General features: G+C 48.8%; 3 protein-coding genes across 14 annotated transcripts; 2 read left to right on the top strand and 1 right to left on the bottom strand.

Annotated features, from left to right (window-relative positions):
• Window positions 1–2,306: 2,306 nt before the first annotated feature.
• OPN1SW (opsin 1, short wave sensitive) lies at window positions 2,307–14,572 on the bottom strand. The gene is made up of 5 exons (XM_079992975.1): window positions 14,221–14,572; window positions 13,276–13,444; window positions 8,200–8,365; window positions 6,200–6,439; window positions 2,307–4,108 (listed from the first exon to the last, which is right to left on the bottom strand). Exons 1-5 carry the CDS (start codon window positions 14,564–14,566, stop codon window positions 3,986–3,988), a joined length of 1,044 nt encoding a protein of 347 aa, XP_079849101.1. The 5' UTR covers window positions 14,567–14,572; the 3' UTR covers window positions 2,307–3,985.
• A 20,357-nt stretch (window positions 14,573–34,929) lies between these two features.
• CCDC136 (coiled-coil domain containing 136) lies at window positions 34,930–90,305 on the top strand. Of its 6 annotated transcripts, XM_079992767.1 has the most exons (10): window positions 39,441–39,526; window positions 51,688–51,945; window positions 55,122–55,196; window positions 69,951–70,325; window positions 73,658–73,775; window positions 75,822–76,047; window positions 78,772–78,903; window positions 83,359–83,502; window positions 85,087–85,204; window positions 88,798–90,305. In XM_079992767.1, exons 1-9 carry the CDS (start codon window positions 39,478–39,480, stop codon window positions 85,189–85,191), a joined length of 1,482 nt encoding a protein of 493 aa, XP_079848893.1. In that variant the 5' UTR covers window positions 39,441–39,477; the 3' UTR covers window positions 85,192–85,204; window positions 88,798–90,305. The 6 variants fall into 6 exon arrangements, with proteins under 6 accessions (XP_079848896.1, XP_079848894.1, XP_079848893.1 ...); XM_079992770.1 differs by lacking the exons at window positions 39,441–39,526; window positions 85,087–85,204 and adding an exon at window positions 34,930–35,116 and having other exon boundaries at window positions 51,706–51,945; XM_079992768.1 differs by lacking the exon at window positions 85,087–85,204 and having other exon boundaries at window positions 39,427–39,526; window positions 51,706–51,945.
• Window positions 90,306–118,341: 28,036 nt separating this feature from the next.
• On the top strand, window positions 118,342–249,489 carry FLNC (filamin C). 7 transcript variants are annotated; one of them, XM_079992082.1, is made up of 49 exons: window positions 118,342–119,266; window positions 154,234–154,482; window positions 161,485–161,582; window positions 162,180–162,330; window positions 164,500–164,618; window positions 165,720–165,797; window positions 166,971–167,133; window positions 168,681–168,881; window positions 172,680–172,805; window positions 177,289–177,426; window positions 178,362–178,488; window positions 180,895–181,031; window positions 183,290–183,483; window positions 184,454–184,567; window positions 186,013–186,156; window positions 187,931–188,054; window positions 190,170–190,330; window positions 192,341–192,431; window positions 193,450–193,619; window positions 193,865–193,982; window positions 195,305–195,567; window positions 197,175–197,772; window positions 198,991–199,164; window positions 201,410–201,572; window positions 203,415–203,579; window positions 205,395–205,558; window positions 206,829–206,952; window positions 207,089–207,245; window positions 207,817–208,006; window positions 209,606–209,629; window positions 211,621–211,868; window positions 214,068–214,166; window positions 214,784–214,883; window positions 216,960–217,100; window positions 218,810–218,938; window positions 219,782–219,955; window positions 221,829–221,990; window positions 224,435–224,638; window positions 225,829–225,981; window positions 226,890–227,012; window positions 230,377–230,622; window positions 233,873–234,142; window positions 235,236–235,373; window positions 235,983–236,098; window positions 237,967–238,099; window positions 240,064–240,240; window positions 241,886–242,104; window positions 246,487–246,711; window positions 248,058–249,489. In XM_079992082.1, exons 1-49 carry the CDS (start codon window positions 118,912–118,914, stop codon window positions 248,243–248,245), a joined length of 8,325 nt encoding a protein of 2,774 aa, XP_079848208.1. In that variant the 5' UTR covers window positions 118,342–118,911; the 3' UTR covers window positions 248,246–249,489. The 7 variants fall into 7 exon arrangements, with proteins under 7 accessions (XP_079848208.1, XP_079848212.1, XP_079848213.1 ...); XM_079992081.1 differs by having other exon boundaries at window positions 118,343–119,266; window positions 203,415–203,575; window positions 205,391–205,558; XM_079992086.1 differs by lacking the exon at window positions 230,377–230,622 and having other exon boundaries at window positions 203,415–203,575; window positions 205,391–205,558.
• The last annotated feature ends 735 nt before the right edge of the window (window positions 249,490–250,224 follow it).

The raw sequence follows: 250,224 nt of genomic DNA, 5'->3' as shown, positions 1-250,224 counted from the left end.
CAACTCCAGGTAGAGAGAAACTTCCCCTGAAATCTTGGGAGAGATGCTGCCAGTCTGTGCAGACAACGCTGGGTCGAGATGGACCACTTGGTCTGACTCGACAGAGGCAAGCTTCCTGGGTTTCTACTTGTGGGTCAAAGCTCAGTGGCAGAACAGCTGCACTGCATGCAGAAGGGCGCAGCCTCAGTCCCCAACACTTCCAGTGTAGGGCTGGGAACAACGCTCGCCTGAAGGGATGCTGCCAGTCTGTGCAACAATAAGTAACCAAACAAACCCCTGTGTTGCAAGGGAACGTCAGCAATGTCTAGGCAGCACAATGACTATGTACATACACAACAGACAATCTTTATAGAATTCCTTCAAACCATAACAAGTCCAAAATGAAATCTTTAGTCTCAAAGTCTCTGGAAATCTTTAAATGAAGCGAGGTACCAGAATTCGTACGATGAAAGATAAGCAGTGAAGCTTTGTGTATTCAGCAAATACGATGTCCAACACTGAACAGTGATTCCGGATATTGACAACGGTTTCGTAGAATTCTACGTGGAGCACTAATCATGTAATAATGTAGTCGCTGCATTTGATATTTTCATTTACGTACATTCATTTGAAATAAGATAGGTTTATGAAGCAATTCTATATCCTCCCGCCACGCTGACAAAGAATTCTACAAAACAGTAGTCAATACAGTGGTACCTCAGGTTACAGACGCTTCAGGTTACATACGCTTCAGGTTACAGACTCTTACCTTGGGTTAAGAACTTTGCTTCAGGATGAGAACAGAAATCGTGCTCCGGCGGCGCGGCGGCAGCAGGGGGCCCCATTAGCTAAAGTGGTGCTTCAGGTTAAGAACAGTTTCAGGTTATGTACGGACCTCTGGAACGAATTAAGTACTTAACCCGAGGTACCACTGTATCCAGAATCACTGTTCAGTGTTGGACACCGTATTTGCACAAAGCTTCACAGCTTGTCTTTCATCGTATAAAGTCTGGTGCCTTGCTTCATTTAAAGATTTCCAGAGACTTCGAGGCTAAAGATTTCATTTTGTCCTTGTTATGGTTTGAAGGAATTCTATAAAGATTGTCTATTGCGTATTTACATGGTCATTGTGTTGCTTAGACATTGCTGCCAGTCCGTGCAAGGCAGCTTCCGATGAACTGATCCTTTTGCAAGGCTCACACAAGGAGTGTTGAGAACCCAACGACTGCCACCCTTTGCTCCGGAAAAGTCACGGCGGTATTTGGAGAAGGTGAAGCCACAGGGCTTGCACTGGCTGGCGTAACAACCAGCCTGCTTTCTAGCTGAGAACGTGCAATTTTAGGAGGGCTCTACCAGTGCGGAAATGGGACTTGAGAGCTGAGGACCCTGGCGGGAAAGGAGCTCCAAGCTTAACGGAAAAGAGTCGGGACACAGAGTTGGGTTTGGAGGCGGTTGGAGGATGGATGGTGGCTAACAGATTGAGATTGAATCCTGACAAGATAGAAGTAGTGTTTTGGGGGGACAGGGGGCGGGCAGGTGTGGAGGATTCCCTGGTCCTGAATGGGGTAACTGTGTCCCTGAAAGACCAGGTGCGCAGCCTAGGAGTCATTTTGGACTCACGGCTGTCCATGGAGGCGCAGGTCAGTTTTGTGTCCAGGGCACCTGTCTACCAGCTCCATCTGGTACGCAGGGTGAGACCCTCCCTGCCCGCAGGCTGTCTCGCCAGAGTGGTGCATGCTCTGGTTATCTCCCGCTTGGACTACTGCAATGCGCTCTATGTGGGGCTACCTTTGAAGGTGACCCGGAAACTACAACTAATCCAGAACGCGGCAGCCAGACTGGTGACTGGGAGCGGCCGCCGAGACCACATAACACTGGTCTTGAAAGACCTGCATTGGCTCCCAGTACGTTTCCGAGCACCATTCAAAGTGTTGGTGCTGACCTTTAAAACCCTAAACGGCCTCCATCCTGTATACCTGAAGGAGCGTCTCCACCCCCATCGTTCTACCCAGACACTGAGGTCCAGCACCGAGGGCCTTCTGGCAGTTCCCTCCCTACGAGAAGCCAAGTTACAGGGGACCAAGCAGAGGGCCTTCTCGGTAGTGGCGCCCGCCCTGTGGAACGACCTCCCACCAGATGTCAAAGAGAACAACAACTACCAGACTTTTAGAAGACATCTGAAGGCAGCCCTGTTTAGGGAAGCTTTTAATGTTTGATGTATTACAGTATTTTAATATTTTTTTGGAAGCCGCCCTGAGTGGCTGGGGAAGCCCAGCCAGATGGGTGGGGTATAAATAAATTATTATTATTATTATTATTATTATTATTATTATTATTATTATTAGGTTTGCCAACGTGGTGCCACTACGTTCTTGAGGGCTTCTGCCACTGAGCCACTGAGCCTCCCTACGAATCATCATCTTGGGCAAGAGAGTCCCAAACCACTCAAATCGCAGCTCACATCTATTAAAAAAGAACGCGCTTCCAAGCGGATCTGCTTGAATTCCATGGGCTCTTTCTACAGATCCTTTGCAAAAGTGATGAGTGCGTTTGTCTGCACATGTGTGATAGAGAGACGCTATCTACTCCGACTGGGAGAGAGCTCAGGCAGTGAGAGTTTCTTCGCAGCCCTTCCGCTTTTAATTAGAAAGTTTTAATTATATGGGCTAGAGATTCAAGCTGGGATGCTCAACACGCACAGCCTCTCTGCAAATACTCTTCTCAAACAAGCAGTTTCGAGCTTCTGGTCCTCATCTTCTCCTCCTTTGTTTCTACTGGGCTTTCTTTGTCATCCCATCGGTCATTTTGCCTCCCCCATCGGATAAGACTGGTCCCATTTTCCTTCTGGAACAGGGAGCATGGATGCTCCTAAGGAATGCTTTGGTCCCGGAAGCAGGGGATCCAAAAGCTCTCCCCCACCCGGGCACAATATTGCAATAAACTAAAGGAAGGCCAGTTTTCACAGCTCCTGGGGGTGACAATATGATTGTACCCCCTGATTATGGCTTAAGGAGGACTTTTGTTGCCAATATTGCCTCAGCCTGTCCTGAAAACAGCCATCGAGCAGCTCTTGCCCCCCAGCTCCAGTTCTTAAAGTCTTCCCAGCTACTTCGCTGCTATCTGCCCTTATCACAGAATCGTAGAGGGACCCTGCGGGTCATCTAGTCTGACCCTCTTCAATCCCTGTCTTCACCACCGCTCATTCCCAAACTTCTTTCTGTCTATCCTCCCAGTTGTCATTTGTGAGGCCCTGGGTCCGGCGTCTAAACATTCTGGCTCTAGATACGTATTAAAATAGCGGTAGTAGACAGGAGTTGCGGTCATTACACGCAGGGCAGTTTATGAGTTGACTGTACACTTCAGGGTTCTCTGCTTCCGTGCAGCAGCTTGCTTTGCAAAATCAAGTTTCTAGGCCTCATGCTTGCTGCTTTGAAAGATGCTGCCAAAAAACCCTGAAGGGGACATGGCAATTCCATGAGGGTTTCAGCGGGCTGGCTTCACAGCGCCTTCTGCTTCCTAGTTTTAATTCCTTCGGATTAATTCCCACGGTTGGCCCCTCTTAACTTTTAATGCCCGCCATCTTCCTGCTGCCCCCCTCCCCAAGTTGGCTCTTTGAACGTGCCGTTTCCCACAACTCAACCTGAGCGCAACTGCAATTTTTAAAGGGTTAAAATCGTCTTAAATAAATCTGGTGGTTTAGCTTCTTGAACAACTCCAAATTGAGAAGGAAATGAGCATGGTTCTGCCCGATGACTCTGCACCAGTAACCCCCGGAGACTCGATCTGACCGTTGCTGTCCTTTTTTCGCTTGATTGAGCCGGTCCGTTTTGCCCGTATGAAACTACGAGAGACCAAATTATCTGGGTATTGAAGTCCCGGGCCTTTGCCCTGGGTCCGAACCGTGGAGGAACGCTTTTGGCCCTCTCTCTCCCCTGGACATCCTGGGCCCGGCTTTGGGTGACTGGGGAGGGTCTCTCGTCTTCTCGGGACCCCCGGCACGCTCTCCTTAGCTGGGGCTGACCTGGCTGGAGGAAACCGAGGACACCTCTGTCTTCTGGGCTGAGCTGGAGACATCGGACTCATCGGTCATGGGTTTGCCACAAACGGTCTCCATGATGCAAGCCCGGAACTGGCAAGGAAAGGGAGTTGTCGTTAGCTCAAAAATGGAAAACGAGCGAGGTATCAAACAAAGAATAATGGCAGCTGAAACTGATGGAATATGCGCAGCTTGCTGATCTAACATATAGAATAAGAGAGCAAGAAGAAAATACGTTTAAATGAGATTGGAAAATGTTTATTGAATATATGGGGGCAATTTGACCAAACTGTGGGAGGCAGTGGAAGACAGGAGTGCCTGGCATGCTCTGGTCCAGGGGGTCATGAAGAGTCAGACACGACAAATGACTAAACAACAACAACATGGGGGCAAACTGTGTACACTTGAAAACGTTGGCAGCATTCAGATAAATTCAACAATGTAAATAGGTTTTGATGGGTGTAATAATGGAATACTGAATGGTTTAGTTTTTGTAAAATATGCAGGGATTTATGTTATGCAAAATGAACCATGGAAAGAGAAGAAGGGAAATCACTGATATTTTAAGGTTGTTTAAATGAATATACTCAATTGTAAAACAGAAAATATTGTGTGTGTGTGTGTGTCCCTATTTTCCAGAGATTTGATCCTGGAATGTCCCACTTTTCCTTAAGTGGGAAATATCAGAAAATATTGGAGGGTATGGAGTTATGCGATCCCCAAGTCAAAGAGAAAACTTAGAAGACACCTGAAAGACACCTGGACTGCGATTTATTTTTTTTAATATTTAACATTTTATTGTGTTTTTATACCAGCTCCATCTGGTGCGCAGGCTGAGACCCTCCCTGCCCGCAGACTGTCTTGCCAGAGTGGTGCATGCTCTGGTTATCTCGCACTTGGACTATTGCAATGCGCTCTACGTGGGGCTACCTTTGAAGGTGACCCGGAAACTACAACTAATCCAGAATGCGGCAACATGACTGGTGACTGGGAGCGGCCACCGAGACCATATAACACCGGTCCTGAAAGACCTTCATTGGCTCCCAGTACGTTTCCGAGCACAATTCAAAGTGTTGGTGCTGACCTTGAAAGCCCTAAACGGCCTTAGTCCAGTATACCTGAAGGAGCATCTCCACATCCATCATTCAGCCTGGACACTGAGGTCCAGCTCCGAGGGCCTTCTGGCGGTTCCCTCCCTGCGAGAAGCAAAGCTACAGGGAAGCAGGCAGAGGGCCTTCTCGGTGGTGGCTCCTGCCCTGTGCAACACCCTCCCATCAGATGTCAAAGAGAACAACAACTACCAGACTTTTAGAAGACATCTGAAGGCAGCCCTGTTTAGGGAAGCGTTGAATGTTTAATAGGTTATTGTATCTGTATAGTTAAAGCTCTGGTTTTCCCAGTAGTGATGTATGGAAGTGAGAGCTGGACCATCAAAAAGGCTGATCGCCAAAGAATGGATGCTTTTGAATTATGGTGCTGGAGGAGACTCTTGAGAGTCCCATGGACTGCAGGAAGATCAAACCTCTCCATTCTGAAGGAAATCAGCCCTGAGTGCTCACTGGAAGGACAGATCCTGAAGCTGAGGCTCCAATACTTTGGCCACCTCATGAGAAGAGAAGACTCCCTGGAAAAGACCCTGATGTTGGGAAAGATGGAGGGCACAAGGAGAAGGGGACGACAGAGGATGAGATGGTTGGACAGTGTTCTCGAAGCTACCAGCATGAGTTTTTCCAAACTGCGGGAGGCAGTGGAAGACAGGAGTGCCTGGCGTGCTCTGGTCCAGGGGGCCACGAAGAGTCGGACACGACTAAACGACAAAACAACAACAACAACAACAGGTTATTGTATTTTAGTGCTCTCTTGGAAGCCGCCCGGAGTGGCTGGGGAAACCCAGCCAGATGGGCAGGGTATAAATAAATTGTTGTTGTTGTTGTTGTTGTTGTTGTTGTTGTTGTTGTTGTTGTTGTTGTTGTTGTTGTTGGAAGCCACCCAGAGTGGCTGGGGCAAGCCAGTCAGATGGATGGGGTATAAACAGAGCTGTGATTCCCCAGCGGTTTGACCCCTGAAAGCCCACTCCATTGCCTCTCGAGACAAATGGGATGCCGGCAGTGAATCACAATCTTGCAGCCCCGCCACGTTTTGCGCCCCTTTCCCCGCCTGCGGAGCGGCTGGCTGTCGACTCACCTGCTTGTTCATGAAGCAGTAAATGATGGGGTTGTAGACGCAGGCGGACTTGGAGAAGAAGGCGGGGATGGTGACCAATCGCAGGTCCAGGCCGTGGTCCCGGTTGTTGACCATGTACATGGCAAGCGCGGCGTACGGGACGTAGCAGAGGCAGAACGACCCCACCATCACCACCACCATCCGAGAGACCTCCCGCTCGGCCTTCTGGGTCGTGGCCGACTCCTGCTGCTGAGCGGCTACCTGGAGAAGGAGGGCAGGGGCCCGGAACATGTTGTTTTCCCAGAGCTGTAGCACTGTAGCAATTGGAAGGGGCTCCCCAAAGGCCATCCAGCCTGACCCACTGCAATGCTTGCTCGGCAGTGAACGGGTGGCCACGTTCACTGCCCCCAGAACTACGCAAAGGCGTTCGCTCGGCGGCTATCGGTGGCCGGGTGGGAGCACCGTAGGGTGGGGTGCGGCCTAGCGCCGTGGGGGTGGTTCCATCACCACAGCTGACGGCGGAACTCCCTGCCACAGGAGTGGCCGCCAACCTATCTGGCTTTGAAAGAGGATGAGACAAATTCGGGAAGAGTAGAGGGCTTCTGGAAATGGCAGCAAAAAAAAGCTATCCTGGTAGTTACTGGTGTGTTGTCAAAAAGGGATTAGTTTGATTTCTTAATCAGCTGAAAGCATGATGCCAACAGAGGCTGGGTGAATTGGAGACTTGAGGAAACGTATCTGCAATGCTCATCCTGAAAAAATTTCTATTCCCCATGCATTTATACAATTTCATCATTTGCTTGCTAGTTATCTCCCGCTTAGACTACTGCCATGCGCTCTACGTGGGGCTACCTTTGAAGGTGACCCGGAAACTGCAATTAATCCAGAATGTGGCAGCTAGACTGGTGACTCGGAGCGGCCGCCGAGACCACATAACTCTTGAAAGACCTACATTGGCTCCCAGTACGTTTCCGAGCACCATTCAAAGTGTTGGTGCTAACTTGGCAGGGGGTTGGACTCGATGGCCCTTGTGGTCTCTTCCAACTCTATGATTCTATGATTCTTTAAAGCCCTAAATGGCCTCGGTGCAGTATACAAGAAGGAGCGTCTCCACCCCCATCGTTCAGCTCAGACACTGAGGTCCAGCTCTGAGGGCCTTCTGGTGGTTCCCTCCCAGCGAGAAGCCAAGTTACAGGGAACCAGGCAGAGGGCCTTCTTGGTGGTGGCCCCCGCCCTGAGGAACGCCCTCCCTTCAGATGTTAAGGAAATAAGCAGCCATCTTATATTTAAAAGACATCTGAAGGCAGCCCTGCTTAGGGAAGTTTTTAATATTTAACGCTGTACTGTTTTTAACACTCGATTGGGAGCCGCCCAGGGTGGCTGGGGAAACTCAGCCAGATGGGCTGGGTATAAATAATAAATTATTATTATTATTATTATTATTATTATTATTATTATTATTACTTACAGGCTTCCCATTTAGACGTTTGGGTGCACACAGCGAGAACAGTGGTACCTCGGGTTAAGAACTTAACTTGTTCCGGAGGTCCGTTCTTAACCTGAAACTGTTCTTAACCTGATGCACCACATTAGCTAATGGGGCCTCCTGCTGCCGTGCAATTTCTGTTCTCATCCTGAAGCAAAGTTCTTAACCCAAGGTACTACTTCTGGGTTAGCGGAGTCTGTAACCTGAAGCGTCTGTAACCCGAGGTACCACTGTAATGGGTTTGATCCAGCTGCAGGAGCCCTTGTCTTTTTAGCGTCTCCTAAGAAATGGCGCCCCTGGGATGCCAACATCAACCTGAGGTCCTGCAAGGCTTTCCTGATGTATCTGGCAACTCTGGGGAAGTGGGGTATAGTGGTTAAAGTTCCGGACTAGGACCTGAGAGAGACCGGGGTTCGAATCTCGACATGGCCAGCTCCCTGGGCGACCTCAGGCGCTCGCCGCTCCCTGTCCACCTCACCCTACCTCGCAAGGTTGTTGTGAAAGGGGTCGGAGGAGCTGGGCAGGAAGTACTTACGGCACGGAGGGCGCCCAGGAGCTGCGAGTAGGAGAAGACGATGAGGGTGAGGGGCACGATGAAGCAGAAGATGAAGAGGAACCAGGTGTAGTATTCGCTCTTGTACTTGGTGCCAACTGTGTACCAGTCGGGGCCGCAGGAGCACTGCAGGCCTTCGGGGATGAACCTGAAAGGCAGAGGAGCAGGGGTGAGGGGAGGACATTGGCTTTGTAGGAGCATATTTCCAAAACATGGTTTTCCCAGTAGTGATGTATGGAAGTGAGAGCTGGACCATAAAGAAGGCTGATCGCCGAAGAATGGATGCTTTTGAATTCTTGTGCTGGAGGAGACTCTTGAGAGTCCCACAGACTGCAAGAAGATCAAACCTATCCATTCTGAAGGAAATCAGCCCTGAGTGCTCACTGGAAGGACGGATCCTGAAGCTGAGGCTCCAATACTTTGGCCACCTCATGAGAAGAGAAGACTGTTCTCGAAGCTACCAGCATGAGTTTGACCAAACTGCGGGAGGCAGTGGAAGACAGGAGGGCCTGGCGTGCTCTGGTCCATGGGGTCACGAAGAGTCGGACACCACTAAACGACTAAACAATAACAATTTCCAAAATAACAACAACAAAGAGGCTAACAGCAGTGGATTAAGGCATATCAGTGCAATAAGACATAGAATTATAGAACTGTGAAATTGGAAGGAAATCACAGTTGAAGAATCCTTGAAATGTGGCCATGTCTTCTACAAACCTCCAAGGAAAGTCCACAACCTTCTCAGAGACTCCACTCCACTGTGGACCAGCCCTTATTGTCATAAATTCCTTTCCCGAAGTTTAGTTGGAATCTCATTTCCTGTACCTCGAAGCCTGGGTTTTACCTTCTCCATGGGGCAGCCCTTGAGATTTTTGAAGATGGCTCTCAAATCTCCTCTCCCTCTCCTCTATTCCAGGCTAAACATACCCAGCTCCTTCAACTGTTCCTCATAAGGCTTGGGCTGCATCTACACAGCTATAAAAAAACGCTCTGAAAAAACCGCTTTCAAAGCTCACAATGGGAAATTTCAGAGAGTTCTGGTTTCAGCTCTACAGCGCCATCTGTTGTCACAGTGTTATAATGAATATGTGACGCTTTATTTTCCCAGTACAGTGGTACCTCTGGTTACGTACTTAATTCATTCTGAAGGTCCGTTCTTAACCTCAAACTGTTCTTAACCTGAAGCACCACGTTAGCTAATGGGGCCTCCTGCTGCCGCTGCACCGTCGTCTTGTGATTTCTGTTCTCATCCTGAAGCAAAGTTCTTAACCAGAGGTACTAATTCTGGGTTAGCGGAGTCTGTAACCTGAAGCGTATGTAACCCAAGGTACCACTGTAGTGATGTATGGAAGTGAGAGCTGGACTATAAAGAAGGCTGATCGCCGAAGAATGGATGCTTTTGAATTCTGGTGCTGGAGGAGACTCTTGAGAGTCCCATGGACTGCAAGAAGATCAAACCTATCCATTCTGAAGGAAATCAGCCCTGAGTGCTCACTGGAAGGACAGATCCTGAAGCTGAGGCTCCAAGACTTTGGCCACCTCATGAGAAGAGAAGACTTCCTGGAAAAGACCCTGATGTTGGGAAAGATGGAGGGTACAAGGAGAAGGGGACGACAGAGGACGAGATGGTGGGACAGTGTTCTTGAAGGGACCAGCCTGAGTTTGACCAAACTGCGGGAGGCAGTGGAAGAGAGGAGTGCCTGGCGTGCTCCGGTCCAGGGGGTCACGAAGAGTCAGATACGACCAAATGACTAAACAACAGCAACAACAGCTTCGTCGTTTCCAGGCTCTTGACCATCTTTGTCACCCTCCTTTGCACACCTTCCACCTTGCCAATATCCTTCTTAAATTGTGGTGCCCAGAACTGGACACAGTATTCCAGGAGGGATCTGACCAAGGAGGAATAGAATGGGACTATGACTTCCCTTGATCCGGACACTAGACTTCTGTTGATGCAGCCTAGAATAGCATTGGCCTTTTTTGCTGCTGCATCACAAGGTTGGCTCATGTAGAGCTTGCAGTCCACCAAGACCCCTAGATCTTTTCCCCCTGTACTGCTAGTAAGCCAGGTGTCCCCATCCTATGTGTTTAGGATGAGGAGATGGCATTGAAAGAACTGAGGAGTGGGGTTCCCATCTGTCCGGGATATCCCGGAAATATCTGGAGTATTACAATCTGCAGAAGTGTCTGGGTGGATATCGGAAAACATCCAGAAAAATCCGGACATGGCAGCCCATGTCGGCAGTGCTGTTTTTGCCAATTTCTCATAAAAGCAGCTCAAAAACCTTTCACTTTTTGAAATATGGCAGCCCTGCTCAGGAGAGAACTCCCAGCAAGGGATCTGGGTGATCTGTTCAGCGCTAGAGGCAGATCTAAACAGCGTTCCAAGGAAGAACAGCATTTGAAACCTTTGTACCAGGAGCAAACTCACAACCGGTCCATAGACGTGCCATAACTAGCAGCCTTTCCCTCTAGAGTAGACCCTGAAGAAGAAGAAGCGTCCTGTGTGACTCAGAAGCTTGCTGACTAATTTCAGTTGCTCCTGCTAATAGCTACTGCACAGACTGTAATATACAGTTAGAAGAACGGGAGAGGTTGTGGAATGAAGGTGTTAATTTTACAGCATGCAGGACTCTTCAGGAAAATGTTACGGAAATGATGTATAGGTGGTGTTTAACACCAGTTAAACTGGCCAAAATGTACAGAACTAAAACTAAATGTTGGAAATGTAAGGAAAAGGAGGGTATTTTAATAATAAAGTAATTATTAATAATTAATAATAATAATTAAGTAATTATTAGTAATTAGTAAAGGTAAAGGTACCCCTGCCCGTACGGGCCAGTCTTGCCAGACTCTGGGGTTGTGCGCCCATCTCACTCAAGAGGCCAGGGGCCAGCGCTGTCCAGAGACACTTCCGGGTCACGTGGCCAGCGTGACATCGCTGCTCTGGCCAGAGCCAGAGCCGCACACGGAAACGCCGTTTACCTTCCCGCTGGTAAGCGGTCCCTATTTATCTACTTGCACCCGGAGGTGCTTTTGAACTGCTAGGTTGGCAGGCGCTGGGACCGAGCAGCGGGAGCGCACCCCGCCGCAGGGATTCGAACCGCCGACCTTTCGATCGGCAAGCCCTAGGCGCTGAGGCTTTAACCCACAGCGCCACCTGCGTCCTTAGTAATTAGTAATTATTAGTAATTATTTAATAATAAACAAGCAATATATACAAATAAAAAGACAGAAATGGGTAAAAAGGGCAATCAAATGACCAGTATTATTGTTCAGATAGTGGCCCTTAATCTCATTGCACCCTCGATAAACCTAGCAACCTTTGCTGTTGTGTGATCTGATAAAGGAAAAGGAGGGTACTTTTTACCATATGTGGTGGATATGTAAAGAGGTAAAAGCTTTCTGGGAAATGATATATAATGAGCTAAAGAAAATGTTCAAAAACACTTTTGTTAAAAAACCAGAAGTGTTTTTTATTGGGGATAGTGGGTAGAGAGATACTGAGACAAGATAAAAAATTGTTCTTATGTGCAGCAACTGCGGCAAGAATTTTGTTAGCCCAAAGATGGAAACGACAGGAGTTAACAGCAAAAGAAGAGAGGCAGATGAGGCTGATGGATTTTGCAGAACTGGCAAAACTGACAGGAAGAATCTGGAACCAGCAAGATCAAGCAATCGAAAAGGACTGGAACAAATTTATATTATATTTGAAAGACAACTGTAAGCAATTAACATCATTAGCAGGGTGATCTGAAGATTTGTAAGATGAAATTGCTACCTATTCAGGTGGAGTAATATAGTGTTTAAAGACAATGGTGTAACAAGGGTAGGAAACGAAGCAAAATGTAAAGATGCAAAGTTTAGTTTTGTGAACCGTCAGACGGGAGGGACGGAAGTCGTTAGGCTAAGAAGAGCCAAAGAGATAAAATAATAGGGTGCGATGTTACGCAATGTGATTATATTCAGGTAGGTAGCCGTGTTGGTCTGATGCAGTTGAAATAAATAAATAAATAAATCAAAAAATTGTCCAGTAGCAAACTTTGTTGGTACTGTTTTGGGGGGTACAGTTTTTGGGGGACAGGAGGCGGGCAGGTGTGGAGGACTCCCTGGTCCTGAATGGGATAACTGTGCCCCTGAAGGACCAGGTGCGCAGCCTGGGAGTCATTCTGGACTCACAGCTGTCCATGGAGGCGCAGGTCAATTCTGTGTCCAGGGCAGCTGTCTACCAGCTCCATCTGGTACGCAGGATGAGACCCTCCCTGCCCGCGGACTGTCTGGCCAGAGTGGTGCATGCTCTAGTTATCTCTCACTTGGACTACTGCAATGCTCTCTACGTGGGGCTACCTTTGAAGGTGACCCAGAAACTACAACTAATCCAGAATGCGGCAGCTAGACTGGTGACTGGGAGCGGCCGCCGAGACCATATAACACCGGTCTTGAAAGACCTACATTGGCTCCCATTCCGTTTCCGAGCACAATTCAAAGTGTTGGTGCTGACCTTTAAAGCCCTAAATGGTCTCAGCCCAGAAAACCTGAAGGAGCGTCTCCATCCCCATCGTTCTGCCCGGACACTGAGGTCCAGCTCCGAGGGCCTTCTGGCGGTTCCCTCCCTGCGGGAAGCCAAGTTACAGGGAACCAGGCAGAGGGCCTTCTCGGTGGTGGCGCCCACCCTGTGGAACGCCCTCCCACCAGATGTCAAAGAGAAAAACAACTACCAGACTTTTAGAAGACATCTGAAAGCAGCCCTATTTAGGGAAGCTTTTAATGTATAATAGGTTACTGTATTTTAGTGTTCTGTTAGAAGCCGCCCAGAGTGGCTGGGGAAACCCAGCCAGATTGTCGGGGTAGAAATAATAAATTATTATTATTTATCATTATTACTTTACAATTTTTAAAAATATTATAATTTATTTTGAATGTGGTTATATGTAAAACCAATAAAAATCACACACACACACACACACACACACACACACACACACACACAGAGGTTTCCAGTCTATGGACCTTCTCCCCAATCTGGGCTTCGGAAGACTCCCTCCTTTTCCACCTCACCTGCTCCACCCAAAAAAGGGTGGGATTGAGACTCCAATGCCAATGAACCAAGTTGCTGCCACCACCAGAAGGGCATGCTTGGAGTTGAAGCGGAAATTCCCGAAGGGCTTGCAGATGACGATGTAGCGTTCGAAGGCAAGGAAGGCCAAGGACCAGCCGGTGACCAGCCCTGGGGTGGGTGGGGAGACAGAAACGGACAAGGGTTGGCGAAGATCGGCAGCCAGCCAGGTCCCCAAGGGCACGACACGCAAGGTAAAAGGGATGGGGAGGGAGAAGGAAAAACACAAGGGGAGGAATTACAGTCCTTGTTCATTCCAGTTGGTTGCAGCGTAGTGCTGTCAGGGGTTATTTGGGTATTCTCTGGGCTGGACTAGATGAACCTTGGAGCTCCCTCACAAGTCTCCAAGTCTATTATTCTGATATACCTGAAGGAGCGTCTCCACCCCCATCATTCAGCCTGGACACTGAGGTCCAGCTCCGAGGGCCTTCTGGTGGTTCCCTCCCTGCAAGAAGTGAGGTTACAGGGAACCAGGCAGAGGGCCTTTTCGGTGGTGGCACCCACCCTGTGGAACGCCCTCCCACCAGATGGGAAATAAACAACTATCTGACATTTAGAAGACATCTGAAGGCAGTTTTTAATGTCTGATGTTTTAATGTATTTTTAATCTTTTGTTGGGAGCCACCCAGAGTGGCTGGGGAAACCCAGCCAGATGGGCAGGGTATGAACAATAAATTCTTCTTCTTCTTCTTATTATTATTATTCTACGATTGGGAGTCCTTTAAGTGTACTGAAAAGGCAAGGAAGAGGAGACGTGAACCAGAATCCCCAACAAAGGCCAGGCGTTCTTCCGCTGCCATTCCCTGCAGGTTAGGCTGGATGACCTTTGGGGGACCCACCCGACACTGCAACTCTATTCTACTCCGCTCCTCCTCCGGGGCTTTTACCTGCCACCGAGCCCAGGAAGGCCTCCAGGGCGCAGATGTGCCTGCCGAAGAAGAAGTAGCCCTGCGAGCTGGCCAGGAAGACAGTGAAGACAGAGAAGACACAGAAGAGGAACCCGGCAAAGGAGATATTGACCAGGATGTAGTTTAGCGGTTGGCGGAGCTTCTTGTATTTGACGGTGACAACCAGGATGATGGCGTTGAGGGGCGTCCCGGCGAAGAAGACGAAGCCCATGAAGGCCGTCTGGAAGTAGAAGGCCCACATTGGGGCGATGTGGTACTGGGGTCCATCCCAAGGACCCACCTTGGAGATGTTCTCAAAGAGGTAGAAGTCTTCTTCACCGGACATCGTCCCTGGTGGCGCCGCGGGGACCGAGATCTGCCCGAGGGGGCCCTGCCCTCCTGTTATAGGAGGACAGAGGGGGCAATCCACTTAGAGGCTCGGCCTGGGATCAGGCACTAATCCTGATCATCCCAGAGGCAAACTGGAGGATTGAGGGCATCTAAGACCCTTACCTGCTGTCCCTTAAGCCCCTCTCAGGGGATAATCTCGTTTGCTGTCCATATCGGAGCCGATTGCGAGGGACTCTTCGGGATGGCAGAGGGCAAGGCGACGCAGAGCCGTATTTCCCCTGTTCGCTTCCCAGGAAGCCTCTCTCAAAAGCACTTTGTAGAATCGTAGAGTCGGGGACCCTCAGCGGTCATCTGTCCCAACCCCCTTGCGATGCGGAGAATCGCAGCTGTAGCGGAAATGACCGGGAAGATCAGAAACCAAGACGATAATAAATTTAGTAAAGGATGGTTCTTACTAAAAAAAGAACACTGTAAACAATTAAAAACGTTGGCAGGATTTTTTAAAAAACCGCTTGCAGTGTGACAAGAACTATGGTGAGAACTGAGCGTTCAGGAAATATGGAGAATGTTATACGATGCAGTCGGCAAAAAATAACTATGGAGCCCCTGGAGGGAAGTCAAGGGATTCAGAGAATCCTATGTATATTTTATTATGATTTACATGTGATTTTAATTGTTATATGTAAAACTGAATTTGAGAGAGAGAGAGAGAGAGAGAGAGAGAGAGAGAGAGAGAGAGAGAGAGAATCGCAGCTATAGCATAGGAACCCAAATGGGACATCCAGAATCGGGATCAGAAGCTGGGGCGGCTTCTGTAAATTTGGGGTGTCCCGCTCGAAACGGGACAGTTGTGCTTTTTGCTTTCGTATCCCCTTCTCTTCTCCAGGCCAAATAGACCCAACTCCCTCAATGGTCCTCGCACTCTCTCCCCATTCACTCTCCACCCCACTGCTGGAAACTGAATTCCCTCGACTTTATCAATGCACACGTCGTACATTTGAAGCACACATTATTTCCCTCCGAGGACAGTCATACCTCAGGTTACAGACGCTTTGGGTTGTGTGATTTTGGGCTGCGCACCGTGCTGAACCCGGAAGTACTGGAATGGTTACTTCCGGGTTTGGGCGTTTGTGCATTTGCAGAAGCGCTAAATCGCGCTTTGCGTATGCACAGAAGTGCCGATTTGTGCTTTATGCATGCGCAGAAGTGCCGAATTGCAACCCGCGCGGGCGCAGATGCATGGGTGGCAGGTTGCGAACGCTGCGGGTTGCGAATGTGCCTCCCGCACGGATCACGTTCACGACCCAAGCATCCACTGTAATCCCAGGAAGTGTAGTTGCCTAAGGGTGCTGGGAACTGTAGCTCAGGCGGACTACAGTTCCCAGCATTCTTTGCAGGGAATGGTGTGCTTCATAAGGGGTGATATGATAAGGGGCGATATGATAGCCATGTTCAAATATATAAAAGGATGTCACATAGAGGAGGGAGAAAGGTTGTTTTCTGCTGCTCCAGAGAAGCGGACACGGAGCAATGGATCCAACTACAAGAAAGAAGATTCCACCTAAACATTAGGAAGAACTTCCTGACAGTAAGAGCTGTTTGACAGTGGAATTTGCTGCCAAGGAGTGTGGTGGAGTCTCCTTCTTTGGAGGTCTTTAAGCAGAGGCTTGACAACCATATGTCAGGAGTGCTCTGATGGTGTTTCCTGCTTGGCAGGGGGTTGGACTCGATGGCCCTTGTGGTCTCTTCCAACTCTATGATTCTATGATTCTATGACGATTTGTGCCCAGGATGCAACTGGGCTGATTATACGCGACTCCACTTTTAATACAGTTTGTACCTGCGAAAATTTCAGGGCAGGCAGACTGCTTTAGATTCAACCAGTCCATGACCTGCAGTTTCCTGTTGAAATCCTGTAGCTATTTCTACCACAAATGTTTTCCACCGCGTTCTCTCCCCTGTTCCCCTTTAGATGCTCTGTAGCTCATGAGAGTCCCTCTAGACGGCAAGAACGAGTTAACATTGGGGGTAGCATTGCAGAACTACAAATAAAGTGGAATAATTTTATAAAGTGTTTAGGGAAGTTTTTAATGCTTGATATTTTATCGCTTTTTTATTCTGTTGGGAGCCGCCCAGAGTGGCTGGGGAAACCCAGTCAGATGGGTGGGGTATTATTATTATTATTATTATTATTATTATTATTATTATTATTATAGTGGTACCCTGGTTCTCAAATGCCTTGGTACTCAAACAACTTGGAACCCAAACACTGCAAACCTGGAAGTAAGTGTTCTGGTTTGTGAACTTTTTTCAGAAGCTGAACATGCTCTTTTTTGAGTGTTATGCTTCCGTTTTGAGTGCCACACTTTTGTTTGAGTGTTATGCTAAAGTCTGTTTTTGCTATTTATTTTGCGTTTTTGTTTTTGCGGCTCTTTTTTTCTCTTTTTGTGACTGTGTGGAACCCAGTTCAGCTTCTGACGGATCGATTGTGTGACTGCAGTACATCGTTTATCGCTTTCATTTTATGGATCAGTGGTCTCGTTAGAAAGTAAAATCCATGTTAAATTGCTGTTTTAGGGGTTGTTTTTAAAAGTCTGGAACAGATTAATCCGTCTTGCATTACTTTCTGTGGGAAAGCATGCCTCGGTTTTGGAAAGCTTTGGTTTCGGAACGGAATAAGTTTGAGAACCGAGGTACCACTGCGAACCGAATGAATGTTGGCGTACTAAACTGCCTCATTAAAAGTACAGCAACAGAGGCTGGTTAGAAAGTTGGCAACCCAAGTGGTAGCGAGCTTGGTTGGGATTTTGGCCTCATGCTCTGCTTATTCCTCCACCCCTTTTCCCCACCCCGAAAAAATGGGACTTTCCCCCCTTTAAGGGCAGAGGGGTAAATGTAGCTTAAGATGCTCCTCTGTGTGTTAAATTCCCATTTACTTCGCAGAATCCGGTCTGCCCAATTCTCTCCGGCGCCAAAGGGGTTAAGAGCTTTGCTCCTGAGCAACGTGGACATGAGCATGTGAGTGCCATATGGGAATGTGGCACATCACCCTGTTCCTTGCCTGCCACATGCAGAGAGAAGGTAATTTGAGCCTGCAAATTACCAGCCGGCCTGAAAAGAACATCTGGAAGGACTACAAGCAACTGGCTCGTTGGTCTAGGGGTATGATTCTCGCTTAGGGTGCGAGAGGTCCCGGGTTCAAATCCCGGACGAGCCCTACTTTTTGTACTCCGACTAGGCAAAGGAGAAGACACGTTGAAACCACAAATGCAATTACCTTTTCTGAAAATCCAGATTTACCAGTGCAGATCAGCCGGGGGCAATCATTTATGGCCGGCCTCCCCTTTTGGCCACGATCCAATCGCTTGCCGGCAAATTCAGGTTGTGCAATTAAAGTTGATTAGGGAGGCTTGTGCAACAAACCCGCTTCTCCAAAAGATTAAGAGTTTATTTATTTATTTTTAATGTTGCAATGCAATATATGAAATCTTTACATAATGATACATCTACATTATATTCGTAAATTTAACATTTCATTATGTACTAACATTGATCCATTTCTTATTGCTTGCCCTGTGCGTGAATTCCTTGTTATTATTTTGTAACTTTATTATTGAGATTGTAATTGTTGCATCTTAATAATTAAACGTTCAATCTTATATATCTGCTGAGCTTAACTTAACTTTGTGAAATCAGTCTATGCATAGCAATAAATTCTTGTTGGAGCATCTTTTGGCTATGTATTATTCTACACCTTTCCATTCCTGTTTGAGATTTTGATTAGATTGCATTCTAATTAGAAAGATTAAGAGTTTTGTTTTTTTTGCATAAAGGAAAGTGACAGGAAGATGCGGCAAGACGTGTGGAATCACATGTGGAATCAAACTTCCTTGCAACAAATAAGAATTTGTAGCGAACATGCAGGAGGCCTGGATAATAACACAATATTTCTAACCTGGGGGAAATTATCTGGATTTTTTGCTAACTAATTCACATAAAAGATCCGCTGCGGCTGTCGTCTTGCCATGGGCATATTTTTGTGGCCATCTTTCCTATCCTGATCTGTGGGAATTATTTACTCCCGTGTAAGGATGGGGCTCTCTTTAGACGAGACCGAGCTACAGATCGAGAAGACCCCAGTTCGAATCTTGCCAATTCAACACTGGATTTATTATTGGTCCTTTGACACCAGGTCCCAGGAGCGGATTGCTACAATTTAAAACAGTCATGGCCAAACCTGGCCCTCCAGATGTTTCGGGACTACAACTCCCATCATCCCTAGCTAGCAGGACCAGTGGTCAGGGATGATGGGAACTGTAGTCTCAAAAAACATCTGGAGGGCCAAGTTTGGCCATGCCTGATTTAAAATCCAGTATCTTAAATATTGGATTAGACAAATAATAGAGGCTCAGGCTAACTGTCCACGGACTGTCTGGCCAGAGTGGTGCATGCTCTGGTTATCTCCCACTTGGACTACTGCAATGCGCTGTATGTGGGGCTACCTTTGAAGGTGACCCGGAAACTACAACTAATCAAGGATGCGGCAGCTAGACTGGTGACTGGGAGCGGCCGCCGAGACCACATAACACGTGTCTTGAAAGACGTGCATTGGCTCCCAGTACGTTTCTGAGCACAATTCAAAGTGTTGGTGCTGACCTTGAAAGCCCTAAATGGCCTTGGCCCAGTATACCTGAAGGAGCGTCTCCACCCCCATCATTCTGCCCAGACACTGAGGTCCAGCGCCAAGGGCCTTCTGGCGGTTCCCTCACTGCAAGAAGCCAAGTTACAGGGAACCTGGCAGAGGGCCTTCTCGGTGGTGGCTCCCGCCCTGTGGAACGCCCTCCCACCAGATGTCAAAGAGAAAAATAACTACGAAACTTTTAGAAGACATCTGAAGGCAGCCCTGTTTAGGGAAGCTTTTAATGTTTAATAGGTTGCTATATTTTAGTGTTTGTTGGAAGCTGCCCAGAGTGGCTGGGGAAGCCCAGCCAGATGGGTGGGGTATAAATAATAAATTATATTATTATTATTATTATTATTATTATTATTATTATTATTATGCTTTGCCTCCACAGTTGGGAGGCAGAAATGCTCCTGAAATTACCGGTTACTGGAAACCACAGGAGAGGAGAGCGGTCTTGTGTTCGAATCCTGAAGGCGGGTTTCCCACCGACCTCTGATTTACACTGGTTTGCTCTTCCTGCTTTTGCTTCCACGAGCATGTGGACCCCAAAACATTGCCCAGGAGGGAGTGTGGCCCTTCTGCTAGGGGGAAAAAACCCCATTTACCACCCCTGAGGGAAAGGACCACAGGTCACAGAGAAGATATCTGTCTGAATTTTCATTGCAGCAGGAAACCTTTCTGGATACTGCCACTCAGAGTGGGTCAGGCTTCCCCAACTTGGCGCCCTCCGCTTTTTGTCATACTACAACTCCCATAATTTCTGGTCATGCTGGGTGTTGGGAGTTGGGGGTCCAACAATGTCTGGGTGTCACCAAGGTTGGGTAAAACTTGTTGCAAGAAACCCCCCCCCCCCAATCATTCAGTTTGTACAAACACGACACATACACACACACTCACACATGACATACGCGACCTTTCTGTTATAAATTTATAGAAAATCAACCGTACATCGGATTTACACCGGTCCACTTTTATTTTGTTCCATGAAGCAAGGACTATCAAAGGGGGAAGGTTTTTTTTATTTTTTTTAAAAGATATTTATTTATTTTTTAACAGAAAAGGAGGGGGGGGGAAAGCATCAGAAAGATACAAAACAGCAAAAACAGTCACAAACATGGGTCAGATAAGAAAAAAAAAAGAATTAAACATGAAAAATCCAACTTTTAAATTTATAATTACATAGCTTACTTTCTTGACCTCCTCACACCTCCCTTTTTTGTGTTCCTCTTTGTCCAATCAAATACAGCAAATCCTTACCCTTTTTCAAAACTGGTTTCCAATTATTGAATTCACTTCTATTATGTCTCCAATCTTTCCTCCTTATGTTTAAATGCCTTTAACATATTATTTACTTTGACATAATATAACCTTAATTTTTCACCCTTTTTCTATTACATTTTAGCATACTTCTTAACACTATATCCCTTGTGCCATATTATTTTTATATCCAGCATCATTTTAACATTCATAAACTTTGCAGTGTTTCTGCAGATAGGTCTTAAACTTTTTTCAGTCCTCTTTCACTGCCTCTTCTCCCAGATCTCGGATTCTGCCAGTCATTTCTGCCAGTTCCATATAGTCTATCACTTGCATCTGCCATTCTTCCAAGGTGGGTAAATCTTGTGTCTTCCAATACTTTGCGATAAGTATTCTTGCTGCTGTTGTCGCATACATAAAAAACGTTCTGTCTTTCTTTAACACCAATTGGCCGACTATGCCCAAGAGAAAGGCCTCTGGTTTCTTTGGGGAAGGTATATTTAAATACCTTTTTCTGTTCATTATATATCGTCTCCCAGAAAGCCTTAATCTTTGGGCACGTCCACCAAAGGTGAAAGAATGTACCCTCAGTTTCTTTACATTTCCAACATTTAATATCCGGCAAGTGATAAATTTTAGCAAGCTTGATTGGGGTCATGTACCACCTGTAAATCATTTTCACAAAGGGGGAATGTTTGATACAGGGCGGCCATAATCCCTTGAGCATACCAACACTTACGCAGGAGCCCTACCCAGTTAGCATGACAACCGTGATGGTCCCAGACCGAAGACCATCAGGCTCACAAAGGACTTGCATATGGGAGTGGATTAAACACGGACTGGAACAAAGGACAGTGATCAGATCTTCCCTCTGGGGGCAGGAAACTGTCAACTCCCCTTTGTCCTCTGGAAATGACTCATGGGGAGGGGTATCTGAAGAAGTGTGCATGCACACGAAAGCTCATACCAAGAACTAACTTAGTTGGTCTTTAAGGTGCTACTGGAAGGAATTTTTTTATTTTGTTTTGACTCATGGGGAGGGGGAAAGGAGGAACCAGCCCGGTGACAAGACACTCAGGTTATCACCACAACTACTCCCTCAACCTTTTTTGTGATATAGTTGTGATGTAATCTTAGGGGTGTAGTTTGGGGGATTAAAAGGTAAAGGTACCCCTGCCCGTACGGGCCAGTCTTGACAGACTCTGGGGTTGTGCGCCCATCTCATTTAAGAGGCCGGGGGCCAGCGCTGTCCGGAGACACTTCCGGGTCATGTGGCCAGCGTGACATCGCTGCTCTGGCGAGCCAGAGCCGCACACGGAAACGCCGTTTACCTTCCCGCTGGTAAGCGGTCCCTATTTATCTACTTGCACCCGGAGGTGCTTTCGAACTGCTAGGTTGGCAGGCGCTGGGACCGAGCAGCGGGAGCGCACCCCGCCGCAGGGATTCGAACCGCCGACCTTTCGATCGGCAAGCCCTAGGCGCTGAGGCTTTAACCCACAGCGCCACCTGCGTCCCATAGTTTGGGGGATTAGCAACTAATAAAAGTTGGGGTCTTCTTTTGTTCTGGGCTTCCGTCTTCTTCCACCTTGTGGCAGGTGGGAGTCCTGTTGTGACAGTCTTCAATAAAGACCAAGCCTACTGGCTGCTGTTTTGCTCTGTTATTCCTGGCTGGCGTCCTTGTTTTTTGTCCAAGGGAGCCCTCGGATTTCTCCGTTAACAGACTGGAGTGGGCAATTCTGGTCTGGATGCTACACCAGTCCAACGATGCTTTTTTCTGGAACCATTATTAGCTGTGATTCTTGCACTGTCGCGGGTTGGACTAGACGACCTTTGGGTCCCTTCCAGCTCTATAGTTCTATGAGTCTATGAATCACGAGCTTTTCATTAAACTGCATTAAAACGAGGGGAGCATTTTGCTGTGTGGATGTCGGTTGGGAAAACCTGGACATATTGCAAGTAGAGAGATTTATTTGGGGGGGGGGAGAAGGCTTTAAAAATCTAAGAAAAAATGTAATTTTGGGGGAGATGTTCCTAAAAATAAAAGCTCACAGATGCTCTCCTCCTCCACGAATTTGTCCCACCCTCTTTTGAAGGTTGGTGGCCCTCACTTGCTCATGTGGGAAGGAGTTCCACGGGTTAAACATGCGACACATGGAGTGTGTTTAGGAAATTTTGACTTTTAGAAAAGATTGGCTTCCAGGGTGTTATGTACTGAGTTGAATAGGATCCAAAAGGCAGCAGTCTGATTGGTCCGAGAACAATAGAATTCAGAATGCAGCAGTCTGATTGGTTCACAGGAGCCACCCAATCCAGCTCCAGGTGGAAGTGAATCCGCAACCTGATTGGCCTACAGGAGAATCCCGGAATTAGCCAATCACGTGGGGCCCATTGTGTAAATAATGTACATAAAGTAGACATTCTGGGAGAACTTCCATTCCTCCTCACTACTCTGAGCTGAATAAAGAGCATGAAATCCACTCTCCACTCCGAGTATATTTCACATTCAGATTATCTCTGTTTTGGGGTGGGCTTTAGCAAATCGGAAGAGACGCTCATTAAATAGCCCAGGGTGGTCTCCCTCCTGAAGAGGACTCAAGTAAACAGGCCATCAGATCTTAATCCTCTCACTACCTCTGTTTGCAGGGATATGGTTTCCAAACCTCACACACGTAAATATAGGATGCTTTGTAGTTTCTCGGCATGCCAGCGCTTCTTCTTTTCAAGTGGCAACATCTGGCAGGCCACAGCAACAGCTGGCTCGTTGGTCTAGGGGCATGATTCTCGCTTAGGGTGCGAGAGGTCCCGCGTTCAAATCCCGGACGAGCCCCAGGTATCTTTTTTAACTTATGTGGGCTGAAGTAAGATGCTTGGAAAGGCGTTGAGATATACCGTATTTTATGCTCCATAAGATGCACTTTTTTCCTCCTAAAAATTAAGGGGAAATGTCTGTGCGTCTTATGGAGCGAATGCGTGGTCCCTGGAGTCGAATTGCCCAGGGGAGAAAAGCAGATCGTGCTTTTTTTTTTTTTTTAGAAAGAGGGAAGTCGGTGTTGAAACAAAGCCGCTGAGCAGCTGATCGGCAAGTGACCAGAAGGAAGATAAGGGACTCTAGCAATAAAGGAGGCTGCCTGGGAAGGGGGAGGTAAAAGCACATGGATCCTCAGGATTTTTGCATTGGGTCACCCCAAATTCACCAACAGATCACATAGCATGTCCATGGCTACAGCCTGCACCAAAAAAATCACGCATCCACTGTTTCGTGGGGCCACAATGGTGCAAAAACGTGGTCACAAAGCACGGATCCACATGGGTCCTCAGGATTTTTGCATTGGGCTACCCCAAATTCACTGTCAAATCACATGTCTGTGGCCACAGCATGAACCACAAAAATCATACATCCACTGTTTCGTTCAGAATATTTTTTTTCTTGTTTTCCTCCTCTAAAAACTAGGTGTGTCTTATGGTCAGGTGCGTCTTATGGAGCGAAAAATACGGTGATTTTACAGCAGGAGAAGAACTGTCCACATTGGGCAGTTAGGGATATGGAAGTCCCAGAGGGCCAATGTCGCTGCTGAAAATGCATTAACTCATCGTTTGCTGTTTCCATGGACAGAAAGGGGAGAAACGATCGGTTTCGCAGAATTGTAGAGTTCGAAGGAGATCCCTGAGGGTCGTCCAGCAAAAACCCCTTTCATCATCACCGCCACGTTTTCCCCACCTTCAGAGAACTGGCCTAATTCCTGCGCTTTCAACTAGGGCTGGCATACGTCCTGGTTTTCCAAGACATGTCCTGGAATTCGCCTCTGAAAATGGCGGCCTGGATAATTTTACGAAAATGGAGCAAATGTCATGGGAAGCCAGCAACGGAGGTTAAATCGTGCCAAAAAATGCCTTTGGAAAGCTCCAAAACTCAAATCTTTTTACTAGAAAAAGCTCAGCAACTCTGGTTCCCAAATAAAGAACAGAAACTCAACATCTTAGGGGTGGGCAGAGCTCAACAACTCTGTCCTGATTTTCACTTTTGGAGATACAGCAACCCTGTTTAAACAGCCTGCAGAACTGTAGCCCTTGGATACACAACCACTTCGAGTTGTTCCTCTGCTATGGAACTCACAAGGTGGATGTTTTCTCCCAACCCCAGCAAACCACCTGCCATGCAGGGATAATAACACCAGCTTACCTAGACAACATCTTAAAAAGAAGAGGCAAAAAACTGGAGGCGGTGAGAGATTTTACTTTCTTGGGCTCCATGACCACTGCAGATGGTGACAGCAGCCACGAAATTAAAAGATGCCTGCTTCTTGGGAGAAAAGCAATGACAAACCTAGACAGCATCTTAAAAAGCAGAGACATCACCTTGCCGACAAAGGTCCGTATAGTTAAAGCTATGGTTTTCCCAGTAGTGATGTATGGAAGTGAGAGCTGGACCATCAAGAAGGCTGATCGCCGAAGAATGGATGCTTTTGAATTCTGGTGCTGGAGGAGACTCTTGAGAGTCCCATGGACTGTGAGAAGATCAAACCTGTCCACTCTGAAGGGAATCAGCCCTGAGTGTTCACTGGAAGGACAGATCCTGAAGCTGAGGCTCCAATACTTTAGCCACCTCATGAGAAGAGAAGACTCCCTGGAAAAGACCCTGATGTTGGGAAAGATGGAGGGCACAAGGAGAAGGGGACGACAGAGGACAAGATGGTTGGACAGTGTTCTCGAAGCTACAAACATGAGTTTCACCAAACTGCGGGAGGCAGTGGAAGACAGGAGTGCCTGGCGTGCTCTGGTCCAGGGGGTCACGAAGAGTCGGACACGACTAAATGACTCAACAACAACAACATGTATGCCACTACTGTGGCCTGAGAGCGAGATGAGCGCCGCAACCCCATAGTCACCTTTGACTGGGCTTAACTGTCCCGGAGTCCTTTACCTTTACCTTCTCATGTTCTTATGAATGCTAAAGGGGATATAAGCGGGCATCAGACTGGCATGGGGTATCAGGTGTCAAACGAGGGCAGGTAGAGCTTAGCTCTCCAGGATCTACCTGCCTCTCTCGCTTCCCCAGGGGAGCTATAATACGCAGCACAAACACCTGTAAGCCTAGGACCCTGCAGGAAATTTCTACTGCATACCAGACGCCGTGGTTGCCTTCCTGCCAAAAACTCCCTCTGCCGATTTGTTCCCATAGGTGGAAACTGAATGTAGGTCCTGGACAAGGAACATGCAGAGATAGAGAAAAATGTTCATGCCTGTAGAGGATAAGGTGGGGAAACTTTCAGCCGGAATCTTGTGCCCGGATCCTGCTTGTAGACTTCTGGGGGCCAGCAAAACCTGCCCCCTGTGGCCAGCTGCATCCATCCAGCAATCTGGTGCCCGCTCCTCAGCCTTGGGGCGGTGAGTTCCACAGGATAATTTCAGACCCGCCGAGTGTCCCTATTTTCCAGGGACAGTCCTGGACTTACAGAAGCCATCCTGGTTTCTGATTTGATCCCGGAATGTTCTGCTTTTCCTCAGAGGTCCCTATTTTCATCGGAGAAGTGTTGGAGGGTATCGAGTTATGTGAGCCAAGGAGATAAGCAACTATACAACCTTTAGAGGACATCTGAAGGCAGCTCTGGATAGGGAAGTTTTTAAAAAAATGTTTAATGCTTTATTATGTTTTTATATATGTTGGAAGCCAACCAGAGTGGCTGGGGCAACCCAGTCAGATGGGCAGGGTAATAATAATAATAATAATAATAATAATAATAATAATAATACTAATAATACAGTCATACCTTGGGTTACAGACACTTTGGGTTATGTGATTTCAGGTTGTGCACTGTGCCGGACCTGGAAGTATCAGAATTGGTTAATTCTGGGTTTCGGTGCATGCTCAGAAGCGCTAAATCACTCTTTGCACATGCGCAGAAGCGGTGAATCGCGACCCGCACGTGCGCAGACGCGGCACTGCGGGTTGTGAACGCTGTGGGTTGTGAATGTGCTTCCCGTACGGATCACGTTCGCAACCCGAGCGTCCACTGTAATACAGTAGAACCTTGGTTTTTGAACGTAATCCGTTCCGGAAGACGGTTTGGCTTCTGAAACATTCGAAACCCGAAAATCGAAGGGCTGTCAGAAATTTCAATGGGGGGGGGGGGGGAAAGAGAAACACGCTTCGGAAGCCGTTCGAGTTCTGAAAAACGTTTGAAAACCAGAACACTTGCTTCCAGGTTTTCAGTGTTTGGGAGCCGAAACGTTCCAAAATGGAGGTGTTCTAGAACGGAGGTTTGGCTGTAATATAAGACGTCCCTATTTTCATCAGAGAAATGTTAGAGGGTATGTTATTTCTTGGCCGCTCCAGGAAGCCTATTTACAGAGCGTTCATCCCAATTTGCTCCCACGGCGTTAACACACCTTCCTCTTAATTGTTTGTTCCCACACACCCTTCATTGTATTTCTTCATCCCTTTCCGAATTCCAAAAAGTCTGTCTGTCTGTCTTTCTTTCTTTCTAATGGATTTGCTGCACCGAGGTGTGAGACAGAGCCTGTTTTATCGCCTCTAACTGGGCAAACCTACAATCTCCATCCCGCATGGGAGTCTGGGAGCACCTTGGGGGACAAAGGCGGGTTGAGGGAGCTGCCAGCTGCCAGCCGGCAAAGGTGCCCCCATTTCTGTGCCCCAGAGTAAGGGGCGCACAGCAGCAGGAAGCCCCTGAGAAGCTGCGTGAAGTAGGATGTCCAGGGAGGAAACTCTGGCCCTGTAATCCAATTGGGTCAATCCCATTTCCTATCCTTGGGCAGCTTCCACCAGTGGGTAAGGAGGTCAGGGGCATTGCAAATGGTGCCAGATTCCTCTTTCACAACCACCGTTATGTGTGCTTGTGTGTGTTAAGCAAGCTGTGGGGTTCCTTCTGGCCTTCTTCGAGTTCCTGAGAAAAGACGGAGAGGATTGTTCGAGGGGTGCCATTTTTTTAAGGAGACGTCAACCTGACGGGCAACCGATTGCCCAGGCCCAATTTTCCTTTTGATACAATATCACTATACATTCTTTATATAATATGAAATATATGAAATCACATAAACAGAAAACTTATGAATCTTTGACTTATCTTTATTTGGTTTTATGTTTTCTTTATAGCACCTCTGATGATCCACCGTTTTAACCACTTCTTATGCATTTCTAAACTTTATATTGCCTTTACATCTCTTAACAAATCATCCCCTTATCCATTTTTGCAATAATTCCAATAATACTCCTCACAAAACTTCTTGCAAACGTCGTCTGATCTTCACAAATACTTTTCAGATAGTCCGTAAATTTACTCCGGTCTTCCGTGAATTTCTGGTCCCGCCGGTTTCGAATCCTTCCTGTTAGTTTATCTAGTTCTGCATAGTCCAGTAACTTCATCCTCCATTCTTCAATCGTCGGTAGTTCTTCTTGCTTCCAGTTTTGGGCCAGTAATATTCTTCCAGCTGTTATTGCATAAAGAAAGAGCTTACATTCATTTCTATTTATATCACTCCCAACAATGCCCACGGTTTTATGTTTTCAAGAGAATCCATTAAGAGTGCGTATTTTGTGACTTCCAGAGATTCATAAGTTTTCCGTTTATGTGATTTTCATATATTTCATATTATATAAAGATTGTATATTGATATTGTATAATAATAATAATAATAATAATAATTTATTTGTACCCCGCCCATCTGGCTGGGTTTCCCCAGCCACTCTGGGCGGCTTCCATAAAAACCAAAAATACACTAAAATATCACAGATTAAAAACTTCCCTGAACAGGGCTGCCTTAAGATGTCTTCTGAATGTCAGGTAGTTATTTATCGCTTTGACATCTGATGGGAGGGCGTTCCACAGGGCAGGTGCCACTACCGAGAAGGCCCTCTGCCTGGTTCCCTGTAGCTTTGCTTCTCGCAATGAGGGAACCGCCAGAAGGCCCTCGGCGCTGGACCTCAGCGTCCGGGCAGAACGATGGGGGTGGAGACGCTCCTTCAGGTATACTGTGGTCTCGGCAGCCGCCCCCAGTCACCAGTCTAGCTGCCGCAATCTGGATTAGTTGTAGTTTCCGGGTCACCTTCAAAGGTAGCCCCACGTAGAGCGCATTGCAGTAGTCCAAGCGGGAGATAACTAGAGCATGCACCACTCTGGCGAGACAGTCTGTGGGCAGGGAGGGTCTCATCCTGCGTACCAGATGGAGTTGGTAGACAGCTGCCCTGGATACAGAATTGACCTGCACCTCCATGGACAGCTGTGAGTCCAAAATGACTCCCAGGCTGCGCACCTGGTCCTTCAGGGACACAGTTACCCTATTCAGGACCAGGGAGTCCTCCACACCTGCCCGCCTCCTGTCCCCCAAAAACAGTACTTCTGTCTTGTCAGGATTCAACCTCAATCCATTAGCCGCCATCCATCCTCCAACCGCCTCCAGGCACTCACACAGGACCTTCACCGCCTTCACTGGTTCTGATTTGAAAGAGAGGTAGAGCTGGGTATCATGTGCATATTGATGGATATTGATATTGTATCATTGTATTTGGTCATCGTTTTGCCTTGGATATTACTTATTGTTTGCAACACTGGGGTTAAATTGTTTGGTTACCAATTTTCCTTTTGCCCGAATCTCTCCAGAAGGCAGTTCCTAAGGACATAGGAAGCGCCCATCAGCCAATGGAGCATCTAGTCACAGAATCATAGAAAGGGAATCCCAAGGGCCATATAGTCCAACCCCCAGCCATGCAGGAATCTCATTTTTTTCCACGCAGGCATAATTTTATAAGCCCCCATCCTGTTGCCTTTTTACTCTCCTTTCCTCAGCGGTGTCCGAACTTTTTTCAAGGAGGGCCAGATTTGACGAAGTGAAGGGACACGAGGGCTGACCGAAGGGCCGACCAAATTTGTTGACCTGCCAAATTTAAGGATTTCACCTCAGGAAATAAACAACTGCCACAGGGGCCGGATTGAACTGACCGGTGGGCAGGATTAGGCCCCCTAAATGGACTTTGGACATGCCTGCTCTACACATGGGTAGGCAAACTAAGGCCCGGGGGCCGGATCTGGCCCAATCGCCTTCTCAATCCGGCCCACGGAGGGTCCGGGAATCAGCGTGTTTTTTCATGAGTAGAATGTGTCCTTTTATTTCAAATGCATCTCTGGGTTATTTGTGGGGCATAGGAATTCATTCATTTCCCCCTCCCCCCCCCCCCAAAAAAAAATATAGTCCGGTGTATAAAACGTTCAGGGGTAAGCAAGGAAATAATGAAAGAATCAGCTGAACAATGATTAAATTATAACAACGCAACAAGACGGAAGAAGTAAAAATAAAATAAAACAAGATCGCAATTGGGTGAAGGGGAATGGGGGGTATAGGGGAATTTGAAATATTATTTATAATATAAAAGCTTTAATATAACATTTCTAACTGTGTTGTATTTGTATACAGCAAAGAGGGGTTTAGAGTAATTAGGTATATCTTAATTTAGTTGTGTAATCGGTTTAAGTTAGAAAATGAATATGGATGATGAATTGATGTTTGTAATTTTTCTTTTTTTGGATATATATATATATATATATATATATATATATATATATATATAAATAAAATCCGGCCCCCCACAAGGTCTGAGGGACAGTGGACCGGCCCCCTGCTGAAAAAGTCTGCTGAGCCCTGCACTAAAAAGTTCCAGGCATTTCCAGACTCCTGGATCTTGTCCCCATAGATGGAGGCGGGGGGCGGTCTAGGGCAGGGCCCTCATTGTCCGTCAAGAGGGAGGCAGGCCGGCCCCCTCCCCAGGAAGGATGAGCAGATGGAAAGCAGCTTAAGGAAGATCGGTCCAGCCCCCTGACCCAGGGGTGGGGGATAGAGAAGGGATTAAGGACAAAGTGATTACCCCAAACTCTCCTCCACTGCCCTTGCTCTCCTTGGATAATGGGATGCTCTCCCCCCTTGGCAGGGCCTGATCCTGGATGCGATGATGCTGGCTGGTTTTTTCCCTTGCCAACCGGCGTGAATCTGCGGTTGCATCCACCCTAATCTCCTAGAGAAAAGGGGATTCTCTCTCTCTCCCCCCCCTCAATTTTTTTTATTAGTTTTTACAATATTATAAACAAACAAACAAAAACACAAGACAAACAAACATAAATCATAGCCTTATTGAAAATTCCAGTTATTAACTTTGTTAAGTGACTTCCTTGCTTCCCCTTGGTTGAATTTCATTGCATGTCCTTTTAACGGTTTTCCAAATCCCAATTTTTATGAAATTTAACTTAAACATTAACATCCTTCGATCTTCACCTTATGGAATTAAACATATTAATTAATCACTTAACATAAATAAAATCCTAAGCCCATGAAGTATCTGCAAGCTATTTCCGGTTAATTTAACTTAACATATTTTACTAAATAATCATTAAATTTATTCCACTCTTCCCGATTCTCTCTCTCTTTTTAAATTTTTATTCATTTTTCTTTTGCATTCATTACATACACCTCAATTTCTTAACATTCACTATATATTCCTTCCCTCCAAGGTTTTCCCCAACTTCCGATTCTGGTTTGTCCCTATTTTCACCCATTTTGCTATCTCTTAACAGAAAAAGTTATTCATAACATAACATCAAACCTAAAGACCTAAAAATAACAGTAAGTGCACCATCATCTTTCACGGTCTTCTAATGCTAATAATGTGAATGTTTATTTCAATCCTGCCATCAAGTCTATTGACTTTCTTTGCTTCTGCAAATATAATAGGAATGGTTCCCAATCTTTTTCCAAAGTCTCTGTTGTCTTTTTCTCTTAGCCTGTCATTTTTGCCAGTTCTGCATAGTTCATCAGCTTCTCTTGCCATTGTTCTTTCGTTGGTATTTCTCCAGTCGAGAAAAAGGGATTCTCAACAGATACCTCAGGCTTTCTCTGGAGGAGAAATTGGAAGTATAAATGAGCAGAAGAACACAAACCTATACAGTGGTACCTCGGGTTAAGTACTTAATTCATTCCGGAGGTCCATTCTTAACCTGAAACTGTTCTTAACCTGAAGCACCACTTTAGCTAATGGGGCCTCCCGCTGCCGCCGCACCACCGGAGCACAATTTCTGTTCTCATCCCGAAGCAAAGTTCTTAACCCAAGGTAATATTTCTGGGTTAGCGGAGTCTGTAACCTGAAGCGTATGTAACATGAAGCGTCTGTAACCCGAGGTACCACTGTAATGGGGCACAGTTGGGGGGTCTGCCAGCCCATTGGGTGTCATGGTCCGAAGTCCTGGCAGAGTCCCCGTTTCCAGCATCCCAGAGCCGCTCCATCAGTCTGAAAGGGTAGATTTCCAGCCATTGTGTGCCCCAAAGCTAAGCATTTAATAACAGCAGAAACAGCAGGTGCTTCAGTTTCAAGAGAACGATGAGCAAGTTATCTCTCTTTTTTTGTATATAATTTTTATTGAATTTTCTGTTTGTTTTACCATTTAAAGTACTCCTTTTCACATCCTTTTTTTTTTTTAAAAAAGAGTTTATTAGACAAACAGGTTCTTAAAACACATGCAATACAAACAAAATAACATTTACTACGTTATAAAGATTATAAATATAAAAAGGAAAGAATGGAAAAGAACAGAAGAAAGAAAAAACAAAGAGAAAGAAGAATGAAAGTGTGAATAAAGGCAAAGACATAATGTTATTCACTGTTTGGATCAGCAAAGAAAGGAACTTCCGACTATGCACATTGTACTACCGTAATTTACAATTAAACTATTATTTACACAGTTGCGTGAAGTTGTTTTTTGTTAACTTAATTTAACTTTATCTAACAAATACTTTTTATTGCATGGCTCATTCAATATCAGCCAGAAAGCATTTATTATTGCAGTACCCTTTGAGTGCCACTGTGGGTTAAACCACAGAGCCTTGGACTTGCCGATCAGAAGGTCGGCGGTTCGAATCCCCGCGACCGGGTGAGCTCCCGTTGTTCGGTCCCTGCTACTGCCAACCTAGCAGTTCGAAAGCACGTCAAAGTGCAAGTAGATAAATAGGTACCGCTCCAGCGGGAAGGTAAACGGCGTTTCCGTGCGCTGCTCTGGTTCGCCAGAAGCGGCTTAGTCATGCTGGCCACATGACCCGGAAACTGTACGCCGGCTCCCTTGACCAGTAAAGTGAGATGAGCTCCGCAACCCCAGAGTCGGCCACGACTGGACCTAATAGTCAGGGGTCCCTTTACCTTTACTTACCCTTTGAGACCCTCGGACCCCTGACTTCGTGACTCCTTGCTTCTTGATCCTCGCACCCCTGCCTTCGTGACTCCTTGCTTCTTGATCCTCGCACCCCTGCCTTCGTGACTCCTTGCTTCCTGATCCTCGGACCCCTGACTTCGTGACTCCTTGCTTCCTGATCCTCGCACCCCTGCCTTCGTGACTCCTTGCTACTTGATCCTCGGACCCCTAACTTCGTGACTCCTTGCTTCTTGATCCTCGCACCCCTAACTTCGTGACTCCTTGCTTCCTGATCCTCGCACCCCTGACTTCGTGACTCCTTGCTTCCTGATCCTCGGACCCCTGACTTCGTGACTCCTTGCTTCTTGATCCTCGGACCCCTGACTTCGTGACTCCTTACTTCCTGATCCTCGGACCCCTGACTTCGTGACTCCTTGCTTCTTGATCCTCGCACCCCTGCCTTCGTGACTCCTTGCTTCCTGATCCTCGGACCCCTGACTTTGTGACTCCTTGCTTCCTGATCCTCGCACCCCTAACTTCGTGACTCCTTGCTTCTTGATCCTCGCACCCCTGCCTTCGTGACTCCTTGCTTCCTGATCCTCGGACCCCTGACTTCGTGACTCCTTGCTTCCTGATCCTCGGACCCCTGACTTCGTGACTCCTTGCTTCTTGATCCTCGGACCCCTGCCTTCGTGACTCCTTGCTTCTTGATCCTCGGACACCTAACTTCGTGACTCCTTGCTTCTTGATCCTCGCACCCCTAACTTCGTGACTCCTTGCTTCTTGATCCTCGGACCCCTGCCTTCGTGACTCCTTGCTTCTTGATCCTCGGACCCCTAACTTCGTGACTCCTTGCTTCTTGATCCTCGCACCCCTGCCTTCGTGACTCCTTGCTACTTGATCCTCGGACCCCTAACTTCGTGACTCCTTGCTTCCTGATCCTCGGACCCCTGACTTCGTGACTCCTTGCTTCTTGATCCTCGCACCCCTGCCTTCGTGACTCCTTGCTTCCTGATCCTCGGACCCCTGCCTTCGTGACTCCTTGCTTCTTGATCCTCGGACCCCTAACTTCGTGACTCCTTGCTTCTTGATCCTCGCACCCCTGCCTTCGTGACTCCTTGCTTCTTGATCCTCGGACCCCTAACTTCGTGACTCCTTGCTTCTTGATCCTCGGACCCCTGACTTCGTGACTCCTTGCTTCCTGATCCTCGGACCCCTGACTTCGTGACTCCTTGCTTCCTGATCCTCGGACCCCTGACTTCGTGACTCCTTGCTTCTTGATCCTCGCACCCCTGCCTTCGTGACTCCTTGCTTCTTGATCCTCGGACCCCTAACTTCGTGACTCCTTGCTTCTTGATCCTCGCACCCCTGCCTTCGTGACTCCTTGCTTCTTGATCCTCGGACCCCTAACTTCGTGACTCCTTGCTTCTTGATCCTCGCACCCCTGCCTTCGTGACTCCTTGCTTCTTGATCCTCGGACCCCTAACTTCGTGACTCCTTGCTTCCTGATCCTCGGACCCCTGACTTCGTGACTCCTTGCTTCCTGATCCTCGGACCCCTGACTTCGTGACTCCTTGCTCCTTGATCCTCGGACCCCTGACTTCGTGACTCCTTGCTCCTTGATCCTCGGACCCCTGACTTCGTGACTCCTTACTTCTTGATCCTCGGACCCCTGACTTCGTGACTCCTTGCTCCTTGATCCTCGGACCCCTGACTTCATGACTCCTTGCTTCTTGACCCTCAGACCCCTGACTTCGTGACTCCTTGCTCCTTGATCCTCGGACCCCTGACTTCGTGACTCCTTGCTCCTTGATCCTCGGAGCCCTGACTTCGTGACTCCTTGCTCCTTGATCCTCGGACCCCTGACTTCATGACTTTACCTTTACTTACCCTTTGAGACCCTCGGACCCCTGACTTCATGACTCCTTGCTTCTTGACCCTCAGACCCCTGACTTCATGACTCCTTGCTTCTTGACTCTCGGACTCTTAGCTTTCTGACTCCTGGCTTCTGGACCCCCATTCCTGCTCCCACCCTGCCATTTTGCCCCTGGTCCTGACGTCCCCAGCTGGGACTTTGATCGCCTGTGAACCGGACCGTGACAGCATTGTGCGCTGTTGCTGGCCTCTCCGCAGCCGCCGGGGCAGCGAGGCGTGCAGAAACCCCGCTGCCCCTCAGGGATGCTGTGTGGTCCGTTGCCAGGGAGACGCAGAATCTAGAACTCTGAGTGGCATCTCAGGTGAGAAGGATGTTCTGTGCAAGAGTGACTCCAGCTTGTCTACGAGGCTGGCTGTGCTGGGGTGCGGGAGAAGAGGGGAAGGTTTTCAGAATGTGACCTTCTGGACCAGAGTGCCAGAGCTTCTGAATCATCTCACAGATTTGGCCCGGGAACCATAAATCCAGTGATGGAGCAGCCTCCAGACAGTAAGGAGGAGGGGTGTGCTTTGAAGGTCATAGAGAGGGAGGGAGGGAGAGAGAGAGAGAGAGAGAGAGAGAGAGAGAGATGGGATTGTGTTTGGAGAGAGGTGTCGTAGACACTGACGATAGTGATGAATTGAATTTGTATACTGCCCTATACCTGTACATCTCAGGGCGGTTCATCACGTAAAGTTGCAACAGCAAAATCACAAAGTAAATAAGTAAGTACCTTGGGTTAAGGGACACGGGTGGTGCTGTGGGTTAAACCACAGAGCCTAGGACTAGCTGATTACAAGGTCGCGGTTCGAATCCCCGCGACGGGGTGAGCTCCCATTGCTCGGTCCCTGCTCCTGCCAACCTAGCAGTTCGAAAGCACGTCAAAGTGCAAGTAGATAAATATGTCCCACTCCAGTGGGAAGGTGAACGGCGTTTCCGTGCGCTGCTCTGGTTCACCAGAAGCGGCTTAGTCATGCTGGCCACATGACCCGGAAGCTGTATGCCGGCTCCCTTGGCCAGTAAAGCGAGATGAGCGCAAAACCCCAGAGTCGGCCACGACGGGACTTAACGGTCAGGGGTTCCTTTACCTTTACCTTGGGTTAAGAACTTAATTCGTTCTGGAGGTCCGTTCTTAACCTGAAACTGTTCTTAACCTGAAGCACCACTTTAGCTAATGGGGCCTCCCGCTGCTGCCACACCACAGCCGCACAATTTCTGTTCTCACCCTGAAGCAAAGTTCTTAACCTGAGATACTATTTCTGGGTTAGCGGAGTCTGTAACCTGAAGCGTCTGTAACCCGAGGTACCACTGTAATAAAAATAAGAACAAAGGTAAGCCAGGAACACCCCTTTTCATAGCGTGTTTAAAAGGGCATTGGGTAGGCCAGGGGTCAGCAACCTTTTTCAGCTGTGGGCCAGTCCACCGTCCCTCAGACCATGTGGTGGGCTGGACTATATTTTTTTTTTGGGGGGGGGGGGAAGAACGAATTTCTATGCCCCACAAATAACCCAGAGATGCATTTAAAATAAAAGCACACATTCTACTCATGTAAAAACAAGCTGCTTCCCGGACCGTCCGTGGGCCGGATTTAGAAGGCGATTGGGCCGCATCCAGCCCTCGGGCCTTAGGTTGCCTACCCCTGGGGTAAACCCAGATTTTGTCTTTCCTGCAGACTCAGAGCTGAAATGCCCTTTAAGTTTGTTTTGCATCTCTGAAAAGGTTTGTCTGCCGCCTCCAGCTGCTGTCGCATGATCTCTGCTGCCCCCTGCTGGACACAGTGGCAAATGCAGACATAGTCCCGGACTGCAGTTGGACAGTTATCCCTGTAGGATTCAGGTAGGGCTGGCACACTGTCTCAGGCGGCCGTATTAGTAGGGGCAGCAGATCTTTAACTCCCCCCCCCTTTGTTCCTGATGTAGATCTTCACTCACCTTTCTTCCTTGGTGGCAGGGGCAGGGGGGCAGGGGGGCAGGGGGAGATGTGGGGGGCAGGGGCAAAATTTAATAATAATAATAATAATAATAATAATAATAATAATAATAATAATAATTTATTTATACCCCGCCCATCTGGCTGAGTTTCCCCAGGCACTCAGGGCGGCTTCCAATCAAGTGTTAATACAGCATTAAATATTTAAAACTTCCCTAAACAGGGCTGCCTTCAGATGTCTTTTAAAGATAGGATAGCTGCTTATTTCCTTCACATCTGAAGGAAGGGTGGGTGCCACTACCGAGAAGGCCCTCTGCCTGGTTCCCTGTAACCTCACTTCTCGCAATGAGGGATCTCAGTGTCCGGGCAGAACGATGGGGGTGGAGACGCTCCTTCAGGTATACAGGACCGAGGCTGTTTAGGGCTTTCAGGGTCAGCACCAACGCTTTGAATTGTGCTCAGAAACGTACTGGGAGCCAATGCAGATCTCTCAGAACCAGTGTTATGAGGTCCCGGTGGCCGCTCCCAGTCACCAGTCTAGCTGCCGCATTCTGGATTAATTGCAGTTTCCGTGTCACCTTCAAAGGTAGCCCCACGTAGAACGCATTGCAGTAGCCCAAGCGGGAGATAACTAGAGCATGCACCACTCTGGCGAGACAGTCTGCGGGCAGGGAGGGTCTCATCCTGCGTACCATTTGGAGCTGGTAGACAGCCGCCCTGGACACAGAATTGACCTGCACGTCCAAAATGACTCCCAGGCTGTGGACTTGGGTCCTTCAGGGGCACAGTTACCCCATTCAGGACCAGGGAGTCCCCCACATGAGAGTACCGTTCAAGAGTTCCCCCCCACCCTGTACCCCTATGCCTGAGAGTTGCATCCAGCCCCCTCCTTGACAGGCCAAGGAATTGTGAATTGGGTGGTGCATAGGAAGCTAGGAAGCTGCTTCGTCCTGAGCTATTGTTCTGCGTAACCCAGTGTTGTCTACTCTGGCAGGCAGCTGCTTCCAGGGTGTCAGGGCAGAAGGCCATCTGCAGATGCTCCTCCACTGAGCTCAAGCCCTTACCCAAACAGGCACACCTGAAGATGCCTAATACTCAGCCACCCATCATCACAGTGATCCATGCGACGGTCACCTCCAGGCTTGACTACTGTAACTCTACGCGGGGCTGCCCTTGAAGCTGTCCCAGAAACTCCAGCGGGTACAGAATGCTGCAGCGTGGCTCCTCACGGGGTCTCTGCCATGGGAGCATATTCACCCAGTGCTTTTCCAGCTGCACTGGCTCCCGGTGGAGTACAGGGTCATATTTAAGGTGCTGGTTTTGACCTTTAAAGCCCTTCACGGCCTAGGACCCTCGTACCTACGGGACCGCCTCTCCCGGTCTGCCCCACGGAGAGCCTCAAGGTTCATAAATAGCAACACCCTAGAGGTCCCAGGCCCTAAGGAAGTCAGATTAGCCTCAGCCAGAGCCAGGGCATTTTCAACACTGGCTCCGGCTTTGTGGAACGCTCTGTCTCATGAGACCAGGGTCCTGTGGGATCTGATCTCTTTCCGCAGGGCCTGTAAGACAGAGTTGTTCTGCCTGGCCTTTGGCTTGGAGCCAATTTGATTCCCTTCCCTTCCCTTCCCCTCTTTCTTTTTCCTTTTTCCTTTCTCCTCATGTGATGAGGCTTCATTTTAATATTTTATGTTGTATTTTAATCTTGTTTTTAAGTTGTATTCATTGAAATTGTTTTTATTATTGCTTGTTAGCCACCCTGAGCCCGGCCTTGGCTGGGGAGGGCGGGGTATAAATAATAATAATAATAATAATAATAATAATAATAATATTTATTATCTAGCTCAGTACTGTCTAAACTGACTGGCAGCAGCTGTCCAGGGTTTCTGGTGGGGAACATGCCCAGCCCCACCTGTGGACTGAACTTGGAAGGCGGGAATCAATGCTGAGTCCATGTAGCTCAGTATGGGCTGCTCGGACTGGCAGCAGCTCTCCACGGGGAGGAAAATACCTTGAGCCTTCTGTAGTTCCAGGCTGCCATCCTAGTTTAGGCTGAGAGGCAGAGACTGCCCCGGCCAGGTCACCACCAGCCAGGTGGATTTAAACCCCGGCCTCTCCCAGGAGGTCCGCGCGGGTGCTTCGAGTTTGCGTGCCGGGTGTTTGTGTGTGCCCAGTTGGGGACAAATGTGGGGCTGGGCTGTGGGTCCCGGCTGGTGCTCAGCTTGCTCTCCTACCGTTGGGTGTGCGTGCCAAGCGGACAACGCCGCCTACTCCTTGGTGCGCGTCGATTCGAGCGCTTGGGAATAGCAGAGCTCGCCAGATGGGAATGCGCATTTCGAGCGCTGCGCGCGTGTCTGGGGGCATGTCTGAGTGCCGGGAGGTGGGGGAGAGCCACGCGCTGATGCTCCCCGGCTAGGGACATCTGCCAGGATGTGCGAGTGTATGCGCTGGCCCCCTGCAAAAGCACAGGCGTGTGGGTGGCTCTGAAGTCGTGAGATTTTAACCTTTGGCTAAAGAGCTGGCCTCGCCAGAAATGCCACGGCCGGGTGTCCATCTATGTGCGCGTTTTGCGCTTTGTTGCGAGCCCTCCACAGCAGTTACGCGCGCGGAATGGCGAGCCGGAGACGCCTCCGATGTTTCCCGCTGGGCACCCGGGCGGCAAAAAGCTTGGCTGCGCGCTCCTGGGTACCGATTTCCAGCGCGCCACGGAAAGCATCCTTGGGTACCGGTGCGAGCGCGCCAAAGAGGTGTCGCGTTTGGGTTGCGCCAGCCCGGGTTGTGAGGATGGACTCCGGGTAGCGCCAGCCCTCTGTCTCTCTGTGTGTGTGCGCCTTCCGCCAGCCTGGGGGTGGGCCCTGCCTCCTCCCTCTCCCCCCTCCCCCGCCTCCCCCGCCTCCTGCTTCCCCCTCCCCCTCTCCGTCTGCTTTTTCGCTCCAGAAACAGCCATGGAGGCAGCTGAGACGCAGCTGCTTGGGAGGCGGACGGAGAGAGCAGGTCAGTGATGGGGGGGTTGATGGAGAGGAGGGGGGCGCAGCCCCAACTCCCGCAAGGACCTCCGCAACCCCCCTGCTTCCCTCCCCTTGCATCACCGCAGCCTTTCCGTTGCGTCCCCTCCGCCCATCTCCCTTCCAAGCGCCTTCACCTCTCCAGGGTCTCTTCTTCTTCTCCTCCTTCCCGTACCCCCCTCTTTCTCCTCCCCCTCTCCACTTTTCACCTGTGGCTGCCCTTCCCCCCACCCCGCCGTCCTGTGCCCATCTTCAGGGGCACACGCAGCCCTCCCCGCTGCGACCCTTCTCCACCCATCTCTCTCTTTGCAAAAATATAGTCACACCTTGCGCTGGTGACATCACGGGCGGTGGTTATGTCATCCGACGGGCGAGGAGGGTACGTGGTGGAAAGTCCAGTCTCTTTCCAACCCGAGACCCTTTCCCCAAATATACACCTCTTGAGGAGTCCCGGCCCCGCTTGGAGAACGGGATTTGGGGGCAAACCGGTGGAGAAAAAGGAATGCAAAACGGGAGTTTTCTGGAGAGTGCGCGTCCTGGTGTAGGGGGAAATGGGTTTTTTTTTGGAAATGCGGCTAAATTGTGTGTCTCTAACACACACACACACACACACACACACACACACACTCTGGACGCTCCATACTTGCGATCATTGAGGAGTTAGTCCGTTTTCCTGCCCCCCTTCCCCGGTTCCATCTGGACCCCAACCCCTTGAAATTGTGTCTGAAAGGGCTGCAGCGAGAAAAGGGCTTCTCTTTGTCCAAGAGGAATTGAATCTCTCTCTCCGCCCCCTCCAGCTGCCCACCCGATTTCTCTCTCTCCCCCCCCCCCAATTGACCCAGTTACATAACCCTCCAAGAAAGAAGCGAGGAAGCGATCTTCGGAGACTTGTGGGGTTGTGGAGGCCTTAGGAAGAATGTATCCCATTAGGGATACATGCGTTGGATGGTCTGTGCCCCATAACAGAACGCTGGTGGGGCTTGGGGGCTGTCCAGCCCTCCGCACCCTCACCCCAGATTGCCCCACTCTGCAGACACTGCAGCAGGCAGAAGTTCAAGGGGCAGATGCACGAAAGCCCTTCTTCACGCAGTGCAGTTAACCTGTGGAACTCCCTCCCACAGGGATTTCAGAGAAGGTTAGACAAATTCATGGATGAGGAGAAGAGGGTTATAGAGGCAGCAATGCTTCTGAATATCAGCTGCGGGAGGGAAGAGGGCTCTTGTGGTCGGATCCTGTTTGCGGGTTTCCCACAGGCCTCTGGCTGACCGCTGTGAGAAGAGAGTTCTTGACTCGATGGGCTGTTGGCCTGACCCAGCAGCCTCGTCTTGGAATCATCGAATTGGAGAGTTGAAAGGGACCCCCAGGGGTCATCTAGACCAACCCCCTGCAAGGCGGGATCTCAGCTAAAGCATCCATGACAGATGGCCATTCAACCTCTGCTTAAAAACCTCCAAGGAAGGAGAAGAGTCCACAACCTCCAAGGGCAGACCGTTCCACTACCAAACAGCTCTCCCCCCCCCCCAAATAATATTTATTACTTTTAAAGTTTACAAAAAAGGAAAAGGAAAAGAGAAAAGAGAAAAACAAAAGAAAACAAAAAACACAATACAATACATAATATAAACAATACACAACACAACCTTAACCCGTTAAACTAAGCACATTAAACTAAACAAAACCCTATCCCTGACCCTAACCCCAAACTGAACAAAACAAAAACAATTTAAAAACATACGTCACACCTTTTCCAAACTCTATTTTCATTCCCTTGTTTCATCGACCTCCTCTCACCTCCCTTTCTGTATTCCACTTCTATTAATTATTTCAGCAAATCCATCCCATCTTTCTCTGTTTTCTGTCATACTATGGATATCTTAACATATTTTTAACCTTATTTTCCATTAAAACTAGAATACTTATATATGCTTAACTCCTTATAACATTTCCACTAAGGCCATAAAATTTCATTCCAACATTTTTCTATCATTCATTAATTTTACAGTATTCCTATAAATAAACTTTAAATTTCCCAATCTTGTTCCACCATCTCTTTTCCCTGGTCTCAGATTCTGCCAGTCCTTTCCGTCAATTCCATATAGTCCATCAACCTGGAGATCTTATGTCCGAGGCTCTTAACTCTTTTCCACGTCCCTTCTGCGGATCTTCTTCATGTTCTTTAATGCTAGAGAGCAGATCTCGGGGAGACTCACTACCAAACAGCTCTTACCGTCAGAAAATTATTCCTGATCTTTAGCCTGAATCGACTTTTTTGTAACTTGAAGCCATAAGTTCAGGTCCTAACATCCCAGAGCAGGAGAAAAAACGTTCTTACATTCTCATAAGGTGCTAATAATAATAATAATAATAAATTTTTATTTATATCCCGCCCTCCCCAGGCAAAGCCGGGCTCAGAGCGGCTAACAACAATAAAAGTAACACAGCATTCTAAAATCAATTCATTCTAAAATCAATTCAGAATCAAATTAATGGCAACCATTGGGCCAGAGTTTTGTGAGGATTACCAAAGGAGGGGGTCAGACTGTGCCTTGGCCAAAGGCCTGGTGGAACAGCTCCGTCTTGCAGGCCCTGCGGAAAGATGTCAAGTCCTGCAGGGCCCTAGTCTCTTGGGACAGAGCGTTCCACCAGATCGGGGCCACGGCCGAAAAGGCCCTGGCTCTGGTTGAGGCCAGCCTAACCTCCCTGTGGCCTGGGACCTGCAAGATGTTTTTGTTTGAAGACTGTAAGGTCCTTCGTAGGACATACTAGGAGAGGTGGTCCCATAGGTATGAGGGTCCTAGGTCGTAAACATGTGAATGTATAAAGCCCTAAATGACTCAGGCCCCAGAGGGGAACCTCTTGAGAGTTCCTCCATCCTCTGAGGCTCAGGATGGTAGCCTGGGAGAAAGGGCCTTTTCTGTGGTGGCCCCTAATCCATGAGACTCCCTCCCCACAGAGGCATGTCTGGCACCTTCATTGCACAGCTTCTGGAGGATGCTGAAGACACTTGTCCCTGGCCTTTAACCCTTCAGGTGCATGTTTTTTAGGACCCATCTTATTTCTGTAACTGCAAGTTATTTTAAACTGGTCTTAACATTTTGGGGACACAGGTGGTGCTGTGGGTTAAACCACAGAGCCTAGTGCTTGCTGATCAGAAGGTCGGTGGTTCGAATCCCCACAACGGGGTGAGCTCCCGTTGCTCGGTCCCAGCTCCTGGCAACCTAGCAGTTCGAAAGCACGTCAAAGTGCAAGTAGATAAATAGGTACCACTCCAACGGGAAGGTAAACGGCCTTTCCGTGCGCTGTTCTGGTTCGCCAGAAGCGGCTTAGTCCTGCTGGCCACATGACCCGGAAGCTGTACGTTGGCTCCCTCGGCCAGTAAAGCGAGATGAGCGCCGCAACCCCAGAGTCGGTCACGACTGGACCTAATGGTCAGGGGTCCCTTTACCTTTACTTAACATTTTAACGTTCAAAATCTTGTGAGCTGGCCTGGGGGAATATTAATAAGAATAATGAGCTTGCCAGGTCTCACTTGACTTGCAGGCTCTGTATTAAGGGGCAGATCTTTATTTCACAAGAATTCTTCGCTGTTAAGAAATATTGCCTGCCGCAAGCTGTTGTGGAGATGGCAGGTTGCAAACGGAATTGTGGGGTCATTCTAGACACACCTGGCCAGGTAGCATCCAACTCTGATTCTATTCCCGCTTGCAAAGAAAATCAGGGAGTCTGAAGAGCCTTTTCTCTGCCTGCCTCGTTCCCCAGGGGGCTGCTGTCGGTCAGAATAAAACAGGCATTGTGAGCAAATGCTCTGAATAACGCAGCTTCTTTGCCCCCATTGAGAACGACAGCAAAAACTTCTCACACCACGTTGCATATTTGATTTCTCTCTTATACTTCTTGGCCTCTTAGAACAGGGCTGCTGTTTAAAAAGGTAAAAGGTAAAGGTACCCCTGCCCGTACGGGCCAGTCTTGACAGACTCTGGGGTTGTGCGCCCATCTCACTTAAGAGGCCAGGGGCCAGCGCTGTCCGGAGACACTTCCGGGTCATGTGGCCAGCGTGACATCGCTGCTCTGACGAGCCAGAGCCGCACACGGAAACGCCGTTTACCTTCCCGCTGGTAAGCGGTCCCTATTTATCTACTTGCACCCGGAGGTGCTTTCGAACTGCTAGGTTGGCAGGCGCTGGGACCGAGCAGCGGGAGCGCACCCCGCCGCAGGGATTCGAACCGCCGACCTTTCGATCGGCAAGTCCTAGGCGCTGAGGCTTTAACCCACAGCGCCACCTGCGTCCCTTGGGCTGCTGTTTAGCATTTGTTTAATTAACAAAATATAGATGCATCTTACTAGACAAAAGACCTTTAGAAGATAATAATAATAATAATAATAATAATAATAATAATAATAATAATAATAATAATTTATTACTTATACCCTGCCCATCTGGCTGGGCTTCCCCAGCCACTCTAGGCGGCTTCCCAAAAAATATTAAAATACTGTAATACATCAAACATTAAAAGCTTTCCTAAACAGGGCTCCCTTCAGATGTCTTCTAAAAGTCTGGTAGTTGTTTTTCTCTTTGACATCTGGTGGGAGGGTGTTCCTCAGGGCGGGCACCACCACCGAGAAGGCCCTCTGCCTGGTTCCCTGTAACTTGGCTTCTCGCAGTAATGGAACTGCCAGAAAGCCCTCGGTGCTGGACCTGAGTGTCCGGGTAGAACGATGGGGGTGGAGATGCTCCTTCAGGTATACTGGGCTGAGGCTGTTTTGGGCTTGAAAGGTCAGCACCAACACTTTGTTTTTTTTTTTATAATAATTTTTATTCAATTTTCCATAATTTTTTTTAACAAATAAAACAAAACAACAAAAAACAATAATATGCAACATGTATAATTTCCCGCTCTTAATTTCATATTTCTTACTCTCCCGACTTCCTCGTAACTCCCCTTTCTGCATTCTCATGTCAAATTAATTAATTAACAAATCCCTCCCTTACTTTCAAATTTATTGTAAAAACATTCAATTTCTTCCACTTAATCATTATCGCTGTTAACCCCTATTTTTCTTATTCAACATCAATCTAGCATTCACGAATTTTGGAATATTTCTTTAAATAGTCTTTAAATTTTTTCCAATCTTCTTCCGCCGTTGCTCTTCCCTGGTCTCGGATTCTGCTCGTCATCTCTGCCAGGCCCATGTAGTCAAAGCACCAACACTTTGAATTGTGCTCGGAAGCATACTGGGAGCCAATGCAGGTCCTTCAGGACTGGTGCTATATGATCTCAGCGGCCGCTCCCAGTCACCAGTCTAGCTGCTGCATTCTGGATTAGTTGTAGTTTTCGGGTCACCTTCAAAGGTAGCCCCACGTAGAGCGCATTGCAGTAGTCCAAGCGGGAGATAACCAGCGCATGCACCACTCTGGCAAGACAGTCCGCGGGCAGGGAGGGTCTCATCCTGCGTACCAGATGAAGCTGGCGGACAGCTGCCCTGGACACAGAATTGACTGTGCTTTCATGGACAGCTGTGAGTCCAAAATGACTCCCAGGCTGCACACCTGGTCCTTCAGGGGCACAGTTACCCCATTCAGGACCAGGGAGTCCTCCACACCTGTCCGCCTCCTGTACCCCAAAAACAGTACTTTTGTCTTGTCAGGATTCAACCTCAATCTGTTAGCCGCCATCCATCCTCCAACCGCCTCCAGACACTCACACAGGATCTAAACTATTTGCTAAAAAGAGCAGTAAAAGAAAATGAGTCAGCATAAGAATAATTTTTTTAAAATTACAGGCTAACTTGGGACTCTTCGGAGGTGGTTAGACTACGGCTCCCATCACTCCCTGACTATAATCCCTGACTATTGGCCATGCTGGCTGGGGCTGATGGGAGTCAGTCAGGTTCCCCAACTTTGCCTCAGAAGGAGACCTCAGAGGTCATTTAGTCCAACCCCCTGCTGACACAAGAATCTTGTTGTTGAAGTATCCCTGATGGACGGGCATCCAGACTTTGTTTCTACACCTCTAATGAAGGAGACTTCATTACAGTCAAGAAGTGCACCCTAACGTTTAGCCAAAATAATAATAAGTTATTATTATTATTATTACAGTGGTACCTCGGGTTACATACGCTTCAGGTTACAGACTCCGCTAACCCAGAAATAGTACTTCGGGTTAAGAACTTTGCTTCAGGATGAGAACAGAAATCATGTTCCGGCAGCGCGGCAGCAGCGGGAGGCCCCATTAGCTGAAGTGGTGCTTCAGGTTAAGAACAGTTTCAGGTTAAGAACAGACCTCTGGAAGGAATTAAGTACGTAACCAGAGGTACCACTGTAATTATTATTTATACCCCGCCCATCTGGCTGAGTTTCCCCAGCCACTCTGGGCGGCTCCCAATCGAGTGTTCAAAACAAGACAGCATTAAATGTTAAAAACTTCCCTAAACAGGGCTGCCTTCAGATGTCTTTTAAAAATAAGATAGCTACTTATTCCCTTCACATCTGATGGAAGGGCGTTCCACAGGGCAGGTGCCACCACCGATAAGGCCCTCTGTCTGGTTCCCTGTAACCTCACTTCTCGCGATGTGGGAACTGCCAGAAGGCCCTCGGAGCTGGACCTCAGTGTCCGGGCAGAACAATGGGGGTGGAGACGCTCCTTCAGGTATATTGGACCGAGGCCATTTAGGGCTTTCAAGGTCAGCACCAACACTTTGAATTGTGCTTGGAAACGTACTGGAAGCCAATGTAGATCTTTCAAGACCGGTGTTATGTGGTCTCGGCGGCTGCTCCCAGTCACCAGTCTAGCTGCCGCGTTCTGGATTAGTTGTAGTTTCTGAGTGACCTTCAAAGGTAGCCCCACGTAGAGCGCATTGCAGTAGTCCAAGCAGGAGATAACAGGACCCCCTTTCTTTTATTTCTAACCTTAAAATTGGGCCTGTGACTCAGCTGCTGCTCAGAGGTTTGCAGAACGGAGTGCAAATTCATAAGAAATTGTTGCTGATGTGTTAATTTATATAAAGCATAAAGCCGGGATAGCTTTGCAAGCGCAAAAACCAATTGCACGAATATTAAAATATAAACACCCATAATTAAAATGCACGATAAAGCAATTCCATTAGAACATTACAGTATAAAGGTAAAGGTAAAGGTACCCCTGCCCGTACGGGCCAGTCTTGACAGACTCTGGGGTTGTGCGCCCATCTCACTTAAGAGGCCAGGGGCCAGCGCTGTCCGGAGACACTTCCGGGTCACGTGGCCAGCGTGACAAAGCTGCATCTGGCGAGCCAGCGCAGCACACGGAAACGCCGTTTACCTTCCCACCAGTAAGTGGTCCCTATTTATCTACTTGCACCCGGGGGTGCTTTCGAACTGCTAGGTTGGCAGGCGCTGGGACTGAGCAGCGGGAGCGCACCCCGCCGCGGGGATTCGAACCGCCGACCTTTCGATCGGCAAGCCCTAGGCGCTGAGGCTTTTACCCACAGCGCCACCCGCGTCCCACATTACAGTATAGGCACCCATAATTAAAAGAGGCAAGGAAGTAATTCCGTTAGAACAACGCGGTAATTAAAACAGAAGTCTGGGGTGGAGAACTCGAGGGAAAGCCTGTGTAAATGGAGGGTTTTTTAAAAAAGCCTGCAGAATGACAGTGTAGATGGGGAAGAGCAGTAGTGCATGCAGAAGGCTCCTAGTTCGATTCCTGGCACCTCCAGGTAGTACTGAGAATGCTCTCAATCTGAAACTCAGGACAGCTGCTACTGGCTGTGGGAATGTTCAGGGATGCAGGAGAGGATATATTGTTTGATTATATCCTTTTCCAACTTGTGTAAACAAGTTCCACAATTTAGCAGAGTAACATTCCCCTTTTTAAACTTGCAGCGAATGCGTTTGCTCAGGCTCACTAAAGCCCCTATAATAACTGTTGTGGTATTTTCCCCTTATTCCCTCATAAAAGACACAGTCTTCTATAAAAGTATAAAAAGAGTTTACTCACATTCTGTTCACAATTGGATCCCAAAAGGCAGACTTAGCTTAGAAAAGTAACATACAACTGGAAACTATTTCATAAGGAGACAGTCTTTTGTCCTCCCTTGGCTGGAAGCCAATTGTGAACAGAATGTGAGTGAGTAAACTCTTTTTATATTCTTATAGAAGTATAAAAAGAAGCCAAGAGAGCATCTTTGGCTAAGCAGATGTTTGCTTCTTTGATGCATGTAGTCAAAAAGAGAGAGAGATGGCTGCCCTGCCCTGTGCTTTTGTCGTTACCTGCACAGGTGAGGCCACACCCACCTCTAGACACATGCAGAACCTCTAGTCCCAGCCCAGAAGGAAACAGGAAGCTGACCTGCTGGCTGGACAAACATTCCTCCACATGTGTAATCGTGTTCACTCTAGGAATGTTGTACTTGACTGCTCTTGTGTTTCACATCCCACACTGGCCAGTGAAGACAATACTGGACTGGATGAACCAAGAGTCTAAGCCACCTTCCTGTTGCTGGAAACCCCAGGAGGCGAGGGGGTTGCTCTTGTGGTCAAATCCTGCTTGCATCTGGTTGGCCACTGTGGGAACAGGATGCTGGACGAGATAGGTGTTGGGAACGAGCCATCAATAAACCACACTGTGCAACTGGAGTTAACACTTTAGTAGCCAGAACATGGTTTCCACAGAAGCACCAGGCCTCATGAGCAGAGCAGTTCTTATCCGTTGGTCTTCCTCCATGAAAATCAGTGGCTAAGACAGAAAGTTCCCACCTCCTCGCAGTTGAACTGGTGTAGGCCTATAATAATAATAAATTTCATTTATACCCGGCCCTCCCTAGGCAAGACCGGGCTCAGGGCGGCTAACACCAGGTATAAAAACAATTGATTGAAATACAACTTAAAAAAACAAGATTAAAATACAACATTAAAATGCAGCCTCATTTCAGTAGAAACTCAAATCAAAAACTTTTCGGGGGATGAAAACGTCAAGTCTTCACCAAGGCTAACTATACAGACTGGTCCTATGTGGGCCAGAAAAAAGCCAGGGAAGTCCCCAAACAGGAATTCCATCACAGAAGGAGAAAGGAAAAAAGAAAGAGAGGGAGGGAATCAAATTGATTCCAAGCCAAAGGCCAGGCGGAGCAACTCTGTCTTACAGGCCCTGTGGAAAGAAATCAGATCCTGCAGGGCCCTGGTCTCAGGAGACAGAGCGTTCCACCAGGCCGGAGCCAGTGTTGAAAAGGCCCTGCCTGGCTCTGGTTGAGGCTCACCTGACTTCCTTAGGGACCAGGACCTCGAGGGTGTTGCTATTTATGGACCTTAAGGTCTATCGCAGGGCATACTGGGAGAGGTGGTCCTGTAGGTATAAGGGTCCTAGGACATGAAGGGCTTTAAAGGTCAGCGCCTAGTGATCCCAGCACCTCCTCTCAGTAGGCCTTGCCCCAAGGAGGCAGTTGCAAGGACTGAAGGTCCACACCTCCCCACCGCCATCTAGGTCTCCTCATTTCCAGGGTTTTCCCCAAGCAATCGGAGACTGCGCCTGCATGCAGCCAACCTCTCCTTCGCCCCTTTTCATGCCTCTTCTGGTTCTGGAAGGCAAGGTGGGAGGGGGCCATTTGCAGCAGGAGGGGGAGACATCCTGGCTCATCTCCGTCACCTGGCTCCCCTCCTTCTGCCCCTGATACCGAACATCTCTCTATCACAGACTCTCTCCGCTCACTAAGACCTGTTACCCCTTCCACTTCTGACACCTTCTCCTCCCAGTCTTCTCCCTCTGACCCCTCATTGTCGCCCCACCACCAATCCCTGGGCTCTTGCATGCTCTGCTCTGTGCTATAGGGTGAGAAGCCTTGATGCTATTTCTATGCTTCGTCCTGTGGGATGTGATACCTAAGCAGCAGTCAAGTACAGCATTCCTTGTTTTCCTAGAGTGGATGTGCGAGGGGATGTTTGGACCAGCCAGTCGAAAACTTCCTGTTTCCTCCTGGCTGGAGCTTCCTTCCTTTGCATGTGACTAGACGTGGGTGTGACTTTACCTGTCCAGGTAACAAAAGGACAAGGCCACACTCTCTCTCTTTGACCTCCTCCGTTGTTGGAGCAGCTTTTTAGTTAAAGATGCTCTGTTGGCTTCCAGCCAGCAGTGGACACTGGGGTTATCCCCATATGGGATAGATCCACACGTATATACTTTGTAACTAAGTCTGTCTTCAGGGATCCAACTGTGAACTGAATGTGAGTAAACATGTTGTTGTTTAGTCGTTTAGTCGTGTCCGACTCTTCGTGACCCCCTGGACCAGAGCACGCCAGGCACTCCTGTCTTCTACTGCCTCCTGCAGTTTGGTCAAACTCATGCTGGTAGCTTCGAGAACACCGTCCAACCATCTCGTCCTCTGTCATCCCCTTCTCCTTGTGCCCTCCATATTTCCCAACATCAGGGTCTTTTCCAGGGAGTCTTCTCTTCTCATGAGGTGGCCAAAGTACTGGAGCCTCAGCTTCAGGATCTGGCCTTCCAGTGAGCACTCAGGGCTGATTTCCTTCAGAATGGAGAGGTTTGATCTTCTCACAGTCCATGGGACTCTCAAGAGTCTCCTCCAGCCCCAGAATTCAAAAGCATCCATTCTTCGGCGATCAGCCTTCTTGATGGTCCAGCTCTCACTTCCATACATCACTACTGGGAAAACCATAGCTTGAACTATACGGACCTTTGTTGGCAAGGTGATGTCTCTGCTTTTTAAGATGCTGTTTAGGTTTGTAATTGCTTTTCTCCCAAGAAGCAGGCGTCTTTTAATTTCGTGGCTGCTGTCACCATCTGCAGAGATCATGGAGCCCAAGAAAGTAAAATCTCTCACTGTCTCCATTTCTTCCCCTTCTATTTGCCAGGAAGTGATGGGACCAGTGGCCATGATCTTCGTTTTTTTGATGTTGAGCTTCAGACCATGCACACAAAAGCTTATCCAGTCATGCCTCTTGTTGCATTTGCTTCACATTGTGGCTTTTTGAGTTGTGAACGTGGCAAACCCGGAAGTGTATACTTCCGGGTTTCACCGTGTGCACACATGCAGAAGTGCTCTGCACGCTTTGCACATGCGCAGAAGCGCTCTATCGTGCTCTGCACTTGCACAGAAGTGCCGCTCTAGTTGCTGACTTTTTGGGGTGCGAATGGCACCCCGGAATGGATCGTGTCCACAACTGAAGGTACCACTGTACCAAGAACAAACTTAGTTGGTCTCTCAGGTGCTACTGGATATTTTAAAAAATGTATCTTTCTTTTATATACTTTACACAAGATTGTGGTGTGTTTATTCATTTAAGAGGGATATAAGGGAACTTACCAGGAACCTGATAGTGAGAGGCTTACACAAGCCTGCAACCAGTTATCTGCTGTGCACTTAAAATGGGAAAGTGAAACTCTGCTAAGTTATAGAACTTGCTAGCGCAAGTTAGGAATAATAATAATAATACAGTGGTGCCTCGCAAGACGAAAAGAATCCGTTCCGCGATTCTCTTCGTCTAGCGGTTTTTTTGTCTTGCGAAGCAAGCCCATTGACGGCTTAGCGGATTAGCGCTATTAGCGGCTTAGCGGATTTTAGCAGCTTATCAGCTTAGCGGATAAGCGGATAAGCGGCTTAGAAAAAGGTGGGGAAGGGGAAAAAAGTTGGAAAAACTCGCAAGACATTTTGTCTTGCAAAGCAAGCCCATAGGGAAATTCATTTTGCGAAGTGCCTCCAAAACGGAAAACCCTTTCGTCTAGTGCGTTTTTCGTCTTGCGAGGCATTCGTCTTGCGGGGCACCACTGTAATACATTTTTATTTATTCCCCGCCCTCCCTGGCCAAGACCGGGCTCAGGGCGGCTAACACTGAATATAAATACAGTAAGAACATTAAAAACAAACAAAAACAAAAACAGTTGAGGAAGGATATTAATAAACAATATATTCTCTCCTGCTTCCCTGAACATTCCCACACATCTGCCTCCTCCTGAAGTTCTGCTTGTCTGCCAGGAGATGGCGAAAGCTGCTTGCGTTAACATGGTGGGCGGCCGACTCTCCTTTCTTAGAGGTTTTTAAGCAGAGGTTGGATGGCCAACTGCAAGGGATTCAGTAATCTCAGGGGGTTGGACTAGATGACCCCCGGGTGTCCCTCCAAACTCTTCGATTCTCCTCTCCCGTTCTGCCTTTTGCTGACAGAGGCATGTTTCCTCCCAGGTGAGGTGGAGACCCCCAATGTCGAAATAAACGAGTTGGAGGAGGAAGATGAGGAAGATGAAGAGGAGGAGGACGATGACGAGGTGGAGGTCAGGAACTTGGACTCTTCGGACGACGAGAAAGAGCCGGACGAGGAGAAGCAGCTGGAGTTGAGAGCCCAGGTGATGCGTTTGTTGGACGAGCTGGAAGAAGTCCGGGAGGTGGCTCTCAAGCACGAAGGGGATTCCCTCGAATTGCAAGGTGGGTATCTTGCCTCAGGGCTGCGGGGTCCCTGGAACCTGCCAATTTTTTCAGGTCGTGTCAGTTTCCTCCAGACGACCCACTTGTGGAGCGATCTGCTTGCACAAATCTTATGCAGAAAGTTAGATCATATGTCTGCTCTTTGGTATGCGTTCGCACAGACTGGCTTATGGTTCTGAAAGTGGGTGGTAGCCCCCCCCCCCCGGGGTCGGTGAGATTACCAGGTGGTGCCAAGGAGGCAAGGGGAAAGCAGAGAGGAGGCCAGAAGTGTAAATAACACTCAGGCTATGAAAAGTTGGATCAAGTCCATGCATTTTATGCCCATCATTAAATTAAAAAAGGTAAAGGTACCCCTGCCCATACGGGCCAGTCTTGACAGACTCTGGAGTTGTGTGCCCATCTCACTTAAGAGGCCAGGGGCCAGTGCTGTCCGGAGACACTTCCGGGTCACGTGGCCAGCGTGACATCGCTGCTCTGGCCAGAGCCAGAGCCAGAGCCAGAGCCGCACACGGAAACGCCGTTTACCTTCCCGCTGGTAAGCGGTCCCTATTTATCTACTTGCACCCGGAGGTGCTTTCGAACTGCTAGGTTGGCAGGCGCTGGGACCGAGCAGCGGGAGCGCACCCCGCCGCAGGGATTCAAACTGCCGACCTTTCGATCGGCAAGCCCTAGGCGCTGAGGCTTTAACCCACAGCGCCACCTGCATTAAATTAAGTTGCTCTTATTAAGTTATCTCTCGCTTGGACTACTGCAATGCGCTCTGCGTGGGGCTACCTTTGAAAGGGAACCGGAAACTAGAACTAATCCAGAATGTGGCACATTATTGTGAAAATCTGGACAGAAAAGTTTAGCCAATTTCTGCCAGGACACTGCTTTCATCTGCAGTATTCCGGGTATGTCTGGGAAATTCTGGATGTATGGCAAGCCTAACAAGGCGCCATTCAACCGCCTTAAGGACTCCACTCTGGGTTTGTGTAGGAATTTCTCCTGAGCCTCTTCTTCCTCAGAATTTATCCCACAAGGCAGCAGGTAGAATTTAATACAGTGGCACTTTGGTTCTCAAACGCCTTGGTACTCAAACAGCTTGGAACCCAAGCACTGCAAACCCAGAAGTAAGTGTTCTGGTTTGCGAACTTTTTTCAGAAGCTGAACGTGCTCTGTTTTGAGTGCCGCACTTCCGTTTTGAGTGTTACGCTGAGATCTGCATGTTTTTGCTATTTGTTTTCTGTTTTTGCAGTTTTTTTTTTTTTTTTTTTGGTTTTGTCAGAGGCAGAGCTAGCTGCTCCGGCACATGGAGCGGCACACATGCTGTGCTCCTGCGGGCAGGGCTAGCCGCCCATGGGGGCCAGAGTGAGGGACAAGTTTCCTGGGGGGGGGACACCCATGGCGATGTCACCCCCCCCCGGGATGACACCTCGAGCGGATTGCACTCCCCACATCCCCATTCCTCCGCCAGTGGTTTTTGTGACTGTGTGGAACCCAGTTCAGCTACTGATTGATTGTGTGACTGCAGTACATTGTTTATTGCTTTCATTTCATTTCATTTTATTGCTTTCATTTATCAGTGGTCTTGTTAGATAGTAAAATGCATGGTAATTTCTGTTTTAGGGGTTGTTTTTAAAATTCTAGAACGGATTCATCCATTTTGCATTACTTTCCTTGGGAAAGTGCACCTCGGTTTTGGAACGTTTTGGTTTTGGAACGGACTTCCAGAACGGATTAAGTTTGAGAACCAAGGTACCACTGTAAATGGTAAAGGTGCAGGCAGCTTTTAAGCAACATTGCGCAGGGACTGCCAAGCTCAGCCTTGGTTCCCCAGCCAGGAGGCATATGCCTGGTTTTGGAACGGACATCCGGAACGGATTAAGTTTGAGAACCAAGGCACCACTGTAGGTCCAGGAAATTCTTTGGAATCTTGTTTGTATGTTGTATGTTGGATATGCGACGGCAAAATTTTAATCTGAAAAACCAAATACTGTGGTACCTTGGTTCTCAAACGTCTTGGTACTCAAACAACTTGGGCCCCAAACCGTGCAAACCCAGAAGTAAGTGTTCTGGTTTGCGAAGGTTTTTCAGAAGCCAAATGTGCTCCGTTTTGAGTGTTAGGCTGAGGTCTGTCTGTTTTTGCTAATTATTGTGCGTTTTTGTTTTTGCGGCTCTTTTGTTTTGTTTTGCCTTTGTGACTGTGTGCAAACCAGTTCAGCTCCTGATCAATTGATTGACTGTGTGACTACAGTGCATCATTTATTGCTTTCATTTCAGTTGTCTCGTCAGAGAGTAAAATTCATGTTAAACTGCTGTTTTAGAGGTTGTTCCTAAAAGTCTGGAACGAATTGATCCATTTTGCATTGCTTTGTATGGGAAAGCGCATGTTGGTTTTGGAATGCTTTGGTTTTAGAATGGACTTCCGGAACGGATTAAGTTTGAGAATCACGGTACCACTGCAAATGGTAAAACGGCAGGCAGCTTTTAAGCAACATTGCGCTGGGACTGCCAAGTTCAGCCTTGGTTCTGCAGCAAGGAGGCATATGCCTGGACTTCCAGAGGCTGAGGTGGATTTCACTGTGCTTCTGTAACAGAAGTCAGGGTTTCAGAAAGACAGCTGTGCAACACAGAGGAGCCATAGCAAGGAAGGTAATCTGTACGTTGCTTTTGAGAAGCTGAAGAGAGAGAACTCCTGGCTCTTGAATTTGTGGCTGCCTCCTCAAGAGGGTCAACAGTTTTTTTCTGCTTTCTCTCTCTCTTTTTTAAAAGATATTTATTAAAGTTTAACAATTACAAAAAAAATAGTAATAAAAAAAATTACAATACTTCAAAAATAAAAGAAAATACAATACTAAAAAAAAGAGGGAAAAAAAGAGAAAACCCCCAAAAAATACAGCTAAACAATACCATTTAAAAACAATAACATCCAGTATTTTCATATATTTATCTTTCATTTACTTATTTCCATGACTTCCTCGCGCCTCCCTTTTTGTATTCTTAATTCATAATTGTTTCAGCAAGTCCTTTCCCTCTTTCTCAGATTTTGTTCTATAATTTATCTTAACACAATTTAACCTTAAATTTTACACTTTAACCCATTAACAATCCATTTTAACATAATTCTTTATAACCTTTCTGCTAAGACCATGTAAGTTCATTCCAGTTTTTTCTGCTTTTTCTCTCTGTGGCAGGGTTGCTGGAAGACGAGAGACTTGCCAGTGCTCAGCAGGCTGAGACTTTCACGAAGCAGATTCAGAGATTACAAGGTCAGTCCTGGCCTCTGTGTGTGTGTGTGTTTGTTTGTTTGTGCGTGTAATGAATTGATTTACTGATCTAACGCAATTTTATTTAATGTGTAAATATGCCACATTTTCCCGAGCTGGGATTCAAGGCAGCTCCTGACATTTGAAAACTTCGCTATAAAATAGCGGTAAGCCAAAAAGACACAACACGTAAGGAAAAAGGGATGGGGTTGGAGAAGGAAAAATAAAATGCAAGCGTAGGCATCTGTTATTAACAGTTAAGGTTCTTACTGGAACCAGAAGGGATGGGAGTGGTTCATGGAGCCCAGCGTGTTTAAACTGTTTACAATTCTGAATTTTAAATTATTATAACCTTCCCAGGGACCTCCTGGCGGAGAGCGTGGAATAACTTTGATGCTGGGGATGATAATTGCAAAGTAAGAAAAACTAGTTGAAAAGGATAGCTAAAATGCGTCAACGCACATTTAGAAGCAGGAACTGAAAATATAATTTACTCTGACAGCAGCCCAGGCATCAGCGTTGTCTAGACATTGGTTTCCGAAGACCTGGCTGAACTGGAAGGTCTGAGTCTGCCAATGGAAAGATAATAAAGAGGGAAAATTCGAATCTCTCCTCAATATGGGAGCAGCTGCAGAAAAGGCTCTGTCTCACGTTGCTACCAGCCGTGTTTCTGAAGTCGAGAGGCTGAGAGGAGATTCTAAAGGGCACTGGCATAGATGTGAGCCCGTCACTGTTGCCAGGGTTTGATTTGGTCTAAAACTGCTCCGTTGTGTCTCGGAAGCCGTTTCCTCCTTCAGTAAGAGCTCAGGCAAATTGGTGGGGGGCTTCATTGGTGTCAGCAGTGGGATATATCACTGGAGGGAAAGAGTCCCTTGCCCAGCCCCTGATGTGGGGGACTCCCTGGTCCTGAATGGGGTAACTGTGCCCCTGAAGGACCAGGTGCGCAGCCTGGGAGTCATTTTGGACTCACATCTGTCCATGGAGGCGCAGGTCAATTCTGTGTCCAGGGCAGCTGTCTACCAGCTCCATCTGGTACGCAGGATGAGACCCTCCCTGTCCACAGACTGTCTCGCCAGAGTGGTGCATGCTCTGGTTATCTCCCGCTTGGACTACTGCAATGCACTCTATGTGGGGCTACCTTTGAAGGTGACCCGGAAACTATGACTAATCCCGAATGCGGCAGCTAGACTGGTGACTGGGAGCGGCCGCCGAGACCACATAACACCGGTCTTGAAAGACCTGCATTGGCTCCCAGTACATTTCCAAGCACAATTCAAAGTGTTGGTGCTGACCTTGAAAGCCCTAAATGGCCTCGGTCCTGTATACCTGAAGGAGTGTCTCCACCTCCATCATTCTGCCCGGATGCTAAGGTCCCATACAATTCCAAAAATTGCAAATTCAGTTGCTACAATTCCACAGGCACTCACACACGTAAATGGCAAATGTAGAAGAAAATCCTTCGGATACTAGAGAGGACCCGCAAGTGGGTTAAACACCTGTTTGTAGCACCGTAAATGCAAAAAATAAAATAAAAAATAAAATCATAACTGCACTGTAAAATATGGGGAAAGCAATGAACCACATTAGAATTAATTGCACAACGGTCTCAAACTCGCAAATCGGCAGCAAAACATTTTTTGGTCCCTTCTTACCGTATGTCTGTTTTGGCAGCGATACCGTGAAAGCCAATTTTTGCAAGGTCGCAAATTTAAGCCGAGCTTTAACTTTTTCAGAATTTTTTTTTGGGGGGAACTGCGGCTTATATTTGGGGCCAATACGGTAATATTCTAGTGCAGATCATTTTGGCTTTGTAATTGATCTTCTGGCCCCATTCCAAACGCAAAAGTGGGGTTGGGCTAGATGACCTTTGGGAATCCCAACCAGAACTCTACAGTTCTGCGAAGGGTCACCCCTTTGTCCCCGGTTGCGGCCCCTCTCCTTCCGCAACTCTCGCTTTCTTCCTCCCCAGTTCGCTCGCCGGCCTTTTGATGTATTTATATATATATATTTACAATAATATTTATTAATTTTCAATAGACATAACAAAAAAGAAAATATGCAACAACACAATAGAGAAGTGAAAAAGAAGAAAAAAGAATAACAAACTTAAAATACCTGTCAGGGAACTGTCATCAGTGCCGGAGGGAGAGAGCAAAATCCGGAGGGATTCCAGAGAGCGTCCCGGGATGGGGAGAGGCAGCCCATCTTCTGGGGAAGAGAATCAGCATAGCACCAGTGGAGAAGGGGGGCAGATGGGGGAAGCGGCGAGGCGGTCCCATGACTCCTTGCCGGGGACCAGCGGGGAGAGTAGGGGTCCTCTGCTGCCTACGCCCTCCTTGCGCAGAAGGCTTTCGCGCAGAGAGAGTAGGAGGAGACTAGGCGTCAAAGAGCTTCTTTGCTGGAAGAAGTTTAAGAAACGCCCACTGACGGATTCTGCCAGCGACTGAGACAGCCACGGGTGAGTGGCTGTCCGGACAGAAAGGGTTCACTCAGGCAATACAGCCAGGTGTTTGCACCGGCTTACGCACGAGCAACCCCTAGAACCATCACAGCAATCCGTCAGTCCCTGACATTGCTTGTGCGCAGCCCCGGAGAGGCAGTACGATGAGCCAAACAGGGCCGGCCGGAGAGACAGAGCAAGAAAAAAAAGAGACTCAATTAATTAATTAAAATTCATTTTCATAAACATTTTAGTTGACTTCCTCTAATCTCCTCCATCTGAATTTCCTCTTAATTTGAATGTAGCAGTTTCCAATATCATTATTTCATAAAACAATATTACAGTTGTATTCGAATTTCTTTACCTTTCTTATAGTACATTTTCTTATTTATATATTTAAGTCTAATTTAGTCCTAGGCCTGATTGGTTCTTTCAAGTGGTTACATATCTTTAATATTAGAATATTTGTTCAAATAGTCTTTAAATTTCTTCCAGTCTTCTTGGTAGTCCTCTTCTTTCTGGTCACGGACCTTTTGATGTATTTATAGGCCCAATAACTCAGCTCCTTCTCGTCAAGCGAGTGTTAATCTGTGCAGAATGCTGCTATAAATAGCGTGGGCACTGTACGGAGGACGCCACGTGTCCCCGGAGCGGCAGGTGGCGAGTCTATATGTGGCAATGCCACCCGGGGCTTGAGCAATCCATGGGGACCGGGGATGGGTTCAGCCTCGAAGGGCTGGCACAGGGAGGGACGGCAGGTGGGCAAGACGCTGGGACAGCCTCAGGACAGTTTGGGTTCAGAGGAGGCCAACTGGTTCTTCCCCAGGTTTTTTTTTTGAACCGAGCTTTGACCGCTAGGCGCTGCTGCCTCTTCTCGCTGCAACCTCCGAGATCCCTGGCAGTTGTGAGAGCAAAGCACTGGAAAGGATCTGGAGGTAGGAGTGCACCTCGCGGCCTTGTAAAGGTAAAGGGACCCCTGACCGTTAAGTCCAGTTGCGGACGACTCCGGGGTTGCGGATCTCATTTCACTTTCTTGGCCGAGGGAGCCGGCGTACAGCATGACTAAGCCGCTTCTGGCGAACCAGAGCAGCGCACGGAAACGCCGTTTACGGGGATTCGATTCGCCGTCCTTCTGATCGGCAAGTCCTAGGCTCTGTGGTTTAACCCACAGCGTCACCCGCGTCCTGCTTTTTCAGGTTAAAGGTAAAGGTAAAGGGACCCCTGACCATTAAGTCCAGTCGTGGCCGACTCTGGGGTTGCGCAGCTCATCTCGTCTTATTAGCCGAGGGAGCCAGCGTACAGCTTCTGGGTCACATGGCCAGCATGACTAAGCCGCTTCTGGCGAACCAGAGCAGCGCACGGAAACGCCATTTACCTTCCCGCCGGAGCGGTACCTATTTATCTGCTTGCACTTTGATGTGCTTTCGAACTGCTAGGTTGGCAGGAGCAGGGACTGAGCAACGGGAGCTCACCCCGTTGCGGGGATTCGAACCGCCGCCCTTCTGATCGGCAAGTCCTAGGCTCAGTGGTTTAACCCACAGCGCCACCCACATGAGAGCAAAGCACTGGAAAAGGATCTGGAGGCAGGAGTGCGCCTCGCCGCCTTGACACTGATACAAATTGAGGAGATCTACACCAGATGGAGCTCATCTCCCATGTAAAGGCAGATGCCGTTCATCAAACCAACTCACAAATCTCCAGCACGGCTTTTGTTGGAAGGGCCCTCTTCTCTCTTCACGTCCTGCTCTGGGCTGCATTCTTTGAAATTTCAGTAAATCATAGAAGTGGGACCCCAGGGGTCATCTAGTCCAATCCGCTGAAATGCAGGAATCTTTTTCCCCCTCCAATTTTTTATTCTGTTTATAACACAACTAAACAAGACAAACAGAAAAACAAACAATACAAACAATTTCTTATTTTATCCTTGTTTTTTCTAAACATTGTTAGGTGGGCTTCCCCAAGTCCCCCCTATCTGATTTTCATTTTACCTCATCTTTAGCAGTTTACATATACAGTATCATAATTTCTAACCATTTTTTAAAATCACGCTTACTTTTACCATAAAAATCTTCACATTTTATCACTTACTTTAAAATAGTACTGTTTTAAAATACATTGTCTTCTACTTCTAACCCTATATCCACTTCCAAAGCTATTCTAACATTTAAATATTAACATATTTTTTTCAAATATTCTTTAAGCTTCTTCCAGTCTTCTTCCACTGTCTCTTTTCTCTGGTCTTGGAGTCTCCCGGTCACTTTGGCAAGTTCCATATAGTCCATCATCTTCATCTGCCTCAATGCAGGAATCTTAGCTAAAGCGTCCCTGACAGGTTGGCTGTCCAAGCTCTGCTTAGAAAACTTACAGGGAAGGAGAGTCTACCATCTCCTGAACTAGTCTGTTCCACTGCGGAACAGCTCTCGCCATCAGAAAGCTCTTTTTCTTGACGTTCAGTTGGAATCTCCTGTCTTGTAACTCGGAGCCACGGGTTCGGTTCCTACTCTCTGTTGCCGGAGAAAAGAAGCTCGCTCCATCCGCCATGTGACAACCTTTGAGATATCAGTTGAATGAAAATAACAGGAGGACAAGTACACACACCAAAAAGCAGCGCAGTATATCTGGAAGAGACTTGGGTCAAATAGGCAGAGGACGCTAGACCTTTAGGAAAGCCGAATTTCACATTGTACCACAAAGAGGGAGTCCTGTGTGTCTGTATTTGTACACATGTAAGATAAAATCCAAGGTACGCGAGTGTCGCTGTGGGTTAAACCACAGAGCCTAGGACTTGCCGATCAGAAGGTCAGCAGTTCGAATCCCTGCGACGGGATGAGTTCCCGTTGCTCAGTCCCTGCTCCTGCCAACCTAGCAGTTCGAAAGCACCTCAAAGTGCAAGTAGATAAATAGGTACCGCTCTGGCGGGAAGGTAAACGGCGTTTCCGTGCGCTGCTCTGGTTTGCCAGAAGCGGCTTAGTCATGCTGGCCACATGACCCGGAAGCTGTACGTGGCTCCCTCAGCCAGTAAAGCGAGATGAGCGGCGCAACCCCAGAGTCGGCCACGACTGGACCTAATGGTCAGGGGTCCATTTACCTTTACCTTTAAGATAAAATCCTAAGTGACATTGAGTTGCTTAGGTGCACCATGGGTACAGACTTGTATTTCTAAATGATGACCTCCTGGCTTTATCTTTTTTATAAAAACCCCACCAACCGATTACCCCGATGATGTCCTAGTTTACTACCTGCAGGGAAGATTTTTGCGTGTGCGTCTTTACGTTAAGAAACATTCAGAACAGCGCTGCCACCTGCAGTCTGAAGTGGCATAGGTAAAAAGGTAAAGGTAAAGGACTCTTGGACGGTTAAGTCCAGTCAAAGGCGACTATGGGGTTGCGGCGCCCCTCTCGCTTTCAGGCTGAGGGAGCCGGCGTTTGTCCACAGACAGCTTTCTGGGTTCATCTGGCCAGCATGACCAAACCACTTTTGGCGCGCAAAGGACTATGACAGAAACCAGAGCGCACAGAAACGCCATTTACCTTCCTGCCACAGTGGTACCTATTTATCTACTTGCACTTTGATGTGCTTTCGAACTGCTAGGTTGGCAGGAGCTGGGACCGAGCAATGGGAGCTCACCCCATTGCGGGCATTCGAACCGCTGACCTTCCTGGATCCCTTGCCTCAGGCATCACCTGAACCAAGTCTGGGGCCTGATCCTGAAAAGTCCCAGTCTGCACAGGTCCCCCGGCAACAAACACCAGCTGGGCCGAGTCAGGGGCCTCATCCTGCCCTGGCTCCAGATGCGGGGATGACCTTGTTGCCTCCAGCTGGGCCGTCACTTACAGCTGCTCCACTACTGGTTGGGTCAGGGGAGGCTGAGGCGGCCTCTGGGTCTAGTAACCCACCAACGTCTCCCGAGCTGCAGAGACTGAGGTCTGAGAGAAGGAGAGACCTGAGTACTCGCAGGAGGAGTGCTTGCCTTCGAGCGAGACAGGGAGGTGAGTCGCCGGGGGATCAGGGCCGGCCGTTACCCCGACAGAGATAAAAGGCGGTCGGACCCTGCCCCAGGTTGCGGGAGCAACATTGCTGTTTGCCAGAACCTGCCTGAGACCCTGCGCCTGACCTAGCCTGGTTTCCTACCTTGGCCCTGTCAGACTGACTCCAAGTGGAACCCTTGGATTCGGGACCGGACCTGGACCGCGTGGCTCGGGTTAACCCCCAGCACACCACTCTGTGCAAAGTGGAAAGGAACTGGCCCTCTGCTGGTCTTGGGGGCCAGCCGGGCAGATGCCCAGTCTTGCCACCCTCTGGGTACAGCCACCACACCTCATTTTGCAAAACTTGTAGTATGGCTCTACCAGGAATCAGTCACTTTGGAGAAGAAGTGTGGAGTGACTCCCCAGGAGAGCATAAAGTAAAAGGTAAAAGGACCCCTGACCATTTGGCCCAGTCATGGGCGAATCTGGGGTTGTGGCGCTCTTCTCACTTCACTGGCCGAGGGAGCCGGCGTACATCTTCCGGGTCATGTGGCCAGCATGACTAAGCCGCTTCTGGCGAACCAGAGCAGCGCACGGAAATGCCGTTTACCTTCCCGCCAGAGCGGTACCTATTTATCTACTTGCACTTTGACGTGCTTTCGAACTGCTAGGTAGGCAGGAGCAGGGACTGAGCAATGGGAGCTCACCCCGTCGCGGGGATTCGAACCGCCGACCTTCTGATCGGCGAGTCTCAGGCTCTGTGGTTTAACCCACAGTGCCACCCACGTCCCTTCCAGGAGAGCATACTTCTGAGTAAATGAGGAAAGGTGATTTCAGACCTCTTGAAACCAGCCCAATCAACTTTCTTCTTGGCAAGATGCTGTCTGCAAAAAACTCTCCGAAGCCAATTTTATCAAAGTAGGCTTGGTGAGCCAGACCCAATAGTTTTGGAGCTGTAGATTTTTAAAAAACGTACTGCTTTTTTCCTCGCTTGATATTTATAGACCGGCTTTTAACAGAAGGGGGCTTGCAAGGTGTATTTAAAAATACAGTTTTAAAACGACATTCCGGCAGCAGCAGAGATGCAGGCTGTTCCCTATGTTCTGTGTGGCTGGGATTTTTTCCCCTGCCCTCCGACCTTTGGCAAAAGTGCCAGGTTTTCTTGCTTTATGCAAAAATCCTGGCATCTTTGGAGAAGGGCTGGGAAAAACCTGTGTCTTGAACATAGACAATGTGGAGCCAGATGGACAAAGGATTTAACTTGGCTGAAGGCAGCGCCCTGTGTCTTTAACAGTCATGCCTTCATGCTGTTGTTGAAGAGAGAAAGAGAATAAGGCTCTGTTCTGGGGCTCTCAAATCCCTTGCTACAAAAACACAAACTTTTGAGATCAAAACAGACACATTTCCCTGTAACCTAGGAATCACATGTAAACACTGATACATTTTGATTATTGTTGAATTGCTTGTTTTGAGTACTCGTGATGCTTGCAGATTTGACAAGGATAGTAATATAGAGAATTTCATGGGTGGGGGAAAGCAACATGAGTATACACCTGAAAAATGGAACAGCTCTTTTTATTATTTTTTTGCAACCATTCTGTTCATTCAAGTGCAAAATGACATAGTAGGATGTTCCAAAAAGCAGCCTCATTAAAACTGCTGCTGCTGCTGCTATTATTATTATTATTATTTAAATCAAGAGCAGCGAAAGCTTCAGATCTTGAGGTCCCTTGGGAAAAAAATGCCTACAGTAGACCCCCTTCTTGCTCGCCCTTGTACCCTATTACAGCAATGCTTCCAGCAACTTGGACATTTTAGACTACAACTCCATGATGGGAATTGTTTGGTCTGGGTGTTCATCAATGTGCGGATGATACCCAGCTCTACCTCTTTCAAATCAGAACCAGTGAAGGCGGTGAAGTGTCCTGTGTGAGTGTCTGGAGGCAATTGGAGGATGGATGGCAGCTAGCAGATTGAGGTTGAATCCTGACAAGACAGAAGTACTGTTTTGGGGGGACAGGAGGCGGGCAGGTGTGGAGGACTCCCTGGTCCTGAATGGGGTAACTGTGCCCCTGAAGGAGCAGGTGCGCAGCCTGGGAGTCATTTTGGACTCACAGCTGTCCATGGAGGCACAGGTCAATTCTGTGTCCAGGGCAGCTGTCTACCAGCTCCATCTGTTACGCAGGATGAGACCCTTCCTGCCCACAGACTGTCTGGCCAGAGTGGTGCATGCTCTGGTTATCTCCCGCTTGGACTACTGCAATGCGCTCCATGTGGGGCTAACTTTGAAGGTGACCCGAAAACTACAACTAATCCAGAATGCGGCAGCTGGACTGGTGACTGAGACCACATAACACCGGTCCTGAGAGATCTGCATTGGCTCCCAGTATGTTTCCGAGCACAATTCAAAGTGTTGGTGCTGACCTTGAAAGCCTAAACGGCCTCGGTCCAGTATACCTGAAGGAGCGCCTCCACCCCCATCGTTCTGGCTAGACACTGAGGTCCAGCTCCGAGGGCCTTCTGGTTCCCTCCCTGCGAGACGTGAGGTTACAGGGAACCAGGCAGAGGGCCTTCTCGGTGGTGGCACCTGCCCTGTGTAACGCCCTCCCACCAGATGTCAAAGAGAAAAACAACTACCAGACTTTTAGAAGACACCTGAAGGCAGCCGTGTTTAGGGAAGCTTTTAAGGTTTAATAGGTTATTGTATTTTAATATTCTGTTGAAAGCTGCCCAGAGTGGCTGGGGAAACTCAGCCAGATGGGTGGGGTATAAATAATAAATTATTATTATTACCCAAAACATCTGGAGGGCACCAGGTTGACAGAGCAATTTGGAAAATTCAGCCGGTGCAGAATTTGGCAGCCAGGTTGCTCACAGAAGCAAGATAGCTTGAGTGTATTACACTGATCTTCGCCCGACTGCTGCTTAGTTTCTGGGGCTGATTCAAAGTGCTGGTGTTGACCTACAACCCTCAAATGGCTCAGGACCACAACCCCTCAAGGACCGCCTCTCCCCATATGAACCGACCTGGACCCTGAGATCACCTTCGGAGGTCCTTCTTTGTGTGCCCCCTCCATGAGAGGTCCAGAGGTTGGCAACAAGAGAACGGGGCCATTTTAGTGGTGGCTCCCCATATGTGAGATGCTCTCCCCCGGGAGGCTCGCCTGGTGCCTTGATTACTTCTCTTTAAGTGCCAAGCGAAAAACACTCCTCTTCTCGCAGGCCTTTTCAGCAGGGGGCCGGTCCACTGTCCCTCAGACCTTAGAATCATAGAATCATAGAGTTAGAAGAGACCACAAGGGCCATTGAGTCCAACCCCCTGCCAAGCAGGAAACACCATCAGAGCACTCCTGACATATGGTTGTCAAGCCTCTGCTTAAAGACCTCCAAAGAAGGAGACTCCACCACACTCCTTGGCAGCAAATTCCACTGTCAAACAGCTCTTACTGTCAGGAAGTTCTTCCTAATGTTTAGGTGGAATCTTCTTTCTTGTAGTTTGGATCCATTGCTCCGTGTCCGCTTCTCTGGAGCAGCAGAAAACAACCTTTCTCCCTCCTCTATGTGACATCCTTTTATATATTTGAACATGGCTATCATATCACCCCTTAACCTCCTCTTCTCCAGGCTAAACTTGCCCAGCTCCCTTAGCCGTTCCTCATAAGGCATTGTTTCCAGGCCTTTGACCATTTTGGTTGCCCTCCTCTGGACACGTTCCAGTTTCTCAGTGTCCTTCTTGAACTGTGGTGCCCAGAACTGGATACAGTACTCCAGGTGAGGTCTGACCAGAGCAGAATACAGTGGCACTATTACTTCCCTTGATCTAGATGCTATACTGCTATTGATGCAGCCCAGAATTGCATTGGCTTTTTTAGCTGCCGCGTCACACTGTTGGCTTGTGGGAAGCCGGACTATATTTTGGAAAAATAAATAAATGCACAAATTCCTATGCCCCACAAATAACTCAGAGATGCATTTTAAATAAAAGGACACATTCTACTCATGTAAAAACACGCTGATTCCCGGACCGTCTGCAGGCCAGATTTAGAAGGCGATTGGGCCAGATTTGGCCCCCGGGCCTTAGTTTGCCTACCCATGGACAACTTATTCCTTAACTTAAAGAAAACAAAAAAGATTATTGTGGACTTTAGGAAATGTAAACTGAATATTCAGCCACTTATTATTGAGGGGAAGTGTGTGGAACAGGTCTCGGTGTTTTGATTTCTGGGAATGGAGTTGAGAGATGACCTAACCTGGGGAGAAAACAGCAAAGACCTGGTGAAGAGAGCACAGCAGATGTTATATTTTCTGAGAATCTTCCAGAAAAACAATCTCTCAAAGGATCTGTTGATGGCATTTTACCATTGTACTGTGGAGAGTGTATTAACTTATGGTCTGTGTGTGTGGTTTGGGAGCTGCACGGTCAGGGAAAAAACAATGCTGTCCAGGGTTGGAAAGACTGCGGAGAGAATAATTGGGTGCACTCTTCCCACCCTGGATCAAATCTATGCTTCCAGGTGCCATAAGAAAGCTGCAGAGATAGCGCAGGATAGTGCGCAGCCCGGAAATGATCTATTTCAGCTTCTGGCTTCTGGAAGAAGGTCCAGGGTTATAAAGACCAGGACTAGCCGCCTGAGAAACAGTTTCTATCCAAATGCAATTTTGGCTTTAAACACAGTGTAAGGAGTCTCTATGGGAGTATATTGTGTTTAAAAATGGGGTATCAGAGTTTTTAGGGGGCCAACCAGGCTGGGATAGCTGGGATAGCAGGCTTGTTGGTTTCTGAATGTCTGGTGTAGATTTTTTCAATTTCGTTGTTCTGTATGGGACAATGACAATAAAGATTATCGTATTATTGTATCGTATCGTATGGACTACCGGTAATCAAACAAAAGACGGCTTTTATGGTTTGTTGTTTCTGTTTGTTACTATGTTACGTCCATTTTGTGTTGTTGTACTGTAAACCACCCTGTGACCCTCGGATATGAAGGTGTGATAGGAATTTTATGGTCTTAGATATATATTAAATGTTCATAAGTATACCAACCAAGCACGTACATAGATCAGCACAGGAAGACCGACCTGGAACCATTTTGATTCCTAAACTGAGTAAATGTTTTCTTTACAAGGTCAAAATGGAAAAGCCTCCCCTTTGTCATTTCCTTCACAAATCCTGTCTTAAGGGCACATTTAAGATATGAATAGGGTGTGAGCCTGTGACCTGGCCCAGGAACTAAGTATTTATCATTACAAAAGACTGGCCAGGCTCCCCAGGAAATAAAATCAAGTGACCATTAAACAGGTAACCTGTCAGACGAGATAAACAACGCACTCAGATTTCTGCTGTAGACCGCCCTTTCTGTGATGTAGGTGTGATGTATCTGAGGGGTGGTCTTAGGTTACACCCCTTCTGTGATGTATGTATGATGTTTCTGGGGGTGGTCTTGATCTACAGGGTGGCAATTTCAAAAGTCTTTATAAGGCCTTGCGTGCCATTTTTCTGGGTTCCTCCTCCTCTCCTGCAGGTGAGGGGAGCACCCTGCTGCAACAGATCAATAAAGATCAGGCTTACTAGCTGCTTTGCTTCTCAATATTCTCTGCTTGGCCTCTGTTATCTTCTCCAACCAATAGGGAACCTATGTAGGGACTCTATATGGGCTCTTGGATACCCCATAACGGAAAAGGGCAATTTTTCGTTTACAACAAAGGGCAGTATAGAAATTCAATAAATAATAAAATAACATACAGCAGGACCAATCCTGCCCAGCTTGCACCATCACCCTCTGCTCAATAGCCATGTCAGGGCTCTGGCCTAGCCTGGGAGGTTCCGAGGTGCCGCCGCTTTAAGGGCCCAAGGGGCCCCCCCGAGCCGAGCGCAGGGGCCGGGTGTGGTGGTTCCGTGGGGCCCCCCAAACCGTGGCCATGGAACTGGGACACTCGTCTTCTCTTGGCTGTGAGTCCCCCTGGGCCTGAGATCAAGGGGTCTGAAAGCCCACGCGGGGCGTTGCCATGGCAGCCAAGCCCCAGAGCAGCACAACTGCCAGGAGTGGCCCCCGCAGTCCCCTTGAGACAGGTCTGGGGCCGGTCCTGCTCCCACCCCAAAGTCTCCAGCCTCCCCCTTCTCCCCCAGGTGTGGCCCTGGGTTTTGGGGTCACCTGACCTGCACCCGGGGCTGAGTGGAAATGCCCTCCCAACGCCCAACCCCAGCAAGGGTTGCCAACTCTTTCCGCTGCCTCTGCTCCTCTGCTTTTAGTAATAACTTGATTTTCAAGCTGCCTTCTCTCCCTCTTCACTGCCTACCCCCCCACCCACTCTTTTTATGGGAGGATCAAGCTGATGTCTAAATAATAATAATAATAATAATAATAATAATAATAATAATAGTAGTAACATATTTATTAATTGTCCGCCTTTGCACCTAAAGGGCAGCTTACAGTGTCCCTATTTTCCTGATTTACAAAAGTGATCCCGGCTTCTGATTTGACCCTGGAATGTCCCACTTTTCCTTAGGACGTCCCTATTTTCATCAGAGAAATGTTGGAGGGGATGGAGTTATCTGACCCCCGAGCCATCTGAAGGCAGCCCTGTATAAGGAGGTTTTGTAATTTTTAATGTTTTATTATGTTTTTATATATGTTTGAATCTGCCCAGAACGGCTGGGGCGGATGGGTGGGGTATGAACAGTAAAATAATAATAATAATAATAATAATAATAATAATAATAATAATAATTAAATATGACATCCCTGTTTTAACCGGATAAATTTCGGAGGTTAGGCATCTTTGATATGCAGAGATGAGTCTTTCAGATGACGATGATGATTTATGAAAGGCATTTTACAACCTTAAAACAGAAAATGTGCAATATAATGATTTAAAACACAACTCCCCGCAGACACATTGAAAAGGCCATCAATTGTTTTACTAGCCAAAGGCCTGGTTGAAGAGGAATGTTTTTACCTGGTGCGTAAAGATGTATTGAATGCGCCCGGTGAGGCTTCCTGGGGAGAGCATTCCAGAGATGGGGAGCCACCGCAGAAAAGGCCCCGTTCTCGTGTTGCCAGACCTCTTGTGGAGGAGCCACACAAAGAAGGGCCTCAGAGGATGATCTCTGGGTCTGGGGCGGTGCAGATGGGAAGAGGCGAAGCTTGAGGTGTTGGTAGTGATTTTTTAATTTTTTTTTTGTATATAATTTTTTAAATTAAATTTTCTGTTTTACAATGTACTCATTCTTACACCCTTAAGATATCAGTGACTTCCCTTCTTCTCTTTCCATGGTTCATTTTACATATCATAAATCCCTGCACATTTTACAAAAACTATACTATTCAGTATTCCTTTATTACATCCATCAAAACTGATTCACACTGTTGAATGTATCTTAATGCTGGCAGTGTTTTCAGCTGTACAAGTAGTGATATCTATCATCTATCTACCGTATCTATCTATCATCTATCTATCTATCTATCTATCTATCTATCATCTATCTATCTACTATCTATCATCTGTCTATCTATCATCTATCTATCTATCATCTATCTACAGTATCTATCATCTATCTATCTATCTATCATCTATCATCTATCTATCATCTATCTACAGTATCTATCATCTATCTATCATCTATCTACAGTATCTATCATCTATCTATCTACAGTATCTATCTATCTATCTATCTATCTATCTATCTATCTATCTATCTATCATCTATCTATCTACCATATCTATATATAATCTATCTCTATCTATCTATCTATCTATCTATCTATCTATCTACAATATCTATCATCTATCTACAGTATCTATCTATCAATCATCTATCTATCATCTATCTATCTATCTATCTATCTATCTATCTATCTATCATCTATCATCTATCTATCTACAATATCTATCATCTATCTACAGTATCTATCTATCATCTAGCTATCATCTATCTATCATCTATCTATCATCTATCTATCTATCTATCTATCTATCTATCTATCTATCTATCATCTATCTTTTCTATGTTGGAAGCCAATCAGAGTGGCTGGGGCTACTCACTCAGATGGATGGGGTACAATTATTATTATTATTATTATTATTATTATTATTATTATTATGCTTACTGCTCCCCTACCATCACCTGACCATGGCAAGAGGCGGCTGAAAAAGGAAGTTATAAAGAGGAGGAGCAGGTTCAAAGAGCGCTCTGGTCAAATTCCTTAAAAATATCAGGGCCTGTGGCCCCCGTAATGGCAGTTTCAGAAGAGAATGTGGCCCCTGGGCTGCAAAGGGCCAAACTCGGTGACTAATCGGAAGCCCCTGGCTTCTCCCCCGTTTGCCTCCTTCTCCCCGCCCTGAATCCAGCTCAGATGTGTTCCTTGAAGGAAGAGTTTGACTCACTGCAGGAGGTGAAAGATGTGGAACTGGACCGCTTGGAGCGGGAGCTGCGGGAGGCCAACGAGGAGATCCACAGCCTGCGCTTGGACGCCGAGGAGGCGGCCGCCTTGCACGAGAACGAGGTGGCCGGGCTGCAGGAGGAGATCTGCCGCCTGAAAGCCGAGCTGGAGCGTGTGCAGAGGGTCCGGAACGAGTACGACATGGAGGTCACAGCCCTGCGGGCCGAGATCAACATGAAGCGGCCGGGCACTGGGGACAGCCAGCCTGCCCCAGAGATGTTGGTGGTGTCCCACTTTGACGACCGTCTCACCTGCACCTCGGAAGAGGTGGCCAGGCTCCAAGGTACAGTCATGTCTTGCGCAATTTCAGGTTGCGCACCGCGCCGAACCTAGAAGTACTATGTGATAAGACTTTTAAGGTCTTAGATATGTAATAAATGTTCATAAATGTACCAAGCAAACACGTACATAAATATATGAAGCACATGTCTGAAAACCCCACAGAAAAAAAGTACTGAACAAATTGACCTCAATTATTTCTCTGTAAGGTCAAAGTGGGAAATCTCCTTCACAAATCCTGTCTTAAGGGCACATTTAAGATATGAATAGGACGCGGGTGGCGCTGTGGGTTAAATTACAGAGCCTAGGGCTTGACGATCAGAAGGTCGGCGGTTCGAATCCCCGCGACGGGGTGAGCTCCGTTGCTCGGTCCCTGCTCCTGCCAACCTAGCAGCTCGAAAACACGTCAAAGTGCAAGTATATAAATAGGTACCGCTCTGGCAAGAAGGTAAACGGTGTTTCCATGTGCTGCTCTGGTTTGCCAGAAGCGGCTTAGTCATGCTGGCCACATGACCCGGAAGCTGTACGCCAGCTCCCTCGGGCAATAAAGCGAGATGAGCGCCGCAACCCCAGAGTCGTCCACAACTGGACCTAATGGTCAGGGGTCCCTTTACCTTTACCTTTACATGCAGCAACAGTGTTTTGTGTTGTGTAGACTCCTATGATGTAAGTCATGGGTCCTGCTCCCCTGCTCCCTAAAATATCCCTGCTTTGCTCATTTCTATATATAGGGTGCCTACCGGAATGGGTTACTTCCGGGTTTCAGCGCTTGTGCAGGCGCAGAAGCGCTAAATTGCACTTTGCGCAGAAGCGCCGAATCGCGACCCTCTTTGAAGGTAGCTGGTCTCTTGTGTGGCCTGGTCCTCTTCAGTGGAGCTCAGAAATATGTGCCCCGCTCTTCAGTAGGGCTGACCCCCAAGCAAATGTGCATAGGACCATGGTTGTGAGCAGGGCCAGATTGAGGTTCGATGAGGCCCTAAGCTACTGAAGGAAACGGGGCCCTTTCTATGTCCAGCTGTCCTTTGTCAACAACAAATGGTCGCTGTTTTTTGTGTTGAATAGATGCTATATGGTAATTGATGGACCTAATAGGTATCTCAAGCCATTTGCACATGTGGCCATGCAACCAGTCCATGCAGAATGTAAAGGTAAAGGTAAAGGGACCCCTGACCATTAGGTCCAGTCGTGGCTGACTCTGGGGTTGCGGCACTCATCTCACTTTACTGGCCGAGGGAGCCGGCGTACAGCTTCCGGGTCATGTGGCCAGCATGACTAAGCCGCATCTGGCGAACCAGAGCAGCACACAGAAACGCCGTTTACCTTCCTGCCGAAGCGGTACCTATTTATCTACTTGCACTTTGATGTGCTTTCGAACTGCTAGGTTGGCAGGAGCAGGGACCGAGCAACGGGAGCTCACCCCGTCGCGGGGATTCGAACCGCCACCCTTCTGATCGGCGTGTCCTAGACTCTGTGGTTTAACCCACAGCGCCACCCGCATGAGAGCAAAGCACTGGAAAAGGATCTGGAGGCAGGAGTGCGCCTCGCCGCCTTGACACCGAGTAAGGCTTACCCTCACTTTCACCACGAGCTTTCCCTGTTGTTCCATAGCTGTGCCTTACGAAAATTCGGCCTCACCGTCTGACTCAGATCTTATCGGATGCACAGAATATCAGAAGAGAGGTTTTGCTTAACCGGGCATCAATTCAGCGCGGGAAATTGGATTTTTGCAAGGCACAGCCACAGAACCATGAGAAAAAGGTCTTGGACCCGGCAGGGAAATAATCGGTACCCAATGCAGAAAGCCCACAGTTTACGTGCATTTAACTTGGGTTAAACCACAGAGCCTAGGACGTGCCGATCAGAAGGTCGGCGGTTTGAATCCCCACGACGCGGTGAGCTCCTGTTGCTTGGTCCCTGCTCCTGCCAACCTAGCAGTTCAAAAGCACATCAAAGTGCAAGTAGATAAATAGGTACCGCTCCAGCAGGAAGGTAAATGGCGTTTCCATGCGATGCTCTGGTTCGCCAGAAGCAGCTTAGTCATGCTGGCCACATGACCCGGAAGCTGTACTCCGGCTCCCTCGGCCAAGAAAGCGAGATGAGCGCCGCAACCCCAGAGTCGGCCATGACTGGACCTAATGGTCAAGGGTCCCTTTACCTTTTTAAGTTAGCGGAAAGGGGATGTGGGTGGTGCTGTGGTCTAAACCACTGAGCCTCTTGGGCTTGCTGATCAAAAGGTTGGTGGTTCGAATCCCCGCGATGTGGTGGGCTCCCGTTGCTCGGTCCCTGCTCCTGCCAACCTAGCAGTTCAGAAGTGTGGGAATGTTCTGGGGTGCAGGAGAGGATATATTGACTAATTATATCCTTATCCAACTTGTGCTAACAAGTTCCCAAAATATCAGCAGAGTTTATAGACATTCCCCTTTAAGTTCGCAACGGTAACGTGTGCACAGGTTCGCTAGAACCTCTATAATAATTACTCTGGTAATTTCCCCTTTTTGTTCCCTCTTAAAATACACGACACGACACAGTCTTTATAAAAGTATAAAAGAGTTTACTCACGTTCTGTTCACAATATGATCCCAGAAGGTAGGCAGGCTTAAAAAGGTTACATACATTTAGAAACTATATTATAGGAAGATAGTACTGTCCTCTCTTGGCTGAGAGCCAAGAGGGCATCCTTAGATGTTCCTCATCGAAGGAAGATGGCAGAGAGAAGAGAGAGTGTGGCTGCCTGCCCTGTGCTTTTATCATTACCTGCACAGGTGAGGCCACACCCACCTCTGGTCACATGCGGAGGAAGTCCGTCCCCAGGAAGTTTACCTGCTTGCTGGACAGACATCCCTCCCCATGTTCTAACATGTACACTCTAGGAATGTTGTCATTGACTGCTCCTGTGTTTACATCCCACAAGAAGTATGTCAAGTGCAAGCGGATAAATAGGTACCGCTCCGGCAGGAAGGTAAACGGTGTTTCTGTGCGCTGCTTTGGTTCGCCAGAAGCGGCTTAGTCATGCTGGCCACACGACCCAGAAGCTGTACGCCGGCTCCCTGGGCCAATAAAGCGAGATGAGCGCTGCAACCCGAGAGTTGTCCGCAACTGGACCTAATGCTCAGGGGTCCCTTTACCTTTACCTTTACCTAACATTTGCACACATTCTGTTTTACGCATTTGGCAGAAAACTTTTTAAAAACAAGAAGGGAGTGGAAGGAGGGCGGGCATCCAGGAAAAAAAGACTTTGGCAATCTTACCCACCAAAGCTTGAATCAGATGGAATAATCCTCCTGGCAATGCGCTGCTCGGCTGCGGCTAATGATGTTTCATCCCGGTGTTTTGCAGAGGATCTCCGGACGCTGAGAATTCAGTACCAGGAACTGACCAACGAGTACCAAATCCTGCAGGAGAGCAACAAGATCATGGTCAACCAGCTGGAGAGACTGGAAGCCCTGAAGTACAGGTGAGTTTCGATGTCCCGAGATTGCGTGTGGCGGCGACTGACTTGTGGCAGGACCACGAGGACCTGGAACTTTTTATTCGATTGCGTTTGTATTCCACCTTTCCTGCAAGGAGCTCAAGGTATCCCTTGTGCTCCTCCCTCCCAGCTTGATCCTCACAACAACCTTGTGAGGTACTGTCAGGGGTTCAGGAGCAGAGGCACAGGGAGGAGAGGAGATGGAGAGCGAGGGGGAGGAATCCGAGGGGAGCGTAGGAGAAGAGGACAGTGGACCGAGGGATTCCATGAGCCTCTCCAGCGAATCGGAAGATTCACAGAAGGGGGCGCCAGTGGCCAGGGGTAGGGGGTTCCCAAGGGGAACGCCCCAGGAGCAAGGGGGCAGCAGGGACTCCCAGAGCAGTAGTTGGAAATCAGGACCAGCTTCCCCACCAGAGCAGAGTGGGGGGGAAGAGTCCCAAGGATCGGGGCCAGTGCATTCCCCACCAGGGAGAGAAGATAAGGCAGGGCTGACCACGCCTCCATCAGAAAGTCGGACAACAGAGGGGAGGTCAGATCCGGCCAGTGTACCGGAAGAGGGAAGCAGTGACAGAAGTAGTGTAACGGTCAGGAGGAAGGTCACTGGGTTGGCGCGAGAGGCAAGTTCAAATGTACAGGAGCACGGGACAGCAGAGAATGAGGATTGGGAACCGGGTCCTAAAGCCCGCCGGAGGGAGGGGGAGGAGCTAAGCGACTCAGCGTCGGAAGAGTCCAGAAAGGGCAATGCCCCAGCGGGCAGGAGGACCCAGAGGAGGAGAGAGCAGCGTAAAAGGTGGAGCAGGGCTAGGATCTTAAACTGGTGTCATAGGGGAGGAGACTCAGACGGTACTTCGCCGGTTTAGGCTTTAAGACGTAGAGCTGCGCGCTACGGCTTTGAAATGGAAACTGAACCTCAATAAAGACTTTTGTACATAACGACAGCCTAGCGTTGGTCCTCTGTGAGCTGGGACCTAGAGGCAGCTCTGACAGGTACGTTCGGCTGAGAGACTGTGACCGGTCCGAGGCCACCCAGTCAGCTTCATGACCGAGCGGGGATTTGAACCCTCGTCTCCCGTGTCCTAACCCGGCACGCTGTCTACTAAACCACACTGACTCTCTTGCCTTTCCAAATATCAGCTTTAAAGCAAGGATTTTTTGCCGGGAGCAAAGTGGGAGTGGGAAAGAGTTAATGTCCCTCCTCAGCCCTTCTAATCAATAACCTTGCTGCCGTAGTTGCATACATACCATATTTTTCGCTCTATAGGACGCACTTCTTCCCCTCCAAAAATTAAGGGGAAATGTGTGTGCATCCTATGGAGCGAATGCAGGCTCCTTGCCTTCAGCGATAGCAAAGCGAAGCCTCCAAAAATTAAGGGAAATGTGTGTGCGTCCTATGGAGTGAATGCAGGCTCCTTGCCTTCAGCGATAGCAAAGCGAAGCCTTCAAAGCGCAGAGGAAGCGCTCCCCCTGCGCTCCAGAGGCTACGCGTTACTTTCGCTGAAGCCTGGAGAGCGAGAGGTGTCGGTGCGCACCAACCCCTCTCGCTCTCCAGGCTTCAGGGTAAGCCGCCTGAAGCCTTCGGAGCGCAACGCGAGTTCCCGCTGCGTTCTGGCGGCTTCAGGTTCCTTTTGCTGAAACCGGGAGAGCAAGACTCTCCTGGCTTCAGCAAAAGGAACCCGAAGCCTGCGGAGCGCAGCGGGAACTTGCACTGCGCTCTGAAGGCTTCAGGGATAGCCGCGCGCAGCCCCTCCAGCAGGGAGAGGCTGCACATGGCTATGGCTTCTTTAGCCCCACGCAGCCTCTCTCGGCTGGAGAGGTTGCACACGGCTAAAGAGGAAGCCAAGACAGATATAGATATTTTCCCAGAATCCCACCATCTCTTTGCACTCCCACCACATATATAGAATTCTGTTCTCATCCTGAAGCAAAGTTCTTATCCCGAGGTACTATTTCTGGGTTAGTGGAGTCTGTAACCTGAAGTGTCTGTAACTTGAAGCGTCTGTAACCCGAGGTACCACTGTATCTCTCTTTCAGTCCTTTCCCCCCGAACAGAGCAAGGAGCAAGTCGGACGACTCTCCCTCCCTCGACTCGGACTCCGAGGGGAGCACGGACCACCCCTCGTCCATAAACTGGCGGGCCACACCCCACGCCAGCGGCAGCGTCTCCTTCAAGTCCGTGGAGATGGCGGGCACAGCCAGCGAGGGAGACGAGGAGGAGAAGCTGTCGAAACCGGAGAGCGAGGCTGACCTGCGCTACCAGGTGAGGAGGGAGGAGAACAAGGCGGATCCGGACCAGGCGCAGGTATGGGGAGAGGTTTTTAAACGGTGCGCCCCCTTTCAAGGAACCCTGGAAGAATCGTTTGGCGAAGGGTTAAGGAATGTGGTGGTTGAGAACATGACACATGAATGAGGATGCCATGATAATAATAATAATAATAATAATAATAATAATAATAATAATAATAATAATAATAATTTTTTATTTATACCCAGGAAACCGGGCTCAGGGCGGTTAACAACAAATTTAAAACAGTTAATTGATGCTACAAAAAACCCACCACCCTGCATATAATATGGTATAAAGCGTAAATAACAATAAAATCTAGAATAAAAAATCTATTTAGGGGGGAAATCCATCCAAAAAACATTAGATGATCACCAGGGCTTGCTGGCTATAGCATATGGTGATGGTCTTGCAGTAAGGTCAAAGCTTACTGGGGAAATGATATACAATGAATTGAAAAGGATGTTTAAAATAAAGTTTATTTTAAAAAAGCCAAAACACCCAGAAGCTTTCCTTTTGGGAATTATAGGGGCCGAACTACCCAAGCTGTATAGAAATTTATTCTTGTATGCGACTACAGTGGCAAGAATGTTACTTTCCTAAAAATGGAAATAAGTAGAGGTCCCAGCAAAGGAAAAACGGAAAGAAAAACTTATACAGAAATGGCGAAACTTACCGGAAGAATAAGAAATCAAGAGAGCAAACGTTTCTTTAAGAAAAGAATGGAAATGGTTTACTGAATATTTACAGATAAATTGTAAACAGATAAGAACATTGGCAGGATTATTGTAACAATTTAGCCAATTTCCCCGGAGTTAAGTGCCATTGGTACACCATTTTCATCACATTTCCTCTGATTGTGTAACATGGGGGTAAATTTAATATCACATTTCCATCATTTCTCCCATTGGTCCAGCCGAATTGCATAACCTGTATCGCATGCCCATTTAGTCATAACTTCTTTTACTTCTTCATCCTTTAACTCCCATTCTAATAATAAATTATACATGTATAATGTATAATTACCGTATTTTTTGCACCATAACACTCACTTTTTTCCTCCTAGAAAGTAAGGGGAAATGTCTGTGCGTGTTATGGAGCGAATGCCTGCGGGTGGCGGGGGGATCTGCTGCAGTCGTGAGCAGAGGATCCATGGTTCCCCTTCCTTCCCTCCTCCATGGTTACAAAGCATGGATCCACATGGATCCTCAGGATTTTTGCATTGGGCTACTCCAAACTCACTGTCAGATCACATGTCTGTGGCCACAGCATGAACCACAAAAATCATATATCCACTATTTCGTTTAGAATATTTTTTTTCTTGTTTTCCTCCTCTAAAAACTACGTGCGTGTTATGGTCTGGTGCGTGTTATAGAGCGAAAAATATTAAAGAAGAAAAAGAGCTCTTCTACATTCTTAAGGTAGCCAGAAAAAGCTGCCTCCTCCAATCAGGGGTTTTCCAGATATTTCAGATATTTCCAGCTGGCCTCGCCACCTGGGACTGATGCGATCTGCAGCCTAATAATAATAATAATAATAATTTATATATATCCTGCCCATCTGGCTGAGTTTCCCCAGCCACTCTGGGCGGCTCCCAATCAAGTATTAAAAACAGAACAGCATTAAATATTAAAAACTTCCCTAAACAGGGCTGCCTTCAGATATCTTTTAAAGATAGGATAGCTGCTTATTTCCTTCACATCTGGTGGGAGGGCATTCCACAGGGCGGGCGACACCACCAAGAAGGCCCTCTGCCTGGTTCCCTGTAACCTCACTTCTTGCAGTGAGGGAACCGCCAGAAGGCCCTCGGAGCTGGACCTCAGTGTCCGGGCAGAACAATGGGGGTGGAGACGCTCCTTCAGGTATACTGGACAGAGGCTGTTTAGGGCTTTCAAGGTCAGCACCAACACTGGGAGCCAATAAAGATCTCTCAGGATCGGTGTTATATGGCCTCGACGGCCACTCCTAATCACCAGTCTAGCTGCCGCATTCTGGATTAATTGCACTTTCCGGGTCACCTTCAAAGGTAGCCCCACGTAGAGTGCATTGCAGTAATCCAAGCGGGAGATAACCAGAGCATGCACCACTCTGGCAAGACAGTCCGCAGGCAGGAAGGGTCTCATCCTGCGTACCAGATGGAGCTGGTAGACAGCCGCCCTGGACACAGAATTGACCTGTGCCTCCATGGACAGCTGTGCACCTGGTCCTTCAGGGGCACAGTTACCCCATTCAGGACCAGGGAGTCCTCCACACCTGCCTGCCCCCTGTCCCCCCAAAACAGTACTTCTGTCTTGTCAGGATTCAATCTCAATCTGCTAGCCGCCATCCATCCTCCAACCGCCTCCAGTTGGAGGGCCTTCACTGGTTCTGATTTAAAAGAGAGGTAGAACTGGGTATCATCCACATACTGATGGACACCCAGCCCAAACCCCCTGATGATCTCTCCCAGCGGCTTCATATAGATGTTAAAAAGCATGGGGGAGAGGACCGAACCCTGAGGCACCCCACAAGTGAGAGCCCAGGGGTCTGAACACTCATCCCCCAACACCATTTTCTGGACACTTTCAGGAAGGCTCCCCTAGAGCCTAGAGAAGGCCGGTAACCCTCCCTGCAGGTCAGAAACAACAAGGCACTGAGTTTTTAGATGTTGGGCACAGCTTGACCCTCTTACCCTCTGTGCCCCTCTTCTTGCCCTGGCAGAGTGACCAAGCTCCACGCAGCCAGCGCAGGACGGAAGACAAGGACCATCTCAACCTCCCGGAGTGGGCAAGGAGAGCGGAAGAGCGGAAGGTGGGAGTGGTGGCAAGAGCAGGGAGGGAAGAGGAAAGTGAGGTAGGCATGATGTATGGAACAGGTGCTGATCAGGAGTTTGGTGGGAAATCCATGTGCTTCAGCTCTGCATTAGCAGTACAGAAAGCACCAGGGCAGCCTACCTTACAGGGTGGTTGTAAAGGGTCCAGTAAAATATGCATGCAAAATGCAGGCATCTGGGCTTGGTAGCCAAGTTATTATTTCCATAAGACGCACCTAGTTTTTAGAGGAGGAAGACAAGAAAAAAAAATATTCTGAATGAAACAGTGGATGTATGATTTTTGTAGTTCATGCTGTGGCCACAGACATGTGATTTGATGCTGAGTTTTGGGTAGCCCAAGAATCCACGACATGGAAGGACAGATCGTGAAGCTGAGGCTCCAATACTTTGGCCACCTCATGAGAAGAGAAGACTCCCTGGAAAAGACCCTGATGTTGGGAAAGATGGAGGGCACAAGGAGAAGGGGACAACAGAGGATGAGATGTTTGGACAGTGTTCTCGAAGCTACAAACATGAGTCTGACCAAACTGCGGGAGGCAGTGGAAGACAGGAGGGCCTGGCGTGCTCTGGTCCATGGGGTCACGAAGAGTTGGACACGACTAAACGACTAAACAACAACAACAACAAAGCATCCACATGGATCCGTGCTTTGTAACCACGTTTTTGCGCCACTGCAGCCCCATGAAACAGTGGGTGCATGTTTTTTTGGTGCAGGCTATAGCCATGGACATGGTATGTGATCTGATGGTGAATTTGGGGTGACCCAATGCAAAAATCCTGAGGATCCATGGGCTTTTACCTCCCCCCTCCCAGGCAGCCTCCACTAGGGTCCCTTATCTCTCTTCCGATCCCACCAATCAGCTGTTTCCTTTCAACACCCCCTTCCCTCTTGTTCGCCTTAGTGTCTTTTTGTTAGCGGGAGCAGTTTTTTGCTCCTCCTTTTCTTCTAATTTCTCTCCTCATTGCTTTAGTCTTCCTGTTTCCCCCCCTTTGCAAGTTTGCTGTCTTTACCTCCCCACTCCCAGGCAGCCTCCTTTATCTCTAGCGTCCCTTATCCTCTCTCCCCAATTGGCAAACAATCAGCGGCTTTGTTTCAACACCCTCTTCCCTCTTTTTTTTTTTTAAAAAAAAAAAAACCAACATGATCTGCTTTTCGCCCCTGGGCAATTGGCTCCAGGGACCACGCATTTGCTCCATAAGACGCACAGACATTTCCCCTTACTTTTTAGGAAGAAAAAAGTGCATCTTATGGAGCGAAAAATACGGTAAGTTTTTACCTGCCAGCTGCAAAGTCCAGCCCAGCCGCGGACTGGCCTCACAATATTGTATACATTTATTAATATAGATATTCTTTGGAGAAGTTTATATAACTCACAGGCTGCTCTCAGGGTGGTCTGCAAACTGAATCGCTTGCAGGGAGATTAGATGATGGTTGGCTATTTAATGGGTATTCATTCCAGGGAAGCTAGATGACGTGATGTCAAAGCAAGGGCCAGTCCACACTTACCTGTGTGCTCCCCCCTCACTCCCCCCCCAATTTTTAAATTCATTTTATAACATAAATAAACAACATAGACAGAAAAACAATCAATACAAACAAATTCCTGTCTTATCCTTATTTTTTCTAAACATTGTTAGGTGAGCTTCCCCAAATCTCCCCTATCTGATTTTCATTTTACCTCATCTTTAGCAGTTTATATATATCATAATTTTTAACCATTTTTTAATCACACTTACTTTTGCCATAAAAATCTTCACAATTTATCTCTTACAAATAATACCGTTTTAAAATAAACTACCTTCTATTTCTAACCCTACAGCCTATATCCACTCCCAAAGCTATTCTAAGATTTAAATATTAAAATGTTTTTTCAAATATTCTTTAAACTTCTTCCACCATCTCTTCTCTCTGGTCTCGGAGTCTCCCAGTCAGTTCGGCAAGTTCCATATAGTCCATCATCTTCATCCGCCATTCTTCAATAGTTGGTAAATCTTGTTTCTTCCAATTCTTTGCTAGTAATATTCTCGTAGCTGTTGTGGCATGCAGAAAAAAAGTAACATCCTTTTTGGGGATTTCACTCCCCCCCCCCACTATACCAAGTAAAAAGGCTTCTGGTTTCTTAATAAATGTGCTTTTCAACACTTTTTTCAGTTCATTCTAAATCCTTTCCCAGAAGTCTTTTACCTTGGGGCACGTCCACCACATGTGGTGAAGGGTTCCTTCTTTTTCCTTACATTTCCAGCATCTCCCATCACTTTCCTTACTGCCATCAGTCTGAAGGGAAGTGGATTTGTGGCACAATTGTAGAATCGTAGAAATGTGGAGTTGGAAGGGACCCCGAGGTCCTGCAATGCAGGAATCTCGTACAAGACAGTTGGCCGCCCAACCTCTGCTTAAAAACCTCCAGTGAAAGAGGGTCCATCGCCTCATAAGGGACTCCATTCTACTGTCAAACAGCTCTGGCTATCAGAAAATCCTTCCTAATGTTGAGTTGGAATCTCCTTCCTTGTAACTTGGAAGCCACCGATTCAAGTCTTTCCCTGCAGAGCTGGAGAAAACAAGCTTGTTCCCTCTTCCATGAGATATTTGAAGATGGCTCTCATATCTCCTCTCAGTCTTCTCTTTTCCAGGCTAAACATCTCTTGATCTGCACACGTTACTTTTGTTGACACAGCCTAGAATAGTGTTAGCTTTTTTTGCTGCTGCGTCACACACCATGCGGGGCTGCGCTTGAGACCAACCCAGAAACTCCAGCGGGTGCAGAATGCTGCGGCGAGGCTCCTTACGGGGTCCTCGCCGCGGGATCACATTCATCCAGTGCTTTACCAACTGCACTGGCTCCCGGTGGAGTACAGGATCAGGTTTAAGGTGCTGGTTTTAAGCCCTATACGACCTGGGACCTTCGTACCTACAGGACCGCCTCTCCTGGTATGTTCCGCGGCGGACCTCAAGGTCCACAAATGACAACACTTTGGAGGTCCCGAGCCTCAAGGAGGTTAGATTGGTCTCGACTAGGGCCAGGGCCTTTTCAGTACTGGCCCCGACTTGGTGGAACGCTCTGTCCCAAGAGACTAGGGCCCTGCAGGACTTGACATCTTTCCTCAGGGCCTGCAAGACAGAGCTGTTCTGCCTGGCCTTTGGTTTGGACTCAGTCTGACCCTTATGTTTCCCCTCCCCTTACGGTTTTGTTCTATGGGCTACTTTTAAAATGAGGCTGCATTTTAACCTGTATTTTAAATTGGTCCCACCCCTCTTTTTCACCTATTATGTTTTTACTGTGATTTTATTGGTGTTAGCAGCCCTGAGCCCGGCTCTGGCCAGGGAGGGCGGGGTATAAATAGAAGTTATTATTATTAAGACACCCCCCCCCCCACTACGGTAACTGTACACCTGAATCTGAGGGGTTGCGTCTGCAGAGCCTGGTCCCATATGGGCAACTGCCCCACCAACCTCAATCCGGCCTCGACCTGCCTGCCTTATTTTTGACCACCCATCCAGCGGGGTAGCCCTGCCTGTCAGATTTCCCCTCCTTCTTCACTCCAGGACTTCTGTCTGCCAAACTTAGCAAAGGGGAAAAGGACAGGGACGAAACAAGAATCAACTGGCTGTGCTGTTGCGTTCCGAAGGCAAAGGAAGGATTGGACCCTGATTAATAAAATGCACACGGGGCTTGGCCAGCAAGACTCTGGGAGGAAGTGCCAATAATAATCTGTCACATCCTGGCCCAGATCCCTTTTATTAACAAAAGAACTTTTAACAAGCGCTTGTTAGATTTCCCCTGAGCATTTCGAAAAAACCACATGGGACAAAGTTAGATCAGAGAAATCCTTTTAACTACAAAGAACTAATCTGAGCATGCGTACATGTTCAGGCTAAATAAAAGAGCAACCAAGGAGGAAGGCATTTAGCAAACCCTGGAGGTCATAGACAGGCGGTAAACAGGAAAGGAAAGGACAGGCAAGGAAATAAAAGGTAATATTTACCATCTCCTTGTGAATTCTCTTCCTGGCCCTTAAGATCTACCTAAAGATTAACAAAATCTACATCAAGGCTACCTCCTTATCTTATGTACTGAGGATGCCCGGTGAAGCAATTGGTCTGTGTTTTAGAATGCTTATACTTGCCTGTCAGGCAGAGAAAATGGGCAGTAGAGAAAATGGGGCAGAGAAGCAGAGGCTTGTGGGATTTGATCAGAAATTATTGTCAATGATTCAATCCCACTCAAGCAATGCTTTCATCGCTGACACAACGGCTTGCTCCATTTTTCATAATTCCTCATGGCAATCCCACCTGACCACCGCATTGTGCCCAGCCAGTGGCTCTGGCGCCACCTGCTGTTGGCCTCCGTGCCTCCTGCCCTATCCAGTCCCACCAGTTGCTCCTGGATCCCACTAAGACCCTATGCCTCGGAAAGATACGCGAAGGGATGCCCGGCTTGTCCGCTGACGCTCTGCTCTTCCTTCTTCTCTGGCAGCACGACCAAACCCAGGACATCCTGCGAGAGATGGAGAGTAAGTGTTGGCTCAGCCAGAACGAACGGGAGCAGCTGCACGAGGAATTGCGGATGTGCAAGGAAGAGATTGAGAGACTTAACGGCACCATCCCCATCGGAGGACGGGTAAATCCTCAGAGGCGTTTGGGCATGTGTGTGTGTGTGTGTGTCGTGGGTTGCTCTGCTCGGTCCAGTGGGGAGCTGCGGGCTGGAGCAACCCTTTCCCTTAAGTAGGGGTGATTGATTGATTAATTGATTGATTGACTGATTTCATTTCTATGCCTCTTTCCTTTCAAACGAATCCCAAAGCGGCTTACAAGCAACAAACAGCAATAGCATGAACACCACAAGTACAGCATGAATCAGATAATAACGGGAAATTTGCTTCAAGTTTGAATTTGGGTGCAAAACATTTCCGAAATGCAGCTGTCCTCTCCAGACAGGCTTTTAACAACCAGCCGCCTCAGTGTCTCCAAAGGGACATATTAATCATTTTATTTGTTTATTTCATAAATAAATTTATGCACCGTTTGATTGGGGGTGGGGGTGAGGAGAGACATACTTCAATGCGGTTTACAAAGAGAAGGGAAAAATAAAATTAGCGGTAACAGCAATTCTTTGAAATGTTCAAGAGGTAAAACCAGCAAGAAATTGAAGGCAGGTTAAATCGCACATCCGCGTTCTGCATGTCTGGGTAAAGGTAAAGGGACCCCTGACCATTAGGTCCAGTCGTGGCCAACTCTGGGGTTGCGGCACTCATCTCGCTTTATTGGCCGAAGGAGCCGGCGTCCAGCTTCCGGATCATGTGGCCAGCATGACTAAGCCGCTTCTGGTGAACCAGAGCAGCACTTGGAAACACTGTTTACCTTCCCGCCAGAGCGGTACCTATTTATCTACTTGCACTGGTGTGCTTTCGAACTGCTAGGTTGGCAGGAGCAGGAACCGAGCAACGGGAGCTCACTCCATCGTCGTGGGGATTCAAACCGCCGACCTTCTGATTGGCAAGCCCTAGGCTCTATGGTTTAACCCACAGCGCCACCCGCGTCTGGGTAGGCTTGACCAAACAGAAATGTTTTTAGCAGGCGCTGAGAAATATACAGGGAAGGCACCTGCCTGGTGTCATTGGGCAGGGAGTTTGAAAGCGTAGGTGGCGTCGCACAGAAAGATTGATTTCTTACAAATGCGGAACAGGTATCACGTGGCACGTATAGCAGCGCCAGATACCACGTGGGGATCAGTCGCCGGGGCACTTTTGGGGGTGCTGTGCCCACAAACGCCAGACAACAGGGTTCGAGAGACACAGCAATTCCTGCACAACGTCTCGTGTGGTTGCTTTTTTAAACACACACACACACACACACATTGACTGACTCCAATTCCAGCACAATCTCAATTCTGAGCATTCCCCTTTCCCGGTGGGTGGTAGGAATTCTGTGTAGCCAGCTCCTTCCCAGACCCCCAGATTTTTCGGTGCAGAGTCATGGCACGCAGGTGGCTCTGAAGCAGGATCCGGGCCCGAAATTTCAGACCCCTGTCCCACACGGGCAGCCGAGACACCCTGTGGCCTAACTTCTTTCTTTCTCTCTCTCTCCTCTCTCTCTTTCTCTCGTCCCCTGCCTCGGCTCATCTCCCCTCCGTGGTGTTTGTGGCGTCCCCTCCGCCCTCCATCCCACGCTCTCCCTCCCCACACCGCCCCCCGGAACCCCACAGGTCCCCCACGCACCCGAGCCTCCCGCCATCATCTCCCTCCCTCTCATAGGACTGGTTATCATAGTAGCCCTGCTATGGTGCTGGCGGGCTGAGATGTCTTCCTAACGCCCCGAATCAGGTACTGGTATCATCCGCTTGGTCTGCTACGCTGTGCTTGGCTTGCGTCTCCTGCATGAAGCAAGGACACACATTCCCCGTCCCCAACATTTGGTTGCTTTGTCGTTCTCGTCCCCCCCCCTTGCAGTCACACCCATGCACCTGCCCTGCACCCCCCCTCGCCTCCTTCCCCAACCCATCGCCTGCCACACACCCTGTTCCCCCTTCACAACAAATCATCTCCCCATGCTTGCATTTCCTCCTCCGGTGAGGCAGAGCAGGAACAAACCAATTCCTATTTTTTAAAAAATAGACTTTGGGTTAGGGACACCTTTCCAGAGGTTTTCCTCCTGGGGCTGACGGGAGCTCTAGGCAGTGGGCAGATCCAGTCTCCTTCTGCCAAACCCACAAACCTACCCCAAAGGAGGTTAGGTAAAGGTAAAGGGACCCCTGACCATTAGGTCCAGTCATGGCCAATTCTGGGGTTGTGGCCCTCATCTCGCTTTATTGGCCGAGGGAGCCGGCGTACAGCTTCCGGGTCATGTGGCCAGCAGGACTAAGCCGCTTCTGGCGAACCAGAGCAGAGCACGGAAACGCCGTTTACCTTCCCGCCAGAGCAGTACCTATTTATCTACTTGCACTTTGACGTGCTTTCGAACTGCTAGGTTGGCAGGAGCAAGGACAGAGCAACGGAAGCTCACCCCGTCATGGGGATTCGAACCGCCGACCTTCTGATCGGCAAGCCTAAGAGGCTCGGTGGTTTAGACCACAGTGTCCCAAAATATTACTTTGATAAAATACATATTTTGTTATGTGCAAATGGCTTTAGATACCTATTAGGTCTATAAATTACAATCTAGCATATATTCAACACAAAAAAACTGCGACCATTTGTTGCTGACAAAGGGCAGCTGGACATAGAAAGGACCCCATTAAATTCAGTAGCTTAGGGCCTTATCAAACCGAAATCCGGCCCTGGCTCTAGGGCAGAAACATCTGGAAGGGTTAAGAGGCGCTCCCTACAACCTCCCTTTGTAAAACCCAGCAGCCAGGTTGCTCACCGGTTTGAGCATATAATGCCAGGACCGCAATGCCTCAAGGACTGCCTCCAACCTTATGAAGTGACCTGGACCCTGAGACCGCCCTCTGAGGCTCATCTTCACCTGCCTCCATCACGAGAGGCCCAGAGGGTGGCAACACAAGATAGCTCAGTTGGTTAGAGCGTGGTTCTGATCGCGCCAAGGTTGCAGGTTCGATTCCCTTATGGGGCAGCTGCATAGTCCTGCAGTGCTTGGTGTTGGACTGGATCCTCACTGTCCCTTCCAACGCTACGATTCTGTGATTCTAACAGGGCCTTTTCTTCAGTGGCTCCGTTTGTGGAATGCTCTCCCCAGGAGAGGCTCCCCTGGCACCTTCATTTAGGCATAACGACGACAATAATAATAATATTAACTAGGCGAAAACGTCCCTCATTTGGTTGATTCAATTTACATCCTATGCCCTTTTAATATATATATATATTTTGGGGGGCGTATTGGGTTGCTGTTTTTATTTTTATTAGGTATTTTGTGGTTTAATATCTTGATTTTATTCTGTGAACCGCCCTGAGACCCACTCACCCCCCAGATGTAGGGTGGTATATAAATTCAATTAACAAAAACAACACTTTACAGTGGTACCTCAGGTTAAGTACTTAATTCGTTCCGGAGGTCCATTCTTAACCTGAAACTGTTCTTAACCTGAAGCACCACTTTAGCGAATGGGGCCTCCTGCTGCCGCCTCGCTGCCAGAGCCCGATTTCTGTTCTCATCCTGAAGCAAAGTTCTTAACCTGAAGCACTATTTCTGGGTTAGCGGAGTCTGTAACCTGAAGTGTATGTAACCCGAGGTAGCACTGTATTTATTTATATGCCGTCCATCTGACTGGGTTTCCCCAGCCACTCTGGGCAGCTCCCAGCAGTCAAAAACATTCCTCTTCAACCAGGCCTTTCTCTGGCTTTTGACAGAATCATAGAGTTGGGACCAACGAGGGTCATCTAGTTCAACCCCCTGCCATGCAGGAATCTTTTAGCCAATGCGGGTCTCGAATCCACAAAACTGGCATAGCTACCGACTGAGCTATACCAGCTTGTAACTACTGATGGCTTTCCAGAATAAGGGAGGGTGTTTTAACGTACAGTGGTGCCCTGCAAGACGAATGCCTCGCAAGACGGAAAACTCGCTAGATGAAAGGGTTTTCCGTTTTGGAGGTGCTTCGCAAAACGAATTTCCTATGGGCTTGCTTCACAAGAGAAAAATGTCTTGCGAGTTCCTGCGGTTTTTTCCCCTCCCCCCCTTTTTCTAAGCCGCTTATCCGCTTATCCGCTAAGCCGCTAAAAGCCGCTAAACCGCTAAATAGCGCTAATCCGCTAATCCGTCAATGGGCTTGCTTCGCAAGACGAAAAAACCGCTAGACGAAGAGACTCGCGGAATGGATTATTTTCGTCTTGCGAGGCACCGCTGTATTTCTCCCACCTGGTTTTCATGCATGTCTTTTTGTTCTTTTCTTTTTGTAAGTCGCTTTGAGTTGCCCTGGCAAAAAAAATAAAAAAAATAGGGTGACTAATACATTTACTAAATAAATAAATAACCTACCAGCTCAGAAATAGATAGATAGATAGATAGATAGATAGATAGATAGATAGATAGATGTCTGAGCTACCAGCTCAGAAATAAATAAATAAATAAATAAATAAATGAGCTACCAGCTCAGAAATAAATAAATAGATAAATAAATAAATGACTGAGCTACCAGCTCAGAAATAAATAAATATGTAAAGGGGAAAGGGACCCCCTGACCGTTAGGTCCAGTTGCGGACGACTCTGGGGTTGCGGAGCTCCTCTTGCTTTATTGGCCGAGGGAGCCGGCGTACAGCTTCCGGGTCATGTGGCCAGCATGACTAAGCCGCTTCTGGCGAACCAGAGCAGCGCACGGAAACGCCATTTACCTTCCCGCCAGAGTGGTACCTATTTATCTACTTGCACTTTGATGTGCTTTCGAACTGCTAGGTTGGCAGGAGCAGGGACCGAGCAACGGGAGCTCACCCCGTCACGGGGATTCGAACTGCTGACCTTCTAATCGGCAACTCCTAGGCTCTGTGGTTTAACCCACAGCGCCACCCACGTCCCTAAATAAATATATAGATAGATAGATAAATAAATAAATGACTGCGCGGCCAGATCAGAAATAAATAGATAGATAGATAGATAGATAAATGGCTGAGCTACCAGCTCAGAAATAGATAGATAGATGATAGATAGATAGATAGATAGATAGATAGATAGCTGAGCTACCAGCCTTCCTAGGAATCATCTTCATAAGAATGTAAAAGGCTACAGGATCAATCCAATGGCCCTTTAGTCCAGCACCCTTCTCTCACGGCAGCCGACCAGCAAGCGGGATTCAAACACGGGCCCCCCGCCCCACCGCGTGCCGAAAGCACAGGTTGCGATGCACGCCTGCGGATGTCCGTGTGGTTCAATTAACCCTAGTGCATGGAGCGGGGTTGGAGCGAGGCGGGTGGGTTTTAAGGCTCCGTCGCTGACCCCCCCTTCTCCTTCTCTTCCCCCCCTGCAGGTCCCAGCTGGAGGGATAAAGCCCCTCGCTCTCTTTGCCGTCCTTGCCGGGGGCCTCCTCCTCTATCCCTGCGTAAAGAGATACACCAGCAGCTGGACGCTGCCCTAAGGAGCCTGCACACCTGGACACCCGCCCCTCGAAGAGGGGGCCCCTTGCGCCACGTACCCCTCCCCACCCCAACTCTGTGAGGACTGAGCACCTGTCCCCCCCCCACACCGCCCCCCATTAACCCAACCGCTGCTCGGAAGGCCGGTCTCGCCATCAGCGAACCTTCACCCATCATCAGTTATCCATTCCCCTCCCTTCCCTGCTTCTGCTGAGGATGAGCCAAGGCGGGGTTTTTTTGGAGGGGGGGGTCTTGCAAATGGGCTTCCAGCTTCCCACCTGCCCTGCCCCCTCCCCTGCCGCCAGGGACTTCTGGGGCGCAGTCCTCGGTCTCCCCATCAGTGGTCCCAACCTGGAGGAGCCCAGGCGTTGGCTGGGAGGGAAGAGAGATGGCGATTATGAGTCCGCCTCACCTCCTGGTGGCCCCCCCTGGAAAAAGCAGGACCTGGGGACCTCATGGTACCTCTCCCCTCTTTTACCCCCCCCCCCGGCTCTTCTGTGCCAGTCCAAGGGAGCAACTGAGAGCAATACCTGCCCTCTGGGTGGCTGAAATCTGCAATAACCGGAAGGGACCTGATGCGCTTTCCCAGCAAGAAAAGTTTGCAACCAGGGTCAGGATGAAGAGGTGTGGGGAGCTGAGAGGGGGGCAATTTCCTCTAGGCAATATTTAAAGTCTGTTTCGACACACTGTGAATGGGAAGCGACTTCCAGAGGGGCCCGGAGCAGAACGGATCGACCTGTGAATTTCTTTCGTCCTCCGCTCCATCAGTGATAACCTTTCTCGCTTATCCCCAACCCGGGCCGGATCCTGAGTCTATGCATTCCACCCCTAGCTCCGTCCCCCTCCTCTTTCTCCATCGTGGTCTCATCCCACAGCTGCGCACCATTTCCTCCTGGCCCTAGGAACGCTCACAGAGTTTGTGTGTGTGTATATGTGTGTGTGTGTCCCTCTTTGCACTTTCGATGCAGGTATGATGGTTTGGGGACCACTAGGATGCAGAAAAGTCCCTTAAGGCCTGTTTGGATCCCCCGGGACTGTCCTCGTCCGACAGTGCTTCCAGCAATTGAGGCCCCACCCAGGTAGCAAAGGGTGAGGGAGCCACGGCATGTGGACTGTAGCGCAGCCCTCCAGGATCCGGGGCGCCAAATCCTTGCCCTGCATGTTTCGTGGACACCCGTCCTCCGTCACCTCACGGTCCGCCGCCCCCTCCTCACCTGTTCCGCATCTCGTTCGTCGAGCTCTGCTCCCGACTTCCGTCCGAGAAAGGGGCCACCCCCGAAAAGCCGCTGGAGACCGTCTGCAGATCTTTCTCTTTCGTCTTTGTTCTATGTTGTAACTCAGTAAAAAGAAAGGAAATGGGGAAAAAAAGACATTTCTAAATACATGAGGCTTGGCTCTGTTCTGTCCTGGTTACGTTATTCCGTGTGAAGGCAGTGTGGGAATGTTCAGGGTGGCAGGAAAGGATATAAAGGTAAAGGGACCCCTGACCAGTTGTGGCCGACTCTGGGGTTGTGGCGCTCATCTCGCTTTATTGGCCGAGGGAGCCGGCGTACAGCTTCCGGGTCATGTGTCCAGCATGACTAAGCCGCTTCTGGCGAACCAGAGCAGCGCACAGAAACGCCGTTTACCTTCCCGCCGGAGCGGTACTTATTTATCTACTTGCACTTTGACGTGCTTTCGAACTGCTGTGGGCAGGAGCAGGGACCAAGCAACAGGATCTCACCCCGTTGCAGGGATTTGAACTGCTGACCTTCTGATCGGCAAGCCCTAGCCTCTGTGGTTTAACCCACAGCTCCACCCATGGCCCAGGAGAGGATATATTGTTTATTAATATCCTTCCCAACTTGCGCTAGCAAGTTCCTTTACTTAGCAGAGTCCATTCCCCTTTACACAGCAGAAAACTAGTTGCAAACTCGTGTGAGTTTCTTAAGACAATACGCAATTCAACCTGGCTTGTCCACATTGAACGGTGTTCCGATATTTTCCCTCATAAAGAATAAAGACAAAGCAAAGTGTGATCCCCGAAGGCAGGGTTTAGGCGTACATGGGCCACTTATAAACACAATCTCCAACTCCTTGAAAGATTCCATCAACGGTGTCTCCGAAAATTTTTACACATCACTTGGGAAAACAGGCAAACTAATATCAGTGTATTGGAAGAAGCAAAGATCACCAATGTTGAAGCAATGATTCTTCAACAGCAACTTTGTTGGACTGGTCATGTTGTGCGGATGCCTGTTGATCATCTTCCAAAGCATCTACTCTATTCCGAACTTAAAAATTGAAAGCGTAATGCTGGTGGTCAACAAAAGAGGTTTAAAGACTGTCTCAAGGCAAATCTAAAAAAAATGTAGTATGAACACCGACAACTGGGAATCACTGGCCTGCGAGCGCTCCAACTGGACCTCTCTACTTGCAATTCTGCTATGAAGCGGATTCTAAAAACTGCACGATATAACAAAAACGTAAGAGCGTTGTCACGCTGCAGTTCGCATGGCTGCCGGAAGGTGCGCCATAACTACAGTATGACAACAACAAACTGGGCTCTTGGCAACGGAGGGTGTGGAAGGGGGGAGTTGGAGCTGGGGTAAGGCGAGTGGGTGGGCAGTTGGCCCAACAGGCAGGCAGGAAGGCGCCCCAGGAGAGCTGCAAAAGTTGGGTGACGAGGCGAGTGCATTTGGAGAGCTCTCGGGATAGGAGGTGTTTTCTGATCAAGGCGGAAAGTGATGGGATGTGGGGACGGGTGCGGAGGTTGGTGGGTGAAGCGATTGGCACCAGGGTTCAAATCCCCCAAATCAGCCATGAAGCTCAGTGAGTGACGTAGCTGTCAACCTTTTCCTTTTTTAAAGGGAAATTCCCTTATTCCGAATAGGATTCCTCGCAAGAAAAGGGAAAGGTTGACAGCTATGCTGAGTGACCAGCCACTGCATCTCTCAGCCTAACCTACCTCGTAGGGTTGTTGTTGTTGTTGTTGGGGAGGGGTTCAGTGAGGAGCGAGGAAGAGCCACAAATGTCAGCTTGAGCTCCTTGGAGTAGGTGGGGTACCTCGGGATAAGAACTTAATTCGTTCTGGAGGTCTGTTCTGAACCTGAAGCACCACTTTAGCTAATGGGGCCTCCTGCTGCTGCCATGCTGCCAGAGCACGATTTCTGTTCTCATCCTGAAGCAAAGTTCTTAACCCAAGGTACTATTTCTGGGCTAGTGGAGTCTGTAACCTGAAGCGTATGTAACACGAGGTACCACTGTATAATCTGTCCACTAAAAAACCCAGCAAAGAGTTGTCCGATCAAAAAACTTAAAACAGTGCCATAGGCATAGAAAGGTCTAGAACATGGTTAGGCAAACTAAGGCCCAGGGGCCGGATACGGCCCAATTGCCTTCTCAATCTGGCCCGCAGACGGTTCAGGAATCAGTGTGTTTTTACATGAGTAGAATGTGTGCTTTTATTTAAAATGCATCTCTGGGTTATTTGTGGGGCATAGGAATTCGTTTTTATTTTTATTTTCAAAATATAGTCCGGCCCCCCACAAGGTCTGAGGCACAGTCGACCGGCCCCCTGCTGAAAAAGGTTTGCTGACCCCTAGTCTACCCAATGCAAGGTCTTTTCCAGGGAGTCTTCTCTTCTCACGAGGTGGCCAAAGTCTTGGAGCCTCAGCTTCAGGATCCGTCCTTCCAGGGAGCACTCGGGGCTGATTTCCTTCAGAATGGAGAGGTTTGATCTTCTTGCAGTCCATGGGACTCTCAAGAGTCTCCTCCAGCACCAGAACTCAAAAGCATCCATTCTTCGGCGATCAGCTTTCTTTGAGGTCCAGCTCTCACTTCCATACATCACTACTGGGAAAACCATAGCTTGAACTATATGGACCTTTGTTGGTAAGGTCATTCTCTGCTTTTTAAGATGCTGTCTAGGTTTGTCATTGCTTTTCTCCTAAGAACCAAGCATCTTTTAATTTCGTTACTGCTGTCACCATCTGCAGTGATCATGGAGCCCAAGAAAGTCAAATCTCCCACTGCCTCCATTTCTTCCCCTTCTATTTGCCAGGAGGTGATGGGACCAGTTGCCATGATCTTCGTTTTTCTGATGTTGAGTTTTTTTGATGTTGAGTGTATGTTTTGAATTTATTATTGGCTCTCCTTATATTCTTACACATTGTGGGCATTAACTATTATTTTCTCACTTTTGGGGATCACACTTGACCAGACCTTGCTTGGGCAGCATGAAATAAAAAGCCCTGGGGCTTTTGAGGAGTGGCAGAGAAGCGATGTGTCTGGGTCTCAAATGAGCCAGCAGGCTCCAAAAGGTCCACGTGAGTCACAGGTCTATAATTGCTGCCCCAGGTGGCCGGGGAAATGAGATGGGTACCCGCCAGAAGTGCCCGCTGGGACGGCTGTGGCTCAGAACGCTCACCCACCTCCCAGCCTATTCCTCAGTCTCCCCCTCGCAAGAGGCGAAGGGGCCGCTGCTTCTCTCCAGCGCATGACCTGCTTCAGAGCGTCTGGAGCACAAACTGTTCTTGGGGACCGCGCATGCTGCGTCTTACTCACAAGTCCCTTTTTGAGGCCAGGTGCTCTGGGACAGAACCTCATCGGCTATATTGAGCGAGGAGCGTGGCCTCTGGCCAGCCCATCGCCCTGGCCAGAGAATGAAATGTGTGTGTGTTTATTTGGGGTGGAGAGGAGGAGGGAAAAGAAGGGGCGAGTTTTAGGGGGCTTGCGAGGGACCTGGGTGGCGCTGTGGGTTAAACCACAGAGCCTAGGACTTGCTGATCAGAAGGTCGGTGGTTCGAAGCCCCGCGACGGGGTGAGCTCCCGTTGCTCGGTCCCTGCTCCTGCCAACCTAGCAGTTCGAAAGCACGTCAAAGTGCAAGTAGATAAATAGGCACCGCTCTGGCGGGAAGGTAAACGGTGTTTCCGTGCGCTGCTCTGGTTCACCAGAAGCGGCATAGTCATGCTGGCCATTGTTATGTCATTTATCAATTTATCGAAGGGAAACCATATTTCTCCTTCCAGTGTTTCAGTATTAGTCTTTTTGTATATGTGAGGACATGGAAAATGCATTTACGTTGACCGATTGTCAGGCCCCATATATTCGGTATAATTATTAGCGCTTTTCCCACCATGATATTTATATACCCTAATACTTCCTTCAGGGACGCAGGTGGCGCTGTGGTCTAAACTACAGAGCCTAGGACAGCAGCCCTGAGCTCTCCCAGGGCATGTGCCCTCCAGCGTGCCCCCCTCGCACCTTGCCACCGCCACCCGGTGGAGCCTCCCCTTTGCTATCAGCCCTTGAGCAGCACCCTCTGCCTGCTCCGTCTCCTCCAGGTGACAGGTTGCGCATCTTGGTGCATGCTGCAAGCGCTGCGGCTGCATTCTGCATTCACCCTCTGTGCAAGTTCTGCATTTGCCCCACCTGGGATGCGCCTCTACTCTGGCTGCCCAGTCCACCAGGGCAGAGCAACACTTGCCCTGCCCCGGGCACCAGCAACCCACGCTACGTCACTGCCCGAAACCATATAAATTCTGGCGCTCCTCACGCTCCCGGCACCGCCAAAAGACCGTGGACCTTACAAACCGCTTTGCTTGTGCCCATTTTTTCTTCTTTGCTAATCCTTTTTTTTTTTAGTTTTTATTAAATTTTATTTAACATAATTATTACAAAATACAAGCAAAATGCTTCAAATACATACATATATATTTCAGATAAGCACACATATATAAAAAAGCACAAAAAAGAAAAAAGGAAGAAAAGAAAAAGGAAAAATAGGAAGAAAAATTGGAAGAATTTCTTCCAAATTTATTCTACAAATATCTCAACAATGAAATTTAATGGATTGATTTCCATCGCTTACACTGCACTTCCTATATACGTTTTAAGCAAAATTGTATCTGTTATTCCGTATTTTCCCCATGCAATCTCATACAAATATTCTAATCAAGAAGTGCTCTCAATCTTTCATAAACACAAACAACACCTTACACTTAATCCTTGTCTACATAAATAACCATTTAAACATTTCCATTATTTTTGGTTTTTGTCTTTATCTTCTTTGCTTATTTCTCTTGTTTTAGGACAAGGCTCCCCCCCCCCCCCCCGCATTTTGCAGATATGGCGGAGAGACAGACAACCCCAGATGGGTTCTGGGAAAAGACTGCGACTCATGAGGCTGCTGGCCCTGCAGGGGAGAGAGGAGAAATCCTGGCCTTTGGCTGCGTCCGGCCCCCCCTGACTTGGCACGATATTAATAGATTTCCCCCCTCCCACGTTACCCCTGAGCTCGGCCATTCAGGAATCCCTGGACGCAGCTGCTGCCAGGATGCCTTGTCTTGCCCACCCTCTTTTGCAGAGAGATCAGCCCGCGGCAGAGAGAGGGGCCCGATCCTTTGCCTCACGGGGCCCGATCCGGAGCGGATGCAGCCGTTCCCCACTCACCCGGTGGATTTATGTATACGCTCAACAAGCTATAGCTTAGGGCCCCACTCTCTTGGGGGCCCCCAAAAAATTTAAAGGGAAAAAAACCTGGATGTACATTTCCAAAATAGAAGATAAAAAACAAAGAAAATAAAACCTACATACAGCAAGTGTGTTTTGAGTTGTGTAGACTCCTATGATGGAAGTCATGGGCCCCGCCTACTCGCCTGCTCCCTAAAATATCACTGGTTTGCTCCTTTCTATATATAGGGTGCCTACATTCTGCATGAACTGGTTGCACGGCAACATGTGCAAATGGCTTTTGATACCTACTGGGTCCATCAATTACCATATAGCATATATTCAACACAAAAAACAGTGACCATTTGTTGTTGCCAAAGGACAGCTGGACATATCAAGGGCCCCATGACCTTCAGTAGCTGAGGGCCTCATCAAACCCAAATCTGGCCCTGTGCAGGAGGGAGGAGAACCCTGAATAATGGTGCACAAACCCTTATATAGACATTTGAAGTTCCAGTATTAACCATCGCAAAAGAATGGCCAGGCTTCCCAGGTAAAGCAATCAGTGACCATTGTCAGGTATCCTGGCAAACAGGATTTCTGTTGTAGACCTGCCTTCTTCTGTGATGTATGTATGATGTTTTGGGGGGTGGTCTTGGGTGACAGGGTGGGCGACCCCCTGCTTGGAAACCTCCAAGGTAGGAGAGCCCGCCACTGTCCCCCTGTCAAACAGCTCTTGCCGTCGGAAAGTTCTTCCTGATGTTTAATGGGAATCTTCTTCAATGTCATTTGAAACCACGGGTTCGAGTCTTCTCCTCTGGGGCAACAGGAAACAATCTCTCTCCATCTTCCACTGGACAGCCCTCCGGACATTTGAAGATGGATCTCGCCAAAGACCCAGCGGTGTCAGAAGAGCTTTGCCACATCTGTTTTTGCAGTTGCCTCCTTCCTCGTCCAAAATCTCCGCTGGATGTTGTTCCCACCTCACCACCATTTTAAATTCAATTAATAATAGGCCCTATGCATGCAACACAAACTCTAAACAACCATGCTAATATAAGCAAGAATATCAGATTATGTGACATATCCTATAATAGAAACCTTTCAATATCCCTATGATGGGAATACAAAACCCTTAATGTCAAAGTTATGTATTTTTAAATATACCATGAAACGTGTATTAAATATCAATCTATTTTTCCTTAATTAAATATGTGAGCTATCTCTAAAATCTAAGCATCAAATACCTGCTTATAAAAGTATTAAATGATTATTAAATACCTGCTCATAAAAAAATGTAAAAAAAAAATTCCTTTTATAGCTGGCCCCTGCTATAAGGTAAAGGTAAAGGGACCCCTGACCATTAGGTCCAGTCGTGACTGACTCTGGGGTTGCGGCGCTCATCTCGCTTTATTGGCCGAGGGATCCGGCGTACAGCTGGTCATGTGGCCAGCATGACTAAGCCGCTTTTGGTGAACCAGAGCAGCGCACGGAAACACCGTTTACCTTCCCACTGGAGTAGTACCTATTTATCTACTTGCACTTTGAGGTGCTTTTGAACTTTGGCAGGAGCAGGGACCGAGCAATGGGAGCTCACCCCGTCGTGAGGATTTGAAGCGCCGACCTTCTGATTGGCAAGTCCTAGGCTCTGTGGTTTAACCCACAGCGCCACCCGCGTCCCTGGCCCCTGCTATAGTGCATAATAAAACATTAAACATGGAAAAAAACCTTCCCTATGCGGGGCTGCCTTCAGTTGTTTTCTAAAGGTTGTGTAGTTACTTATCTCCTTGGCTCAGGAGTGACATAATTCCATACCGTCCAATGTTTCTCCAGTGAAAATAGGGACGTTCTAAGGAAAAGCCGGACATTCTGGGATCAAATCCCTGGAAAATAGGGGCACTTGGAGGGTCTGCGAGGCCCTTTTGAGCCACAGCCAGCACATGCGTGACTCATGTTTGTGCATAAATGTGTGTCCGATGGGCTGGTGGGGGCAGATTGGCCGCTAGAAGCCGTCCCTCGCTCCAACTGGCATGAGAAAGCCGAAGGCAGCACATAGCATTCGTCAGGAGCTTTCCTAGATAGAAATAACCCACTAGGTCAGTCCAGCCTGAATCACAGCCGGCTAGAATATCAGACCACGTTTTCTCCAAAGGACAAAGGACACCATGTCTGGGCACCCGTCACTGCACACATCGTTCTGTCGGAGAGAAGTAGATCACCGGGGACAACACTCGACTCACCCTGCTCTCCGGCCTCTAGACATTCCCTTTGCAATTCCTGTTTCAAACAAACAGGAACTGGAAAGGATTGCTGATATTTTTTCGATGAAGCACTCCCATGAAAGAAAGGCAAATAAAATATTGGGCTGGGGTATTCTTTAAGGGGGGAATGTTGGTGCTCTCAGTATCAATTATTGTTGTTGTTGTTTAGTCGTTTAGTCGTGTCCGACTCTTCGTGACACCCTGGACCAGAGCACGCCAGGCCCTCCTGTCTTCCACTGCCTCCCGCAGTTTGGTCAAACTCATGTTGGTCTCTTCGAGAACACTGTCCCACCATCTCATCCTCTGTTGTCCCCTTCTCCTTGTGCCCTCCATCTTTCCCAACATCAGGGTCTTTTCCAGGGAGTCTTCTCTTCTCATGAAGTGGCCAAAGTATTGGAGCCTCAGCTTCAGGATAGAATCATAGAATCATAGAATTGGAAGAGACCACAAGGGCCATAGAGTCCAACCCCCTGCCAAGCAGGAAACACCATCAGAGCACTCCTGACATATGGTTGTCAAGCCTCTGCTTAAAGACCTCCAAAGAAGGAGACTCCACCACACTCCTTGGCAGCAAATTCCACTGTCGAACAGCTCTTACTGTCAGGAAGTTCTTCCTAATGTTTAGGTGGAATCTTCTTTCTTGTAGTTTGGAACCATTGCTCCGTGTCCGCTTCTCTGGATCTGTCCTTCCAGTGAGCACTCAGGGCTGATTTCCTTAAGAATGGAGAGGTTTGATCTTCTTGCTGTCCATGGGACTCTCAAGAGTCTCCTCCAGCACCAGAATTCAAAAGCATCCATTCTTCGGCGATCAGCCTTCTTTATGGTCCAGCTCTCACCTCCATACATCAGTACTGGGAAAACCATAGCTTTAACTATACAGACTTTTGTCGGCAAGGTGATGTCTCTGATTTTTAAGATGCTTGTCATTGCTATCAATTGTTAGCATCTTTGTTTTTCTAGATCTTACGATTTACTGTATGTTAAGGTTACCAGATGTCCCGTTTCCCGGAGATAGTCCCCGGATTTACAAAATCCTATCGTTCCTACTAAAGTTGAAAAGTGTCCCCAGATTCATTGAAAAAAAATCTGGTAACCTTAATTTATGTTGAGATTGTTCAGCTTTGTCGTGAGCAATCTTGATTTGTTTTCTTCATTGCTGATGACTTACCTTTCCAATTAGGGACGCGGGGGCTGCTGAGGTCTAAACCACTGATCCTCTTGGGCTTGCTGATCGGAAGGTCGGTGGTTCGAATCCCCGCGATGGAGTGAGCTCCCGTTGCTCTGTCCCAGCTCCTGCCAACCTAGCAGTTCGAAAGCATGCCAATGCAAGTAGATAAATAGGTACCGCTCCAGCGGGAAGGTAAACGGTGTTTCCATGCGCTCTGGTTTCTGTCATGGTGTTCCGCGGCGCCAGAAGTGGTTTAGTCATGCTAGACCAGGGGCCAGCAAACTTTTTCAGCCATGGGCCAGTTCACTGTCCCTCAGACCCTGTGGGGGGCCAGACTATATTTTTTGGGGGGAAAGAATGAATTCCTATGCCCCACAAATAACCCTGCTTTATAGGGACATCCTAAATAATAATAATAATAATAATAATAATAATAATAATAATAATATGTGTTTGTGGGAAGCAGGGTGTTTATTGTTTTGCTGTTTTGTTTTTAATTATTTACTTGTTTCTATCCTGTATTTTTTTCAGTGAACTGCCATGAGATCTCATGAGAAAGGGCAGCATATAAAATTTAATCATCATCAGTGCTTTTTTCTAAAAAATAAATCTAGGGGTACCGTATTTTCCGGTGTATAAGATGACTGGGCGTATAAAACGACCCCCCAACTTTTCCAGTTAAAATATAGAGTTTGGGATATACCTGCTGTATAAGACTACCCCTCTTCCAACGCACACCAAATAAAATAAAAAAAACCAGTCTCCAGTCCGGCTCGGAAATCCGCTCCACTTTCCAGTGGCCGGGGGCTTCTGGGGCCAATTTTCAAGCGTATTTCTGCTTCATCTAGTGAGCTTGGTGTCCTCTGATTTAATTTGCTGTTATTTTATCCTTTGGTGGGGAGTTGCGGCAGGAGCTGCATAAGACGACCCCCGACTTTTGGGAAGATTTCCCTGGGTTAAAAAGTAGTCTTATATGCCAGAAAATACAGTACTCTCATTTTCCTACTCATATTGAAATACTGCCCCTCAATGAGGCCAAACTTACATTCACAAAATATTTAGGGGTATGTGTATCCCTGCGTCCCCCCAGAAAAAAGCACGGATAATAATAATAATAATAATAATAATAATAATAATAATAATTTTTATTATTTAAACCCTGACCATCTGATTGGGTTGTCCCAGCCACTCTGGGCAGCTTCCAACATATATAAAAACACAGAACTGTCCCTAGAAAACAGGGACATTTGGAGGGTCTGTTGCAGGTTCCGCAGTCCTGAATTAGACTCTGTTCTTTGGCCACGAAAACACTTTGAGAATGAGTGGGGCAGGCGTAAGGAGCCCCCTCCTTCATTACCCTTTTTGGCACAGCAGGGTTCTGGAAATGACTTCAAGGATAGCTAATCGGCTGGCCGGACTGTGTCTCTCCCGGCGCACCGTCAAGTGTTTTGCAGATAAAATTGGACATGTTGCTAACATCCCTATTTTCGTATGATCACTGCTGCCTAAAAGCACACACCCCCTTTGCCCCCCACACTCTGACCAGGAAGGTTCTACTCTGTCTCCAGTAGCCTGCCCCATGTTGTTGTAATAGCCAAGAAGCTGTTGTGCATTAAAAAGAAAAAAAACCTTGGTAAATTGTCCTGCAACCTGCTTTCCAAAGTTGGCACCAAAGGGCTGTGGCTCAGAGTATGTTTGCAGGCAAATCTCTTCTTCTTCTTCTCTGGCAATCCCTCGTAGCCGAGTAAGATTGTCTTCCATAAACACGGTTTTAAGAGTGAGTCTGTAAGTGACTGTGGAGGCCAATTCAGGATCCACACGTTCTTCCACAGTGAGGACATTGGTTTCTGGGCAGGAGTTGATCACGGTGAGGGTTTGCCAAGCGTGCCTTCCTCTTAGCACATTTCTCCCTTGTGTCCTGAGTTCGAGTGTCTTCAAAGGTGCTGACACCTTTGGGAAAGGCTGTTCTCCAACAGGAGCACTCGCAGGCCAGTGTTTCCCAGTTGTTGGTGCTTATACTACATTATAAGCGGGTGGCGCTGTGGGTTAAACCACACAGCCTAGGACTTCCGGGTTAGCGCCATCGTTTAATGGCGGATTCCCTCCGAGCTCCGGAGGGAATCGGCTCCGCAGGATCGGGTCTTGCCCGCGGCGGTGACGCGGGGACCCTCAAAAATCACAGGCGCGGATGCCTGTGAACCTGGTGACTCGGCGGGCACCATTTGCGCCCCCCAAACCGCGAAGGAGCCTTTTTAAAGGCTTCTGAACGGAGACGGGGTGCGGCGAGGTGCTGTGAGTCCACTGCTCCTTCTGCGGAGCGAAGCCGCAAGCCATTGACGGAGAGCGCTGACTTTTTCCTTGGAACAATTGGACTTTAAACTAAAAACCCGTGAGTAACATGGAATTTGGAATTTAAAGAAAAAATTTATTTTGAATCAGGAACGAGAGGGGAAGGGTTAAAAAGGAAGTCCGCCCCCCCCCCATGTAGATAATTTTAAAGCAAAGAACTTATTACCTAAGGTCGAGAGGATCTTCTTTTTTTATTAAATGATTTCAACCCTCATGGTTTGACACTATAAGAAATTTTACCGGAGGATATAAGACTAAAGTGTGGGAGCTTAAGTTTCACCCCCCTGGACCCGGGAGTGTCCCGCGAGAGAGCCTGCTGATGAAGCACTGAGGACTTTGACAGCTGTCAAATTGGCTGTCAGAGGGAAAAAGAGAACTTTGTTTCTGTTGTTTCTGCTGGTTATATTTGTTATAATTTGTTGCGAACAAGGAAGAACTGATACAAATAAATTGGCTTTTGGACTGGAGCTGAAAAATACTAACAAACTAAAATCCCCCTAGAGGGGTTTTTGGACATTACAACAATGGCTGGAGAAGGGAAAATCCAGACTGAACTGGAAAGAACATTTGTTCTCTTGGGAAAATTACAAGGGGAAATTCGTGTTTTGGCTACAAGTGTCACAACTCTGGCCTCAACAGTAAACAATGTTGTTGGAGCTGATAAGGATTTGAAGCAGGAAGCTCATATATTTGAACATTTAGGCAAACTTGAATGTTATGAGAATATGGAAGAGGAGATATGTGCTGTTTCTGAAGCCAAGGAAGGAGGAGTTGTAACTTCCCAGATGTTAAATGAAAGCTGTTATGAGAGCTGCAGTTGGTGGCCTGACATGAAGGCAACAAAGGAGAATGACAATCTGATGTGGAAAGCCTGGCCTGAATTGGTGAGCCTGAAACTAAGAGATCCCCTTTTGTGGAGATCTGAAGACCGAAGGATTACAAACTTGATCTTGGGGACATTTGGACTTGACAGGAGTATGTTGGGGTACCCTAGAGGTTTTAAGTATGGAGGGCTGGCTGAGAAGAATATGGACCCTGTTGGGCCAAAGCCTTTTCGAAATCTGGGGTTTAACATTAAGGACTATCAAAAAGGCCAGCAGAGAGGGGCTGAAAGAGATTTAAAAGCCTCGGACGTGAGATCTCCAGGCTAGACAAGATATTGAACTGATGAACATTTTCTGGGGACTGAAACCGGGAAAGGGGTGGGTGGGGTCTGGGAATCCAAAGGGTATACAACTATAACTTGCTTTATTTTTACTATGTTCTGTTATTTGTTTGGAATTGGGGAAAGCCATGGAAGGGATATTTTGGTCGACTTTAGGAAAAGTGTAATGAGCAATGTTGTTTAAGTATTTGATGTCTAATTTTGAATATAAGGATTTGTTGAATCAAAAATTTAAATTGGAATACAAGAAGGGGAGGTGAGAGGAGGTCTGAGAAATAAGTTAATGGAAATAAGTATTGGAAATTGTATCTGTTTTAATTTTGTGTTTTTTGTATTTTTGCTGTTTTTTCTTTCTTTTTGTTTTTTAAACTAATTTTTGGAAAATTCAATAAATATATTTATAAAAAAAAACAACAACAAACCACACAGCCTAGGACTTGCCAATCAGAGCACTCAGGGCTGATTTCCTTCAGAATGGAGAGGTTTGATCTTCTTGCAGTCCATGGGACTCTTAAGAGTCTCCTCCAGCACCAGAATTCAAAACCATCCATTCTTCGACGATCAGCCTTCTTTATGGTCCAGCTCTCACTTCCATACATCACTACTGGGGAAACCATGGCTTTAACTGTATGGACCTTTGTTGGCAAGGTGATGTCTCTGCTTTTTAAGATAACAATAGATAACAATAGGCTTTTAAAGATAACAATAGGCTTTTTAAGATAACAGTAGATAACAATAGGCTTTTAAAGGTAACAATAGGCTCTCCCAACTCCTGCTCTGTGATTCGACGAGTCCCTGGGGAAAGAGGGTGAGCTGGAAGAGATAGAGGTTCTGTGTGGGACGATATCGCTAGCCCATCGGCCTTGCATCAGTTGTCACTCACTGCTGAGGCCTGGAGGTTCTCTGGTGAATAACACAGCATTGCCGGGATAAGTGGATCGATGTCCCAGCGGCAGCCCTGATTGGCCGAGGAAATGGGCCACAAGGAGGTCAAAGTCACTTCGCCAAATAATTCATCGTTGGGCAGCTGCCATGCAACAGCTCTTGCCTGAAGGGCAAGGGTAGAAACTGCGTCCTCACCTGATCTGAGGACATTTCACCCCGGAAACCCACCCAAATAGTTCACCCAGATTTGGTACCTGCAAATGACAGGAGAAGGTATTTTGGCTCAGCCCTCAAAAGACGGAGATGCGTTTGAGATAAAGAGAGCAGCCAGGAAGCAGTGGGCTGCGTTGCTCAAACCGGCCACAAAAATTGCTTTGGTCTTCCGTATCTTCTGATTTTACTGGATTATGGCAAAACCTTATTAAAAAATCGTTTTAGCTGGTATTTGTTGCAAGGCTGAACTTGCTTGCAGAAGATTAGGGGGCATGTTTGAGCTCTGTCACTGGATCTCCCAAAGGTTTGAAGTTTTTGGGTGCTTTTTTAAAAAAGAACTGCAAATATTCTGAGTGGAAAAGTGATCCTGGGGCAGGTTTCCAACCCAGGGGTTCCCAAATTTTTTGGGCCTCTGCTACAAAATCAGGAAATGGAATAGGTGAGTCGAGGAGCAACAGGTGCTGGGGGAATAAAAACCAAGGGAGCTGCCTTAAATTGAGTGTCATGGGAATAAGGCACAGGCTGGCAGCAACTGTTCAGGGTCTCTCCCAGGCTTACCTTGAGGTGCCACTGGGGGGTTGAATTTGGGTCATTCAGCATGCTCTACCCATTGAGCAATGCAGCCCTTGTGCTAGGACACCTGAGGCTCTGTGAGCTCTTGGCAAGAAGATTTTCCATAAAAGGGGCCCCTCTTCTTTTTATTATATTTTTTTTGTTATACCTCAAACATCAATTTATATAAACAATACATTACAATACAAAGAATACATACAATACTGTACATACTCTAGCTGCATATATACCCAACATAGATACCCCTTAAGTTTTGACTCCTTGCATTGTGTTATTTTACAATTTTAATAATTGAAATGCATTTCATTTTGTTATTCTGCTTTCCCATTTTTCCATGCTAGTTTTGCTTTACATTTCCTCTTTTCTAGATTCGTTCTATATCTGTCAGGAAATTTACCTTATCTATATATTTCTTGAGATGCTCCTTAAAAAAACAGCCATTCCTTCTTAACTTTTTGAGTAGTGTTAATAATAATAATAATAGTAATAATAATAATTTATTATTTATACCCATCCCATCTGGCTGAGTTTCCCCAGCCACTCTGGGCGGCTCCCAATCGAGTGTTAAAAACAATACAGCATTAAATATTAAAAAACTTCCCTAAACAGGGCTGCCTTCAGATGTCTTTTAAAGATAAGATAGCTGCTTATTTCCTTCACATCTGGTGGGAGGGTGTTCCAAAGGGCGGGCGCCACCACCGAGAAGGCCCTCTGTCTGGTTCCCTATAACCTAACTTCTGGAACTGCCAGAACTGCGCTTGGAGCTGGACCTCAGTGTCTGGGCAGAACGATCGGGGTGGAGACGCTCCTTCAGATATACTGGACCGAGGCCATTTAGGGCTTTCAAGGTCAGCACCAACACTTTGAATTGTGCTCAGAAATGTACTGGGAGCCAATGTCTTTCAAGACCGGTATTATATGGTCTCGGTGGCCGCTCCCAGTTACCAGTCTAGCTGCTGCATTCTGGGTTAGTTGTAGTTTCTGGGTGACCTTCAAAGATAGCTCCACGTAGAGCGCATTGCAGTAGTCCAGGCGGGAGATAACCAGAGCATGCACCACTCAGGTGAGACAGTCTGCGGACAGATAGGGTTTCATCCTGCATACCCGATGGAGCTGGTAAACAGCTGCCCTGGACACAGAATTGGCCTGCGCCTCCATGGACAGCTGTGAGTCCAAAATGACTCCCAGGCTGTGGACTTGGGTCCTTCAGGGGCACAGTTACCCCATTCATGACCAGGGAGTCCCCACACCCGCCTGCCCCCTGTCCCCCTGGGACAGTATTTCTGTCTCGTCAGGATTCAACCTCAATCTGTTAGCCGCCATCCACCCTCCAACCACCTTCAGACACTCACACAGGACCTTCACCGCCTTCACTGGTTCTTCCTGTTAACTTTGCACATTTTAGATATCCAATTATTTTCGCTAACCAGTCTGTTTTGGTGGGGATGTGATTACTTTTCTAATTCTTGGCTATTAAAATCCTTGCTGAAACAGGGCCCCTCTTCAGTGACAGAGAGCCTGCAGAAAAACCCAGGTTCAATCCTTGGCGTCTTCAAAACCTAGAGAGACCCTGCCAGCCTGTGCAGACAGCACTAGCCTGGGTGCACCAATGGTCTGACAGTAGCTCAGACCCATAGCTCAGCGGAGTATAGCACCAGGTCCCAGGTTCGAATTCTGACATCTCCTTGTAGGGGTAGCAGATTGAGGTTGAATCCTGACAGAATTCTGACAGAAGTAATGTTCTTAGGGGGACAGGAGGTGGACGGTTGTGGAGGACTCCCTAAACCTGAATGGGGTAACTGTGCCCCTGAAAGACCAGGTGGGCAGCTTGGGAGTCATTCTGGATTCACAGATGTCCATGGAGGTGCAGGTCAGTTCTGAGTCCAGGGCAGCTGTCTATAAGCACCATCTGGTACGCAGGATGAGACCCTCCCTGCCCGCAGGCTGTCTCGCCAGAGTGGTGCATGCTCTGGTTATCTCCCGCTTGGACCACTTCAATGCGCTCTACGTGGGGCTACCTTTGAAGGTGACCCAAAAATTACAACTAATCCAGAATGCGGCAGCCAGACTGGTGACTGAGACCATATAACACCGGTCCTGAGAGATCTGCATTGGCTGCCAGTACGTTTCCAAACACAATTCAAAGTGTTGGTGCTGACCTTGAAAGGCCTAACCGGCCTTGGTCCAGTAGACCTGAAGGAGCGTCTCCACTCCCATCGTTCAGCCCGGACACTGAGGTCCAGCTCCGAGGGCCTTCTGGCGATTCCCTCCCTGCGAGAAGTGAGGTTACAGGGTACCAGACAGAGGGCCTTCTCAGTGGTGGCACCCGCCCTGTGGGACGCCCTCTGTTATGTACTGGGTTGAATAGGATCCAAACTGCAGCAGTCTGATTGGCCCTAGAACAATAGGATCCAAAAGGCAGCAGCCTGATTGGTCCTAGAACAATAGGATTCAGAATGCAGCAGTCTGATTGGTCCTAGAACAATGCAGCAGTATGATTGGTTGGCAGGAACTACCCAATCATGCTCCAGATAGAAGTGAATCCACAACCTGATTGGCTTACAGTAGAATTCCGGAATTAGCCAATCATGTGCAGCCCATTGTGTAAATAATGTATATAAAGCAGATACCTTGAGGGGACTTTCATTCATTCCTCCTCACCACTATGAGCTGAATAAAGAGCATGAAATCACTTTGCGACTCTGAGTATATTTCACTGGCGACGAAGGTGGGATCCCGCTGAGCTGACTGCCACACACAGCACCGCAGCACCGCCACCTGCCGCATCGCTGCCTCGCACCGTGTATCCAGGCTTCAGCTCCGGGACACAAGGAACTCAGAATGGCAACCAACAGCAGCTTTTCGCCGTTCAACCCAGCATCTGGAGACTGGGAAGCATACGCCTCCCGTTTCACCTTCCTCCTAGAAGCCAAAGGGGTCACCGATGAAGAAGACGCCAAGAAGAGGGCAATATTCTTCAGCGTCTGCGGAGAGGAGACGTTTGAAATCGCCCGGGCTCTCCTTGCGCCTGAAGACGTCGCTACTGTTCCATACAAAACAATAATGGAACAGCTGAAGGGGCACTTTTCGCCGCAGCCCTCAGTGGTGGCTCGTCGAAATGCCTTCTACGCAAAGCGGCAAGCCCCTGGGGAAACCATAACTGGGTTTGTGACCTCTCTCCGCCAAGCCGCCCGGTTCTGCAACTTCTCAGAGCTGGAGAACATGCTTCGTGACCGCCTCGTCGGTGGCCTGAGGGATGAGAAGCTGCAACGACGCCTCTACGCTAAGAAGGACCTAACGTTCCAGGTCGCTCTGGAGGAGGCCCTGGCAACGGAAGCTGCCGAGAGGTCGACGCAAGAGGCACGGCCGAGCCAGCCATCCCAACCGAGGGTCCACCATGAAGACCTCACCGACGACTCAGGATCCAACAGGGAGGAGGTGCACCGAGTACAGCAGCGCACTCAAGCAGCCCACATACCACAGCTGCCTCGACGAGAAGGAGGGAACTGCGCAAGCTGTGGAGAAAGTCACGAGAGGAGGACCTGCCGTTTCCGCAACGCAGAGTGCAGGCAGTGCAGAAAATCGGGACACATCGCCCGGGTGTGTCGGGCTCGGCCCACCCGACGCCAGGCATCAGATGACCAATCCAAGAGCTCCAGGTCCCGGGGCCCAACGCACCAAGGCAACTCGACTGAGCTCACGGACTTCCAGGTATACCAGTTGCCCCACCCCAACGTAGAGAAAATTTATGTTGACGTACAGATAGAGGGGGCCCCATGCCGCATGGAGCTTGACACGGGTTCAACTCTATCCATAATCTCGGCAAGGACCTTAAGGAAACTGTGTCCTACTGGGGGTCCCAAACTCAGGCCGGCCCCATTCACCCTCCGGGACTTCCAGAAACGTAAGGTCCCCACAATGGGGGTGGGGACCTTCAGGGTGCAATACCGAGGGCGGACGCGGCAACTGGAATTGCTGGTGGTCAAGGGCCCCTACATTAGCTTACTGGGATTGGCATGGTTTGGACCACTGGGGCTAGCCGTCACCGGGGTGAACCACACTAGCTTACAAGTGGACGTGGACGCCATATGCAAGGAATTTCCGGGGGTTTTTGATGGGAAATTGGGACAGTATACGGGCCCCCCAATTGCTCTACAGCTTGACCCCGCAGTACGACCGGTCAGGCTCAAGGCCCGCCGGGTCCCGTTCGCCCTGAAACCCCGTATAGACGAGGAATTGGACCGGCTTGTGGAGCAAGGAGTGCTGGAGCCGGTGCCTAATGCCCCCTGGGAAACCCCAATTGTCACACCCGTCAAGCCTAATGGTTCGGTCCGCATCTGCGCAGACTACAAATGTACCATAAACAAGGCCCTTACGGCCCATGCATACCCAGTGCCAGTGGTCAGCCATGTTCTTGCCACCCTGGCTGGGTCGAAAATTTTTGGCAAGCTGGACTTGGCCCAAGCATATCAACAGCTGCCAGTAGATGAGGCCACAGCAGAGGCACAGACGATTGTGACGCACAGAGGAGCATTCAGGGTAAAGCGGCTGCAATTCGGTATCAGCGTGGCACCAGGCATATTCCAGAATCTAATGGACTCTCTACTTAAAGGGATTCCTGGCGTCACCCCCTTCTTCGATGATGTGTTGATTGCCGGGCCCACACCAGAGGAGTTTGAGGACCGCCTCCGCACCGTTCTGCACCGTTTCCAGACGGCGGGTCTCAAGGTGAAGCGGGAAAAATGTCTACTAGGAGTGCCTCAGGTGGACTTTCTGGGATTTATGGTGGACGCAGAAGGGGTCCACCCGACTGGGGACAAGGTACGGGCCATTTGTGATGCCCCAGCGCCCAAGAACAAGACTGAACTTCAGGCCTTCTTGGGACTATTGAACTTTTACCATTCCTTCCTTCCCCACAAGGCGGCGGTAGCGGAGCCCCTACACAGACTCCTGGACAAGCGGGCCCCTTGGGTGTGGGGCCAGTGCCAGGAGGCCGCATTCCAGGCAGTCAAGGACTTGCTTGTCTCAAACTCGGTCTTGGCACACTTTGACGAGAGGCTGCCGGTGGTGCTAGCATGCGACGCCTCGCCCTATGGAATTGGCGCTGTCCTGGGACACCAACTCCCGGATGGAAGAGAGGTACCAGTGGCATACTTTTCCCAGACACTCAACGCAACCGAGCGGAACTACTCACAAATCGACAAGGAGGGTCTGGCAATCGTGAAGGGAGTAAAAAAATTCCATGATTTCTTGTACGGGCGGCCCTTCACCGTGGTGACTGACCACAAGCCGTTGCTTGGCTTGTTTGCCCCTGAAAAGCAGACCCCCCAAGTGCTGTCTCCTCGCGTCCTCAGGTGGTCAATTTTCCTTGCCAGCTACCAGTATGCACTGATTCACCGTCCAGGGAAGGCGATGGGCCATGCGGACGCCCTCAGCAGGCTACCACTACCGGAAACAGGCCCCGACCCAGCACCTGCACAAGAGGTTATGAGCCTGGAGCTGCTTCCTGACCGCCCCATTCAGGCACAAGAAGTTGCACACCATTCCAAGAAAGATAGGGTCATCTCCCGGGTCCTGGACTGGGTGTGGAGGGGATGGCCCAGCAGCAGCCCCGGGCCAGAATTCGCCGGCTACACAACCCGCAAACATGAACTGTCGGCCCACAAGGGGTGCCTGTTATGGGGAAGCAGGGTCGTTGTTCCCCAGCCCCTCCGCAAAAGGGTCCTCACAGCCCTACACGAGACACACCCAGGGGTAGTAAGAATGAAGGCCCTTGCCAGGAGTTATGTGTGGTGGCCAGGGATCGACGGAGAGATAGAGGCCTGGGTCAAACACTGCCAGGCCTGCCAAGAATCCCGCCCAGATCCCCCAAGGGCCCCAGTCCAGTCCTGGGAGTCCGCCCGAGCACCATGGTCACGCCTGCATGTGGACTTCGCTGGCCCCTTTCAGGGGAAAACATTCTTCATAGTGGTGGACTCCTACACCAAATGGCTGGAAGTCGCACTGGTACCGTCCACTTCTACGTCCGCAGCCATCCGGGTACTACGCAGGCTGTTTGCAACCCACGGGCTCCCTGACACTCTCGTCTCAGACAACGGGACTGCATTTACGTCAGGAGAATTCCAAACCTTCACAACGCAGAATGCCATCCGCCACATCCGTTCGGCGCCATTCCACCCTGCCACCAATGGCCAAGCAGAACGCATGGTGCGGACCACCAAGGACACCCTTCGCCGTATGACACAAGGGGATTGGGAGTACCGCCTTGCCACATTCCTTCTAGCACAGCACAGCACCCCCAGCTCAACGACTGGCCGGAGCCCCGCTGAACTACTAATGGGTCGGCGCCTTGCAATCAGATTGGACCGCCTTCACCCCGATAGAGCTCAGGATGAGGCAGTGGTGGGGGAAGGCAAGAACCCCCGGACCTTCGAGGCTCAGGACCCAGTGTACGCAAAGAATTTTGGGGCAGGCCCAGCATGGGTACCCGCCACAGTCACCAGGGTCACTGGCCCCGTGTCGTATGAGGTGCTAACGGATGGGGGGCAATGCTGGCGCCGCCACTGCGACCAGATACGGCGACGATTCCCAGGAGAAAACCAGGAGGAGGAAAGGGCAGAGGAGTCCCAAGGGAACAGAGGGGCAGTGAGGCCCATAGAGCACGAGGGGCCAGCAGGAGAGGCAGAATCAGTAAATACAGAGAGGACCCGCGAGGCCGAAAGGACACCGGAACCAGAACCACGACTGAGTGAGCCGGTTGCGCCAGACCAAACAGCCCCATCACAGCCAGCATCCTTGGAACACGAGCCAGAACCTGAACCCCGGACCAGGGAACACCCCAGGCCGCAACGCACACGTAGGCCGCCGGCGTACCTCGAGGATTATGAATGCGACCTCCCGGGCAGGACTGGAACTTAGAGGGGAGGGGTGTTATGTACTGGGTTGAATAGGATCCAAACTGCAGCAGTCTGATTGGCCCTAGAACAATAGGATCCAAAAGGCAGCAGCCTGATTGGTCCTAGAACAATAGGATTCAGAATGCAGCAGTCTGATTGGTCCTAGAACAATGCAGCAGTATGATTGGTTGGCAGGAACTACCCAATCATGCTCCAGATAGAAGTGAATCCACAACCTGATTGGCTTACAGTAGAATTCCGGAATTAGCCAATCATGTGCAGCCCATTGTGTAAATAATGTATATAAAGCAGATACCTTGAGGGGACTTTCATTCATTCCTCCTCACCACTATGAGCTGAATAAAGAGCATGAAATCACTTTGCGACTCTGAGTATATTTCACCCTCCCTTCAGATGTCAAGGAAATAAGCAGCTATCCTATCTTTAAAAGACATCTGAAGGCAGCCCTGTTTAGGGAAGTTTTTAATATTTAATGCTGTATTGTTTTTAACACTCGATTGGGAGCCGCCCAGAGTGGCTGGGGAAACTCAGCCAGATGGGCGGGGTATAAATAAATTATTATTATTATTATTATTATTATTATTATTATTATTATTATTATTGAGAGCTGCTGCCGGTCCGAGCAGAACATATGAGGTTAGATGGGCCAACGGCTTTACTTGGCGCCAGGGAGCTTCCTGTGTTTGCCAACCAAAGGGGCTGGGAGGTCAAAATGGGTCGTGCGCCAGAGTGACCCAGATCCTGGTCTCTGCTCACCAGCCAAATCTGTAACTTTGCAGGACCCTCTTGCTATCAGTTGCACGAGGCGTGACTTTGCCCTTTGGAAATGGCTGACTCACCCCTGACATGCAAAGTCTATCCGTGTGGCTCACAATCCCGTTTTCCCCTATCGTTTCAACCAGACTTCCTGGCACGATTCTGATTCACAGACCTGTTGGGATCTTGTTTCTGAGGCCAACAGCTTGACTTTTTGGCACAGGGAACAGTTTGGTAGCAAAAGAGGGGAACCCCTCAAATCCCTCTGACCCCGACTTGTCTCTCACCTTCCCAGCCTCTTCTTGTGTTTTTTTGAGACGGGATAATAAATATTTTATTGGAATTTTATTTACAACATAACATAACCCCCCCATACATAAATCCACCCTCATTAAATGTGAACATAACATACAGTGAGCATGTAGCACCCTGCTTGTGGTTAACGCTTAGCTGGAATGAAATATTCAACGCAGCAATAGAGAAATTAAAATAATAATTTATTTGTCAGACAAATAAATATGAGGCACAGTGGTATATGGTTACCAAGCTCTGGCCTGGCCTCTTGCCATTCTGGCCAGCACTTATATTTCCTTAATCCAGCCCCCTTGCTCCTCCTGTGGCTGCCTCTGTCCAATCAGCCTGGTTAAAATTCCTATTGGCTGTTTGCTAGAACCAATCACAAAAGATACACCCATTTCCTCTTGCCCTATTATGGAAATCAAAAAGCTATATATTCTTCTATCTATAAATGACAAATAAGTAGTAATATATCTTACATGTGTCTCAACAAGGAATCTTAATTACCAGCTCACCTCTTGCCCTCCTTGCCCTATTGCCTTCCAAAACAGATAATTAATCTTGAATTTTTATCTTATGCATATGTCAAGGATTGAGTTCACATCAACATTGAGAGATCTCCTTCATTTGAAGGTTTCTAAACAAAAGGCCTGACAACCATATATCAGGAGTGCTCGATTGGCGTCTTCTGTCTGGCAAGGGGCTTGGCTGGTGGCTGACTTAATTTCAGGATAGTTACAACTCTTACAACTATATGAAATAAGAATCTAGCATCTCTTAAATCCTTTGCATAATTATATTTAAACTAATATATTTAATACATAAATAACCTTTTAAAAGGAAAAGAAATCTTAAAAGGATCTTAGTTTAAGAAAGAAACAGCTTTAGAAAAGATTTCCCAAAATGTTCTCTTTCTGCCAGCTAGATGCTTTTTCACTGCTCTTGACCTTCTTAACCTTAGGAAGAAGATATGGCTCATTTTACTATTTATCCACCCTTAATTTGTAGGGTCAGTGTAACCTTGGCTGTCAGCCTGTAATTCCCTTTTTACGACTTTGAGAGTTGTTTTCTGCTATAAATCAGGGGGGCCCCTTGTCTAGGAGTAAAACATTGCCAAGGTTCTTCTAGGCAGCTGGTCTTTTGCCTGGCATAAAACATTTTAAGCTCATTTTTAAAATACAAGCCCTGATTAAACATATAAGCTTTAATAAAAATGCAAGCTTATGATTAGATGCCTCAAGCATAACATAGAACAATACAAACAACCAAATAAAAGACTTCCTTTATCCTGTATCTGGCCTCCTTATTTACTTCTTATAAACTGTTTCCTTTATGAATAATTATTAAGATTTTTCTAATTATAACTTAATTATCCACAAATATTTCTTATAAACTGTTTATGAATAATTATTCAGATTTTTAAATTATAACTTAAATATCCACAAAGTCTCCGGCAGACATTAATCGAAACAAGTCCAGGTATGTATTTTAGGGGACTGTTTTGTGAAGTATTCTCTGGATTTTCCCCATGCTTTTTGAAATTCTTGTCTAGTGTGATCTCTAATTACCTCTGTTAATCTAGCCAGTTCAACAGTTTTTCTTGCCATTCCTTTTTTTGTTGAGTTTCTTTTTCCCAGTTTTTAGCAGTTAGGATCCTTGCCGCTCCTGTGGCATAGAGGAATATTTTCTGATCTTCTCTTGCTATACCTGTGTCTGTTATCCCTAGTACTGTAGAAAATACAGAAGCTTTTCTACTAGGGATAACTTTATGAAAAACACAGAAACTTCCCAGCTTCTTGGAGCCAAAAGAGAGAGATTTGGGCCTTCCTCTCCCCATGTTTTGTGAGAAAGATGGTCCCGGAAAAGGCGGTCTACAACAGAAATCTGAGTGTGTTGTTTACCTCCTGTCTGGCAGGTTACCTGTTAATGCTTACTTGATTGGATACCCTGGAGAGCCTGGCCAGTCTTTTGTAATGATAAATACTTAGTTCCTGAGCCAGGTCACAGGCTCACCCTATTCAAACACGGGATTTGTGAAGGAAAAGACAATGGGGAGGCATTTCCATTTTCATTGACCTTGCAGAGAAATCATTTGGTCAGTTTGGGAGCCAAAACGGTTCCTGTGATGTTTTCCTGTGCTGCTGCAGACATGTGGTTTATATATTTATGTACGTGTTTGCTTGGTACATTTATGAACATTTATTCTATATAGTAAAGGGTAAAGGGACCCCTGACCATTAGGTCCAGTTGTGGCTGACTCTGGGGTTGTGGCGCTCATTTCGCTCTACTGGCCAAGGGAGCCGGTGTACAGCTTCCAGGTCATGTGAACCGGCATGACTAAGCCGCTTCTGGCAAACCAGAGCAACGCACGGAAACACCGTTCACCTTCCTGTTCATAGCTGTCAACTTTTCCCTTTTCTTGCGAGGAATCCTATTCGGAATAAGGGAATTTCCCTTAAAAAAAGGGAAACGTTGACAGCTATGTTTCCGCCGAAGCGGTACCTATTTATCTACTTGCACTTGGATGTGCTTTCGAACTGCTAGGTTGGCAGGAGCAGGGACCGAGCAACAGGAGCTCACCCCATTGCGGGGATTCGAACCGCCAACCTTCTGATCAGCAAGTCCTAGGCTCTGTGGTTTAACCCACAGCGCCACCCACGTCCCATAAGGCCTTAAATTTTTTATTTCACCTCCCAGTGTGGTTGGGCCAGCCCAGTCACATGGGCAGGGTACAAGTAGTAAAACAATAATAATTATTATCATCTTCTTCATCATCATGGAGTTGGATGTCCCAGCAGTCACAAAATTAAAAGACGCCTGCTTCTTGGGAGAAAAGCAATGACAAATCTAGACAGCATCTTAAAAAGCAGAGACATCACCTTGCCAACAAAGGTCCGTATAGTTAAAGCTATGGTTTCCCCAGTAGTGATGTATGGAAGTGAGAGCTGGACCATAAAGTAGGCTGATCGCCGAAGAATGGATGGTTTTGAATTCTGGTGCTGGAGGAGACTCTTGAGAGTCCCATGGACTGCAAGAAGATCAAACCTCTCCATTCTGAAGGAAATCAGCCCTGAGTGCTCACTGGAAGGACGGATCCTGAAGCTGAGGTGCCAAGACTTTGGCCACCTCATGAGAAGAGAAGACTCCCTGGAAAAGACCCTGATGTTGGGAAAGATGGAGGGCGCAAGGAGAAGGGGGCGACAGAGGACGAGATAGTTGGACAGTGTTCTCGAAGCGATCAGCCTGTGTTTGACCAAACTGCGGGAGGCAGTGGAAGCCAGGAGTGCCTAGCGTGCTCTGGTCCAGGGGGTCACGAAGAGTCGGACACGACTAAACGGCTACACAACAACAAGGCTCTGTGGTTTAACCCACAGCACCACCCGTGTCCCATAAGACCTTAAATTTTTTATTTCACCTCCCAGTGTGGTTGGGGCAGCCCAGTCTCATGGGCAGTGTACAAGTAGTAAAATAATAACGATTATCATCTTCATCATGGAGTCGGACGTCTCTATTTTCAACTGAGAAATACTGGAGGGCATGCTCTTTTGGCTTTGACATGCCACTAGTCAAGTGTCTGGGCTCGGGGTCAAATGGCGCTCAGTCAGTGCCTTCTGTCCTGGGACTTCCTCCTGGACTCCACACCCCCCCTCCAGAGAAAGCTGATGCCCCTACGAGTTGGGCCCCTGCGACGGGCCGCAGCGTGGACACCCTGTTAGCCGAGTGGGTGCTGTTTACAAAGCAAATCCCTCCTTGAGCTGCCCGTCCGGTCTGCACCCCCTCTCGACGCGGCACGTCAGGGTGACTGCACAGCTCATGGGCTATTTTGGGTGGCAGGAGCATCATAAGAGAAAAATGAAACAGGGCCCAGGCCTCTCTCTCCCTCCCTCCTGCAGCTGTGCGAGGAGTCAGCTTTCAACCGTTCCATGAGAAGGCACCTTTTTTGAGCCAGGGTGACACCACAGAGGAGGAGAAAACTCCAGCAGCTTCCAGTGCGTAAAACGCACATGGATGCACAGCTCAATGGGGTGATATCATTTGCACACTCCCCGAGGCAAAATCACTGGTTCTCCCTGTCCGATTCCCCCACCAGCTCCCAAAACTACATGTACATCATCGCCTATGACCCAGGAAATATGTCACCGACGTAGAAAGAGTTTGCCATACCCCTGAGTCATACTATTGGTCCTCAGTTTGGATATACAGTGGTACCTCGGGTTACAGATGCTTCAGGTTACAGACGCTTCAGGTTACAGACTCGGCTAACCCAGAAATAGTACCTCAGGTTAAGAACTTTGCTTCAGGATGAGAACAGAAATCTCGTGCGTGATGGCAGCAGCGGGAGGCCCCATTAGCTAAAGTGGTACCTCAAGTTAAGAACAGTTTCAGGTTAAGAACGGACCTCCAGAACGAATTAAGTTCTTAACCCGAGGTACCACTGTAAATAGTACATAATAATCTGCATTTAAATAGATTTGGGTTGGTTTTTTTAATTGTTATACTCCCATTGGCGTTTAATTGCTTTTTAAGCGTGAGTGTGGGGTGGTTTTGGGGGGTGGGGGAGAGGATTAAAGCAGTGGGAGGAAGGGGAGAGTTCAAAGTATTTTAAGTATTTGCTGTGCGCAGTGTGGGAAGGGAAGGAGGGGTGTGGATAGTTTTGTTCCTCATTCATGGGTGGCAAAGGGGTGTGTGTGTGTGTCCATGTCTGAGCAACGCCTGGTGCCTTCATTATATATTTTTAGGTGCCAGGGCCCAGGAGGAAACGGACCTCTTCAACCAGGCCTTGAAGAGTCTTTTAAATGTGTCTGTGGCCTTATTGTTCTGCTGTTTTGTTTTTAATTATTTACTTGTTTTTAATCCTGTATTTTATACCCTGAGATTTTATGAGGAAGGGAATATATAAATAATAATAATAATAATAATAATAATAATAATAATAATAATAATAATAATGTCTGTACTGACACTTCACTCTTTGGAGTAAAAGCTATCCAGGTTGCACCTGTATTTCTGAGTTATTTATTTTTATTAATATACTGTAATCTCTGCAAAGAGGGCGAGCCAAAGTAGATCAAGAAAAGGGTGTGTGTGAGCTTGATTGTGGAAGACTCGGGTTCGAATCTCGCCCGTGCTGTGGCCTCTGCTCAGGGAAACTTCCATGCGGCTTGCCGCTTGAGTATCAAGGAGTCAACTGATGACAGCTGAGTTGCACAAACTGGGCCTGTTTGTTTCCCTGAGATGTTTGTGTGTGTGTGTCTAAAGATTTCCCACCTCTGCAAACCATACTTTTCAGAATTCTAAAACGCTGGGCTTTTTTAAAAAAACATGACACTCTTCCACTTCTGGCGCTGCCGTAACTGCATCCACAAGTGATGGGTTCAAGATGCTCAGTCATTCTGAACCCCCTTTGTGTGTGTGTGTGTGTGTGTGTGTGGATGATCCGCCTGGCCTTTGGCTTGGAATCAACTTGATCCCCTCCCCCTCTTTCCTTTTTTCCTTTCTCCTTCCGTGATGGAACTCCTATTTGGGGACTTCCCTGGCTTTTTTCTGGCCCACGTAGGACCAGTCTGGATAGTTGGCCTTGGTGAAGACTTGACGTTTTCATCCCCAAAAAGTTTCTGATTCAAGTTTCTACAAAAATTAGGCTGCATTTTAATGTTGTATTTTATCCTTGTTTTTAAGTTGTATTTTAATCAATTGTTTTTATACCTGGTGTTAGCCGCCCTGAGCCCGGTCTTGGCTGGGGAAGGCCGGGTACAAATAAAATATTATTATTATTATTATTATTATTATTATTATTATTATTGGTCCCCCTGAATTTAATCAGGTGGGCTTTCAAAGGCACATCTGATTCCCCGTCTTCTGAGAACTTACAGTTCTGCGCCCACCCCCAACAAACCATTTGCGCCCCCCCCAACTGCCCCATTTAAACTCCCACCCTTTCTAGCGGCAATTGGATCCAAAGAACTGAGGCCTGAGGCTGGTTGCTGCCCCCCTCCCCTTCCCATTTTAAAGAGAAGACAAATCCTAACAATATTCAACCCCCCCCCTTTTGTGGACTGGGGGGGGGATCTTAAAAATAGCAACTGATACATCCTTAACTTTCCAGCCTGAAGAAGTGGGTTGGGTTGGAGGGGGGTGTAGAGAAGAGTGGAGTTTGTAAGGGGGTGGGGGGGGGAGAGATCTGCTCCTGGCAGAGCCAATCCCTGCCCCTCTGCTATCCATAGCGCCCAATCCACAGCTCCTGAATTATCTCAGGGGGCGATTGGGAGCCAGTTACTCATCTCATCGTTGTATATGGTCACAGCGCAGGCATTCCTGGGAGTCCTTCCTCCTGACGTGGAACAAGGGGGTGGCTGGTTGGTTGGTTGGGGGGCGAGGGGTGGGGTGGGGGAAAGCTTTTTAAAAACCCCTCCTTTGCCCCGGACCTTCCACTTTTGAATGAGCCAGGAAAACCCGCAACACACGCCCTCTTTTTTCTCTCAATCTCTCTCTCTCCGCTGTCCTCCCTGCCTGTCTTTTCTCTTCTCGTCTCTTCGCTTGCCTCCGAAATCCCAGCTGAAAGGAAGAAGGAACCAGAAAAGGGAAACAAAAGAAAATAGAAGCAGCAGCCCGCTTTTGTGGATTAATTTTCTCCACCCTCGCTGATCCGTTTTCTGGATACTGTTTTCACCCTCTTCGGGGCGAAGCGCCGCGCCTCTGGATTTTGGGAAGGAAAGTTGGAGACCCCAGGAAGAACGCCCCCGCCCCCCAATTTAAAACAAACAAGGTGGGTTTCGAGCCCTTTCTTCCTCCTCTTCGGTCCGCTCAATTTCACCCCCCCCCCCCGCTAGTCGATCCCAACTCGCCGCGAGCAACTTTTTGCGCCGCTTGGATTTTGGTCTCTCCTCGTCCCTTTCGCTCGCGCTCCTTCGCTCCCCTTTTTCGGAGCTGCTCTCTCTGAACGGACAGACCCGCTTCCTTCCTCCCCGAAACAAAATAACAATAATTCAGGATGAATAGCAACAGTTACTACGACCAGGCCCCCCAAACGTATTACCAAGAGGAGCAGGAGGAGATGCCGGCCACCGAGAAAGACCTGGCCGAGGACGCTCCCTGGAAAAAGATTCAGCAGAACACTTTTACGCGCTGGTGCAACGAGCACCTCAAATGCATGAACAAGCGCATCGGCGACTTGCAGAAGGACCTGAGCGACGGCTTGAAGCTCATCGGTCTCCTCGAGGTCCTGAGCCAGAAGAAGATGTACCGAAAGTACCACGCGCGCCCCAACTTCAGGCAGATGAAACTGGAGAACGTCTCGGTGGCGCTGGAGTTCCTCGACCGGGAACACATCAAGCTGGTCTCCATCGGTGAGTTGCTGGAGGAGGGGGACGCGCCCTGGCAGGAGGAGGGGGCGAGGGTGGGGGAATCCCCCCCGGGGGGTAGTTTTCCAGCCCCACATTTCTACGCGCCCCACTCCTCACTAGCGATCAAGGGGGTGTGGACCCGGGAGGAGGCGCGCGCGCGCGCAGGGTCTCTGTGTGTGCCTGTCTTGGAGAGGGGTGCGTGGAAAACGGTTTGGCAGCGGAAGCGGGTTTGTGGCTGCGTCTTCCGGCGTTACACAGGTCTCTTGGTCTGCGAGGGCTAAGGGAAAGGGCAGCAGGCGCCCTCTGTGCCAACTTTCACACGCCCGCTGGAAACTTTTCTCCGCCTCCAGGCCTGTACAGGGAATTCAGAATGGATATCTGATTGTTGTTGCTGTTGTTGTTTAAAAAAATCTTAATGGTATTTATGGTGTGGTTTTCTGTCGTTATTGCTGCGAACCGCTTTGATATTCACTGCACAATTTTTATTTTTATTTTTATAAAGAGACAGATATTAGCGCTGGCTTCTCACCGCCCAGTTTGCATGTTAGGTTTCTTGCAGAAAAGGACAGCTGGCAGCTTTTGCGGGGAGGCTATCCTCTGTTGGGTCGCCAGCTTCCCAGGTTACACAGAGCGCTACTTAGTCCCAGCCAAGAGAGGGATTACATGTACGGTTGCATACGCAGCTGCTGCTGCTGCTTAGTTGGTCCCAGAGAGGCGGAGCTTCAAAATAAGCACTTTATTGGAGCAGCTTCAGATGGGATGGAAGTTCTCTGGGTTAGACAGAGTTCCTCTTGGCCGTGGTCAGAGGCAGCAATGGATTTTGGATTCTGCGGGAGAGGAGAAAGTTGGTCTTTCCTGCTTGTGCGTCTTCTGATGTCAATATGAATCTATTGAAAATACACTGCTGCATTGAGAGATTTTGTGGTTGTTTGCTCAAGAGAATGCAGTAGCACAGTCGCTGCAGATAATGTGTATCTGAAGAAGTGTGCAGGAAAGCTCATACCAAGAACTAACTTAGTTGGTCTTTAAGGTGCTACTGGAAGGATTTTTTTTATTTTGCAGATAATAAACACTGCTTGCTCATTTGCAAGGCCAGGATCAAGATTTCAGTACATAAAGCCCTTCACAGCTTGGGACCAGTTGACTCTCACTAGACCAGTTTGATCTGTGGAACTAGCACCATTAAGGGTGCCACATAATATTCAGGCCACAGTGGAAAGAAATTCCCCTTTTTATGAAGATTACCTGCTCTGAGATCCCACAGCTAATTCTCCCCTGGTCTCCTCACTGGCCCTAAGAGGACTAATTTAGCCAGCTAGCCCTGGTTATCGTCTAATGTTTATCGGATGGATTTCCCCCCTAAATTGATTTTTGAATTCTGGATTTATTGTTATTCACGTTTTATACTGTATTTTATGCTGTTTTTTGTTGCATCAATTAAGTGTTTTAAATTTGTTGTTAGCTGCCCTGAGCCCGGTTTTTGAACTGGGAAGGGCGGGGTATAAATAAAAAATTATTATTATTATTATTATTATTATTAGTGTGGCAGCAGCCACAGAACCTAACTTTGGAACTCCCTGCCTATAGACATCAGGCAGACTGTACCTTTCGGCGCCAACTTAAAATGCTTTCGCTTAGGCAAGCCCACCCAGACATGTAGAATGCTTGTTTTAATCTCCTTTTGCTTAGTGTTGATTTTAGTCCTTTTTTTTGTTTGTTACTGAGAATATTAAGGTTTTATTTCATATTTCTGAAAACCACCTAGGGGTTGATGCGCTTTTACTGTCAAGCTCTATGTGCTATTAAATAAAAAACGAAGTCTACCTACAACTATTACTGCCGATAATTGAGATAGCCCTTTCTGTTCACAACAACCCTTTGGGGTAGGCGGCTGTTATTCTGCTATGGCAAGTGCCCGAGATGGGGTGCAGAATAGTTACTTACAGCTGGGGGCAAAGAACCTTTCAGGGCTGCCGGACTACAACTCCCATCACCACCACCCCAGCCCCTGGGAACCGAAGTCCAGCTGCACTTGGAAGATTCCTGCAGATTAGCAGTGATTTGCAGCGGGTTACGCTGGATAGCCTTTGAGGGTCCCTCCCAATGCTACAATTCTGTGATTCTGTAGCAACGGGGTCTCTCCACCCTGGCTCAGAGTATGATGTGGAAAGGCTTCCTCCAAGCCTTAGACACAAGCTCGCCAGGCAATATGGGCTCCTTTGTATCAAAACAAACCAAGAACAAATTCCTCAAGAGTCCCTAGTTGCTATGTGAAACCCTTGAAGGCAAGGAAATTGTCTGGCAGGTATACATTTGTACTAACAGTAGACCTGAAGGAGCGTCTCCATCATTCTGCCCAGACACTGAGATCCAGTGCCGAGGGCCTTCTGGCGGTTCCCTCCCTGCGAGAAGCCAAGTTACAGGGAACCAGGCAGAGGGCCTTCTCAGTGGTGGCACCTGCCCTGTGGAATGCCCTCCCACCAGATGTCAAAGAGAAAAATAACTACCAAAATTTTAGAAGACATCTGAAGGCAGCCCTGTTTAGGGAAGCTTTTAATGTTTAATAGGCTATTGTATATTAGTGTTTTGTTGGAAGCTGCTCAGAGTGGATGGGGAAACCCAGCCAGATGGGTGGGGTTTAAAGGTCAGCACCAACACTCTGAATTGTGCTCGGAAATGTACTGGGAGCCAGTGTAGGTCTTTCAAGACCGGTGTTATGTGGTCTCGGTGGCCGCTCCCAGTCACCAGTCTAGCTTAGAGTGTCAGACTAAAACCCGGGTGAGACCAGGGTTCAAATCTCCACTTGGCTTCATGAAGCCCCCAGGGGTGTCCTCGGGGGGCTGGTCACTGCCTCTCAGCTTGACCTACCTCGCAGGGCTGTTTTGGGGGTTAGAAACGAGGGGAAAGGTAGAACCATGTGAGCCACATTGAGCTCCTGGGAGAATAAAGTGGGATATAAATGCAGTGAATCGTTTGACTAGCAGAACTCGGGCTTATAGACCGAGCTAAGTCGCCCCCACCCCCTGTAATTATGATTATTATTGCCACTGGTGTGCTTTATTAGAGTTGAATAAACCGAAGGCTTTCCTCTGACGCAAGCAGCTTGCAGTCTAAATTTGCTACCGGATAGCACTGGGTTTAGGATGTTGTGGGAAGATCCCCCCCACAAGGAGCTGAGCTGAGGGGGCACAAAATGATGATGATGATAATAATAATAGCAGCTATATTTATATGGGTATCTTCTGAGATCAATAAAAAACATAGAAGATCAATCAAAGACATCTGAAGGCAGCCCTGTTTAGAGAAGCTTTTAATGTTTGATGTATTACAGTATTTTAATATTTTGTTGGAAGCCGCCCAGAGTGGCTGGAGAAGCCCAGCTAGATGGGCGGTTTATAAATAATAAAGTATTATTATTATTTACAGTTGTACCTCGGGTTAAGTACTTAATTCATTCTGGAGGTCTGTTCTTAACCTGAAACTGTTCTTAACCTGAAGCACCACTTTAGCTAATGGGGCCTCCCGCTGCCACTGCGCCGCCGGAGCCCGATTTCTGTTCTTATCCTGAAGCAAAGTTCTTAACCTGAAGCACTATTTCTGGGTTACTGGAGTGTGTAACCTGAAGCATATGTAACCTGAAGCGTATGTAACCCGAGCTACCACTGTATTATAAAACCAACTGTACCCAAGGGAATTATTGTGAAAATAATAAATATTTAAGGTGGGGGTTTCAAATTTTGTCCTCGCTCAGGGCGCCATATGACCAAAGTCTGGCCCTGTTCTGGATCAGGCCAGAAGCTCATCGGATCCTGCCTCCTGTTCTCACAGCAGCCAATCACAGAAGCCTTGCAAGTAGGAAATGAGAGCAACAGCCTTCTCCCACTTTTGCTCCCAGTGTTCGAAATTCTCCAGGCGCATTTTGCACCCGGCTTTCAGCTGCTTTCAGACATGTGAAGACGCCTTGGGTGCCAGGATCGTTCCTGAATTCTCCAACATCTGGAGATGTGTGGCCTGGGGGGTCCTTGGACAGGACTGTTTTCACACCCTCATCCCACACCCTGCAGAATTCTATCCTTTCTTCTTCTTTTTTTAAATAATATTTATTAAAGTTTCCAGAATAAAAAAGGAAAGAAAGAAAAAAAAGAAAAGGATACATTTTACACTTAATTTCATTGACATCTTTCCAGGACTTCCCCCCCTCCCCCTCTTGTATTCCATTTTCATTAAATTAATTCCACAAATTCTTACCCCAAATTTTAAAGCCTTGTTATAATTATAATTAGCCCATTTATTCAAAATTAATTTATCTTATTTAACCATTTCTCTTTATATTTTTTATACTTCCCTAAGATCGACCCCAGTTCCCTTCCACGGATTCCCCTATTTTTATAAAACAAGAAAAAATGAAAAAAAAGAAGAAGAAAAAAAATATATATAGTTTTACAGCCTTTGGGTTCCAAATCTCCCTCCCAGAATTCTATCCTTTCTATTTTACCTGCACAATCAGAATGAATTTCAGTAAACAAAAACTCACTCTCTGCGCAGTCTGAGCAGGAGCAGTGAACCACCTGAGAGTAATAATAATAATAATTTATTATTTATACGCCGCCCATCTGGCTAGGCTTCTCCAGCCACTCTGGGCGGCTTCCAACACAATATTAAAATACAGTAATGCATCAAACATTAAAAGCTTCCCTAAACAGGGCTTTTATTGATTTCCCCATCTAAAAACTAGGTGCGCCCTATGGTCCGGTGCAGGGGACGCAGGTGGCGCTGTGGGTTAAAGCCTCAGCGCCTAGGGCTTGCCGATCGAAAGGTTGGCGGTTCGAATCCCTGCGGCGGGGTGCGCTCCCGCTGCTCGGTCCCAGCGCCTGCCAACCTAGCAGTTCGAAAGCACCTCCGGGTGCAAGTAGATAAATAGGGACCGCTTACCAGCGGGAAGGTAAACGGCGTTTCCGTGTGCGGCTCTGGCTCTGGCCAGAGCAGCGATGTCACGCTGGCCACGTGACCCGGAAGTGTCTCCGGACAGCGCTGGCCCCCGGCCTCTTGAGTGAGATGGGCGCACAACCCCAGAGTCTGTCAAGACTGGCCCGTACGGGCAGGGGTACCTTTACCTTTACCTATGGTCCGGTGCGCCCTATGGTGCGAAAAATATGGTATATATCTGAGTTTCTAAGACTGCTTGTTGAGAGGTGTTGCACTTCCAAAAGTGGAGGCGAGGACATAGCTCTAGTGCCTTGTAGCCGCTGACCGGCATATCATCCAGAATTCATCTGTTCCCTCTTTTCAAGCCATCCTTGTCTGCAGCGTTCGCTTGTGATAAGCGAAGGGGGAGACCGGGGTCAGGCTAGAAGGAAGGAAGGGGAGAGGCGAGAGATGAATAGGCTATTTACACGACTCTGTGCCAAAATCAGCCAAATCCAGCAGCCTGAATAAATAACACAAGGAATAATGATGTTTCTGCACATATTTGGGTTCCCTCAACTATTTATTTGGCTTGGCTTCAGTCAGTCACGGGGTTGGGGTTCTGTGTATAAGCGTCTCTGCAAACTATTGGTCCCCTGCAAAAAAATTAACTATCCTACTTTCTTCCTGGCTTCCGACTTTTGCAAGGCACCGTTCACAGATTTGAATGCCACTCTCCTGCAACCCTGAGGGCTAGTAACTTAAAACAAGCAAACCCATACGCAGCCTCATAGAAAGCTGATATTTCCAGGGTGGCAGTTTTGGTTGCCAAATTTCCCTTGGCCAACAGGGGACAAGATTTCAGTGTCTGCTAGCTGGGATGTTTGTCAAGGAAGTGGTTTCCTGATTTTACAAGAGTGTACAACCTTACAAGAAAAAAAGATTCTTTCCAGTAGCACCTTAGAGACCAACGAAGTTTGTTATTGGTATGAGCTTTCGTGTGCATGCACACTGACTACTGTGTTATTACTATTATTTTGATTCTCCATAGCTGCTAATTCCAGTTTCCTCATCTCCAGCTGAAATTGCATTCTTTTGCCTTTTGACTGATTATCTCAACTGTTTGACTGCATTCAGTTAACTACAGAAAAATTATAACTGTGCACTGGTTAATTTTTGCTGGAGATGAGATCATATTAGTTTGGAATTTGAAAAATAGCCGAAAGTGCAGAGACATGAATGAGGAGGATTATCCCTAGACATCTGGAACACAGGAAATCACCCCCCCCCCACAAAAAATCTTTATAATTGGAGGTATTGTTATTGTTGTAATTTGGACTGATTTGATTTAATTTGTCATTAATTGGAAGATGAATAAAATTTTAACAAAAATAATAATGCAGGAATGGTGGGGAAATCCAAGGAACCAGGGAAGAAGGGAAGTTGTTGAATGTTTTTAATAAAAGGTCGGCGGTTCGAATCCCCACGATGGGCTGAGCTCCCGTTGCTCAGTCCCAGTTCCTGCCAACCTAGCAGTTCGAAAGCACGTCAAAGTGCAAGTAGATAAATAGGTACCGCTATGGTGGGAAGGTAAACAGCGTTTCCGTGCACTGCTCTGGTTCGCCAGAAGTGGCTTAGTCCTGTTGGCCACACGATCCGGAAGCTGTACGCCGGCTCCCTCAGCCAGTAAAGCGAGTTGAGTGTCGTAACCCCAGAGTCGGTCACGACTAGACCTAATGATCAAGGGTCCCTTTACCTTTACTATATATATATATATATATATATATATATATATATATATATGGAATGACTCACATCTGCCTACCAGCAGACTCCCCCCAAGCAACAACAACAACAACAACAACAATTTATTATTTCTACCCCACCCATCTGGCTGGGTTTCCCCAGCCACTCTGGGCGGCTTCAAACAGAACACCAAAATACAATAACCTATTAAACATTAAAAGCTTCCCTAAACAGGGCTGCCTTCAGATGTCTTCTAAAAGTTTGGTAGTTATTTTTCTCTTTGACATCCGGTAGGAGGGCATTCCACAGTGCAGGTGCCACCACTGAGAAGGCCCTCTGCCCGGTTCCCTGAAACCTCACTTCACGCAATGAGGGAACCGCCAGAAGGTCCTTGGAGCTGGATCTCAGTGTCTGGGCAGAACGTTGGAGGTGGAGACACTCCTTCAGGTGTACTGGGCCGAGGCCGTTTAGGGCTTTCAAGGTCAATATCAACACTTTGAATTGTGCTTGGAAATGTTCTGGGAGCCAATGCAGATCTCTCAGGACCAGTGTTATGTGGTCTCGGTGGCTGCTCCCAGTCACCAGTCTAGCTGCTGCATTCTGGATTAGTTTTAGTTTACCTTCAAAGGTAGCCCCACATAGAGCGCATTGCAGTAGTCCAAGTGGGAGATAACTAGAGCATGCACCACTCTGGTGAGACTGTGGGCAGGGAGGGTCTCATCCTGCGTACCAGGTGGAGCTGCCCTGGACACAGAATTGACCTGCATCTCCATGGACAGCTGTGAGTCCAAAATGACTCCCAGGCTGCTCACCTGGTCCTTCAGGGGCACAGTTACCCCATTCAGGACCAGGGAGTCCTCCACACCCACCCGCCCCCTGCCCTCCCAAAAACAGTACTTCTGTTTTGTCAGGATTCAACCTCAATCTGTTAGCCGCCCTCCATCCTCCAACCGCCTCCAGGCACTCTTCATGTCTTCATCGCTTTGCTCTGCTCAGTCTGCTTTGCCTGTACTGTATTGGCATTTTAGGGGGGTGGGGTGGGGGGAGGGAGGGAGGGAGAGGAGCTTTGCCAAACATCCCTCTCTCCCTTTGAAAGGAAATGTGCTCGACTGTGCAGAACAGGATGGAGAGAAGCCAAGCGGCTTGGTGGGCAGGGAGACCTCATAAGGCTGGACTCCTGTCAACAAGAATTGTTCCCCTATGTTGTCCTTGGCTGGCGGTGGGAGGCAAGTGGAGGGAGGGGGTCGGGGGTCTCGAGTGCCCCTCTACAGTCCCACTGCGGCTTGGTTTCTGCTCAAGTTCTTTTTTTAATTTTCAAAAACCATAATAACAATAATAAGGTTTCTGCTCAAGTTCACAGGGAGGCAGCTGTGCGATGCCAGCCTTGGTCTGGTGCCCCCGCGCCAGCCCAGTGTGAGAATTTCCCTCTTTAAGCAGATTAGTGCCCCTGCGCACAGCTGGCGCAACCGTCAACAACAAGCTGAGCCAGCAGCCTGGATCCAGCCAGTGGTGGCCCGTTTGGAGCACAGCAGCGCTGGCTTCTCAGGCACGACAGTCAGGTGCATGTTGTTGTTTAGTCGTTTAGTCGTGTCCGCCTCTTCGTGACCCCCTGGACCGGAGCACGCCAGGCACTTCTATCTTCCACTGCCTCCTGCACTTTGGTCAGACTCATGCTGGCAGCTTCGAGAACACTGTCCAACCATCTCATCCTCTGTCGTCCCCTTCTCCTTGTGCCCTCCATCTTTCCCAACATCAGGGTCTCTTCCAGGGAGTCTTCTCTTCTCATGAGGTGGCCAAAGTCTTGGAGCCTCGGCTTCAGGATCTGTCCTTCCAGTGAGCACTCAGGGCTGAGTTCCTTCAGAATGCATAAGGTGAATAGGGGACCAGAAAGAACGGCCGACAAGTCACAGACTCCTCTACAGTGGTACCTCGGGTTACTGAATTTCTATGGCGTGTGGCACTCACCTCCACTTTCAGGCCAAGGGAGTTTGTCCACATGACATGCTATAAGAAAAACCTCTGCTTTTCCATTATGGGGTATCAAAAGAGTCCATATAGTTTTGCTTCTCGCAATGAGGGAACCGCCAGAAGGCCCTCAGTGCTGGACCTCAGTGTCTGGACAGAACAATGGAGGTGGAGACGCTCCTTCAGCAAGTCTGATCTTTATTCAAGGAACTGTTGCAACAGGGTCCCCACTCACCATGCGCAGGAAAGGAGGAGGACCCAGAACAATGGTGCGCAAGCCCTGATACAGTGGTACCTCGGGTTACAGACGCTTCAGGTTACAGACTCTGCTAACCCAGAAATATTACCTTGGGTTAAGAACTTTGCTTCAGGATGAGAACAGAAATCGTGCTCCAGGGGCGCGGCAGCAGCAGGAGGCCCCATTAGCTAAAGTGGTGCTTCAGGTTAAGAACAGTTTCAGGTTAAGAACGGACCTCCGGAATGAATTAAATACTTAACCTGAGGTACCACTGTAATAATAATATAATAATAAATTTTATTTATAACCCTCCCTCCCCTTGGCATGGCTACTGAGCAGAGGGCGATGGCGCAAGCCGGGCACAATTGGTCCTGCTGTTTGCTATTTTATTGCTTAATAATAATAATAATAATAATAATAATAATAATAATAATTTATTTATACCCCACTGCCCTGGCCAGAGCCGGGCTCAGGGTGGCTAACACCAGTAAAAATTACAGTAAAAATGTAATGGGGGGGGGGACCCAATTTAAAATACTGGTTAAAATGAAATTTAAAATGCAGCCTCATTTTAAAAGTAGCCCATAGATCAAAACCATAAGGGGAGAGAAACATAAGGGTCAGACTGAGTCCAAACCAAAGGCCAGGCAGAACAGCTCTGTCTTGCAGGCCCTGCGGAAAGATGTCAAGTCCCACAGGGCCCTGGTCTCTTGTGACAGAGCGTTCCACCAGATCGGGGCCAGTACTGAAAATGCCCTGGCCCTAGTCGAGACCAATCTAACCACCTTGTGGCTCGGGACCTCCAAAGTGTTGTCATTTGTGGACCTTAAGGTCCTCCATGGGGCATAGCAGGAGAGGCGGTCCCGTAGGTACGTGGGTCCTAGGCCGCAAGCAGGATTCGATCACAAGATCTCTCTCTCCTCCTGTGGCTTCCAGGAAGCGTTGGAGCAGAGCCATGAGGCCCAGTAGCCATCGATAGCCCTCTCCTGCTCCACAAATTTGTCTCATCCTCTTTTAAAGCCATCCAAGCTGGTGGCCATCACCTCTTGTAGCAGGGAGTTCCACAGTCCATCTGCCCCAAATCTTGCAACATCCAGCTTCGTCGGATGCCGACGAGAGAGGGAGAGAAACGTCTCTCCATCCACCTTCCGCACGCCGGGCATGATTTTTACAAACACCTTATCCCGTCTCCTGTTACTTGCCTTCCCCCTAAACTAAAAAACCACAGAATTTCGAGCTGGAGGGGACCCCTGAGTCTCAAGTGAAAAGCTTCTGGGAAATGATATATAATGAGATGAAAAAAATGTTGAAATATACATTAATAAAGAAACCAGAAGCATTTTTACAGGGCGTGGTAAGAAGTGATATAAATAGAAAAGAATGTAAGCTGCTTTTATACGCAACGATGGCAGCAAGAATATTATTCGCACAAAAATGGAAGCAAGAAGAATTACTGACGAAAGAAGAATGGAGGATGAAATTAATGGACTATGCAGAATTAAACAAACTAACAGGAAGGATTCAAAATCTGCGGGACCAGAAATTCACAGAAGACTGGTGTAAATTTACAGACTATTTGAAAAGTAATAGTGATGATCAAAGTACGTTTGTAGGTTTGCGAGAAGTTTTGTGAGGTGAATTATTGGAACTATTGCAATAATGGATAAAGGGGAGGATGATTAGTTATGATAATTAAAGGTAATATGAATGTAAGAAATGCATAAGAAGTGGTTAAAACGGGGGATCATCAGAGGTGCTGATGGGAGTCCATAAAAAGACTGTGTAAGTGGTGAAGTTTTGTGGTATGTATTATAATTCATATGTTAAAATTAATAAAAATTATTATTAAAAAAAGGAAGGGACCCCTGAGTCTCATCTAGTCTAACCCCTTGCAAAGCAGGAAGTCGGGGTCTCCTTCCTTCCGCAGCCATTTCCCAGAGTGCCGCAGTTACATCCTGCGCCGGTGACCCGGGGCCGACGAGCGGGTTGGTCTACATGACCTCTGCGGTGCCCGCAGCAGTGGCATTTGGGCTTGGCGCCCAGTCCCGTCTTTGGAGCAAAGCGTCAGCTGGGGGAATCAGCTGCTCTTTCAAGCCAAGCCAGGGTCTTGACCCACTGCCAAGCGACTCCTGACCAGCTCAGTCATTCCTGGCTTCGCTTGGGGGGAACGGCTGCGGGGTCTGCAAAAGTACTTCTGTGTGGGTCTCCCGGCCCTTCACCACCCTCCTCTCATCCTTTCTCTCCCTCTCTCCCTCTCCCTCTCCCTCTCTCTCTCTCTCTCTCTCCCCCTACCACCGCCTGCCCAGGCCTCTGATAAGATCACATTCTAGGAAGCAATGACCGCATTGGTAGCCCATTCCAAACAGCTGTTCCCTTCTGAGCCAGCGCCAGGGTTAGGGGGAGGCGAAGGAGGGAGGCCAGGCCGTTTTGGAAGCCCGGATTTTTTGGCCTCGAGATATATATGGCAGATACACAGAGTAGAGAGCTGGACAAAGACAGCGTCCCAGTGTGCCTCTGTGGCTGTGAAAAAGGCAGATTCCATGTGATCTTGGGAAAGGAACTGGAAACAAAACAGCCGCTGTCATAATCGCAGTTAGGCAAATCTGCGTTCAGAGCATAGCTGTCAATGTTTTCCTTTTTTTAAAAAGGGAAATTCCCTTATTCTGAACAGGATTCCTCGCAAGAAAAGGGAAAAGTTGACAGCTATGATTCGGAGCCATGCGTACGGTTCCTGCTGCCTCGCCTCCGAAAGGGCACAGTGGTACCTTGGTTCTCAAACGCCTTGGTACTCAGACAACTTGGAACTCAAACACTGCAAACCCGGATGTAAGTGTTCCGGTTTGCGAACGTTTTTTGGAAGCTGAACATGCTCCATTTTAAGTGCCACGCTTCCGTTTTGAGTGGCACACTTCTGTTTTGAGTGTTATGCTGGGGGTCTGTCTGTTTTTGCTATTTATTTTGCGTTTTTGTGGCTCTTTGTTTTGTTTTGTTTTTGCGACTGTGTGCAACCCAGTTCAGCTCCTGATGGATTGATTGACTGTGTGACTGCAGTACATCGTTTATTGCTTTCATTTCATGGATCAATGGTATCGTCAGAGAGTAAAATTCATGTTAAATTGCTGTTTTAGGGGTTGTTTTTAAAAGTCTGGAACAGATTGATCTGTTTTGCATTGCTTTCTATGGGAAAGCGCACCTTGGTTTTGGAACGCTTTGGTTTTGGAACGGACTTCCAGAACAGCTTAAGTTTGAGAACCAAGGTACCACTGTCAATAGTAAAAGTGCAGGCAGCTTTTAAGCAACATTGCGCAGGGACTGATTTGAAAATTGGGTAGTTCAGATGCAAAGAGAATCAAATACAGTCATACCTCGTGTTGTGTTTGCTTCAGGTCGAGTGTTTTCAGGTTGCGTCCCGTGGCGACCCGGAAGTACTGGAAAGGGTTACTTCTGGGCTTCGCCGCTCACGCATGCGCAGACGCTCAAAATGACATCATGTGCAGAAGCGGCGAATCGTGGCATGCGCAGACGCGGGGTGCGTTCTGCTCAGGCTGCGAACGGGGCTCCGGAACGGATCCTGTTCGCAACCAGAGGTACCACTGTTGTAAAGATGCAAAAAGAACCTCTCCCCCCATCTCTTTAAGAGAAGCACCCACCCACAGCTCCTGAGAATCCCTGTCCCACCAGCTGCCTGTGCAAAGAAGATGACCCCCCCTCCTGCATAAAAGGGGGTTGGACTAGAGGACCACTGGGTGCCCCTCAAGAATTCTACAATCCAGCCCCTTTCCCCAGGAACCAGGCAGTTCCACACCAGCTCAGGGTGTATGTGTGTATGTGTATATTTATATATAGCAGGAGAGGAGCTGGGCTCCCTCCGGGAGATGCCAGGCATTCCCGAAACTCCACAGCAAAGGCATTTGCGCTCCATTGTCTATCTTTGGTAACAGAGTCTCCTCCTGGTCTTGGGGGAAGGGCAGCAACCTTGGCATTGCCTAGCTGGCACCCCAGAGGCCAAGGGACTCACCTGCCCGCCGGGAAGCCCCTCAAATGTTGCCTCTGCTGTGATGTGCCCATTCTAGGAACGGCTGACCTCCCCATTCCCTGGCCTCATACATGAGCTAGGGTTGTTGTTGTTTAGTCGTTTAGTCATGTCCGACTCTTCGTGGCCCCCTGGACCAGAGCACGCCAGGCACTCCTGTCTTCCACTGCCTCCCACAGTTTGGTCAAACTCATGCTGGTAGCTTCAAGGACACTGTCCAACCATCTCGTCCTCTGTCCTCCCCTTCTCCTTGTGCCCTCCATCTTTCCCAACATCAGGGTCTTCTGGCGAACCAGAGCAGCGCACGGAAATGCCATTTACCTTCCCACCAGAGCGGTACCTATTTATCTACTTGCACTGGTGTGCTTTCAAACTGCTAGGTTGGCAGGAGCAGGGACCGAGCAACGGGAGCTCACCCCGTCGTGGGGATTCGAACCGCTGACCTTCTGATCGGCAAGACCCAGGCTCTGTGGTTTAATCCACAGAGCCCCCCGCGTCCCAGAAAGCTGGTTGCTCAGCGACAAAAGTTTGCCTTGCCCTTGCCTTGTGCCTGGACATCTTTTAGGATTGTGCTGGAGTTTTCTAACCGTGCAGCTGGCCTTGGGGTGCGGTCGCATTCCCAGGAACCCCAGATCTGGAAGAGAAGGAGATGCCCCCTTTGCCGTGGGGGGGGGGCGGTGTTCCTGGAATCCCAGGAATTTTCTACCAGCCGCTTCTTGCCCTCAGCTGTTGGTGGAAGCCCGATCCATCTTTGTCCTAGTGGAATGCGGGTGAGGACAGGTGTCGACAGATAACTGCAAGGGGGCTCAGAGATAGTCCTATGGCAACCCCCCCCCTTAACTTGTGGTCCATAAGAGTGACAGAAACCTTATGGTCCGGCTGCTGTGAGATGAGCCACTGCTTCAACAGATGCTTCTTACATTCTTAGTCCAGTTTTTTTTTGGGGGGGGGCAGCAGACTTCATAGAATCATAGAGTTGGAAGAGACCACAAGGGCCATCGAGTCCAACCCCCTGCCAAGCAGGAAACACCATCAGAGCACTCCTGACATATGGTTGTCAAGCCTCTGCTTAAAGACCTCCAAAGAAGGAGACTCCACCACACTCCTTGGCAGCAAATTCCACTGTCGAACAGCTCTTACTGTCAGGAAGTTCTTCCTAATGTTTAGGTGGAATCTTCTTTCTTGTAGTTTGGATCCATTGCTCCGTGTCCGCTTCTCTGGAGCAGCAGAAAACAACCTTTCTCCCTCCTCTATGTGACATCCTTTTATATATTTGAACATGGCTATCATATCACCCCTTAACCTCCTCTTCTCCAGGCTAAACATGCCCAGCTCCCTTAGCCATTCCTCATAAGGCATCGTTTCCAGGCCTTTGACCATTTTGGTTGCCCTCCTCTGGACACGTTCCAGTTTGTCAGTGTCCTTCTTGAACTGTGGTGCCCAGAACTGGACACAGTACTCCAGGTGAGGTCTGACCAGAGCAGAATACAGTGGCACTATTACTTCCCTTGATCTAGATGCAATACTCCTATTGATGCAGCCCAGAATTGCATTGGCTTTTTTAGCTGCCGCGTCACACTGTTGGCTCATGTCAAGTTTGTGGTCAACCAAGACTCCTAGATCCTTTTCACATGTACTGCTCTCAAGCCAGGTGTCACCCATCTTGTATTTGTGCCTCTCATTTTTTTGGCCCAAGTGCAATACTTTACATTTCTCCCTATTAAAATTCATCTTGTTTGTTTTGGCCCAGTTCTCTAATCTGTCAAGGTCGTTTTGAAGTGTGATCCTGTCCTCTGGGGTGTTAGCCACCCCTCCCAGTTTGGTGTCATCTGCAGATTTGATCAGGATGCCCTTGAGTCCATCATCCAAGTCGTTGATAAAGATGTTGAATAAGACCGGGCCCAAGACAGAACCCTGTGGCACCCCACTAGTCACTCTTCTTTTCGTGCAACAGCTCCAGAAACCTTTCAGTTTTGCAACCCGAATTTGCTGTTCTGCAGCCAAATCCCACTTGCAAAACAGAAGCACTCAGAAATCGCTTCTAGGTTTTTATTGATTGATTGATTGATTGATTGATTGATTGCAGGTATGGATGCACTAGGGACGTGGGTGGCGCTGTGGGTTAAACCACAGAGCCTAGGACTTGCCGATCAGAAGGTCGGTGGTCCGAATCCCCACGACGGGCTGAACTCCCGTTGCTCGGTCCCTGCTCCTGCCAACCTAGCAGTTTGAAAGCACACCAGTGCAAGTAGATAAATAGGTACCGCTCTGGTGGGAAGGTAAATGGCATTTCCGTGCGCTGCTCTGGTTCGCCAGAAGCGGCTTAGTCATGCTGGCCACATGACCCAGAAGCTGTATGCCGGCTCCCTCGGCCGATAAAGCGAGATGAGCGCTGCAACCCCAGAGTTGGCCACGACTGGACCTCATGGTCAGGGGTCCCTTTACCTTGACCTTTTATGGATGCACAAACACTTATTTCACGTGCAAACGTTCCCAGGGTGAAAACGCTAGCAAAGTCGTCATCGGAGAACATTCACCCTCCAACTTCCTGCAACCATTCCACACACCCGCCCTCCCTCTGATATTAATTTTATTTATTTTTTATTTCATAAAATTTATACACCGCTTGAGTGGTTAACCCCCCCCCCCCAACAACTCTCAAAGCGGTTTAGGAAAAAGATGGAATGATTAAAAAAAATAACGACTTTTAATAATTCAGCACTTTAAAATTTGCTAAGATAACCATAGACCGAAATCAGATTAAAACTCGCACCGACTTTCTAAACATCTGGGTAGGCTTGTCAGACCAAGAATGCTTTTTGCAGGAATGAAAATGAGTTCGGGGAAGATGCCTGCCTGATGTCAAGTGGCAAGGAGTTCCAAAGTGTGGAACGGGTATTTTGTGGCAGTGCCAGTTCCTCGTAGGTTAACTGGTCCCAAGTTGCTGAGAGCTTTATATACTAAGGCAGTCCTACCTTGGATCCTGAACGCCTTGGTACTCGGACGTTTTGGCTTCCGAACGCTGCAAACCCAGAAGTGAGTGTTCCGGTTTGTGAGCGTTCTTTGGAAGCTGAACGTCCAATGGGGCTTTCACATCTTCTGATTGGCTGCAGGAGCTTTGGTTATACTATCAGAAATACATAGACAGATAATTATGAAATTATTGTGCGGTTTAATAAGCTAACTGTTTATGTTTGGACAACTTTTCTGCTGTAAAAGTTTTCCTCCAAAAGCATTATATTTTAAAAAAATCATACACACACACACACACACACACACACACACACACAGTGGTACCTCGGGTTAAGTACTTAATTCGTTTTGGAGGTCCGTACTTAACCTGAAACTGTTCTTAACCTGAAGCACCACTTTTGTTAATGGGGCCTCCTGCAGTCGCCACGCAATTTCTGTTCTCATCCTGAAGCAAAGTTCTTAACCTGAGGTACTATTTCTGGGTTAGCGGAGTCTGTAACCTGAAGCGTATGTAACCTGAAGCGTATGTAACCCGAGGTACCACTGTGTGTGTGTGTGTGTGTGTGTGTGTGTGTGTGTGTGTGTGTACCATTGATTTTTATCCACCCTGAGCGGAAGCCCTTCCACAACCAGAATGCGCATGGATGATGTGTTCGGGCGTTCAGACAGGCAAGGCAGCTGGCAAAGACACATTGGGAGGAAGCTCGCTCCTTTAAGACCCTGGGTTTACCAATATAAATTTTGGCAACCAATCAGAAGCTGAGGGAGGCGAGGGTTCAGCCGGCTGGCATCTGTATTTGGGGGAGGTTCTGGGCGCACAACCAGGACAGGAACCAGCCCCTTGTCACCCGTACAAAGAGGGCCGGAGGAAGGGTGAGCCTGCTATTTTGGGACCCGGGACCAGGAGTATCAGATGTTGAAAGGGACAGGACACCAGGGTTCTGCTGGGGGCAGGAGAAAGTGTGGGAAAGGAAGAAGAAATAATCTTCGCAAAATAGTTGAGGGAGAAGTTTCAAACTGCCTGGTTGTGTGTCCTTAAGATTGTGGGAATGTTCAGGGTTGTAGGAGAGGATATATTGTTTGGTTATAGCCTTTCCAATTTGTGTTAACAAGTTCACAATTTAGCAGAGTAACACCCCCCTTTTTAAACTCACAGCAGATGTGTTTGCTCAGGCTCGCTAAAGCCTCTATAATAACTCTTCTGGTATTTTCCCCTTATTCCCTCATAAAAGATAAGACATGACACAGTCTTCTATAAAAGTATAAAAAGAGTTTACTCGCTCACATTCTGTTCACAAATCAGATCTCAGAAGGCAGACTTAGCTTAGAAAAGTAACATACACCTGGAAACTATCTCATAAGGAGACAGTCCCTTTGTCCTCTCTTGGCTGGAAGCCAATTGTGAACAGAATGTGAGTGAGTAAACTCTTTTTATATTTTTATAGAAGTATAAAAAGAAGCCAAGAGAGCATCTTTGGCTAAGCAGATGTTGCTTCTTCGATGCATGTAGTCAAAAAGACAGAGAGATGGCTGCCCTGCCCTGTGCTTCTGTCGTTACCTGCACAGGTGAGGCCACGCCCACCTCTAGGCACATGCAGAGGAAGTCTGTCCCAGCCCAGAAGGAAACAGGAAGTTGACCTGCTGGCTGGACAAACACTCCTCCCCATGTGTAAACATGTTCACTCTAGGAAGGTTGTACTTGACTACTCTTGTGTTTCACATCCCGCAAAGATCAATAGCCAGAACCCCTCAAACCATTAGATTTTTGAGCTCTTGCAACTCAGGACGGAGAAAAGCAAGTCCTTATTCACACAGTTAACCTGCGGAACTCACACCCTCAGGAGATGGCTGCCAATTTGGATGGCATTAAGAGGGGACTAGTGAGGGAGGAGAGGGCTGTTGATGGCTCCTAGCCATTTTCATTTTTAATTTGTATACCGTCTTTCTGTTTCACAACACCCAAGGCGGTTGACGAGCTGAAGAAACAAAGAATGTACACATCATAACAATCCAATCCAATCCAAAAATGTGACAATAAAATATAACTTTAAAATAAGCAACTTGTAGCAAATAAAGTAATATTCAACAATATATTGGAATAGCATGGAATAATATTCAATATCAGCGTACAAAAATTAAACAGAAATCCACTCTTAACAATTATAAGAAATAATTTCTAAACTATAGTCAATAAAACAACGGCAGGATGCTTCCGCTCTGCTTCCACAGTCGGAGTGCAGCATTGATTCTGAATCCCAGGTGCCAGAAACAGCAAAAGGAGTGAGGGATCCTGTGTTCGAATCCTGCTTGCAGATTTCCCATAACGGGCATCTGGTTGGCCACTGTGAGAAGCTGGAGTAGATGGGCTCTCCTTTGAACCGATCCAACATGTTCCTCTGACATTTTTATTTTGTGGGCTGATGCATAATGGGGTGTGTGTCAGAGGGGTCATGCAGACTACAGGACCTTTGGGGATCCCACCCAGGGCAGCAATTCTGCTTGAATGAATGAATGGAACCATCGGCCATAGCAATAAAACCACAATACAATATACAGTAGTCAAATAGTGGATTTTATTCTGATTGCCCTGGCTAAAAACCTTGCCACCTTTGCTGTCACCTGCTCATCTTGATCTGCCAAGAGAAAGGACCCTGCGGCAGTGGCTGGGCGACCCGGAATGGACAATAAAAGAGGGGTGATAACCTCATTCCTCAAGTCTTTATAAAGAGCGCAAGCCAGAAGGGCATGCGCCACTGATTCAGGACTGCGTTTTCCGTGTGGAATCTGTTGGAATCATCCCTCAAGTCCAGCCGAGGACAATACATTCAATCTTGCGAGAGTAAAAGCATGTCTATGTTTTAGAATTACTAGGTTATGCAGATAGGGTGCCAGAGAGTCAAAATGGGGAGGTGGGAAATAGTCATACGATGGGCAAAATTTCCTTATTGTGGCCAAGTTGTTCTGATGCTCGATATCGTTTAAAGGTAAAGGGTAAAGGGACCCCTGACCATTAGATCCAGGCGTGACCGACTCTGGGGTTGCGGCGCTCATCTCGCTTTCTTGGCCGAGGGAGCCGGCGTACAGCTTCCGGGTCATGTGGCTAGCATGACTAAGCCGCTTCTGGCGAACCAGAGCAGCGCACGGAAACTCCGTTTACCTTCCCGCCAGAGTGGTACCTATTTATCTACTTGCACTTTGACGTGCTTTCAAACTGCTAGGTTGGCAGGAGCAGGGACCGAGCAACGGGAGCTCACCCCGTCATGGGGATTCGAACCGCCAACCTTCTGATCAGCAAGTCCTAGGCTCTGTGGTTTAACCCACAGCGCCACCCTCATCCCTTCGATATCGTTTAGGCGCTGGCAAATTAGACTGTTTGCTTTACTAAAACCCAAAGTGAGTAGCTGTTGCGGTGATAAACCGCAAGAGTGAAGTTTTTGATAAACAATTTTAGTCCAGGCACTCTTGTGACAATCTTGCAGCACTAGGGATATTACACAGGGGGGTGGATTTCAGTTTAGGCGAAGCCAATAATTCAGTGTCCTACGCCAAATCCGTCATTCTGCCGAGGGGAGATTGGTCTCTAGGCGCACGATGTGTTTGGGACACAGGCTGGTACAGTGAAAAATTGCCTCTTTACCATCCTGTGCCAGCTCAATCCTTTGGGCCGGGCTGGGCAGCTGTTGGGCCAGGGAGTGGGGGCTGTGGGAAGGGGGGGGGAGAGGGAGGCAGGGCAGGCATTCCGGGACTAATCCCACTGACATGGCCCAACTAGGAGAGCGTGGTCTCTGCTCCCAGAAGCAGCTGCCGGGAGCAGCTGATGGCCATTCCGAGTCTTTGGCCTTCCTGGTTAGAGCACTGGGGGTTCGAATCCCCCGCTCAGCCGGGAAGCTCACTGAAGAGTCGGACTAAAGGACTGAACAACAACAACAACCCTGCTCTTCTGGCTGGGTTTTCCCAGCCACTCTGGCCGGCTTCCAACAGAATATTAAAATACAATAACCTATTAAACATTAAAAGCTTCCCTAAACAAGGCTGCCTTCAGCTGTCTTCTAAAAGTCTGGTAGTTGTTCTCTTTGACATCTGGTGGGAGCCACCACCGAGAAGGCCCTCTGCCTGGTTCCCTGTAACCTCACTTCTCGCAGGGAGGGAACCGCCAGAAGGCCCTCGGAGCTGGACCTCAGTGTTCAGGCAGAACGATGGGGGTGGAGACCTTGGGCCAGGCATTCACTCTCAGCCCATCCTACCTCGCAGGGTCGTCATGGGGGGGGGGGGGTAAAACAGGGAGGAGAACTACGAAGGCTGGGGCAATCCAGTGTGACTGTGGTATTATTATTATTATTATTCCATCTTGAGCTCCTTGGAGAAAAAGGCGGGATACGAACATAAAAGACAGATAGATAACAAACCTGTGGTGTTTTTTCCGAACGAGGAAAGTGATGGGAAGACATCCCATATAGTGCAGGGTAACAAATGGCAGCAAATGCTCAATTAAATATTGTGATAGGAATTTTGAGGTCTTAGATATATGTTAAATGTTCATAAGTGTACCACCCAAGCATGTACATAGATCAGCACAGGAAGACTGACCTGGAACCATTTTGACTCCTAAACTGAGCAAATGTTTTCTCTGCAAGGTCAAAGGAAAATGGAAAAGCCTCCCCATTGTCTTTTCCTTCACAAATCCTGTCTTAAGGGCACATTTAAGGTATGAATAGGGTGTGAGCCTGTGACCTGGCTCGGGAACTAAGTATTTATCATTACAAAAGACTGGCCAGGCTCCCAGGCAATCCAATCAAGTGACCATTAAACAGGTAACCTGTCAGACAAGATTAACACACTCAGATTTCTGCTGTAGACCGCCTTTTCTGTGATGTAGGTATGATGTATCTGAGGGTGGTCTTGATCTACAGGGTGGCAATTTCAAATGTCTATATAAGGCCTTGCGCGCCATTGTTCTGGGTTCCTCCTCCTTTCCTGCGTGTGGTGAGTGAGGACCCTGTTGCAACAGATCAATAAAGATCTGGCTTACTAGCTGCTTTGCTTCTCAATATTCTCTGTTTGGCCTCTGTTATTTTCTCCTACCAATAGGGAACCTACGTAAGGACTTTATATGGGCTCTTGGATACCCATAAGGGAAAAGGGCATCTTTTGTTTACAACAATAGCCAGCGCTGTCTAACATTCCTGAAAACAGATCAAGGGGGAGGCTTAGAACAGAAGGAGCTCTGGACTTCTCCCAGGATGGGAGGCAGGAATTGGGGAGCCCTGTAGGATTTTAGCAGAGATACTGCCCCCCCCCTTACCAAGACTGAACGCAAGTTGCGGCTCCTGGCTGATGCCTGGGTTTTTTTTGGGTGGGTGGGTGGGGGGAAGACTCTGAATGCACCAAACATCTGCTTGCAGCTGGGCTGGCCCCTCCCTCAGATTCCCACCCCCTGAGACACTCTTCTGCATTTCTGACAGCTTATTTCATTATTTGTATCTCACCAGCTTGGCAGGCGTACTGTGACAGACGCAGCAGGGGACTCAGGGTGGCGGCTCACAGGTCCCCTTCTGACCCCCCCCCCCCGAAAAAACCCCAATCTTTCTCCTTCCAGCTGAGGATTCAGGTTACCAAACCCATAGCAAGCATATTTGGTTTCTCTCCATTTTTTTAAAAAATCATTTTTATTAAGTTTTCCATTTTAACAATCCAATCCAATCACATTAAATAATCCAAATTATACAAATACATATCAAGTAGTCCCAATATTCTGCCGAATTATAATTTTTTTTATTGGGACTTCTCATGCTTCAAGTTTTGGGGGGTGGGCCCTGCTCATCTCAGATCTCTACTTCCTTTGATAGTCTTTCCAATAGTTCTTTTAAATCTTCCTGTTGATAACCTTTCTTCTTTCACGGCCTCTGAGTTGTTTCCACAAGCGAGTCGAAGTAAAATGATGTGTTTCTGTGTGGATTTTATGTGTATGATTCCCCTCTGTCGTGGCAGTATCTCCTCACACGCTGGTGTTTCTGCCGAATCAATCCAATTGGTTTCTCTCAACTGGGGCTGGCCAATTATTGGACTGTAATTCAAAACTAATAAAAAATATTATTATTTTTATTTAAAAAAATGGGGCTAGCCAAGAGGGGGGAAGAGCAATGGGGGGAGCTTCTGGAAGAGCCGTTTTAGAGACACTGAACCAGGGACCCGGGGACGGGTGGGATCCTGCACTGCAAGGGGGTTGGACTGGATGACCCTCAGGGTCCCAGCCAACTCTCCAATTCTGTGATCAGCCTTCCGAACTCCTAAAACTTTGCCAGAAGATTTAAGCACCGTTTCCACTCCCTGTTGGCCTGAAGACATGTGCCCCATATGATACATGATGAGTCTTGACCAAATTCTACTATTGTTTGGGGGTTCATAGTACTGATAGTAGTGACTCACTGTGCCACAGCCGTGAAAAAGGCAAATTCCACGCTAGGGATCATTCGGAAAGGAATCGAAAACATAGCTGCCAATCTCTTTTTTAAAAAAAAATATTTTTTATTAGGAATTTAAACAAAACATATTATCTTACAACCTATCATCCTTAATCCCCCCCCCCCAATTCTCCCCCATAAAACATCCCCCCTGACTTTCCTGCAGTTCCCATCTCCGGTTTCTCTGTAAATGCTATTCTCTGCATGCTACAAAGTTGTATAAATCCTTATTTTATCTAACTGATTATTATCAGTAAGATGTTTGTGAGTGTTTATTCAAAACCTGCCAAGGAGTCCAGTTCACTTTGTTGCTTCTTTAAATACTTTGTAAAAGGTTCCCATTCGTCTTTAAAGTCACAGTTATCCTTGTCCCATAGCTTATATGTCAATTTTACCAGTTCTGCATAGTCCATCACTTTCTCTTGCTATAATTCTTTAGTCGGGGTTTCTTCGTTCTTCCATCCTTGTGCTATTAAGACTCTCACCGCCGTTGTCGCATAAAAGGTAAAGGTAAAGGTACCCCTGCCCGTACGGGCCAGTCTTGACAGACTCTGGGGTTGTGCGCCCATCTCACTTAAGAGGCCAGGGGCCAGCGCTGTCCGGAGACACTTCCGGGTCACGTGGCCAGCGTGACATCGCTGCTCTGGCGAGCCAGAGCCGCACACGGAAACGCCGTTTACCTTCCCGCCGGTAAGCGGTCCCTATTTATCTACTTGCACCCGGAGGTGCTTTTGAACTGCTAGGTTGGCAGGCGCTGGGACCGAGATTTTTCAACTTCCTTGGCAGGTCTTTTCCTACAATCCCTGACAGAAATGCTTCAGGTTTCTTAACAAATGTTAGATGGAACATTTTCTTCAATTCATTGTATATCATTTCCCATTTTTTTTTTTTTAAATTTCATTACAATAGCTGCCAATCTCATGATACTGTTAGATAATCTATGGTGCTGCCACATTTGGAATACTGTGTACAGTTCTGGTCCTCGAAAAGGAGATTGTAGAGTTCGTAAAAGTTCAGGAAAGGGCCCCGCAAATAATTAAGGGGTGAAGGGGACCCACCTTTGAATAAAAGCTGCAATGTTTGGCACTTTGGAGTTTAGAGAAAAGGCAAGTTAAAAGCCACATGATTGAAGTTTATAAAAGCGCACAGTCGTATGAAGTTTATAATTAGGGCTGGATGATATCTAGCTTTCAACTTTGTGATAGATCAGCAGCTGAACATCAGGAAATACAGTGGTACCTCGGTTTACAAACTTAATCCATTCTGGAAGTCCGTTCTTAAACCGAAACCGTTCTTAAACCGAGGCACGCTTTCCCTAATGAGGCCTCCTGCCACCGGTGCCCTTCCACCATTCAGATTCCATTCTTAGACCGAGGTAAAATTCGCAAACCGGGACACTACTTCTGGTTTTGCGGAGTTTATAAACTGAATAGTTCATAAACAGGGCTGTTCTTAAACTGAGGTACCACTGTACTGATATACAGTGGACGCTTGGGTTACGAACGTGATCCGTGCAGGTTGCACGTTCACAACCTGCAGCGTTCGCAACCCGCGTCTGCGCATGCTATGGTTGCAATTTAGCACTTCTGCGCATGCGCAACTGCCGAAACCCAGAAGTAATCCATTCCGGTACTTCCGGGTTTCGGCAGGCCGCAACCTGAAAAAACGCAACCTGAAGCGGCTGTATACTGAGGTATCGCAATATACTGATATATTAAAGGTAAAGGAACCCTCACCATTAGGTCCAGTCATGGCCGACTCTGGGGTTGCGGCGCTCATCTCGCTTTACTGGCCGAGAGAGCCGGTGTACAGCTTCCGGGTCATGTGGCCAGCATGACTAAGCCGCTTCTGGCGAACCAGAGCAGCGCACGGAAACGCAGTTTACCTTCCCGCTGGAGTGGTACCTATTTATCTACTTGCACTGGTGTGCTTTCAAACAGCTAGATGGGCAAGAGCAGGGACTGAGCACCATCAGAGGGATTCGAACCCCTGACCTTCTGATCGGCAAGCCCAAGAGGCTCAGTGGTTTAGACCACAGCGCCACCCATGCATCCCTTACTGATATATTACAGTGTCTGAAATAAGGATGGAGCTAGGTAGAGGCGTAAGCTGGCTTTACTTCCCCGCCTTGTGATTTTTGCATAGCGCACAAATACACGCATCACGATTCGCGATATGGTGCCAGGTCAAAAACTACGAAACCGAAATCACGATAGGGACTTCAAACTGACTTTGGACAATATATCAATATGTCCTACTCATAACACTGGAACTCAGGAGCGTAAAGGGAAGCTGAATATCGGAAGATTCAGCACAGATAAAATACTTTCTAACTATGGAACTCCCTGCCACAGGAACCAAGGATTTCAATCCACCTGGATGGCTTTGGAAGAGGATTGGAGAAATTTGAGGAGGAGAGGGCTATCGATGGCTACTAGCCAGAAGGGCTGTGTTTTGCCACCCCAGTTGGCAGTCACCAAGGCTTCTGAATCCCAGTTGCTGGAAACCAGAGGAAGGGAGGGTGGCCTTGTGTTCCGATTCTGCTTGTGGGTTTCCCACAAATAATAATAATAATAATAATAATAATAATAATAATAATTTATACCCTTCCCATCTGGCTGGGTTTCCCCAACCACTCTTTGCAGCTCCCAAACGAATACAGTGGTACCTCAGGTTAAGTACTTAATTCGTTCCGGAGGTCTGTTCTTAACCTGAAACTGTTCTTAATGTGAAGCACCACTTTAGCTAATGGGGCCCCCTGCTGCCGCCGTACCGCCAGAGCCCAATTTCTGTTCTCATTCCTGAAGCAAAGTTCTTAACCTGAAGCACTATTTCTGGGTTAGCGGAGTCTGTAACCTGAAGCGTATGTAACTTGAAGCGTGTGTAACCCGAGGTACCACTGTACAGTGGACGCTCGGGTTGCGAACATGATCCGTGAGGGAGGCACGTTCACAACCCGCAGCGTTCGCAACCCGCAGTGCTGTGTTTGTGCACGTGCGATTTGGCACTTCTGCGCATGCACAAAGTACAGTTTAGTGCTTCTGCACATGAGTGAGTGCCGAAACCCGGAAGCAACCTTTTCCGGTACTTCCAGGTTTCGGCGTGTCTGTAACCGGAAAACGTGCAACAGTAACCCAAGGTATGACTGTATTAAAAACAAAATACAGTATCAAACCTTAAAAACTTCACTAAACAGGGCTGCCTTCAGATGTCTTCTAAAAATCAGATCGTTGTTTATTTCCTTGACGTCTGATGGGAGGGCATTCCACAGGGTGGGCGCCACCACCGAGAAGGCCCTCTGCCTGGTTCCCTGCAACCTCACTTCTCGCAGGGAGGGAACCGCCAGAAGGCCCTCGGAGCTGGATCTCTGATAGAATCATAGCTTCCCAGAGTGGCTTAACCGCCAATCTTATCACTGGGAATTGCAGCTCTGTGAGGGGGGAACGGTGTCTCCTAACAGCTCACAGCAACCTTAACAAACTACAGCTCTTTGCATTTTTTTGCTGTAACTCTAGGTGTGGTGTAGTGGTTAAGAGCGGTAGTCTCGTAATCTGGGGAACCGGGTTCCCGTCTCCACCTGCAGCTGCTGGGTGACCTTGGGCCAGTCACACTTCTTTGAAGTCTCTCAGCCCCACTCACCTCACAGAGTGTTTGTTGTGGGGGAGGAAGGGAAAGGAGAATGTTAGCCGCTTTGAGACCCCTTAAAGGGAGTGAAAGGCGGGATATCAAATCCAAACTCTTCTTCTTCTTTATTCATTTTCAATGTTGTTCAACTCCTGTTTTATAAGGTTATGTTATCCAGTGCTCCAGAATAGACAAAGGGCAGGATATAACAATAAATGATTGAATGAATATTAACTGGGGGGACGGGACTACAGCTCCCAGGGTGCTTGGAGCATTTAAAGCAGTATGTTTTGCATACATGGCTGGTGCAGATTGTGAGTCTAAGGGTTGCTCGAAAGCTTCCAAGAGCTTGGATCTGGGTTTTCTCCAGTACCGAGGAGTCGGAAATCTGGCTCTCTTTCTTCCGCCACCGATCTGCACGCTCACACACTCACTCTCGCACAAGCCTGACTCTGCAGCCCACCTCATAGCTGAGGCCTGAGTTCAACCAGCTGCAAATGGGGAAGAAAACTCAGCCATCTCTTGCTGCCTCTGGAGGGATGAGCTCAGTTGCAAGCTGGAAATGTGCGTGCGCATGTGTTTAGACACAAACCATGAGCAGGAAAGTTCCCCTCCCCTCCTCCTGCTTGCAGAAAAATTAAAATACAAAACCGCATCTTTGCTATAAGACGTGGAACATCTGGCTCCTCTTGTCCCCAAACTCTCGGATTGACCCCTCCTGGGTCCCCGGCAGCTTGGAAATGTGCGAAGGTCCCCTTAGGGGGTGATCAATAACTGCTGGGGAAGAGGAGGGAGGGGGAGGCAGTTGCCATGGCAGCGGAGCAGGGATGCAGGACATCAGTTAATGCAAGCCTTGTGACGTAGAGTGACAAGGCATTTGAAACATGAGATTCACAATCACAATCGTCTGCCTGCTGGATTCATCAAGCCCTCTCTCCCTGCATGTGGTCTGATCCAGGCCATGCAGTGGATAATTTCCCCCACACATGGGAACTCTGGCCGGGCAGGGAATAGGCACACCCACCCCACAAGAACATGGCATGAGGAACTTAAGAAAATGCTAAAAAAAACCTTGATAAAAAAACCCCGAAGCTTATCTGTTAGTGTGGGTGGGCAAAGACATAAAAGGTAAAGGGACCCCTGACCATTAGGTCCAGTTGTGGCCGACTCTGGGGTTGCGGTGCTCATCTCGCTTTATTGGCCGAGGGAGCCGGCGTACAGCTTCCGGGTCATGTGGCCAGCATGACTAAAGCGCTTCTGGCGAACCAGAGCAGCGCACGGAAATGCCATTTACCTTCCCGCTGGAGCGGTACCTGTTTATCTACTTGCACTTTGATGTGCTTTCGAACTGCTAGGTGGGCAGGAGCAGGGACCGAGCAGCAACAGGAGCTCACCCCATCGCGGGGATTCGAACCGCCGACCTTCTGATCGGCAAGTCCTAGGCTCTGTGGTTTAACCCACAGCGCCACCTGTGTCTCCTGGCAAAGACGTACCACATATTTTAAAAACCCATCTTTTTATATGCAACAACAGCTGCCAGGGTAGTGATTGCTACTAAATGGAAATCTCAGGTCGTACCGACAAAGGAAGAGTGGATTTGTAAATTAAGTGAGTATATAGAATTGGCAAAATTAACTTCAATTATAAGCTATCAATCAAATCCAAAGTTAAGAATGGAGTGGAAGTATTTCGAAGATCATAAGTCAAAATATTGTTCTAAAAACGACATGTTAATAGGTTTAGGATAAAAAATGTAAGCAGTAACAAAACCAATAAAGAAAGAAGGAAAAATCAGAATTTAACAAAAATAATTTATTATAGAATGCAAGGGGGGAAAGGTAGAAAGAAATATAAAGAAGTTGAATTGCTGTGGAGGGAAGTAGAGGGTAGGTGGTGCATTTTATAATTAAGCTTATAATTATGCAACTGCTGTAATTTAGATATTATATTTTATGTGAGGGAATCATTGGGAATTTTGGTTATTATGTATATATGTTAAGTTTCAATAAAGATCTTCGAGATATTCCGAGATCCTTCCAGATCTGCCCTGAGATTTCATGCTCGGTGACAATTCTCAGCTCGCTCTCTTAAGAGCAACGAGAAGAGCCTGTTGAATCAGGCTGACGGCAAATCGAGTCCCAACATCCTCTTCTCTCAGGGGCCAACCAGATACACCAATGGAAAACCCACCATCAGGATTCGAACACAAGACCCCTCTCTCCCTTTCTGCAGCTTCCAGAAACTGGGATTCAGAATCATCAATGCCTCCAATTGTGGGGAGACAGCACAGCGGCTATGCCTCTCACAATTAGCTTTATCTTCTTTGGCGATCGCTCGTAGCCGAGTAAGATTGTCTTCCATAAACACAGTTTTAACAGTGAGTCCGTAAGGGACTGTGGAGGCCAATTCTGGATCCACACGTCCTTCCACAGTGGGGAAATTGGTTTCCGGGCGGGAGTTGAACACGGTGAGGGTTTGCCAAGCGTGCCTTCCTCTTAGCACGTTTCTCCCTTGCGTCCTGAGTTCGAGAGTCACCAAAGCCCATGACACCTTTGGTCAAGGCTGTTCTCCAATTGGAGCGCTCGCAGGCCAGTGTTTCCCAGTTGTCAGTGTTTATACTACATTTTTAAAAGATTTGCCTTGAGGGAGACTTTAAACCTCTTTTGTTGACCACCGGCATTACGCTTTCCATTTTTAAGTTTGGAATAGAGTAGTTGCTTTGGAAGACGATAATCAGGCATCCCCACAACATGACCAGTCTAATGAAGTTGATGATGAAGAATCGTTGCTTCAACACTGTTCTTTATATTTATGTTGTGAACCGGTTCGTGGGGCAATGCCTGCTGGGAGATTCTTCAGCTGTGATTCCTGCATTGCCGGGGGTTGGGCTAGATGACCTGGTGGGGTCCCTTCCCAGAAACCCTGTGATTCTCCCGCTTGGACTACTGCAATGCGCTTTACGTGAGGCTATCTTTGAAGGTGACCTGGAAACTGCAATTAATCCGGAATGCGGCAGCTAGACTGGTGACTGGGAGCGGCCGCCGGGACCACATAACACTGGTCTTGAAAGACCTACACTGGTTCTCAGTATGTTTCCGAGCACAATTCAAAGTGTTGGTGTTGACCTTTAAAGCCCTAAACGGCCTCGGCCCAGTATACCTGAAGGAGTGTCTCCACCCCCATCGTCCAACCTGGACACTGAGGTCCGGCCACTGTGAGAGCAAGATGCTTCAGGAGCTGGACCACTGGCCTGATCCTGCAAGCTCTTCTTATGTTTAATCCTTTTCTAGCATTGGAGAAGCATCACAGAACAGAGAATCGAGCAGAATAAATCCGCCACCAATCCACTATTCTTTTTGTCAGAAAACATGTTGCAGAACACAAAACAAAAACACCGGTCTGGCAGGAAACACCGTCAATGGCCTTCAAAGTGTTGCTTTGCAAAGGAGCAGTTTATGAACCCCTTTCCTTCTGCTACTGCTCCCCCCTCTAGCAAAGAAGGATCGTGTTACATCCGCCTGTTGCTCCCCAGAAAAAAGTCTCTCTCCTCCCTCACACACCCAGACCAGGACAGCTGCAGTCCCTGGTTGTGAATCCAGACTTCTTTGAGAATTTATTTACTTTTTAGGGGGGGGGTGCACTCTGGCTTGGAGGTGGGGGGTGCAGGAAGGAAGAACAGAGACAGCTGCGAGTCTAGAAAAGGGTGCTCCCCGTTCCTCCACCCACATTTAGTAGCAATAGATGTGGAAGGAGCAGACTGGTGTCCACAGCTGTTAATCATAGAATAATAATAATATTTATTTATTATTTATTTATTATTTATTAATAAATAAAAATAATAATTTATTATTTATACCCTGCCCATCTGGCTGAGTTTCCCCAGCCACTCTGGGCAGCTCCCAATCGAATGTTAAAAACAATACAGCATTAAACATTAAAAACTGCCTTCAGGTGTCTTTTAAAAATAAGATAGCTGCTTAATTCCTTCACATCTGACGGCAATTGCCTCCTGCATTGTTGTTTAGTCATTTAGTCGTGTTGTTTAGTCGTTTAGTCGTGTCCAACTCTTCGTGACCCCCTGGACCAGAGCACGCCAGGCACTCCTGTCTTCCACTGCCTCCCTCAGTTTAGTCAAACTCATGTTTGTAGCTTCGAGAACACTGTCCAACCATCTTGTCCTCTGTCATCCCCTTCTCCTTGTGCCCTCCATCTTTCCCAACATCAGGGTCTTTTCCAGGGAGTCTTCTCTTCTCATGAGGTGGCCAAAGTCTTGGAGCCTCAGCTTCAGGATTTGTCCTTCCAGTGAGCACTCAGGGCTGATTTCTTTAAGAATGGATACGTTTGATCTTCTTGCAGTCCATGGGACTCTCAAGAGTCTCCTCCAGCACCATAATTCAAAAGCATCAATTCTTTAGCGATCAGCCTTCTTTATGGTCCAGCTCTCACTTCCATACATCACTACTGGGAAAACCATAGCTTGAATTATACGGGCCTTTGTTGGCAAGGTGATGTCTCTGCTTTTTAAAAGCAGAGACATTGCCTCCTATACTGGTGCTCAATCTCTCTCTTTCTCTCCTCCCCCCAAGTCCCTGCAAGACCCCTGGGGGCAGCTGATCGTGTGGGGAGCTGATTCTCCACCATCGCCCGCTGCAAACATCTGCAGCCCATTTCCTCCCTGGGTGCAATCCAACCGTATTTTCCATGTCCATCATGCCGAATGGCCCGGCGCCAGCTCCCTTTCCCTTTGCAAAGGGGGGGGGGGTGTTGCATGTGTATCTCTTCTCCCCCTTTGAGAGGAAACAGGCAGACACCCCAGGGTTTTTTTTTGGGGGGGGGAGGGTTTGCACGTGCTAATTCATGTCAACGGTTGCCTTGTATTCACCCAAGGAAGCTGAATGCTGAAAGGTTCAGAACAGAGCAAAAGAAGCCTTTCTCCATGCGGTGCATAGTTGAACTGCGGAACTCATTGCCACTGGAGGTGGTCTGGCCCCCAACCCAGATAGGTTTAAAAGAGGATTGGACAGATTCTTTATTATTATTATTATTATTGTTGATGCAGCAAGAAAAGAAGAAAGAGAAAACACAAATACCAAATTACCCACGGAATAACCATAGACACAGAATTTTCTTAACAAACAGTAAGACATAAGTTGGTCTTAACACTAAAGGCCCCACCTCCCGTCTATTCTATATTTCATATTACTTATTGCCAATACACACTTTTATCAGAATTAAACTTTTTCTTAATATATCTTGATTCTTATATCTACCTTGCAACTATTACAGAAGTTCCTCAAATGCTGCAACAGAGTTTAAACTACCCTATTTATATTTGAAATATTCTTTAAAATTTATATTGCATTGTAGAATGCAAAGATTATTGTAAATTGTATAATGTGGAGGAAATAGAGTGGGAGGAAGGAGAAAAGAATAATATGATGGATTGAGGAAATAGAAATGTAAATGTATGGGGAGATGGGGAGGAAATGGTGTTGGCTTTGGTACATCTGTATTGCAATGTAATAGGTGAAAACCAATAATAAAAAAGACTGCTGAAAAAAGAAAGAAAGAAAGAAAGAAAGAAAGAAAGAAAGAAAGAAAGAGAAACCTGTTCTCTGTTCGCCAGGCGTAATATTATACACCTCCACCACGCGCCTCCAATTGCCTTTACCCCTAATGACATCAACTATTATTGTTAATGTATCGGGTTCATGCATGCTGCGGAAAAGGACAAGAAAGGGTTCGTTTTGGTGTGCTGTTTAATTGGGGTGTGTTTTGTCCTGCAGCTGCGGCGCTTGTGAGAATGAGTCAGCAAGCATGTGAGAATGAGTCAGCGCCATCTGCCGTGTAATAATAATAATAATAATAATAATAATAATAATAATAATTTTATTATTTAAATGTTGTTGTGTTTAAGGCATAATCTGTAGGCTCTAAGGAGACCGTATCTGTCATTGCATTGCATTCTCTGTTCTTTTGGCACAATCTCCCGGCACTCTGCGCATGCCCCAACTAAGATCCTGGAGAGGGAGGTTAATTGGGAATGAGGAGGGGATGAACTCAGACCTGCAGAGTCTAAGCTATGATTCTGGTGGCTGAACCGAGAAGGCTCCATCTGAAGGATATTAGGAGCGAAACGAAACCTTGAACAGATTTGAAATCTGGCAGCAATGTTGCTGAACCTGAACTTGACATCTGAAAATGAAATTGCTGGGTTTTTGTTTTGTTTTGTTCTTAAAGAAGCTTCAAGGAAGCTAGTAATTAAATCTCCCTCTCTCTCTCTCTCTCTCTCTCTCTCTCGGGAACTGATGCTGAGGGCAAATATTCACTAATATTTCTGCAGCTCAACCGGTGTGTGTGTGTGTGTGTGTGTGTGTGTGGTGTGTAAAAAAAAGGGCAGAAACTGCAGACAGGAAGTGTGATGGCCTGGGATTCGGACTCGGAGGCTGAACCTGAGGAATCCCAGCCTGCACAGGAGTCCCCGCCTCCAGAACCAGCTGAGCCTGGGCTGGGGCCTGAGCCTGAAGGGTCCTCACCTGTGCTGGATCCTCAGGTGCAGGCACCAGCTGAGTCTGCTCTGGCCCCTGAGGTGATGGAGGACCCATTGCCTGCAGGTGCTCCACTCTCAGCCCCGTCAGGGGAAGCTGAGGTTGCCTCTGGGTCCGGTAACCCTCCAGCCTCTCCTGAGCTGCAGAGGCTCAGGGCAGAGAGGCGGAGGGAACTAAGTTCCCGCAGGAGGAGGGCTCGCCACCAGGCCAGGAGAGGAGAGTCTTCAGAGGATCGGGGCTGCCCTATGCCTCGGGACAGATAAAAGCCAGACAGCCCAGTCCCAGGTTGCGGGAGCAACATTGTTGGTAGCCTGTTCCTGCTTGCACCCTGTCCTGCTGTTCTGCTGGAGCTCCTGACCTCACCTGACTCCCTGCCTTGGACCCCGCTTCAGATTTGACGGACTGCCTCCATACTGCACCCTCGACCTCAAACTGGACTCGGACCTCGCCTCGCGGTTAGCCCCCTGGGACCAGCACAGCACAGGAAGCTTTTAACTAAAGGCACAGTGTGGTCCCTTTCAAGTGTTGTGGAACTGCCATCAGCCTCAGCCAGCATTGCTGGCGGTAGAGGTCATTGAATTAGCTACCCTGCAAGGAACTTTCCAGAAAACCCTGCTCCTATGACTCGTGCAATTAAGCCAAGCCGTGTGCCAACGACGAATTTTTTCTGGAGCGTCAGATGCAAACCTGGCATCTGTTCCTTTCAGCCGAGGGTAATAACAGCTCAGATAAGTGGCTAAGACCATGTACAGTAGTGCAAGTATTCGTCAAGGCTCCTCTGATCGTTTTTTGTGGGACTCCCAGTGCTTTTTTTCTTTCAAAAAATGTTTAGGGGTTCTCTCATTTTCCGACTCATATTGAAATACTGCCCCTCAGTGAGGCCAAACTTAGATTCACAAAATGTTTAGGGATATGCGTACCCCTGCGCCCCCCCCCCCCAAAGCACTGGGGTCTTCTCTTGGCCTCAGTGAACAGTCCATGGGGTCACGAAGAGTTGGACACGACTAAATGACTAAACAACAACATCAATAAGGGACAGCAGCGGGACACGGCGCTGGGATAAGGGAGTTTCCCACCATATAAGGGACGGTTGACAGCTATGCCTTCGTGACGCCAGATGCCTCTGGTCCACCTGGAGATGCTGAATGTGGTCCATCGCAGCGCATTGCCGCAGCTCATGTTTGTTATGAAGCGGAGGAGAGATTGCTAAGGAAATGGGAGGCTGCCTTGCCCTCCGTAGTGAGTGTTTATGGAAAGACTGAGCTCGGAGGGAAAGAGTTCGGCGCAGTATTGCATTGTTGTTCCAAGGAACGGCTTGAAAATGTGTCAGAGATTCCTAGGGCAGCGGAGACGGGATTTCCCCGTAACCTCTTCACCCCCGCTTCTCAAACCTCGGCTTTCCTGCCGCACATAGCAACCCAACACACGCACAAAACCTGTTCCCAGCCTTACCTGGGAAGAAGCCAAGTTACAGGGAACCAGGCAGAGGGCCTTCTTGGTAGTGGCCCCCACCCTGTGGAACGCCCTCCCATCAGATGTCAAAGAGAACAACAACTACCAGACTTTTAGAAGACATCTGGAGGCAGCCCTGCTTAGGGAAGCTTTTAATGTTTAATAGGTTAGTATTTTAGTGTTTTGTTGGAAGCCGCCCAGAGTGGCTGGGGGGACCCAGCCAGATGGACGGGGTATAAATAAATTATTATTATTATTATTATTATTATTATTATTATTATTATTCCTTAGGAATGTTAAGGGCTTCCCAAAGGTCATGTGCTCCAGCCCCTGCCGTTAGGAAGAGCCAGGGAGCGATGCAGTTCTCTGGTTTTATTGATTCCTTGCCCTCTCCCATCTGATGTCAAAGATATATAGGTAAAAGGTAAAGGTACCCCTGCCCGTACGGGCCAGTCTTGACAGACTCTGGGGTTGTGCGCCCATCTCACTTAAGAGGCCAGGGGCCAGCGCTGTCCGGAGACACTTCCGGGTCACGGAAGATATATATAATTGACTTTTTATTTACAGTTATACCTCTGGTTAGACGCTTCAGGTTGTTGTTTTTTTTGGGTTACGGAAACCTGGAAGTACTGGAATGGGTTACTTCTGGGTACCGGTGGTCGCGCATGTGCAGAAGCGCCGAATTGCAACCCGCGCGTGCGCACACGCGGCGCGGCGGGTTGCAAACGTGCCTCCCGCACAGATCACGTTCGCAACCTGAGCGTCCACTATATATTCTTCGTATATTGTATTGTTGTTTTAGTGCTGTGACTGATGCGCCGACGCCAATAAAGATTCATTCATTCTCATTCTCTGAGATGAACATGCAACCTTCTGTAGACATCTGAAAGCAGCCCTGCGTCGGGACGATTTTAACGTGTCGAGTGGGGTCAGATTTGTGGGGCGCAAAAAATAAGTCACATTATTAGAATTATTCTACTTGCCTTGCTGTTAACCCTTTCTCTCTCGGCCTTTCCTCCCGACAGACAGCAAGGCCATTGTGGACGGGAACCTGAAGCTGATTCTGGGCTTGATATGGACCCTGATCCTGCACTATTCCATCTCTATGCCCATGTGGGAAGACGAGGACGAGGAGGATGCCAAGAAGCAGACCCCCAAACAGCGGCTCCTGGGCTGGATCCAGAACAAGGTCCCTCAACTGCCCATCACCAACTTCAACCGCGACTGGCAGGACGGCAAGGCGCTGGGAGCCCTGGTGGACAACTGTGCTCCCGGTGAGTAGGAAAAATAAGCCGCCTGGATGGTGACTCTGGGCTTCGGTGTTCCTCATGCCTGGGTCCCTGGGTGGACTACAAACCCCATCATCCAGTGGGCTAAGCTGGCTGTGGACGATGGGAGTTGTAGTCCACCTACACTGGGGAGACCCAGGAGCAAAGAACGCTACTTTGCTCAGTAATGTCCGTGGGAGCAGCTCTCCAGGGGTTTCAAAGAGGAGATGTTCCCAGCCCTCTGTAATAAAAGAAAATCTGCCCTTATTCCCTTATGGGGGGACACAAGAGCCCTTATAGAGTCCTTTGTAGGTTCTCCATCGGTTGGAGAAAATAGCAGAGGCCGGCCAGAGAATATTGAGAAGCAAAGCAGCTAGTAAGCCTGATCTTTATGTGCCCCCTTCACACGCAGGAAAGGAGGAGGACCCAGAACCCAGGTGTGCCCCCCCCCTTATATAGACATTTTAAATTGCCCTCCCTGGAGTCCAAGACCACCCCCAGAAACATCATATCCACATCGCAGAAAGGGGTGTAGCTCAAGACCACCCCCCAGATACATCATACCTACATCACAGAAAAGGTGGTCTACAACAGAAATCTGAGTGCTTTGTTTACCTCCTGTCTGGCAGGTTACCTGTTAATGCTTACTTGATTGGATACCCTGGGGAGCCTGGCCAGTCTTTTGTAATGATAAATACAGTGGTGCCTCACAAGACAAAAAGAATCCGTTCCGCGATTCTCTTCGTCTAGTGGTTTTTTCGTCTTTCGTTTTTCGAAGCAAGCCCATTGATGGCTTAGCGGATTAGCGCTATTAGCGGCTTAGCGGATAAGCTGATAAGCAGCTTAGCGGCTTAGAAAAGGGGGGGGGGAACCCGCAGGAACTCGCAAGACATTTTCGTCTTGCGAAGCAGGCCCATAGGAAATTCGTTTTGCGGAGCACCTCCAAAACGGAAAACCCTTTCGTCTAGCGGGTTTTCCGTCTTGCGAGGCATTCGTCTTGCGGGGCACCACTGTACTTAGTTCCTGATCCAAGTCACAGGCTCACACCCTATTCATGCACAGACATACCCTTAAGACGGGATTTGTGAAGGAAAAGAAAACGGGGAGGCTTTTCCATTTTCCTTTGACTTTGCAGGGAAAACATTTGGTCAGTTTGGGAGCCAAAATGACTAAGCCGCTTCTGGCGAACCAGAGCAGCGCATGGAAACATCGTTTACCTTCCTGCTGGAGCGGTACCTATTTATCTACTTGCACTGGTGTGCTTTTGAACAGCTAGGTTGGCAGGAGCAGGGACCGAGCAACCGACCTTCTGATCGGCAAGTCCTAGGCTCTGTGGTTTAACCCACAGCGCCACCCCATCAAGTGTAACAAAAGAGACATTTACATTTCCCTGTTTCCCAGCCAAGTTAATCCCACCCTTTTGTCTTCATCTGGGTTTGTTATTTCTAAAATGGCTACCTGTCTGGCACTCAGGTATCAGGATGCCAGGGATTATCACTCAGGCAGAGGGGCTGCTGAGCAGCTGAGCTCACATGTCTATATGAATTTCTGAAGTTTCCCTAGTAAGCCAGTACATAGATACATTTATCAGTGAATTCTTACATTTGGTATCGTGCAGCAGAGGTCCTTTGAATAGATAGGAAGAAACTGTGATGAAGTGTTTTGTGGGGACAAATCACAAAAGTCACAAAAGTGATGGTTTTGGTAGTGGGTTGCATGTAAATGATATTTGCTGGAGGGGCAAACCCCCCCCAACCTATACATAAATTCCTGCAAGACTCCGAATATCCAATACTGTATAGAAAACTATACATAAATTCCTGCTTTCAGAGGCACGGCTAAAACCTTTGCACCAGGATTGCCGAATTAGGATTACCGGTATTTATGTTGCAGTCTTGGCAACCTCCAGCTCTCTGGGACTGCAGCTGCCTAGCGCCGGCCGGTTGTTGGGAGTTCTAGTTGGGAGTTGTAGTTCAGAAAAGCTGGAGGGCACCCGGTTGAGGAAATCCGCCTTCCCCTGTGTCTCCTCTTGGGCTGGTTTTGCTGCCGAGCTCATCTCCTCTTCCAGGACTTATCAGCCTAAACACTTCTCTCTCGGATTTATGGCTGGTGGGGGCGGGGGGAAGGGAATCTACCCTCCGCTCAGGAAAAACAAGCCAAATTTGGGCAAACTCAGAGGTCTGGACGGATATGTTGGCAGTGGGAGCCCTTGGCTTGTTTGTGGTTTACGTATCTCACCGTGTAGAGGGGTCTGACGTGGACTGTAGCCTCCTTAATGTTCAGAATTTAAATCCCCCCTCCATTTATTTTTATTTTTACATCTGTGGAATTAAGGCAAGATTTCTCCGCAGGCAAACCTTGCTTAGCAACATCAGTGTGGCTTTTGGCAAGCCACAGATCTATTTCGCTCTATTCAGTGATACTCAACTCAGAGCAAACCCACTGAAATCAATGGACCTAATTTAGTCACGGTGGTCAATTTCAATAGGCCTACTCTGAGTAAAGTCTAGTTTGCTACCCATCATCAGTGTGGCTTTTGGCGAGCCACAGGTCTCATCGCCACAGATACGGCTCAGCCAGACTGCTCACTTGCCATGTGCTGCCGTGCCATGGAGTTGCGGGGCAGAGCTGAACCCTAATAATAATAATAATAATAATAATAATAATAATAATAATAATATATGCTGCCCATCTGACTGGCTCGCCATAAGCACATGCAGCACACATTTAAAGTGCATGGTTTTGACCAAAGAATCATGGGAGCTGTAGTTCGCTATGGGTGCTTGGAGCCCTGTGAGGAAAAACTACAGTTCCCACGATTCTTTGGGACATAGCTGGCAACGTTAAAGGGAAATCCCCTTATTCCGAATAGGATTCCTCGCAAGAAAAGGGAAAGGTTGACAGCTATGTTTTGGGAGGAAGTTATGTGCTTGCGACAGTGGGGTAGTGCTTAGCAGGCAAGGCCAAACTTGGCCCTCCAGATGTTTTGAGACTACAACTCCCATCATCCCTGACCACTGGCGCTGTTAGCTAGGGATGATGGGAGTTGTAGTCCGAAAACATCTGGAGGGCCAAGTTTGGCCATGCCTGGCTTAGAGTGTCAGACGAGGACCTGGGAGACCAGGGTTCGAATCCATGCGCAGCCGTGAAGTTCAGTGGGGGATCTTGGCCCATTATAAGTGCCATAAAATTTGGTGGGTTATAAGTGCCATAAAATTTATAGACACGATTAATATGCGTGGTGTGGATCTGTACCAGCGGGCACCGAGGAGACTCAAAGAAAATGCAGGACTAAAGTGGCTGTCTTGCGGACGTCTACTCAGAAATAAGCCCCGCTGAGTTCACAGCAGTTTGGCCCCAGATAAATGGAGAGCAGGATTGCGCCTGAGTTAGTGGGACTTACACCTGAGTAGACACCTACAGGATTGTTGCATTCTCATAGGAGAGGTCCCTTTGCCCGAGAGCCACTCCCCCCCTCTGACAGCCGAAGGGACTGATTACATTGACACTTAAGGGAACAGCACTCCACGCACGGGCAGACGCACTCTTGTCCTGGACAAGTTGCAGGGCCGAATCCTGCTGCTGTTAAAAATATTGGGTGGGGGTGGGTGCTTTAAGGCGCAGGTTCGAATTAAATGGAGATGGGATGGGGGATATCCACCTGTCCTGTCCCTTCTGAAACCTCAAGAGAAGACCCTGCTCCCGAGAGCTTTCGTTTCCTGCCTTGAACGGGGTTGGACTGGATGACCTCCAGGTGTCCCACCCTCCCACTTTGAGGATCATGTGATTCCTTGGCACTTGCATCCTTGGCGAGGCGGGAGGGTCGAGCGATGGACGGCTGAGCGCTGGGCCTGCCCAGCCGAGTTGTGCCGGGGAGTTTAGGTTAACAGAAGCTGCCGCCAGGCCTTATATGTCGATAGCTTCCCTCTGGGTCTGTCTCCTTCCTTAGTTCTTGGCATACTTTCTCTCCATCTCTCGGGATCCCCCAGGCTGCTGCTTAGCTCTCTGCAAAGGTTTGTTTTTTGTTTTGTTTTTTTTTAAAAAAATAATATTTATTCAAGATTTCAAAATACACAAAAAATTTAAAGCATAATCAAACAAAAACAGAAAAAAGGCAAATAAGAAAAAGAAAAAAGAAGAAAAAATATATATACAGTATTCAAAATAACTTCGTTTCTTTATCTTGTGTCTTGGACCTCCTCATACCTCCCTTTTTTGTATTCCAAATTAATCCTTATTTCAGCAAATTCTTCCCATATTTATCAGAAAAAAGAATAGTTTATCTTAACAATCTGTTTCTAATTTGTCAATATTACCTTTAACTTTATCTTTACTTTCAAAACCATATACCTTTAAATTTAGACTTTAAATTATATTTGTACTTATTATCTTCAAATCTTTCTGCTAAAGCCAATTATTTCCTTTCCTGCCACAATCTATTGTTTCACAAATATTACTCAAAAATAGCCAAATATATAATAAACAAGTTCTCTTCTAGTTTAATCCATCGTCCCTTTCTTCCTGGTTTCGGGTTGCGTCCGTCCTTTCTGCTCTCTGCAAATGTTTGGCAATCCATCTCCAGCACGAACGCCTCTGCCCATCCTCGGCAGTGCTCCAAAAAGGCCTCTTCCTCTCAGGGCTAGCGGCAGAATTGCCCGGCAACTGGCAGAATTGTAGTGTTGGAGGGTTCCCCCAGTGGCCATCCACCCCAACCCCGGTGGCACTCTGCTGTTCAGCGCAGCTGCCGTGCGTCACTCCAGAAGCAGCCGTGTCAGGAGAAGTGGTCATATATATACATACATACAGTGGTGCCCCGCAAGACGAACGCCTCGCAAGACGGAAAACCCGCTAGACGAAAGGGTTTTCCGTTTTGGAGGCGCTTCGCAAAACGAATTTCCCTATGGGCTTGCTTCGCAAGACGAAAATGTCTTGCGAGTTCCTGCGGGTTTTCCCCCCTTCCCCCCCCTTTTCTAAGCCACTAAGCCGCTTATCAGCTGGTCCGCTAAAAGCCGCTAAACCGCTAATAGCACCAATCCGCTAAGCTGTCAATGGGCTTGCTTCGCAAGACGACGAAACCGCTATACGAAGAGCCTCACGGAACGGATTAATTTCGTCTTGCGAGGCACCACTGTATATATTATGTAATTTTTATTAAATTTTCTATTCTACAATTTAGAAGACAGTCTTCATTTAAACCTTCTTCTCTTTCCACGGTTCATTTTGCATGGCATAAATCCCTGCGTATTTTATATAAGCTAAGGGGTCAGCAAACTTTTTCAGCAGGGTCCCTCAGACCTTGTGGGGGGGGCAGAGTATATTTTGAAGGGGGGGGGGGAAGAACAAATTCCTATACCCCACAAATAACCCAGAGATGCATTTTATTTATTTTATTTTTTAAATATATCCTTAGTAAAAGGTAAAGGGACCCCTGCCCATTAGGTCCAGTCGTAGCCGACTCTGGGGTTGTGGCGCGCATCTCGCTTTACTGTCTCAGGGAGCCAGCATACAGCTTCCGGGTCACGTGGCCAGCAGGACTAAGCCGCTTCTGGCGAACCAGAGCAGCGCACAGAAACGCCGTTTACCTTCCCGCTGGGGCGGTACCTATTTATCTACTTGCACTGGTGTGCTTTCGAACTGCCAGGTTGGCAGGAGCAGGGACCGAGCAACGGGACCTTCTGATGGCAAGTCCTAGGCTCTGTGGTTTAACCCACAGCGCCACCCGCGTCCCTATATCCTTAGTAATTTAAAATAAATACATTTATGAGAAAACAGAAGTACAGACAAGTAAACAAACATACAATCAAACAAACAGTTAACAGAAAAATCAAAGAAACCACCATACTATAACCTACATTGTTAGGTTATAGCCCTGGTCAGTTTGGGTGCCAAAATGGCTTCATGGCTGCTGCTTCAGACATGTGGTTTATATATTTATGTATGTTTTTGTTTGGTACATTTATGAACATTGATTATATATATATAAAAGACCTCAATTTTTTTAATTCAGGGGACTAGATGGCCTTTGGGGGTCCCTGCTGTGACATCATTCCCAGGGACTGTTCCACAAATGTCAGCCTCTAGGTCCTTTCTCTGCTGCAGGAGGTTAAGTGCCACAAGGGCAAAGAGGGCACTGCCCTGCCAGTCACAGAATCGCGGAATTGTAATTGTAATTGGAAGGGACCCCTAGGGGTCATCTAGTCCAACCCGCTTCAATGCAAGAATCTCAGCTAAAACATGCATGACAGGTGGCCATGCGACCTCTCCTTAAAAACATCCATAGAAGGTAGACAAGGATTAAGTGGAAGGTATTGGTTGCATTTAGAATAGATTTATGAAAGATTTAGAAAACTTATTGATTAGAATATTTGTATGGGAAAAATACAGAATAACAGATACAAACTGGCTTAAAATGTATATAGGAAGTGCAGTGTAAGCGATGGGAGTCAATCCATGAAGTTTTATTATTGAGATATTTGTAGAATAAATTTGGAAGAAATTCTTCCAATTTTTCTTCTTATTTTTTTCTTTTTCTTTTTTCTTTTCTTCCTCTTTTCTTTTTTGTATATAGGTGTGCTTATCTGAAAAATATATGTATGTATGTATTTGTATGTATTTTGCTTGTATTTTGTAATAATTATCTTAAATAAAATTGCGCAACTTAGCAGGAAAGAAGAGGGAGGAGACGCTAGCATGTGTTGGCTCCGCCTCCAATTGGCTCTGGCTCCGCCCACTCTTGGACCTTAACCATGGGACCTTCCGCTGAGTCTTATCCGGTTCCGTGTCTTAATTCTCCCCTTTGCACTCCCTTCCTCAATCCAGTTCCGGTTCTTCTCGGCAGCCAGGACGGCTTGCTATAAACCCTGGAGTGGATCCAGTTCCTTTCCGGCTGGATCGGGCAATCTGTGCCAAGGGTGGCCACAATGCCCCTATTGTCTCTGGCTCTCCTGGCAGGCGCCCCCAAGGCTGGCGCTGCCCGTCTGACCCTGTCTTTATCTCTCCTTCCCATAGGCCTGTGCCCGGACTGGGAGACCTGGGATCCTAACCAGCCCGTGGAAAACGCCCGGGAGGCTATGCAGCAGGCGGACGACTGGCTGGGAGTGCCCCAGGTACCACCTTGGCAAAAAACAGGGTCTCCAAAGGGCTGGGCTCTCTGGACCAAAGCCACCCTTTCCCCTCTGCCTTTAAAAGTTGTCCGGCAGGCGGTAATTCAACCGGCAAAGCCTCTTTTCGTGCTTCGCCGGTTGAATTTTTGCCTGTTGCGGAACAGGGAAGGGGGGGGGCTTTGGCACGCCGGAGGAAAACCACTGGTGAGGAAGGGGTGTTATTCCTCTTCGGCGGAATAACATGGCCTTTTCAGTGCTGGCCCCGACTTGGTGGAACGCTCTGTCCCAAGTGACCAGGGCCCTTTGGGACTTGACATCTTTCCGCAGGGCCTGCAAGACAGAGCTGTTCCGCCTGGCCTTTGGTTTGGACTCAGTCTGACCCTTATGTTTCCCTCCCCTTATGGTTTTGACTTTTAAAATGAGGCTGCATTTAAATTGCATTTTAACCTGCATTTTAAATTGTGGTTGCTTTTTTTCTTATTATGTTTTTTCTGAAATTTTATTGGTGTTGGCCGCCCTGAGCCCGGCTCTGGCCGGGGAGGGTGGGGTATAAAAAAAATTTATGATGATGATGATTATTATTACTCCTTCTCCTCGCAGGTGATCGCCCCTGAAGAGATTGTGGACCCCAATGTGGATGAGCACTCGGTCATGACCTACCTCTCTCAGTTCCCCAAAGCCAAACTGAAGCCGGGGGCTCCCCTGCGTTCTAAACAGCTGAACCCCAAGAAAGCCAAGGCTTACGGCCCAGGTAAGTAGCCCTGACCAAGCTGTTAAGAGGGCACTGGCCAAGAGAATTACCGTATTTTTCGCTCTATAGGATGCACCGGACCATAGGAGGGGGAGAACAGGAAAAAAATATATTTTTTTCTTGTTCTACCCCTCTAAAACAAGGTGCGTTCAATGTGCATGCACCCAAACCCTCTGCGCTCCGGAGGCTTCAGACCTTGGGAAGCCTGGAGAGCGAGAGGGGTCGGTGCGCACTGACCCCTCTCGCTCTGGAGGCTTCAGTAAAGGCAACCCGAAGCCTCCGGAGTGTGGAGGGAGTTCCCTCTGGGCTCCGGAGGCTTCAGGTTCCTTTCGCCCTGCTCTTTGGGGCTGGCGGGGGGAAGCGCCAGCGGTGTAGTGTGGGTTGTCAGCACCCGGGGCAAGGCAAGTAATTTGCGCCCCCTAACCCGGGGCAAGGCAAGTAATTTGCGCCCCCTAACCCGGGGCAAGGCAAGTAATTTGCGCCCCTAACCCCTAACCTGCTGCCGCTGCCAGCTACTTCTTGCTGCTGCCTGGGCTGGGGTATTTACGGTAAGGTAGCCACGGCGGCGGCGGCGGGTCCGTGTCAGGTGATCTGAGGCGAGTTGCCGCTGGCGCTGCCGCCCAAACGACGCCGCTTGCCCGCAGGAGGAGGAGGGCAGAGAGGCGAGGAAAATGCAACATGGCCCAGCAGCTGCAGCAGCAGCGGCGGGGCTGTGAGGAGGGGCTGCCTGGCGCGCCCTCCGCAGCCCTGATGCGCGGGGACCACGGCGAGCGCTGAGAGCCGCTGTCTGCCGGACGCCTTCAGCCCAGACGCGCGCACAGCTCGTCGGTTCCGCGAGACATGGGGCTCTGCTACAGCCTGCGCCCGAGGCTCTTTGGTGACTCCGGAGGCGGCGAGCACCCCCCCCAGATGTTTCGCCCGGTGCGGCCGGCCCCCCTGCACCCCCCACGCTACGCCACTGGGAAGCGCTGCTTTCCCCCACCGCCAGACCCAAAGAGCAGGTCAGGGAACAGAGCAAAGGCTACGTGCAGCCTTGCCCTGCCCCCCCGAGCTTGTGGGGCTGGCGGTGGGGGGAAGTGCTGCTTTTCTCCACCGCCAGCCTCAAAGATCCCTGAAGCCTTTAGAGCGCAGCGTGAGTTCCCACTGCACTCCAACGACTTGAGGCTTCGGGGACAGCCTTTGAAGCCTCTGCAGGGCAGTGCGCAGCGCTCCGTCTCCCTGTTCTGGCTTTGGGCTTAGCCGCGCAGCCTGCATTCGCTCTATAGGACGCACACACATTTCCCCTTAATTTTTGGAGGGGGAAAAGTGCATGCTATAGAGCGAAAAATACAGTAATTGCTCTCGTCTCCACCCAACTCCCAAATGACCAGGAAAAGGCCTGCTCCCGTCACTTTAAGAAAGGGATCAATCCGGATCAATCAACCAGAGAAGCCTTCTGTGTTCTGGAGCTAAAGAGGGGGCCTCTGGACTCTTCTTTCCATTTCATAGAATCGTAGAATGGGACCCTCAAGGTCATCCATCCCAACCCGCTGCGATGCAGGAGTCAGAGCTGTAGAATCCCTGAAGGGAGTAATTCAGCCACTTGGGGTTTACAAATGCAAAGTGAATTAAAGGGCCCAAAGGCAAACAGACAGACAGACAGACAGACAGACAGACAGACAGACAGACTCCACTTTAAAATAAACATTAGATGGGGAAGTTCTGTTAAAAAGCACGGGACGAGCGAATTGCTGAGGAAGGCGGTTAAAGAGCTCGCAAGCTAATCTTGCGGTTTGTAGAATCGTCGAGTGGGATGGGGCCCCCCCCAAAGGTCATAGAGTCCAGCCCCCCCTGAGACGCAGGAATCTCAGCTGAAGCATCCGAGCCGATGAATCATCTGATTTGATAAGCAGATCAGGCCAAAGGCTTAAACGGAGACCGGGCGAAATCAAAGTTTGCAAAAGCGGATGGGACGAATTCTTGATCATTTGTGGAGGAGGGGGTTGGAATGGTTTTACAATTCTATGAGGATTCAGAAAAGGGGAATAATAATAATAATAATAATAATAATAATAATAATAATAATAATAATAATAAGGAGGAGGAGGAGGAGGAGGAGAACTGGGGACCTGGAAAGGGACGTTGTTCCATCTTCTGTATCCCGGCTAACGTATCTGATGTTCCGCGCAGGGATCGAGCCCCACGGCAACACGGTGCTGAAACCAGCCCATTTCACAGTGGAAACCATCGAGGCAGGATTGGGAGAGGTGCTGGTCTACATCGAAGACCCTGAAGGCCACACAGAGGAGGTACTGGGCTCTGCAGCCTTCTGCTCTTCCCCCTTTTTTTTAAAAAAAAATAAATAAATACATTTTCATTGTGTGTTTTTTTAACATATCATTTCCAACAATCATTTAACATAACTTCTTACCTTCTACAATATTTTAGACTTGCGTCAACAACCTCTGAAGATTTTCTGTTCTTTATCGCTTGTTCTGCATTTCTTAATTTCTCTATTACTTTTAATTATCATTAACTAAGAATTCTCTTCATGTTCTTTCTTGCAATATTTCAAATAGTCCTCCTTACAGAACTTCTTGCAGTCCTGCTAGCGTAATCTGTTCATTATAATTGCTTTTCAAATAGTTCGTATATTTACTCCAGTCTTCTAAGAATCTCTGGTGCCACAGGTTTCGAATCCTTCCTGTTAATTTATCCAATTCTGCATAGTCCATTAATTTCATGCCTTATGCTCTTCTCCTTGCCCTTCTGTAAGCCCCTGAGTTTTGTGGAGTCCTGCGCCTGATAAAATTGAAACGGGAGGTTTCAGGGGCGAAAGACTCTTGCAATACCAAGCAAAGATGGGAAGCATGCAGCCCCCCCCAGCTGTTGCCGGACTACAACCCCCATAATCCTTTGCCATTTCCCATGCCAGAGTCCAGCAACAAATGCAAGGCCCTATATTGCGGGACGCGGGTGGCGCTGTGGGTTAAACCATAGAGCCTATGACTTGCCGATCAGAAGGTCAGCAGTTCGAATCCCCACGACGGGGTGAGCTCCCGTTGCTCGGTCCCTGCTCCTGCCAACCTAGCAGTTCAAAGGCACGTCAAAGTGCAAGTAGATAAATATGTCCCACTCCAGTGGGAAGGTAAATGGCGTTTCCGTGCGCTGCTCTGGTTCGCCAGAAGCGGCTTTGTCGTGCTGGCCACATGACCCGGAAGCTGTACGCCGGCTCCCTCGGCCAGTAAAGCGAGATGAGTCCCGCAACCCCAGAGTCGGCCACAACTGGACCTAATGGTCAGGGGTCCCTTTAACTTTACTTATATTGCGGGACACCACAGTAGGGACACGGGCGAGGGCGCATTTTCCTAGGAAATAATGTCTCCTGCTTTCGTTCCTCACCCACCCAGGCCAAAGTGGTCGCCAACAATGACAAGAACCGGACGTATTCTGTCTCCTACGTGCCGAAAGTGGCTGGCTTGCATAAGGTGAGATGCCCTCTTCTCCTGTAAGCATGGAATCAGAGAAGTGTAGAGCTGGAAGGGACCCCGGGGTCTAATAATAATAATAATAATAATAATAATAATAATAATAATAATTTATTTATACTTCACCCATCCGGCTGGGTTTCCCCAGCCACTCTGGACGGCTCCCAACCGATTAAAAGCAGAATAAAACATCAAGCATTAAAAACTTCCCTAAACAGGGCTGCCTTCAGATGTCTTCTAAAAGTTGGATAGTTGTTTATTTCCTTGACATCAGATGGGAGGGCATTCCACAGGGCAGGCGCCACCACCAAGAAGGCCCTCTGTCTGGTTCCCTGCAACCTCACTTCTCACAGGGAGGGAACCACCAGAAGGCCCTCGGAGCAGGACCTCAGTGTCCGGGCTGAATGATGGGGGTGGAGACACTCCTTCAGGTCTACAGGACCGAGGCCGTTTAGAGCTTTAAAGCACCAACACTTTGAATTGTGCTCGGAAACGTACTGGGAGCCAATGTAGGTTTTTTTGGACTGGTGTTATGTGGTCTCGGCAGCCGCTCCCAGACACCAGTCTAGCTGCTGTGTTCTGGATTAGTTGTAGTTTCCGGGTCACCTTCTAAGGTAGCCCCACATAGAGCGCATTGCAGTAGTCCAAGCGGAAGATAACCAGAGCATGCACGACTCTGGCGAGACAGTCTGCGGGCAGGTAGGGTCTCATCCTGCGTACCAGATGGAGCTGGTAAACAGCTGCCCTGGACACAGAACTGACCTGCGCCTCTATGGACAGCTGTGAGTCTAGAATAACTCCCAGGCTGCGCACCTGGTCCTTCAGGGGCACAATTACCCCATTCAGGAACAGGGAGTCCCCCACACCTGCCTGCCCCCTGTCCCCCCAAAACAGTCCTTCTGTCTTGTCAGGATTCAACCTCAATCTGTTAGCCGCCATCCATCCTCCAACCGCCTCCAGACACTCACACAGGACCTTCACCGCCTTCACTGGTTCTGATTTAGATATCCAAGCCCACACAATGCAGGGATCTTTCCTCGCAGGAGCGTTGTTCCAAACCTTGATCGATGTTATGCCCCTTTCTGACCTTTTGCCAGTGTGTGCCAGTCCAGGCTGGTTCCCTCCCCATACCACAAAAATCACTCTCTTCCCCTCCCTGCTCTCCCTCCCTAGGTCACAGTTCTTTTCGCCGGGCAGAATATCGACAAGAGCCCCTTCGAAGTCAACGTGGGCATGGCGCTGGGCGATGCCAACAAGGTGACGGCCCGGGGCCCAGGCCTGGAGCCCGTGGGCAACGTGGCTCATAAGCCTACCTACTTTGACATCTACACGGCAGGTAAGTGGCCAGGCAGATGCCTCTGAGAAACCTCCAGGCAGCCCTGCTCGACTAAGTGCCCCCAGTACATCCAAGGTAAACTGCCCCTGAGTGTGGAAGCTCCATGGCTAATTTCTCTCGAGGGTTGCCAGTCTGCTAGCTCTTGACTTGAACGTCTCCAAATTTGCCTGAATGATGCCCCCACTGCAGGTGGAAGGGAGGGTGCTTTGTCTCCCAGATGGGCGAGAGTGCCAATAATAATAATAATAATAATAATAATAATAAATAATAATAATATAGTGGTACCTCTGGATTGGACGCGGGTGGCGCTGTGGGTTAAACCACAGAGCCTAGGACTTGCTGATCAGAAGGTCGGCGGTTCGAATCCCCGCGACAGGGTGAGCTCCCGTTGCTCGGTCCCTGCTCCTGCCAACCTAGCAGTTCGAAAGCATGTCCAAGTGCAAGTAGATAAATAGGTACCGCTCTGGTGGGAAGGTAAATGGCGTTTCCGTGCACTGCTCCGGTTCGCCAGAAGCGGCTTAGTCCTGCTGGCCACATGACCCGGAAGCTGTACGCCGGCTCCCTCGGCCAATAAAGCGAGATGAGCGCCGCAACCCCAGAGTCGGCCACGACTGGACCTAATGGTCAGGGATCCCTTTACTTTTACCTTTTTAGCTCTGGATACGAACGGGATCCGTTCCGGAGCCCCGTTCGCACCCAGAAGCGAATGCAACCCACGTCTGCGCCTGCGTGGGTCACGATTCGCCGCTTCCGTGCATGCGCATGACGTCATTTTGTCTGCGTATGCGCGAGCGGTGAAACCCGGAAGCAACGCGTCCCGTTACTTCCGGGTCGCCACAGAGAGCGACCCGAAACCGCTCAACCTGAAGCAACTTCAACCCGAGGTATGATGGTAATAATAATTATTTAAGAAGATTGTGTGTGTAGCTTGCAAGCTTCAGCTCAGCAGGAGATGGATGCAAAGTGTAGCTTAGACCAGGCATAGGCAAACTCAGCCCTTCCAGATGTTTTGGGACTACAACTCCCATGATCCCTAGCTAACAGGACCAGTGGTCAGGGATGATGGGAGTTGTAGCCCTAAAACATCTGGCGGGCTGAGTCATCCGCTCCTCATTCCCAATTAACCTCCTTCTCCAGGGTCTTTCCCGATGACATCACCAGGGCTCTTCCCTGTGACATCACTCGGGGCGACCCATAGCTCTCTGTTTCGGTCTCTGAGATCTCAGGGTCTGGGGCGCTCCTCACTTGGCAACCCCAATATCCCAGCAGGAACTTCTTCCAAAGCCCTTTGAAGCGCGGATCGTGGCCCTTGTCCAGGGAGGGGGGACGGCCGGAAGGGTGTGGAGAGGACCGACATCTGTGGGAAGGGAGGGGGGCACCCGGCACACGATTCTTCCGACAGCCAGAGTTGGAAGGGGTTCCCCAGAGGTCATCCAGCCCAACCCCAATGTGAGGACACGGGCCAAACACTAGATGGAGTGCATGGTGTGTTTGTATGTGAGGGTTGGATCCTGAGCTGTGCCCCTCACGCCGCCTCTGCCCAACAGGTGCGGGGACTGGAGACGTGGGCGTGGTAATTGTGGACCCCCAGGGCCGCCGTGACACCGTGGAGGTGGTACTGGAGGACAAGGGCGACAGTATTTTCCGCTGCACTTATCACCCCGTCCTGGAGGGTCCGCACACCCTCTACGTCACCTTTGCGGGGGCTCAGATCCCCAAAAGCCCCTTCACCGTCAACATCTCAGAAGGTAAGGCCGCCTAACGCTTCCTTTTCCCCTCCTTCCTTCCTTCCTTCCTTCCTTCCTTCCTTCCTTCCTTCCTCCCTCCTCCCTCCCTCCCTCCCTCCCTCCCTCCCTCCCCATTTCCATGCCTGTCTTTCGCCTCCAAAATGCCACCCTATTCATTTCCTTAACTCTCAGAAAGAAGCCTTTGCAGCCTGAGAGCGGCGAGGCAGCGTGGGGTAGTGGTTAGAGCATTTCAGACTAGGATCTGGGAAAGACAAGGGTTCAAATTGCTCCCCTCTCCCCTTGGTCAGTGGGTGACCAGTCCCTGCCTCTCAGTCTAAGCTACCCTACCTCACAGGGATGTCGTGAAAATTAAAGGGGGGGGGGAGGAGAATTGTGTGGGGGGTGATAAATCAATAAATTAAATCGTCGTCATCAAGGGGAGCCCATGTGGTATAGTTGTTAGAATGCTGGATCCAGGGAGATCTGGGTTCGAATCTCTGTTTGGGCACGAAGGGAGGGTGACCCTAGGTCTGTTGCAATATCCCAGCCAGATCCAGGGAGATCTGGGTTCGAATCTCTATTTGGGCATGAAGGGAGGGTGACCTGTTGCAATATCCCAGCCGGACCCTACTTCACAGGGCTGTTGTGCGAAAGCAAACGGCATAAACTCATGGATGCCGCCCCAAGATCTTTGGAGAAAAAGTGGACGATGATGATGATGATGATGATGATGATGATTATTATTACAGTGGTGCCTCACAAGACGAAAAGAATCCGTTCCGCAAGTCTCTTCATCTTGCGGTTTTTTCGTCTTGCGAAGCAAGCCCATTGACGGCTTAGCGGATTAGCGCTATTAGCGGCTTTTAGCGGCTTTTAGCGGCTTAGCGGATAAGCAGATAAGCAGATAAGCGGCTAAGCGGCTTAGAAAAGGGGGGGGGGAGGAAAAAAACCCCACAGGAACTCGCAAGACATTTTCGTCTTGCGAAGCAAGCCCATAGGAAATTTGTTTTGCCAAGCGCCTCCAAAACGGAAAACCCTTTTGTCTAGCGGGTTTTTCGTCTTGAGAGGCATTCGTCTTGCGGGGCACCACTGTATTATTATTAATAAAATTCTTTTGTAGCTTAACAGGGGGCGTTCTCAACCTTTTTGGGATCCAAGGGGACAGGTTTGGAAATAGAAGAAACAGTCGTGGTCACCATATACCCATTTCACAGAAGAAAAACCAGCAGTGCTCAGACCCACACTCCCCAAAAAACCTGGTATAACCCCTGGAAGCCAACTTGCTAACCCCAGATTAAAACACTGGGAGAAGGGGGCCATTTTGGAGACCCCAGTACCAGGGAGTGGGGAGCCAAGCTGCCTCTGTTTCTCTCCAATATGGGGCTAACAGAGAGCTTAGGGGGGCAGACCCTTGGGTGGGCGACGGGTGCCCCTTCCTGGGGTCCAGACTCCTTGGTACCCCAAACCGTTGCCAAGCAATGGGGCTAGTCCAAAGAGAAGCCATTATTTCAACTGTGTGTCCTGCTTCCTCCAGGGAAGCCTGTCTAGGAGTTTGGGGTCCCAGCTGGGGCTACTGGCCATAATAATAATAATAATAATAATAATAATAATAATACCCGGCCCATTTGAATGGGTTTCCCCAGCCACTATAGTCAGCTTCCAACAGGATATTAAAAGCAAGATAAAACACCAAAGATTAAAAACTTCCCTAAACAGGGCTGCCTTCAGATGTCTTCTAAAAGTCGGGTAGTTGTTTATTTCCTTGACATCTGAAGGGAGGGCGTTCCACAGGGCGGGTGCCACCACCGAGAAGGCCCTCTGCCTGGTTCCCTGTAACCTCGCTTCTTGCAGGGAGAATCCCCATCGGAGCTGGACCTCAGTGTCCGGGCTGAACGATGGGGGTGGAGATGCTCCTTCAGGTATACAGGACTGAGGCCGTTTAGGGGTTTCAAGGTCAGCACCAACACTTGGAATTGTGCTCAGAAACGTACTGGGATCTCTCAGATCTCTCAGAGTTATGTGGTCTCGGCGGCCGCTCCCAGTCACCAGTCTAGCTGCCACATACTGGATTAGTTGCAGTTTCCGGGTCACCTTCAAAGGTAGCCCCATGTAGAGCCCATGGCAGTAGTCCAAGCGGGAAATAACTAGAGCATGCACCACTCTGGCGATACAGTCTGCGGGCAGGGAGGGTCTCATCCTGCGTACCAGGTAGACAGCTGCCCTGGACACAGAACTGACCTGTGCCTCCATGGATAGATGTGAGTCCAGAATGACCCCCAGGCTGCGCACCTGGTCCTTCAGGGGCACAGTTGCCCCATTCAGGACCAGGGAGTCCTCCACACCTGCCCGCCTCCTGTCCCCCCAAAACAGTCCTGTCTTGTCAGGATTCAACCTCAATCTGTTTTCCGCCATCCATCCTCCAACCGCCTCCAGACACTCACACAGGACCTTCACCGCCTTCACTGGCTCTGATATAAAGGAGAGGTGCGATTGGCACATCCATTCACCAAATTGAACTTTTTATCGGCAAACTCTGCATTTTGAAAGCTCTTTGTCACCGACGGGAGTTATTCCTGGTCTCCCGCGCCAGGAATTTATCTTTATTAATTTTCTTTTGGTTCCTGGGCTGAGATTGATGGTGCCCTCCTTATTTTCCACCATTCAAGCCCTCTGTGGCATCTTGGCGGTCATTGCTCCTGTCTCGGCCAAAGCGCCTCACAAAATCCCTAGCTGATATAATGCAATATAGTCCATTTTGGACTATATACGCCTGCGGAAAGGTCTGGAATCACACGGCCAGCTCCCCTCTCTCCTTTGCACTGAAAAACAGGAATCTGACACACCAGAAGCTTCCTGAGAACAACATTCCCCTGGGCACACAGCTGAGCTCTGCTCTCTAGCCTTAGTCCTCATTTTCTCACAACCCCCCCCCCCCGAACTCTGCGTTTTTTAACCTGCAAAACCTTTGCTGTTTCGTATCCTCTTTGGGATCGCTGCACAACAGCCCTCTGAGGTCGGTTCTTAGGCTGGTAGGGCCTGAATTCGACTGAGCTAAATGGGATCTACTTCTGAGCCTTACAGCTGCTGTGGCCATTTTACAGATCTGCAAACCGAGTCCGAGGGACAGTGACTTTCCCAAGGTCTCCCCGTGAGTTAGCAGGCTTGAAAACTCTTAATCCTGGCTATTTGGGGATAGGTTGTGGTTCCTTCCTCAAAAGTGAACACACTCTGTGCAAGCTCAGAGGCAGGTGTCTGATTGTTCTGTGCAAGGCTTGGGTGGGGAACTGGATCTCGCCAGTGGGCTGAATCCAGAGCCGGCTCCCCCTTTTGACTCAAAAGTGCCCACCTGTCAATCACCTGATTTCAGGTGATTCAACTTCAGAGGAAGAATGGGGAGTGCACTTTTAGTGTGCTCTGGGTTCCTCTTTCCCCCCTTTGCAGCCCCGCCTTGAATTAGGGTTGCGGCTGCGAGTTGACTTTACAGGTGGGTGTGGCTGGGGGGAAAACAGCCTTGCTGGCCAAATTAGGATGCCCAAGGTTTCGTTATTGAATTTTCTTAATTGCGTTTATACACCGCCCTAGACTTGGAGGTCTCAGGCCGGTTCACAGGACAAAATCAAAATATTAAACCCTGGTTTCCCCATGCTTGCCGTAGGTAAATGACTAGGAGATCAGCATTCCCATTACACAGATGGGCAAACTGAGGCGGTCTGTCTGCTTTTGGGGGGGAGGCTTCTAGCTGGGCCTGGGGCTCTCCCTGCTTCCTCACCCCATCAAACATCACTAACACATCCTCTCCTTTCTCCTCGGACCCTCCAGCGCCGTTCCCCCCGCCTCCGCCCGGCGTCTCCCCCCTCCAGATCATCCCTCAGTCCGTCCACACCCCGCCCGCCGACAAGGCCAAGAAAATCCCACCCCCCACCATGCCCAAGCCGCGCAAACCAAGTTAGTAAGAGCAGGCCTGGCGAAGCCTCGCTTGCGCCCACGCTTCCTGGCATGAGATGGCCCGGCAATCGCATGGAACGGGCAGAGCCACCGTGTCCCGACCACCCAGACTCCTGTTTCGTTTGTTTGGTTGCTTGGTTCGTGGGGTAGGGGGAGAAGATTCATACGTTTTCAGCCCTGCGTCCGCAGAGACTGCTAGGCGGTTTGCAAGGTAGTGAAAGAAAAGCCCTTGCAAGACCTCAGCTGCTTTGACTGCTGGCTATACCAGGCGAGAAAAATATAAAAATGAATGTGCTACCCGAAATGTTATTTTTATTTGGGTTACCGTATATTGTTATTTGGGTTGGGTTACTTCAAAGAATAGCAAAAAGTAACAACAAAGTTCATCTGGCAAGAGAAAAAACCAAGAATTAAAGAAAGAGGAGGTTTTTCCCCTGCCATATTTGAAATTATATTATGAAGCATCTTGCCTATGTTGGTTAAGGGATTGGATTTTGTTAAAAAATACAGATCTGTTAGATCTGGAAGGATATGAGAAAGCTTCCCCATAACCCTCAAGCAAGGGGTCCCCCCCTTCTCAGCTTTGGGTTCCCAACCCAGCAACTCTGGCAGGCTAACCCCAGTGCCTTCCTTGGGAGTTTTGGGTTCTGCATGGCATCGTGCTACCCCCAACCAAACCCTGCCCCGTAGCTGTCCCTTTCCCACGTGCCTGTCGCTTGTGGCATGGACTTGAGGTCGTGCATTTGAGAGATGTGCCTGCACCAAAGGACTGGCATGTTTCACTTTGATCCTGCGAGCTGCAGCCTTTCCCCTAAGCGCCTCTGCGGCTTTCGCCTCCTCTGCCAATCTAAGGGGCACCCATCCACCGTGGGATGTGATCCAGGAGAGGCAGTCAAGTACAACATTCATTGAAATGCTAGAGAAGACATGCGAGGGGATGTTTGGTCCAGCCAGTCAAAACTTCCTCTTCCTCCTGGCTGGAGCATCCTTCCTTTTGAATGTGACAGAAGGCGGGCGTGACCTCACCTGTCCAGGTAACAAAAGGACGAGTCACGCAGCACACCTCCGTCTTTTTGACTTCCTTCTTCGTTTGACCAGCTTCTTAGCTAGGACTGCTCTGCTAGCTGTCAGCTAGCAGAAGCACGGGGATTATTCCCCCATACGGGGTAGATTCACATGTACATATTTGTAACCAAGTCTGCCTTCAGGGATCCAACTGTGAACTGATGTGAGTAAACTTCTTTTATCATCTTTGAATAAGATTGTGGCGTCTTTATTCTTTTAAGAGGGATTCAAGGGAACTTAATGATTAGAATAGAATAGAATAGAATAGAATAGAATTTATTATTTATATCCCGCCCATCTGGCTGGGTTTCCCCAGCCACTTTGGGCAGCTTCCAACAAAATATTAAAATACAGTGGTCTGTTAAACATTAAAAGCTTCCCTAAACAGGGCTGCCTTCAGATGTCTTCTAAAAATCTGGTAGTTGTTGTTCTCTTTGACATCTGATGGGAGGGCGTTCCACAGAGCGGGTGCCACCACCAAAAAGGCCCTCTGCCTGGTTGCCTGTAACTTGGCTTTTCGCAGCGAGGGAACCACCAGAAGGCCCTCGGTGCTGGACCTCAGTGTCCAGGCAGAACAATGGGGGTGGAGATGCTCCTTACCAGGAACGTACAATTCAATCTGAGACAGAGTGAGAGGCTCACACGAGCCTGCAACCAGCTATCTGCTGTGCATGTATAAAACGGGAACGTAAACTCTGCTAAGTAAAGGAACTTGCCAGCGCAAGTTAGGAAGGATATGGATAAACAATATATCCTCTCCTGTCACCCTGAACATGCCCACACCCACCCTCTGACTTCCATCAGCCACTGCCAGCATGGCCAACAATTTGTAAGGTGGGTGGGAGTCCCACAGCACCTCGGGGAGACCAGGTTGGCTGTTCCTGCACTAAACCATCATTGCTAATTCATTCCCCTCCATCTTCCCCTCCACCCACCCTCAATGTCCTTCTTTCCCCTCTTCTGTACCCGTAAATATCCTTTAAATGTGCTCGCCTGATACAACTGGGGAGAAGGACCCTGAATTTGGTCTAGGGCTCGAGGCCATTGATCTTCCAACTGGCCATTACTGGGTCGTGGCCCCGATTCTGGAGTCGTTGCAGCACGGTCAGCATAAGGGCATGTGATTAAAAAGTTAAGAAATGGGTGCCTGGGTGCATGCTTGGGTTCCAGGTGAGTCCTGGATCGGAAAAAGATGGAAGATTACAAAATTAGGCACAAGAGAAGGTGGTTTAAGCAGTTGTGATTCCCTGCAAAGGGGGGTTTTCCGGGGGATAATAAGGACATTAAAAGAGACTGCTGGGTCAGGCCACTGGTCCACATAGTCCAATATGCTGTTCTCGCAGTGGTCAACCAGATGTCCTCTTTTAAAGCCCTCCAAATTGGTGGCCATCGCCGTCTCCTGTGGCAGGGAGTCCCGCAGTTTAATCTTAACCTCCCAGCATTTAGCTTCACTGGATGTCCATGAGTTCTGACGTTATGAGAGAGGAAGGAAACCTTTTCTTGCTTCCACGATCTCCATGTTTATTTTTACGCACCTCCGTGGTGCACCCAGTTACTCGCCTTGTTCCTAAGCTGATCAATCAATCTCTATTACGGTCCAGAGACCCAACAAATCGTTACAAAGCAATGCACAATTCAGACAGCCTACCTCCAGGTTAAACAAGCATTTTGTTCAGACTTAAAGATAGGGATAATTGGTTCTTGCAACCACAACTTCGCCACTGCTATTGTTCTGGCGTTTGTCCAGTCTTCCAATAGGAACCTGACATAGTGAGCCTCTGATTTTCCCGGGAAAGGTACCAGCAAGGGTAATATCAGTTCAGCCCTGGCTTGCTCGTATTTCGCACAGTGCAGCAAAATATGTTTTATGGAATCAATGTCTTGAGCACACAAGCAAAGTCTGTCCTGGCAGGGAACTCCTCTCAACCTGCCATCCCACACTGCAGAAGGAAAGACGTTTAGTCTGGCTTTGGTGAAAAACCTTCTATAGTTTGGTACTGTCAGGTTTTTAATGTAAGATGTTAACTTAAAGATATGCCCATATTGTACTCCTACTGCCAGCGGACTACAGACTGCGTGTGATTGAGATCGCAAGTCACTGTGTGTATTATCCAATCATCTTTGCTTTAACGTCTTTAGGGCGCCTTCATAACCCAGGTAATACATTTGGGGGGGGGTGACAGACCAATAGAGGTGGCTTTTCTATCCATGGTTTTCTGCCATTTACTGACAAACTCCTCATTAGTCAGGTGTTAGTACAAACCCTTCCGTAGAACAAGCCAAAACGTCCCGTACGCTGCAACCTTTCTCCAGTTGCTGCATCCCATTGATCATTTGAACTGCCCCTTTCTGAACCGAAACGGCTTGGTGTTTTTTTTTTAGTTTTGCTTGCAAAAGTGGGTCAGTGATGATCCCACGGAGCTGTGAGCAGCTGACGTAGGGTACCCTTTGTGACTTACGCAGTTTTAAGCAAAAGGTAGAAAGGGAAGCCCATGCCCGATGCCTGAGAAACTCCAGCTAGAGCCATCTAAATAATAATAATAATAATAATAATAATAATAATAATAATAATTTATTATCTGTACCCCACCCATCTGGCTGGGTTTCCCCAGCCACTCTGGGCAGCTTCCAACAAAAATTAAAAATACATCAAGATGTCACACATTAAAAACTTCCCTGATGTTTTCTAAATGTCAGGTAGTTGTTTATCTCTCTGACATCTGATGGGAGGGCATTCCACAGGGCGGGTGCCACCACCAAGAAGGCCCTCTGCCTGGTTCCCTGTACTTTGCTTCTCTCAGGGAGGGAACCGCCAGAAGGCCCTCGGAGCTGGACCACAGTGTCTGGGCAGAAAGATGGGGGTGGAGATGCTCCTTCAGGTATACTGGACCGAGGCCGTTTAGGGCTTTCAAGGTCAGCACCAACACTCTGAATTGTGCTCGGAAACGTACTGGGAGCCAATGCAGGTCTTTCAAGACTGGTGTTATATGGTCTCGGCGGCCACTCCCAGTCACCAGTCTAGCTGCTGCATTCTGAAAAGGGGTTCCCTTTTTCGGAGGGACTAGCTGGTGCTTCAATCAGGCTGATCTCCTCCAGTGCTGCCCCTACTGCTTGTCTTGCTCGCGAGGCGCTGCATGGAGGGTCTCTTTCGAGCTGACCCGGCCCCGGGTGTGCAAATGTCTGTTTGGGTGGCCCCTTACCCATAGCACCTGGGCGTCGTCGCAGTGCTTGGCTGGCCCCGGGTACCTTGGCAACATTTTGTGTGTGGCAGGCGTGTGGCGCTCTTTGTGGGCCCTGCCTGCCGGATCCCAGCCCTCTCCAGAGATCGTGGCTGCGGATCTGACGAAGCCAGGAGCGTGGAGAGTGAACTGTGTGGCCTGATCCTGCTAACCTGCGCCTTTTCTCTCCTCCTCTGCAGCGTGCAGCCCCAACGCCTGCCGGGCTATGGGTCGTGGGCTCCAGCCCAAGGGGGTGCGAGTGAAGGAGGTGGCTGATTTCAAGGTGTACACTAAAGGCGCTGGCACCGGGGAGCTGAAAGTTGTGGTCAAGGGACCAAGTAAGTGTTGGGAAATCCGCCCCAATCGAGGCCGGCGCTACCCTTTCTTTTCAGATACCGTATTTTCGCTCCATAAGATGCACCTGACCATAAGACACACCTAGTTTTTAGAGGAGGAAAACAAGAAAAAAAATATTCTGAACGAAACAGCGGCTGTATGATTTTTGTGGTTCATGCTGTGGCCATGTGATTTGACGGCGAGTTTGGCGTAGCCCAATGCAAAAATCCTGAGAATCCATGTGGATCTGTGCTTTGTAACCACATTTTTTGCGCCATTGTGGCCCCACAAAACAGTGGGTGGGTGATTTTTTTGGTGCAGGCTGTAGCCATGGACATGCTATGTGATCTGATGGTGAACTTGGGGTGACCCTATGCAAAAATCCTGAGGATCCATGTGGATCCGTGATTTGTAACCACGTTTTAAGTGGGGAGGGAAGGAAAAACACTGAAGGGACAAGGAGCACGCGTGGGGTGGGTGGAGAAGGAGCTTTTCAGCGAGGTGAGCGGGGAAGAGGGAGGGAAAGAGAGCACACTCGCTTTAAAGCAGCCAACCAGACAGGAGCCGCTTACACCCATGTAAGCGGCTCCTTTGCCGCTTTGCTGTTTCAAAGCGAGCCACGGAGGAGGGAAGGAAGGGGAACCATGGATCCTCTGCTCGTGACTACAGCAGGATCCCCCCCACCATCTGCAGGCATTCGCTCCATAACACGCACAGACATTTCCCCTTACTTTTTAGGAAGAAAAAAGTGCGTCTTATGGAGCGAAAAATACGGAAATTTATTTGATTTTTACATATTAACATGTACAGTGGACGCTAGGGTTGCAAATGTGATCCAGTCGAGCCAACCGATCACTCAATTGGCTGGGCACTTTGTACATGCCCAGGTTCCCGTGTCCCTGCCACTCACATCTTTGCTCCCACCCCTTTTTTGCAGAAGGCACTGAGGAGCCGGTGAAGGTTCGGGACGTTGGCGACGGGGTGTACGAATGCGACTACTACCCGACTGTCCCCGGGAAATACGTGGTGTCCATCACATGGGGCGGCTATGCCATCCCAAGAAGGTGAGAAAAACGCCGTGTGGGGCAGGGCACGATCCGGTGCATGCAGAAACGGTGCCCGAGGCGAGCGGAATTTACACTCTTGAGAATCCCGGCTGCCTTTCTTTCTCAAAGCAAGCTTCTAATCCTCATCAATGTGAAAATATTTGGCTGATTAATATTCCGCAGCCTGATTAGTACTATAGTACTATAATGTGTTTGCTTAGGGTTATGGTTTTGTTGCTTCTGTTCTAGCTATTTATTTGTGCTTTATTTTGGTTTTTTATCTTGTGACTCACCCTGAGATCATCATCTTCTTCTTCTTCTTCTTCTTCTTCTTCTTCTTCTTCTTCATACAGCAAGAAAAGAAAAAAAGTGAAAACACAAATACAAAATTACACACAGGAATAACAATAGATACTGAATTTTCTTAACAAACAGTGAGACATAAATTGGTCTTAACACTAAAGACCGAACCTCCTGTCTGTTCCATATTTCGATTTCATATAGAGTGGTGCCTCGCAAGACGAAAAGAATCCGTTCCGCGAGTCTCCGTCTAGCGGTTTTTTCGTCTTGCGAAGCAAGCCCATTGACGGCTTAGCGGATTAGCGCTATTAGCGGTTTAGCGGCTTTTAGAGGCTTATCGGATAAGCGGATAAGTGGCTTAGCGGCTTAGAAAAGGGGGGGGGGGAGGGAAAAAAACCCGCAGGAACTCGCAAGACATTTTCGTCTTGAGAAGCAAGCCCATAGGAAATTCGTTTTGCGAAGCACCTCCAAAACGGAAAACTCTTTCGTCTAGCGAGTTTTCCGTCTTGCGAGGCATTCGTCTTGCGGGGCACCACTGTAACTTAGTGCCAGTACACACTTTATCATTATTAAACTTTTTCTTAATATATCTTAATTCTTATATCTGCCTTTCAACTATTACTGAAGTTCCTCGAATGCTGCAACCGAGTTTAAACTACTATATGTATATTTCAAATATTATTTGAAAACCTCCCATTTTGAAACAAATTCCTGAGATCTTTTGAAGAAGGGCAGTGTACAACAACAACATTTCCTTGAAAAGGGAAATGTCTAGTGAAATCCTCTTAGCCAGGAGGACTAGATAATGCTCAACTCTACAATTCTATGAATTCTGCAAAATGAGAAAAATCTTTGCGCGTGTTTTTATGGAACAAGACTCGATTTGAGTTTGCTTTAGGGCACCAGTGAGTTCTAGGGTGGCTGGTTCCAGCTTGCAAGACTGGCTCACAATCCTGGTGTGGCATGGACTTTTAAAATTACAGTGGTGCCCCGCAAGATGAATGCCTCGCAAGACGGAAAACCCGCTAGACAAAAGGGTTTTCCGTTTTGGAGGTGCTTCGCAAAACAAATTTCATATGGGCTTGCTTCGCAAGACGAAAATGTCTTGCGAGTTCCTGCGGGTTTTTTTCCCTCCCCCCCCCTTTTCTAAGCCGCTAAGCCGCTTAGCAGCTAATCCGCTAAGCCGCCTAGCCGCTTAACAGCTGATCCGCTAAGCCGCTTATCAGCTGATCCGCTAAGCCGCTAAGCCGCTTATCAGCTGATCTGTTAAGCTGCTTAACAGCTGATCTGCTAAGCCGCTAATAGCGCTAATCCGCTAAGCCGCTAATAGGGTTGCTTCGCAAGACGAAAAAACCACAAGACGAAGAGACTCGCGGAACGGATTCTTTTCGTCTTGCGAGGCACCACTGTATTATTATTCAACATTAATACATACATATTATGAATATACAAACAGACATACATTTCATGTAATCCTTAAAAATATTCATACATAGCCCCACTCAATCCCACCACCATCCCTCACTCCTCACCCCTTGTGTTAGACTTCCTGTCTACTCAATTGCAATTTCTTTCCATTTCTATTATTTCTTTCACACACTTTTAAACCAACTTTCTACTTCTTTTTCTATTACACATTGTTATCCATCTTATTTAGTATTTCAGTATTTATAACGGAACTTGTTTACTCTAATAGGAGTTCTGATTTTTCAATATAATTTTGCAAACACCTTCCAGTCCCAGTCTGCCTTCTCTTTTGAGATCCTTCCGATTTCTCCCATTGTTTTGGATATATTGTAATGCTCCAATAATTTGGCAAGCTACTCTGTTTTTGTCGGTATAATACCACTTTTCCAATTTTTCACAATCAATAGCCTTGCGGTTACTGTTGCGTATAAATATAATGTCTTGTGCTCTTCCTTTAGACTTCCTGGCACTATTCCCAATAGAAAACCTTCTGATCTTTTCCTAGATGAATATCTAAACATTTTTTTTCATTTCATTATATATTGTGTCCCAAAATTGTTTGATGTTTAAACAGTTCCACCATATATGCCTCATAGTACCTTTTTCTGTGCTGCATCGCCATGGCATGGACTTAACTGTTTTTCTCCCCCCCCCCAGTCCCTTTGAGGTGCTGGTGGGCCCAGAGGCTGGAGTGCAGAAGGTCAGGGCCTGGGGCCCTGGCTTGGAGACTGGCGTGGTGGGCAAGTCGGCAGATTTCGTTGTCGAGGCAATTGGCACAGAAGTGGGCACCCTTGGTAAGTCACAGCGGGGGCAAGGTGGCTTGGGCTGGAGGCAGTGGGGGGGGGGCATTTCTCAGTTTTGGAGCCACCACTGTGAAACACCAGTGAAGCAAAATCTAGTAATTTTCAGGAGCGCTCAGGCTTTTTTGGTTGCTTAATTTGGGATGAAACATTTCTTTTTTATTTTTTACCAACAACCAAAACACAAACAGTGAAAACCCTGTGATCCCTGTATCAGGCGGCTGATACATTGGGTGTACATAATCATTAATAGCATATTCAAAGCAACCATATGTACAATTCTCTGTACCTTAACACTCCTCCCGCCACAAGGGAGGATTAAATTTGACATTTTAATTGCCCCAAATTGTTCAAACCTGCCCAAATAATTCAATAGCTTCTCAAACCAATCCTTCTCCTTCTCACTGACCTTAAACCCTTTCATTTTATGTATCTTCATAGTTAGATATTCTAAGATTATAATATTTTTCTATTTCCCCCTCCATTCTAAGATTATAATATTTTTCTATTTCCCCCTCCATTGGTTCACCCCTAGCTCTTCTGCATTTTTCCAGTTACTCGCTATAACCTGTCTAGCTGCAATTACCATCAATTTTACCCATTTACATTCCTCGCGGGTGGCGCTATGGGTTAAACCACAAAGCCTAGGACTTGCTGATCAGAAGGTCGGCGGTTCGAATCCCCGCCACGGGGTGAGCTCCCGTTGCTCGGTCCCTGCTCCTGCCAACCTAGCAGTTCGAAAGCACATCAAAGTGCAAGTAGATAAATAGGTACCGCTCCGGCGGGAAGGTAAACGGCGTTTCCGTGCGCTGCTCTGGTTTGCCAGAAGCGGCTTAGTCATGCTGGCCACGTGACCCGGAGGCTGTACACCGGCTCCCTTGGCCATTAAAGCGAGATGAGCGCTGCAACCCCAGAGTCGGCCACAACTGGACCAATTTGTGATGAAACATTGACGTTATCTGCAACACCCAATTGCTTGGGGTTTAGAATCTGATGCTTTATCACAAATTGCTCCTGCCAGCAGCAAGTTCATGCGTAGCATGCGGATGGAAATTGGGGAAACAATGACTGCAAAACAACTTTTTTTATTCAGGACGCATAAAAGGAAGCCAAAGGGCATGTTTAATCTATGGAACTCCCTTCCACAAGGGGGAAGCAAGGGCCACCAACTTGGCTGGCTTTAAAAGGGGATTAGATGCATTTATGTAGGAGAGATGGTTGCTAGCCAGGATGACTATGGTCTGGATGTACATTTCCAAAATATAAGATAAAAAGCAAATAAAATAAAACCTAACTACAGCAACAGTGTTTTGTGTTGTGTAGGTTCCTGTGATGTAAGTCATGGGCCCCACCTGCTCCCTAAAATATCACTGCTTTGCTCCTTTCTATATCTAGGGTGCTTACATTCTGCTATTTATCATTATTAGTAGTTTGCATCATATATTTACACCTATTATTATTTCATGTTATAGCAATTTTCTAGAGACTAGATTATGAGTCTTTGTAAACTGTGTTTCTAAAGGAACTTTTCTTATTGCCAAATGCCCATCTGTTTGCATTATTAAGTTCGTTATCAATAAAAAATCATTTTAAGTTAGAGCTTAATAATTATTTCACTATTAATATACTTCTTAATTGTATTTCAGTTCAACAATTAATTTGATAATATACATATTTTGTTATGCGCAAATGGCTTGAGATACCTATTAGGTCCATAAATTACCATATAGCGTATATTCAACACACAAAAAAACAGCGACGATTTGTTGTTGACAAAGGACAGCTGGACATAGAAATGGCCCCATTACCTTCAGGAGCTGAGGGCCTCATCAGACCTAAATCCGGCCCTGATCTGCAGCAGCAGAACTGGACATCTTCATCTGCCCCAGCTGCAATAAAACATGTCTCTCCTGTATCGGTCTCTGCAGCCACAACAGGCACTGTAACTCTTTAATGGTTTGTCCATAAATTACCACAAAGGTCCATAAATTACCATACACAGTAGCATATATTCAACACAAAAAACAGCGACCATTTGTTGTTGGCAAAGGACAGCTGGACATAGAAAGGGCCCCATTACCTTCAGGAGCTGAGGGCCTCATCAAACAGAAATACGGCCCTGGCCGTGGGATGTTAGTTTCAATTTTTCTTTTTGGTGTGCTACAGTGATGTGGGTTGTGGGCAGTCCAGGAAACCATGGCTTGGTGATCTGCTCTCAGCCTAACCTGCCCTCTCTCTCTCCTTCCCTGCAGGCTTCTCCATTGAGGGTCCCTCTCAGGCCAAGATCGAATGCGACGACAAGGGCGACGGCTCTTGTGATGTCCGCTACTGGCCGACCGAGCCGGGCGAGTACGCCGTGCACGTGATCTGCGACGACGAGGACATCAAGGACAGCCCCTTCATCGCTCACATCCTGCCCGCCACCAACGAGTACTTTCCAGAGAAGGTAGGCACTCCCCAGCCGGGCCAGTCAGAGGTAACCTGCCTTGCCCGGCCACCGTCCGTGCCAATCGCTATCACCTTCTTTGATTCCCTGCGAGATTCCTTGTGGATCAGAACCTGGATGGAAGGGGTAATCAGAAGAGCCTTCTTGGCCAGGCCAATGCCCGCCCTCCCCAGTCCAGCTTCCTGATCTCATAGTAGCCAAATCAGGATTCGAACACAAGACCCCCCTGCCGTCCTGCGGTTTCCTTTTTTTTAATAGCATATTTATTAAAGTTTTCAAAAAATAATACAATGTGAAATTAAAAAGAAGAAAAAATAACAACAAAAATACAAAAAATACAAAAATAATTAAAAACACATAGAATTTCCATTACTTATTTTCTTTTAACTTATTTTCCAGACCTCCTCATACCTCCCTTTCTTGTATTCCAATTCAAATTGTTAGTTCAGCAAATCCTCACCATTAGTTTTTACTTATTTCTAAACTTTTTTTTTCATATTCTCTTAAGCCTTACAGCTGGAAACCACTTAATTTCTGTCCAACATCGTTCTAACATCCATTAATTTTACAATATTTCTGTAAATAGTCTTTAAATTTCTTCCAATCTTCTTCCGCTGACTTTTTTCCCTGGTCTCGGATTCTGCCGGTCATTTCTGCCAGTCCCATATAGTCCATCATCTTCATCTGCCATTCTTCCAGAGTGGGTAGATCTTGTGTCTTCCAGTATTTTGCAATAAGTATTCTTGCTGCTGTTGTAGCATACATAAAAAAAGTTCTATCCTTCTTTGGCACCAATTGGCCGACCATGCCCAGGAGAAAGGCCTCTGCCATCCTGCGGTTTCCAGCAACGGGTATTCAAAATCATTTACTGCAACCTTCTGCAGGAGGTGCAGACGCCTGATGGGTGTCCAACAGCGCCCTGAGGTTGCTCCCGCCTCCCCTAACTCCCTTCTCTGCCTCTTTGCACCAGGTAAAAGCTTTCGGTCCGGGGCTGGAGCCAGTCGGCTGCATTGTGAACAAGCCGGCAGAGTTCACTATCGACGCCAGAGGGGCAGGGAAAGCAGAACTCAAGATCTACGCCCAGGTAAGTGGCAAGCCAGGTGTGCTGACTCCTCCTCTGTGTTTTTTGCAAAGCTGGTCGCTCTGGGATGCTATTTCCTGAACCGACTTTGGTCCCTGACTCCCAGCATAATTGGAATTGTTAGTAGAAGTGGATGGTAAATTAAAGCTGAAAACATTTGAAGAGTTGATAGGGAAATTAACTGACTGGTTGCAGTATCACAAGTTGCAAGATGTGTTTAGAGAGGATGTTAAAAGTAATGGATTTCCAAGTAGTAAATCAAAAATTGAGACAGAATTGCTGAGCAGTAAAAGAAAAATACTGTCAAAAATGTATAAGATATTATAAGAGTGGAATCCAAAGGACGAAGAGGTACAAAGTGTTATGATAAGATGGGCTCAGGATTTGGGACACAATATTAATTTCGAAAGGTGGGAAAAAATGTGGATGACTTCCAGCATAATTTCTTTTCTTTCTTCAATTTTATTTTCAAAGTTTCAAAAAGAAAATAATTTTTGCGTATGCACACACACACACACACACTTTTTTTTTACATTAAGCCATCATTCATATCAGTACCTTTATGGGGTTCCCTGAAACTCCAAACTTCACCCCACCACTTGGCTTTCAAAATTTATCTTCCTTTTTTAATATCATCTAATTACCTTTATCTAAAATTATCACACTTCAGTTTTATCCTTTATCGTTTTAAAGCACGCGTGCTGTATCGACCCTGCAAACGTTTTTAAACGTTTTTAAAGTGCAAGTAGATTAATAGGAATAGGGACGTGGGTGGCGCTGTGGGTAAAACCTCAGCACCTAGGACTTGCTGATCGCATGGTCGGCGGTTTGAATCCCCGTGGCGGGGTGCGCTCCCGTCGTTCGGTCCCAGCGCCTGCCAACCTAGCAGTTTGAAAGCACCCCCGGGTGCAAGTAGATAAATAGGGACCGCTTACCAGCGGGAAGGTAAACGGTGTTCCGTGTGCTGTGCTGGCTTGCCAGATGCAGTATGTCACGCTGGCCACGTGACCCGGAAGTGTCTGCGGACAGCGCTGGCTCCCGGCCTCTAGAGTGAGATGAGCGCACAACCCTAGAGTCTGGCAAGACTGGCCCAAACGGGCAGGGGTATCTTTACCTTTACTTTAGATTAATAGGTACCACTCTGGCGGGAAGGTAAACGGCATTTCCATGCGCTGCTCTGGTTCGCCAGAAGCGGCTTAGTCATGCTGGCCACATGACCTGGAAAAACTGTCTGCGGACAAACATCGGCTCCCTCGGCCAGTAAAGCGAAATGAGCGCCGCAACCCCAGAGTCGGTCACGACGGAACCTAACGGCCGGGGTCCCTTGGTTAGTCTTGCCATTTCCACATATGAGACTTCCAGAGACATTTCTTGGCCCCTCCAGAGGGTGGCAGAGAGAGAGAGAACCTGGCAGCCTGCTGTTTACACAAGACGCCTTTTCTTTCCAGGATGCAGAAGGCGTCCCCATTGACATCAAAATCAAGGAGAACGGCGACGGCACTTTCTCCTGCGTCTACGTCCCCACCAAGGCTATCAAGCACACCATTATCATCAGCTGGGGAGGAGTCAATGTTCCCAAGAGCCCCTTCCGGGTGAGTCTGGGGTTCGGCAGAGAATTGTTGGAAGGGACCCAGGGGTCATCTAGTCCAACCCCGCTTTGCAACGCGGGAATCGCAGCTCAAGAACCCCTGGAAAGTGATTTTGCTTAAAAACTTCCAGGGAAGGAGATTCCAGCACCTCTCAAGGAAGACCACTGTCGGGAAGCGCTTACGGCCAGAAAGTTCTTCCTTAATGCTTAGCTGGAATCTCCTTCCTTGCAACTTGAAGCCTCGGGTTCGAGTCCTAACCTCCGGAGCAGCAAAAGAACAAGCTTGCTCTCTCTTCGACGGGACAGCCCTTCAGATATTTGAGGATGGCTCTCCTCTCGGTCTCCGGGTTAAACTTACCCGGCTCCTTCAACCGTTCTTCATTCGGCATGGTTTCCAGACCTTTGATCATCTGGGTTGCCCTCCTCTGCGCACCTTCCTACTTGTCAATCTCCTTCTTCCTCCGTCAATCACTCCATCTTGGGGGGGGGGGAGACACACCCCAGAGACAGGGAGGGGGCATTGCCTGGTGCCAAAGCAGAGACCTTGGGGGTAATTCCTGCTCCATGAATTATATATATATATGTTTTTATTAGCAATTTCAACATAACAACATATCAAAACATATCATATTCATTACTTTCATTATTTTCTCCCCTTTTTCCCCTCCCCCAAACCCTCCCCCAGCTCCTCCTCTCTGATTCCTCAGCACGTATTATTCTCTGCATGTTAAAAAATTATACAGATCCTTACATTATCTGCCTACCATGTTATCAGTCAATGAATCTGTGTATGTTTATTCAAAACCTGCCAAGGAGTCCAACTCATTTTGTTGTCTTTTTAATTAATTTGTGAAAAGTTCCCATTCTTCTTTGTTGAAGTCAAAGTTGTCCTTACCTCGCAGTTTATATGTCAGTTTAACCAATTCTGTGTAGTTCGTCAATTTCTCTTGCCGCTGTTGTTTTGTCGGGGTTTCCTCATCCTTCCATCCATGTGCTATCAAGACTCTTGCCGCTGTTGTTGCACACATAAATAAGTTCTTTGTTTTCCTTGGCAGCTCCCACAATCCCGAGCAAAAATGCTTCTGGTTTTTTTTTACAAATCTCATTTTAAACATTTTTTTTTTCCAATTCATTATATATCATTTCCCAAAATTTTTTACAGTGGTGCCCCGCAAGACGAACGCCTCGCAAGACGGAAAACCCGCTAGACGAAAGGGTTTTCTGTTTTGGAGGTGCTTCGCAAAACGAATTTCCTATGGGCTTGCTTCGCAAGACGAAAATGTCTTGCGAGTTCCTGCGGGTTTTTCCCCCTCCCCCCCTTTTCTAAGCCGCTTATCTGCTTATCCGCTAAGCCGATAAGCCGCTAAAAGCCACTAATAGCGCTAATCCGCTAAGCCGTCAATGGGCTTGCTTCACAAGACGAAAAAACCGCTACACGAAGAGACTCACGGAACGGATTCTTTTCGTCTTGCGAGGCACCACTGTAATTTCTCTACATTCCCCTCCTTTTCTTTACATTTCCAACATAGGTTTGACCCGGTTTTGTACATTTTTGCTATCTGTAGCAAACCGGTCAAATTCTCATTTCCCACATGTTACCTAATCCTCTTTAATTGCTCCCTAATCTTGTGTCCGTCGCCACATCTAGTGGCAGCGAGTTCCGCAAGCGAACCGCGCGATGCACTTCCCCCAAGACTGTCCTTCGCTTCCTGTCCCTACGGAAAGTCACACCACCCTCCTAAACCTTTCACGTTAATCCTCCCTCTTCTTCCCCACAGGTGGCCGTCGGCGAAGGCAGCCACCCTGACAAAGTCAAGGTCTACGGCCCTGGCGTGGAGAAGACGGGTCTGAAGGCCAACGAGCCCACGTACTTCACGGTGGACTGCAGCGAGGCAGGGCAAGGTCAGGATCCTCAGAGAACTGTCTTGACTCAAAAGAAAGCTGCTTTAATCCAGAGTCAGAGCCATTGGTCTGTCTAGCCAATATTGTCGACACAGGCTGGCAGCATTTCTCTGGAGTCTAAGGGCAGGGAAGGTGTTTCAGGAATCTGGGAGGGCTCAATCCAGGACCTTAGCGCCACGGTGCTCAGCTGGCTATTTTCTGGGTTGTCCTGCCTTAGGGGTCGTCTGGTCCCCATCAGCTGTTAGAATAATCAAATCATAGAGTTAGGGACCCAGGGGTCATCTAGTCCAACCCGCTGCGATGCAGGAATATCGGCTAAAACATCCATGACAGATGGCCGTCCAACCTCTGCTTAAAAACCTCTAAGGGAAGGAGAGTCCTGAGGGAGCCTGTTCCACTATTCTCTGGGCTTTGTTCGGATTTGAAGAAGGGTTGCTATTGTTATGATTTAATATCAATATCACTGCTTTTTTTCTGGGGGTATGCATGGGTGCACAAACCCCTAAACATTTTGTGAACCTAAGTTTGGCCTCACTGAGAAGCAATATTTCAATATGAGTAGGAAAATGAGGGGACACACAGAGCCTAAGACTTGCCGGTCAGAAGGTCGGCGGTTCGAATCCCCATGAAGGGGTGAGCTCCCGTTGCTCAGTCCCTGCTCCTGCCAACCTAGCAGTTCGAAAGCACCTCAAAGTGCAAGTAGATATATAGGTAAACGGCGTTTCCGTGCGCTGCTCCGGTTCGCCAGAAGTGGCTTAGTCCTGCTGGCCACATGACCTGGAAGCTGTACGCTGGCTCCCTCGGCCAATAAAGCGGGATGAGCACCGCAACCCCAGAGTTGGCCGCGACTGGACCTAATGGTCAGGGGTCCCTTTATCTTTAGGAAAATGAGAGTACCCCTAAACATTGTTTTTAAACAAAAAAAGCACTGATTAATTTATCTATTACCTGCCCTTAAGCCTATGGTCTTGCAGCAGGGTCACAACTTTAAAGGTAAAGGTAAAGGGACCCCTGACCATTAGGTCCAGTTGTGAATGACTCTGGGGTTGCGGCGCTCATCTCGCTTTACTGGCCGAGGGAGCCGGTGTTTGTCTGCAGACAGTTTTTCCGGGTCATGTGGCCAGCATGACTAAGCCGCTTCTGGCGAACCAGAGCAGTGCACGGAAACGCCGTTTACCTTCCTGCCGGAGCGGGACCTATGTATCTACTTACACTTTGACGTGCTTTCGAACTGCTAGGTTGGCAGGAGCTGGGACCGAGCAATGGGAGCTCACCCTGTCACGGGGATTCGAACCGCTGACCTTCTGATCAGCAAGTCCTAGGTTCTGTGATTTAACCCACAGCGCCACCCGAGTCCCGGTCAACTTTAAAACACAGTATTAAAAACAACTTCCAATCGCAAATGTAAGGTGGGTCCTAAAAACATCTACGAATACAGTAGCACCTCGGCTTATGTTACCCTCAGGTAATGTAAACTTTGGGTTGCGAAAGAGGCAAACCCAGAAGTGTTTCATCCGCACGGCATGCGCAGAGGCGTTCTACCAGGCCATGCGCATGTGCAGAAGCGGTCCCCACGGTTCCGGAAACCTCGGGACCCGATGGGAGCTCTGGAACGGGTCCCATCCGCAACCAGACGTACCACTGTACAGATGTACCTCTGAAGTCAAACAGAATCTGTTCCTGAAATCTATTCAACTTCCAAAATGTTCGGAAACCAAGGCGTAGTTTCCGATTGGTTTCAGGCGCGCCAGAAAGAACAGCTGAAGCCGTGCCCGACGTTCGGCTTCCAGAAAAAAGTTCGAAAACCAGAACACTCACTTTTGGTTTTCGATCATTCGGGAGCCGGAACGTTCGACTCCCAAGGCATTTGGGAGCCGATGTACGACTGTAATAATAATGACAATAATAATAATAATACAATGAAGGTAGAATAATGGAATCATAGGATTTTGGGCTGCAGGAGGATCAAGGGTGGGGCTTAGGGAGGCGGTTTCTGTAGGACCTGGCCACACTTGACCATTTGGGACCAGCACCTCTGGGTGCAGACCAGAGCTTGGCCCTTGGCCGCCTTTGGCACATCTCATTTGTCATGCGCCTCCTTGGCTGTCTTTGCAGGGGACGTGAGCATCGGTATAAAATGTGCCCCCGGCGTTGTGGGACCGGTGGAAGCCGACATCGACTTTGACATCATCAAGAATGACAACGACACCTTCACCGTCAAATACACCCCACCTGGTCCTGGGCGCTACACCATCATGGTCCTCTTTGCCAACCAGGTAAAAGGAAGCGAAAGGGGCGAGGCGGGCTTAATTCCTTTGGGAATCACTGGGAGGCTTAGAGCAGGAGTCAGCAACCTTTTCCAGCTGCGGGCCAGTCCACCGTCCCTCAGGCCATATGGGGGGGGGGCGGACTATATTGGGGGGAATGAACGAATTCCTATGCCCCACAAATAACCCAGACATGCATTTCAAATAAAAGGACACCTTCTACTCATGCAAAAACACGCTGATTCCCCGACCATCCGCGGGCCAGATTGAGAAGGCGATTGGGCCGCATCCTGCCCCTGGGCCTTAGTTTGCCTACCCATTCTCCATGGCATGTGGTCATTCATCTTGTCCTTGCAGGGCCAGATTTTGGTTTGATGAGTCCCTAAGCTACTGAAGGTCATGGGGCCCTTGATATGTCCAGCTGTCCTTTGTCAACAACAAATGGTTGCAGATTTTTGTGTTGAATATATGCTATATAGTAATTGGTGGACCTAATAGGTATCTCAAGCCATTTGCACATGTTGCAGTGCAACCAGTCCATGCAGAATGTAGGCACCCTATATATAGAAAGGAGCAAACCAGGGATATTTCAGGGAGCAGGTGAGCAGGTGGGGCCCATGTTAAGTTGTGGGTCAACTAACATCATAGGAGCCTACACAACACAAAACACACTTGCTGTATGTAAGTTTTATTTAATTTGTTTTTTGTCTTAGATTTCGGAAATGTACATCCAGTTTTCCCCCTTTAAATTTTTGTTTTAAATTATTACTTATTTTGACATGCATACAGAACAATAACATACAGACACATAAGAAACAAACAAACAAACAAATAGAAAAAAAGAATAAACACAAAAAGAAAGGAGGTATACAGAGAATATATGAGTAAACACTGCTCTAAAAGATTGCATGCTGAGATGTTTGGACTAAACTCGTAAAGCTGATCTCGAATATATTAAAGTATAACAAGGGTCAGCAACCTTTTTCAGCCGTGGGCTGGTCCACCATCCCTCAGACCATGTGATGGGCTGGACTATATTATTGGGGAGGAAATGAACAACTTCCTATGCCCCACAAATAACCCAGAGATGCATTTTAAATAAAAGCACACCTTCTACTCATGTAAAAACACGGTGATTCCTGGACCGTCTGTGGGCCGGATTTAGAAGGCAATTGGGCCAGATCTGCCCCCCCCCGCCTTAGGTTGCCTACCCCTGAAGTATAATAAAAGAAGTAAGGTACTGACACATGAATTGCAATGCAAATAAGAACCTTAAAGTAATAAAGATAACGAGCACTGGTGGAGGGAAATTGCAAGGGTGTATTACCACTCACCCATTTTCCTTTAAAAAAATTTGGGGGCCCCCAAGAGAGTGGGGCCCTAAGCTATAGCTTGCTTAAAGGTAAAGGTAAAGGTACCCCTGCCCGTACGGGCCAGTCTTGACAGACTCTGGGGTTGTGCGCCCATCTCACTTAAGAGGCCAGGGGCCAGCGCTGTCCGGAGACACTTCCGGGTCACGTGGCCAGCGTGACATCGCTGCTCTGGCCAGAGCCAGAGCCGCACACGGAAACGCCGTTTACCTTCCCGCTGGTAAGCGGTCCCTATTTATCTACTTGCACCCGGAGGTGCTTTCGAACTGCTAGGTTGGCAGGCGCTGGGACCGAGCAGCGGGAGCGCACCCCGCCGCAGGGATTCGAACCGCCGACCTTTCGATCGGCAAGCCCTAGGCGCTGAGGCTTTAACCCACAGCGCCACCTGCGTCCCTTCATAGCTTGCTTAGCTTATAGGTAAATCCTGCACTGATTATGGTGACACAGGCCAGCCCAGATTCCTCTCCTCAGCACCTGGGCAATCTTAAGCGCTGGACACCCCTTTTTTCTGAAGATAGGTGTGGGGGGTATGCCTGGGAGGAGAGAGGGGCATCTCTGCCTGTTCCTGTAGCCAGAGGCCAAAGGGTAGATAGAGCGCATGTGATCTTTGCTCATCCTGTTTCTCTCCTTCGCCCCCCCCCCTTTCCAGGAAATCCCCATCAGCCCTTTCCACATCCAGGTAGACCCATCGCACGATGCCACCAAGGTGAAGGCAGAAGGGCCTGGACTCAGCCGGACAGGTGAGCAGCGGCCAAGGAGAGGTGTGGGGCAGAGGGGGAGTCCCACCCCAAAAGATCACCTGCGAGAGTGCAGCCCCGCCTAGAGATGTCATGGGACCAGGGACGATACGATACAATATCTTTATTGTCACTGTCCCATGCAGAAGAGCAAAATTGAAAATCTACATAAAACATTCAAAACCCAACAAGCCTGCTATCCCAGCTATCCCAACCTGGTTAGCCCCCTAAAAACTCTGATACTCCCATACAGGGGACGCGGGTGGCGCTGTGGGTTAAACCACAGAGCCTAGGACTTGCCGATCAGAAGGTCGGCGGTTCAAATCCCCGCGATGGGGTGAGCTCCCGCTGCTCGGTCCCTGCTCCTGCCCACCTAGCAGTTCGAAAGCACGTCAAAGTGCAAGTAGATAAATAGGTACCGCTCCGGCGGGAAGGTAAATGGCCTTTCCGTGCGCTGCTCTGGTTCGCCAGAAGCGGCTTAGTCCTGCTGGCCACATGACCCGGAAGCTGTACGCCGGCTCCCTCGGCCAGTAAAGCGAGATGAGCGCCGCAACCCCAGAGTTGGCCATGACTGGACCTAATGGTGAGGGTCCCTTTATACGCCCATACAGACTACCTTAAATAATTCAATATCTTCTCAAACCAATCCTCCTCCTTCTCACTGGCCTTATGTATTGGAATTTGCAGGAATTTAATAAAATGTAAAAACAGAATTGTAGAGTTTGAAGGGGCTATCTAGGGGCCATCTAGTCCAACCCCCTGCAGTGCGGGAATCTCAACTAAAGCATGCATGACATAGGTACCCTTGTCTCTCTGCAGCCTGATACTGCAGCCGAGAAGGTCCTATGGGGTGGTGTTTGGTGGGGAGGGTCGCAGCCATGGCCTTAATCCTCAGTTCAGGAAGCTGCAGGCTCAGCACAGAAGCTATGGGGAGGGATGCCCTCCTTGGTTTCCTGCAAGGGGGGAAGACTGATGCCAGAGGACTGAGGGTCTCTGCCCCGCTATGGCCTTTCCTTCTCAGGTGTGGAGGTCGGGAAGCCCACCCACTTCACGGTCTTCACCAAAGGGGCTGGCAAAGCCAAGCTGGACGTCCACTTTGCTGGCGCCACCAAGGGAGAGGTTGTGCGGGACTTTGAGATCATCGACAACCACGACTACTCCTACACCGTCAAGTACACGGCCGTGCAACAGGTGAGTTGGACCGCGTGCGCCCCGCCCTCTGTCTAGCGTACTCCCCATGGTGTCTAGCAGCCATCGAGAGTCTAGCGTACTCCCCATGGTGTCTAGCAGCCATCGAGAGCCTGTCTTTCGAAGCCACCCAAGTTGGTGCCTCATGTGGCAGGGAGTTCCACCGTTTGGCTGGGGAAAGCGAATCCAGGCCGCATCCCATATCCTTTCGAATGTCTGATGCTGCTCTCTTCTCTCCCGCGACTTAGGGCAACATGGCGGTGACCGTGACGTATGGCGGGGACCCCATTCCCAAGAGCCCCTTCCCGGTGAACGTGGCTCCGCCCCTCGACCTCAGCAAGGTCAAAGTGCAAGGGCTCAACAACAGTAAGTGGGGCCAAGGGGTCAAGGGTGGGCAGTGACCAGCAAGGGTCAGTTTCGGATTTGACTGCCAGTTTCGGACTTGACTGCCAATGCTGGAAAATCTTAAATAAACTTTAGGCTCCTCCCCTTTGACCTTGAAGTCTACCCCCCCGCCTTTTCCTACACAGCTGACCTGGGAAGAATGTAGAGTTCAGAAAAACAGGGGAGATAAAATACTCACCCAAAGCTCATATGACCCTTTATATACTTCGGATTAAGCCTCGCCAGTATCAGTGGGGTTTACTGTTATGTAAACAGTCCATTTTGGACTCACAGCTGTCCATGGAGGGACAGGTAAATTCTGTGTCCAGGGCAGCTGTCTACCAGCTCCATCTGGTACGCAGGATGAGACCCTCCCTGCCCGCGGACTGTCTCGCCAGAGTGATGCATGCTCTGGTTTCTCTTGCTTGGACTACTGCGCTCTACGTGGGGCTACCTTTGAAGGTGACCCGGAAACTACAACTAATCCAGACTGCAGCAGCCAGACTGGTGACTGGGGGCGGCTGCTGAGACCATATTACACCGGTCCTGAAAGACCTTCCTTGGCTCCCAGTACGTTTCCAAGGGCAATTCAAAGTGTTGGTGCTGACCTTGAAAGCCCTAAATGGCCTCGGTCCAGTAGACCTGAAGGAGCGTCTCCACTCCCATCATTCCACCCAGACACTGAGGTCCAGCTCCGAGGGCCTTCTGGCGGTTCCCTCCCTGCGAGAAGCTAAGCTACAGGGAACCAGGCAGAGGGCCTTCTCTGTGTTGGAACCTGCCCTGTGGAACGCCCTCCCACCAGATGTCAAAGAGATAAACAACTACCTGACATTTAGAAGACATCTGAAGGCAGCCCTGTTTAGGCAAGCTTTTAATGTTTAACAGACTATTGTATTTTTAATATTTGGTTGGAAGCTGCCCAGAGTGGCTGGGGAAACCCAGCCAGATGGGCAGGGTACAAATAATAAATTAAAATTATAATATATTATTATAATTATGCATTGGGTTGAGCTGCCTGGCATAGGTGCTAACTCCCTGGGTGCCCGAGCACCCACAAAATTCCCCATGAAAGGAACCGGGCACCCACAAATTTGAGTGCCAGGGTCTTGCACACTGCATGGTAGCCACAGTCACGGGGCCAAGTTGGCAGTCCTGGTAAACGTAGCAGCTCATGTCTAGCAAGTTTTCGCTTGTCCGGCTGCTGATGTCCTGCAAAGGCACTGTGCTCCTCTCTCTTGTGGCTAAAACCCTCTTTTCTTTCTAATGTCCCTTTCCCAACCAACTCTTTCCTGCCCTCCCCGCAGAGGTGGACGTGGGTCGCGACCAGGAATTTGCCATCAACACGAAGGGAGCCGGGGGCCAAGGGCAGGTGGACGTGAAGATCTGCTCGCCCTCCCGCCGCCCCATACCTTGCAAGGTGGAGACGGGCAGCGCCAACGACATCCACACCGTGAAATACATGCCACCTGAGGAGGGGCCCTACAAAGTGGACATAACCTACGACGGGCACCCGGTGCCGGGCAGCCCTTTTGCTGTCGAGGCCGTCATGCCCCCAGACCCATCCAAGGTGAGCACGGAGGGTAGATAGGGGTCTAGATCGGGGGTCAGCAGACTTTTTCAGCAGGGGGCCGGTCCACTGTCCCTCAGACCTTGTGGGGGGCCGGACTATATTTTGGAAAAAATAATGGACGAATTCCTATGCCCCGCAAATAACCCAGAGATGCATTTTAAATAAAAGCACACATTCTACTCATGTAAAAACACCAAATAAGAATGAAAAAGTGCACCCCACCACTGAGACCGTTCCATTGTAACTCTCCAACCTCCCGAAATTTCAACACCTTTTGCGATGGTTAGACCCTTTTCCATTTTCACAGTATGAATTCTGCAAACACCCTTCCGTATCTCCTGAAAATCATTACTCCCACATATTCCCCGTCTTACTTTAATGGCACATGTTAATTTATCATTCATAACGATATATATATATATAATTTTAACATATCATTTTCAAGAATCATTTCACATAATTTCATATCTTATACAAATTTTTGACTTCCATCAGTCACATCTGAAAAATTCCCAATCTTTCCCACTTAATTTACATTTCTTAATTTCACAATTACTTTTAATTATCTTAACTAATATCTCTCCTCATAGCCTTCCTTGCAATATTTCACCTGTTCCTCCTTACAAAACTTATTGTAATCCTGCTACAAGCTTCGGCAGCACATACAGATACAGAGAAGATTAGCATGGCACATGTTAATTTATCAATAATAGCTATATCTCACACCTCTTTGTACCATTCTTCCATTTTAGATTCTGCTTGCCCCTCCCACTGCCTAGCTATCATAATTCGTGCAGCTGTCAATCAGTTTGTGAGCAAGCCCTTCCTAGCCTGTGAACCTTCCACCCCGTCGTAGATTGATAACAATGCTACCCATATGGTCTGCCCCACGGAGGACCTTAAGGTCCACAAATGACAACACTTTGGAGGTCCCAAGTCGCAAGGTGGTTAGATTGGTCTCAACTAGGGCCAGGGCCTTTTCGGTACTGGCCCCGACTTGGTGGAACGCTCTGTCACAAGAGACCAGGGCCCTGCGGGACTTGACATCTTTCCGCAGGGCCTGCAAGACAGAGCTGTTCCGCCTGGCCTTTGGTTTGGACTCAGTCTGACCCTTATGTTTCCCTCCCCTTATGGTTTTCATCTATGGCCTATTATTAAAATGAGGCTGCATTTTATATTGCATTTTAACCTGTATTTTAAATTGCACCCTCCATTATGTTTTTACTGTAATTTTACTGATGTTAGCCGCCCTGAGTCCGGCTCTGGCCGGGGAGGGTGGGGTATAAATAAAATTATTTATTATTATTATTATAATACAGTGGTACCTCAGGTTAAGTACTTAATTCATTCCGGAGGTCCGTTCTTAACCTGAAACTGTTCTTAACCTGAAGGACCACTTTAGCTAATGGGGCCTCCTGCTGCTGCCGCGCCGCCAGAGCACGATTTCTGTTCTCATCCTGAAGCAAAGTTCTTAACCTGAAGCACTATTTCTGGGTTAGCGGAGTCTGTAACCTGAAGCGTATGTAACCTGAAGCGTATGTAACCTGAGGTACCACTGTATCTGAGTTACTAACCCTGCCCCAATCTTGTTTGCTCCCTTCCAGGTGTGCGCCTACGGCCCTGGGCTGAAAGGCGGTTTTGTGGGGAAGCCAGCCCCCTTCACCATCGACACCAAGGGGGCTGGCATGGGGGGCCTGGGCTTGACGGTGGAGGGTCCTTGCGAGGCCAAGATCGAGTGCCAGGACAACGGCGATGGCTCCTGCTCCGTCTCCTACCTGCCCACCGAGCCCGGCGAGTACGCCATCAACATCCTCTTTGCGGACGCCCACATTCCTGGCTCGCCCTTCAAGGCGGATATCAAGCCCGTCTTCGACCCATCCAAGGTGACGGCCAGCGGGCCCGGCCTGGAGCATGGCAAGGTGGGTGAGGTGGCGACCTTCATGGTGGACTGCTCCAAGGCGGGCGAGGCCGAGCTCACCATCGAGATCATCTCGGACTCGGGCGTCAAGGCCGAGGTGCTCATCCAGAACAACAGCGACGGCACCTACAGCATCACCTATATCCCATCCTTCCCGGGCACCTACACCATCACCATCAAATATGGCGGCCACCCCGTCCCAAAGTTCCCGGCGCGCGTCAACGTCGACCCCGCGGTGGACACCAGCAACGTCAAGGTCTTTGGGCCAGGAGTGGAACCGAGAGGTATCCTTTGCGGGATCGTGGAATTGCAGAGTTGTGAGGGACCACAAGGGATGCGGGTGGTGCTGTGGGTTAAACCACAGAGCCGATCGGAAGGTTGGTGGTTCGAATCCCCGCCACGGGGTGAGCTCCCGTTGCTCGGTCCCTGCTCCTGCCAACCTAGCAGTTTGAAAGCATGTCAAAGTGCAAGTAGATAAATAGGTACCTCTCCGGCGGGAAGGTAAACGGTGTTTCCGTGTGCTGCTCTGGTTCACCAGAAATGGCTTAGTCGTGCTGTCCACATGACTCGGAAGCTGTACGCTGGCTCCCTCGGCCAATAAAGCGAGATGAGCGCCGCAACCCCAGAGTCGGCCACAACTGGACCTAATGGCCAGGGGTCCCTTTACCTTTACCTTAAGGGACCACAGGGGGCATCCAGTCCAACCCCCTCGTCAGGGGCTGGACTGAGGAGGAATGGTGGGAACCGCCCCTCCTTCTCCTGAACCTTTCCAAGGGCAGGAGGACAGTATGGATTTAGAACAGTGGTTTGCAGAGGGGCATAGTCCAGAGAGGAAAAGCTGAGAAATACTGTGTGAAGAACAGCTAGAAGAGGAAACACATATTACGAAGCCTCATGTCTTCTCTGGTTGAAAGATTGGTGTTTATTAAAAAATTGGGATATTTTAGATCTAGAAGGTCATGACACCCGTTTTGGGTGGCATGGCTATCTTAATTATGGGAAAATAAAGGCGCATAGGAGTTTTTCAAATCATACAATAAGAAATGCTATATACAAGGTATGAGAGCTGGCAGATTCAGTGTCCTTGGACAGCATTCTTGACCCCCCCTCACCTAAGACTAGATGGGCTCTGAGTTATAGAACAGAGAGCAATTAGCTCAGATTACTCGACATAGGAGTGACGTAGATTAATGGGGACGTAGGGGGTAAACCTTTAGTGGGATTAACGCCATTTCTAGAGGGATACGCATTCTTTTGTCTCCCGCTGTGATTGTTAAAGAAACTAACAGGTAGGAACACTCCGGGGGAGGGATCGGCTTCTCTGAAGCCTGACACCTCTGCAGGATTCCAAGGCAGGGATCTTTCACCCAACATTGAGCTCAAACCCATTGAGCTCGTATTTTTATGCTGTGAACTGTCCCGAGATCTATGGACAAAGGGTGGTCTGCAGACTCAGTAAACAAAATAAAGAGAATTAACATCTATCGTCCACGTCTCCCCAGGTGTTCTGCGTGAGGTCACCACCGACTTCACAGTTGACGCCCGCTCGCTGACCAAGACCGGGGGCAGCCACACCAAGGTGCGCGTCATCAACCCCTCGGGTGCCAAGACGGACACGTACGTCACCGACAACGCAGATGGCACCTACCGTGTCCAGTATACCCCCTACGAGGACGGTAAGAATCTCCTCGTCTCCCTCCACCTCTAATCCCCTTCCACCCCCTGATGGCCAGCCAGGTGACCACCAGATGTTTTGGACTGCGATTTGCATCTGTTTTAGCCAGTCCGGCCATTTTGGACAACAAATCCCATTGGGCTCAGGGCCATATGGCTGCCCTGCTTGATTTTCCAAAAGTAACAGAAATAAAAAGAACACACACAATACCAATAACAATACCAAAACAAAACTCAATGCTTGACTTTCCTCCCCTCCCCTCCCCTTCTTGGTTCCATTATTTTATACTTGTTCACACACATCAGTAACACCGTTTTTAAAACCTTCTTCATCTTATTACAAATGACTGATGTTAAGACCCGTACACAAAGCTTAAAAAATATGCATTGAGGATTTGCCCTTTTTTATATAAACTCAAAGTCTCTCCTTCTTGGGCTTCAAAAATATCTGTTTTTTTCCTGCATAGTTCAATAGTTTACCTCTCTCGCCCTGACCTCGCCACAGTGATCCACGCTACGGTCACCTCCAGGCTTGACTACTGTAATTCGCTCTCCGCGGGGCTGCCCTTTAAACTGACCCAGAAACTCCAGTGGGTGCAGAATGCCACAGCGAGACTCCTTACAGGGTCCTTGCTGCGGGATCACATTCATCCAGTGCTTTACCAACTGCACTGGCTCCCGGTGGAGTACAGGATCAGGTTCAAGGTGCTGGTTTTGACCTTTATAGCCCTATGCGACCTGGGACCCTCGTACATACGGGACCGCCTCTCCTGGTATGCCCCACGGAGGACCTTATGGTCTGCAAACACTCTGAAGATCCTGGGCCCCAGGGAAATTAGACTGGCCTCGACCAAAGCCAGGGCCTTTTCGGCCATGGCCCCCATCTGATGGAACGCTCTGTCCCAAGAGACTAGGGCCCTGCGGGACTTGACATCTTTCCGCAGGGCCTGCAAGACAGAGCTGTTCCGCCTGGCCTTTGGTTTGGACTCAGTCTGACCTATTTTCCTTTATATAAGAACAAGCATGAACGAGGCCTCCCAGCCTGTTCACAGGTCCTTATAAATATATATGATCAGTGAAAACAGTTGGTCCTGGCAAGTATTAACTGCTCTCAGCCTTAACCTGATAACTGCCATTTGTCCAGATTTTAATTTGTCTGAATTTTAAGAAGTATTTTAATTAATTGATGCCTGTTTTTATGTATACAGTGGCCGCTCGGGTGGTGAACGTGATCCGTGCGGAATGCACGTTTTCAACCTGCAGCGGTGCATCTGCGCACGTGCGGGTTGTAATCCGGCGCTTCTGCACATGCGCAAAGCACGATTTAGTGCTTCTGCGCATGCGCGACCCCCGAAACCCGGAAGTAACCCATTCCGGTACTTCCGGGTTTCGGCGGTCCGTAACCCGAAAAAACACAACCTGAAGCGGCTGTATACTGAGGTATGACTGTACTGTGTTATTTGTTAGCCGCTCTGAGCCTGGCTTCGGCTGGGGAGGGCAGAGTACAAGTAAAAATTATTATTATTATTATTTAGTAAGTTTTGCCAATCTTCTTTGGCGGAGGCTTCTTCCTTATGAAGGGGGCTGTCTGGTCTTGGCCTGACGTCCAATCTCAGATGCAGGAACAAAGTTTCCCGCTTTACAGGACCGCCTCTCCTGGTCTGCCCCGCAGAGGACCTTAAGGTCCATGAACAACCATAGTTTAGAGGTCCCTAAGGAAGTCAGACTATCCTCCACCAGGGCCTTTTCGGTGATGGCTCCAACCTGGTGGAATGCTCTGTCCCATGAGACCAGGACCCTGCAGGATTTAACCTCCTTCCATCAGGCCTATAAGACAGAGCTATTCCGCCTGGCCTTTAATTTGAATTCAGCCTGATCTTCTATTTCCCTTCTCTTCCCTCCCCTTCCCCTTTTATGAAGATCACCCGCTCTCAGACCCCGCAGCTAATTCTCCCCTGGCCTCCTCACTGGCCCAAGTAGGACCAATTAAGCCAATCAGCCCTGGGGATTATTTAATGCTTATTTTCCCGAAATTGATTTCTGAATTTTGAATTTTATTGTTATTCATGTTTTTATACTGCTTTTTATGCTGTTTTAAATTTGTTGTTAGCCGCCCTGAGCCCGGTTTTTGAACCGGGAAGGGCAGGTTATAAATAAAAAAAAATATTATTAATTATTATTAAAGAGTCAACTTCCTCGCTTACTTGGAGTGATTTATCGCTTGTGCCCGACTCTTGCCCTTCTCAGGTGTGCACCTGGTGGAAGTCACCTACGATGACGTCCCCGTCCCCAAGAGCCCCTTCCGAGTGGGGGTCACCGAGGGTTGCGACCCCAGCCGTGTCCGAGCCTATGGCCCCGGGCTCGAGGGGGGGCTGGTGAACAAAGCCAACCGCTTCACGGTGGAGACCAGGTAGGTGCAGCCTTCATCTCGGGGGGGGGGGGGGCAAGCAAGGGGGTGGCGGTTGTTGTAAAAAAAATTTGCCCTTTTCCCTTATGGGGTACCCAAGAGCCCATATAGAGTCCTTACGTAGGTTCCCTATTGGTTGGAGAAGATAACAGAGGCCAACCAGAGAATATTGAGAAGCAAAGCAGCTAGTAAGCCTGATCTTTATTGAACTGTTGCAACAGGGTCCTCACTCACCACACGCAGGAGGGAGGAGGAACCCAGAACAATGGTGCGCAGGGCCTTATAAAGACTTTCGAAATTGCCACCCTGTAGATCAAGACCACCCCCAGAAACATCATACATACATCACAGAAGGGGTGTAACCTAAGACCACCCCCAGAAACATCATACGTACATCACAGAAGGGGTGTAACCTAAGACCACCCTTCAGATACATCATACCTACATCACAGAAAAGGCGGTCTATAGCAGAAATCTGAGTGCATTGTTTACCTTCTGTCTGGCAGGTTACCTGTTAATGCTAACCTGTTAATGGTTACCTGTTAATTGATAGCCTGGGGAGTCTGGCCAGTCTTTTGTAATGACAAATACTCGGGTGAGCTCCCGATGCTCGGTCCCTGCTCCTGCCAACCTAGCAGTTCGAAAGCACATCAAAGTGCAAGTAGATAAATAGGTACCACTCCGGCGGGAAGGTAAACGGCGTTTCCGTGCGCTGCTCTGGTTTGCCAGAAGCGGCTTAGTCCTGCTGGCCACATGACCCGGAAGCTGTACGCCGGCTCCCTTGGCCAATAAAGCGAGATGAGCGCCACAACCCCAGAGTCGTCCGCGCCTGGACCTAATGGTCAGGGGTCCCTTTACCTTTACCTAGATCAAGACCACCCCCAGAAACATCATACATACATCAGAGAAAAGAAATTTGAGTGCGTTGTTTGCCTCCTGTCTGGCAGGTTACCTGTTAATGCTCACTTGATTGGATACCCTGGGGAGCCTGGCCAGTCTTTTGTAATGATAAATACTTAGTTCCTGAGCCAGCTCACAGGCTCACACCCTATTCAAACACAGACATACCCTTAAGATAGGTTTTGTGAAGGAAAAGACAATGGGGAGGCTTTTCCATTTTCCTTTGACCTTGCAGAGAAAACATTTGGTCAGTTTGGGAATGAAAAATGATTTCAGGTCTTCCTGTGCTGATCTATGTACGTGCTTGGTTGGTACACTTATGAACATTTAACATATATCTAAGACCTCAAAATTCCTATCACATGGTCAAGGAAAAGGTTGAGACAAGGACTTTAAAAAAGAATGGGGGAAATTCACCATTGACCTAGGAGACCATTGTTAGCAAACTGAAACTTCAGCTGGGCTCTTAAGAAACCCGCGTAAAGTAACGAAGGCTCTGGATCATTTGGAAAAAGGAAAACTGAGGAGAACGTACTGATAGGTAGTTTAAATTCTGTTTTAAGGATGGCGGGGGGCGGGGGGAGTCGTCACAAGATTCAGAGAGGTCTCAGGAGTTGCTCTTTCAGATAATCAGTATATTTAATATATCAATAGATTTAATGTATTTTTAATCTCTTGTTGGAAGTCGCCCAGAGTTCCTGGGGAAACCCAGCCAGATAGGCAGGGTATAAGTAATAAATAATAATAATAACAACAATAATAATAATTATTTGGAGCCTCAGTCGTTCTCTTGCCCTCCAAAGTGTTCCGGAACGTTCCACGCAAACGGTTGCACCGCTGGCCGCAGAGAATCCTGGGAAATCCTCACACCTGGAGACCTCCTTACGTCTCTGTTAAGGCTCGCTGGCATCTCCCCTTTGACGGCGCTGTTCTCTTTCTCCCCAGGGGCGCGGGGACCGGGGGCCTTGGCTTGGCCATCGAGGGGCCGTCGGAGGCCAAGATGTCCTGCAAGGACAACAAAGATGGCAGCTGCAGCGTGGAATACATCCCCTTCACGCCGGGAGATTACGACGTCAACATCACCTTCGGGGGACGCCCCATCCCTGGTAGGTGGAGGGCAGGGCTGTGTTCTGGATGTGTTCTGCAATCGTAGAATTGTGGAGTTGGGTCGCCCAAAGGTCCTCTAGTCCCATAGACTAGGAATTATGGGTAACGCAATTCCCGAAAAGTTCAGGCGAGTCTTGAACTTTGTATGTCACAGTTGCCGCCAGAATTTTAATCGGCAAAAGGTTGGAAGGGAGAGAATATCCCGTCCAAATCAGACTGGCAAAAGAAATTAAGAGAGCGCCATAGCTGTCAACATTTCCCTTTTTTAAAAGGAGATTCCCTTATTCCGAATAGGATTCCTCGCAAGAAAAGGGAAAAGTTGATAGCTATGGAGAGTACGCTGAACTGGCGAGACTATCAGCGAATATTAAATAAGTTGGAGTTCTTGTTATTAAATATATCAAGAAAAAAGCACACCAAGAACTCCGGCCAATGTAAGTTTCAATAGTGGGAGTACTTGCAAATCAATAGTCAATTGTAACAAAAACTAATCCATTCAAAAGTCAGAATGCACACTTCTGAATGGATTACTTTTTGTTACAATTGACTATTGATTTGCAAGTACTCCCACTATCGAAACTTACATTGGCTTGAGACTATCAGCAAGTCTGTGAGATGTTACAGGTGAGAAATTTATTGGAGAGTGGGACATATGCAGAGCCTCTGTAAAAGAACATTGCCAAAATATTAATCCGTCGGCCGATTTTGATTGAACTTCTGCGCGCAAACAGGACCGTTTTACAAATTCAAAGTAAGTTAAACGACAGGGAGAAAATAAAGTTAAGTGCTTATTCAAGGGATTTAATTTGGGAACATATTGGGAAGATCAGAGGTCCTGTCAAATTCAATTACAAAAGCATCAGTGAAGGAAGTAATGATTGCTTATTTCTATGTTCATCTTTATTTTGTTTTTAACATTCACTGATTAATTTTGTTGTGCAATTTTCAACCAAAGGTCCTCTAGTCCAACCCCTCGCAGTGCAGGAAACGCTCGTCATTTTTATCTTGCTGTCTTCTTTGCCATTTCCGCATGGACCATAACTTTTAAAGCCTAAATTGTCTAGGAATTTATTCATATTTGCTGCTACAGCAGCAAGAATGTTACTTGCCCCAAGGCAGAAAGAAGCAGAAGTCCCAGTAAAGGAAGAATGGATACAAAAACTTATGGAATATGCAGAAATGGCTGAACTTACTGGAAGAATAAGAAATCAAGATAGCAAACTTTTAATAAAGGAATGGAAACGGGTGATTGAATAATTGCAAACAAATTGTAATCAGATTAGAACATTAGCAGGATTATTGTAATAATCTGCAGTTTTATAAGAGTATATATTTAAAGTAGATGAATAAACAAGTAAATTTAGTTAATTTGAATATTCAGATAGTATTAACAATGAAGGAAGTCAAGGGGAAGGAAGGAAATCGAGGTTTAAAATGTTAAAATGATTATAAAATTATTGAAATGTAAAAATCATAAATCATAAATAAAATAATAAAAACACATTTTAAGAAGAAGAAGAAGAAGATAAAAACATTAGAAGGATTATTGTAATTAACCTGCCATTTTATAAGGGTATATATTTACAGAAGATCATTAAAGGAGCAAGTTGAAGGAATTTGGATATGCAGAAAAAAATAAACTTAACGAACCGCAGAAAGAAGGGGAAGGAAGTGTCAAATTTTGAAATGTTGAATTGATTGCAAAGCTAATGATATGTATAAGTTTGAAAAGTATAAACAAAAAACTAAATCACAAAATCACAAGATGAAAACACAAAATATGTCATAAAAACTTCGTTTGCTTTTTCCCGCAGGGAGCCCCTTCCGCGTCCCGGTCAAGGACGTGGTGGACCCCAGCAAGGTCAAGTGCTCGGGCCCCGGTCTGGGGGCTGGCGTGAGAGCCCGTGTCCCCCAGACCTTCACCGTCGACTGCAGCAAGGCTGGGCTGGCCCCCCTGGAGGTGAAGGTCCTGGGACCCACAGGTAGGGAGATCTGGGGCGGAAAAGGAGGACCACCTCGGTGATTTCGCTTGCTAACGCCCACCCCTTTTTGACCACCCTGGGGGTGGGGGGGGCACGGGGGTCCTAAGCCTCGCTTTGTGGGTGCTCCCCTAGGAATCCCCTATACCAGGGGTGGCCAACTCCCAAGAGACTACGATAACTGACAGTGATCTACCCCCTTTTTAGGGGTTCAGGGCAAAGTTGTTTGGAGGGTGCACAGCAAAAATGATGAGCTTTCTTTAGGGGAGCCGATCTCTATACCATGGGTAGGCAAAGTAACGCCTGGCCCAGTCGTCTTCTAAATCCGTCCCATGAATGGTCCTTTTATTTAAAATGCATCTCTGGGTTATTTGTGGGGCCTGTCCTGCATTTTTACATGAGTAGAATGTGTGCTTTTATTTCAAATGCATCTCTGAGAAGAAGAAAAAAATCATTCTTTAACTCATGGGTAGGCAACCTAAGGCCCAGGGGTCGAATCCGGCCCAATCGCCTTCTAAATCCGGCTCGCGGACGGTCCGGGAAGCAGCATGTTTTTACATGAGTAGAATGTGTGCTTTTATTTAAAACGCATCTCTGGGTTATTTGGGGGGCATAGGAATTCGTTCATTTCCCCCCAAAAAATATCATCTGGCCCCCCACAAAGTCTGAGGGACAGTGGACCGGCCCCCTGCTGAAAAAGTTTGCTGACCCCTGCCCTATACAGTGGTACCTTGGTTCTCAAACTTCAATCTGTTCTGGAAGTCCGTTCCAAAACCAAAGCGTTCCAAAACCAAGGCACGCTTTCGCATAGAAAGCAATGCAAAATGCCTTAATCCGTTCCAGACTTTTGAAAACAACCCCTAAAGCAGCAATTTAACATGAATTTTATTCTCTGGCGAGACCATTGATCCCTAAAATGAAAGCAATAGTCAATGTACTATAAAGTAGATAAATAGGTACCGCTCCGGCGGGAAGGTCAACGGCATTTCTGTGCGCTGCTCTGGTTCGCCAGAAGCGGCTTAGTCATGCTGGCAACATGACCCGGAAGCTGTACGCCGGCTCCCTCGGCCAATAAAGCGAGATGAGCGCCACAACCCCAGAGTCGGCCACGACTGGACCTAATGGTCAGGGGTCCCTTTACTTTTACCTATGGAGCGAAAAATACAGTATTTCCTTATCGCTGCAAACACTTTGTCGGAAAGGTGAACGGGCTTAGTTTTGGGTGCTCTGGGTCCCTTGAGAGCCTTTCTGACTCTCTTTCGTCCCCTCCCAGGGGTTGCTGAGCCCGCCGAGGTGCGCGACAATGGGGACGGCACCCACACGGTGAACTACACTCCGGCCACGGACGGGCCCTACACGGTCGCTGTTAAGTACGCTGGGCAAGAGGTGCCCCGCAGGTGAGCAGGGAGACCCAAAGGGAGGTGTTGAGGGGGGGGGGGAGAGAAGACAGCTTCCCCTTTGGGAACCCTGCGAGGTTGGTGAGGCCGAGAGGCGGGGTCTTGGGGACATGGTCTGACTGGTCTCTTCTTCCAGCCCATTCAAGATCAAGGTGCTTCCGGCGCACGACGCCAGCAAGGTGCGCGCCAGCGGCCCCGGGCTCAACGCTTCTGGCATCCCCGCCAGCTTGCCGGTGGAGTTCACCATCGACGCCCGAGATGCTGGCGAGGGGCTGCTCACCGTGCAGATCTTGGTGAGTGGCGGGTGATGGCATGGTGGGTTGGGGGGGGGGCTCCCTGCTTTGCCTGGGCGGGGGCAGGGACAAATGAGCAGCGGGGGTGCTCCAGGCTGTGCTGGCGGGGGCTGATGGGAGTTGTAGTCCAAAATGGCTATGCTGGTTATGGATAATGGGAGTTGTAGTCCAAAAAGGCTGTGCTGGTGGGGGCTGATGGGAGTCCAAAATGGTTGTGCTGGTTCTGGCTGATGGGAGTTGTAGTCCAAAGCATTTGGAGGGCACCCGGTTGGCAAAGGGAGTGATGTGGGGGTGCCCACGAGACTACTTCCTGTTCTGAAGTACCTACCCTCATTCTGACCTCACGAGTGAATTGGGCTGCATACTCAGTGCCGATTTCTAAGAGCTGCATTTCGTATATGCTCAGAGGCACTCTTTTCTTGTTGCTCCGTACACGCCCTGACATAGGGCATGGTTGTGGATAAAGGGTTCTGGGGCCTCATCCACCAGTATGTTTGGACTTAGAGAAGCCTCTGATCTTCAGCTCCCCACCCCCATTCATAGAATCACAGAATTGTTTTCGGTCCTCCAGGACCCTGAGGGCAAGCCCAAGAAAGCCAACATCCGGGACAATGGCGACGGCACCTACACTGTCTCCTACGTCCCAGACATGACGGGCCGCTACACCATCACCATCAAATACGGCGGCGACGAGATCCCATACTCGCCCTTCCGCATCCATGCTCTGCCGGCCGGCGATGCCAGCAAATGCCTGGTCACAGGTAGGAGTCTCCCAATGCCCGCCTTGCCAACCCCCGTCCAGCCGGTCTCATCCCCCGGAGTGGGGCATCAGACCGCAAGTTTCTAGTTCTCATGCCCTCTCTGTCCCCTGCCTCCCCCTCCTTTTTGCCTCCATCTTGTGCCGTCTTCGAGGAGGCGATCGGGCGAGAGAGAGTCACTTCTCCAGACGACCCATATATCGGGCCTTCGCCCCGGCTTATTTCATTTATTCCTTTTGATTTCGTTGCTGCATCTACCGTATTTTTCGCTCCATAGGACGCACCCGACCATAGGACGCACCTTGTTTTAGAGGGGGGAGAACAAGAAAAAAAAATTCTTCCCCTCTCTGCTCAGCGCCCCTTCAGCGAAGCGGCAGGAGAAACGGAGCTCCTTCCTGTCGCTGAAGGGGCGCTGGGCAGAGAGGGGGAGATTTTTCTCTCTCTTGTTCACCCCCTCTAAAACAAGGTGCGTTCTGTGCATTCAAGGTGCGTTCACCTGAAGCCTCCGGGTTCCCGCTGCGCTCTGGAGGCTTCAGGCGGCTACCTTGGAAGCCTGGAGAGCGAGAGGGGTCGCTGCTCACTGACCCCTCTTGCTCTCCATGCTTCAGTGAAGGCAACTTGAAGCCTCAGGAGCACAACGGGAGTTCCCACCGTACTCCGGAGGCTTCAGGTTCCTTTCGACCTGCTCTTTGGGGCTGGTGGGGTGGGGAAGCGCTGCTTTCCCCCACTGCCAGCTTCAAAGAGCAGGTCGGGGAGCAGCGCAAAGGCTGTGCGCAGCCTTTCCGCTGCCCCCCAAGCTTGTGGGGCTGGCGGTGGGGGGTTGCGCTGCTTTCCCCACTGCCAGCCTCAAAGATCCCTGAAGCCTTTGGAGCGCAGCGTAAGGTTCCCGCAAGAGTCTCCTGGCTTCAGCGAAAGGAACCTGAAGCCTCCCGAATGCAGCTGGAACTCGCGCTGCGCTCCGAAGGCTTCAGGCGGCTATCCCTGAAGCCTGGAGAGCGAGAGGGGTCGGTACGCACCAAGCCCTCTCGCTCTTGCTCTCCTGGCTTCAGCGAAAGCAACGCGAAGCCTCCAGAGCGCGGAGGGAGCGCTCCCTCTGCGCTTCGGAGGCTTCGCGTTGCTATCGCTGAAGCCAAGGAGCCTGCATTCGCTCCATAGAATGCACACACATTTCCCCTTCATTTTTGGAGGGGAAAAAGTGCGTCCTATAGAGCGAAAAATATGGTACATCCCTTCCCTCCAATGAGCTCAAGGTGGCGTATATGCTCTTCCCCCCCTTCATTGCCCCTACAACAACAACAACAACCTTGCAAGGAAGGTTAGGCTGAGACGTTGCCCAAGGAGCTTCATGTCCGATTGTGAATTCGAACCCTGGTCTCGCCCAGGCCCGAGTCCTGCACTCTATAAACTTTTGCACGGAAGTCAGAACAAAGTTTTTCAGGGAATCTGTATGCCACAAAAAAATACTTCTTTGGAGCGAACGGTTCATAATTTTTTAGAATAAAATAATAGTACTGCAATCAGCCCTGAATCGCTGCCACGGCGGCAGGTATATGCGCCTTGCTGCTGATTCTCACGGCTGTCTCTTCTTCTTCCTTTCTGCAGTGTCCATAGGAGGCCACGGATTGGGTAAGTACCCATAGGCCCCCCTGCCCTCGATCTTGGGGGTGGGCACGTGGTAATATCCTGGTACCCCATTCAAGCAGCACCATTCCTGCCCACCAGCCTAAGAACAGAGGAGGCAGCCTTACGACAGAATTGCAGAACTGGAAGGCGCCCTGCACTGGCAGATCTGGGGACACGAAGGAGAGATTCGCGCTAAAACGCAGGCGCTTTTGAAATGGAATGAAATTGCAAACTGATGTGGAAATGGCAGAAATAGAGAGCTGAAGTTAAGATCAGAAAGTTGAGAATTTGGGCGGATAGCTCCAAGTGGATGGCTTTCCTTGATGGGTTTGCATTGCCATCTGGAGGTTAGCTAATCCAAAAACGATTCCGAGCACATTAGATCGAATTAGTAATCGCTTTAGCAGATGCTGTCTTTATGGCCATGCTCCAACAAACACTTTTGGGCAGCCGCCTCCCTTGGTTCTGAAAATTCATTGCCCCCAGTGCTCCCTCCCCTACAAAAAGCATTATGCACAGCCTTCCAAGGAAGATAATGTCATGATAAAATTCAAACCAGTAACCATTAATTGCACGTTTCTTGTAAAATCCCATTAACATAACACCGGTCTTGAAAGACCTACATTGGCTCCCGGTATGTTTCTGAGCACAATTCAAAGTGCTGGTGTTGACCTTTAAAGCCCTAAACGGCCTCGGCCCAGTATACCTGAAGGAGCGTCTCCACCCCCATTGTTCAGCCCGGACACTGAGATCCAGCTCCGAGGGCCTTCTGGCGGTTCCCTCGCTGCGAGAAGCCAAGTTACAGGGAACCAGGCAGAGGGCCTTCTCGGTGGTGGCACCCACCCTGTGCAACACCCTCCCATCAGATGTCAAAGAGAACAACTACCAGACTTTTAGAAGACATCTGAAGGCAGCCCTGTTTAGGGAAGCTTTGAATGTTTAATAGGTTATTGTATTTTACTGTTCTGTTGGAAGCCGCCCAGAGTGGCTGGGGAAACCCAGCCAGATGGGCGGGGTATGAAAATAAATAAATAAATAAATAAATAAATAAATAAATAAATAAATAAAAACATCTGGACAGCGTCATCATAGAAGGGAGCGTGTGGAATCATTCACCCAACGTGGGTTTTGAACCCACGTCCCTAAGATTGAGTCCAGTGCTCTACCAACTTGGTTTCATTAATTCCACAAAACTGAGGTACTCGATCCGCTGAGATCAGCTTTTCAAAGGCTGGTGGTCATTTAGCAAGAGCCTTGGATGCCCCATTTAGTAACTGCTTGGCCGCTCAGTCACTTCCGAATAGATGGGCTGGAGGGAGTGATACCAGTTTCTCAATACCAGCTGAGAAAGAGAGCCCTTGACTCTGCACCAACCTGACTTATCTCTCCGGCCGCCTGCATCCACGGTTCCCTCTCCAATCCTGCACCTTCTCCGGCCTCTGACTCTCGTCTCCCGGCTGCCAGGGGCTCCCCCAGATCACTGATCCCTTCTTGCAAGTCCCCACTTCACCTGGTGGCTGCTCCTCTACACCCAGCCGGATCATCCTGACATCGAGTCACTAATAATAATAATAATAATAATAATAATAATAATTTATTATTTATACCCCGCCCATCTGGCTGGGCTTCCCCAGCCACTCCAAAAAAATATTAAAATACTATAATACATCAAACATTAAAAGCTTCCCTAAACAGGGCTGCCTTCAGGTGTCTTCTAGAAGTCTGGTAGTTGTTGTTCTCTTTGACATCTGATGGGAGGGCGTTCCACAGGGCGGGTGCCACCACCGAGAAGGCCCTTTGCCTGGTTCCCTGTAACCTCGCTTCCCACAGGGAGGGAACTGCCAGAAGGCCCTTGGCGCTGTACCTCAGTGTCCAGGCTGAACGATTGGGGTGGAGACGCTCCTTCAGGGATACAGGACCGAGGCCCTTCGGTTTGGCTGAGTTCTCCTCCCCGCCTTACCCTAACCAAGGTGTTCTCGATCCTTTACCTGCAGGTACCTGCCTTGGCCCCACCATCCAGATCGGGGAGGAGACGGTGATCACCGTGGACGCCAAGGCAGCGGGGAAAGGCAAGGTCACCTGCAAGGTGTCCACGCCGGACGGAGCCGAGCTGGACGTCGACGTGGTGGAGAACCACGACGGCACGTTCGACATCTACTACACGGCCCCCGAGCCCGGCAAATACGTCATCACCATCCGCTTCGGGGGAGAGCAGATCCCCAACAGCCCCTTCCATGTGGTGGTGAGTTATGGGGTGAAACCGGGGCAAAAGGGCTACCTGGGTCAAGCTGGGCTGGTGCAGCCGTAAAATCATGGGGCAGAGCTTGTGACGGGTGGGGAGAGGAAGGGAGCCTTATTGGAGCCTGCTATTGTAGCCTTATTGGAGTTCACCGATTGGGTCTGCATTGCTCCCGGGAGGGAGGCAGGAAGTCAAATGACACCAAGGGTTGATTCAGAGAACGGGTTCTTTATTTCTGCTCTCTGGAGCAGCAGAAAGGCACTTGCGTGGTCAGTCCACAGCAAGTCCAAAGAAATGAGAAATTTCATGCAGTATATATATCCTCCAGGCACCCTCTCCCCCCTCCCCCAGGATTCCAGCCACGTCAGCTTATACACGCAGGTTGACATCACAGATGTTCCTGCTCCGGTACTCTTAACCATAAAAGGGCTTTCCTTCCTGTATTCCTGACCATAAAAGTGTATTCCTGTTCCTATATTCTTATCTTGGAACAAGAGGTCACCAACTCCAAGAACATACTCTGGCGCTGTTCCCGGACTAGGTCTGTGTATCAGAGTGTGGTCAGGACGTAAGATAAGACCTAGATATGTCATCCCTACTCCACTGGAACAGCCAAGGTCATCCGTTGCCGTGACTGATGAAGGAGAGAGCTTTGTTTATACAGCTGTGTTCTTGTTATGCATTTGCTCTACGGTTCAAGTTTATGCATTTTAGAAATGCTAAGAAGAAAAGGGGGGTTGGGTCCTGTTTCAAACTGACTACACAGAAACCCATTCCTTCACTATTTTGTTTATTTATTTATTTTATTGCATTTGTATCGGCCCTTTCTCTTCAAGGAGCTCAAGGTGGCATATATGGTTCCTCTCCCCCTCCCCATTTAATTCCCACGACCTCCTTGCGAGGTAGGTTAGGCAGTAAAAAAACGGGTTAGGAGGGCAGATCTTGGAAATGACAGGTTAGGCAGTTAGCTTAACGTCTGTCACTGGAAAACTGGTCGAAAGTATTGTTAAAGATAAAATAGCCAAGCACATAGAACAGGGGTCAGCAAACTTACCGCACCTCGGGCCGGTGTCTCCAGCACCGATCGTGCGGCGGGCCAGAGGGTGGGGGAGCGTGTGCCCATACGCATGCACACACGCTATTTCCGGCGCACTTCCGGTTCGGAGGAGCACTGGAAATAGCTTGTGCGCATATGCACGTGACTCCTCCGACCCGGATGTGCACTGAAAATAACGCTTGCGCATGTGCACAAGCTACCGTATTTTTCGCTATAAGAGACGCACCCGGCCATAAGACGCGCCTAGTTTCAGAGGAGAAGAACAAGAAAAAAAATATTCTCTCCCTCTCTGTGCAGTGCCTCTCCAGCAAAGCGGCAGGAGAAGCGGAGCCCCTTCCATTTCTCCTCCCGCTTTGCTGAAGGGGCGCTGCGCAGAGAGGGAAAACTGTGCAGCACCTCTCCAGCGAAGCTAAGCCAGGAGAGCAAGAGGGGTTGGTGCGCACCAATCCCTCTTGCTCTCCTGGCTTCAGGGATAGCTGCCCAAAGCCTCCGGAGTACAGCAGGAGCGCTCCCGCTGCACTCCGGAGGCTTCTCGTTGCTTTCACTGAAGCCATGGAGCCTGCATTCGCTCCATAAGATGCACACACATTTCCCCTTAATTTTTAGGAGGGGAAAAGTGCGTCTTATAGAGCAAAAAATACAGTATTTCCGGTGCTCTTCCGACCTGGAAGTGGGCAGCTGTGCAGCACAGCGCTGGTAAGAGCGGGCGGCGAGGATCGCCGTGGGCCAGATAAATGAGTCCCTAAGGCCTTATCTGACCCGCGGGCCTTAGTTTGGGGACCCCTGACATAGAAGAACAAGCCCTGCGGAAGCAGACCCAGCATGGCTTCTGCAAAGGAAAAGCCTGGCTCACAAACATATAGATAGAGGAGATCTGGTTGACATAGCGTACTTGGACTTTGCAAAAGCTTTTGGCAAAAGTAACTCACCAAAAACTCCTGAATGATCTTGGCAGTCGAGGAATAAGAGGTCTTCTTGTGGATCAGGAATTGGTCAAGTTTTGATGGCTGCTGCTGGCCTGTGGCTCTGGCGTGAGGTTGGTGGGGTGCAGAAAGGGTTCCGGCGGGCAGAGGTGGCCCGGACCCCACGATCAAGTTTGCACCGTGCTGGCGCTGGCCCTGACCTGTCCCGTTGCTTCCCGCCAGGCCTGCGACTCTATCCCCCACGTCGAGGAGCCCTGCGACAGTGTCCAGCTCCGCCAGCCCTTCCCAGCGCCCCACACCGGCGGCTACCCCCCGCACTGGGTACCAGGAGCTTGCTCTCGCCTCTCTCGGACGCTCTGTCTTTTCCTGCTGCCTCTCTCCCCATCTCTCTGCCTCTCTTGGGAAGAGGGGCTGCCCTTCTCCCTCCTCGGGGAAAAGCCCCCAAGAGCCACACACACACTCCACGTGGCTATTTAAAGGGAGCGCTGAGCAGAGCCTCCCGGCTGCATTCGCTCCATAAGACACACACACATTTCCCCTTACTTTTTAGGAGGGGAAAAGGTACGTCTTATGGAGCGAAAAATACGGTAGCTATTTTTAGCCGTTTGTTTTCCCCAACTGGCAGCCGACAGGTCCAAGCAGGAGATGGTGGCGCTTGCCTGTTTCCTATGCCCAGGGCGATGGCCAGGACTGTCCTGCTTCCGTGGGGTGCCTTCTCTCTCGCTGCTCCCCCCTTTTCCTTGCAGCTCTGTGCCTCTTTTCGGCCTGCCTGCCCCTCCAGCGCTGCTGCGGTGGGTGCTCCCCGCTCTCCTTCGCCCTCGCTTCGCCGTCGGGCGCTCTCCTTCCCTCCCTCTGCCTGTACTTAGTCCTTTCTCTCTCTTTCTCTCCCTCTCTCTCTCCTTCTCTCCTTTCCGCCCCCTTCCCCCTCCCCCCACCAGGCTACGGACGAGCCCGTTGCCCCGCCAGAGACCATGGACTCCATGCTGCGCCCCTTCAACCTGGTCATCCCCTTCACCGTCCAGAAGGGGGACATCACAGGTAGGGGCGGCTCCCCCAAAAAACATCTGGAGAGCCCCAGGACTGGCAGAGGGCTTGGGATGCTTAGGGATGGGGAATGCATTTATTCACTTACAGTGGTGCCTTTGTTCTCAAACTTAATCTGTTCCGGAAGTCCATTCCAAAACCAGGCGTGCGCCTCCTGGCTGGGGAACCAAGGCTGAGCTTGGCAGTCCCTGCGCAATGTTGCTTAAAAGCTGCCTGCAGTTTTACCATTTGCAGTGGTCCCTTGGTTCTCCAACTTAATCCATTCCGGAAGTCCGTTCCAAAACCAAAGCGTTCCAAAACCAAGGTGCGCTTTTCTATAGAAAGTAATGCAAAACGGATCAATCCGTTCCAGACTTTTAAAAACAACCCCTAAAACAGCCATTGAACATGAATTTTGCTATCTAACAAGACCATTGATCCATAACATGAAAGCAATAAACGATGTACTGCAGTCACACAGTCAATCAATCCACCAGGAGCTGAACTGGGTTGCACACAGTCACAAAGACAAAACAAAAAAAAGAGTCGCGAAAACAAAAACGCAAAATAATTAGCAAAAACAGACAGACCTTAGCCTAACACTCAAATTGGAAGCGTGGCACTCAAAACAGAACACATTCAGCTTCCGAAAAACCTTTGCAAACCAGAACACTTACTTCCAGGTTTGGAGGGTTTGGGTTCCAAGTTGTTTGAGTACCAAGGCGTTTGAGATCCAAGGTACCACTGTATTTGGTTTTTCTGATTGAAATTTTGCTGTTGCATATCCAACATACAACATACAAACAAGATTCCAAAGAATTTCCTGGACTTACAGTGGTGCCTTCGTTCTCAAACTTAATCCGTTCTGGAAGTCCGTTCCAAAACCAGGCGTGCGCCTCCTGGCTGGGGAACCAAGGCTGAGCTTGGCAGTCCCTGCGCAATGTTGCTTAAAAGCTGCCTGCACGTTTACCATTTACAGTGGTACCTTGGTTCTCAAACTTAATCCGTTCCAAAACCAAAGCATTCCAAAACCAAGGTGCGCTTTCCCATAGAAAGCAATGCAAAACGGATCAATCCGTTCCAGACTTTAAAAAATAACCCCTAAATCAGCAATTTAACATGAATCTTGCTATCTAACGAGACCATTGATCCATAAGATGAAAGCACTAATCAATTTATAAAATAAATAAAACAGTATTGTAGATGATGAAAATTAAAATTAATTTTTTTTCTTACCTGCACTGATGATAGTCATTGTTTTGAAGGGGGGCTTTTATCCATTTCCACTGTCACACAGTCAATCAATCAGTAGCTGAGCTGCGTTCCACACAGCTACAAAAACAAAAAATAAAAACTACACACAGCAAGCGTGTTTTGTGTTGTGTAGGCTCCTATGATGGAAGTCATGGCCCCCGCCTGCTCGCCTGCTCCCTAAAATATCACTAGTTTGATCCTTTCTGTATATAGGGTGCCTACATTCCACATGGACTGATTGCATGTACAAAATGTGCAAATGGCTTGAGATACCTATGAGGTCCATCAATTACCATAGAGCATATATTCCACACAAAAAACAGCGACCATTTGTTGTTGACAAAGGACAGCTGGACGTAGAAAGGGCCCCATTACCTTCAGTAGCTGAGGGCCTCATCAAACCTAAATCCGTCCCCGCCCCCATTGCTCAACTTTAGATTGCCATGCCAGCCAGACTTAGTGGCACAGCCTCAATGAGGACTGGAGAATTGATGAATGTTGAGAGGGGAGGGACCAAACTCTGCACTGGAGCTAAGGACACTTGGCCCACAGAAGGTCCTAGAGTTCAAGGGATTCCGACTCAACATTAAAACAACAAAATTGAAATTTTTATGAGGAAGGACTTCCTGATGGTGAGAGGTGTTTGACAGCAGAATGACAGCAGAGTGGCGGATTATGGGGTGGGCGCAACTCTTAGGAACACAGCAGGCTCCCTTCTACGGAGTCAGGCGAGGTTTCTGAGTCTGGCCCCGATCCACAGCTCTTTCCTCATCATACCTTCAGGTCTTAACAGCGTTCCCTTTCCCTCCCCTTTCCCTCCCCCCCCCCGGTCTCCAGGCGAGGTGCGGATGCCTTCTGGCAAGACGGCACGTCCGCACATCACCGACAACAAGGACGGCACCGTGACCGTGAAGTACGCTCCCGTGGAGAAGGGTCTGCACGAGATGGACATCAAGTACGATGGAAACCACATCCCAGGTGAGAGGTCCTGCCGGGGATTCTTCAGCTTCGGTTCCTGCAATGCGGCGGGTTGGGCTGGATGACCTCTGAGGGGCCCCTTCCAACTCTGCAACATTATGGTTCAGTGGTACAAAGCATTTTTGAAAGCCACTGCATCCCATGTAGCCCCGGTCTCCTTCCTACTCCTCCTTTCCTGCGGAGTTTCTGTTGCCCTCTGCCACGGATTTTGTCCCGAACCACACAATTGTGATCCTTAAGGCAGTTTGTGTGGTCAGAGCAACAGCGGCACAAAGGTGGAGCTCACAGACCCATGAATCGCACTGGCTCACATAGAGGAATCCTCGTGCCTTAGCCGACACATTTGTAGAAACCGAGTCACGTTGTCAGAGGAAAAGCACGCCCGCGTTATCAGAGCAGGGAGCGGCCGCCGAGACCACATAACACTGGTCTTGTGAGACCATCATTGGCTCCCAGTATGTTTCTGAGCACAATTCAAAGTGTTGGTGCTGACCTTGAAAGCCCTAAATGGCCTCGGTCCAGTATACTTGAAGGAGCGTCTCCACCCCCATTGTTCAGCCGGGACACTGAGGTCCAGCTCCGAGGGCCTTCTGGTGGTTCCCTCCCTAAGAGAAGCCAAGTTACAGGGAACCAGGCAGAGGGCCTTCTCGGTAGTGGCACCCGCCCTGTGCAAACCCTCCCAACAGATGTCAAGGAAATAAACAACTATCTGACTTTTAGAAGACATCTGAAGGCAGCCCTGTTTAGGGAAGTTTTTAATGTTTGATGTTTTTTCATGTTTTTAATACAGTGGAACCTTGGGTTGCGAACGTGATCCATGCGGGAGGCACATTCGCAGCCCCCAGCATTCGCAACCCGCAGTGCCGCGTCTGTGCACGTGCGATTTGGCACTTCTGTGCATTCGCAGAGCGATTTAGTGCTTCTGCGCATGCGCGAGAGCTGTAACCCAGATGTAACTCGTTCCGGTACTTCCGGGTTTCGGCGCGTCTGTAACCTGAAAAGTGTCTGTATCCCGAGGTACCACTGTATTCTGTTGGGAGCCAGATGGGCAGGGTATATATTATTATTATTATAATTATTGAGCTGGATGCCAGATTCACTGAGCAGAGCACTAGAATCGAATTTGGGAAGATTCAGGACATATGAAAGTCTCACGCCCACTGACCGTTTTTACTTTTTCACATGTACTGTTCATGCATGTGCTAAAATTTCCACTGCAACGCCACTCCAGAAAAGTTGCGCACTGGGGTTTATTGGCGTTTTTGGTAGTGGCACCCGCCCTCCCACCAGATGTCAAAGAGAACAACAACTACCAGACTTTTAGAAGACATCTGAAGGCAGCCCTGTTTTGGGAAACTTTTAATGTTTGATGCATTACTGTATTTTAATATTTTGTTGAAAGCCGCCCAGAGTGGCTGGGAAAGGGCAGGCAGATGGGCGGGGTATAAATTATTATTATTATTATTATTATTATTATTATTATTATTATTATTATTTCACTCCAGCCTGCTCAGAGCACCCCCACTCAACCTGTTCTCCAAGTCTGCTCTGAATTCTCTGATCCCTCTCTCTTGTGCATGTCTACACGTAAATCGGTACTCATTTCTGAGCACCAGAAATGGAGGGAATTAGAAATGTTTTTTTTCAAACGGCCTGTCCTATCCTGGCGCTGTGCCCCTCCCGCTGACGTCTCTTATCTCTGCACCTAGGGAGCCCTCTCCAGTTCTACGTGGATGCCATCAACGCCCGCCATGTCAGCGCTTACGGGCCTGGGCTGAGCCACGGCATGGTTAACAAGCCGGCGACCTTCACCATCGTCACCAAGGATGCCGGAGAAGGTAAGACTGGCGGTTCCACCTGGCTTGGGTGTCCGTCTGTCGGGGATTCTGTAGCCGTGACTCCTGCATCGTAGGGGCTGGACTAGATGACCCCTGGGGTCCCTTCCAACTAAGAAAGCGCTGCACTTTCCTTCATTTGGAGGTTTTTAAGCAGATGATATAGGGACGCGGGTGGCGCTGTGGGTTAAAACACAGAGCCTAGGGCTTGCCGATCAGAAGGCCGGCGGTTCGAATCTACATTCAAAAAACAACAAGCCTGCTATCCCAGCTATCCCAACCTGGTTAGCCCCCCAAAACTCTGATACTCCATTTTTCTCCAGCGGCTAGTCCTAGTCTTTATAACCCTGGACCTTCTTCCAGAAGGCAGAAGCTGAAAGAGATCATTTCCGGGGTGCGCACTGTCCTGCACTATCTCTGCAGCTTTCTTATGGCACCTGGAAGCGTAGATTTGATCCAAGGTGGGAAGAGGGCACCCAGTTATTCTCTCCGCAGTCTTCACAACCCTGGACAGCATTGTTGTTTCCCTGACCGTGCAGCTCCCAAACCACACACACAGACCGCTCTCTGGTGTCCATAGCCAGGGCAAAGTTGCCCCAAGATCTCCCAGGTGATGGAGGAGGGAAGGTGGACCGGCTGGTACCCGAGGACAGGTGTGGAGGCGAGAGGGATGTCAGGCAGGGCAGCGTCCATTCCAGGGGACCTTGCATGCGCGCAGCCGACTGACAGCAGTGCAGAAGCTGAAAGGGAAGAGAGGGGAAAATGGAGCATTTCTGTGGTTTCTGGGTGGAAGGGAGGACCAGCCAGTGCCAGTCCTGTGACCCGGCTGCTTTCTCCTCACACCAGGAGGCCTGTCGCTTGCTGTGGAGGGTCCCTCCAAGGCCGAAATCACCTGCAAGGACAACAAAGATGGCACCTGCACTGTCTCCTACTTGCCGACGGCCCCCGGGGATTACAACATCATCGTGCGCTTCGACGACAAGCACATCCCCGGCAGCCCCTTCACCGCCAAGATCACCGGTGAGCCTTGCTCTCCAGCTAATGTGGGACGGCGCGACGGCACTTCTTCCCCTTTCGCCGTTGGGCCCGCTCTCATTTTGCACCCACCGCTCAGAACACCAGTGACCCGAATTCCTACAGACTACCCTGGATTATCTTGTGGGGGGACTTGCGTGAGGGGAAACTTAATACAGCAGTAGCTCTGGTTGCGAACGGGATCCGTTCCGGAGGCCTGTTCGCGACATGGAAAGAACGCAACCCACAGCGGCGCGTCTGCGTGGGTTGCGATTCGCCGCTTCTGTGCATGTGCGTGACGTCATTTTGCGCTTCTGCACATGTGCATGCGCGAACGGCGAAACCCGGAAGTAACCCTTTCTGGTACTTCCGGGTCGCCGCGGGACGTAACCTGAAAAAAACATAAGCTTAAGCGGATGTAACATGAGGTATGAGGTAATTTGGAGTCTCTGGCATGATTTGATCAAAGAAACAAGAATGGTTTTATTAAACAAAGGAAGTTTATGACACAAAGTGGGTAAAACAGGTTACTTATAAATGTCATTTCACTTCAGTTGTTGCACAGCCGCTTAATACTTTGGTTCTTAAACAAGATGGTACTTCCCGTCGGTTACACACCCCTTAGACAATCCTGAGCTACTCCAGGTAACAGACCCAAGGGATCTCCACACCCCTCTTAACTGGTTTGGGGAGTCTTCTCCCCAGTTTTTAATGTGTGATATTTTAGTGTATTTTTGGTTTCTATGGAAGCCGCCCAGAGTGGCTGGGGAAACCCAGCCAGATGGGCGGGGTACAAATAATAAATAATTATTATTATTATTATTATTATTATTATTATTATTATTATTATTATCTTTTTGTAGAAGAATCTCTCCCCTCTTGACTGGAATAAGTCCCAAATAGGCTGTATCCTTACAGCTTCTACTTCTCCTGGCTCAGCCTTAGTCTCCCAGTTAATTCCTGACCTAATTACTCTTACACAGGGATCAGCAAACATTTTCAGCAGGGGGCCGGTCCACTGAATCTCAGACCTTGTGGGGGCCCGAACTATATTGCTTTTTTTTGGGGGGGGGGAATGAATGAATTCCTATGCCCCACAAATAACCCAGAGATGCATTTTAAATAAAAGGACACATTCTACTCATGTAAAAACACCCTCATTCTGGGACCATCTGGGGGCCGGATTTAGAAGGTGATTGGGCCGGACCTGGCCCCCAGGCCTTAGTTTGCAGATAACCACACATTGTCCTTCACCCTAAGCTCAGAGACTTGTTTCTCTAGCTTGTGACATATTCCTCAGAGTGGATGTTTCTACCCAGAACCAACTCCTTCTCCTCTCACTCCCTGTCTCCCAACCTCTGTCCCAACCTACCAACTGTTTCTCAAAATCCCACCCTCTCGCTCCCGCCCCTCCCCAAAGACTTCTCGAACCCGCCCGTTGCAGCGAATGAGAGCCAGAGGCAGACAGTCTCCTGAATCCAAGCAGCTGGCAACTGCAGGCGGGGAAAGGGGTACTCTGGGGCTCAGATATATTATGATGTAAATGTGATGGTTGGGCGATGCAAGGTTAGGAAATGAGGGCCCTGTTCTACCAAGGGAGAAGAATCAGAATACAGTGGTACATCTGGATACACACATCTCTGGTTGCGTATCCTTCAGGTTATACACACGGCACATTTTTTGGGTTTCGTCGCGCATTCATGCACAGAAGCGCTCTATGCGCTGCACACATGCGCAGAACGGGCACCTCCGGTTGCGAATTCCTCGGGATCTGACCGGAGCTCTGGAACGGATCCTGTGCGCGACCGGAGGTACCGCTGTATTTCTTCTGGCATCCCCGCGTTGCGCTCGGTCTCGCTCACGGACTTCTCCTTCCCAGGCGACGATTCCATGCGCACCTCTCAACTGAATGTGGGAACCTCCACCGACGTCTCTCTGAAGATCACCGAGAGTGACCTGAGCCTGCTCACGGCCAGCATCCGTGCGCCGTCCGGCAACGAAGAACCCTGCTTGCTCAAGCGCCTGCCGAACCGGCACATTGGTGAGTTTGCTGAGAGTTTTTTCCATTTTTTGTTGCAAATTTTGCTCACCGACAGACAGAGGAGACCTATGAAAACTCGCAAAGGTGTGCTCTCTTGACCCCTTACATTTCAAGCCCACCTTTCTCGAGGGGGGGGGGTTTGCACAGTTCTGCTGCTCCTCCATTTTACCCCCATGACGACAACCCTATGAGGTAGGTCAGGCTGAGGGAGATGGAGAGACTAGCCCAGTGAACTTCATCCCCCCCCCCCAATTTTTTAAATTCATTTTATAACACAAATAAAGAACACAAACAAAAAAACAAACAACACAGACAAATTCTTATCTTATCCTTATTTTTCTAAACATTGTTAGGGGGGTTCCCCAAGTCCCACCTATCTGATTTTCATTTTACTTCATCTTTAGAAGTTTACATATATCATAATTTCTAACCATTTTTTCTAAATCACACTTACTTTAACAACAACAACAACAACAACAACAACAATTATAATTTATTTATACCCCGCCCATCTGGCTGGGCTTCCCCAGCCACTCTGGGCGGCTTCCAAAGACATATTAAAATACCGTAATACATCAAACATTAAAAGCTTCCCTAAGCAGGGCTGTCCCTTATTGGTCCCTTATTGATGATGTCCCTTAAATTTCCCGGGTTTCAAAGGAAGCAGCTCCTCTCCCTCCCTTCCTGCCGGCCAGGGAGGAAGGAGGCTCCAATTGTGTTGCTTGGCTGCGTTGCTCACCCAATAAGGAGTCTAAGAACGACTGGGGGGTGGAGCTTGCATGCCTTGTGCTGATCAAATCAGCCGCGTTGCCTGGGGACTCGCCTTTGCTCAGCGCTTCCCAGCGGAGAGGCGACGGTGGTTTTCCTTGCTGCATCCCCTTTGCTGGGTTGCTGAGCTGTGGGAACCACCGCTTGAGGCTTCGTTTGGCTGCTGGGTGAGCTTTCTGCTTTTGGCTCGGAGGGGCTCAGAAGCTGAACATACCTGTGCTGGGAAAATCCCTTATTTTTGTTGTGTTTGCAAAGTAAAGGAAAGATTGAACTCTGATTAATAAGAGTACACACAGAGGCTTGAACCAGCAAGACTCTGGGAAGGGTGCGCATAATTGTGTCTCTCTGTGCTTGTCCGAGTCAGATCTCCCGCAGCCCCCAGCCCAGGTAGTTTTATTCACAAAAAACCTTTTTACAGAGTGTTCGTAAGAACCAATCAGATTTCTTCTGAGCATTCAAACAAACCTCAAGTGGGGACAAAGTTAAACTATAAACACTAGTTATCCATGCATACTTTTGGGGTAAATGAATGAATACTACAAAGGAGCGAATACAGCAACCCCGGAGGCAGCGGCATAGCATGGGTTGTCAGCACCCGGGGCAAGGCAAGTAATTTGCGCCCCCTAACCCAGGGCAAGGCAAGTAATTTGAGCCCCTAACCCCTAACCTGCCGCCGCTGCCAGCTTCTTCTTGCTGCTGCCTGGGCTGGGGTATTTACGGTAAGGTAGCCACGGCGGCGGCGGCGGGTCCGTGTCAGGTGATCTGCGGCGAGTTGCCACTGGCGCTGCCGCCCAAACGACGCCGTTTGCCCGGAGGAGGAGGAGGGCAGAGAGGCGAGGAAAATGCAACATGGCCCAGCAGCTGCAGCAGCAGCAGCGGCGGCGGGGCTGTGAGGAGGGGCTGCCTGGCGTGCCCTCCGCGGCCCTGACGTGCGGGGACCGCGGCGAGCGCTGAGAGCCGCTGCCTGCCAGACGCCTTCAGCCCGGACGCGCGCACAGCTCGTCGGTTCCGCGAGACATGGGGCTCTGCTACAGCCTGCGCCCGAGGCTCTTCGGCGACTCCGGAGGCGGTGAGCGCCCCCCCCAGATGTTGCGCCCGGTGCGGCCGGCCCCCCCTGCACCCCCCACGCTACGCCACTGCCCGGAGGTCATAAACAATCAGTACACATGATAAGAAGGGTGGCCAGGAGGACAGTGACCATTATCACCTTAATGTGAAACCTGTTTCCTGGCCCTAAGATTAACATCCTAAGATTAATATATAAGAAACTACTTCAAAGGAGCTGCCCACTATCTTTATGGCCAGGGATGCCTGCCTGGCAAAGCAACTGCTGCGTACGCTGTGTACGTGACGTGAGGAGAGAGAAATGGGCAGTAGGGTCAAAAGGGCCAGAGATGCAGGGGTGTAGATTGATCAAGAATCATATCAAAATAGTTTAAACCCAGTCAATGCAATACTTTCATTGCTGACACAGGTGGCTTAGTCTATACTTGCTATAATTCCTCATAGCAATCCCACCTGATCACTACATCTCTGGATATTTGCACTCCTACATATTTTGGCTGCTGATCCCTTATTTTTGAGACTGCTGGTCCCTTATTTTCAAATCTGTAAGTCCCTTATTTTCAAATCTGTAAGCTATGGCACTGACTCTTCCCTCTCTCCCCCCCCCCCAGGCATCTCCTTCACCCCCAAGGAGGTCGGGGAGCACGTGGTCAGTGTGAAGAAGAGTGGCAAACACGTCACTAACAGCCCCTTCAAGATCATGGTGGGGCAGTCAGAAATCGGAGACGCCAGCAAGGTTAAAGTTTCGGGAAAGGGGCTGGTGGAAGGGCGCACATTCGAGGTGTCCGAATTCATCGTGGACACACGCACCGCAGGTGAGGGGAGAAGGGGGCATGGAGATGCGCCTGTTTGTCTTGGGATAGGAATTGTGGCAACGTAGACTTGGAAGGAACTCCAAAAGTCATCTAGCTCCCAGAATCTCGACTCGATCACACACGGTTTTAGCTTTTCTGTATTTCGTAAAACCTTTATTGGCATCACATACAGCATCCAAAAGGGATGCGGGTGGCGCTGTGGGTTAAACCACAGAGCCTAGGACTTGCCGATCAGAAGGTCGGTGGTTCGAATCCCCACGACGGGGTGAGCTCCCGTTGCTCGGTCCCTGCTCCTGCCAACCTAGCAGTTCGAAAGCACGTCAAAGTGCAAGGAGATAAATAGGTACCGCTGTGGCAGGAAGGTAAACGGCGTTTCCGTGCGCTGCTCTGGTTCGCCAGACGCGGCTTAGTCATGCTGGCCACATGACCCGGAAGCTGTACGCCGGCTCCCTCGGCCAATAAAGCGAGATGAGCGCCACAACCCCAGAGTCGGCCACGACTAGACCTATTGGTCAGGGGTACCTTGACCTTTTTACAACATCCAAAACAAATTAATACAGAATTACCACTTCCCCAGTGGCACAAAACATTTGCTAAAAGAACAGAGGAAGAGCAGTCTAACGTCACATCTCTAGGTCTCCAGGGAGATCAGACGTCTGCATTGTATTTTGACGACAAAAACCCAAATAGAGATATTTAGCCACTAACTTGGTGAGCTCCTGATCATTCCCCAGTAATAGAAAATGTATGACCTCCGACTCTGGTTTCCATTTGGGGCGTGTTTATTCTTTTATGAGGGATGTAAGGGAACTTACCAGGAACCTTATATTGAGAGACTTAAACAAGCCTGCAACCAATTAGCCGCTGTGCTTTTAAAAGGGGAATGTAACTCTGCTACATAAAGAAACTTGCTAGCGCAAGTTAGGAAGGATATTAATAAACAATATATCCTCTCCTGCCTCCCTGAACATTCCCATAGTTTAAACCAGCAGTTCTCAACCTGTGGGTCCCCAGATGTTTTTGGACTACAACTCCCACCATCCCCGACCACTGGTCATGCTGGCTAGGCATGGTGGGAGTTGTAGTCCAACATCTGGGGAGCCACAGGTTGAGAAACACTGGTTTAAATGATTCGGCTCTCCCAGAGCGAAAGAGACGGGCCTGACGCTGTCTGCCTCCTTCCCCTCCAGGTTATGGCGGCCTCGGCCTGTCCATCGAGGGCCCCAGCAAAGTGGACATCAACTGCGAGGACATGGAGGATGGCACCTGCAAAGTCACCTATTGCCCCACGGAGCCCGGGAACTACATCATCAACATCAAGTTTGCCGATAAGCACGTACCAGGTCAGTGCCTCTCCTTCGGCCGACAGCGTCTCCTCTGTGTGTTGCGGACCTCAAGGTTCTAGTCCTCAGCTTCCCAGCCTTCTCTGCTTCTCCGCCCCACCATCGACACTTGCAAAACATGACCCCAGACCCACTCTCTCGTAATGGAGGGGAGGCGGCTGCGGGTCACTTGGAAAGAGGGTTAGGCAAATTCCTGCCCTGTGCAACACCCTCCCATCGGATGTCAAAGAGATAAACAACTACCTGACATTCAGAAGACATCTGAAGGCAGCCCTGTTTAGGGAAGCTTTTAATGTTTAATAGGTTATTGTATTTTAGTGTTATGTTGGAAGCCGCCCAGAGTGGCTGGGGAAACCCAGCCAGATGGGCGGGGTATAAATAATAAATTATTATTATTATTGTAACAACGGCAAGCCACAGTATATAAAATAATACAATACGGTGGTGCCCCGCAAGACGAATGCCTTGCAAGACGGAAAACCCGCTAGACAAAGGGGTTTTCCGTTTTGGAGGTGCTTTGCAAAACGAATTTCCCTATGGGCTTGCTTCGCAAGACGAAAACGTCTTGCGAGTTTTTCCAACTTTTTTTCCCCTTTTCCTTATCCGCTAAGCTGATAAGCCGCTAAAAGCCACTAAAAGCTGCTAAGCCGCTAATAGCGCTAATCCGCTAAGCTGTCAGTGGGCTTGCTTCGCAAGACGAAAAAACCGCTAGACGAAGAGAATCGCAGAACGGATTAATTTCGTCTTGCGAGGCACCACTGTACACAATGAGAAGCAGAGACTAGAGGGTGGGGCAAGGCAGGTGGAAGGAGGCCTTGCCTGATGGAGTCTCTGGCCTCACCCAGCCGCCTTTTGGGCATAGCTTGGGATCTCAGGGTAACAGCTATGTGGCATTGCTGCCTTTCCAGGAAGCCCCTTCACTGTGAAGATGTCGGGCGAGGGGCGCATGAAGGAGAGCATCACCCGCCGGCGCCAGGCGCCATCCATCGCCACAATCGGCAGCACGTGCGACCTGAACCTCAAAATCCCAGGTAAGGGGGCACATCTTGGAGAGCGGGGAGTAGGGGACAGTCGAGGGCCCAGGACCTGAATGGGCTGTGGAGGATTTTTATTACCAGGGGATTTTGTTTCCACCCCCGTCCCACCCCCTTCCTCCTTTCTTCTCTGTGGTGTGGTCCAGACAAGCTGAAACAACACCTGTTGCACAAATCTGGGATCCCAGAATTTTGAAGAAGAAAACCCTTTTCTTTTCTTTTCTTTTTACATTTTTATTACTGTATTTTTTGCTCTATAAGACTCACTTTTCCCCTCCTAAAAAGTAAGGTGTGGTGTAGTGGTTAAGAGCGGTAGTCTCGTAATCTGGGGAACCGAGTTCGCATCTCCGCACCTCCACATGCAGCTGCTGGGTGACCTTGGGCCAGTCACACTTCTTTGAAGTCTCTCAGCCCCACTCACCCCATTCACCTTTGTTGTGGGGGAGGAAGGGAAAGGAGAATGTTAGCTGCTTTCAGACTTCTTAAGGTAGTGATGAAACAGGATATCAAATCCAAACTCTTCTTCTTCTTCTTAAGGGGAAATGTGTGTGCGTCTTATGGAGCGAATGCAGGCTGCGCAGCTATCCCAGAAGCCAGAACAGCAAGAGGGATTGCTGCTTTCATTGCACAGCGATCCCTCTTGTTGTTCTGGCTTCTGAGATTCAGAATATTTTTTTTCTTGTTTTCCTTCTCCAAAAACTAGGTGTGTCATAGTCTGGTGCAACTTATAGAGCAAAAAATACGGTAATTTTTTAGCATATCAGTTCCAACAATCATACCACATATCTTCACATCTTACATAATATTTTTGACTTCCGTCAACACCTCTGATGATTTTCCGTTCATTATCACTTATTCTACATTTCTTAATTCCCTATTACATTTAATTATCCTTAACTAATAATTCTCATCACAGTCTTTCTTGCAATATTTCAAATAATCCACTTTACGAAACTTCTTGCAGTCCTGCTAGCGTAATCTGTTCATCACAATTACTTTTCAAATAGTTCATATATTTGCTCCAGTCTTCTAAGAATCTCTGATCCTGTAGGTTTTGAATCCTTCCTTTAATTTATCTAATTCTGCATAGTCCAGAAGAAAACCCTTTTCTCCCTCTTTTGTAACCCTAGTTAAAACTATGCGTAGTTTCGGCATTTTGCCGAAATGGCAAAAAAGACCAGAAGAATCAGAAACCGGGGAGACCAAAATGTTAATAAGGAATTTGGGGGAATTTATAATCTTATCTTAAAAACCACTGTAGACAGCTAAAGTCTTTAGTGTGGTCGGAATATCACTTGTAGTTGAATGGTGGATTTTGGGACACAAAGGAGATGCAAAAGATTTGGGTTATTATAAAAGATGCAGGAGGAAAGGACTAGCAATAGGACCCACCAAGGGGATGAGGGAAGTCCTGGAGATTCTGTGGAACCTTGTTTCGATATTGTATGTTGATACGTTATTGTGAAATGTTAATTTGAAAAACCCAAATAAATCAATTTACGGAAAAGCAACAACTATGCATAGTTAACCTGCCAGTGACCGCCAACTTGGATGGCTTTGTGGCTTTGTGTTCTGGTTTTGGCAGGCGGGTCGCCTGTTCCTGCCATGGGGCACCCAGAGCCATCTAATCCACCCTTGGTTCTCCGTCTTACATTCTAAGTATTGCTATCGCTGCAGGATAGATCTGAGTTCCTGGGGTTTTCCAAGAGGCAGGGAGAGCGAGAGGGGGACTTGTTGGAGTCAGAAACGATTCACTGCCTCACTTGCCTTTTCAAAAACTTGCATTTGCTTAGCCCAGGAATGCCCAAAGTCTGTTTTGGGGGCCTAATCTGGCCCACCAGTCAGCTTAATCTAGTCCCTGTGCAGTTTATTTCCTGGGGTAAATCCTAAAAAAACCTCAACAACTTCAATCCTAACAAAAGCTCAACAACGTCAATCCTAAAAAAGGTTAGCAACTTTAGTTGGTTGGCCCTCACGGCCCTTCACTTCATCAAATCCGGCCCTCTTTGAAAAAAGTTTGGACACCACTGGCTTAGCCCCTGGTGACAGAAAAAAACCCGCCCAGACCTAAGTCAGTAGCAGCACCTGTGGCGATGAGGACTAGCCACTTGCCTTTTTAGAACCAATGTGCAAAGGCTTTCGCAGTTAGAGGCAGAGGGGGCTTCTTCTTGTGGGAATGTTCAGGGAGGCAGGAGAGGATATATTGTTTATTCATATCCTTCCTAACTTGTGCTAGCAAGTTTCTTTATGTGGCAGAGATACATCCCCCTTTTTACATGCACAGCAGATAGCTGGTTGCAGGCTCGTGTGAGCCTCTCACTATTATAAAATTCAGTATTGAATTGTATATTACTGGTAAGTTCCCTTTAATCCCTCTTAATAGAATAAAGACGCCACAATATTATTCAAAGATGATAAAAGAAGTTTACTCACATCAGTTCACAGTTGGATCCCTGAAGGCAGACGTAGTTACAAATATGTACATGTGGATCTACCCCATATGGGGGAATAATCCCAGCGCTTCTGCAGTCCTAGCTAAAAGCTAGTCAAACAAAGAAGGAAGCAAAAAAGAGAGAGGTGTGTGCTGCGTGACTCGTCCTTTTCTTACCTGGACAGGTGAGGTCACGCCCGCCTTCTGTCACATGCAAAAGGAAGGATTCTCCAGCCAGGAGGAACAGGAAGTTTCGACTGGCTGGACCAAAAATTCCCTCGCATGTCTTCTCTAGCATTTCAAGGAATGTTGAACTTGACTGCCTCTCGTGGATCACATCCCACATTCCTGGCGCAAGGCATGGCTGTCAACTTTTCCCTTTTCTTGCGAGGAATCCTATTCGGAATAAGGGAATTTCCCTTTAAAAAAGGGAAACGTTGACAGCTATGGTGCAAGGACCCCCTTTCTTTTTTTATCAATTTTTAAAATCGATTTTCCACATTTATAACAAAAATATAACAAATAAAAGACACAAAGCGAAACATTACGATACTGAAAGAAAAATAAAAACACTTTTTACTTCTAAAATCCAAATTAACTTTCATTGTTGTCTGACTTCCTCAAATCCCGCCCTGACTGAATTTCATTGTGACACCAAGTTCTCCAAAATCATCTTCCTAATAAAATTAACACCTTCAGTTTACTATCTCCCATCTCTTTTCTTATTGGCTTAAATCCATATGACTGTGCAACATTCTTATTCTAACCCCAGACCTGTTTGATACTTCTAAGTACTTTCTAATTCTCTTATATTACAATATTTAGCTAGATAATCTTTAAAATTTCTTCGCGGGACCCTCTTTCTAACCCTCCTGTCTCCCCTCTGTCTTGCCCCCGCTTCTCCTTCCTCCGCCGCCGCCTCCCGCGCAGGGAACTGGTTCCAGATGGTCTCAGCCCAGGAGCGGCTGACGCGCACCTTCACGCGCAGCAGCCACACTTACACGCGCACCGAGCGGACGGAGATCAGCAAGACCCGGGGCGGCGAGACCAAGCGAGAGGTGCGGGTGGAGGAGTCCACCCAAGTGGGCGGGGACCCCTTCCACAACGTCTTCGGAGACTTCCTGGGGCGCGAGAGCCTCGGCTCTTTCGGGAGCATCGCCCGGACGACCCAGGAGGGTGCGTGGGCGCAGTGTGCCGTGTTGTGGGGTTGCATGGGCCTCTCGTGTGCGCCTGTGTGTGTGTGTGTGGGGGGGGTTTTGCACGGAGTCGGGCAGAGGTGCGCCAGCGAGCGGGCAGACGTTTAGGAGGTTCGCTCTACACTTAATTGCATGTGCACCCCACTTTTTGGACGGAGGAGCTCAAGTGGGGGCTATGCATGGTTCTCCTATGGGACCGCCTCTCCTGGTATGCCCCGCGGAGGACCTTAACACTTTGTGGAGGTCCCGAGCCTCAAGGAAGTTAGATTGGTCTCAACTAGGGCCAGGGCCTTTTCAGTACTGGCCCCAACTTAGTGGAACACTCTGTCCCAAGAGACTAGGGCCCTGCGGGACTTGACATCTTTCCGCAGGGCCTGCAAGACAGAGCTGTTCCGCCTGGCCTTTGGTTTGGACTCAGTCTGACCCTTATGTTTCCCTCCCCTTAGGGTCTTGATTTATCGGCTATTTTAAAATGAGGCTGCATTTTAAATTGCATTTTAACTTGTACAGTGGTACCTCGGGTTACATACGCTTCAGGTTACAGACTCGGCTAACCCAGAAATAGTACCTCGGGTTAAGAACTTTGCTTCAGGATAAGAACAGAAATCGTGCTCTGGCAGTACGGCAGCAGCTGGAGGCCCCATTAGCTAAAGTGGTGCTTCAGGTTAAGAACAGTTTCAGGTTAAGAACGGACCTCCGGAACGAATTAAGTACTTAACCCAATGAACCACTGTATTTTAAATTGGTTTTTTTTCTCCCTCTCTTTTTTGTATTTTAAATTGGTTTTTTTTCTCCCTCTCTTTTTTTGTATTTTAAATTGGGTTTTTTTTCTCCCTCTCAGTCACAAGCACCATTTGAATGGCAATGCCCATCAACTTTTTTGGGGGGGGGGCTCCATTAGATATTTTATGGGGGGGGCAAAGCATGGGCGTAGCCAGAGTTTTTGTTAGGGGGGGGGTCCAGAAAGTTGTTCAGCTTTGGGGGAGATCATGGGTAAGAATGCCCCCCAAAAGTGGACATTACGGGGGGCAGGCTTCTGAAATTGAGTATTTTTTAATGCTTTTCAATAATTTTTGAGGAGCTGTCCTCCTGTGCCCGTGGGGTAAAAGGACTTGGCCCCTAGGAGTTGGCTCCTATGCCATGAAGGCAAAACTGAGGATTTCAACCAAGCGTCTACGCCTTGGGGGTTTGGAGAGGCAGCCCTTTCTTAACGTTGCACGAGAATTTTGCTTATTTGCTATTCACTGCTCTGAAGCTCTTAATATCTTCTCCTTGTGTTTGTGCCTGTGTCAATTCAGTGCTCCAAACGGAGTTTAGAACTGCATTAAGCTCGTTCATGCATGGTCACATTATATTTGCGTGTTTTGTCCCAGCTCCAACACCTGGTCTCTTGCATGACTCTGAATATTCGCACAAGGGGTCAAGGGAAGGGGCACCCAGGACCAGAATATGCCGAGGCTCCTCTAATTTTAAAGCTTTCAGTGGATGCAGCGTATTCATTTCCAAACTGCAATCATCCCCTCCATATTGATTATTTTATTGAGATTATCATAGCAAAGTAAATCAGAAACAAAGGACACGGGTGGCGCTGTGGGTTAAACCACAGAGCCTAGGACTTGCTGATCAGAAGGTTGCCGGTTCGAATCCCTGCGACGGGGTGAGCTCCCGTTGCTCGGTCCCCTGCTCCTGCCAACCTAGCCGTTCAAAAGCATGTCAAAATGCAAGCAGATAAATAGGTACCACTCCGGCGGGAAGGTAAACGGTGTTTCCGTGTGCTGCTCTGGTTCGCCAGAAGCGGCTTAGTCCTGCTGGCCACATGACCCGGAAGCTGTACGCCGGCTCCTTCGGCCAGTAAAGTGAGATGAGCGCCGCAACCCCAGAGTCTGCCACGGCTGGACCTAATGGTCAGGGGTCCCTTTACCTTTACATTAAATCAGAAAGGAAAAGAAAGAAAAGAAAAAAGGAGGAAGGGAATACATAAAAAAACATTTTTTAAAGCAAAGGAAAACAGCAATAACAAAACAGCCATATAAGGCTACGAAACTTTAGCCTTTTAGATGGATAAACTTATTGTTTAGGTGGATAAACTTAATTGTTTCCCTCAAGGATGTGTTAATCCATGTGTCACTATGGTTTTGAAAAAAACATTCTAAATATTAAATTGGTCCATGCATAGTCTTCACCTGAAAGTGAACCACTGATGGGTTGCCAGAGTTGTTATGTCATTTGTCAATTTATTGAAGGGAAACCATATTTATCCTTCCAGTGTTTCAGTATCAGGCTTTTTGCAGATGTGAGGACACAGAAAATGCATTTACGTTGACCAATTGCCAGGCCCCATATATTCGGTATATAACTAAGAGGATGTTATCTTCTGAAATTATTAGTGCTTTCCCCACCATGATATTTACATACCCTAATACTTCCCCTAGGGACGCGGGTGGCACTGTGGGTTAAACCACAGAGCCTAGGACTTGCTGATCAGAAGGTCGGCGGTTCGAATCCCTGTGACAGGGTGAGCTCCTGTTGCTCGGTCCCTGCTCCTGCCAACCTAGCAGTTCGAAAGCACACCAGTGCAAGTAGATAAATAGGTACCGCTCCGGTGGGAAGGTAAACGCCATTTCCGTGCGCTGCTCTGGTTCGCCAGAAGCGGCTTAGTCATGCTGGCCACATGACCTGGAAGCTGGACGCTGGCTCCCTCGGCCGATAAAGCGAGATGAGCGCCCCAACTCCAGAGTCGGTCATGACTGGGCCTAATGGTCAGGGGTCCCTTTACCTTTAAGACATGCTCTGGCGGGAAGGTGAATGGCGTTTCCGTTTCTGGTTCGCCAGAAGCGGCTTAGTCATGCTGGCCACATGACCCGGAAGCTGTACGCCGGCTCCCTCAGCCAATAAAGCGAGATGAGCGCCACAACCCCAGAGTTGGCCACAACTGGACCTAATGGTCAGGGGTACCTTTACCTTTAGTACTTCCCCCCAAAATTATGCCAGTACTGGACACCTGTTTTAAGGAAGCATTTTCCCTATTGCATCTCCAAACTGCAGTCACGAGGTCTAGAAACACGTTCGTTCTGTTATGAGCAATCGGAAACAGGAGCCCCGGGCTGCTCTGATTGGTGAGGCTGCATGCGCGTGAGGCTGCTCGGGATTGGCCGGGCCTTTTTGCAGGCTCTCGATTGGCTGGCGGCCTTCCGACGGACTCTCCCCCTGTCTTCCTCCTCGCGGTCCAGGTGAGGCGGGCTTGCAGGCCATGACTGCTCAGGTGACCAGCCCGTCGGGGAAGATGGCGGAGGCGGAGATCATCGAGGGGGACGACAGCGCCTACTCGGTGCGCTTCGTGCCGCAGGAGATGGGCCCCCACACCGTCAACGTCAAGTACCGAGGGCAGCACGTCCCGGGGAGCCCCTTCCAGTTCACCGTGGGGCCTCTGGGGGAAGGAGGTTCCCACAAGGTGCGAGCGGGAGGCACCGGGCTGGAGAGAGGTGTGGCCGGAGTCCCAGGTAAGCACATGACAGCCTCAATGAATGAATCTTTATTTGCATCAGCCATCGGCCATAGTTGCGTGGCAAGCCCCCCCCCCACTGGAAATAAAGACACATGACATAATTATTAAGGTTAATGGGCTAAATTAGGCCACGACTTCATCGGTTACAGGTGATGAGAGGTATTGGCTTTGCATTGGTCCTAATCAACTACAGTGGTGCCTCGCAAGACGAAAAGAATCCATTCCGCGATTCTCTTCGTCTAGCGGTTTTTTCGTCTTGCGAAGCAAGCCCATTGATGGCTTAGCGGATTAGCGCTATTAGCGGCTTAGCGGATTAGCGGATAAGCAGATAAGCGGCTTAGCGGCTTAGAAAAAGGGGGGGGTGGAGGAAAAAAAAGTCGGAAAAACTCGCAAGACATTTTCGTCTTGCGAAGCAAGCCCATAGGAAATTCGTTTTGCGAAGCACCTCCAAAACGGAAAACCCTTTCGTCTAGCGGGTTTTTCGTCTTGCGAGGCATTCGTCTTGCGGGGCACCACTGTATATCCGACTTCAGCCCATCCGCTTGAAGTCCGGGAAGGGTTAACCACCAGTAGGGGGAGTCCTGCTGATGCACATCAACTAGGAACTGCCCCGGGGTCACCGCTAGGGGGCATGCCTTAGGCCCTCACCTCCATAGGCTTCGGACAGGGCCACGCCCCCCGGAATCCTTTACCGGACTACCCTTCAATATGTGGGGCAGGGGATGGCGCTTCCTCCCCTCTTCCATCTACAAAACAATACCAATGCCTACCCGCCAATACCAAGAAAGTTGTGACGATTTGCTACGAGGTAGGCGAAAACCAAGTGGCTGGTGCCAATTTGCCACGTGGAAAAATTCCTACCAGGCCCCTCAATGGCGACCAACCAAGGTCCATAGCAAGGTCAAGGAAGGAAAACCTTATAGGGTGGGAGGGTGGGAAAAATAGGAATTGCAGCAGAAGAATGATAGAATTGAAGATTTGGGAGGGGCTCCTAGTGGTCATCCAGTCCAACCCGCTGGAATTCAGGAATCCCAACGGAAACATCCCTGACAGGTGGCCTGAAAGCTCCCTCCTCTTTTTCTCCCCAGCTGAGTTCAGCATCTGGACGCGGGAGGCAGGGGCCGGGGGTCTCTCCATTGCCGTGGAAGGTCCCAGCAAGGCAGAGATTGCCTTTGAGGACCGCAAAGACGGCTCTTGCGGAGTTTCCTACATCGTCCAGGAACCAGGTAGGGTGTTTTGGGCAGGGGCTTTTTCGCTGCCACAAATCACGCTGCTGGTTGATGCCTCTGGTCTGGGAGGCCCACAAACAGACACCAAAGCCCCAGCATAGTTTTATTTCTTCCAAAGGATTCTGTGCCCCCTTTCCTTTCACAGAACCCACAAGGTGGCTTGGATGCCCACGGGTTCTAGATGAGAAAGGGAGGGGAACTTGCGTCTCTCCACGTCCTGCGTGATTCTGTAAACTTCTATCCTTTGTGTGGTCCTTTGGAACTCCCTGCCTATTGACTTAAGGCAGGTGCTCTTTTCAGCACCCACAGAAAACATTCTTGCTTAGGCAAGCCCACGCAGAATGTTTCTGTACCTCTGGTTTTAGCATATTGCTAGTTTCATCTTTCAAACGTTTTATTAAGCTGTCCTTTCGACCAACAATTCTGCTGTTCTGTTCCATTTGCAAACAAATTGGGGTTTTTTTCTCTTGCAGCCAAGCGCTACGTAAGTTTAATGAAGGAAAATGTCCCCCATTTACTCGCCTTTCCCGAAACGATAAAAAAAACCCGAACGCTGCAAAGGGGAATTCCTCCACCTCCGGTCTTAACCCCTCTTCTCTCCGTCAGGTGACTACGAGGTGTCCATCAAATTCAACGACGAGCACATCCCCGACAGCCCCTTCGTGGTTCCCGTGGCCTCGCTCTCGGACGACGCACACCGCTTGACGGTCACCAGCCTCCAGGTACAGGCCTGCCCACTCTTGCCCAGCCTGGTGCCCCCCGCAGGAGGGAGTGGGTATCCCCCCCCAAGAGGAGTCCTGGAGGGCTTCTGATAGATTTGGGGAACAAAAAGGGCGGGGCAGGAAGGAACAGATTCAGGGCACATAAAAGGAAGTGCTTCTTTAAGCAGCACATACCGTATTTTTCGCTCCATAAGACGCACCCCCCCCCTAAAAAGTAAGGGGAAATGTCTGTGCGTCTTATGGAGCAAATGTGTGGTCCCTGGAGCCAAATTGCCCAGGGGAGAAAAGCAGATCATGCTTCTTCTTTTTTTAGAAAGAGGGAAGGGGGTGTTGAAACAAAGCCGCTGATCGTTTGCTGATCAGGAGAGAGATAAGGGACTCTAGAGATAAAGGAGGCTGCCTGGGAGGGGGGAGGTAAAGACAGCAAACTTGCAAAGGGGGGGAAACAGGAAGACTAAAGCAATGAAGAGAGAAATTAGAAGAAAAGGAGGAGCAAAAAACTGCCCCAGCTAAGAAAAAGATGCTAAGGCAAACAAGAGGGAAGGGGGTGTTGAAAGGAAGCAGCTGATCGGCAAGTGATTGGGAGGGAGATAAGGGATGTGATAAAGGAGGCTGCCTGGGAGGGGGGAGGTAAAAGACCATGGATCCTCAGGATTTTTGCACTGGGTCACCCCAAATTCACCATCAGGTCACATAGCATGTCCATGGCTACAGCCTGCACCAAAAAAAATCATACATCCACTGTTTCTTGGGGCTGCAATGACGCAAAAATGTGGTTACAAAGCACGGATCCACATGGACCCTCAGGATTTTTGCATTGGGCTACCCCAAACTCATCGTCAAATCACATGTCTGTGGCCACAGCATAAACCACAAAAATCATACATCCACTGTTTCGTTCAGAATATTTTTTTCCTTGTTTTCCTCCTCTCAAAACTGGGTGCGTCTTATGGTCAGGTGCGTCTTATGGAGCGAAAAATACAGTAGTTAACATACAGAACTTTCTCCCCCCAAGAAGTAGTGATGACACCAACCTGGATAGCTTTAAAAGGAGATTGTCAGTCGTAGAATCATAGAGTTAGAAGGGACCCCAGGGGTCATCTAGTCCAGCCCCCTGAAATGCAGGAATCTCTGCTAAAGCATCCAGGACAGCTGGCCACCCAACCTCTGCTTAAAAACCTCCAAGGAAGGAGAAGAGTCCACCACCTCTTGAGGGAGACCGTTCCACTGTCAAACAGCTCTTGCTGTCAGTAAGGTCTTCCTGATGTTGAGTCAGAATCTCCGTTCTTGTAACTTGAAGCCATGGGTTCGAGTGCTACCCTCCGGGGAGAATCGTTCTGGGGAATGCAGTGGTACCTTGGTTCTCAAACTTAATCTGTTCCGGAAGTCCGTTCCAAAACCAAAGCCTTCTGGCGGTTCCCTCCCTGCGAGAAGCGAAGTTACAGGGAACCAGGCAGAGGGCCTTCTTGGTGGTGGCGCCCGCCCTGTGGAACACCCTCCCACCAGATGTCAAAGAGATAAACAACTACCTGACATTTAGAAGACATCTGAAGGCAGCCTGTTTAGGGAGGCTTTTAATATTTGATGAATTATTGTATTTTAATATTTCGCTGGAAGCCGCCCAGAGTGGCTGTGGAAACCCAGCCAGATGGGCGGGGTATAAATTATTATTATTATTATTATTATTATTATTATTATTATTATTACCAGCCGTAATGGCTCGGCTTCCACTGTCAGTAATGTTCCAGATTCCCCAGATTTCATCAGAATTCCAGGGTCGCCTGCCGCCTTCCGATATCTAGGGCAGCTCCACCCTCCGATCTCCTGCATGTGGGTCTCACCCAGCCCTCCTTTCCGCGTCTCCGCAGGAGACGGGCTTAAAGGTGAACCAGCCGGCTTCCTTCGCGGTGCAGCTGAACGGGGCTCGCGGCGTGATCGATGCCAAAGTCCACACACCCGCCGGCGTGGTCGAGGAGTGCTACGTCTCAGAACTGGACAGCGGTGAGTTCGCCAAGCGGCGGCGGTGGCGGTGGAGGAAGCAGTCCTGCTTCCCCATGCCCAGTGCTTGCGTCTTCGAGTTTCATAGGGTTGTAAAGTCGGAAGGGACCCCCAGAGGCCATCTAGTCCAACCCCCGCTAATGCACTGAGCCCCGACACCCTATAGGACTTGCATATCAGAGCCGGGGTGACCCAGCCTTCGCTAGCCAGCTTGGCGTTCCCCAGAAGTTTCGGGGAGTTCCAGCCGGCATAGCCTTCCCTCAAAGTGTGCGCCTAGAGCGAGATTCGGATTCGAGACAGCTGGGTTCGCAATGCCCCTTCCAAGCCACTGCGTTAGGCAAACGCTGTCAGTGAAGTTTGAAAAGCAGGCATGAATGTCTCCTCTATATTGCCGCATCTCTGGGAAGAATAGAATCACAGAGTTGTACAAGGGACACCCAAAGGTCTTCTAGTCTAAACCCCCCCCCCCCCCGCAGTGCAGGAATCACAGCTAAATAATCCCTGGGAGACGGCCATGCAACCTCTATTTAAACACCTGTGGGTTAAACCACAGAGCCCAGAACTTGCCGATCAGAAGGTCGGCGGTTCGAATCCCCGCGACGGGGTGAGCTCCCGTTGCTCGGTCCCTGCTCCTGCCAACCTAGCAGTTTGAAAGCACGTCAAAGTGCAAGTAGATAAATAGGTACCACTCCGGCGGGAAGGTAAATGGCGTTTCCATGCACTGCTCTGGTTCACCAGAAGCAGCTTAGTCCTGCTGGCCACATGACCCGGAAGCTGTATGCCAGCTCCCTCGGCCAGTAAAGCGAGATGAGCACCGCAACCCCAGAGTCGGCCACGACTGGACCTAATGGTCAGGGGTCCCTTTACCTTTATTCCTTGAAGGAGAACTACCCGAAAATGATTTACAGATGGTATTTAACTCTGAGTAGACATGCTAAGATGTGAATCACATAAGTCCTGGAGATGCAATGAGACTAAGGGTACATTCTGTCATATGTGGTGGAGCTGTAAAAGGATAAAGGAGTATTGGGAAATAATTCATAATGAATTGAAAAAATTGTTTAAAAGTACTTTCCCCAAGAAAAACCAGAGTCCTTTTTGTTGGGGATAATTCAGACGGAAACTCCCAGGTGTCAAAAAAGGTTATTTATGTATGCCACTACTGCGGCCCGTGTTTCGTTAGCCCCAAATTGGAAATTGAGCGAGGTCTCAACCAAAAAATAATGGCAGCTTAACCTGATGGAATACGCGCAGCTTGCAGACTTAACATACAGAATAAGAGAATGAGAAGAACATATGTTTAGAGAAGACTGGAAAATGATTATTGATTATATGGGGGGGAACTGTGTGCACTTGAAAATACGGGCAGCATTGAGATAAATTCAACAGTATAAATAAGTTTTGATGGAAGTATTAATGGAATACTGAATGGTTGAGTTTATATAAAATATGCAGGAATTTATGTAATACAAAGGGACGCGGGTGGAGCTGTGGGTTAAACTACAGAGCATAGGACTTGCCGATCAGAAGGTCGGCGGTTCGAATCCCTGCGACAGGGTGAGCTCCTGTTGCTCGGTCCCTGCTCCTGCCAACCTAGCAGTTCAAAAGCACGTCAAAGTGCAAGTAGATAAATAGGTACCACTCCGGCGGGAAGGTAAATGGCGTTTCCGTGTGCTGCTCTGGTTCGCCAGAAGCAGCTTAGTCATGCTGGCCACATGACCCAGAAAAACTGTCTGTGGACAAACGCCGGCTCCCTTGGCCTATAGAGCGAGATGAGCGCCGCAACCCCAGAGTTGGTCACGACTGCACCTAATGGTCAGGGGTCCCTTTACCCTTTACCCCATACCTTTACTATGTTATGCAAAATGAACCGTGGAAGGAGAAGAAGGGAAGTCATTGATACTTCAAGGTTGTTTCGATGAATACAGTGGTACCTCGGGTTAAGTACTTAATTCGTCCCTCCACAGACAAGTACGCCATTCGCTTCATCCCCCACGAGAACGGTGTCCACTCCATCGACGTCCGGTTCAATGGGAGACACATCCCCGGCAGCCCCTTCAAGATTCGCGTTGGGGAACAGAGTCAGGCCGGTGACCCAGGACTTGTCACAGCCTATGGGCCAGGCCTGGAGGGCGGAACCACAGGTAAGCATCCCGTCTTCCCATCAGCTGCCATTGGCTCCCAGTACGTTTCCGAGCACAATTCCAAGTGTTGATGCTTACCTTGAAAGCCCTAAACGGCCTCAGTCCAGTATACTTGAAGGAGCATCTCCACCCCCATCGTTCAGCCCGGACGCTCAGGTCCAGCTCCGAGGGCCTTCTGGCAGTTTCCTCATTGCGAGAAGAAAGCTACAGGGAACCAGACAGAGGGTCTTCTCGGTAGTGGCGCCCGCCCTGTGGAACGCCCTCCCTTCAGATGTGAAGGAAATAAGCAGCTATCCGACTTTCAGAAGACATTTGAAAGCATCCCTGTTTAGGGAAGTTTTTAATGACTGATGTTTTAATGTACAGTCATACCTTGGGTTACAGACCCTTCAGGTTGTGTTTTTTCGGGTTGCGGACCACTGAAACCCGGAAATACCGGAACGGGTTACTTCCGGGTTTTGGCGGTCGTGCATGCGCAGAAGCGCTAAATCGCGCTATGTGCAGAGGCGCCGAATCGCAACCCGTGTGTGCGCAGACGTGCTACTGTGGGTACAAACGGTCATCCCGCACAGATCATGTTCGCAACCCGAGCGTCCACTGTATTTTTAACCTTTTGTTGGAAACTGTCCAGAATGGTTGGGAAACCAAGCCAAATAGGTGTGGAATAAATAAATAAATAATTTAGGCTGTAACCGCTGCAATTCCTTGCAACTCACCCTCACATTGGCCAACTTTCATATTTGTCAGACCGCTCTTGACCTTCATTGCCAAGTTTGGAGCAGCGCCTATAGTATCACCTGCCAGCTCCCTTATTCCACCCGATTAACTTTTATTATTATTATTTTATTATTATTAGAAGCACACACACCCTGCCCCTCCTCCTTCAGCCACAAACAAGTGGCTTGCACCAGATCGGTCGAAACAATCAGAGAAAAAAGTCAGCCCCCGCCTGCAGTGGGCTTCCAAGAGACAGCACAAAAGGAAGAAGGGAGGAGGAGGGAAGAGGAAGAGGAAGAGGAGCAAGCTCAGGCCCCAGTTGTTACAAATTACTTAGCCATTCTTAATGGTTACTTATTTCATGAAATATATATATATATATATATATATATATATATATACCCCAACGACTGACGAAGCAGTTTAGGAAACATGATAGAACAATGAAAATAAAGTTGATGGACTACGCTGAAATGGCAAAAGTGACTGGAAGAATCAGAAATCAGGAGGACCAAAACTTTAATAAGGAATGGGGGAAATTTACAATAAGACCCACAAAGGGGAGGAGGTTCTTGGGAATCTTGTTTTTATATATAGTATGTTGTGGTGTGAATGTACATTTTAATATGGAAAATCCAATAAATAAATAAATCTGAAGGCAGCCCTGTTTAGGGAAGCTTTTAAAATTTGATGAATTATTGTATTTTGATATTTTTCTGGAAGCTGCCCAGAGTGTCTGGGGTATAAATAATAAATTATTATTATTATTATTATTATTATTATTATTATTATTATTATTAAATTTTGGGTGGAAAGAACAATGAAATTCTCAGCTGAGGAGGCGCTCTGCGGGGCTGGCCTTTCTCAATTTCTCCCCCGTCCTCTCGCAGCTCAGAGTTGCTTAACACCCCATCTCCTCCTTTGGCAGGCGTCTCCTCCGAGTTCTTCGTGAAGACGCGGAACACAGGGTCGGGGGCCCTCTCGGTCACCATCGACGGCCCCTCCAAGGTGCAGATGGACTGCCAGGAGTACCCCGAGGGCCACAAGGTCACTTACATGCCCATGGCGCCCGGAAACTACCTCATTTCCATCAAGTACGGCGGACCCCAGCACATCGTGGGCAGCCCCTTCAAGGCCAAGGTCACAGGTTGGTACCCTGCGAGCAGGGCTGTCTTACGTATATCCAGCGCCGCGGAGCAAAGATCCCTCCGCCGCCCGTTTCCCAGAGTCGCTGACCTTTTTACGGCGCTGCCGGCAACTTTGCGGGGCTGGAGGAGGCGGGCGAGGGCGGCGAGCGGATGCCTCCACCTCTTCCCTGGCGCCCTCCAGAACTTGGCGCCCTGGCGCCTTGTGCCACTAGCCTCTATGGGTAAGATGTCCCCACTGCTGTGCAGGTCAAGCAGGTTTCCACAGGGCTTCAAAAGCCAGCCGGACCTGTTTGACCAGCTATGGCAAGGGGGCAAAGTAGCCAAGCATCTCACAAGCAACACATTCGGCTGCCAGGGGGTGGCTGGGAGGGGCATGATGGGGTGTTTGTCTGTCTTCCAGAGCCGGTAGACAGACAGCTTCCCGTTTTTGCTTCGGGGAGGGGCGGGGAGAAAGGGCGCAGGAAACAGCTCTTTTTAGGGAGCAGCAGGAAAGTTGGGGTTTGCAAGTGCACAGGGGGCGGCTGGTACCTCCGTTGGGCTGTGGGGCATCGCAAACCTCGTAGATCTTGAAGGCCTGCATGGGGGTGTCCTTGGTGCCGTCGTAAATCAGGTTGAACTTGTTGAGGGCACAGCGCCCCCCCCCCCCCGCTAGTGACAGATCCAAACAGCGTTCCAAGGCAGCATTTGCATCCTTTGCACCAGGACCAAACTCACAACCGGTCCATAGACGTGCCATTACTAGCAGCCTTTCTCTCTAGAGTAGACCCTGAAGAAGAAGAAGCGTCCTGTGTGACTCAGAAGCTTGCTGACCACTTTCAGTTGCTCCTGCTAATAGCTACTGCACAGACCGTAATATACAGTTAGAAAAATGGGAGAGGTTATGGAGTAAAGGTATTAATTTTACAGCACGCAGGACGCTTCAGGAAAATGTTGTGAAAATGATGTATACAGGTAAAGGTAAAGGGACCCCTGACCATTAGGTCCAGTCGTGGCTGACTCTGGGGTTGCGGCGCTCATCTCGCTTTATTGGCTGAGGGAGCCGGGGTACAGCTTCCGGGTCATGTGGCCAGCTGGACTAAGCCGCTTCTGGCGAACCAGAGCAGCGCACGGAAACACCGTTTAACTTTCCGCCGGAGCGGCACCTATTTATCTACTTGCACTTTGACGTGCTTTCGAACTGCTATGTGGGCAGCAGCAGGGACCGAGCAACAGCGGAATGATGAGGAATACGTGCCAACATGCTCTATATTGCTATATTTACATTTCAAAGCTGGTAGATTACAGAAATGCATCTTGCCTCTGTCGGAGCAGAAAATGCATCCTCTCTCCTCTGAAGCACGGAGAGAATCACACTGTGAGAACAGTGAAAAACAGGAAACCAGTGTACGTCACATCCAGTCTCCCTTTCCCGTGGGAAAACACAACAGCAATGCTGTCTGTGGAATGTAAACATTGTCTTGTGACAAGCCTTTCGCTGCACAGTGAAGAGAGCAGAAACCAACACTCACCCCGTCGCGGGGATTCAAACCGCCGACCTTTTGATCGGCAAGTCCTAGACTCTGTGGTTTAACCCACAGCACCACCCACGTCCCTGAAAATGATGTTTGGTGGTGTTTAACACCAGTTAAACTGGCCAGAATGTACAGAACAAAAATTGAATGTTGGAAATATAAGGAAAAGCAGGGTACTTTTTAGCATACGTGGTAGACATGTAAAGAGGTAAAAGCTTTCTGGGAAATGACATATAATGAGCAGGGCCATCTTAAGTATATCTGGCACCATGGTGCAAAGATCCCTCCGGCATTTTCCAGAGTTGCTGACCTTTCTACGGCGCTGCTGGCAGTTTTGCGGGGCTGGAGGAGGCGGGCAGCGGCTGGAGGGCGGCTCCTCCGGCAGGGAAGAGGCAGAGGCTCCGGGCATTGCGCTGCTTCAGCGAGGCGGGCGAGGGCGGCGAGCTGATGCTGGGAGGCACCACGTCCAGCCTCCGCCTCTTCCCTGGTGCCCGTGTTGCAGTGGCCACAGCAGGTGGAGGCTCCGGGTGCTGCGCTGCCTCTGCGCGGCATGGCAGAGGTGGGCGAGGGCAGCGAGCTGATGCTGGGAGGCACCGCGTCCAGCCTTCGCCTCTTCCCTGGCGCCCTCCAGAACTTGGTGCCCTGGTGTCCTGCGCCACTTGCCTCTATGGGCAAGACACCCCTGCCTACGAGGCGGGCACCCAGCTCCCTAAAGGGCAGGCGTGGGGGGCAACCTCCAAGTGGCCAACTTTAGGAAACCCCACAAGCGGGATCCAAGCCCTGAGAGCCCTCTCACGTCCTGCGGTTCCAGCAATTGCGATTGCGGAGGTGTTGCAAGCCAAAAATAGCTTACCGTATTTTTCGCTCTATAGGACGCACCCGACCATAGGACGCACCTTGTTTTAGAGGGGGAGAACAAGGAAAAAAAATTCTCCCCCTCTCTGCTCAGCACCCCTTCAGTGAAGCAGCAGGAGAAACAGAGCCCCTTCCATTTCTCCCCCCGCTTCGCTGAAGGGACGCTGAGCAGCTCTCCCTCTCTGCTGAAGCCAAGAGAGTCTTGCTCTCCCGGCTTCAGCAAAAGGAACCCGAAGCCATGGGAGCGCAGCACGAGTTCCCGCTGTGCTCCGAAGGCTTCAGGCGGCTATCCCTGAAGCCTGGAGAGCGAGAGGGGTCGGTGCGCACCAAGCCCTCTCGCTCTCCTGGCTTCAGCGAAAGCAACGCGAAGCCAAGGAGCGCGGCGGGAGTGCGCCCTCTGCGCTTCGGAGGCTTCGCGTTGCGTTCACTGAAGCCAAGGAGCCTGCATTCGCTCCATAGGATGCACACACATTTTCCCTTAATTTTTGGAGGGGAAAAAGTGCGTCTTATAGAGCGAAAAATGCGGTATGTCCTGAGTTTACGCCAGACTTCCTCAACCTCGGCCCTCCAGGTGTTTTGAGACTACGATTCCCATCATCCCTGACCACTGGTCCTGCTAGCTAGGGATAATGGGAGTTGTAGGCCAAAAACATCTGGAGGGCCGAGGTTGAGGAAGGCTGGTTTACGCCAAGGAAAACTCAGAAACGTGAGGAGATAGAGGAGTCCAGCGTTGTTTATTGCAAAGCAATAGGTTACCGTCTGATCGTTCTGCAAAACTGCAACCCCGCCTGGTGGCCCTGGCACTGGTATTTATAAAGTTTCAAACAATGCATTTCAGTTTTCACCAATCATGTACGTCATGTTTAATACACATGCGCAATAAGCGCTGGCAATTTCTGCGGATTAAGTTCTGATTCCCACCGCGTTCTGTTACACTGTGTTAGTGTGCATGTTGAGAACCTGTGTAACGGGTAGCCCTTTGCACCGTGTAGCAACTTATGTTCTAGCTTTGAGCTATATCAGGCTTAGGCAACCTTCAGCCCTCCAGATGTTTTGGCCTACAACTCCCATGATCCCCAGCTAACAGGACCAGCGGTCAGGGATGATGGGAATTGTAGTCCAAAACATCTGGAGGGCCGAAGGTTGGGGATGCCTGAGCTATATGTTTGTGATTCACACATTAGCTGTATTTCTGTCCCAGTGGGGGGCAGCAACTTGCAAAACCATCTCAAAGGACCTGTTGATGGCATTTAACCATTGTACTGCGGAGAGTGTATTAAATTATGGTCTGTGCGTGTGGTTTGAGAGCTGCACGGTCACGGGAAAAACAATGCTGTCCAGGGTTGTGAAGACTGCAGAGAGAAGAATTGGGTGCACTCTTCCCACCTTGGATCAAATCTATGCTTCCAGGTGCCATAAGAAAGTTGCAGAGATAGCGCAGGATAGTGCGCACCCCGGAAATGATCTCTTTCAGCTCCTGCCTTCTGGAAGAAGGTCCAGGGTTACAAAGACTAGGACTAGCCGCCTGAGAAACAGCTTCTATCCAAATGCGATTTGGGTTTAAACGCAGTGTAAGGAGTCTGTGTGGGAGTATATTGTCTTTAATTATGGGGTATCAGAGTTTTTAGGGGGCTAACCAGGTTGGGATAGCTGGGATAGCAGGCTTGTTGGGTTTTGAATATCTGATGCAGCTTTTCTCAATTTCGTTGTTCTGCATGGGACAATGACAATAAAGATTATCGTATCCATCAGTTTCATAAAGCAACAGGCTACCATAATTTCCCTATTAGAAGCACACTCAAGGATTTACAGGGGTACACCTTCTCACATTTATTGTGGCCCTCTTGGGCCACCACCACAGACGCAGAGCCTAGGAGCCACCCATAGCCCACGAGTTTGCCTAATCCGCTCTTGGTGCTGTCACCTCCCTCCAGTGGCAGGGAGTTCCAGAGGTCAGTTATGTGAAGAAAGCCAACTGGGTCTCTTCATTCCTGCCTCTCTATCCCTTTCCCCAGGACCCCGTCTGTCAGGCGGGCACAGCCTCCACGAAACCTCGACGGTGCTGGTGGAGACGGTGACCAGGGCCTCCTCTTCATCTTCATCATCCTCGGTGGGAGGCAGCTACAGCGCCCTGCCCAAGTTCTCCTCCGACGCCAGCAAGGTGGTCGCCCGGGGGCCTGGGCTGACCAAAGCCTTTGTCGGACAGAAGAACACTTTCACCGTCGACTGCAGCAAGGCTGGTAAGCATCGTCGAATCTCTGGAGTGTTGTGGTTGGAACCGTGTTTTGTGAGATACCGTATTTTTCGCTCTATAGGACGCACCGGACCATAGGAGGGGGAGAACAGGGAAAAAAAATTCTTGTTTTCCCCCTCTGTGCTGGTCCAGGGGGAGGAGGTTACCGTGGGGCGAGGTCCAGGACCTGAGTTGAGGGTTGGCAGACAGTCCTCCTCGGGCGAAGCGGGGTCCACAGAGGGAAGCCGGGCAAGGACAGGAACTCTGGGGGAAACAGGACTGGATGCTGGCCGAAACAGCTCATCAACGACGTTGCTCCCGCAACCTGGGACCGGGCTGACTGGCCTTTATCTTCTCTGAGGCCAGGGGCGGTCCTGGCCCCCAGGAGACCCGCCTCTCCTGGCCTTAAGGCGAGCACTCCTCCTGGGAGAAACCAGTTCCCTTCGCCTCTCTGCCCTGAGCCTCTGCAGTTCAGGAGAGGCTGAAGGGTTACTGGGCCCAGGGGGAGACTCACCTGTAGGCACTGAGTCCTCAACCACCTCCGGAGCCAGAGTGGGATCACCTGGTGCCTGCTCCTGAGGATCCAGCACTGGTGCAGGCACTTCAGAATCAAGGCCCTGCCCCAGTTCAGCTGGCCCTGGAGGCGGGGACTCCTGTGCAGGCTGGGATTCCTCCGGTTCAGCCGGATTCCCAGGCCATCACACCCTCTAAATCAAGGTGCGTTCAAGGTGCGTTCACCCGAAGCCTCCGGAGCGCACTGACCCCTCTCGCTCTCCAGGCTTCAGTGAAGGCAACCCAAAGCCTCTGGAGTGTGGCGGGAGTTCCCACTGGGCTCCGGGGGCTTCAGGTTCCTTTCGCCCTGCTCTTTGGGGCTGGTGGGTGGAAGCGCTGCTTTCCCCCACCGCCAGCCCCAAAGAGCAGGTCGGGGAACAGCACAAAGGCTGCGTGCAGCCTTGCCGCTGCCCCCCGAGCTTGTGGGACTGGCGGTGGGGGGAAGTGCTGCTTTCCTCCACTGCCAGCCTCAAGGATCCCTGAAGACTTCAAAGCGCAGCGTGAGGTCCCGCTGCGCTCCAAAGGCTTGAGGCTTCGGGGACAGCCTTTGTAGCCTCCGCAGGTCAGCGAGGTGAAGGAACCCCACTGCCCTATGGAGGCTTTGCGCAGCTAACCCCAAGCTAGAACAGCGTTCTGGCTTTGGGCTTAGCCGCGCAGCCTGCATTCACTCTATAGGACGCACACACATTTCCCCTTAATTTTTGGAGGGGGGAAAGTGCATCCTATAGAGCGAAAAATACAGTAGTTTTTAAAGCAATCCCAATTATTCTTACTCTTATTCTTCCTATTATTATTCCGCAGGCACCAACATGCTGATGGTGGGGGTCCACGGCCCCAAGACCCCCTGCGACGAGGTCTACGTCAAGCACATGGGCAACCGTGTCTACAACGTCACGTACACCGTCAAGGAGAAGGGCGACTACATCCTCATCGTCAAGTGGGGCGACGAGAGCGTTCCCGGAAGCCCCTACCAAGTCAACGTCCCTTAGGAGGAGGAGGGGGCTGGCACCTATCCCCCCTCGTCTGGGCCCCGCCCTGCGCCCCCCCACGCCAAAGACTGCCCCCCTCCCAAACCCCTCCCCACGTTGCCCCAGGGCGGGGCCGGCGCCACGAGGAACCTCGGGACAATTCCTTTCGCCTGTTTGGGGGCGCTTTATTTTTTTTGCCTTTTTAACTATTTCTCCCGGCTGTGAAGGTGTTTGTGGGGGGGGGACGGGGGGGAAGGGCAAGGGGTGTGCACCATTGTAGCTGGGAAAGGGTGGGGTTCAGAATGGGTAGGGGGTAAAGGGGGGAGGAAACCGGAAGTCACGGAGGAGGAAGTGTCGGGAGTTGGCGTTCACCAGGCAAGGGGCGTGTGGTGGGGCGCCCCCCGACAGTGGACCCACGAGGTTCTGCCCGAAAAAGTGGGTTGCGAGAGGGGTGAGGAAGGCAGAGCTTAGCAGGTTATGGGCCCAGATTTTTCACACCACAGGCGCCGGGGCATCCGTCTCCCGGCGCCGCTGAACGAGTTTCGCTTTTTCGGAGATGTGGAGAGGCAGCCCACTGAAGGAAGCAGGGGGAGCAGAACGCAGGGTTGTTTAGAAGACTTCTGCTGGGACCAGGTGGACCGGGGTCATCCGTGACCCCCCCGAACTATAGGAGCAGCTGCCCCGTCAAGTGGCAATGGCTTGTGGGGCAGGTGAGGGTTGAAGGGAAGGATACCGTTTTAAGCGAGAGCGAAGGCTGGGTGGGGTAGAGTCTCCCAGGAAGGTCCGCCATGCGACCCCCCTGCTTGTTGGACGGGGGTTTATGCAGCAGACCTTCTCAGCTGACCGAGGCCAAAGTTTTGGGGGTTTTCCCCCCACCCCAGAGTAGATCCGTTGAGGGTTTTCCGTGCCTTCTCCTCCCACCCCATCCGCAAACTGGTTTGCTGTCGCTGGGAATGGGGGCAGCCCAAGCCGGAGAGAGAGAGAGAAAAGAGAGAGGAAAGCCTTTTTATATAGAAAACGATGGAGAAAGGGGGCGGGAAAGAAAAATAATGATAATAAAGAAATATTGGGGAAACGGGATGATAAGAATCCTGGCCCACACGGGCGGGACTGTTTGTAACTGACAGCCCCTCGAGGTGGGGGCTTTTTTATAGCAATGTGTTTGTGGTTGCATGTTTCCTATGGTGGGCAGTGGGAGACCCAGAGCATCAGAGCCCAGCCCGCCTGCCCCCCCCCCAGGCAATAAAGATGGCTTGCTTTTAAAATGCAGTGGTGTGGTCTGCTTTTGTGTGTGCGTTTGCTGGTGAAAATCCTGCAGATTTCTTTCGGTGGACGCCTGTAAGGGCTTGCAAGGGCTTACTGGTACAGCCCAATCTCCCATTACTAAGAACACAGTCCCGGTTCAGACGTAACCCTAAACCTGAAGGAAGTGAGGACAGGTGACCCCACCTAGGCCTGAAGTCACCCCCCGTCAATAATAACCCCAGCCTCAAATCTCCAAAATTCCTTTTGTCTTCTAAAAAATCCACAGCTAAAGTTTTCCTCTGCTTTCTGTGGCAAAGGCAAACCGTTACTTTTTATCACAGTACAAGAAGGCTTCAAAAAGTTAGTGAATAGGCTCTGTTCAAAGCAGGCCTGAGAACTGAATCTTATCTCATTCAGTTGCAACATCTTTGGACATGATGAACTGCTCTCATTCCCTTTTCCTGGGAAGGGTGCCAAGAGTCCAAGACAGGAGCTTTCTGTACATGCTCAGGAAACACAACATGGGGCAGGACTCCTGAGGGAGGAGAAAGGGGAGGGAACTGGAAGGGGAATATATACTCTGTGCATATGACTGTGAACTCGTGCTTGTTTGTGAACTATCACACTTACTCCTTCTACCAGTTCATGGATGGTAGAATTAAAGCTTTTTCTCCGAAACTATTCCTTGAGTGTCTGTTGACTCCCATTTTCCCTTTCCCGGGTGCAATATTTTTCCCACCTGAGAGCAAAGCCGC

The sequence above is a fragment of the Podarcis cretensis genome (genome assembly GCF_951804945.1).
Source record: "Podarcis cretensis genome assembly, chromosome: 10".
Classification (NCBI taxonomy): Eukaryota; Metazoa; Chordata; class Lepidosauria; order Squamata; family Lacertidae; genus Podarcis; species Podarcis cretensis.
Note: the sequence above shows the minus strand (reverse complement) of the source record. Positions and strands in the feature narration are given on the sequence as shown.

Bases quoted from the DNA above. Each gene is read 5' to 3' on its own strand.
- OPN1SW (XM_079992975.1), bottom strand. From the start codon at position 14,566: ATGTCCGGTGAAGAAGACTTCTACCTCTTTGAGAACATCTCCAAGGTG. The intron at 6,440-8,199 runs GTAAGTACTTCC...CTCCTTCTCCAG, and splicing joins TCCTGGGCGCCCTCCGTGCC to GTAGCCGCTCAGCAGCAGGA. The intron at 4,109-6,199 runs GTGAGTCGACAG...TTTCCTTGCCAG, and splicing joins ACTGCTTCATGAACAAGCAG to TTCCGGGCTTGCATCATGGA.
- CCDC136 (XM_079992766.1), top strand. From the start codon at position 39,478: ATGGAGGCAGCTGAGACGCAGCTGCTTGGGAGGCGGACGGAGAGAGCA. The intron at 73,776-75,821 runs GTGAGTTTCGAT...TCTCTCTTTCAG, and splicing joins CTGGAAGCCCTGAAGTACAG to TCCTTTCCCCCCGAACAGAG. The intron at 76,048-78,771 runs GTGAGGAGGGAG...TTGCCCTGGCAG, and splicing joins AGGCTGACCTGCGCTACCAG to AGTGACCAAGCTCCACGCAG.
- FLNC (XM_079992082.1), top strand. From the start codon at position 118,912: ATGAATAGCAACAGTTACTACGACCAGGCCCCCCAAACGTATTACCAA. The intron at 162,331-164,499 runs GTAAGTAGCCCT...TGTTCCGCGCAG, and splicing joins AGCCAAGGCTTACGGCCCAG to GGATCGAGCCCCACGGCAAC. The intron at 172,806-177,288 runs GTTAGTAAGAGC...CCTCCTCTGCAG, and splicing joins GCCCAAGCCGCGCAAACCAA to CGTGCAGCCCCAACGCCTGC.